The sequence below is a fragment of the Heterodontus francisci genome, chromosome 31, assembly GCF_036365525.1.
Source record: "Heterodontus francisci isolate sHetFra1 chromosome 31, sHetFra1.hap1, whole genome shotgun sequence".
Taxonomy (NCBI): Eukaryota; Metazoa; Chordata; class Chondrichthyes; order Heterodontiformes; family Heterodontidae; genus Heterodontus; species Heterodontus francisci.
The window spans coordinates 63,606,867-63,835,586 of NC_090401.1; the positions used below are offsets into that span (position 1 = coordinate 63,606,867).

Consider the following 228,720-nt stretch of genomic DNA (forward strand, 5'->3'; position numbering starts at 1 on the left):
ATTGTTGTAAATATTGAGCCCTATTCAAATTTACATTCAACATCATTTACATTTCATTCCTTTTCCTGCTAACCTCATTTCCTCAACTAAGCACAATGATTGCTTATATTACAAAAAAAAAAACAATTCTGCAATGTCATTTAGTTTCTATTGTGCCAAATTCACCCTGTTTATGACACAAAGCAGGTTTGGCCGCAATTGCACACAGGTGCGGTTTGGACCTGAGATTCTCTATTCCATTTGCCCCATGACAGGCGTCTGTGCCATCAGCCGTCTAGACTCTACGCTTTGGAATTCCCTCCCCAGTCCTGTCTGCCTCATTACTCCCTTCTCTTTTGTTAAAATCCAACTGTGCATCCCACCTAATATCTCTTCCTTTGCTTTGGCATCAATCGTGGTCTGATTGCACTTCTGTGAAGCACCTTGGGATGTTTTTCTATATTAAAGGTGCTATATAAATGAAAGTTGTTGTTGCTGGGATGTTGGAGAGGATGCGTATAGCAGTGCCAAAATGACATCATTGCCACATATGTGCATCTGAAGTCAGGAGAAAGCCGCAGAGCGAACACCAAGTGTTTGTTTACCCCTGTCACTGCCAGAGCTCTGTCCCCAGAAGTGGGAAATGAAACAATTTTACTGTCTGCCTTTGTTATATTGCAATACTGCACCTGGAAACAGACCTTATAAACAAGTGGGATCATAAATGGAACATAACTATATTCAAATAAACAGTTTTAGTGATCTTAAATTGCCATCTATTTCCAACAACAAAAACCATATTTTCTCTTTAAAACTGATTTAGTGAGTGAGTGTTTGCTTAAGCTATTCCTCCTTCCCCTTCCTCCTAAAAAACCTCCACAGGACCCTCCTGATTGACTTGTGGAAACAGGCCCAACCCTGGACCCTCAAAATGTCCCTCCCTCCTTAATGTAGCCCGAATGAGATTTGTGAAACCGATCTTCTGTGAGAACACAATGCTGGATCTTTTTACTTTGTCTGAAAATATGTCTGAACAAGATTAAAGTATTCTTTATTCAGTTGTTTTTCTCCGATGAATGGCTGTGAGTTTGAGGCATGTTGTCACTACAGTTTGCCCACTAGATGGAGTATTTTTCCAATTCTGAAGTTGGCCATTAATGGGAATGACAATTCGGAGCAGAATTCCATCTGATAAGGTACATGAACAGTTTGCTTGCCAGGCTCAACATTAGCATAGTTTGAACATCCAAATGAAACTTGCCAGCCTGTGATTTGTTGCAGCATTTCCTGATGAGACAAAAAAGTCAGATTTGTCCCACTCTCCCTTCCACTGCAAAATAAATTTATGGAACAAAGAACAAAGAACAGTACAGCACAGGAATAAAAACAAGAAATGCTGGAACCACTCAGCAGGTCTGGCAGCATCTGTGAAAAGAGAAGCAGAGTTAACGTTTCGGGTCAGTGACCCTTCTTCGGAACTGACAAATATTAAAAATGTCACAGGTTATAAGCATGTGAGGTGGGGCTGGGGCAAGAGATAACAAAGGAGGTCTAGATTGGACCAGGCCACATAGCTGACCAAAAAGTCATGGAGCAAAGGCAAACAATATGTTAATGGTGTGTTGAAAGACAAAGCATTAGTACAGATTAGGTGTTAATACACTGAATATTGAACAGCAGCAAGTGCAAACCTGAAAAAAAACAGTGGGTAAGCAAACTGAACAAACTAAGATGAAATGAAATAAATGCAAAAAAAGATTGTAAAAAATGTAAAAAAAGAATGTAAAAACAAGGAAGAAAAGATAACTAAAAATGAAAGTAAAATGGAGCCCGTCATGCTCTGAAATTATTGAACTCAATGTTCAGTCCGGCAGGCTGTAGTGTGCCTAATCGGTAGATGAGATGCTGTTCCTCGAGCTTACGTTGATGTTCACTGGAACACTGCAGCAATCCCAGGACAGAGATGTGAGCATGAGAGCAGGGGGGAGTGTTGAAATGGCAAGCAACCGGAAGCTCAGGGTCCTGCTTGCGGACTGAGCGGAGATGTTCCGCAAAGCGGTCACCCAGTCTGCGCTTGGTCTCCCCAATGTAGAGGAGACCACACTGTGAGCAGCGAATACAGTATACTACATTGAAAGAAATACAAGTAAATCGCTGCTTCACCTGAAAGGAGTGTTTAGGGCCTTGGATAGTCAGGAGAGAGGAGGTAAATGGGAAGGTATTACACCTCCTGCGATTGCAGGGGAAGGTGCCATGGGACGGGGACGAGGTGGTGGGGGTAATGGAGGAGTGGACCAGGGTGTCGCGGAGGGAACGATCCCTTCGGAATGCTGACAGGGGAAGGGAGGGGAAGATGCGACTGGTAGTGGCATCACGCTGGAGGTGGCGGAAATGGCGGAGGATGATCCTTTGGATATGGAGGCTGATGGGATGAAAAGTGAGGACAAGGGGAACCCTGTCACGGTTCTGTTTCTAGCGAAACGGATAAATAGGGTGGTCTCCAGGACTTTAAACGAGTGAGTCGGGGGGAAGGGGAAGGGAAAACGACAGGGAGTATGATGGTAAATAAAAAGGTAAGCAGCAGGTTAACATGTGTGCAGGAGGGTTTAAGTTCAAGGCAGACTATGAAAGAAGCAGAAAGGAAGGATAACTCAGGAGTTATTATTAGAGATGTTGGGAATCATGAGGGTAAGAAAGCTAGCATAAAGGCACTTTACCTGAATGCTCGTAGCATTCGTAACAAGGTTGATGAGTTAACGGCACAAATCATTGCGAATGAATATGATTTGGTAGCCATTACAGAGACATGGTTACAGGTTGGTCATGACTGGGAGTTAAATATCCAGGGGTACCAGACTATTCGGAAGGACAGACAGGAAGGTAAGGGAGGTGGTGTAGCTCTGATATTCAAGGACGACATCAGGGCGGTGCTGAGAGATGATATAGGTTCTATGGAGAATGAGGTTGAATCCATTTGGGTGGAAATTAGAAACTCTAAGAAGAAAAAGTCATTGATAGGCGTAGTCTATAGGCCACCAAATAATAATATCACATTGGGGTGGGCAATAAACAAAGAAATAACGAATGCCTGTAAAAATGGCACGGCAATTATCATGGGGGATTTTAATCTACATGTAGATTGGTCGAACCAGCTCAGTCAGGGTAGCCTTGAGGAGGAGTTCGTTGAGTGTATCCGTGATAGTTTTCTTGAACAGTATGTAATGGAACCGACGAGGGAGAAAGCTATCCTAGATCTAGTCCTGTGTAATGAGACAGGAATAATTAATGACCTCATAGTTAGGGATCCTCTTGGAAGGAGTGATCACAGTATGGTTGAATTTAGAATACAGATGGAGAGTGTGAAGATAAAATCCAATACCAGGGTCCTGTGCTTGAACAAGGGGGACTACAATAGAATGAGGGAGGACTTGGCTAAAGTAGACTGGAAACAAAGATTTTATGGTGGGACAGTTGACGAGCAGTGGAGGACTTTCAAAGCAATTTTTCAAAGTGCTCAGCAAAAGTATATTCCAGTGAAAAGGAAGGACTGGAAGAAAAGGGGTAATCTGCCATGGGTGTCTAAGGAAATAAGGGAGGCTATCAAATTGAAAGAGAAGGCATACAAAGTGGCCAAAAGCAGCATGAAACTAGAAGATTGGGAAAACTTTAAAGGTCAACAGAAAGCCACAAAAAGGGCTATAAAGAAAAGTAAGATAGAACATGAGAAAAAACTAGCACAGAATATAAAGACAGATAGCAAAAGTTTCGATAAATATATATAACGAAAAAGAGTGGCTAAAGTAAACATTGGTCCTTTAGAGGATGAGAAGGGGAATTTAGTTATGGGATATGATGAAATGGCCGAGGCATTGAACAGGTATTTTGTATCGGTCTTCACAGTGGAGGACATTAATAACATGCCAGTAATTGACAAAGAGACGAACGTAGGTGAGGACCTGGAAACAATCATGATTACGGAAGAGGTAGTGTTGGGCAAGCTAATGGAGCTAAGGATTGATAAGTCTCCTGGCCCTGATGGAATGCATCCCAGGGTACTAAAAGAGATGGCGGGAGAAATAGCAGGTGCACTGGCGGTAATTTTCCAAAACTCGCTGGACTCTGGGGTAGTCCCAGCTGATTGGAAAACAGCAGATGTGACGCCACTGTTTAAAAAGGGAGGTAGACAAAAGATGGGGAATTATAGACCGGTTAGCTTAACCTCTGTCGTGGGGAAGATGCTTGAGTCTATTATCAAGGAAGAAATAGCAGGGCATCTCGATAGAAATTGTCCCGTTGGGCAGACACAGCATGGGTTCATGAAGGGCAGGTCATGTTTGACAAATCTTTTGGAATTCTATGATGACATTACAAGCAAGGTGGACAATGGGGACCCAGTGGATGTGGTGTACCTAGATTTCCAAAAGGCCTTCGACAAGGTGCCGCACAAGAGACTGCTGCATAAGATAAGGATGCATGGCGTTAGGGGTAAAGTATTAGCATGGATAGAGGATTGGTTGACTAACAGGATGCAGAGAGTGGGGATAAAGGAGTGCTATTCTGGTTGGCAATCAGTCACTAGTGGTGTGCCTCAGGGATCAGTGTTGGGACCACAATTATTTACAATTTATATAGATGATTTGGAGTTGGGGACCACGTGTAGGGTGTCAAAGTTTGCAGATGACACTAAGATGAGTGGCAGAGCAAAGTGTGCAGATGACTGTGAAACTTTGCAGAGGAACATAGATACATTGAGTGAGTGGGCAAAGGTCTGGCAGATGGAATACAATGTTAATAAATGTGAAGTCATTCATTTCGGTAGGAGTAACAGTAAAAAGGATTATTACTTGAATGGTAAAAAGTTGCAGCAAGCTGCTATGCAGAGGGACCTGGGTGCCCTTGTGCATGAATCGCAGAAGGTTGATCTGCAGGTACAGCAAGTAATTAGGAAGGCAAATGGAATTTTGTCCTTCATTGCTAAAGGGATTGAGTTTAAAAGCAGAGAGGTTATGTTGCAGCTGTATAAGGTACTGGTGAGACCGCACCTGGAGTACTGTGTGCAGTTTTGATCTCCTTACTTGAGAAAGGATGTACTGGCACTGGAGAGGGTGCAGAGGAGGTTCACTAGGTTGACTCCGGAGTTGAGGGGGTTGGCTTATGAGGAGAGACTGAGTAGATTGGGATTATATTCATTGGAATTCAGAAGAATGAGGGGGTATCTTATAAAAACATATAAAATTATGAAGGGAATAGATAAGATACAAGTAGAGAGGATGTTTCCACTGGCAGGTGAAGCTAGGACAAGAGGGCATAGCCTCAAGATTAGAGGGAGCAGATTTAGGACTGAATTAAGAAGGAACTTCTTCACCCAGAGGGTTGTTAATCTATGGAATTCCTTGCCCAGTGAAGTAGTTGACGCTTCTTCAGTAAACGTTTTTAAAGCAAAGGTAGATATCTTTTTGAACAATAAAGGAATTAAGGGATACGGTGAGAGCGCGGGTAAGTGGATCTGAGTCCACGAAAAGATCAGCCATGATCTTATTGAATGGCGGAGCAGGCTCGAGGGGCCGGACAGCCTACTCCTGCTCCTAGTTCTTATGATCTTATGAAAACAATCCAAGTTTTTCCAACCTCTCCTCATAGCTAATGCCCTCCAGACCAGGCAACATCCTGGTAAACCTCCTCTGTACCCTCTCCAAAGCCTCCACGTCCTTCTGGTAGTGTGGCGACCAGAATTGCATGCTATATTCTAAGTGTGGCCTAACTAAAGTTCTGTACAGCTGCAGCATGACTTGCCATTTTTTATACTCTATGCCCCGACCGATGAAAGCAAGCATGCCGAATGCCTTCTTGACTATCTTATCCACCTGCGTTGCCACTTACAGTGACCTGTGGACCTGTACGCCCAGATCTCTCTGCCTGTCAATACTCCTAAGGGTTCTGCCATTTACTGTATACTTCCCACCTGCATTAGACCTTCCAAAATGCATTACCTCACATTTGTCCGAATTAAACTCCATCTGCCATTTCTCCGCCCAAGTCTCCAACCGATCTATATCCTGCTGTATCCTCTGACAATCCTCATCATTATCCGCAACTCCACCAACCTTTGTGTCGTCCGCAAACTTACTAATCAGACCAGCTACATTTTCCTCCAAATCATTTATATATACCACAAACAGCAAAGGTCCCAACACTGATCCCTACAGAACACCACTAGTCACATCCCTCCATTCAGAAAAACACCCATCCACTGTTACCCTCTGTCTTCTGTGACTGAGCCAGTTCTGTATCCATCTTGCCAGCTCACCTCTGATCCCGTGTGACTTCACCTTTTGCACCAGTCTGCCATGCGGGACCTTGTCAAAGGCTTTACTAAAGTCCATATAGACAACGTCCACCGCCCTTCCTTCATCAATCATCTTCGTCACTTCCTCAAAAACCTCAATCAAGTTAGTAAGACACGACCTCCCCTTCACAAAACCATGCTGTCTCTCGCTAATAAGTTCGTTTGTTTCCAAATAGGAGTAAATCCTGTCCCGAAGAATCCTCTCTAATAGTTTCCCTACCACTGACGTAAGGCTCACCGGCCTATAATTTCCTGGATTATCCTTGCTACCCTTCTTAAACAAAGGAACAACATTGGCTATTCTCCAGTCCTCTGGGACCTCACCCGTAGCCAATGAGGATGCAAAGATTTCTGTCAAGGCCCCAGCAATTTCTTCCCTTGCCTCCCTCAGTATTCTAGGGAAGATCCCATCAGGCCCTGGGGACTTATCTACCTTAATGCTTTGCAAGCCACCCAACACCTCCTCCTTTTTGATAATGAGATGACTGAGACTATCTGCACTCCCTTCCCTAGACTCATCATCCACCAAGTCCTTCTCTTTGGTGAATACTGATGCAAAGTACTCATTTAGCACCTCGCCCATTTCCTCTGGCTCCACACATAGATTCCCATCTCTGCCCTTGAGTGGGCTAACCCTTTCCCTGGTTACCCTCTTGCTCTTTATATACATATAAAAAGCCTTGGGATTTTCCTTAATCCTGTTTGCCAATGACTTTTCATGACCCCTTTTAGCCCTCCTAACTCCTTGCTTATGTTCCTTCCTACTGTCTTTATATTCCTCAAGTGCTTCATCTGTTCCTAGCCTTCCAGCCCTTACAAATGCTTCCTTTTTCTTTTTGACTAGGCTCACAATATCCCGCGTTATCCAAGCTTCCCGAAACTTGCCAAACTTGTCTTTCTTCCTCACAGGAACATGCTGGTCATGGATTCTAATCAGCTGACGTTTGAAAGACTCCCACATGTCAGATGTTGATTTACCCTCAAACAGCCGCCCCCAATCTAAATTCTTCAGTTCCTGCCTAATATTGTTATGATTAGCCTTCCCCCAATTTAGCACCTTCACCCGAGGACTACTCTTATCCTTATCCACAAGTACCTTAAAACTTATGGAATTATGGTCACTGCACCCGAAATGCTCCCCCACTGAAACTTCGACCACCTGGCCGGGCTCATTCCCCAATACCAGGTCCAGTACGGCCCCATCCCTAGTTGGACTATCTACATATTGTTTCAAGAAGCCCTCCTGGATGCTCCTCACAAATTCTGCCCCATCCAAGCCCCTAGCACTAAGTGAGTCCCAGTCAATATAGGGGAAGTTAAAATCACCCACCACCACAACCCTGTTAACTTTACATCTTTCCAAAATCTGTCTACATATCTGCTCCTCTACTTCCCGCTGGCTGTTGGGAGGCCTGTAGTAAACCCCCAACATCGTGACTGCACCCTTCCTATTCCTGAGCTCCATCCTTATTGCCTCGCTGCATGACCCCTCCGAGGTGTCCTCCCGCAGTACAGCTGTGATATTCTCCTTAACCAGTAATGCAACTCCCCCACCCCTTTTACATCCCCCTCTATCCCACCTGAAGCTTCTAAAGCCTGGAACATTCAGCTGCCAATCCTGCCCTTCCCTCAACCAAGTCTCTGTAACAGCAACAACATCATATTTCCAAGTACTAATCCAAGCTCTAAGTTCATCTGCCTTTCCTGTTATACTTCTCGCATTGAAACAAATTCACTTCAGATCACCAGTCCCGCTGTGCTCAGCAACATCTCCCTGCCTGCTCTTCCTCTTAGTCCTACTGGCCTTATTTACTCGGTCCTCCTCATTTATTTCACTAGCTGTCCTACTGCTCTGGTTCCCACCCCTCTGCTACACTAGTTTAAACCCTCCCGAGTGACGCTAGCAAACCTTGCAGCCAGGATATTAGTGCCCTTCCAGTTTAGATGCAACCCATCCTTCTTGTACAGGTCCCATCTGTCCCTGAAGAGAGCCCAATGGTCCAGATATCTGAAACCCTCCCTTCTACACCAGCTGCTCAGCCATGTGTTTAGCTGCACTATCTTCCTATTTCTAGCCTCACTGGCACGTGGCACAGGGAGTAATCCAGAGATTACAACCCTCGAGGTCCTGTTTTTTAACTTACTACCTAACTCCCTAAACTCCCCCTGCAGGACCTCATCACTCTTCCTGCCTATGTCATTGGTACCGATGTGTACCACAACCTCTGGCTGTTCACCCTCCCCCTTCAGAATGCCCTCTGTCCGTTCAGTGACATCCTTGACCCTGGCACCAGGGAGGCAACATACCTTTCTGGAGTCTCTTTCACGTCCACAGAAGCGCCTATCTGTGCCCCTGACTATCGAGTCCCCTATAACTATTGCTCTTCTGTGCTTTGTCTCTCCCTGCTGAACAACAGTGCCAACCGTGGTGCCACTGCTCTGGCTGCTGCTGTTTTCCCCTGATAGGCCATCCCCCCCAACAGTATCCAAAACGGTACACCTGTTAGAGAGGGGGATAGCCACAGGGGATTCCTGCACTGACTGACTGCCCCTTCTAGCGGTCACCCATCTATCTGCCTGCACCTTGCGTGTAACCACTTCTCTAAAACACCTGTCTATGACGCTCTCTGCCACCTGCATGCTCCTAAGTGCATCCAGTTGCCGCTCCAACCGATCCATGCGGTCTGTGAGGAGCTGCAACTGGGTACACTTCCTGCAGATGTAGTCGTCCGGAACACTGGAAGCGTCACGGACCTCCCACATCTCACAGGTGAAGCACTTCACCCCTCTAACTGACATTTCTATCACTAATTAGTTAATTGATATAAAATAAATAAATACTTATTAAATCCTTACTAAATTATGATACACTTCACTATGTGGTCCCTAGTGCTAGATTTCTACAATAAATATTAAATGCTGTCTAAATACAGTAATCTCCTCCCTCTTGTTTAGTTACTCTACTTATTAATTAGTTAATTAGTGTTTTAATCAATTTTTATCAGTTTTATTTTCAGATTCGGTACAGATTCCCTACCAGACAATCAGGTCACAGCTTTCCTGTGACGTCACTTTTTCAGTTTTTTGTCCCCACCCTGCCGAAGCTGCCGAATCGCTAGGTAAGTACTTTAAACTGAAACTTACCTTCCCAGCTGCCCCCTGGCTCGCACTCTCACCGCTACCGCTGATCAAAAGGAAGCTGCCGAATCGCTCGGTAAGTACTTTATACTGGTAAGACTGGTAAGACAGTGAAGAGACTTGAATGCCATGGAGTGAGTGGAATTGACTCAAAGGCGATTAAAGACATGGAGGGAATCAGAGACATGCGGAACCCTGAGAAGCACCGAGGCTTGGAATTAAATGTAATATATCCAAGTTTGCAGACGACACTGAGCTGGGTGGGAGTCTGAGCTGTGAGAACAAAGAACAAAGAACAAAGAAAATTACAGCACAGGAACAGGCCCTTCGGCCCTCCAAGCCTGCGCCGATCCAGATCCTCTATCTAAACATGTCGGCTATTTTCTAAGGGTCTGTATCTCTTTGCTTCCTGCCCATTCATGCATCTGTCTAGATACATCTTAAAAGACGCTATCGTGCCCGCGTCTACCACCTCCGCTGGCAATGCGTTCCAGGCACCCACCACCCTCTGCGTAAAGAACTTTCCACGCATATCCCCCCTAAACTTTTCCCCTCTCACTTTGAACTCGTGACCCCTAGTAATTGAATCCCCCACTCTGGGAAAAAGCTTCTGGCAATCCACCCTGTCTATACCTCTCATGGTTTTGTACACCTCAATCATGTCCCCCCTCAACCTCCGTCTTTCTAATGAAAATAATCCTAATCTGCTCAACCTCTCTTCATAGCTAGCGCCCTCCATACCAGGCAACATCCTGGTGAACCTCCTCTGCACCCTCTCCAAAGCATCTACATCCTTTTGGTAATGTGGCGACCAGAACTGCACGCAGTATTCCAAATGTGGCCGAACCAAAGTCCTATACAACTGTAACATGACCTGCCAACCCTTGTACTCAATACCCCGTCCTATGAAGGAAAGCATGCCGTATGCCTTCTTGACCACTCTATTGACCTGCGTTGCCACCTTCAGGGAACAATGGACCTGAACACCCAAATCTCTCTGCACATCAATTTTCCCCAGGACTTTTCCATTTACTGTATAATTCACTCTTGAATTGGATCTTCCAAAATGCATCACCTCGCATTTGCCCTGATTGAACTCCATCTGCCATTTTTCTGCCCAACTCTCCAATCTATTTATATTCTGCTGTATTTTCTGACAGTCCCCTTCACTATCTGCTACTCCACCAATCTTAGTGTCGTCTGCAAACTTGCTAATCAAACCACCTATACTTTCCTCCAAATCATTTATGTATATCACAAACAAGCAGTGGTCCCAGCACGGATCCCTGTGGAACACCACTGGTCACACGTCTCCACACACGTGAGGAGGATGCAGAGAAGCTCCAGTGTGATTTGGACAGGTTGAGTGAGTGGAAAAATACATGGCAGATGTAGTATAATGTGGATAAATGTGAGGTTATCCACTTTGGTGGCAGAAACAGAAAGGCAGATTATTATCTGAATGGTGATAGATTGGGAAAGGGGAAGGTGCAGCGAGACCTGGGTGTCCTTGTGCACCAGTCGCTGAAAGTAAGCATGCAGGTGCAGCAGGCAGTTAAGAAGGCAAATAGTATGTTGGCCTTCATAGCGAGAGGATTCGAGTACAGGAGCAAGGATGTCTTGCTGCAATTATACAAGGCCTTGGTGAGAACACATCTGGAGTATTGTATGCAGTTTTAGTCTCCTTATCTGAGGAAGGATGTTCTTGCTATGGAGGGAGTGCAGTGAAGGTTCACCAGACTGATTCCTGGGATGGCAGGACCGATATATGAAGAGAGATTGGGTTGATTAGGCTTGTATTTGCTAGAGTTTAGAAGAATGAGAGGGGATCTCATCGAAACCTACAAAATTCTAACAGGACTGGACAGACTAGATGCAGGAAGGATGTTCCCGATGGCGGGGGAGTCCAGGACCAGGGGTCACAGTCTAAGGATAAGGGGTAAGCCATTTAGGACTGAGATGAGGAGAGATTTCTTCACCCAGAGAGTGGTGAACCTGTGGAATTCACTACCATGGAAAGCAGATGAGGCCAAATAATTAAATATATTCAAGAAAGAGTTAAATATAGTTCTTAGGCCTAATGGGATCAAGGGATACAGGGAGAAAGCGGGAACAGGTTACTGAGTTTGGATGATCTGCCATGATTGTATTGAATGGTGGAGCAGGCTCGAAGGGCCGAATGGTCTACTCCTATTTTTCTATGTTTCTATGTAACACATCTGGAACACGCTGCTATTTTCCAATTAACTGCCCATTCAGCTCATTGAAGAGGCTTTAGGAGTCCAGAAGGAAATTTTCAAAGTGGCAAACAGGATGAGCGAGCGATCTGGGGCATGTTAGTGCCCATCTGTCGGGAGCACTGTGTGGAGCCATACGATGATGTTGCTGCTGAATTAAAGTGTTGCAAAAAAAGGGTTATTCAAACTGAGGTGCTCAAGTGGTGGTAAAAGGTTGCCAGTGCTTGAGCAGAGCAGGTCAAGTACCTTGTGATTAACCCTCTGGCCACTTGTATGCACAGTGAGGCTGCTGACCCTCTGCTCTCCTGCCTGCTCTGATCTGCAAGACAATAGCAAGCCCAGTCATAGCTGCCATCTGCCTTCAAGCAGTGCATTCCAGAGCCAGTTCCTGTTTCCAGGCAGTGCCCGGCGCTACTGATTGGGCGCTGAGCTCACTGCCAGCCCAATTATGGGCTTTGCATATTAAAATAGCGTTGCGTCAGTAATGCAGAGGTGGTGCACGTTCGGGAGCCAGGAATGGTCTGGGTATTGGGTTCCCAACCCCCCAGATTGAAAATCCAGCCCCACTCTTGCAGCTGAGGTTACCAAGAGGCAAGAAGTCCTCGTAAATGAGGAAAAGTCATGAATGTAACTTTGTCATCTTTTCACTGGAGAGAATCTGATTATAATAACATTGAAGTTATTAGAAAACGTGAGTAAAAATGAAATGCAATGATTGATGATTTAGAGTGATTGGGGGTGGAACCATAATGACCAATCATTGCTGTTACAGGGATTTTTGTTTTTGTATTAAAAGCTTAGGATTCTGTAGGTTATAAAAAACTGAAAAAGGATGTCAGTGGACGTTGAGACATCTGAATTTTATGGACGTTCAGCAGGGGCTGAACTTGTAAACAAAGACAGGAAAGCAGGTAATTTCAAGGAAACCAGTAAGGGGTTTGAGCTCAGAGCTACTCTTAGAGAGACACGAGAGAGAAGTTTCAGTTTCAGTTTTGAACTTTAAAATGCCAGTGGATTTGGACAAAAAGCAGGCATTCTGAATTTTGATTCTGACCTGCTTGGAGAGCCGAAGAAAACCCAGAAAAAGTATGACCTCTCTGTAAAGGAATCTTGCATCTCTTGAGAGGAAACCCTGAATTTCAAATGTTACAGATTCCTATTGCCTCCAGTCTCTGAAGAATCCCTGAATCAAGCTGTACTGTTGCCTCCTGCATTTTTAAGAAACCCTGAATGCTTGCAGAAATCTTATCTCTTTAAAAAGCACATTTGCATTGAGTGTGTAACAGAGAACTGACACCTGTTGCTACACCCTGATGGAAGACCTATGTGAAGCCTGTTGCAGTTGAATTTCCTTGAACACCTACCCATCACAGACAGTCCATCAACCTCGCCTGGAAGAACTTTGAGTGGCATCCAACTATTCGACTTTGGGACACTTCACCTAACCGAAGATCTTCCTTCCAGATCATGACAGACTATGTTATTTTATTATTCCGTTCATTCCTATGAAACAGCTGTAAACCAACAATTCTTTTTTTCCCCAGTTAACCAGTTTTTGGATGTATATGTGTGTGTATGAGGGCTACGGAGATAAGGAGCATTAATATCTCAATTCGTATATAGATTTACTTCATTGGTTTAGACTCTGTTTTATAATAAATAGTTAATTTTGTTGTTTATTAAAGAAACCTGGTTGGTGTGCTTTATTCTGGGGACAAATAGAGTTTCTAATTGGCTGTTTGCAGTAAGTGGGAAAATTTATTGATATGCTGTGACCTGTGGAGAAGTGGGACTGAATTAACAGTGCACTCCTCCCACCTCAGTCGTAACAATACACAGACTTCCAATGTGGCTATATGCTATAATAAAAACAGAAAATGCTGGAAATACTCAGCAGGTCAGGCAGCATCTGTGGAGAGAGAAGCAGAGTTAACATTTCAGGTCAATGAAAAGTTCTGATGAAAGGTCACAGACCTGAAGCATTAACTCTGCTTCTCTCTCCACAGGGACTACAGGCCAGTTAGCCTAACATCAGTCGTTGGGAAGATGCTGGAAATTATTATTAAAGAAGTCTTAACAATGCACTTGGAAAAACATAAAATGATTAGAACAAGTCAGCATGGGAGATCCTGTTTGACAAATGTATTAGAGTTTTTTGAGGATGTAACTAGTAGGGTAGATAAAGGGGAACCAGTGAGATGTAGTATACTTGGATTTCCAAAAGGCATTCGATAAGGTGCCAATAAAAGATTAATAGGCAAGATAAGGGCTCATGGTATTGGGGGTAATATATCTGCATGGATAGAGGATTGGTTAACAGACAGGAAGCAGAGAATGGGCATAAATGGGGCATTTTCAAGTTGGCAGGCAGTGAATAGTGGAGTGCCGCAAGGATCAGTGCTGGGGTCTCAGCTATTTACACTCTATATTAATGACTTGGATGAAGAGACAGAGAGTAATGTATCTAGGTTTTCTGATGATACAAAGCCCGGTGGAAAGGTAAGCTGCTGGGCGGCACAGTGGCGCAGTGGTTAGCACCGTAGCCTCACAGCTCCAGCGACCCGGGTTCAATTCTGGGTACTGCCTGTGTGGAGTTTGCAAGTTCTCCCTGTGTCTATGTGGGTTTTCTCCGGGTGCTCCGGTTTCCTCCCACATACCAAAGACTTGCAGGTTGATAGGTAAATTGGCCATTAGCAATTGCCCCTAGTATAGGTAGGTGGTAGGGAAATATCAGGACAGGTGGGGATGTGGTAGGAATATGGAATTAGTGTAGGATTAGTATAAATGGGTGGTTGATGGTTAGCACAGACTCAGTGGGCTGAAGGGCCTGTTTCAGTGCTGTATCTCTAAACTAAAAAACTAAAGATATAGACAGGTTAAGTGAGTGGGCAACAAGATGGCAAATGGAGTATAATGTAGGGAAGTGTGAAGTTGTTCACTTTGGTCGTAAAATAGAAAAGCAGAATATTTTTTAAAAGGTGTGAAACTGGTAAGTGTTGATGTTCAGAGAGATTTGGGGGTATTTGTACAAGGAATGCACAAAATAAGCAGGTGCAGCAGGCTATTAGGAAGGCAAACGGCATGTTGGCCTTTATTGCAAGGGGATTGGAGTACAGGAATAAAGAGGTCTTACTAAAATTGTACAGGGGGCTTTGGTGAGACCACACCTGGAATACTGTGTGCAGTTTTGGTCTCCAAATTTAAGAAAGGATATACTTGCACTGGAGGCAGTGCAGTGAAGATTTACTAAATTGGTCCCTGGGATGAGGGGGTTGTCCTATGAAGACAGACTGAGTAAATTGGGGCTATATTCTCTGGAGTTTAGAAGAATGAGAGGCGATCTAATTGAGACATACAAGATTCTGAAAGGGCTTGACAGGGTAGAAGCTGAGAAATTGGAACAGAGAAGGTTGAAGGGAGATGATTGAAATGTACACAATATTGAGGGGCCTGGATAGAGTGGAGGTGAAGGGTCTATTCGCCTTAGCAGAGAGATCAGTGATGAGGGGGCATAGATTTAAAGTGATTGGTAGAAAAATTAGAGGGGAGATAAGGAAAATTATTTTCACCCAGAGGGTGATGGGGGTCTGGAACTCACTGCCTGAAAGGGTAGTTGAGGCAGAAACCCTGAACTCATTCAAAAGGAGTCTGGATATGCACCTTACGTGCCGTTATCTGCAGGGCTACGGACCAAATGCTGGAAGGTGGGATTAGAATGGGTGGATCGTTTTTCGGCCAGCACAGACACGATGGGCCAAGTGGCCTCTTTCTGTGCCTTAAACTTTCTATGATTCTGTGATTGTATGATTGTTTCCCCTGATCGGGGAATCTAGAACACGGGGACACAGTCTCAGGATAAGGGGCCAATTGTTCAGGACTGAGATGAGGAGAAATTACTTCACTCAAAGGGTTGTGAATCTTTGGAATTCTCTACCCAGAGGGTTGTGGATGCTCCAACAATGAATACATTTAAGGCTGGGATAGACAGATTTTTGGTCTCTCAGGGAATCAATGGATCTGGGGAGTGGGCAGGAAAATGGAATTGAAGCCCAAGATCAGCCATGATCGTATTGAATGGTGGAGCAGACTTGATGGGCCGAATGGTCTACTCCTGCTCCTATTTTCTATGTTTCTAACGGTGCCAAACCTGCCTTTGCAGAAGCATGAATGTTTGCTTGTGCTGAGCATTTCCTACATTGTCTACAAAGCACTTTGGGATGTCCGGTGGTCATGAAAGGCACTATATAAAGGGGATGAGTTCAAGCTGCCTGACAGTCCAGAGGGATCTATGTGCCGTTGGGATTGAAAATTTGGTTTCACCTTTGTAGAGATTTACAAGGGGTCGTCTTTTCCTGTGCCTGTGAATGGAAGCAAGCAGCTGTGGATCAGACTCCCGTTGTACACCCTGCTTTATTTTTAGTTTAGTTTTAGTTTTTTAGTTTAGTTTTAGAGATACAGCACTGAAACAGGCCCTTTGGCCCACCGAGTCTGTGCCGACCATTAACCACCCATTTATACTAATCCTACACTAATCCCATATTCCTACCACATCCCCACCTATCCCTATATTTCCCTACCACCTACCTATACTAGGGGCAATTTATAATGGCCAATTTACCTACCAACCTGCAAGTCTTTGGCATGTGGGAGGAAACCGGAGCACCCGGAGAAAACCCACGCAGACACAGGGAGAACTTGCAAACTCCACACAGGCAGTACCCAGAATTGAACCTGGGTCCCTGGAGCTGTGAGGCTGCGGTGCTAACCACTGCGCCATTCATTATGTTCATGTCCATATATTTGTGCTCTTCGAGGTTCCTCTAAACGGAGCCCAACTTTGATTCCTGGGATTGAATTAGCTTTGAAGTAACAAAAACAGAAAATGGTGATACAAACAGAAAATTATTTTGCATGATTTATCCAACAGCACAGTGTAATTTTGATACGTGAATAGATCTTTCAGAAGCTGAAAGGTTAATTAATGCATCCTGAATAATCATTGTATCCTCTTATAACATCACATTGAATGCCAGTCTGGACAGATGCTTCCTTCACTGTTTGTGTTGCTTTTCTTCTGCATCTCATTTGACCTAAACTTGAACCATGTAAGTTAAACAACAAACTCTAATTTACCATGGATGAACATCTAATGTCTGGAGCAAATCCAAATTTAAGAACAATACTTTGCAACTAGTTCTGACATTGCAATTCACCTGTCTTTGGGTCTGCATTAATCCAGTAGTCATTGATTCTACATGGGTGACTTCAGTTTTTAAACTTCATGCTATGGATTGGTATATAAAGGAACAGTGTTACTGTACTGGAGAGCTTCAGCCAGATTGTTCTACACTTTAACTCTGCCTTGTTCCTGCACCCATGGTGGTGTTCAAATAGATGCTGCCCAGCATCTCTACAAGTTCAACTTTGGTTTCATGTGCTTTTAATTCTTTATTTTGGATTATTATTAAGACTTGGATAAAAGTAATAAATCTAGAATTAGGTGCTCGTGGCAACTCTCAGCATTACAGAATTCCAGATATCTAAATGCCTCTGACAGTAATTCTAGAATTAGAACATGAGAACTGGGAGCTGGAGAAGGCCATTTGCCCCTTCGAGCCTGCTCTGCCATTCAGTAATATCAGGAATGATCTGCTACATCAACTCTGCTTTCCCTCACTATCCCGATATCCTTTGATTCCCTTAGTGTCATAATTAGTGAATTAATTAGTCAATTAATAAGAATACATGGAACTTTCTGGGAAATGGATGATAAAATTGTGGAACTTATTCCTTTCATCCTTTGGATCTTTTTTCCAAATCTAACCCAGTCAAATAGGTTAATGATCCTAACTGCTCTGACAGCTGTCCAAGCAGGGTCAAGACTGCCACTTTCAGTAGTTGTGACTCAGAATTATAGATATTTCAGCACAGGAGGAACCCATTTACCCTACTATTCCCATACCAATGCTAGTACCACACAGGAGCTATCTACTTAAATCCCATTCCCTTCTTCATCCTCCATATCCTGTAATATTTTACCTCCCCACACTACAATTAGGGTCGCACAGTGGTTAGCACCGCAGCCTCACAGCTCCAGCGACCTGGGTTCAGTTCCGGGTACTGCCTGTGTGGAGTTTGCAAGTTCTCCCTGTGACTGTGTGGGTTTCCGCCGGGTGCTCCGGTTTCCTCCCACAGCTGAAGACTTGCTGGTTGATAGGTAAATTGGCCATTGTAAATTATCCCTAATGTAGATACGTGGTAGGAGAATTGTGGGGATGTGGTAAGGAACATGGGATTAATGTAGGATTAGTATAAATGGGTGGTTGATGGTCAGCATAGACTCGGTGGGCCGAAGGGCCTGTTTCAGTGCTGTATCTCTCTATGACAATTATTTGAAGTTATTGATTTGACTCGGACAGCTCTCGGACATGATAAGGTACTAGATAAATAAAAGTTCACTTTTCTACAAAAGACTTTACCCTGAAAAAGAGTTACACCCAAAACATGAATTTGTCTTTTAACTTTCCAGATGTTGACTGACCTACTGTATATATCCAGTATGTTCTGCTTTGTTTTATTCTCAAAGATTTCACCCTGGAGATGTTTTCTGTATTTGGTTCTTTGTCTTTGATCCAACGCTCAATTCCAGTTAATAAAAATATCCACTCTCTTTTAAGTTTCTTTCCCATGGCAATTCTGCTAGTTATTTAATTTTCTCAGAAACTATAGGAGTAAGAAACTGTGTCCTACAGATATATCATCTGACATTTACAATTTGTTGAAAAAAGAACACCATTAATTTGGAAACACAGTTAAGGGATGATTATTTTTAAATTTCACTTACGTTTCTTTTTTAGGTTAATGGTTTTGACCTTTTTTTTGCACTTTCAGACTGAAATTTACTTTGATGTAAAAGAATCTCCATTCTACATCAATGTAAACTCTGTATTATGACTCAGGAGTGAAACTGATCAGATTGAATTCTGGCAAGTGGGTTACATCAGCTTCATGGAGGCAGTCTCACACACTGTTTACATATACACTGTTTACGTATACACTGGCTGCTCCATAACTGAAATGGAAGCTATGTGACAATTAATATACATATACACTGTTTACGTATACACTGGCTGCTACATAACTGAAATGGAAGCTATGTGACAATTAATATACATATACACTGTTTACGTATACACTGGCTGCTACATAACTGAAATGGAAGCTATGTGACAATTAATATACATATACACTGTTTACATATACACTGGCTGCTCCATAACTGAAATGGAAGCCAAATGACAATTAATATACATATAAACCGTCAGATGCAAAACTGAAATGGAAGCTATATGATTAATAATATAGATATACACTGTTACATAGACACTGTTTGCTGCATATATGACTGTTAAGGACAACAGACAAAATGAGATTGGGAAAGTTTCTCATGCCCCCAAAACTGACCAGAATTTTGAAGTAAGTGACACTCATTTTGTGATCGAAGAAAGACAGCAGGAGCTGAGGATTCCCTGAATTTTCTTTTGAAGTATCTGATCAGGGCAGATTCGTGCGAGAATTGTTTCCTGCTTTGCTTTGCCTCTGATATTAGATAACCTCAATGCTGCCCCTGGGCACAGAGTGAGGAAGTCTCAGTGTAAACATGTATGCAAATGAAATTACAGCATTCTGATCAGGTTAATGCTGTGCTGTTCTCAGCATTTTAAATGTTACTCATTGATGGCACAATACATATTAGATTAATGGCATTGAGCTAGATGTTAAAGTGGACAAGCCACATCTGAGACCAGTCTGTAATCACCCATCCATTTAATCAGATAGGATGGCAGCTGTGTTGAATCAATTTGCATAAGAAATATATAATAAGAGACAAAGGTTAAAACTTTCTGTGATGTCAGCCATAGAGCTTCTCCTCTTTCTAAACAAAGTTACAAATGAAATTGGCTGCAAATTCTGTCTACAGATGTGAGTCAGAATGCCCATCCCATGTGTCTCTAATTAACTGTGCACACTGCTTCTGCCTTTTTTATTTATTGGTAAAATGAATTGTTTTGTTTTGCATAAGTCCTTTTGGGACTTGCCCAGAATGTTTCTCCCCAGCATAAGTTTTTAATTCTTTCCATATGTGAACAATGCTCCCTTCGGCTGGTCTACTGATACTGCAATGAAGAGTCCACTGGCCTCTTCAAAGATGTTAATCTCACTACTCGTACAGGTCAGATTCTTCTCAATCTCAATATTGGGACAGATCTTGCTGGACTGGGGCATCTTGTGGCATGCGCCTTTAGTTAGACTTTCTCTTATACCCTTCAGCTCAAACTTTTTGTGCCACAACCTGTTAGACGTATGAGCTTATAACCTTTGTTAAGATGCACTACTCTGATGTCGATGTTGTGGGACATTGTCATTACATTTCACAATGTCATTATTAGTTTTCTGACTAACACATGTGTTTCAACATCCTCAATTTACAACCTCACAAATCTTCATCAACGTCCCAGGAAATTTAGACCCTTCAATTGAATATTTTGATATCTTTTTTGACGGTTCATAGCCAGGTCACTTCATGGAAACACCTCCGTTACAGTTCAGAACATTTTCCAATATTTTCCTTGTAAAAATTGCTTGTTAAAAAAAGTCCATAAGCAGATTGCATCCCTTACAGTCTGAAATCCATATCTTTTACTCTTTGCAAACTGAGTTAGTGCAATCCACATTTAACGATCCTCACTATTTCTCGTGTCAACCTGGAAGGTGGAAATGCAAGCCCACTTTGTACAGGCTAGAATAAATGATTGAATTGATTTAGCACTACATGATTTACAGAAACAAATATATAAATGGAATACAATACAGCATAAGTAGTAATTTATAAATCTTACAAGTGGAATGACTTTTAACTGAGCCCATTTTTCCCAGTTCCCTCTAGCACATTCTTAAAATGATAGTCTCTTTCTGTAATACATGGGATTATGGAATTCTATACAGCATCAACATTTAGCAGCAAATGAAAGAAATAAAGAATAGCCACCAGGCCTTGCATTCATATAGTGAATTTCTTTGATGTAGAACCAGCCCTTTTGCAGAGTGTCTTTTAGCAGCCAACTTTGAAGGGCTTTTAAAACATACATACTTGACAAGCTACTTGGTCACAGTTATCCCAGGAAGCCAGGAATGGGCTCTATTTGTTGAGTAGTTGGTATCATAAGATATACCAATTGCAAACAACATTCTCGCCAAATGTCACCTCTAAGCACACAACTTATAACATACGAACATATGAATTAGGAGCAGGAGTAGGCCACTCAGCCCTTTGAGCCTGCTCCGCCATTCAATAAGTTCATGGCTGAACTGATCACTCCACATTTCAACCTACCTCCAATAACCTTTCAGCCCCTTGCTTATCAAGAATCTATCTACCTCTGCCTTAAAAATATTCAAAGACTCTGCTTCCGCTGCCTTTTGAGGAAGAGAATTCCAAAGACTCACGACCCTCAGAGAAAAAATTTCTCCTCATCTCTGTCTTAAATGGGTGGCCCCTTATTTTTAAACAGTGACCCCGGTTCTAGATTCTCCCACAAGGGAAACATCCTTTCCACATCCACCCTTTTAAGACTCCTCAGGATCTTACATGTTTCAATCAAGTCGCCTCTTACTCTTCTAAATTCCAGCAGATACAAGCCTACCCTGTCCAATCTTTCCTTATAAGACAGCCCGCCCATTCCAGGTATTAGTCTAGTAAACCTTCTCTGAACTTCTTCCAACGCATTTACATCCTTCCTTAAATAAGGAGACCAGTACTGTACACAGTACTCCAGATGTGGTCTCACCAATGCCCTGTATAGCTGAAGCATAACCTCCCTACTTTTGTATTCAATTCCTCTCGCGATAAACGATAACATTCTATTAGCTTTCCTAATTACGTGCTGTACCTGCATACTAACCTTTTGCAATTCATCCACTAGGACACCCAGATCCCTCTGCATCTCAGAGCTCTGCAATCTCTCACCATTTAGATAATATGCTTCTTTTTTATTCTTCCTGACAAAGTGGACAATTTCACACTTGCCCACATTATACTCCATTTGCCAGGTCTTTGCCCACTCACTTAACCTATCTATATCTCTTTGTAGCCTCCTTATGTCCTCTTCACAAGTTACTTTCCTACTGATCTTCATGTCCTCATCAAATTTAGCAACCATACCTTCGGTCCCTTCATCTAAGTCATTTATTTAAATTGTAAAAAGTTGAGGCCCCAGCACAGATCCCTGTGGCGCACCACTCATTACATTTTGCCAACCAGAAAATGACCCATTTATGCCGATTCTCTGTTTACCCATGACAGGATACAACATTTCACATTTGTTATCTTCCAAAGACGGTAAGTAATTCCATTAATTGACGATGGGATATTTGGGCTAATTTGAAATATGAATGACCAGTCTGCAGAATGTTGCTTGTTTTTTTCTTTTTTAAAAGTAAACCAGCACAGATTTTCTAATTTGTGACATTGCTTCACCCAACCAGTAGATTATTCATTCACCAGAGAGTAAGGCTGAGCAAAAAGCTACAAAATGGATTTCCTCTGCTGTCGACTCCAAGACACTCCTCTTAACAAAACGAATTGCACATGTTGTAGCAGCTTCTATTGCCAGTTAATGCAGGTGTTCATATCTCTCTCCAAAATGAACAGAGACAAACAGTACAAAGTAGCAGATACATTTTACAGTGATCACTGTGAAATGGTTCAAACAACGTGAATGTTTCACTGATCAATGAAAACATAAGGTTAGAATGAAACTTCTTTTGGCTTACTAGAAAAGGACAGCAAAAGGAATTAATTATGTTGGTGTGGTATCTGAGAACAGTAAAAGGGGACTGAATGTGCTGTGGGCAGGAATTCCAGATCTCACAATAGTTTGGTATGATTAGAAGTATCTGTACAGTCGAAAGCCCAGAGCAGCAACTGAAGCATCAGTTAACAGCCCCATGCAACAGTAACTTCGAAGTCAGGGAAGACTGCCTTCATGAGGAGGTGAGAAAGGAGGGAGAGAATGGGGGAGCGGGGGGGTGGTGGGGGGGTGGTGGTGAACAGTGGCAGCCTGAGGCTGGAGAAAGGGTACTGGCATAAATTGATGGAGAAGTGGGAGAACTGTGAGAAAGGAAGATCGAGTGGTATCATGCAAGGAAGGGAGAGGTCAATCAACAACTTAACAATCAGATTTAGCAACAAAGATTGTCAGTACAGCTTCATAATAGACTAAAACTTCTCCACAAGAAAGGAGCATAAATTGCTACAGTCTTGTAGTATCTTCCAGATTTCCGGACACTGAAAATTTCAATCTTTTACACATTTGAAGAGTGCAGAAAGGAAACAAGATGCTAAGTGTGAAAGGTCTACAATACAGTTCAAGTGGTTTAGGAAAATATTCCTCAGGAGAAAAAACAAAACTGATCCAGAGTAGAGTTTGAAGATTTTTAGTCTGTGATTTAGCAATTTTTTGCAATGCACACTTTGTGTTCATCATTTTGTTACACTGTCAGGTTTTACAAGAATACAAGCCATGCTCATAGTCAGATGTGTTATGAAATGGACTGATGGACAGTATTGTAAATTGGTTACTCTTCACATGTACTCAACAGAGCGACAGTGTAGCCTGTTAATGTGCCAAAATCCTGCACCATAAAGTAGTGGGGAGCAGGTTCATTACCACAATTAACCACACGTTAAATTGCTGAATGATCATACTGCAATCAGAATGCTATGTCATAGAGTTTTACAGCACAGAAACAGGTCCTTCGGCCCATCGTGTCTGTGCCGGCCATCCAGCACCCAACTATTCTAATCCCTTATTCCTGCACTTAGCCTTGTATGCTATGGCATTTCTGTGCTCATCTAAATACATCTTAAATGTTGTGAGGGTTCCTGCCTCTCCCACCCCTTCAGACAGTGCGTTCCAGATTCCAACCACCCTCTGGGTGAAAAGATTTTTCCTCAAATCCCCTCTAAACCTCCTGCCCCTTACCTTAAATCTATGTCCCCTGGCTTTTGACCCCTCCGCTAAGAGAAAAGATTTCATCCTATCTAACCTATCAATGCCCCTCATAATTTTGTATACCTCAATCATGTCCCCCCTCAGCCTTCTCTGCTCTAAGAAAAACAACCCTAGCCTTTTCAGTCTTTCTTCACAGCTGAAATGCTCCAGCCCAGGCAACATCCTGGTGAATCTCCTCTGCACCCTCTCCAGTGCAATCACATCCTTCCTATAGTGTGGTGCCCAGAGCTGTACACAGTACTCCAGCTGTGGCCTAACCAGCGTTTTATACAGTTCCATCATAACCTCCCTGCTCTTATATTCTGTGCCTCGGCAATTAAGGCAAGTATCCCATTTGCCTTCCTAATCACCTTATCTACCTGTGCTGCTGCCTTCAGTGATCTATGGACAAGTACACCAAGATCCCTCTGACCCTCTGTACTTCCTAGGGTCCTACCATCCATTGTATATTCCCTTGCCTTGTTAGTCCACCCAAAATGCATCACCTCACACTTCTCAGGATTAAATTCCATTTGCCATTGCTCCGCCCATTTTACCAGCCCATCTATATCTCCCTGTAATCTAAGGATTTCCTCCTCACTATTTACAACACCACCAATTTTCATGTCATCTGCGAACTTACTGATCATACCTCTTATATTTACGTCTAAATCATTAATGTACACTACAAACAGCAAGGGTCCCAGCACCGATCCCTGTGGTACACCACTGGTCACAGGCTTCCACTCACAAAAACAACCCTCGACCATCACCCTCCGCCTCCTGCCACTAAGCCAATTTTGGATCCAATTTGCCAAATTGCCCTGGATCCCATGTGCTCTTACCTTCTGAACCAATCTCCCATGCGGGACCTTATCAAAAGCCTTACTGAAGTCCATATAGACTACATCAACTGCTTTACCCTCATCTACACATCTAGTCACCGACTCGAAAAATTCAATCAAGTTAGTTAGACTATGTGAGTGCATACTTTCAGAAAAGCATTGCTGTAAATCCTCATAGTTGTGATTATTGTAGCAGTAGGAGGTCAATAGAAAACTGTATGGCATAAAAGGACTTAAAGAAAGTTTGAGCATCAAAACAAAATAGATTAAATAAATCCTTGTCTTACAGTCAATCATCCCGAAGAAACCAAACAATAGCTACTAGACTGGAACATTGGATTTTTGGCATTTGCAGTTCAATTTCCCCAGAACCCTAGTTTTGAAAGTCTTAACCAGGTAGATTGTGGGAGGGAAGGACTCGGGGCCATGACAGTCCCGTTTTGTATTGATCAACCACATCTACTGGTGGCTCAACCAAATATTGATAACGTTCATCAACATTTCTCTAGCTGAAATGTTTCATGTTTCTCACTCAGGATTATATAATTCTGGGATAGGAGGCGGAAAATGAGAAAAAATAGATAGAGGGAGTCAGCCTGTGCAACTAATCCCTTTTTGTTTATAATTCTTTATAGAATCCCATGAATATATATTATAAGTGCACTGTGCCAAGTTTGAAGTATTTTGTTACTGCATTTCTTCCTGATTTCAAAATTATTTCTGTCTCAGAACAGTTACCTCTTTGGTTTAGAAACAGAATTATCTAACAACTTGAATAGATAGTGCTGGTTCGTTACAGTTGAGTTGATTACTCTGACCTGAAATTAACAAGGTTATTATCAGACAAGGAATACTGTGACTCCAAACATTTGAATTTTCGTGATAAAACTGACTGTAATTAAAACATTTTATGTTGCCTTTCTAAAAATAATGGCACATTCATGAAGTAATAGAATCCCACTGCAACATAATGACTTCAATAACATTTGTCATTTGGATTGTTTTTAGCAGAATGCTAAACCAGTTGAGATATGGTCTCTTAAAAGACTCAGAAGACACAGCTTTTATCTGAACAGTACTGCTAGCTTGCAAAGCTCGAGAGAGCATAAAAGACTCAGACAATGGTACTGACCACTAACAATAGCAAAGTCCTTGCCAATGTGAGACTCGTGGCTGCAACATCAGGGGAACCATTGGAAATACATTTCATCTTAGTAACAACCCTTGTCTGATTACAGGACTTGACAATCACTTTACAAAAACAGTTGAGGATAATTTATTAAGCTATATCATCATTCTGAAGGCAGCTGTTTGTTCTTTCCTTGCCCTTGATAAATGTGACATGTTTAAAGAGCTTTAGGGGTGGCAGGTGCGAAGACAGTCCGACTGTCCCCTGTAGAGGATGTGAGTACTCGCATCATCTGGTCCCAATGTCCCCAACATTGTGGTATAAGAAACCCCATGTGGGAGGATTGTGGGTAAGGACACAGACTGCAGATTATGAATGGCCTGCTACTTCTTTTTTAATTAGTGATATTTGCTTCTGCAGGTTCCCGCATTGTCTCTCTGTAGCAGATGGCTTGCATTCATTGGCTACAACAACCAGCAATTGGGATATCTGGTGTGCTGCATGGGGACTCCAGTACAAAGATTTATTCAAACAGCTTTAAACTGGAGGCCACTTTTCCCGAAATTGATTCAACCACTGATCATTTCTCCAGGTTTCACCAAAAAACAAATTCAGTGCAGGTAAATACAGATCTAATCAAAGCATTGAGGTGATTCAAGCAAATAATCCCAAGATAACTCATCATGTCCCCTTCAGTCTCATTATACATGAAATCTTGATCAGAGCCCAACATAGAATTACAAAATCCTGATCCACGATTATCATTTTGTTCAATTATTCAGAGCTCAGCACACTGAACATTGTCAATCTGTTGCCTAATTCCACTAAAAGCAGCAGGGAAGGTTTAGAAATCAGTGTTTTAATTTTCAAATTTACATCTTCTATAAAGTAGTCGGTAATGTTTTATTAAGAAAATGCAATATTTTCTGTGATTAATGCCAGTTCAGTTTTCAAAGCAATGATCGAAATGAGCTCATTTATAAACAATGAAAAATCATCATTCTACATATAGCCTTTAAACAGATCCAAATCAATATTGAAGTTCATGGCAAAGAGTTTCAGATATGTGTAGCATAGACAACTTCAATATCACCCAGCAGAAAAATGTGATCGAGCCAGTGGCCCACGTGATGTGAGATGGGTCAACTGCTTCAAAAGTGTGAACATGGTGGGAGTCTCCAGTCCCTGTGAGCATGACAGGCTTCATATCCCAGGTGACCATTTACTAATGAAAAAGTCGTAAAACCTTTTACATATTCTGTAACTGCTGATTGTATTCTCATTGTAAGCTATTGTATTCTTGTGACAACTTAAACTTTTCACTTGTTACAATTTTTAATGCAGTCCAGTGAAATTTGTTCCATATGAAAAATTCAACAATAAATAATACATATTAGAAAATAAATCGAGATAAATATTTCTGTATGATGAGCAGATTTAAAACATGCATGTTCTCTTTAGTATGTTTTATAAAGGTTTAGTTTGGGCTGCTTACTGTTCTCTGCAAGCCAGAAATGATTATGTAAACTTGGATGTGTTCCTTTGTTGCTTTTCTCCATTCCAGTGTGATCTGCTGGTTGGGTTTGGAAGTCCTGGAATGGGGCGGTGGGCGTGTGGTGAGGGTGCAGGAAGTAAGAAGTGTCTAATCATGCTGTTCCAGTCATCATGAGTGTGGGGCAGGTTTGACAGAACAGCCAGTCTTTTCCTGCCCATCGTATTTGTATCTCTGTATGTTCTTAACTCAGCAGTGTGTTCACATCTAGTTTCAGGCATGAAAGGACAGCACAAAGCATTTCTACAGCTAAAGCTATATTATTAAAAGATCATCTCCACATTGTAGGTATCCCAAATATATTCTGTACCAGCCATTCCAGAGGTATTGCAGCTGTGGAGGGCTAATTGAGTTATTGATGACTATTATCAGATAAGATCAACCTTATACAATTCTGGAAAACTATTACATAATAGAGTAATTATACTGAACATTCACAGAAATGTGATTTCTGCACATAAGATTGTAAGAGTTCATCAAAACTACTGCACTGAACTTTGTTATTTCTGATGTAGGCATCAGGTGTGAGAACACCTGCAACAGCTCATGTGATCATTCAACCTGATGCTAGAAATGAGAGAAAATTGTTCTTTGCCAGCAGTGATTGGATGCTGGTGACAAGAATTCTGAACAGGAGCTTAAGTCTGTAAGCATACAGGTTCTCCTTTCCTCTGACTAAAGAAGGATGTAGAGCCACCTATAATACACTAAAAGCTGATATTGATGTTGAACATTTACTGCAGTATAATTGTAGCTTTAGCTTTTTATATTCATACTTATGAATCCCTGCTTTTAACACTCGTTACTACACAAGATAAGGTTATTACACAAGAAAAGGGCTCATGGGTTTGGGGATAATATATTAGCATGGATTGAGGATTGATTAATGACAGACAACAGAGAGTAGGGATATAGGGGTCATTTTTGGAATGGCAGAGGGGTAACTAGTGGAGTGCTGTAAAGATCAGTTTTGGGGCCTCAGCTATTTACAATCTATGTTAATGATTTAGATGAGGGGTCCGAGTGTAATGTATCCAAGTTTGTTGATGATACGAAGCTAGAAGGGAAAGTAAACTGTGAGGAAGACATGAAGGTCAGAAATTTTACTGACCTGACCCATAGGGAGTGTCCTTGATGTCACAGATTGGTTCCCTGCTTGGGGCTCCGGCCTGATTGACAGTAGGGCTGGGAGCAGGTCAGTGACAGCCACAGCAGACAAGCCCACTTCAGGGGCAGGAGGTTGACAGAGGTGGGGATGGGGATGAGTGGAAGAGGGGTCAACTGGGGAAGAAGGGTTGATCAGGGATGAGGGGGTAAGTCAACTGGAGTGGGGGTTGGGTGGCTGCAGGGAGGGGAGGAGGGACGATAGGGTTGGCTGCCAATCCCAGAGAGAGGGTTGGGGTTTGGGGGGGTGGGGTAAGAGGGTGGATCAGAGGCCTTGGGTGGGAAGATGAATCAGGGCCTGGTGGTGATGGGGGGCACTTGGAGTCCCTGGGGTGGAGGTGATGGTGTTGATGGCCCTTGGGGATGTCCCCAATTACAGAGGCATCTCAGGCAGACACCTGGATTCAGGAGGTGGGTGTGAAGGCATTGACCTCCTGAATGTGCCAAGTCCTCGTCTTGAGGATGTTGTCAGGTTCCCAATACTCAGGAAACCCGTCCAATACCAGTAAAAGTAGAAAAGCTGAATGACAATGAGGCTGCCAATCTCACTATGATATTTAAAGTTCAACCCACCTCACTTCAAGCTGGAAATGGGGGGGGTTGGAGGTGGGTGGGGGGTTGGAGGTGGGGGGGTTGGAGGTGCGTTTGGGTCGGGAAATAGATTTGGGAGACTTTAATCCCCTAGCTGACTTAAATTGCCCATATTTTTAAGTTAAATTTCAGCCCAAAGTGTCTGCAAAGGGATCTAGACAGATTAAGTGAGTGGGCAGGAGGTGGCAGATGGAGTATAATGTGTAGAAATACAAGGTTATTCACCTTGAATAGAGAAACAGAATATTTTTAAATGGTGAGAAACTATTAATGTTGGTATTCAGAGGGATTTGGGTGTCATACATACAAGTACAGCAAGCAATTACAAAGGTCAAATGGCATGTTGGCCTTTATTACAAGGGGGTTGGAGTAAAAGAATAAGGAAGCTTTACTGCAATTGTACAGGGCTTTGATGACATGACACCTGGAGTACTGTGTGCAGTTTTGGTCTCCATATTTAAGGAAGGATATACTTGCCCTGGAGGCGGCACAGCAAAGGTTCAGTAGATTGGATCCTGGGATGAGAGGGTTGTCCTATGATGAGAGGCTGAGTAAATTAGGCCTATACTCTCTGCAGTTTAGAAGAATGAGGGTGATCTCATTGAATATATAAGATTCTGAGGGTTCTTGACAGGGTAGACACTGAAAGGTTGTTTCCCCTTGTTACGACTGTGGTGGGAGCAACGCACTGTTAATTCAGTCCCGTCACTCCACAGCTGTCAGCATATTAAGCTGTCACACCCAATTGGAAAACAGCCAAATTAATCACTCTAGTAACCCCAGAATGAAACAGACCAAACCAGGTATCTTTAGACAACAACAAATTAACTATTTATTTAAAAAATGAAATCTTAAACACTATTAAGATAAACCTATGTCTAAAGAGCTTCACACACATACACTCAAACATAACAGTAGGTAACCAGTTTTAAAAGTGGAGTTTTAAAAATTAGCTGTCACTTAAGAATAAATAAAATAAGTAAGTTTTTATGGATTACGTTCCTAGTGGATGAGATTCAAATGTGGAAATAGTCAAAGGCCATTCAAAGTCTTCACGTGGATGTGATGCAAATAGTCCTTCAGTAGATAGGCATTCAACTGTTCAGCTGCAGCAAGCATTAAACAGTTCTTTGAACGATGAGCACAGTAATACAAATGATTTCTTGAAAAGGCAACTTTTCTTCTTTACTCAGGAAATTAACTTGGCTTGTAGCTCCTTGTTGAATTTCTGCTGAAAGAGAATAAATAACTCCTTTCGCTTCAGTATGCCTTGCAGGAAAGTCTCATCAAACTAACTGGTTTCACCCAGTTTCTGCCAGTTCCACACACTGTCGTGGAAACATTACCATGGGACCTCTCTCTGTCCCGCTGTTGCCCAGGGTAACAAAAATGCAGCTGTGACACACTGTATCTCCAGAACTTTCCCTTAAAGGTGCACTGTTTTTAACAGAGTCTTAAAGGCACACACACTGTTTTTAATCCAAGGAGAAACAATAATACGAGTCCGTGACACCCTGGCTGAAGATTCTACAACTAGTTGTTATGGTTTCAGGATAAGGAGATAGCCATTTAGGACTGCGATGAGGAGAAATGTTTTCACCTAGAAGATTGTGAACAATGTAACCTCTAATTTTATTTTTGTTGTGTGCAACTTATTCATTTATGTGCACAGGCAGCAAACTAAAGGGGTTAACTAGTGCGCAGCTGCATGGGAACTTCTGGTTGTGGCCTCTGCAGTTTAGATGGAGAATTTCTGTGATTCTTTGGAATTCTCTACATTAGAGGGTTGTTGATGCTCCATTATTGAATATATTCAAGACCAGAAGTCGATAGATTTTTGGATTCTAAGGGAATTAAGGGAAATGGGGATCAGGCAGGAAAGTAGAGTTGTAGTAGAACATCATCCATGATCGTATTGAATGTCAGAGGAATCTCGAGGGGGGGAAACTACTAAAATGATTTTCAAAGTTAATTTTCTGAATCAGAGACAATTTAAAATGAGAGTTGAGTAATAACCCTAATTAATATTATGTCATATCATTGGTTGATGAGTAGCAATGATCCCTAACTTGTTTCAAAAGCTAAAGATAACTTCAATTTCAGAATAAAATTCAATATTTAATCAAAACATTCCATCACTGTGTCTTGCCTTGATTACTTCCTGTCTTCTTTGCATGTCAGATCTTTATATTTATGAAATAAAAATAAATTACAAGATTTAAAATGCATACGAAAATTTATTTAAAATGATCTTAGTAAAGCTCCCTTCTTGGTCAAAAAATAATTTGACAGTCTACAAACACTAACAATTTTGATTAAATCTAATATCAATCCCTACATAAATTAAAACTAACAGTATGAACAACAACTTATATTTGTATAGTGCCTTTAACATAATAAACTGTCCCAAAGTACCTCACAGGAATATTATAAACCAAAATATGACACTGAGCCACAAAAGGATATATTAAGTCAGATGGCCAAAAGCTTGATGAGAGGTAAGTTTTTAGGTGTGTCTTAAAAGAGGAAAGTGAGGTTAAGAAGCAGAGGGGTACAGGGAGGGAATTCCAGAGCTTGGGGCCCAGGCAACTTAATGCACGGCCACCAAAGGTGGAGCGATTAACATTGGGGATACTCAAGAGGGCAGAATTGCAGAAGCGCCGAGATCTCGGAGGGTTGTGAGGCTGGAGGAGATTACAGAGATAGGGAGGAGCGAGGCCTTGAAGGGAGTTAAAAACAAGGACGAGAATTTTAAAATCAAGACATTGTTTGACTGGGAGCCAATGTAGGTCAGCGAGCACAGGGGTGATAGATGAATGGGACTTGGTGCGAGTTAAGACGGACAGCAGAGTTTTGGATGACCTCTCAATTTTATGGAGAGTAGAATGTGGAAATTGTTTTTATGGTTTTCTAGCAGCACCAATATTAGAACACACACTGCCACAGTATAGGGCCAGATTTATTCCAGTGATGGGGGTCCTGGCAGCGGGCCAGAAGACGAGGGATATCCTACCTCAGCCCTCCATCGGACCCCCGTTGTAATTTCATGGCAGGCGGCCAATTAACTGCCCACCATTGGAGATGCCGTCCCTTTAAGGAACAAGTGCCCACCTCCAGAGCTGCTGGCCAATCAGAAGGCTGGCAGCTCTGTAGTACTGGCATTGCCACCAGAAGTGGTGGCCACTGCCGGTACTGCAGGAGGTCTGCAGCACCAAAAATGGAGGAGACCCCAGGACGCCAGTAAGTGGGCTGGGGTCACCAGGCCCAGTCAGGCAGGCCAGTGTGGGGGGGGGGGGGGGGAGGGTGTCCATTGGCGCTGGAGGCCCTCTGGGAGGCTATGAATTTCGCCAAAGACTCTGTCCCTGACCCTGCTAGAAGGCAGCCAGGTTTGACCTGGCAGCAACTCCACACTGTGGTGGGCCCCTCCGTCTTCCACAAAATTGAAATGGAGGCCTCAATTAGCCTGGGGCAGGAAGACAGCCCTTTTCCGCCCAGACAAAATGGCAGGGGGCCAGGACAACATGTGCCCTCTGCCACATTGTGTGCCCTCCTACCTTTGTTCTCGTCTCCAAGGGCAAGGTAAAATCCTGCCCATAGTCTCTAGACTCCACAGTATTTTGGAATGTCCTTCTAAAATAAATGGCTCCCTTTCTCATGTTCTGCTATATTAGTATATAAAATAATATTTGCTTTTATCATGGTTTGTTTGTCTAGACCCATAGTTTATGTATAATATTTTTGTTGGCACTATTTTGAACTGTGTTTAGAGCACAACCAGATTCACTTAAAGGAACTGAGTAGCACTAGGGTCTCTATAAATCACTTCTGTTGTATGTGTCAGAGAGACTGTTATCTCCCTGTACTGCAAGACTGTAGCATTCACATACTCTAAAAAGTCATGTCCATATATTGGATAAGTACCATGTCTAACTAATCCCAATGTGTTTTCTCCATTTTATATTGTGATCTATGAAAGATCATCCTTTCAGAATTATCATAATGCTCTATACAATACATTAGAGCATAAAGTAAAATACAATTAACGAGAAACATTTGTACATATTTTATCACAACATATCGTAAGAAAGATCTTAAATGAATACAACACCTTCCAGAACCTCATGATTTCCCTGAGGGCTTCACAGCCAATTAAACTACTTTTGAAGTGTAGTTGCTGTAGGGAAAGGCAGCAGCCAATTTGCACACAGCAAGATCCCATAAGTAACACAGTTACACACAGTGGCGCAGTGGTTAGCACCGCAGCTTCACAGCTCCAGGGACCAGGGTTCAATTCTGGGTACTGCCTGTGTGGAGTTTGCAAGTTCTCCCTGTGACCGCGTGGGTTTTCGTCGGGTGCTCTGGTTTCCTCCCACTGCCTAAGACTTGCAGGTGATAGGTAAATTGGCCATTGTAAATTGCCCCTAGTATAGGTAGGGAATATGGGATTACTGTAGGGTTAGTATAAATGGGTGGTTGTTGGTCGGCACAGACTCGGTGGGCCGAAGGGCCTGTTTCAGTGCTGCATCTATATAAAAAAAACAAGAAGATAAATGGCCAGATAATTTGTTTTCTAGTACTGTGGGTTGAGGGATAAATATTGACTGAGTGACCTCAGCTGCTCTTCGAATAACACAGTGGGTTCTCTATGTCCTTTTGAGTGAGCAGATGGGTTTAATGTGCCATCCTAAAAATAATAGCCCTGACTTTCCTGGATCAGTGTAGGCTGAAAGATATCTCGAAATTTACACCAGCTTCTATCTCGGTCTTTTTGTCTGGTACTTATGTCAAAATGTCTGCCAATATTATTAGCACACGCAGATTGCAAAAACTGGTGTAAACACCATAAACAATTAGGGCCTGAGGAAAGTGTCAAACTTACACCATCTTAAAATTCATCTTTACCTATGAAAATTGAAATCTGAACCCATCATTTATGCACATCAGGTTCCAGAAAATATAATTGTGGAGGCTTTCAGAGCCACAAAGATTCATTCAAATATTACAGTGCATGTCTTTGTAAGAATTTTATTTTTTAAACTGCAAAAAAAATGCTGCAAAATTCCATAAATTGTGACTTTAGTCCCAGCTGCAGCAATTTCTTGTTGTCTTAAATCTGTACGTTCAGAAAACTAGCAGAAATGCAGAAACTTCCCACAAACTATTATTTACATGGGATTGGCAGGGTGCTGAAGGAAATTGAAGCTGGGTTAAAGAGCAATGAGTGTTTCGGTAGAGGTTGAGAAATTGCCCCAAAAGATCAAGAAAACTCAGAAGTGGCATAAAAAGTGATATAAATGACATATGCCTAAATTTCCTTACCTTTTTCTCTTAAAATCAGTATTTCCACCATACTTATGCAGCTGTTCATAGAATTATAGAAAGTTTAAGACACAGAAAGAGGCCACTTGGCCCATCGTGTCTGTGCCGGCCGAAAAACCATCCACCTATTCTAATCCCACCTTCCAGCATTTGGTCCGTAGCCCTGCAGATTACAGCACTTGAGGTGCATATCCAGACTTCTTTTGAATGAGTTGAGGGTTTCTGCCTCAACTACCCTTTCAGGCAGTGAGTTCCAGACCCCCACCACCTTTCACCTCCACTCTATCCAGGCCTCTCAAAATTTTGTACATTTCGATCAGATCTCCCCTCAGCCTTCTCTGTTCCAAGGACAACAACCCCAGCCTATCCAATCTTTCCTCATAGCTGCAATTTTCCAGTCCTGGCAACATCCTCGTAAATCTCCTCTGTACCATCTCTAGTGCAATTACATCCTTTCTGTAATGTGACCAGAACTGCACACAGTACTCAAGTTGTGGCCTAACCAATGAGTTATACAGTTCCAGCATAACCTCCCTGCTCTTATATTCTATACCTCAGCTAATAAAGGAAAGGATTCCATATGCCCTATTAACCACCTTATCGACCTGTCCTGCTACCTTCAGGGATCTGTGGACATTCACTCCAAGGTCCCTCACTTCCTCTATGCTTCTCAGTATTTTCCCATTAATTGTGTATTCCTTTGCCTTATTTGACCTCCCCAAATGCATCACCTCACACTTCTCCAGGTTGAATTCCATTTGCCACTTTTCTGCCCATCTGACCAGACCATCAGTATCTTCCTGCAGCCTACAGCTATCCTCCTCGCTGTCTACCACATGGCCAATCTTTGTGTCGTCTGCAAACTTCTTGATCATGCCCCCTATATTTACATCCAAATCGTTAATATATACGACAAAAAGCAGGGGACCCAGTACTGAGCCCTGTGGAACGCTACTGGAAACCAGTCGCTAAAACAGTCGTCAGCAATTACCCTTTGTTTCCTGCCACTGAGTAAATTTTGTATCCACCTTGCTGCAGCTCCCTGGATCCCATGGGATTTTATTTTTTTAACCAGTCTGCCATGTGGGACCTTGTCAAAAGCCTTGCTAAAATCCATGTAGACCACATCAACTGCACTACCCTCATCTATCTTCCTTGTCACTTCTTCAAAAAATTTGATCAAGTTGGTCAAGCCAGAGATTCCCTTAACAAATCCAGAAACAGGCCCTTTGGCCCATCGTGTCTGTGCCGGCCATCAAGCACCTATCTGTTCTAATCCCATTTTCCAGCACTTGTCCCATAGCCTTGTATGCTATGGCATTTCAAGTGTTCATCTAAATACTTAAATGTTGTGAGGGTTCCAGCCTCTACCACCTCTTCAGGCCGTGCGTTCCACCTTACAACCACCCTCTGGGTGAAAATATTTTTCCTCAAATCCCCCCTAAACCTCCTGCCCCTTACCTTAAATCTATGCCCCCTGGTTATTGATCTGCTAAAGGAAAAAGTTTCTTCCTATCTAACCTATCAACCCCCTCATAATTTTGTAGACCTCAATCATATCTCCCCTCAGCCTTCACTGCTCTAAGGAAAACAACCCTCGCCTTTTCAGTCTCTCTTCATAGCTGAAATGCTCCAGCCCAGGCAACATCCTGGTAAATCTCCTCTGCACCCTCTCCAGTGCAATCACATCCTTCCTATAGTGTGGTGACCAGAACTGTACACAGTACCCCAGCTGTGGCCTAACTCGCGTTTTACATAGCTCCATCATCCTCCCTGCTCTTATATTCTATGCCTTGGCTAATAAAGGCAAGTATCCCATATGCTTTCCTAACCACCTTATCTACCTGTGCTGCTGCCTTCAGTGATCTGTGGACAAGTACACCAAGATCCTTCTGACCTTCTGTACTTCCTAGTGTCCTACCATCCATTGTATATTCCCTTGCCTTGTAAGTCCTCCCAAAATGCAACACCTCACACTTCTAAGTGATAGTTTATCCTGTCTCTCAGAATAGATTCCAATAATTTTCCCACTACTGAGATTAGACTGAGTGGCCTGTAATTATTCAGTCTATCCTTTGCTCCCTTTTTAAACAGAGGTACAACGTAAGCAATTCTCCAATCCTCCGGCACCACACCTGTATCCAGTGAGGACTGGAAAATGATGGTCAGACCCTCTGCCATTTCCTCTCTTGCTTCTTTTAACAGCCTAGGGTACATTTCATCTGGCCCTGATGATTTATAAACTTTCAAGGATGCTAATCTCATTAATACTTCCTCCCTTCCTATGTTTATCACATCCAATACTTCACACTCTTCCTCCTTAACTACAATATCTGCATCGTCCCCCTCTTTTGTGAAGACAGATGCAAAGTTTTCATTAAGAACCATAGCAACATCTTCCACCCCTACACATAAGTTACTTTTTTGGTCTTTTATGGGCCCTACTCTCCTTAGTTATCCTGTTACTCTTAATGTATTGATAAAACATCTTTGGGTTCACCTTGATTTTGCTTGCCAATATTCTTTCATGCCCTCTCTTTGCTTTCCTAATTTCCTTTTTGATTTCACCCCTCCACTTTCTATACTCCTCTCAGCTTTCTGTGGTATTGAGTTCTCAGTGTCGGACATAAGCTTTCCTTTTCTGCCTTATCTTGCCCTTGACATCCATGGGGCTCTAGATTTGGCCATCTCACCCTTTTTCTTTGTGGGAACATGTTTACCCTGAACCCCTTGAATCTCCACTTTGAATGCCTCCCACTGTTCTGACACTAATTTACCTTCAAGTAGCTGTTTCCAGTCCACTTTCGCTAAATCACTCCTCAGTTTAGTAAAATTGGCCTTGCCCCAGTTGAGAACTCTAACTCCTGTTCTGTCACTGTCCTTTTCCATAATTATGTTAAAACTGACTGAATTATGATCACTACCATCAAAATGCCCTCCCACTCTTTCCACCTGCCCATCTTCATTTCCTGAAACTAAGTCTAAAACTGCACCCTCTCTTGTTGGACTTGCTACATACTGGGCAAAAATGTTCTCCTGAATGCACCTCAAGAATTCTGCTTCCTCAATTCCTTTCACACTGAAACTATCCCAGTTAATATTGGGGTAGTTAAAATCCCATACTATTACTCCCCTATTGTTCTTGCACTTCTCAGAGATTTGCCGACATATCTGCTCTTCTATCTCCCTCTGACTGTTTGGGGGTCTATAGTACACTCCCAGCAGTGTGATTGCCCCTTTTTTGTTCCTTAGCTCAACCCATATGGCCTCATTTGATGAAACCTTCCAACATATCATCCCTCCTCACAGCTGTAATAGTTTCCTTGACCAAAATTGCCACTCCCCCTCCTTTCTTATCCCCCTCCCTATCATGTCTGAAAACCCTGTAACCAGGAATGTTGAGCTGCCATTCCTGTCCCTCCTTAAGCCATGTTTCTGTAAGTCGATGATATCATACTGCCAATGTGTCTATCTGTGCTGCCAGCACGTCTGCATTATTTGTTATACACCTTGCATGGAAATAAATACCCTTGAGCACTGCCAAACTCTTTTTTTTTAATTTGTAACCCTCGTTTCCTCTGTCATCCAAACACATCCATTAATTTTCCGCCTTCCATTTTAATTACTGATTTTGTCCCAGCTGAGTCTACCCTCAGGTCCCCGCCCCCGCCCCCGCCCAGCTAGTTTAAACCTTCCCCAAAATGTCCCCAAGGAACTCAGTCCCGGCTCTATTCAGGTGCAACCCATCTGGCCTGTACAGGTCCCATCTCCCCCAGAGCCAGTCCCAACGTCCCAGAATCTGAAGCTCTTCGTCCTGCACCATCTTTCCAGCCATGCATCCATCTGTCTTATCCTTCTATTTCTATACTCACTTGCACGTGGCACTAGGAGTAATCTGGACATTACTGGACAATCCTGCTTGCCAATTTCTTACCTAGCTCCATAAATTCTGACTGCAAGGCCCCATCCCTCTTTCTACCGATATCATTGGTTCCGATGTGGACCACGACTGCTGGCTGTTCACCCTCCCCCTTCAGGATGCTCTGCAGCCGCTTAGTGACATCCTTGACCCTGGCACCAGGGAGGCAACACACCATCCTGGATTCACGTCTGTGGCCATAGAAACGCCCGTCTGTTCCCCTGACTATTGAATCGCCTATCACTATGGCTCTTTCAGTCTTCCCTGTTATGGTGCAAATTTCCAGGGTGACCAGATTCTCAAACAAGAACAAAAACAACTTGCATTTATATAGCGCTTTTAGCATAGTAAAACATCCCAAGGCCCTTCACAGCAGCATGATCAAACAAAATTTGGCATCAAGCCATATAAGGAGATATTAGTGCAGATCATCAAAACCTTGCTCAAAGACGTAGACTTTAAGGAACATCTTAAAGGAGGAAAGAGAGGCAGAGAGTCAGAGATGTTAAAGGAGGGAATTCCAGAGCCTAAGGCCCAGGCAACTGAAGGCACGGCCACCAATGCTGCAGTGATTAAAATCGGGAATACACCAGCGGCCAGGATTGGAGGAGCACAGATATCTCGGAGAGTTGTGGGGCTGGAGGCGATTACAGAGATAGGGAGGGACAAGGCCATGGAGCCATTTGAAGAGAATAAAACACTCGCTCAGTACTGCACTGAAGTGCCAACCTAGATGATGTACTCAGGTCCTGGAGTGAGTCTTGAACCCACACCAACTACATCAAGGAGCTGAGCCAAACCTGATACCTTAAAATTGTACTCTCAAAGTGATCCTTCCACAATTACTACATAACATCCATTGAATAAAGTTGGAGCAAAAGAATAATCTGACTTTGAAATGTAATATTATTAAGAACTGTTTTACATTTCCAGAGTAACAATACAAAATGAGTGATAAGATGCTTTATTTTTGGCTGGAGGAAACGCCTGCATAAATGTTATTTCCGTACTAAAACAAATATCAAACATTAATATTTATTCATATATTTATGATATAAACAGAATATGCTTCAGGGAATCATTCAGGAAGGAAAATAGTTCCACAAAGCAATCCAAAAATGGAATAGTTAGTATTTATGTGGGACCTTGCTACACCAAACTGCTCAAAGTGCTTCACACTATCAACAATCTCTAGCTATGCAGTTAATGTGATTATTTGGATGAATCATGTGATACTTGTGGGTTATGCAGTTCTGATCCTCCTCAACTATGTTCTAAATTCAGTGTTTCCCTAATCCTGCACCTACTGCAAGAATAGAGAAAAAAGAGAGAAAACTGCAGCTGTGATAGAACTTTGATATAGTTTATTGTTCAAATGTCTTCAGAACCAATTAGTCTCATTCTTTCTTATTACAATTCATTACTTTTAAAAATCTAAACTTGGCATCATCTATAGGATGAGCACTTCTTAGTTTTGAACTGTCAGGGGGTGACATCCAGTAATGCTGAGGGGTGTAAACAGAACAGTAATACAACACTGGATTTAGAAACAGGCTGTGCAGGTGTGTAATTAACAGCCAGATTGGACTTAGTAAAAAGGTGGCTCTTTACACTGCAGAAGCTAAGTTTCTGAGATTTGTACCTCACTGAATCCGGGCTCCTGGACCATCTACAGCCCATGGCCAACATTACAGTTTCGACCGTAATATTTAAAGAGACTAATTGGAAGGCATTAGTCATGAGTAAAAGTGAAGTAATTGCATTGCTTTGATTCCAGGTAAAAGTGATTGCAATGAGTTCAAATCAGTGATTATTTCTCCTTCCCTTCCTACACTTTTGAAATCCTACTACATGATTCCCTAAGCCCAAGCTTCTGATTTATCTTATCTTTTACTATTCTTTCGGAATTTACGTTGTATTGCACTGGTCCTGGCCCCTGCCCTAGCTCAGAGTCAAGTCATTTACAGCACAGGAGGCCTTTCCGCCCATCGAGTCCATGCCTTCCTTCAATAATCTTTACAAAGTCTGTATCCTCTAGTAGCCTCACTTATTTACATTTGAACACGCACCCATTACAGTTAGAAGGATCAAATATTTATTTCAAATAGGATTTCCAGTTCTGTGAAAAAGAAGTGGATAGAAAACTTTTCCCCGAGACTATTTATGAATTTTAATTTAGTTTTCACTGTAAACATCTGACGTTTCATAAACACCATTTTCATCCGTTTCTAAGCTGAAAGTTTGGACGTTGCTTTTTTATCATCCCCAAAATGATTTGACAATAAATGTGCTGCTACTGGAATCAGATTTCAGCTTCTTTTGGTTTTCTCCAAAATCGGGTTCTAAACATCCAGCAAATAATTAATTAAAAAACGCAGTTTCTGCTGGCGAATGTCTGCGTTACATGTTTGCAAATTGGAAAGTAGAAGGTGAAGAGAATAAAATGTTGAAGTTTCACACACTTTCGCATTCTTCAATCTTTGCTTATTTTACAACAGACCCTCAGCAAACAATAAAAATCAGCATTTACAGTAGCAGCTAGAGATCCCAAAGCTCTTTAATGCAGCAGCAATTTCCAGCTGCTCCCCAATCTTCTTCATTCATGGCTCTGGTTCTGGTTCAGACTGAACGAACGGCCTGTTACTTTTCCCAGTTTACATCTTCCTCTCACAGACTGTGGACCGTTCTGTAATATAAGCAACCTGCTGTAGCTGGACCTGACAAGTTTTTTTTTATTCATTCATGGGATGTGGGCATCACTGGCTATGCCAGCATTTATTGCCGATGCCTAATTGCCCTTGAGAAGGTGGTGGTGAGCTGCCTTCTTGAACCGCTGCAGTCCATGTGAGGTAGGTACACCACAGTGCTGTTAGGAAGGGAGTTCCAGGATTTTGACCCAGTGACAGTGAAGGAACGATGATATAGTTCCAAGTCAGGATGATGTGTGGCTTGGAGGGGAACTTGCAGGTGGTGGTGTTCCCATGCATCTGCTGCTCTTGTCCTTCGAGGTGGTAGAGGTCGTGGGTTTGGAAGGTGCTGTCTAAGGAGCTTTGGTGCATTGCTGCAGTGCATCTTGTAGATGGTACACACTGCTGCCACTGTGCATCGGTGGTGGAAGGAGTGAATGTTTGTAGATGGGGTGCCAATCAAGCGGGCTGCTTTGTCCTGGATGGTGTTGAGCTTCTTGAGTGTTGTTGGAGCTGCACCCATCCAGGCAAGTGGAGAGTATTCCATCACACTCCTGACTTGTGCCTTGTAGATGGTGGACAGGCTTTGGGGAGTCAGGAGGTGAGTTACTTGCCGCAGGATTCCTGGCCTCTGACCTGCTCTTGTAGCCACGGTATTTATATGGCTACTCCAGTTCAGTTTCTGGTCAATGGTAGCCCCTAGGATGTTGATAGTAGAGGATTCAGCGATGGTAATGCCATTGAATGTCAAGGGGAGATGGTTAGATTCTCTCTTGTTGGAGATGGTCATTGCCTGGCATTTGTGTGACACAAATGTTACTTACCACTTATCAGCCCAAGCCTGGATATTGTCCAGGTCTTGCTGCATTTCTACACAGACTGCTTCAGTATTTGAGGAGTCGCAAATGGTGCTGAACATTGTGCAATCATCAGCGAACATCCCCACTTCTGACCTTATGATTGAAGGAAGGTCATTGATGAAGCAGCTGAAGATGGTTGGGCCTAGGACACTACCCTGAGGAACTCCTGCAGTGATGTCCTGGAGTTCAGATGATTGACCTCCAACAACTACAGCCATCTTCCTTTGTGCTAGGTATGACTCCAACCAGCAGAGAGTTTTCCCCCTGAATCCCATTGACTCCAGTTTTGCTTGGGCTCCTTGATGCCATACTCGGTCAAATGCTGCCTTAATGTCAAGGGTAGTCACTCTCACCTCACCTCTTGAGTTCAGTTCTTTTGTCATTGTTTGAACCAAGGCTGTAATGAGGTCAGGAGCTGAGTGGCCCTGGCAGAACCCAAACTGAGCATCACTGAGCAGGTTATTGCTAAGCAAGTGCTGCTTGATAGCACTGTTGATGACATCTTCCATCACTTTACTGATGATTGAGAGTAGGCTGATGGGGCGGTAATTGGCCGGGTTGGACTTGTCCTGCTTTTTGTGTACAGGACATAACTGGGCAATTTTCCACATTGTTGGGTAGATGCCAGTGTTGTAGCTGTACTGGAACAGCTTGGCTAGGGCCGCAGCAAGTTCTGGAGCACAGGCCTTCAGTATTACTGCCGGAATATTGTCAGGGCCCATAGCCTTTGCTGTATCCAGTGCCTTCAGTCGTTTCTTGATATCACACGGAGTGAATCGAATTGGCTGAAGTCTGGCATCTGTGATGCTGAGGACTTCAGGAGGAGGACGATATGGATCATCAACTCGCAAGGCTGAGAGTGTATTTCAATATTATTCACCAATTTTTGCAAATCAATCGGATCTGTACGTTAAACATCTTAATTTGAATAAAGTATACAGAGCTGGAAGTGCTGCAAACTGTCCGAAACTGTAATTACCAGGAAAACAAAAAGATCGTCATCCAGGTCGCTCCGACTCTCCCACCTTCATTAAAGGACAATGAATTTAAACTGTAAACTTTTCTCCCACAAAACCGCCAGAAACTTTAACAAACTTCTCAAACTTTTCCATCTCACCTTTCAAACTTACAAGCCACAAATGGACAATTGGCTGGAAACAGTTACAGAGTAAAAGCGGATCTGGAGAAAGTTATGTTCATGTTGGAGCCGCATTCTGTTCGGTTATTTGTCGCTGGAGGAGCGGCTCAGATTTGCGGAAAAGAGCGGCACCGGTAGATGGTGCGGGACAGTTTGACACAAGGGGAAGGGACACGGCGCCCCGCTCCAGTGCCGGTAACTGCCGCTCAGGTGAACGGGAGAGGACGGGGCTGTGCCCTTCAATAAGGCGGGGGGACCGGCGGCCGATCTGCTGATGCCCAGGAAACCGAAGGGGAGAGATGGGGCGGAGCAGCCGCTGTGCTGAGCGGCCATGGGGGGCAGCACCTGGGCACCAAGTTGGGCAGCGGCTGACTGGCCAACTTGTCCACACCGCTGGGAGTGGAAGTGGTTCTGATGCCCTCCGTAAACCTCACTCAGCAGCTTCTTCATCTCATCCAGAGAGCTGCTGAGCATCAGGATGTAGTTTCTGGCCAAGAGCAAAGTAGCGATTTTGGAGAGTTTTCGAACAGAAGGACCATGAGAATAAGGCATCACGTCCCGAAGGCCGTCCATGGCCACATTCAGGTCCTGCATCCGTTTGCGCTCTCGGCAGTTCACCTTCAATCTCAGCTCCTGGCTCTCCCATTCTGACATGCCTTTTTTAGATTTGCTCTTTGCCGGTCTGGATTTGCAGCTTTCCCTGTTCTCTTGATCACTCCGAAAATTGGGAAAAAGTTCTTTCTGTCTGGAGAAGGAGACGCTTCTGCCAACAGTGTCCGTGTCAGGAGACGATGCTCGGCTGCAGACTGACCCAGTGTCTGAATCCATTTACAACAAGGAAAATATGTGACTTCAAACTCGCTTCAGTGTTAGTGGCTGCGATTGAATTTGTAGCAAAGAGGTGAATTGCTCTGGTGTTCTCCCCTTTCCGCTGCACTTATTTATACTGAATCCCGCTGGGCATTTTACAAAGGAACAATGAAATGTATAATGAGCCTGTTATTCTGACATCCAATCAATAACGCTGCACAATTTTACTGGTCCGTTTAACGCTTAAACTGTTCGAATCTCAAAAAACTAAACCAGATTTTTTGAGTCTCATATCAGCTCAACAAATCAGGTCGGTAGCCGCGAAATCAGACTTTCCTGGAATGATATCAAATTGATGGTCAGCTGGAAAGATCTGCAGCCCTGTCACTGACTGAGGAATAAATACATCCCAGCAAAGAAAACTGCTGGGAACACAAAAATAAAATGCACTGCGTTTGTAACAGGGACAATGACAAGAAAACCATGAGCACATCCGGGGGCAAACGATGCCCCAATCTCACCGACCCCTGTCTAGTAGCAGCGAGTCAACGCAATGTTAGAAGATTAAACTCCTCTCTAACGAGGGAGTGCGGACTGTAAAATTACGTTGTTAAAATTGTTGTATTTTAGAAACATAACCGGGTGGAAAATGCACACAATTTAATTGTCAATCTAAATCATGTGTTCAGCTGTTAATACTGAACAGACTGAATACACCAGCCTGAATGTCAGGATTTTTATACAGCTCATGTTCTGACGCAACAGAAATTGCCACTAGACTCACCCCTGTTCAACTTAAGGATCTTTTTTCTTTAATGTGATCATTTTGAAAATAACGTTTTGTTTGTTTTGGATAAACACATGTTTAGAACATCCCCCCGTCCCCATTACTCTTTATTTCTTCCAAATGTAACTACCTTAGTTTCCTAATTTGAAGTTTTGTATTTGAATCCTACCAAATAAATCCCTATCTTGCACCTGTACTCAAATGATTTCCTTCCCACACTGCATCCTTTGACTGGAATAAACAGAAACAAAATACTGCAGATACTGGAAATCGGAAATAAAAACAGAAAGTGCTGGAAATAGAAGCAGAGGTAGCGGGCTGAATTTTACACCACCCCAAAGAGCGGAATGGCGATGGTGAGGGGGGGGAGGGGTGGGGAGCGGGGGTGGGGGGGTTGGGGGAGTGGAGGGGGGGTTGGCATAAAATGGAGAGGGAGTCTCCGGGAGACCTTCCCGACCCACTCCTACCTCCACTGCCACTTTATGCAGGGTGTAATGAGTGGGTGTCCCAGACCCAACAGAAGCTGCCTGACAAAAGCAGGCGGCTCTCAAACATCCCACGGGTCCCTCATGATCGGGCATCCTGTGCACGATGGAGGGCTGCCCCCACTACCCCAACCACCCCAACACCCAACACGCCCCCTGTGCCCCCGACCCTTGCCTTGACGGGGCCTGACCGATTCCCCCTGGTGAGGCAACCAAAACTTACCTACCTTCCAGGCTCCCAGACAACTTTACTTCTAGCTGGGCTGTAATCCCAGCAGTGGCCACAGCTCCTAGTGGTGCTGCTGGGTCTAGGAGCTGTCAGCCCGCTGATTGGTTAGCAGCTGCATTAGGCGGGACTTTGTACCTCAAGCGGGTGGAAATGGCGCTGCAGAACAATTGAAGCCCAGAAACCCGCAAAATCCAGGTTGGATCCCCAGACAAGGTGGAAGTGGGTTTGGCACCGATTTTTCAGTTGGTGGCCGGCACCTGTCTGCCTATGGTTAAATCCCAGTCAATGTTTCAAGTCTGCACCCTTTCATCAGAACTGACCTGAAGAGATTAGTTGGATGGTTTTTCCTTGGCAGGCTGATCTTCAACTGTCTTCAAAACAGTTCACACCCCAACTGAACTGAAAACAATATTCAACCCCCAAAAAGAAAGTCAGCCCCCTGACCTCCATAAACCTTGACATGTGGCTTCTCTGTAAACACCTCTCCTTTAGTCCAAGGTCCCAGTTGTCTATTTATCTTAAGACAGGTTGACGTGATTTATGATTTTAACCCCTTATAAGGACCAAACCAAATCAGGAGCACATCCCCACGAATCTCCTTCAATAAAGTTCAAACCAGACAAATTCCCAGACACTTATTTGGGTCCAAAGAATTGCACAAGCTTTCCCTCAAAGAAAGAAAACCAACAGAAAATTTTCAGATAGCCTATTTCTAATATCTTATGGTTAAGTGTTAAATATCCCAGATATTATAAAAGTCTGGGAAACTCTCTTCAATATGTATCTCTCTACTTAAAGAGACACAGAGGGAGGGTTCTTGTAGTTGTATACAGAATTCTACATGAGACAATTTATTAACTTTTATATATTTATTAAAGAATTTAACATGCAATAAACCTCTTAAGTGGATAAGTATATCACAATATCAAATATTACTGAGAGATGTAACACATATTCTTATTTCTAAAATAGAATCCAATAGTTTAACCTTGCTAATGTTACAGCAAAATTATCTTAGAATATCCAGAATATCCATCAAAATGTAAAGTAAACTTGTACCTTAAATCCCCAAATAAGGCATGGGATGAGAAGTGAAGTTTGGGGGTACAACACCCCTAAGTGTTTGCTTCAAAACCTTGTATTTTTATACTATTTCTAAGGTGTCATATGACTTTTGCATTAGATGTGACCTTCCTGTGTTCTTTTTAAAATCCATATCTTTAATTTAATGTTTTACTGGAATTTGAAATTGTGAGCTTTTATCTGGTCAGAATGTTTATAATTATGTTGAATTAACCCCTTGTTTCCATGAGTACATTCTCATTTATTGTTAATTGCCCTTTCCATGGCACTCCAAAGCAACCTCTGGAGCTGACCTGTCTGAACAAACCAATTACCAGTTCCGAAGAAGGGTCACTGACCCGAAACATTAACTCTGCTTCTCTTTCCACAGATGCTGCCAGACCTGCTGAGTGAATCCAGCATTTCTTGTTTTTGTTTCAGATTTCCAGCATCCGCAGTATTTTGCTTTTATTTTACGTTTATTGCTACTTCTTACTGACAGGATATTTCAATGTATGTTTTTATCTTCCAAGTCCCTGACAACAGAAATTCTATTCTAACAGGGATCTTGAAATATTTAACTCTACCATCTTAAAGGGGAACTTCATTGAGCTCTGAAAACTAACCATTTACTCAATCTTTAACTCTAAAGGCATAATACACTAACTAGTTCCAAATTCTACCTAATCAAGCCTATTATACCTATATTCTGTCACACCCCCCTCTTGCCCCAGATAAATCAAACAACAAAAATAGGTTGTTTAAACTAAACAATGCCTAAAATATAAACCCTCAACAAAATGTCATAACCGATTATGTGAAAAAGGGCAATGATACAAAAAAGTACATTGACAACAATCATAGTCCGCGCTTTTACCTGGATCATCTAAATTTTCCAAAAATAAATCTTATTATTCCAGTACACAGTTCAGAATAAAACTATGTGAAGCGTCCACAACCTGAGGTCGCATAATGTTCAATAAGACGACCGTAGCTCGACATGTCGCACATCAATGAACAATCGATTAAATTAAATAGAGAAGTAGAAAAGGATCCATAGCTGCCGCTTGATCTTGAACCAATAAAGTTCTGTTGAGATAAACTAAAATGTGCTTCTGCCTATTGTCAGTCACATTCCAGCCAACATCCTCATACCAGGAATAAAATGAAAAGAGCTTAACATCAGGGAATTCTGAGGTCACCTGGATAGAAGTATCATTCAGAACCTGAGTATCTGTATAACAGGTGTACTTTCCATCAGAAGCTAACTTGGCGATACAAAGAAAAGCCATTCCACCATATTCTCTTGACCATCAAACTCTTCCAATGTTACGATGAGTAAGAACATCACTTGCATTACCTCCCCTCCAAACGTCACTCAGGGCAAATGCAGTCAAATATTTTATTCCTGCTTCTCTGCAAGAAATCACACAGGGTAAGGTGTTCAAGCAGTAAGCCGTCTCTGGCATGTCATATGCACTGCTTGCATCCAGAAGATCTTTAACAAAAGAACATAATAGTATCTTAATCCTTGCTTTACGCAAGAGCAAGTCCCATCTCTGAGAGTCTGCAGTGCTTCATTTCTTTCCCACAGTGTTTCCTTCTTCTGTTGTTGTGACTTGACTATCGCTCGTTTGCACCGAGTGCGGTTCCCTGTGAAACCAACCTTTGAGGCACAGTAAGATCCTGTGTGAGTGAGGAACAGTTATTGACGCAGTTGGTTTCAGTTCGATTAGCGCCCTTTCCGATGCCATCCTCCAGGCTGGGTCCTGAAAGACAGTGTACGACTGCACCTTGTACTGTTCCTCCATTCCTGTACCCTACAGGACACCTCTTCAGATTGTCTACAGAGACAATTTTAGAAGAGTGCTTGCCATTCGGCTGGTTAGCAAGTATTTTGACAGTTCTTTCATTAATAACAGAATGTATTTGAACAGGTTTCTTCCACTTAGGTCTCAAAACAGGTTTCTGTTCAAACTTTTTCTCCTGAACCCACTCCCCGGTTACAGGTTGCCAAGCTTTGTTAGTTACCTGTTTTTGTCTATTCTTCTCTCTGATCCTCTGATCAATTTCATGAATTTGATCTGTTATTTCATGTTTCAAATCTAATAGTTGCTGTCAAGTCAAAGAATCAGAAAGCGTGGAGGCAATAAAAGAACTGCGAGTAAGTGGTGTATGCATTTCCACACCATACATTAAATAATACGGTGTTCTAGGGAAACTATCCCTGATGCACACATGGGCACATTATTTAGTGATAACTGTACCTCTGGAATGATGGCGGCCCACTTATTCCCTCTGATTCTCAACAGTTTGGTCAATAGCTTTTTTACTTCCTGGTTTTTACATTCCACCAGTCCCGCTGACCGCAGGTGTCGTGGTGTGCTGTGCTCTAACCCAGTCCCCCTTTGCACACAATAGTCTTTGAAAACCTCAGAAACCAAGGCTCCACCTTGATCAGAGTGTAGGATTTTGGGTGCACCAGATACAGTAATAATGTCAGTAATAGCATTGGCAAGTGCGGTTTCCAAAATGGATTTTGTGGGGACCAGCCAACAGAAAGAAGTGCAGGCATCAACACAAATGAGAACATGTTTATACCCCATTGATGGGGGAAATGGTCCAATGAAATCGATATAAAATTCCTCCATTGATTTATCAGGCATCACAGGAGCCAATGGTGGCAGTTTAATAAGTGATGATTTATTGATCAAATTACAAGGCTCACAATTTGCCACATATATTTCAAAGGCTTTAAGCATGGCTGGCCATCAATATAAAGGAGTCAATTTATAGAATATTGTTCGGGCACCACTATGTGCCTGACCTATATCTTCGTGAGCTTCTTTTACAAGCTGTTCTCGTTTGTGATTTGTGGGTACCTCCCGGACACCTTTGAACAACTTACCCAGTACAATACCAGTCAGGGTCTCTGAATAGAAATACTTGGATGGATATTCTTTTGGATTCTCTTTTGTCGGGTCTAATAGCTGAATCAATTCCTCATGCTGATTAGCTGCACGTTCTGCCCTAGTGATTACATTAATGTGGCAGGCCCCTCTCGAGGGGGTCTCATACAGACTGAATGTTTTGCCTGTCCATCTGCAAGACTGTTGCCCTCTGAGTGTACTGAACCAGTGGTATGCCTGGGTACATGAATTACCTGACAATTATGTTTCTCCTTTCACAAATGGAGAATATTTTCCCACAATGATTTGTGTTTTATGGGTATACCTTTATGATTGGTTAAACCTGTTTGCTCCCAGAACACAAGGTCTTGGTTGTAAGCCCGTTTACAATAGTCACTATCTGTACAAATTAATGCAGGTTTAACAGGGTCTGCCTTTTCTAAAATATACCGTAATGCTGCAGCTTCAGCATACTGTGCTGTCCATTGGCCAAGGGGTATGGACAGTAATTCTTCTGGATAGAAAGAATAAGAATCCCGAAAGGTACCTATTACTATCCCCATCCCAGCTGAGGATTGTTGGATATCCCTTTTTTAATCATCATTGATGACCCATCACAGTAAATAACCTGATGATAATCTGTAAATGGTTTCAGAGATACTTGTTTAACTCCCTACTCGGTGTCATCATCTTCCATAACAGGGAGGTGTTCTAAGCCCGTGTCTGAGGATAGAAATTTTAAAATGATCACTTAAAAAGGAGGCTCATTTGTCGTATCGGATTTGAGTGCTCTTTTCTCATCAGAGGCCATTCGCAAAACTGATCTCAAATCTGGTATTACAGTATAAATTGTAATGGGGTGTATCCCCTTGAAGGGGTCGTGCTTTAATGGGGCACTGAACTGTCAGTGTCATAGCCCTTTCCTTTTTATTGTACCGTCTTTCAACATTGGAAAAATTATAAGAATGAAACTGAACCGGCACAATTCAATTTTCATTGTAAAAAACTGCAACTGCTACTTTAGGAGATGTTTTAACATGAAGATTAAGTGGGACCTGCAAGTCCCTTTGCTCCAGATCTATAGCCTTCTGTATATCACGGCACAGTTGTTGCAATTTCAAGTAATCATCTGGGGAAAAATTTAAAGGGCCTTTTACTGTCTCGCCTACTCTAGAGGTGCGGAGAGCTCAGCAAAGGTCGATGTAAATGATCTAGCAAAGGTCAGGCGTTCTAAACTTGCCATCTAATTTCCCTTTATGACCCTGAATAGGCCACTGTTTTCTGGGCTTGTGCCAGCCTGCATCAGGAGAGTGACGTTCTATATCTACCTTGCCAGATTGATTCAAATGATGTTGTAGATAAGGGTAGGAGCTGTTCCAAAAGACCCTTATCAACCCCCTCTGGACAGATGCAGTCTAGCTGTGCCTAAATATATTTCTGTCAGTCATCCTGGTCATGGTTGCCTCCACAGGCCTGGACGTGATCTTAAAGAAGTGTTTAATATCAGGCTGTCCTATAATAAGAGGGAAAACTAAATCAGGCACTAAACCCACCTCCAGAGCAGTTGTAATATCATAAATAGTAATAGGAACTGCATAAAAAGCAATCCACTGGGCCTGACACTGTGTGAATCCCCCTAATGATAACGAATAAAGCGGGCTTCCCAAATCTGACCACTGAGGTTTTATAATTATAGGATCCATGCCTGAGTAATCAGCTCCTGTATCAAAGAGTGACTGTACTTGTTCAGCAGTGGGCAGTGCTGCTAGGGCATAGGGGAATTGGAGAGACCCTGGCTGGGTGCCAGCCCTTCACTGTGGAGTTAGACGCTTCTGAGTCCTGACTATCAGCCCTGCCTTGATTTCGGATGACTTTAACTGAAGTCTGCCCCTCCCTCTTAGGAGTCTCATGCTTTCCCGACCCCTTAGGTGGGCCATCAGAAGGCTTACAGTCACAACTATCACCCCCTTGGGGCGGATGCTGATCCTGTTGGGAGTCTTTCTGATCCCTGCCTCTGTCAGCCATGGAACCTCCCATTACTCTATGATAGGAACGGCCAGTGTAAAATTAATCCCAATAGGGATCCCAGCTGACCCTGCTATCTCTGCGAGGTTAGACCGTTCCCACCATTCTGGGGAGGTATGCCACTCACGCTCCTGGCAAGATGGTGGTGTAGACCGACCAGACAGCCTGTCCGGGGGCCCAAAGGAACAAGTCTGCGGGCGACTGGAGCGAGAAGGAGTCCATGTCCTATTCGGTCCCTGTCTGTATGAAACAGAGACACTGTCCGTATTCTTTTTAACCTTAGGATCCGTTTGGACCACAGACTTAATATGGGGCAGACCCAGCAAGGCATGGTTCAAGCGGATAATGCGTTCAACATGATCCCACCTCTGCTGGTCATCAGGATAAGCAGACACTACCCCTTCGCAGGCTAGTCTAAGTGCAGAATTCTGATACTGGTTAGCCAGACAACGTGAACAATTTCCCAGTTGCCATGTGTAAGGTCCTTACCTAATCGATAGGCGGCAACCAAACCATTCGACTTAACAGTATTTTGAAGGATTTCTTCGATTGAGCCCATTACATGCCCTCCCTGAGTTGCACTTATCAATTGAGGGGATGAGATCAGAGTTTAATATCATGGAGAGGAGCTGCCATAAATGTGCAGCACTCCAGCATTGACAAGTGTCAAGTCTATCAAGGTTATTTAAAATCCACTTTGTTTTATCTTGGTTACTGAGACCAGGCTTGCCAGTCATGACATATATAGAGTTAAGATTCACATTGCCTAAGGGTGTAATTTGAGACTGCTCTGGCTGTCCCACAGACAGAGGAAAGCACCATCATTAGCAAAAGCCTGGAGAAGTGCCTGTTTCATTTGAAGGTGATGTATCAGAAACTGTCTACAATCCTCCTGCAAATTCTGATCACGAACCTCATTGTGAGGAAGCCATCTAATCTGAAACCCATGGCCACCAAGTACATAGGGAGAGCCAGGACCTACAATTCTACCATGGATACCCCCACCCAATTGTGCACCAGTCATTAGGCCACCCAATTGTGCAGGTGTGCACTTTATCATTAAAGAATGTTGTGGGTCTGGGGTATCAGTCTGGTTATCCCACTGGATACGTGTTATCCCTTCCTCCCGGGGGTCAGCCACAATAGTACCATGAGTTCTAACTAAACCATCGGCATCAAAATCATCTTTCTCAAAGATTACCACTCGATCTGCCTGTGGCAGTGGAATGGGATTCTGTAATCTACTGAAACAAGTTGTTGGATCACTCAACGGGAAAATTAAGCCAATCCCTTCTTCATCAGACATTATATCAGAACAGAACCTGAACTAGGAATTAAAATACGTCAGGACCTAATCTCAACTAGGATTCAAAGTGAACTTTAAAGGAAATTTCCAAACCTCAAAAGTAGAATGAGGGAGTTCTGATTTAAGACCCACAAACCGTGATCAAGAGTTTACTGTCTCTAGATTCTTAACTCTCTTCAATATGTATCTCTCCACTTCAAGAGACACAGAGAGCGGGTTCTTGTAGTTGTATACAAAATGCTACATGAGACGATTTATTAACTTTTATATATTTATTAAAGAATTTAACATGCAATAAACCTCTTAATTGGATAAGTATATCACAATATCAAATATTACTGAGAGATGTAACACATAGTCTTATTTCTAACATAGAATCCAAAATTTAACCTTACTAATGTTACAGCAAAATTATCTTAGAATATCCAGAATATCCATCAAAATGTAAAGTAAACTTGTACATTAAATCCCCGAATAAGGCATGGGATGAGAAGTGTTGTTTCAGGATACAACACCCCTAAGTGTTTGCTTCAAAACCTTGTGGTTTTATACTATTTCTAAGGTGTCATATGACTTTTGCATTAGATGTGACCTTCCTGTGTTCCTTTTAAAATCCATATCTTTATCATTTCCACTTAATGTTTTACTGGAATTTGAAATTGTGAGCTTTTATCTGGTCAAAATGTTTATAATTGTGTTTACTTGACCCTTGTTCCTGTGAGTACATTCTCATTTATTGTTAATTGCCCTTTCCATAGCACTCCAAAGCAACCTCCGGAGCTGACCTGTCTGAACAAACCAATTACGTTTATTGCTACCTCTTACTGACAGGATATTTCAATGTATGTTTTTATCTTCCAAATCCCTGAAAGCAGAGATTCTATTCTAACAGGGATCTTGAAATATTTAACTCTACCATCTTAAAGGGGAACTTCAGTGAGTGCTGAAAACTAACCATTTACTCAATCTTTAACTCTAAAGGCATAATACACTAACTAGTTCCAAATTCTACCTAATCAAGCCAATCATACCTATATTCCATCACAAGGTGATCTCCAGTAAAGGTCGTTTTTAACATTCCTTGATTCTTCCAATAATTGTTTTCAAAGTCGTGTCCTTTCAATGACCCCAGTGAAAAAAAGTCAAGTCCAGCATTTCTTCAGACGTACAAATGAATCCATTTCCACAATTTAAATATGAATTCTGAAAAACATATTTAAAACAAAATTGAAGCACTCTCATAACACCTCCATCCTTGGAGGAATGAAACATGATTTTTAAATGCAGTTCATTACAAAGTGTGGAAATAAAACAGAAGATTAAAAATATTGAAACACATTTACACACTCATCTCATGCACTCTTTACTTGTAGCTAATACAGTTCAGCTTTGTACCATCTTTACACTCAGATAACTGAAAGCAAAGTTAGATCCTAGACATAGCATCTGCAATTACATTATGTTGCCCTGCAATGTGGATAAACTTTAAGTGATAAGGTTGCAATAGTAAACTCCAGTGGAATAATCTGGCCTTCTGGTGTTTGAATTTTTGAAGGCTAGGGGGTTATGATCAGTATAATTTTTTTTATTCTTTCATGGGATGTGGGTGTCGCTGGCTAGGCCAGCATTTAATGCCCATCCCTAATTGCCCTTGAGAAGGTGGTGGAGAGCTGCCTTCTTGAACCACTGCAGTCCATGTGAGGTAGGTACACCAACAGTGCTCTTAGGAAGGGAGTTCCAAGATTTTGACCCAGCGACAGTGAAGGAATGGCAATATAGTTCCAAGTCAGGATGGTGTGTGACTTGGAGGGGAACTTGCAAGTGGTGGTGTTCCCATGCATTTGCTGCCCTTGTCCTTCTAGTTGGTAGAGGTTGTGGGTTTGGAAGGTGCTGTCTAAGGAGCCTTGGTGTGTTGCTGCAGTGCATCTTGTAGATGGTACACACTGTTGTCACTGTGTGTCGGTGGTGAAGGGAGTGAATGTTGTGGATGGGGTGCCAATCAATCGGGCTGCTTTGTCCTGGATGGTGTGGAGCTTCTTGAGTGTTGTTGGAGCTGCACCCATCCAGGCAAGTGGAGAGTATTCCATCACACTCCTGACTTGTGCCTTGTAGATGGTGGACAGGCTTTGGAGAGTCAGGATGTGAGTTACTTGCCACAGGATTCCTAGCCTCTGACCTGCTCTTGTAGCCACGGTATTTATATGGCTACTCCAGTTCAGTTTCTGGTCAATGGTAACCCCTAGGATGTTGATAATAGGGGATTCAGCGATCATAATGCCATTGAATGTCAAGGGGACATGGTTAGATTCTCTCTTGTTGGAGATGGTCATTGCCTGGCACTTGTGTGGTGCAGATATTACTTGCCACTTATCAGCCCAAGCCTGGATATTATCCAGGTCTTGCTGCATTTCTACACGGACTGCTTCAGTATCTGAGGAGTCAGGAATGGTGCTGAACATTGTGCAATCATCTGCGAACATCCCCACTTCTGACCTTATGATTGAAGGAAGGTCGTTGATGAAGCAGCTGAAGATGGTTGGGCCTAGGACACTACCCTGAGGAACTCCTGCAGTGATGTCCTGGAGCTGAGATGATTGACCTCCAACAACTACAACCATTCGCTAGGTATGACTCCAACCAGTACAGAGTTTTCCCCCTGATTCCCATTGACTTTAGCTTTGCTTGGGCTCCTTAATGCCATACTTGGTCAAATGCTACCTTGATGTCAAGAGCAGTCACTCTCACCTCACCTCTTGAGTTGAGCTCTTTTGTCCATGTTTGAACCAAGGCCGTAATGAGGTCTGGTGCTGAGTAGCTCTGGCAGAACCCAAACTGAGCGTCACTGAGCAGGTTATTGCTAAGCTAGTGCTGATTGATAGCACTGTCAATGACACCTTCCATCACTTTATTGATAATTGAGAGTAGATGGGGCGGTAACTGGCCGGGTTGGACTTGCCCTGCATTTTGTGTACAGGACATACCTGGGCAATTTTCCACATTGTCAGGTAGATGCCAGTTTTGTAGCTGTACTGGAAAAGTTTGCCTTGGGGCGCGGCAAGTTCTGGAGCACAGGTCTTCAGTACTATTGCTGGAATATTGTCAGGGCCCATAACCTTTGCAGTATCCAGTGCCTTCAGTCGTTTCTTGATATCACGCGGAGTGAATCGAATTGGCTGAAGTCTGGCATCTGTGATGCTGGGGACTTCAGGAGGAGGCCAAGATGGATCATCAACTCGGCACTTCTGGCTGAAGATTGTTGCAAATGCTTCAGCCTTATCTTTTGCACTGATGTGCTGGGCTCCCCCATCACTGAGGATGGGGATATTTGTGGAGCCACCTCCTCCTGTTAGTTGTTTAATTGTCCACCATCATTCATGGCTGGATGTGGCAGGACTGCAGAGCTTAGATCTGATCCGTTGGTTATGGGATCGCTTCGCTCTGCCTATCGCATGTTGCTTATGCACTTTGGCACACAGATAGTCCTGTGTTGTAGCTTCACCAGGTTGACACCTCATTTTGAGGTATGCCTGGTGCTGCTCCTGGCATGCCCTCCTGCACTCTTCATTGAACCAGGGTTGGTCTCCTGGCTTGATGGTAACGGTAGAGTGGGGGGGGATATGCCGGACCATGAGGTTACAGATTGTGGTTGAGTACAATTCTGCTGCTGCTGATGGCCCACAGTGCCTCATGGATGCCCAGTTTTGCATTGCTAGATCTGTTCGAAATCTATCCCAATTAGCATGGTGGTAGTGCCACACAACACGATGGAGGGTATCCTCAATGTGCAGGCGGGACTTCATCTCCACAATGACTGTGCGGTGCTCACTCCTACCGATACTATCATGGACAGGTGTATTTGCGACAGGCAGATTGGTGAGGACGAGGTCAAGTATGTTTTTCCCTTGTGTTGGTTCCCCCACCACCTGCCGCAGACCCAGTCTAGCAGCTATGTCCTTTAGGACTCGGCCAGCTTGGTCAGTAGTGGTGCTACCGAGCCACTCTTGGTGATGGACATTAAAGTCCCCCACCCAAAGTACATTCTGCACCCTTGCCACCCTCAGTGCTTCCTCCAAGTGGTGTTCAACATGGAGGAGTACTGATTCATCAGCTGAGGGAGGGTGGTCGGTGGTAATCAGCAGGAGGTTTCCTTGCCCATGTTTGACCTGATGCCATGAAACTTCATACATATACCAGTGTTTCTCTGAAGTCTAGGTGGACATAGATCTCAAAATGATTAAGAGCTAGTAATAATCACAGGGTTTCTTTTTCCACTATTGATTTTTTTTTGGTGTCGAATTAGCATTTTGGAAAAGTATCTCATTGGTCTTTCTATACCAGATTCATCATCTTGTAACAGAACTGCACCGACCCCCAGGTCACTAGCATCAATCGCTACCTTGAAGGGCTTCGTGAAATTTGGAGCAGCCAACACTGGTTCATTAATCAAAATGACTTTCAGTCTTTCAAAAGATGCTTGACAGTCTCCTGACCACATTACCTTGGCTTTCTTTTTTTGTAGCAAATCCGACAGTGGAGCAGCAATAGTACGAAAATTTGGTAGAAACTTGTGGTGGAAAGCACACATCACCAAAAACCTCATGATTTCTCGTTTAGTCTTAGGGGTAGAGAACTCTACCAATGCTTGTACTTTTGCTGTTCTTGGCAAAACTTGTCCTTGCCCTACTCTATGCCTGAAGTAGATTACTCTCGCTTTTTCAATTTCACTTTTGACAAGGTTTTATCACTAAATCAACTGATTGTAATTTTCTAAACAGAGCTTCATCAAGGTAAAGCACACAATTAGGAACACTGGCTACCACTTGGTTCATTAGTCTCTGAAAGGTTGCTGGGGCATTTTTTAGCCTGAATGGCATCACCCGGCATTGGAAAAGACCATCTGGTGTGACAAAGGCTGATATTTCTTTAGCTCGTGGTGTTAAAGGAACCTGCCAATATACCTTTAACAAATTTATTTTTATAAGAAACGTGGCACTGCCCACTCTGTCACTACACTCTTCCAAGCGAGGAATTGTGTGGAACTCTGCCTTTCTTACTGCATTAACCTTTCTGTAATCTATGCAGAATTTAGTTGAACCATCAGGTTTAGGCACTAATACCACTGGGGAACTCCAGCTGCTTTGACTGGGTTCAATTAGGTGACTTTCCAACATGTATTGGATTTCTGCTTTTACCTGGACCTGTTCCTCTGGACTTAAACGATTAGGATGTTGTTTTATTCCCCTACATTCACATCATGTGTGGCTAAGGTTGTACATCAGGGTTTGTCCTTACAGACTCCTTTAAATGTTGTAAGTAGCCTTGTTAGGTCTTCTCATTGTTCTGCATCTAAATATGAAAACATAGTGCCTAATCTCCCTAACAATTCAGCATTTTTTTTTATTTCGAGATACAGCACTGAAACAGGCCCTTCGGCCCACCAACAACCACCCACTTATACTAACCCTACAGTAATCCCATATTCCCTACCACCTACCTACACTAGGGGCAATTTACAATGGCCAATTTACTTATCACCTGCAAGTCTTTGGCTGTGGGAGGAAACCAGAGCACCCGGCGAAAACCCACGCGGTCACAGGGAGAACTTGCAAACTCCACACAGGCAGTACCCAGAATCGAACCCGGGTCCCTGGAGCTGTGAGGCTGCAGTGCTAACCACTGCGCCACTGTGCCACCCCAGTATTACGTAACCGGATCGTAGGAAGTTCAATTTGGGAATTGTCTAGGCCTTCTTCTGCATCATCCTCACTATCCTTTTCATCCTTCACTGTCCTTACTACCTGACATACCTGTGCTTGCTTATCCATCTCCTGGTGGTGATATTGTTTTAGCATATCGATATGACACAGCCGATTCTTTTTCTGGTGATCTGGGGTCAATCAAATAATTTACCTTACCAATTGTCTTGACCACTTTATATGGACCACTGAAACCTGTAAAGGCAGTAATACTAATACCTCATCCCCTGGTTGAAATATTTGGCTCTTGGCATGCTTGTTTGCCCATTTCTTCATGGTTGTTTGGGAAGCTTTCAAATGCTCCTCAGCCATTTTGAAAGCTCTCATGAGTTGCTCCCAGAACACGGATAAATAATCCAACACAGAAGATTCATCACTCTGTTCTAAAAATCTTTCCTTAATTAGTTTTAGAGGACCTCTTATCTCATGTCCATAAAATAATTCAAAAGGACTAAAATTGGTAGATTCATTAGATGAACCCCTAGTAGCCCTTTATCCCAATCATGAGGATATTCATGACAGTCTGCCCTAATCATTGTTTTGAGGGTCTGATGGTACCTTTCTAAAGCTCCCTGTCTCTGTGGGTGGTATGCTGAAGACTTTAGTTGCATTATACCCAATTACCCATAACTTACTGAAAAATTTTAGACATAAAATTGGAACTTGATCCAACTGAACCTCAATCAGTAATCCATATCTAGTGAAGAACTGGGTTAACTTCTCTACCACTATCTTAGCAGAAATTGTTCTCAAGGGAATGGCCTCTGGGAACCAAGTAGCCATATCCATGATAGTGAGTATATATTGGTGTCCTGCTTTTGTTTTCGGTAAAGGTCCTACACGGTCTACCAACACCCGACTATATGGTTCCCTAAAATCTGTTATGGGAATTAGAGGTGCTGGTATTATGGCAGGCTGCCGTTGATGCACAATCTGGCATGTATGGCACATTTTACAAAACTGCACCACGCCTTTGGAAAGACCTGGCCAGTAAAAATGTCAACCTATACATGATTTGGGTTCCAGATCCCCACATGTCCTGCCTAGGAATTTCATGGACTATCTTCAATATTTCCCGGTGATACTTGGGCGGTACCACTATTTGGTGAACAACCATCCATTCTTTGTCTGCAGGTCTGTGAGGAGGTCTCCACTTCCTCATCAGAATCCCATTTTTAATATAGTAGCCTTCCGGAACTCCTTGCTTCAGCGTCTGTTAGAGCTGATTTAACTCTGGATCAGCTTGCTGAGCCTTGATCAGAGAAGATTTATTGAACATTTCCTTCGGATTATCCAAATCCCCAAAGAAAGTTTCAGGTATTTGGCTATCTGACTGTGGTGCCAATTTGACCTCTGACAATGGAACTTGTTCAGCTATTGCTCGGGTCACAAAGGAAACATTTCTGGAACCTTTTCCTGCAACTGTTCTGTCTCTTTGACTTCACTTGGTTTTTCTGTGACTAACGGAGAAGCTACTACCTTCACTCTGGCCAAATCGTTCCCCAGGAGTAGGTCAACTCCGTCTACAGGCAAACTCTGGACAACTCCTATAATTACCATTCCTGACATTAGGGGCTGAATTTTATGAGCGTGCCACAAATCACAACAACGTGCTCTGATGTCGGCATTCTTCCTGCACAGATGCGCTGTCACTGAGTCCTCGCTATATTTCGCATGGGATCCCATTTAAATGGAGGGAGCGGAGCTGCCGGCCCCTATGACATAGTGGGGATGGCCACTCCCTCCCCAGCAATGGCATCCGGCGACACCACGCAGGCACCGGTGCCAATTTTAAAGGGCTTCATGCCCTTCAGTCTCGTTTAAATTTTTAAAGGTCCCATTTAAAAAAAAACTGTGGAATACTTTTAGTTTTACTGTGATTCCCCTCTCCCACTGAGTCTCCATTTAATACTTTGACATATCCCCCCAAAAAACACCTTTAGATATTCTGAACTCCCCACCCCCACCCTGACTTCAGCACCTTTGACCCTTAACCCCTTCCCACCATCCCCACAACGAATAACAATAGTTCTCCACACTCCCCTCCTCCCGCCCTGACAATTACACTCCTCCCCCCTCCCCACCAGTGTCTCGCCTCGGTTCCCCAAATGAAATGTTGGAAGTTGGGGCAGTGGGACAGTCACCCAGTCCAAGTAACTTATTTAACATTTATTTCCATTCATTATAATATGCAAATGAAGATTCCGCTGCTGTGCGGGGGGCAAGAGGGTGGGGTACCGCACCGAGGCCTTGCTGCCACCGGTAATAGGCAGTGGAGCCTTGACAGCGTCGAGGTTCGTGGTGGGCCTCTCCCAGAAGAATTTTCTGGCTCCCCCCACCATGCCCCCCGACGTCGGAGGACCTGTAAATTGCAGCCCTTGGTCACACTCCAGGTGCACCCGACACAAAGGTCTGGGTATATACTCCCTGCCCATACCATTCACTAAAACCTTGGCATTCAGTGCACTCTCTGGTGGAAATGTTCTGCCTTTCCCCAGCAAAAAAGTTTGGGTGGCTCCTGTATAACTAAATATAACTATAGGTTTGCCTGCATGATTTGAGGGATAAGGAATTACTTTTTCTTTTGACAAGAATTCCCTATAACTCTCAGGTATCTTATTCATGACCCCTGCACTCACAGCGTTTTTTGTATTTGACCTTACAGCTGCATTCAGAGCTACAGCCTGATCTGTCGTACTCTCGGTCAGGGCCCTTTGTCTGCATTGGCCTTCTGAACCCCAATAAGTCCCATGGGTTTACCCCGCAACTTCCGGCATTCTGCACGAAGGTGTCCCACCTTGTGACAATGGTAACACCTAGGCTTTCAGACCTCACTTCCACCCTCAGCATCTTCTTTTCTGGCCTGAGGAGGAGATCCGGGGCATTCCCAGCTGTCCCTTCTTGTCTTCCTTTCACTCTCCCACCTCCTATCCTTCTCGGATTTGTGGGGGTAACAGACAAAGGGTTTGGGTTTGTAAACAAGCTCGTAATCATCAGCAATCTCAGCTGCCTGTCTGACTGTTGAAATCTTCTGGTTCTCTACATGGGATCTTACTAACGGAGGGAGTGAATTTTTAAATTCTTCCAGGAGAATTATTTCCCTCAGGTTCTCATATGTGGCCTTTACCTTTCGTGCCCGCATCCAACAATCAAAATGAATTTGCTTTACCCTCTCAAATTCTATAAAATTCTGCCTAGGCCGTCTCCAGAGAAATTTATGTCGGTAAGCTTCAGGGACAAACTCATAAGCAGCGAGAATAACCTTTTTTGCCATCTCATAATCTGCAGAAGCCTCCTCAGAATGTATGGCATAAACTTAATGAGCTCTGCCCATCAACCTGCTTTGCATAAGCAGTGTCCAGCTTTCATTCGCCACTTCAACTGTTTGGCTTTTGTCATGAAGACCCGCACCTGCCAAGAATGAGGCATATCATTTTGTCATATGAACATTAATTTTTAAACTGTTACTGGAGTGAAGAAATGGCTTGTTTTACAAGAGATCACCAGACACTTGGCTGGAAGGACATTTGCATACTAAGAGACTGTGCTTGGAGAGCAAAGAACTACTTCCTGGTCCAATTAACCCAAATGGATTTTGCTCACCAGACATTGAATGTGCAAGGAAGCTTGCATTCCAGGGTTTGCTAAGATGATAGAATCCACAAACGCAGAAGTGGTTAAACCAGCAGGTCACATGACTAACTGGCTGGTCCAGGCTTTTTGAATTTGACACAGGACAGTTTGAAGACACAGACTGCAGTGTGCAACTGAACCTGGAACAAGATAACCTCTCTCCTGGCTGGCTCTCTCTCACTTTCTCCCAAGCAACTGGACCCACGGAAGACACGTAAACCTCAAGAAAGAAAAGACTCCTACATCAAAACAGGTTAAAGCGTGCACTGGGCCCTAACGAACAGCAAGACGTACCAGCAACCAAAGACTCAACATCAGACTCAAAGGACTGTAACTACCAGATATTGCATCAAACTTTTCCCCTTTATTCCTTCTACTTTTTCTGTCTCTATCTGCGTGTGTGTTTATTACGTATGCATGCTAGCATGGTCGCGTCGTGTATTCATAGCCGTTAACCAAATTAGAGTTTAAGATTAATAAACTTCCACCTTTCTTGTTTAAATCTAAGAAAACCTGCCTGAATTGATTTCTTTGCCTTACAATTGGAAAGCAGTGAGCAAGGATTCACTGAGGGGGAGCTAAAACATGGTGTATTAAAAATTAAACCCTGTTACGGTTAAACCAGGCAAAGGCTCAGAGGGAACCCCTAGACCCCTTGTCACCTGGTCATAACACTATCTTTTCAAAAGAGATGAAAAATGCCTCTCCGTCCCTTTCCTCAAACTTCAGGAGGGCTTACACAAATTTAAATAGCTCTCCACTGGGTCTTGGGCTCCAGTCAGATCTTTCCTCACCAGAATCTTCCCTGGAGTCAAGGCCACTCTTTTGTCTTATTTCTAGCTTTTTAACTTTGAATTCTCTTTCTTATCTTTATCTTTGAAATGTTCTCTCTCAGTTGCCCTTTCCTCTCTGTCAAGTTTAAGTTTTTTCATTGTCAATTCTTTTTTCTGCTCAAGCTTAAGTTTTTTTCATCCAATTCTTTTTCTTTTTCCTTTTCAAGTTCAAGCTGCTTCATCTGCAACTGAATCCTAGCTAATTCAACTGAACTACCACCTGAACGAAGAACAAAGAACAGTACAGCACAGGAACAGGCCATTCGGCCCTCCAAGCCTGCGCCGATCTTGATGTCTGCCTAAACTAAAACCTTCTGCACTTCCGGGGACCATATCCCTCTATTCCCTTCCTATTCATTTATTTGTCAAGATGCCTCTTAAATGTCGTTATCGTACCTGCTTCCACCACCTCCCCCGGCAGCAAGTTCCAGGCACTCACCACCCTCTGTTTAAAAAACTTGCCTCGCACATCCCCTCTAAACTTTGCCTGTCGCACCTTAAACCTATGTCCCCTAGTAACTGACTCTTCCACCCTGGGAAAAAGCTTCTGACTATCCACTCTGTCCATGCCGCTTATAACTTTGTAAACCTCTATCATGTCGCCCCTCCACCGCCGTCGTTCCAGTGAAAACAATCGGAGTTTATCCAACCTCTCCTCATAGCTAATGCCCTCCAGACCAGGCAACATCCTGGTAAATCTCTTCTGTACCCTCTCCAAAGCCTCCACGTCCTTCTGGTAGTGTGGCGACCAGAATTGCACGCCTTTGAATCTGGATCGCCTTTTCCTTCCTCCAATTGCAAATGCTTTGCTACTAGTTCAATTATGTCTGCTTTCTTAACCCCTGGTTTTAACTCTAACACCAACTTTTCTGACAATTCCCTCACTAACCTTGGTTAAGTTTCTCAAATCACTCAGGGATAAATCCTCCCTTCTGAGAAAGGTCGGAGTGACTGGAAAAGACATTCTGGTAATGCAAACTTTACTCTAACACACAAGAAACCTGATTTTTTTCTTTTCCTTTTTTCAATTATTATTACCACACTTACAATTGCACGCCATCAGCTTGGGTTATCCCACACACAGCCCTAATTATAAATTATGACCAAGGTGGGAGGAGTGCATTGTCTTTTCTAGTCCCACTTCTCCACAGGTCAAAACATATATTTTAAAATGTTTACCCAGTTACCAATGCAGTCAATCATATACTCTAATCTTTAACCCAGAATAAAATATACCAACCAGGTTTCTTTAATAAACAACAAAATTATCAATTTAGTATAAAACAAAACTTATCCAGTAACTAAGCAAAGCATTAACACACAGATTGAAATATGAAAGTACCTCTTTTAAATCCTGTTACACAAACTCACACACATACTGAAAAAAATAAAGAAATTCTCTCTGCAGAGCTCTGTTACAAAAGAAAGGACAAAAAACAATACTTTGGCCAAATACTTGCTAATTCTTGAAGAGAAAAAAAAATGTCAGTTGTCCCTTTTGGTCTGGCGGTCGAGTACACGTAAATGTGTCTCAGGGATCTTTTCTGCAGCAGTTCTTTTCAGGTGGCGTGAGAATTAATCTGGCAGGTTTTTTCCAGCTTCTCAAGAGAAATGTGGCATCAAGGGTTTCAGTTATCACAGTGAATATGCAGAGTTTTATCAGTGACATAAGGAAAGAGATGAGTTGGGTGGTTTTTCCTTGGCAGGCTGATCTTCAACTGTCTTCAAAACAGTTCACACCCCAACTGAACTGAAAACAATGCCAAACCCCAAACAGAAAGTAAACCTCCTAACTTCCATAAACTTTGGCATGTGGCTTCTCAGTAAACATCTCCCCTTTAGTCCAAGGTTCCTGTTGTTTATTTAGCTGAAGGCAAGTAATCTCCAGTAAAGTAAAAACAAGAAATACTGGAAATACTTAGCAGGTCTGGCAGCATCTGTGGAGAGAGAAGCAGAGTTAACATTTCAGGTCAGTGACCTTTCATCAGAACTGACAAAGGTTAGAAATGTAATAGGTTTTAAGCAAATAAAGCGGGGGTGAGGCAGTGATAAAAAAGGGAAGGTGTTGATAGGACAGGGTCACAGAGAATAACTGACCTGAAAGTCATGGAGCAAAGGCAAATGGTATGTTAATGGTGTGTTGAAAGACAAAGCGTTAGTGCAGAGATGGTGTTAATTGACAGAAAAATGAACTATCATTGACCTCATTTCCTCTGGACATCTTCCCTCTACAGCTTCCAACCTCATTGTCCCACAACCCCAGACAGCCCGCTTCTACCTCCTTCCTAAAATCCACAAACAGGACTGTCCCGGCAGACCCATTGCTTCAGCCTGTTCCTGCCCCACTGAACTTATTTCTTCCTATCTTGACTCTATTTTTTCTCTGCTGGTCCAGTCTCTTCCCACCTACATCCGTGACTCTTCTGATGCCCTATGTCCTTTTGACAATTTCCAGTTTCCTGGCCCCAACCGCCTCCTCTTCACGATGGACGTCCAATCTCTCTACACCTCCATCCCCCACCAGGTCGGTTTGAGGGCTCTCTGCTTCTTCCTTGAACAGAGGCCCAACCAGTCCCCATCCACCACCACCCTCCTCCGCCTGGCTGAACTTGTTCTCACATTGAACAACTTCTCCTTCAACTCCACTCACTTCCTTCAAGTGACAGGGGCACCCACATGGGCCCTAGCTATGCCTGTCTTTTTGTGGGATATGTCAAACATTCCTTGTTCCAGTCCTACTCAGGCCCGCTCCCCCAACTCTTTTTCCGGTACATTGATGATTGTATCGGTTCCGTTTCCTGCTCCCGCCCGGAACTGGAAAACCTTATCAACTTTGCTTCTAATTTCTACCCTTCTCTCACCTTTACAGGGCCCTCAACCATGTCCGGCCCATTTCCCGCACCTCTACACTCACCCCTTCCCCTCCCTCCCAGAACTGCGACATTGTTCCCCTTGTCCTCACTTTCCACCCCATCAGCCTCCATATCCAAAGGATCATCCTCCACCATTTCCGCCACCTCCAGCGTGATGCCACTACCAAACACATCTACCCCTCCCCTCCCCTGTCAGCATTCCGAAGGGATCGTTCCCTCCGTGACACCCTAGTCCACTTCTTCATTACCCCCACCACCTCGTCCCCTTCCCACGGCACCTTCCCCTGCAATCGCAGGAGGTGTAATACCTGCCCACTTACTTCCTCTCTCCTCACTATCCCAGGCCCCAAACACTCCTTTCAGGTGAAGCAGCGATTTACTTTATACTACTTTCAATGTAGTATACTGTATTCGCTGCTCACAATGTGGTCTCCTCTACACTGGTGAGACCAAATGCAGACTGGGTGACCGCTTTGTGGAACATCTCCACTCAGTCCAAAAGCATGACCCCAAGCTTCTGGTTGCTTGCCATTTCAACACTCCCCCCTGCTCTCATGCTCACATCTCTGTCCTGGGATTGCTGCAGTGTTCCAGTGAACATCAACGCAAGCTCGAGGAACAGCATCTCATTTACCGATTAGGCACACCTAACGCCTGCCGGACTGAACATTGAGTTCAATAATTTCAGAGCATGACGGGTCCCTCTTTTTATGTTCAGTTATTTTTTTCTTTTTTCTTTTTGTTTTATTTTAGTTTGTTTCATCATTCATTTTTTTTACCATGTGCCTGCCCAATGTTTTTTTTCATGTTTGGTCCAGAGCTGTTCATTTTTCTGTCAATTAACACCCTCTCTGCACTAACGCTTTGTCTTTCACCTCACTATTAAGATACCGTTTGCCTTTGCTCCAGAACCTTCTGGTCAGTTATTCTATGTGACCCTCTGTCCTATCAACATCTCTTTTGTTATCTTTTGCCCCACCCCTACTTTATTTGCTTCAAACCTATTACATTTCTAACCTTTTCCAGTTCTGATGAAAGGTCATTGACCTGAAATGTTAACTCTGTTTCTCTCTCCACAGATGCTGCCAGACCTGCTGAGTATTTCCAGCCTTTCTTGTTTTTATTTCAGATTTCCAGCATCTGCAGTATTTTGCTTTTAATCTCCAGTAAATGTTGTTTTTAGCACTCCTTGATTCTTCCAGTAATTGTTTTCACAGTCAAGTGTCCTTTCAATGACCCCAGTGAAAAAAACCAAAGTCCAGCATTTCTTCAGACTTCCAAATGAATCAATTTCCACAATTTAAATGAGTCCTTAAAAACATAATTTTTAAAAAATAGAACCATTCTCATAACAATTGTCAATCGTTAACAGCAATAAAACTTAAATAATTATAGAAATGCTGTATGTGACAAACTTATTTAGTTTGAGATTTCTATAAGACTATTGCTAAGCAATTATTTCATAACATGAAATACTATCAATTATTTAAAAAGAATCCAATATTCAAATACCATTGTAAAAATAGATCTTGTGACATCTGCATTCATCATCTTTCACTATGATATATTAGCATTACATTGAATTTGTATTAGATTTTATAATTGATGGGAATGTAAATTGCTTCAGCAATAGATTCTTACAGAGATGTCAAACAGCTTCTATATTACAGATTCTAACCTTCTGATAGAATAAGTTTATGTAGTGAAGAGATGATAATTAAAATTTTCCAGTTTATTTGCAATTAATTAAATTCAATTACTTAGCACCATCCTAGTGTTCACTATGCACCTTGTAAAGGAATTATGCACTAGTATTTATTGAAGATGAATAATAGTAAATTAAAAAATGAATTCAAAATTCCTTCTGAACAGTCCTAAATTTCCTCTGAATTTAATCCCATGCTTCAGGATGTACAATAATACACAGTGCAAGCACACACACAAACCAAGTTTGTTTCTCTGCCTAATCAGCTTTACATTTCTGAAGAAGTCCAGAAATCAAGTGGAACAAATCAATTTGGATTAACTTGTTAGATACAATGGAACATTGATTTTAAATTCTTTTGTTGCAAACATATTATTTTAATAATGTTATAAGTAATCCTCTAAAATCAATAGAAGACCTGAAATCTCAGTAAGAAGTATCTCTGGTGTTTCTCTAGTTACAGCACAAAGTAACTAAGCCATACAGACCAAGAAGTTCACCCATTCAATTCCCAGTGTAAGTTGAGTTAACTGATCTTAATGAGCATGGCTAGCACTGAGGAACTACAATTGACTTGAGTGCCTTGGGTTAGAGGGAGAAAGGTTGTTCAAGTTACTGGCCAAGAGTTTCCATTTCGAATGGATTCAGTGCTCCAGGTTCAAACTGCCCACGTTTTCAGAATTGAATTTTGGCAAATATAAAATCTTCCATGAACCTGTGCAATTGGGCAGGATTTTAAAACGTAATTTTGTTTTAAATATTGCATTAAAAATATTCTTTGCTACATTTAAGAGTTGTAAGTTGGTGCAGTTTGATTAGTGCAGCTGAAAATTGGTTTATCAGAAAAATAAGCATTTTTAATCAGTGTTTAGTTCACCACCTGTGAGTAACCTGATTTTAAATAACTAAAACCAACTTTAAAAAACTCAACAGAACCATTTACTGGTTACATTCAGGTTCATTTCTCAGTAAAAAAAAAAATTATACACTTTTAAACATGTCTATTCTGTGTCCTGCACCAGGAAAAGCTTAAAAGCCTGCTTGAAGGCCCACAAACAGTTGCAGTTAGTGGAAATGCTCAATGGTGATTAATTTGATCTGGGGTGTGGTCAGATTTGTAGGCACAGACATTTTCTGAGACAATATTTTTTAAACTAGCACAAAAGATCGCAAAAACATGGTTTTTGCTGAATGTAATTTGCGGTTAAAATCCTGTAATCGTCTGCAATGGTTGGCTGATTTGGGGCAAATTGCCCTGATAAATGCAGCACAACTGAATAGAAAATATTGCACATCATTTCCGTTTTTGAAATCAAAAACTGAACATACCAGAAAAAATAATAAGCATGGGAACAGGAGGAGGTCATTCAGCCCCTCGAGCCTGTTACACAGGAACAGGAGGAGGACATTCAGCCCCTCGACCCTGTTACACAGGAACAGGAGGAGGCCATTCAGCCCCTCGTTCCTGTTACACAGGAACAGGAGGAGGCCATTCAGCCCCTCGAGTCTGTTACACAGGAACAGGAGGAGGCCATTCAGCCCCTCGAGCCTGTTACACAGGAACAGGAGGAGGCTATTCAGCCCCTCGAGTCTGTTACACAGGAACAGGAGGAGGCCATTCAGCCCCTCGAGCCTGTTACACAGGAACAGGAGGAGGCCATTCAGCCCCTCGAGCCTGTTACACAGGAACAGGAGGAGGCCATTCAGCCCCTCGAGCCTGTTACACAGGAACAGGAGGAGGCCATTCAGCCCCTCGAGCCTCTTACACAGGAACAGGAGGAGGCCATTCAGCCCCTCGAGTCTGTTACACAGGAACAGGAGGAGGCCATTCAGCCCCTCGAGCCTGTTACACAGGAACAGGAGGAGGCCATTCAGCCCCTCGAGCCTGTTACACAGGAGCAGGAGGAGGCCATTCAGCCCCTTGAGCCTGTTCTGCCATTTAATTAAATCCTGTCTGATCTGTATCTTACCTCCATCTACTCGTCTTGGTTGAATATCCCTTAATACCCTTACCTAACAAAATTTTATTCATCTCAATTTTGAAATGGTCAATTTACCCTCCCCCCACAAAACTGCTCCCACCCCTACCTCACCCCCACACAACAAACCCTCAACAGCATTTTGGAGAGAGAGTTCTAGAATTCCCCGATCCTTTGTGTAAAGAGTGCTTTCTGACATCACCCTGAACAGACCTGCTCTAATTTTAAGCCCTGTTATAATAAGACCAGGTGAAGACAGTAAAAGACCCCGAGACACCTTTCTCACCTGGTCGTAACAGAAATTTGAGTGCTAGCGTCTGGAATTTTACCCACAGACAAACGAGTGAAATTGGAAGTGGGAAGCCAAATTGTTCCCAATCAAAAAAGAGCAAGATTTCAATACAGGTTTTCTTGTGGTTGTGTGTGATTGAATACTAACATATCTGCGACTGAAGTGATTCGCTCTCCGAGCCAGGGTGAAGTAACTTGGGATAAGTTAAAAGCACTGTCTATAGAGGAGTTGGGAAAAACAGCTGAGCAGTGTGGGATCACTGTACGTGGCAAGGCTAGGAAGTCTGAACTCCTAAGACTAGTGGCCAACCATTTTTCCCTTGAATCTGAAGAAGTAGCAACAGGGTTAGAAGAAGATTCCGACAGGGTATTGTTAGCAAAGATACAATTGGAACAGAGGAAACTTTAATTTGAGGAAAGGGAGAGGGAGAAAGAGAGAGCCTTTTAAAAGGAATGTGAAGAAAATGATAGGCAGGAGAGAGAGAGAGAAAGAATATTCTGGAAAGACTGCGAAGAAATAGAGTTGAAGCAGCTTGAGTTAACTAGGGGGTGACAGAGCAACCCTAAGTGAAAGCATGGCCAATATGGAGGAACATAATTCAGGGCTGGGTACAAGATTGCCAAAACTAGCTCAATTAATTCCAAAATTCAATGAGGAAGATGTGGAAGAATTTTTCATGTCTTTTGAGAAACTGGCAAGGCAGTTAAAATGGCCAGCTGAGACCTGGTCTCTTTTAATGCAAAACAAACTAACCGGAAAAGCCATGAGGTTTATTCCTTGTTGCCAGATGAGAGTTCATCAAATTAGGAATTGACCAAAAATGCTATCCTCGGGGCATATGAATTAGTACCCGAAGCCTACCGCCAAACGTTTAGAACCCTCAAAAAGCAAGATAATCAAACTTAATTGGAGTTTGAAAGAAGCAAGCAGGTGGCTTTTGACCAATGGCAGAGGGCTTTAAAAATATAGCTCAGCTATGAGACTGTCAGAGAAGTAATTCTGTAGAGGAATTTAAAAACTCTCTCCCAATCTCCAATAAAGACCCATGTAGAGGAGCAGCAGGTTCAGGGAACTGACAAGCGGCCGTTCTGGCCAATGAGTTTGCTTTAACTTGTAAGTCGGTTTCCCAGGGGAGAACCTTTCCTAATCACCCCCACAATTCCAAAAGGACAAAGGATGGTAAGGTGATCTCTGCCCAGGCAGTCCTGGGATAGAAAGGAAATCAGGAGACACAGGGAACCCTCCTCCAGCCAAAAAGGAAGGTGCTGTGAGCAACAGTGAGACGAGAGATTTGTGTGCTTCCATTGTAATAAAGCAGGGCATTTAAAAGTTGACTGCTAGAAACTAAAGGGAAAAGCGGTAGCGTTAATCAGGGCACACCCACTCAGTGAAGACGTGACCCTGATGGAAAACACAGAACAAGCTGTGGCTTTAACTGCAGTAAGCGTGCAACCCAGGAAGCTTACTACAGCCAGTGCAGGAAAAGTTAATAGGATTCCTGAAGGTTATCAGGGTTTTGTGTTTGAAGGGAAAGTAACCCCATGCCCCTTGAGTGGGGCAAGCAAGCCCATAGTGATTCTCAGGGACACAGGTGCCACTAGATCCCTTTTACTGGGAAAAGGCCTGACCTTTCCCCCAGAGAGTGCAGTGAATACCAGAATGGTGGTGAATGGTATTGGAGGGCAGTGTATGCCTGTATCTGTACATTTATGTAGCGTGCACCTGGAGTGCGACCTAGTTTCGGGAACGGTGACTGTAGGAATTGCCCCTAGTTTGCCTGTGGACAGGGTTGACCTGCTCCTAGGTAATGATCTGGTGGGGGTGAAGGTGGTAGCCCCCCCAGTAGTGAGAGAAAGACCACAGGAGGTCAGAGAGACAGGGCAGTGGCAGGAGACGGTCTCCTGCAGAGTCCCTGAATATTTAGTGGATCAGGCCATGATCAAACCAGCTCTTCCAGAGAAGACTGAATTAGCACTGCAGGCAGATGACCATGAGGTTTGCCTGTCCAAGACTGGTCATCTACTGGTCCCGCAGGACATACCTACAGATATGTGAGTGCCAGTGTCAGAGGTGAGTGCAGAGGTCAAGAGCGGTGGTGACACATCTCTTTTTTTTTACTCATTCATGGGATGTGGGCGTCACTGGCCAGGCCAGCATTTATTGCCCATCCCTAATTGCCCTTGAGACGGTGGTGGTGAGCTGCCTTCTTGAACTGCTGCAGTCCATGTGGGGTAGGTACACCCACAGTGCTGTTAGGAAGGGAGTTCCAGGATTTTGACCCAGCAACAGTGAAGGAACGGCGATATAGTTCCAAGTCAGGATGGTGTGTGACTTAGAGGGGAACTTGCAGATGGTGGTGTTCCCATGCATCTGCTGCTCTTGTCCTTCTAGTTGGTAGAGGTCATGGGTTTGGAAGGTGCTGTCGAAGGAGCCTTGGTGAGTTGCTGCAGTGCATCTTGTAGATGGTACACACTGCTGCCACTGTGCGTCGGCGGTGGAGGGAGTGAATGTTTGTGGATGGGGTGCCAATCAAGCGGGTCTTGCTTGTCCAAGTCTTGCTGCATTTCTACAGCAACTGCTTCATTATCTGAGGAGTCACGAATGGTGCTGAACATTGTGCAATCATCAGCAAACATCCCCACTTCTGACCTTATGATTGAAGGAAGGTCATTGATGAAGCAGCTGAAGATGGTTGGGCCTAGGACACTACCCTGAGGAACTCCTGCAGTGATGTCCTGGAGCTGTGATAATTGACCTCCAACACTGGATATGGCAGTACTGCAGAGCTCAGATCTGATCCGTTGGTTTTGGGATCGTTTAGCTCTGTCTATCGGATGCAGCTTATGCTGTTTGGCACTCAAGTAGTCCTGGGTTGTAGCTTCACCAAGTTAACACCTCATTTTGACGTATGCCTGGTGCTGCTCCTGGCATGCCCTCCTGCACTCTTCATTGAACCAGGGATGGTCTCCTGGCTTGATGGTAACGGTAGAATGGGGAATATGCCGGGCCATGAGATTACAGATTGTGGTTGAGTACAATTCTGCTGCTGCTGATGGCCCACAGCACCTCATGGATGCCTAGTTTTGAGTTGCTAGATCTGTTCGAAATCTATCCCATTTAGCATGGTGGTAGTGCCACACAACACAATGGAGAGTATCCTCAATGTGAAAACAGGACTTTGTCTCCACAAGGACTGTGCAGTGGGCACTCCTACCAATACTGTCATGAACAGATGCATCTGCAACAGGCAGATTGGTGAGGACGAGATCAAGTATGTTTTTCCCTCGTGTTGGTTCCCTCACCACCTGCCGCAGACCCAGTCTAGCAGCTATGTCCTATGTCGGCCAGCTCGGTCAGTAATGGTGCTGCCAAGCCACTCTTGGTGATGGGCATTGAAGTCCCCACCCAGAGTACATTCTGCACCCTTGCCACCCTCAGTGTTTCCTCCAAGTGCTGTTCAACATGGAGGAGTACTGAGTCATCAGCTGAGGGGGAGTGGTCGGTGGCAATCAGCAGGAGGTTTCCTTGCCCATGTTTGACTTGATGCCATGACACTTCATGGGGTCTTAAGTTGGTGTTGAGGACTCCCAGGGTAACTCCCTCCCGACTGTATACCACTGTGCCACCACCTCTACTGGGTCTGTCCTGCTGTTGGGACAGGACATACCCGGGGATGGTGATGGCAGTGTGTGGGACATTGTCTGTAAGGTATGATTCTGTGAGTATGACTATGTCAGGCTGTTGCTTGACTAGTCTGTGGGACAGCTCTCCCAACTTTGGCACAAGTCCCCACATGTTAGTAAGGAGGACTTTGCAGGGTCGACAGGGCTGGGTTTGCTGTTGTCATTTCTGGTACCTAGGTCGATGCCGGGTGGTCTGTCCAGTTTCATTCCTTTCATCTCTGTGCCTTGCTCAACAATAACCTGCAGCCGATGGATTTCGGTGGACATCCTATGCCTGTGGCCCTCAAAGTGACAGCGGCTCTTAACTTCTACACCTCTGCATCATTTCGGGGCCCACCAGAGACCTCTGTGGGGTCACACAGTCAGCAGTGCACCGCTGCATCAGGAAGATCACTGATGCCCTGTACTGGAGGGTCGGTGACTATATCTACCTCATGACGGACCCTGGGAGCCAGTCCCAGAGGTTTCGGCTCCATTGCTGGATTCCCACAGGTGCAAGGGGTCATAGACTGCACCCATGTGACCATCAAGGCTCCCGCCAGGCGACCAGCTGAATACGTAAACCGTAAGGGATTCCACTTGCTCAACATGATACTACCATGTGATCACCGGAAACACTTTATGCAAATCTGTGCCCGCTTTCCAGGCAGTTGCCATGACGCCTTCATCCTGCGCCAGTCCCAGCTGCCACTGCTGTATATTGAACTGGCTCAGATGGAGGGGTGGCTTCTTGGGGACAAGGGCTACCCTTTGCGGACATGGCTCCTGACGTCGGTGAGAAACCCCACCAGTGATGCAGAGAAGAGGTACAATACCTACTACTGCGTGACAAGAGCCACCTTTGAGCAGGTGATCGGCATGCTGAAAATGTGCTTCCACTGCTTGGATAGATTGGGTGGTGCCCTGCTGTACGACCAGAAAGGCCAGCTCGCATCGTTACTGTTTGCTGTGCTCTGCACAACTACACACTCAGTAGGGGGTAGACCTTGCAGGATGAGGACAGACATGAGCAGAACTCCTACTCGGACGATGAGGATTCTGAGGACTTACAGCAGGAAAGGCGTATGCAAGGACAGAAAACATCCAGGTGAATTCCTCCCTTATCAGACCAAAACATGTCCATGATTTTTGAACATAATCACAACACATGATCTGAGATGTGACACTGACAGTTTCAGCCAACTCCAGCCATGCCTGCTTTGCTTGGCTGCGTGGCCTTCTCTTGCCACCCTCTGGAAACAGGACCTCCCTCCTCTCCCTCACAGCCTCCAGTTTCACCTCAAGGTCAGCACCCATGAAGCGAGGGGCAGTCCTTCCCCGGTGCTAGGCCTCTGCCTCTCCCCCTGTCACACTGGTGCTTGCATCCTGTTTCCAAATGGCTGTCTCAGTGATGGTTGCCATGATACCTTTAATCAGGCCTGCACTTTAGAAGCCCCGCCTCCATCCCACATCTGCTGCTGCTAATTGGCCACCCACACACCCTCCAGCCAATTAGCAGCCTGCCTCTACCAAAATCGGGGGCTAGCAACTTCCCCCCACAACCCCCCAACCCGGTGCAGGGTCAGGTCCCTGAAATAGTCACGATATCAGGTTCTTGACCCCGGAGGCAAAATTTTGTCCCAAGAAGATCTGTGCAATATAAAAACTGATGGGTAGGTGGGAGGAAATTGAGCGTAATTTAATCTTTCGAGTCAGTTGATGAACAAGCTAGTGTAGATTCACTGATGTGATTTATCATAGAACCCGAGTCCATGCATTTTACACTCTAAGACTGTTGTTGATTTCTATCAGTCACTATTAATTGAAGTCTTAAAATCTGCATGCATTCTAGTTTGATTCAAGTATTCTGGGGTATTTATATATTACCAGCTGATCCAAAGAAGAGGGATGAAAGTTTCCTGTCCATCTCAAGTGGTTTGCCATCCTTGCAGAAACCAGTTGGAAATCACTGAAGTATAGAGACCTTCAAGATTCTTGAGTTTAGCTTTGTGAGTGGATTATGAAGTAAAGACACTCTGTGTTTTGGAACTGATGGAATTGCTTCTTCCCTTTGGTATGAAGGCTTTAGCTGGAAAGTGCAAACCACCCTTGAGATTGGTCCAATTCTCTGACAGTGTAGTAGGACGTTGGCCGATGTTACAGATGGAATAGGTTTCCTGGACATTGTCTTAGATTGATATTAATTAATACAGATATAGTAAATATTTATAATAAGTTTTGTGAAAAGTTGTACGGGATTTATGTAGTGTGTGATGTGCTCTTTTACCACACACAAAAAACAATGGTTGTGGAAAAAAATGCCACTTTACAACTTAGTCACACCACGAATTGGCTGCACACATTATGTAATACCAGAAAGTTGAGTATATGAGTAAACAGTGGAAATGGGTGACATTTTAATAAGCTTAGCATAAACTTAACAAGGTGGTTCACTGATCTAAATTATGGAGTTGTAAATCCTCCAAATCTTTTCTTCACAATTTCAGTAATTTTATATAGATCAGACATTTTAAAATTTCAAAAGAATATAACACATACTGCCGCTCAAATAAAGAATCAAATCTGAATATCTGTTCAGGACATCATTATTGCTGAATCAAAGTTTATTTTCTTCCATTGTATTTGGGACTGGTTTAAAAATATCCCATGCGTCAAATAATACTGGCTGCAAAAAGTGTGGAAAAAGCACCAAAAGTCAGCTTAATGTTGTCTCCGAGATCTTTATTTCAATTTTGACCAAAATATATGTAGCAAAATGTTCAAGCATGAACTAGTCCATGTAACAGTGACATAAAAGTGGGAAAATCCATTTAGTTCCCTAATGCATTGCTACCTCAGTGGCTGAAGCAAACTTACTTATTGCTGAATTACGTCTGATCCTGTTTGTAGTTTAACCTCTTGTACAATGGTGCCTTGTCTGCTCTTTCTTTGTCCCTTGAATCTCTTTTTTTCTTTCTGAGGTTTTCCCCCTTTTTTGTTTTTGTTTGGTCATTTTTATGTGGTTCATTCACTCCAAATTGTTTAGGTAACCAGAAAATATAATCTTTAATGCAGGAGAACCTCAGAAAGTAAGAAAAAATCAGGATGTAAGCTGTCTGCATAAACGAAGAATTCAACCTATTATTTAATCCAAGTAAAATGCAGGGATAGAGATTCAAAGTTCAGCATTTTTCTTAGTGGCTGCACTGCTTGTTTGGTTAAAGGATCCTCTCGTTATATCAGCAAAGTAGGAGGTAAAGCTAAAAAGTAAAAAAAAACAGTGGTTTTCTAGTTTATTACTGGACACAAAGCCAGTCTGACCCTTAGAGAAGAAACAGTAACATTTATAAGAGAGTCTGAAAGGTATTGAAAAGCTAACTGCTTTATCCTTACATTATCTCTGTTGTAATCATTAAGCCTGGTTTACAGCAGTGAGATGACCTTTTATTGGAAGGGTGCCTTTGAAGGTACCTGTAAAAGTTCACAACAGAAAATGATTTACTGACTATGTTAAATACAGATTATAGCTGTGGCCCGGTTGTGGCACATGAATATAACAGGCAAACAAGTTGGACACATGCAATCTCATTTCACACTGCGTCCTCAACATTAACAATTCAGCATTTTGAAGAGAGGTTAACCCTTTGTCTACATAGATTGAATTATTACCTCAGCATGATTTATATCTAATCATTAACACTTTAGGGAGAACAAGCAGGTTTAGTCCCGGTTCTTGTTTAGAAAAAGCTAATGCAACTGGTTTGAATTGTGCGTTGGAAGTTTGGGAGGGTGGGAGTGAGGAGCTGGTCGGGTGGACACCCAATACACAAGGCCCGGTAAGTTTCAACTGCCTGGCCTCATTATAATAAGATTAGTGGGCTTGGTGCTCACATCTCTAATTTTTCCTTCTTTGGCTCAATGTGAATTTTTGTCTGAATATGCTTCTGTGAAAAAAATCACATAAAGCAGGATGTGCAGTACTTAGGTTGTGCCAATTTCAGAAAGTATATCATTTTTCTTTGAAGGCGACCCGAGTGCCCATGAGGCGGTCGTCAAGGCTCAGTGCCTCGAGGCGGTCGTCGAGGCTCAGGGCCTCAATCCGGCCTCGGTCGCCCTTCCGTCGTCACTGCTGGGAGCTGGGAAAGAAGTTCCACCGTGAGCTGGATGGCGACCACAAGCGCAGAGTCAGCCTGGAGGAAGCCGACATCGAGGAGGCCGTGCAGGCTGTGGGCTGGCCCACTCGCCAGGGTCACGACCCCCGCCGGACGCCTCCCCCCTTCCCCCTAGCACCCTCTTCCCCCACCCCCTCCTCCCTTGCACCCCCTTCCCCCCTCTCCCCCTCCCCCTTGCACACCCTCCTCCCTTGCACCCCCTACCCCCTCTCCCCACCTCCCCCTTGCACCCCCTCCCCCCCTCGCACCCCCTTCCCCCCTCGCATCCCCTTCCCCCAACCCCTCCCCCTTTGCACCACCTTCCCAGCTCAGCCCCCACACCTCCTTCTCACACCACCTCCACCTCGCACCCCCTTCCCCCCTCGCACCCCCTTCCTCCTTCCCCACGCACCCCCTTCCCCCCACCCCCTCCCCCCACGCCCCTTTCCCAGCTCACCCCCTGCATCCCCTTCTCCCCACCTCCTCGCACCCCCTTCCCCTCCACCCCTCCCCCTCGCACCCCATTCCCCTGCATCCCCTCCCCTCCCCCCCTGCATCCCCCTTTCCAGCTCCCCCTCGCACCCCCTTCCCCCCACCCCCCCCGCACCCCCTTCCCCTGGCACCCCATTCCCCTGCACCCCCTCTTCTCTCCCCACTTCACCCCCCTTCCCCTTGCACCCCCTCCCGCCTCACACCCCCTTCCCCCCACCCCCTCCCCCTGGCACCCCTGCACCACCTTCCCCCCGCACCCTGTTCCCCCCTTCCCTCTCCCTCCATGAAATCACACAGCTTACTTGTTAAGGCCACTGCTCAGGGATCGGAGCTAATAACCCCACTGCCTTGTGGGCGTCTCAGGTGAGACCAAGGCCAAGGGAGTAAACCCAAACAGAAAATCCAGAGCGGAAACCCGAAGGCGGTCATGTGTCACTTTTGGCATGTTTCCAGCAGTTCCTGCCACCATACCGGTGCCAAACGTTGTGCTCTGCACTCCTTTGGACCCCACCAGGAAGGCCGAGAGGGGGGTTTTGACGCTTGGGCAACTCACAACCTCCATACATCCGCCCAGGCATGCGCCATGGAGAGGTCACTCCATAGTCGCCTCACAGCAACCGAAACAACACGGAAGGCAGCAGGTATGGGTTATAAGTCCAGCTCAATTTGCATAGAGATTGGGTGCCACGGGTTGCCTTTGTCGGTGGGAGAGGTCATCGCATCTCACTGGACAGCTAACGCCCGCCTCAAACCTGGCAGCCCCCGGTCAGTAAGGTTCTGTCCCGCCACAGTCCACCTGCTTCAATGGGTGCTTGGAGCTCAGGGTCATTGTCCGACAAGTGGACTGTAATACCACACCAAACAGCATGACAAAAAAAGGAAAGAAGGTACTAGCCCTTCGTTTTGCAAGCTGGAACATCAGAACTATGTGTCTTGGCCTGTTGGAAGACCCTACACAAATCAACGATTCTCGGAAGAAGGCCATCATTAATAACGAGCTCAGTAGACTCAATGTGGACATTGCAGCACTTCATGACACACACCTCCCTGCGAGCGGATCTCTAAGAGAGCAAGACTACACCTTCTACTGGCAGGGTAGGGATCCTGAAGAACCAAGACAGCATAGAGTGGGCTTCGCCATCAGAAACTCTTTGCTCAGCATGACAGAGCCACCTTCAAATGGCTCGGAATGCATACTGTCCATCTGACTGCCTTCTGCCTCTGGTCCAGTACACCTACTCAGCATCTATGCTCCAACACTCTGCTCCCCACCTGAAGTTAAAGACCAGTTCTACGAGGAACTCCATAATATCATTAGTAGCATCCCCAATACCGAACACCTGTTCCTGCTGGGGGCCTTTAACACCAGGGTTGGGGCCGACCATGACTCATGGCCCTCCTGCCTTGGGCGCTATGGCATTGGAAGGATGAATGAGAATGGACAGAGACTGCTTGAGTTGTGTACCTATCATAACCTCTGCATCACCAACTCGTTCTTTCACACTAAACCCTGTCACCAGGTTTCTTGGAGGCACCCAAGATTACGTCGTTGGCACCAGCTGGACCTCATCATCACAAGGCGAGCCTCCTTAAACAGTGTTCAAATCACACGCAGCTTCCACAGTGCGGACTGCGACACCGACCACTCCCTGGTGTGCAGCAAGGTTAGACTTAAACCAAAGAAGCTGCATCACTCCAAGCAGAAGGGCTGCCCGCTGTTACATAAGTTTCTAAATTCACTTGAAAAAGCCCTTCAAAACACTCCTGCAGGGGATGCAGAGACCAAGTGGGCCCACATCAGAGACACCATCTATGACTCAGCAATGACCACCTATGGCAAAGGTGAGAAGCAGAATGCAGACTGGTTTCAATCTCACTTTGAAGAGCTGGAACCTGTCATAGCAGCTAGGCGCATTGAACTGTTGAACTACAAGAAAGCCCCCAGCAGGTTAACATCCGTTGCACTTAAAGTTGCCAGAAGCGCTGCACAAAGAACAGCCAGGTGCTGCGCAAATGACTACTGGCAACACCTATGCAGTCATATTCAGCTGGCCTCAGACACCGGAAATATCAGAGGAATGCATGATGGCATGAAGAGAGCTTTTGGGCCAACCATCAGGAAGATCGCCCCCCTCAAATCTAAATCAGGGGAAACGATCACTGACCAACGCAAGCAAATGGACCGCTGGGTGGAGCACTACCTAGAACTGTACTCCAGGGAAAATGTTGTCACTGAGACCGCCCTCAATGCAGCCCAGCCTCTACCAGTCATGGATGAGCTGGACGAACAGCCAACAGAATCGGAACTCAGTGACGCCATTGATTCTCTAGGCAGTGGAAAAGACCCTGGGAAGGACGGCATTACCCCTGAAATAATCAAGAGTGCCAAGCCTGCTATACTCTCAGCACTCGATGAACTGCTTTGCCTGATGAGGGAGCAGTACCACAGGACATGCGCGATGTCAATATCATCACCCTCTATAAGAACAAGGGTGACCGCGGTGGCTGCAACAACTACCGTGGAATCTCCCTGCTCAGCATATTGGGGAAAGTCTTCGCTTGAGTCGTTTTAGACAGACTCCAGAAGCTGGCTGAGCGTGTCTACCCTGAGGCACAGTGTGGCTTTCGAGCAGAGATCCACCATTGACATGCTGTTCTCCCTTCGCCATCTACAGGAGAAATGCCGTGAACAACAGATGCCCCTCTACGTTGCTTTCATAGATCTCACTAAAGCTTTTGACCTCGTCAGCAGACATGGTCTCTTCAGAATACTAGAAAAGATTGGATGTCCACCAAAGCTACTAAGTATCATCACCTCATTCCATGACAATATGAAAGGCACAATTCAGCATAGCGGTGCCTCATCAGACCCCTTTCCTACCCTGAGTGGCGTGAAACAGGGCTGTGTTCTCGTACTTACACTGTTTGGGATCTTCTTCTCCCTGCTGCTCTCACATGCGTTCAAGTCTTCAGAAGAAGGAATTTTCCTCCACACAAGATCAGATGGCAGATTGTTCAATCTTGCCCATTTAACAGCGAAGACCAAAGTACGGAAAGTCCTCATCAGGGAACTCCTCTTTGCTGACGATGCTGCATTAACATCCCAGACGGAAGGGTGTCTGCAGAGACTCATCAACAGGATTGCGGCTGCCTGCAACGAATTTGGCCTAATCATCAGCCTCAAGAAAACGAACATCATGGGACAGGACGTCAGTAATGCTCCATCCATCAATATCGGCGACCACGCTCTGAAAGTGGTTCAAGAGTTCACCTACCTAGGCTCAACTATCACCAGTAACCTGTCTCTCGATGCAGAAATCAACAAGCGCATGGGAAAGGCTTCCACTGCTATGTCTAGACTGGCCAAGAGAGTGTGGGAAAATGGCGCACTGACACGGAACACAAAAGTCCGAGTGTATCAAGCCTGTGTCCTCAGTACCTTGCTCTACGGCAGCGAGGCCTGGACAACGTATGTCAGCCAAGAGCGACGTCTCAATTCATTCCATCTTCGCTGCCTCCGGAGAATCCTTGGTATCAGGTGGCAGGACCGTATCTCCAACACAGAAGTCCTTGAGGCAGCCAACATCCCCAGCATATACACCCTACTGAGACAGCGGCGCTTGAGATGGCTTGGCCATATGAGCCGCATGGAAGATGGCAGGATCCTCAAGGACACATTGTACAGTGATCTCGTCACTGGTATCAGACCCACCGACCGTCCATGTCTCTGCTTTAAAGACGTCTGCAAATGATCAGGTCAAGCTTAAAAATTACTCGCAATATACTCTGGCAATGAAGGGCTATATCATTTTGATTCAGCTTAAGAGAAGTTACATTTTTTAAATCAAGGAGTAACAGAAAATGACTTTATAAATTATAACAACTTTCTTTCAGCTCTTCAGCTGACATGTTAATTTGTATTTTTCATAAGAATTTGCTGTATTTTATTCCAAAATCTATCACCATTGATCTGTACCAAGCCAAGAACAGACAATTCTGTTTTCAATTCATAATGACAATATAAACATTATGCTTGTGGTGTTTATAACTTGCAGCTGTTTAATATTCATCTATTTAAATAACAAGTTGACACACACACACTGGGCAATTGGACACTTACTCATGCATGCTGTCTCCATCCACACACGTCTGCTGTTTGTACAATTGCTATCAGAAAAACAAACTACAGTATTAAGTATGAAAGAATGCCCTCCCCTCCTCACAGTCTCATTCATTCAACTCTCATTGTTTCAAGTTTAGCTCCACATCCCTTCACTTTCCACAGCAACCAGACGCCCATCTGTGAGAGTAGCTGATGGTTCAGAATTCAGGCCTGGCATATGTCCATTGTTCAAGCCAATTCTTTTAACTGTCTTCAGCTACTCATCCCTTGCCCTAAGGTCACAAAGAACAAACATTTAATGTTGGTGGCCACTTCTGTCTTCTAGTGTATTGTTAACCAATTAACTCAAGCACTTTCAATGGCATTAGGTTTTAGTCATTGTGTTCACTGGGAACAGGTTTGTTTCAGTGTTTCATTCGGTATGAAATCTTACAAGTCAACTGTGGGCCGCAATGAGGGATTAGTCACAACTTTTCAAGGAAGCTATCTATAGTCTAAAGAGTAGATCAAATCCACTTATGTTTCTTGGGCGTTTCTAGGGATGGTGGAGTTGGTGCTTGAGGTAGGAAATCACCCATTGTGGGAATACTGTGCTCCTGGGGTGGTCTGTACCCTTGGTGTCAACCAGTTTTCTTTCTTCTGCCAGGATCCTGGGCGACTGGAGCCTGATCCACTTTTCCCAAAATGTTAAGTTGTTTGTTCTCTCCACAGCTGCTGTCTGACCTGTTGAACTTTTCCAGTTACTGTTTTTGTTTCAGACTTCTTGAATGCTGAGATGCTATTTTGTACATTATATTATCAGAAAAGGGCTTGGAATAGTCAGTGCATCTCAGTCATCATATGCTACTGCACATATTTACCTCCAACATATCACCATTGTCAATGATCACCTTTGATATAAGCTATTCATTGCCTTTGGGAATGTATTATCCAGTCCTCAGAAGCTTCACTTGTTGATGCCAAGTTGGCCATTTTGTTTTAAAAAGTCATGGATGTTGCTCAGTGGATTATTAGGAAAGTAATCATTGATGTGTATATGGCCAGTGTGACATTTTTATTATCTCTAAAGGTATCTGTTACATCCAAATAGAGAGCATATCATACACAATATTTGTAAATAACTATCATGTCATAGACACATTTACAGTCCTTCTCATGCACTGGCAAAAACACAGCAATGACAGGAATATTTCTGAACAATCATTCAATTGCTTCCTGCTTCCAACAAAGTCATCCAGCTTCCAGCTGGTTGCCAATCCATAAAATACTTACAATAATCTCCCTTTGAATCCACTTCTCCAGTAGCTGCATCCACAACAACGGCGCAGTGGTTAGCACCGCAGCCTCACAGCTCCAGGGACCCGGGTTCGATTCTGGGTACTGCCTGTGTGGAGTTTGCAAGTTCTCCCTGTGTCTGCGTGGGTTTCCCCCGGGTGCTCTGGTTTTCTCCCACATGCCAAAGACTTGCAGGTTGATAGGTAAATTGGCCATTATAAATTGCCCCTAGTATAGGTAGGTGGTAGGGAAATATAGGGACAGGTGGGGATGTGGTAGGAATATGGAATTAGTGTAGGATTAGTATAAATGGGTGGTTGATGGTCGGCACAGACTAGGAGGGCCGAAGGGCCTGTTTCAGTGCTGTATCTCTAAATAAAAATTTTTTAAAAACTACTGATTCTGCCCTTTGCCCCCAGGAAACAGCTCCAGTTCAGCCAATGACTAAAGGTCGGACCAATCTCATGAAAATGTTGGGCCAGCAGCAAATCCTCCTTCACACCATCAAATCCATTTTATTTATTATTCCCTATTGGAAAAAAAGTACTCTCCTTCAATGGAATATTACTTCTGAAATAGCTGTCAAAATGACAAACTCAACTCTAACCCAAAGATTAAGCCTAATCTTAACCCTCAGCACCAGCCCTAACCCCCACCTTAAAAAGATGACGTTTTCTCAACCCCAGTCTGGGCACTCACCACCCAATTAATGCCCATGATGCTCTCACACACCAACTCTGGGTGGTCCAGTTCCTGAGGCAGCCATTTCAAACATGATTGGAAAGGATTCTCAGCTGTTCTCAGCTAAAGCTGAGTAGAGCCCTTGGAAACATTTTCCTTGCAGTAGTTCATGGGGGTTTGAAAATGCTTGTAGATTTTAAACTGTTAAGGTGTCTCTGGCATTGAATTTGTTTCTGATGCAAGTCTGTAAAACTCACACTCTTGGAGGATCAGGAGGGAGAGTAAGAAGGAGCAAGTAGAGCCCTAGATGATGTGACGCCTAATAGGAGAAGGCAGCAGTAGAGGAATCCTTACCATGGCTCAGAACAACATACTTTCAGGTTCTCTAAGAAGTATTACATAAGCAAGTTTTGATTCTCGAGGGTAGCAGTGACAGATGTACAAGAATATCTACAACCAACTGCCACAGCTAGCATACTTCTACATGTTGCAGTCAAGGTCACTGCCACTTTGAACCACTTTCTGCCTCCTTCCAGGTTACCACAGGAAATAAAAGCAACATCACTCTGTCTGCACGCAGTCCAGGCTTGTATTAGACATGTGACTAATGTCTTGTAGAGGAAACATATTAATCTCATTGTCCATGGATACCCAGAGGCTGCAGGATTGAGGATTCACATAGATTGCAGGATTCTCCCAGTCCAGGGCGTCATTGACTGTGGGCTCTTTCACACAATGAGATTGGCTTCATGAATCACAAGGGCTTCTGTTCTATTAATATGTAACTGGTGTGTGGCGTTCAGCAGCAGATTATGTGTCCACCTACCTGACCATTGCTTTTACACTGCAATCGTCCTCCCCAATTTAAATCACTAAACTTGAAACATTGAATCAGATGCCCAGAGACATCTGGTAGCTCTTGAAATATAAATTGTCCCGTCTAACTGTGGTTTGCTGAATGCTTCATAACCTTGTCCCACAACAAAGCCAACACTTGGAGCCACCATTTTAGGCTGATCTTCAGCACGATGAGGGAGGAGATGGTGCAGAAGCAGGAGAGATCCAAAAGTTGCTTGAAGCCAAACCTGTTGACAGCAGCTCAGTATCGAGAACTTCACTTTAACAATCCATGCTCTCCTGCATTAACATTTATGTCTAAGAAATGTTCCAGCCATTCCACCTTGAAATCAACAGTAACTGGTAAAATACTAAAATTGATATTTACGTCAATTAACATAGCAGGGTCAGCAGTTGCTGCAGGAACACACTGCAAACAAAGATTTCAAACAACATTGTGGTTTTATTGGCTTACAGAAAGCCTCGAATCTATTTCTCACTCCAGTATGAACTGCTTGTGCCTGTCTGAAATGCTTTATCACCTCCCGTAATGTTTCAATGAGATGCTCTCCGAATGGTTGCAACTTGCAAAGTAGAAAGCTGCTGTTTCTCATTCAAGTGCTTATGAGCTGCTTGGTGGTCAGCAGACTGTCAGCAGACTGCAATGAAAATTAATCCACTTCCCCTGCAGGTAGAGACGTAACCACTGTCAAACCTTTCATTCTTGATGCCCTATAAATTGTGAATGAAAGCTCGAGATCCTTGTAGGCCTCAATTCACGCAAGTGGGACTAGGTGAGTTGCCCTTACAGAGAGCCGGCATGGACATGACTGGCCGAATGGCCTCCTTCTGTCCTGTAACCATTCTACGATTCTATGGTAACAGGCACAAATCACACATCCTGCACTTTTGGCGGAAGCTAAACAGCACAAGTAGCTAAATGATACCCTGACACATTAAACCATTGAGCATTCTTGGAATGAACAACTTTAACCATTTCATTATTTCCAATTATAGTACAAATCCACAAACTATTTATAAGTTTAAAAAATCTAAATCATGTGAAATTAAACTAAATCCTAGCCCTATTTGTATACATGATTAGGATATTTTACAAGTGAATCTCCTCTCCTCTCTATCCTATCCCAGTCTGTTCCAGGCAGGAGACCCGGCTGAGTCCACGGCCTGACAGAGTTGCAGTAGATATTTAAGGTGACCACATGCTCCTGATTGCAGAATGGCAATGCCATATGTGAAAGTGTCACGCCCACTGGCAGTGAACTGCACCATGTTATCTGCTATGTTCTGGAAGTTACTCGGTAGGTAGTCCAATACATTCAGCAATTGCTGGTGCATTAAAATCATTCTTCTTTAAAATGCTGGGCCGCTGAAATCTGCATTTCTGTTCTCTTCAGCACAACTAATGTGTGAGTTGGTCGTCCACCTAGTTCTTCCCTTGACCTTCCTTGTATTCAATGAATTCCCTCAGTGCAGTCCCCATGAACTCCTTAAGTCATGTGACATTCCCATTTCTTTGCTGGTAAGAGCAGGGGTTATCTTCATCAGACTATCTGGCACTAGTGACAGAGTTATTTGATTGATTGTGAAAAAGAGAGGAGGGACCAGCGTTAGCATGTAATTGCAAAGATAAGCAGGAGTAGATTAGTGGCAGCACAAAGGTTGTCGTGTTCAGTGTGTAACTGAAAGAGTTAAATAGATAAAGAAAAGGAAGGGAAGTTGTTGAGACATTGTGCAGTGTCAAGCTTGCAGCATTGCCACCTCTGCTTCAGACTGCGAGATGTCTTCTCATGATATCAATAATAGCCTCTTCATTAGGGATCAGTGTTTGCAGTGTAGCAGGACCTCCTCTTGTGCTGGTTGTTCCTCCATTGTTTTAAGCTGCAGGAATAGTGGAAGTAAGTTCATATATTTCCGAGGCTTTAGCTTCAACATGAGCCAGCTTAGCATAGTGTGTATGACAGGAAGAAGCAGCAAGTGTGGTCAGAAGGGAGTAGCAGCTTTGGAGGGTATTCAAGCAGAATTTTTATTTTATTCTTTCATGGGATGTGAACGTTAAAGGCCTGTTCAGGTCAGGAAAAAGAACCCGACCCAAACCGGACCGATCCATAGTGGGCCCGAGCACAACCCAGCCCAAGTCCCTCCCATTTTGCCCCGCGCCCGACCCGACCTGACCCGAGCCCAACCCGAAACGAGCCCTATCCGACCTGAGCCCAACCCGACGATCCCTTTACTTACCTTCCGACTCAGAACCTCCAGGAAGCTGCAGTGTGTGCGTGATGATGTCATAGACATGTCACTCGCAGCCTCAGTTTCGTCCGGACTCCTAGTTCAGGTAAGTTTTCTATTTTTAATACTTACCGGCAGAGCACTTCCTGTGTGTATCCGACTCAATCCAGACCCGGCCCTACCCGGCCCTACCTGGCCCTACCCGGACCTGGCCCGACCTGCCCGAAAGCCGGACCCGGAAGAGGGGTCTGACCTGATCCAAAATTGACACATGTCGGGCTCCGTCGGGTTTGGGTCGGGTAGCAGGCCTTTAGTGAGCCTTGCTGGCTAGGCCAGCATTTATCGCCCATCCCTAATTGCCCTTGAGAAAGTGGTGGTGAGCTGCCTTCTTGAACCGCTGCAGTCCATGTGGGGTAAGTATACCCACAGTGCTGTTAGGAAGGGTGGTGGAGGGAGTGAATGTTTGTGGATGGGGTGCCAATTAAGCGGGCTGCTTTGCCCTGGATGGTGTCGAGCTTCTTGAATGGTATTGGAGCTGCACTCATCCAGACAACTGGAGAGTATTCCATCACACTCCTGACTTGTACCTTGTTGATGGTAGACAGGCTTTTGGGAGTCAGGAGGTGAGTTACTTGCCACAGAATTCCTGGTCTCTGATCTTCTCTTGTAGCCACGGTATTTAAATTGCTGGTCCAGTTAATTTTCTGGTTAATGGTAACCATCAGGATGTTGCTGGTGCGGGTTTCAGCGATGGCAATACCGTTGAACATCAAGGGGAGTTGGTTAGGTTCCCTCTTGTTAGAGATAGTCATTGCCTGGCATGAATGTTACTTGCTGCTTATCTTCCCAAGCCTGAATGTTGTCCGGGACTTGCTGCATAGACTGCAAATGGAGTTGCAAATGGTACTGAACATTGTGCAATCATCAACGAACATCGCCACTTCTGACCTTATGATGGAGGGAAGGTCATTGATGAAGCAGTTGAAGATGGTTGGGCCTAGGACACTACCCTGAGGAACTCCTGCAGTGATGTCCTGGGGCTGAGATGATTGACCTCCAACAACCACAACCATCTTCTCTTGTACTAGGTATGACTCCAGCCACTGGAGAAATTTCCCCCTGATTCCCATTGACTTCAGTTTTGCTAGGGCTCCTTGAAGCCATACTTGGTCAAATGCTGCCTTGATGTCAAGGGCAGTCACTCTCACCTCACCTCTGGAGCTCAGCTCTTTTGTCCATGTTTGAACCAAGGCTGTAATGAGGTCTGGAGCCAAGCTGCCCTGGTGGAACCCAAACTGAGCATTGGTGAGCAGGTTGTTTCTGAGTAAGTGTCGCTTGATGGCACTGTCAACGACACCTTCCATCACTTTACTGATGATTGAGAGTAGACTGATGGGGCAATAATTGACTGGATTGGATTTGTCCTGCTTTTTGTGGATAGGACATACCTGGGCAATTTTTCACATTGTTGGCTAGATGCCAGTGTTGTAGCTGTACTGGAACAGCTTGGCGAGGGGAATGGCTCATTCTGGAGCACAAATCTTCAGGAGCTGTGATGTCATCAGGATCCATAACCTTTGCAGTATCCAGTGCCTTCAGCCATTTCTTGATATCACATGGAGTGAATCAAATTGGCTGAAGACTGGCATCTGTGATGCTGGGGACCTCAGGAGGAGGCGGAGGTGGTTCATCCACTCAGCATCCATTCTGCCTGAAGATGGTTGCAAATGCTTCAGCCTTGTCTTTTGCACTGATGTACTGGGCTTCCCTCATTGAGGATGGGGGTGTTTGTGGAGCATCCTCCTCCTCCAGTTAGTTGTGTAATTGTCCACCACCATTCACAACTGGATGTGGCAGAACTGCGGAGCTTAGACCTAATTCATTGGTTGTGGGATTGCTTAGCTCTATCACATGCTGCTTCTGCTGTTTAGTATGCACGTAGTCCTGTGTTGTACCTTCACCAGGTTTTGAGGTATGCCTGGTGCTGCTCCTGACATGCTTTCCTGCACTCTTCATTGAACCAGGGTTGGTCCCCTGGCTTGATGGTAATGGTAGAGTGAGGTATAAGCCAGGCCATGAGATTACAGATTGTGGTTGAATGCAGTCCTGCTGCTGCTGATGGCTCACAGTGCCTCCTGGATGCCCAGTTGCAAGCGGATCGATCTGTTTTGAATTTATCCCATTTAGAACGGTGGTAGGGCTACATAACACGATGGACAGTACCCTTAGTGTGAAGATTGGACTTCATGTCTACAAGGACTGTGCCGTGGTCACTCCTACCAATAAAGTTATGGACAGATGCATAGATTGGTGAAGGTGAAGTCAAGTAGGTTTTTCTCTCTTGTTGGTTCTCCCATCAGCTGCTGCAGGCCCGGTCTGGCAGATATGTCCATAAGGACTTTTGCTTTTGGTGAGATTTAAAATCATGCCCCCAGATCATTAGTCAAGGCCTGTGGATTTCTAATCTAATAACATTACCACTACTCTACCATCCCATTATGAATAGGTAATGAAGTTTTTGACTTATGGAAAACCATGGTAAGTGGAGAAGGGATGGATTGGGGCTGCAGGGCTGTGCAGAAAGTATGAGAACTGTGAAGAGAAGTCTCACCTTGACACTCATAGTGATATCATTAACTCTCTTTTGGCAATACAGTCAGGTCCTGGAGAAAATACCAATGACATTTAAATGCTGTTCCATCTCTCACCCTGCCTGTTCTCCAATTTGATGGCCCTCAATGAGCATTCATGAGTAAGAGGACCTCCTTTCAATTGTGAACTTGCTCTACCAGCATCTCCACCACTTCATCTGAAAATCTTGAGACCCTGCTGAAACTCTTACATTGAGACATCTTCCTACAGTTCCACACTGTTATCTCCAGGTATCGGCGACAAAAAAGCACCTCCCTTTTAAAGTACTGCAGACCATGAGGACCTGCAGCAGCATCCAATTTCCCACCTCCTAATTAGCAGACTGCCTATGTGGAGTCCACGTCATGATAGTTGCTTCCCTCAACCATCAGGCATTCTGAAAACTGAAACTAGCTCCCAGTCGATTCATTTGGGCAACTATCCTGCCTGTTTCCAGCTGGGAGATGAAAGTTGCCCCTATTTTGTTCATTAAAAAGCACTAGATTTAGGGTGGCCAAGCAGTGGTTGAATGTTGGCCTGTGGACTTGAAGACTCCGGTTTAAACTCCCACCTTGTGCTACCTCTCAGGATATCTGGGTGTGCTTTGCCAATCTCTATTGGGTTGTTTGGCAGGAGGCAGAGAAGAATGAACGTCTGTGTGAGATATTGTTGCTGCATTGTACCACTATGCTATCAGGTGACCTGAAACGTTAACTGTTTTTCTCTCCACAGATGCTACCAGACCTGCTGAGTATTTCCAGCATTTTCTGTTTAAATATGTTATGAGGTGAGTTGGCCCTGGCAGATAGATTGCCTAATGAATAAATATTGATACAAACAAAAATTGGGTAATATGTGAAATGGGTGACTGATCCACAAAAGTACGTTATCCCTCTGGTGAGAAAATTGAAAATTCATCATGATTTCTTAAGATGTCCTCAGTCTGGTTTATTCTGCCCTCCAAACATGATAGGACCCTTGGGGTTAGAGAGAACAATGGGGAAATTTCCTTCTGAAACATTTCTTGCATCAACTGACGTTAGCTACACATGAAGCAGAGAATCGTAGTAGCTGCTTTTTCCTATTTATTAAACTTTCTATAGCATTACTGTACTTTGTCAGTGACACAATTATTCATCAAGTGTGAGGTGATGCTCGTTGGCAGAAAGGATAGGGAGAGGCAATATAGACTCAATGGCACAGTTCCATAGAATGCGGAGAACAAAGGGACCTGGGGGTGATGTACACGATCTTTGAAGGTGGCAGGACATATGGAGAGAGTGGTTAGTAAAGCATATGATTCCGAAAGAGAGGCATTGAGTACAAAAGCAGGGAAGTTATGCTGAACCTTTATAAAGCTCTGGTTAGGCCACAACTAGAGTATTGCATCCAGTTCTGGTCACGACAATTTAGGAAGGATGTGAGGGTCCTTGAGAGGGTGCAGAGGAGATTTACCAGAATGGTTCCAGTGATGGAGGATTTCTGGTGCAAGGTTAGGTTGGAGAAGCTGGGGTTGTTCTCCTTAGAGGAAAGGAGATTGAGGGGAGATTTGATTGAGGTGTACAGGATTATGACAGGCTTAGATAAGTTAGACAATGAAAAACTGTTGTCATTAACTAATCGTACAAGGACTAAGGAACACAGATTGAAGATTTTGAGCAAGAAATGCAGGGGGAATGTGAGGAAGAACTTTTTAACACAGCAGGTGGTAATGACCTGGAACTCGCTGCCCACGAGGTGGTGGAAGCTGATGGGCATTTGAAGGAAATGAATTTGCAGGAGATCGAGCAGGAGTGGGACTGACTGGATTGCTCTGCGGAGAGCCAGCATGGACTTGATGGGCCGAATGGCCACCTTCTGTACTGTAAATGACCCTATAACTCTATATTGGGTCATCACAAGAAAGGATTTAATGACCTGCTTAGAAAATATAGTGAAGAGAATTTAAAATATATAAACAGAGATTCTTATAAAGGTAACTCAACATGAACACTGTCCTGCTTTTGATGGCAGCAAGGCTGCAATGAAACTTTATGTTTTTATCCAAGCATACATCACACACATTATTTATCATCCTGAAAAATAAACCCCAAAAAATCAACATATTTAATGTTCTTACAACTAACTTCACTGTTAGCTGGAGGTCCCGAGCAAAACTGGAGTCAATGGGAATCAGGGGGAAAACTCTCCAATGGTTGGAGTCATACCTAGCGCAAAGGAAGATGGTTGTGGTTGTTGGAGGTCAATCATCTCAGTCCCAGGACATCACTGCAGGAGTTCCTCAGGGTAGTGTCCTAGCCCCAACCATCTGCAGTTGTTTCATCAATGACCTTCCCTCTATCATAAGGTCAGAAGTGGGGATGTTCACTGGTGATTGCACAAAATTCAGCACCATTTGCGACTCCTCAGTTGCTGAAGTAGTCCGTGACCATATGCAGCAAGACCTGGACAACATCTAGACTTGGGTTGATAAGTGGCAAGTAACATTCATGCCACACAAGTGCCAGGTAATGACCATCTCCAACAAGAGAGAATCTAACCATCTCCCCTTGACAGTCAATGGCATTTCCATCGCTGAATCATAAGAACATAAGAATATAAGAAATAGGAGCAGGAGTTGGCCATTCGGCCCCTCAAGCCTGCCCCGCCATTCAATAAGATCATGGCTGCACTGCCTCAGACATCAACGCCTCTATCGTGTCAGCTCCTCATAGCCCTCAACTCCCTGATATTTCAAAAATCTATCTACCTCCTCTTTAAATACTTTCCGTGATCTAGCATTCACAACTCTCTGTGGTAGAGAATTCCAGACATTCACCACCCTCTGAGAGAAGAAATTCCTTTGCATCTCAGTTTTAAATGAGTGTCCCCTTATTCTGTAACTATGTCCCCGAGTTCGAGATTCCCCCACTAGTGGATACATCTTCTCAACATCTACCTTGTCAAGGCTCCTCAGAATCTTGTACGTTTCAATACGATCACCCCTCATTCTTCTAATCTATAATGAATAAAGGCCTAACCTGTTTAGCCGTTTTTGATAAGTCAACCCCTTCATCCCAGGAATCAGTCTAGTGAATCTCTTTTGAACTGCCTCCAATGCCAGTATATCCTTTCTTAAACACGGGGACCAAAACTGTACACAGTACTCCAGGTGCGGATTCACCAACACCCTGTACAGTTGTAACAGGACTTCCCTATTTTTAAACTCTAACCCCCGAGCAATAAAGGCCAAAATTCCATTTGCCTTCTTAATTACTTGCTGCACCTGCATGCTAACTTTTTGCATTTCATGCACAAGAACACCCAGATCCCTCTGTGCTGCACTTTTTTGGAGTCTCTCTCCATTTAAATAATAGTCTGCCTTTTAATTCTTCCTACTAAAGTGCATGACCTCACACTTTCCTACATTAAACTCCATCTGCCAAGTTTTTGCCCACTCACTGAACCTATCTATATCCCTTTGCAGATTCCTTAGGTCCTCCAACCCCCTAACAATGCCCTCCAACCTATTTTTGTATTGTCAGCAAATTTGGATATATTACACTCAGCCCCCTCCTCCAAGTCATTAAAAGAGATAGTAAATAATTGAGGCTCCAGGACTGATTCTTGTGACACTCCACTAGTTACGTCTTTCCAACCTGAAAAAGACCCATTAATCCTGACTCTCTGTCTTCTGTGAGTTAACCAATCCTCAATCCATGCTAATACATTACCCCCAATACAGTGAGCTCCTATCTTGTGCAATAATCTTTAATGTGGCACCTTATCGAATGCCTTCTGGAAATCCAAATACACTACATCTACCGGTTCCCCTTTATCAACTCTGCTTGTTATATCCTCAAAGAACTCGAGCAAATTTGTCAAACATGATTTCCCTTTCACAAAACCATGTTGACTCTGTTTGATTGCATTAACCTTTTCTAAATGTCCTGCTATTTCTTCCTTAATAATGGGCTGTAACATTTTCCCAACGACCGATGTTAGGCTGACTGGACTCACTATCAACATCTTGGGGGTCACCATTGACCAGAAACTCAGCTGGACCAGCTACATAAATAATGTGGTTACAAGAGCCGGTCAGAGGCTGGGAATTCTGCAGTGAGTAACTCACCTCCTGTCTCCCCAAAGCCTGTCCACCATCTACAAGACACAAGTCAGGACTGTGATGGAATACTGTCCATTTGTCTGGATGAGTGCACCTCAAACAACACTCAAGAATCTTGACAGCATCCAGGACAACCCACTTAATTGGCACCCCACCCACCACCTTGAACGTTCACTCCCTTCAACACTGACGGACAGTGGAGGCAGTTTGTACCATCTACAAGATGCACTGCAGCAACTTACCAAGTCTCCTTCGACAGTACCTTCCAAACCCGAGACCTCTACCACCTAGAAGGACAAGGGCAGCAGATGCATGGGAACACCACCACCTGCAAGTTCCCGTCCAAGTCACACACCATCCTGACTTGGAACTATATCGCCCTCCTTCAAAATCCTGGAACTGCGTGCAGTTCTGGTCGCCACATTACCAAAAGGATGTGGATGCTTTGGAGAGGGTGCAGAGGAGGTTCACCAGGATGTTGCCTGGTATGGAGGGCGCTAGCTATGAAGAGAGGTTGACTAGATTAGGATTATTATCATTAGAAAGACGGAGGTTGAGGGGGGACCTGATTGAGGTGTACAAAATCATGAGAGGTATAGACAGGGTGGATAGCAAGAAGTTTTTTCCCAGAGTGGGGGATTCAATTACAAGGGGACACGAGTTCAAAGTGAAAGGGGAAAAGTTTAGGGGGGATATGCGTGGAAAGTTCTTTACGCAGAGGGTGGTGGGTGCCTGGAACGCATTGCCAGTGGAGGTGGTAGACGCGGGCACGATAGCGTCTTTTAAGATGTATCTAGACAGATACATGAATGGGCAGGAAGTAAAGAGATACAGACCCTTAGAAAATAGGCGACAGGTTTAGATAGAGGATTTGGATCGGCGTAGGCTTGGAGGGCCGAAGGGCCTGTTCCTGTGCTGTAATTTTCTTTGTTCTTTGTTCTTTGTAACTCCTTTCCTAACAGCACTGTGGGTGTACCTACCCCACATGGACTGCAACAGTTCAAGAAGGCAGCTCACCACCACCTTCTCAAGGTCAATTAGGGATGGGCAATAAATGCTGGCCTGGCCAATGACCCACACATCCCATGAATGAATAAAAAAACAACAGTAGTTACTGATACTGTGATTCCAGTGTAATAATAAATATATGGACTGGTGATGAAAGAGATAAAAATCTTGGCAAAAGCACTTGAAAAGCCAGAAACAGCACTTGTAACATGACAGGAAACTGGATGTTAATCAACATATTCTCAAGTACAGAGTTTTAGGAGAATTATAGACTTGTTAAAACCAAAGGAATTAAAAATGTAAGCAGCTTTGTAAATGTAATTCTCCAACATGATTCTTGCAGCGCAGTATGGGAACTCTTAATATGTAAACTGCAACTCCATGACTCTGAATGCTACTAACCAAAGGAATTTGTTTCATAACCAAAGGAATTTGTTTCATAACATGCTATCTATTTAACCCTTTATATACTCCAGGAGCATTTTTACACTGAATTAAATGTCCTAAGTCCCTGGGCTGCGCTGAATGAGTTGACCTCAGGCGTTGGGGAATGAAGCTGTGACTGGGCTTCGCAACTTATGGGGTAAAATGAGACAGTGTTCATATTCCTAATTTCAACTCCTGTTTGATAGATTCTGTGTTTAAATATCATGCACACCAGGTCAGCTCATCATCAGTATAAAAGCAAAACACTGCGGATGCTGGAAATCTGAAATAAAAACAAGAAATGCTGGAATCACTCAGCAGGTCTGGCAGCATCTGTGGAAAGAGAAGCAGAGTTAACGTTTCGGGTCGGAACCGAAGAAGGGTCACTGACCCGAAACGTTAACTCTGCTTCTCTTTCCACAGATGCTGCCAGACCTGCTGAGTGATTCCAGCATTTCTTGTTTTTATTTCAGGTCATCATCAGGTTTGGTTGTGATATCCACCAGATTGAAACAATAACCACTGGATAAAGTACCAGAGAATGGTCAGTCTCATGGAGCTCTATGCCAACATGGTCAGTCTCATGGAGCTCTATGCCAACATGGTCAGTCTCATGGAGCTCTATGCCAGCATGGTCAGTCTCATGGAGCTCTATGCCAACATGGTCAGTCTCATGGAGCTCTATGCCAGCATGGTCAGTCTCATGGAGCTCTATGCCAACATGGTCAGTCTCATGGAGCTCTATGCCAGCATGGTCAGTCTCATGGAGCTCTATGCCAGCATGGTCAGTGGGGTGGAAGTTCACCTTGGGGAGAACAGCAAAATGAATATTAACAAAAAGGCAGCCCGGATTACACTCTTCCATTGAGGAGAAGAAATTTGTGGAGAGTATAAAACAGATTGCCGACTTGCTATCACTTGTTTTGTGGTACTTTGTTAAGAAGGAACAATATAATAAGAATCATAAATCTTAAGAGTCTTGATTTAATCAGTAAAATTAGGAAATGCTTGCAACTGGTCCAAAATAGAATTCAGCCCAGCTTGAAGAAGCAGATGAGGTAGTTTGGATACAAGTCAGTTTGGTGCCTTGCTCTATGGTATTCTTGACCCAGCCAGGTCACCCATGCTCAACCAGCTTTCATCTGCACTATAGCCGGCTGATCATCTTTGAGCATTCCTGCAGCACCTCCTATGACTTGTGGAGTGTTGGTCCTCAGTCATCTGAACAACAGGATATGCATGGAAATTCAAACACTGCATCAGGAGTGTGTATCTATCCCACTTTGTCTGAGTTCAGACCAACAGCAGTGTCTCCAACAGGGAAAAAAGAAATCAAAAAAGATCAGAAACACCAAAACCAAAACTGCGTTTGAAATAACTATTTATTATTATTATTATTATTATTCTTTTGTTCTCCTTCCCCCACTTCCTGAGAGAAACTCTCAGCTTAGAAAGTGCTGGAGAATGCACCTTTACTCTTGCTGCTGTTTAATCTGAATTAATCTCAGGGTCACATTACAATACAGCCACTGATTGTTAATTTTTCTCAGATTTCTATTCCATTGCCCAGGTGTGTTCATTACCTCAGAGTCAAACTAAACTATTAATGTGAGTGTTTAGCTGTGTAATATCTTATAATTATAATTGGCGGTATGTTCTGAATCATACATTTAACAGTTAATGTACACATGGTCAGTATGATTTCCTGGACTGATTTCCATTGGTTAAGGGTGTTGGAGAGGAGATTTCCTGATTTTCCTCTTTGTCCCCAGGTTTTTTTCAGATATTTTGCCTCTCCCAGGAAATTACACGATTGCCATAGAGGGGTGGGTGAGGTGGATGGGTTTAGGAAGAGTCCAGTTATGATGCTCCAGATGTCCTAAGTTTGGGACAAGCTTGATCGACCAGCTGATCTTTTGCTGCCCATCATTTTTATATGCTCATAGATTGTTTCATAGCTTTAAAGCATCTGTATTTTAGATCAGTAAAAGATATCCACTTTTGTGTAATTTGATTATGTGGTAGAAAGTATGACCAAAGTGAAATGAGTCCACTTCACAAGAATTAACAGTTAAAATCATTCATTGATGTGAGTTGTTGCAATGGATGCTGATAGAAAGAGCTCTGGGATTTTTAGTTTCCATTTGTTACTCAAAGACATTGCATTGGACTCAACCAAATTCATGTGACCTAAAATAAGCTAGTGCAAAGTCCCAGCATCAAAACAAGGTTGGACAAGGCAATTTCAGTGTAGCATACAGTCCTGCACAAGCACAATTTTGGACCCTGTGCCGCACAGTGTTTGCATTAATGCACCACGGGAAAAACCTACAAACCATCCGGCACAGGTCAGTATGAAAGTTTGAATTCTATCTTGAAGAGTGAGCATTCCAGTCCAGAGCTGCCTCCCCCTCAGGTATTTTCCTCAGTCATATGAACTTTATTAACCTACTGCTGCTGATCATTGCTCAGATACAGTCTGAGTCATAACAGCACAGGTAAACTACAACCTGATTTTTGTCTTACTTCACTGGAATACCAGCTCCCAACTGTCCTTTAAGCAAGGTCCCCAGTACAGGAATCTCAGTACAAAGCTGCTAATAACCTCAAAGCAAAGGGCACGACTTTGTAATTCACTTTCATCCTCTCATTTAAAGCCTGAGAACCTGATCGGCTTAACAACCTCCAGCAATTGAGGTGAGTGAAAGGGCTGTGACAAGGGGTCCCTCCCAGTCTCTCAGCAGGCCCGTGTTCTTCCCCTGGAGATCATGATGCCTTATTAACAGCCACTTACTAATCCCTGCTTGCAATCTCAGTGCATTCTGAAAGTCAGTGAGCATATATCTGTCACCAGAGGGAGAAGTTAGAAATGTAGCCTTACTTAGGTAGTTAATATACAACTTTATTTCTAGAAACTCTCCTTAACCTTATAATTTATTAACTATTTGCTGACTCAAACCACATTTGGACACTTTTACAGAATACTGTAAATTAATGCTGTGTAGTCCTGTGCATTGCTATAAATCTGTTTTATTAAAAAAATTAGAAGTTTACAGAATATAAGGGAGAACATGCATATTTTTAAAATATCCAAGAGACAGTTAAACCTCAAAACTGATTTAAAGCTTTACACCAACAGCAAGTGTACAACCATGGCCAGCAATGGGAGTGAGTGCTGCAGAATACTGGACTCAATACTGCAGAATACCTAGGGGAGTATAAAAAGTGCAGGGTTAAATTAAAAAAGAAATTAGGAAAGCAAAGAGAGGGCATAAAAAATATTGGCAAGTAAAATCATGGAAAATGCAAAGGTTTTTATAAATACATGATGACCCAGGCCCGGATGAAATGTATTCTAGGCTATTAAGGAAAGCAAGAGAGAAATAGCGGAGGCTCTGACCATCATTTTCCAATCCTCTCTGGCTACAGGCGTGGTGCCAGAGGACTGGAGGATGGCTGACATTGTACCATTGTTTAAAAAGGGAGAAAAGGATAGACCGAGTAATTAGAGGCTAGTCAGCCTAACCTCGGTGGTAGGAAAATTATTGGAAAAAATTCTGAGGGACAGGATAAATCTTCATTTAGAAAGACACAGATTAATCAAAGATTGTCAGCACAGATTTGTTAACGGAAGGTCATGTCTGACATACCGAATTTTTTGAGGTGATAACAATGAGGGTCGATGAGGGTAGTGCATTTGATGTAGGCTATATAGATTTTAGCAAAGCTTTTGATAAGGTTCCACATGGCAGACTGGTCACGAAAGGAAAAGCCCATCGGATCCAAGGCAAAGTGACAAGTTGAATCCAAAACTGGCTCAGAGGCAAGAAGCAAAGGGTAATGGTCGATGGGTGTTTTTGTGACTTGCAGGTTGTTTCCTGTGGGGTTCCACAGGGCTCAGTACTAGGTCCCATCCTTTTTGTGGTTATTACGACTGACTGCTTCTGTCAAAGCCCCCAATCAAAATACACAATTCTGATTGTGGTGAGACCAATGCACTTTTAATTCAATCCTGTTGCTCCACAGATAGGCTAACATATCATTTAAAACTTTCCAAATTAAAGAAACACCCAGCCAAATTGTACCATCTATTAACTCCTGAATGAGGCTAACCAAATCAGGTGTCTTTAAATCAACAAATTAACTCTTTAATTAGGAGAACTAAATTCTTAAACAGTATGAAGATATAAACAATATTTAAAATAGAAAAAATTAGAGTCCTTGCAAATTTACAGTCCAATGTTGCTTGATGTCCTCACAGAATGTTGCTTGAAGTCCTCACAGAATGTTGCTTTCCTTCTCCAGCGAATTTCAACAATTAATGACTTGCAAACACTTTCAACAAAATCAATCTGACTTTAGAGTTTTTGATTGATAAAAGATTGTCACAGTCTAACTTTCCTTTCTTCAATTTAAATTACCAGAGATCTCTGTTTTGGTTTGACCTTTTTTAGAATTTTGAGAGATAAAAATTAATCAGACTAAAATCCTCTTCCTTCAGTTTAAATGGTGGAGAGTTCTTTTTTCAGGTGCTAAACAGCACAGCTATCTGTGTCCTCAGTCTGTGTGTTCTGTTAGAACAAAGTGTCTTCAACTAAAAGCCAGTTCAAAATTGAATTGTGACAAATGTATCACTTGCTACTCACTCCCAGTGGCTGTGTCTATGGTAACAAGAATACACCCTTTGAATTGCAGTCTCCAAATGGCTGTTTCTAACTGCAATCGAAAATGCACCTTTCTATAACTCCTGAGGCTTGCCGGTTCTTAAAGCAATACTGATCCTCTGCAAACCTTAAAGGCAAACCGCATATTCCCAGAAAAAAAAACTACAGGACCATGACATGGTATATATCAATGATTTGGACTTGAATGTAGGGAGTATGATTAAGAAGTTTGCAAATGATAAAAAAATTGACCATATGGTTGGTAATGAAGAAAGCTGTAAACTACTGGAAGATATCAATGGACTAGCCAGGCAGATCCAACAGTGCAAATGGAGTTCAATCGTTTCTATGGTTTCTGATCTGGAGAAGTCTGAGGTAATGTATTTGGGGAAGGCTAACAAGGCGAGGGGATACACAATAAATGATAGGATACTGAGAAGTGTAGAGGAACAGGGGAACCTTGGAGTGCATGTCCACAGATCCATGAAGGTGGCTGAACAAGTAGATAAGTTGGTCAAGAAGGCATATGGGAAATTTGCCTTTATTAGCTGAGACATAGAATATAGGGGTTATGTTGGAACTGTATAAAACACTAGTTAGGCGACAGCTGGAGTAGCACATGCAGTTCTGGTCACTGCACTATAGGAAACATGTGATTGCAGTAGCGGGGGTACAGAGAGAGATTTAAGTGGATGTTGTCTGGACTGTTGAATTTTAGTTATGAGGAAAGATTAGATAGACTAGGGTCGTTTGGAACACAGGAGGCTGAGGGGAGACCTAATTGAAGTATATAAAATTATGAGGGGTCTAGATAGAGTGAATAGGAAGGCCTTATTCCCCTTGGCTGAGGGGTCCATAACCAGGGGGCATAGATTTCGGGTAAGAGGTAGGAGGTTTAGAGGGGATTTGAGGGAAATCCTTTCTCCCAGAAGGTTGTGGGGATCTGGAACTCATTGCCTGAAAGTGTGGTAAAGACAGAAACCCTCATAACATTTAATAAGTACTTAGGAACGCACTTAAATTGCCATAGCCTACAAGGCTATAGGCCAAGGGCTGGAAAGTGGGATTAGTATGGATGGTTACTTGTCGACCAGCACTGACATGATGGGTTGAGTGACCTCTTCCTGTGCAGTAAGTTTCTATGGCTCTATGAAGCTCTTGCCTGCCACCACCATTCCCAAAAACAACATTGGTGAATGGAGACCAGTGAGCTCAGTTCATGTGTAAAGGCAATTAAGCTGGCAGGTTCACAATTTAACAGGAAACACCCCATATTACTGAAGTGGTGTATCACAGGCTGGGGCTCTTTTTTCTATAAAAGAAAAGCTGAGGTGTGACCTAATAGAGATATTTACACATAGGAAAGGGTTTGATAGAGGAGACATAGAGAAGAAGTTATACTGGTGGGGGAATCCAAACTAGGAATTTTCTGAACTTTGTGCCCAGAGGACTGAACACCCCTGGGAGCAATGGTCAAAGAAATTGGCCCTATAATGTCTGAGGTCCTAGAGATACTATTGTAAAGTTTTGAATGAGTTATGGGTCCAAAATTTGTTTACTTATTTCATTGATGTTGAGTTGAATCTTGAATCTGATACTTAGGCATATTTAAAGGCTAGTTGAACTCATTGAGGATGCTTGTTAATGCTAGAACAATATCATTGCCTAATATTGATTGGGCAAATGGTCAAACAGAATGCTGTACGAATGATATAATATCACAGGTAAAATAGAGGTGTGGAATCTTGTAATTGAGCTCGGGGAGGGCTGATGGAGTGATTCAAAACCTTAGCCTTCAATCAAGCAACAGCCTTTAGTTACAATTGGCTATCCTTCCTTTCCATTATTTGTCATATTGTATATGACGGAACCTCGCATTGTATCGGTGTGATTATTTCTAAAGCTGTAAGTGACATTAAGCATTAAAAGGGTTGATGCTGAATGTCCTTTAATTTTGCAAAGTGAGGGAGACTGAAGAGACCCAACAAGAGAGAAGCATTTTTATAGGCTTGAATGTCCCATGTGATTATAATTAAACCTTTCTTTCCATTTAACGAATAGTAATAATTACACTAATTGGTATTCAACTTTCAAATGTATTGCTTGCTATAAGCTAACATGATCTTTCTTGACCTCTAATTATAGCAATTTTGGTTATTTTTGGTATTAAAATTAGAGTAGGAATGTGTTTAGAGACTCTTAGATGACCTGTGGTAATTATATCATCCAGTAGCTGTGTAAAACATACTTAATGCTGTCACCATGGTACTAATGAGAGTCATAGCTCTAATGATGCTTCCTAATGGTCAATGCTTTTGTTAAGATCAGGAGTCTCCAGTTACTCTAGCGTATTAACCAGTCTGAATTACAACAGCTAATTGCTTCAGATTAGAATTCAGTTTCAGATGTAATGATCTCAACCAGTGACCTTTATCCTGCCTTGTTTCTTCTTCCATTCTCCCACAAGCAGCTGCTATTCAGCAATGAAATGCCACATCACAGTTATGCTAATTTTATGGTGCTGCAATTAAGCAGTTTGGAATTTTATGACAGCAGTTCTCTTCTGCACAACAAAAGAACAAATGACATGTCTACAGTAACAGGAGCAATCCCAAAGGGAGCTTCTCATGTAAGCTTCTTCTGACAAGGCAGAGTTTGAAGCTGTTAGTTATGGGATGTTAATCTATTCTCCACCTCCTCCCGTCCGCTCTTTTACACATGACCACGACTGGAACACAGGATTGTGGATGTTTTGGGTTTCAATTTCCAAAAAGAGAAATGGTGAGGGGGGAGGGGGTGTGCACAATGCAATCTGCTGTGTTTATGGTCTGAGAAGGGGAGGGGGCTCTGGCGGTAGGACTACATGTCAGTAAGGAACAGAATGCTGGCCATATGTCTCAATTCAGCCATTCTTCAGCGACAGCAGTTTGAGCTCTGACCGTCTGTCAGGGTTGCTGAAAAAAGTAGACATCAGCATTAAAAAGAGTGTATCTGATTTTCAGTATTAATAGATAAATTATCAGTTTTGATTTGGAGTTTATAAAATTCATGTTGTAGTCTTTGTCTTAAGTGCATAATTTTGATCTAAATGTAACATTGTCCTGAATTGTTCATTTTTTGAATGCTTTCTGACTGAAATTTGTTAACTAAACTCTGCAGCATTTACCCGTACACCACAACAGTCTCACATTTTCATAGTAACATATTCCTGGAAATGATCAATTCTCTTTAAATATTGTTGATTCATGCCAAGTACATAAGGCCAGTAATTGAATTTGGATCCTGTGTTTCCCCTCAAATATGCCACCAGCTGAGATGCACTGTTAATTTAGATTCCCTTTGAGTCTCCTCCCACATCACATCTGGCTTCCAGCTATTTACATTATTTGAGTAAGAGCAGATTAGCATTGCTCCCTCAAATAACACTACCAAACCAGATGAACCAGTTATTCCTCTCATTTATAATTTGTGGGACATTGCTGTGCACAAATTGGCTGTCAATACATAAGTGGCTGCATTTTTTAAAGTGCACATAAAGTGCCATAGGGCATTCTGAGAGATTTGTTACAACCAGGTGAGCAATGTGTATAGAGGTTTTTTGCTGTCTTTACCTGGTCTTACTGTAACAGGGTTTTATTATTAAACACACTGTGTTTTGAGCTCCCTTTTTGTGAATCCTTGTTCACAACGTTCCAATTATAAGGTAAAGAATTGGGCACAAACAGGCTTTCCTTGGGTTAAAGCAGAAAGATGAAATTTATTAAACCTTAAACTTAAACTCTAATATGGTTCACGCCTATGGATATACGATGCACTCATGCTAGCATGCACATGCCATATAAACATGCAGATAGGAATAGAAAAGAGCAGAAGAAAAGATAAGTAGAACAGTTTGAGGCAATATCTTGTTACTGTTTCTCAAGCTCACTGTAGTTCTTGATTAAAGATATGGTCTTGCGATTCATTGGGGCCCAGTAATCTTCTTAAAACTTTGTTCATGTGGCAAACCCTTCTCTCTTTGAGCTTCACGTGTCTTCGATGGTTTCAGTTCCCTGAGAGATGAGCAGGCAGACTCTATCAACCAAAAAAAAAGGACTCTTGTGTGGAGGGTTTGGTAAGGTAAGGTTTTTCCTTTTTTAAAAAATCTCTTTTGTCAATTTAGAGCAGAGGGGATGGAAGCTAGGGCAGTTGCATGCTCCTCTTGCAGGATGTGGGAGGTAAGGGTCACCACTTGTGTCCCTGTTGACTTCACCTGTAAGAAGTGCACCCAACTCCAGCTCCTCGCAGACCGCGTTAGGGAACTGGAGCTGAAGCTGGATGAACTTCGGATCATTCAGGAGGCTGAGGGGGTGATAGAGAGCAGTTATAGGGAAGTAGTGACACCTAAGTTACAGGATAAAGGTAGCTGGGTGACCGTCAGGGGAGGGAAAGGGAATAGGCGCACAGTGCAGGGATCCCCTGTGGCCGTTTCCCTCAATAATAAGTATACTGTTTTGGATACGGTTGGGGGGGGGACGGCCTACCAGGGGAAAGCCACAGCGGCCAGGTCTCTGGCACTGAGCCTGGCTCTGTGGCTCAGAAGGGAAGGGGGGAGAATAGGAGAGTGATAGTGATAGGAGAGTCAATGGTTAGAGGAACAGACAGGAGATTCTGTGGTCGCGAACGAGACTCCCGGATGGTATGTTGCCTACCGGGTGCCAGGGTCAGGGATGTCTCGGATCGAGTCTACAGGATTCTTAGGGGGGAGGGGGAGCAGCCAGAATTCGTGGTACACATCGGTACCAATGACATAGCTAGGATAAGGGATGAGGACCTGAAAAGCGAATATAGGGAGTTAGGATGGAAGCTAAAAGGCAGGACGAGCAGAGTTGTAATCTCAGGATTGATACCGGTGCCACGTGCTAGCGAGGCTAGAAACAGAGTGCGAATGCAGCTGAGCACGTGGCTACAGAGCTGGTGTAGGAGGGAGAGCTTCAGATATGTGGATCATTGGGATACCTTCTGGGGAAGGTGGGACCTGTACAAGAAGGATGGGTTGCATCTGAACTGGAGGGGCACCAATATCCTGGGCGGGAGGTTTGCCAGAGCATTACGGGAGGGTTTAAACTAGTTTGGCAGGGGGATGGGAACCGGAGCTACGGATCAGTGGATGGGGTAGCTGTTGAACAGGCAGATACAGAGTGCAGAGAGTCTGCGAGGAAGGTTAGACAGTTGACAGGGCAAAGTTGCAGCCAGTATGATGGGTTGAAGTGTGTCTATTTTAATGCGAGAAGTGTCAGGAATAAGGGTGATGAACTTAGAGCATGGATCAGTACTTGGAGCTACGATGTTGTGGCCATTACGGAGACTTGGATATCACAGGGGCAGGAATGGATGTTGGATGTTCCGGGGTTTAGATGTTTCAAAAGGAATAGGGAGGGAGGTAAAAGAGGTGGGGGAGTGGCATTGCTAATCAGGGATAGTATCACAGCTGCAGAAAGGGAGGTCGTCGAGGAGGGTTTGTCTACTGAGTCAGTATGGGTGGAAGTCAGAAACAGGAAAGGAGCAGTCACTTTATTGGGAGTTTTCTATAGACCCCCAAATAGCAACAGAGACATGGAGGAACAGATTGGGAGGCAGATTTTGGAAAGGTGCAGAAGTAATAGGGTTGTTGTCATGGGTGACTTCAACTTCCCTAATATTGATTGGAACCTCCTTAGTGCAAATAGTTTGGATGGAGCAGTTTTTGTCAGGTGTGTCCAGGAAGGTTTCCTGACTCAATATGTAGATAGGCCGACGAGAGGGGAGGCGATGTTGGATTTGGTGCTTGGCAACGAACCAGGCCAGGTGGCAGATCTCTCGGTGGGAGAGCATTTCAGTGATAGTGATCACAACTCCCTGACTTTTACTATAGTCATGGAGAGGGATAGGAGCAGACGGGATGGGAAAATATTTAATTGGGGGAGGGGGAACTACAATGCTATTAGGCAGGAACTGGGGAGCTTAAATTGGGAACAGATGTTCTCGGGGAAATGCACGACAGAAATGTGGAGGTTGTTTAGGGAGCACTTGCTGTGACTGCTGGATAGGTTTGTCCCGATGAGGCAAGGAAGGGATGGTAGGGTGAAGAAACCTTGGATGACAAGAGATGTGGGGCAGCTAGTCAAGAGGAAGAAGGAAGCTTACTTAAGGTTGAGGAAGCAAGGATCAGACAGGGCTCTAGAGGGTTACAAGGTAGCCAGGAAGGAACTGAAGAATGGACTTAGGAGAGCTAGAAGGGGACATGAAAAAGTCTTGGCGGGTAGGATTAAGGAAAATCCCAAGGTGTTCTACCTACACTTATGCGAGGAACAAGAGGATGGCCAGAGTGAGGGTAGGGCCGATCAGGGATAGTGGAGGGAACTTGTGTCTGGAGTCGGAGGAGGTAGGGGAGGTCCTAAATGAATACTTTGCTTCAGTATTCACTAGTGAGAGGGACCTGGTCATTTGTGAGTACAGCGTGGAACAGGCTGATATGCTTGAACAGGTTGAGGTTAAGAGGGAGGATGTGCTGGAAATTTTGAAAGGCATGAGGACAGATAAGGGCGGCACAGTGGCGCAGTGGTTAGCACCGCAGCCTCACAGCTCCAGGGACCCGGGTTCGATTCCTGGTACTGCCTGTGTGGAGTTTGCAAGTTCTCCCTGTGTCTGCGTGGGTTTTCTCCGGGTGCTCCGGTTTCCTCCCACAAGCCAAAAGACTTGCAGGTTGATAGGTAAATTGGCCATTATAAATTGTCACTAGTATAGGTAGGTGGTAGGGAAATATAGGGACAGGTGGGAATGTTTGGTGGGAATATGGGATTAGTGTAGGATTAGTCTAAATGGGTGGTTGATGTTCGGCACAGACTCGGTGGGCCGAAGGGCCTGTTTCAGTGCTGTATCTCTAATCTAATCAATAAGTCCCCGGGGCCAGACGGGATATACCCAAGATTATTACGGGAAGCGAGGGAGGAGATTGCCACGCCTTTGGCCATGATCTTTGCGTCCTCACTGTCCACTGGAGTAGTACCAGATGATTGGAGGGTGGCAAATGTTATTCCCTTGTTCAAGAAAGGGAATAGGGATAACCCTGAGAATTACAGACCAGTCAGTCTTATGTCGGTGGTGGGCAAATTATTGGAGAGGATTCTGAGAGACAGGATTTATGATTATTTGGAAAAGCATAGTTTGATTAGAGATAGTCAGCATGGCTTTGTGAGGGGCAGGTCATGCCTCACAAGCCTTATTGAATTCTTTGAGGATGTGACAAAACATATTGATGAAGGAAGAGCAGTGGATGTGGTGTATATGGATTTTAGCAAGGCGTTTGATAAGGTTCCCCATGGTAGGCTCATTCAGAAAGTAAGGAGGCATGGGATACAGGGAAATTTGGCTGTCTGGATACAGAATTGGCTAGCCCATAGAAGACAGAGGGTGGTAGTAGATGGAAAGTATTCAGCCTGGAGCTCGGTGACCAGTGGTGTTCCGCAAGGATCTGTTCTGGGACCTCTGCTCTTTGTGATTTTTATAAATGACTTGGATGAGGAAGTGGAAGGCTGGGTTAGCAAGTTTGCCGATGACACAAAGGTTGCTGGAGTTGTGGATAGCGTGGAGGGCTGTTGTAGGTTGCAACGGGACATTGACAGGATGCAGAGCTGGGCTGAGAAGTGGCAGATGGAGTTCAACCTGGAAAAGTGTGAAGTGATTCATTTTGGAAGGTCGAATTTGAATGCAGAATACAGGCTTAAAGACAGGATTCTTGGCAGTGTGGGGGAACAGAGGGATCTTGGGGTCCACGTCCATAGATCCCTCAAAGTTGCCACCCAGGTTGATAGGGTTGTTAAGAAGGCGTATGGGGTGTTGGCTTTCATTAACAGGGGGATTGAGTTTAAGAGCTGCGAGGTTATGCTGCAGCTCTCTAAGGCCCTGGTTAGATCACACTTGGAATATTGTGTTCAGTTCTGGTCGCCTCATTATAGGAAGGATGTGGAAGCTTTAGAGAGGGTGCAGAGGAGATTTACCAGGATGCTGCCTGGACTGGAGGGCATGTCCTACGAAGAAAGGTTGAGGGAGATAGGGCTTTTCTCATTGGAGCGAAGAAGGATGAGAGGTGACTTGATAGAGGGGTACAAGATGATGAGAGGCATAGATAGAGTGGATAGTCAGAGACTTTTTCCCAGGGTGGAAAGGGCTATCACCAGCGGGCATAATTTTAAGGTGATTGGAGGAAGGTTTCGGGGAGATGTCAGAGGTAGGTTCTTTACACAGAGAGTGGTGGGTGCGTGGAATGCACTACCAGCGGTGGTAGTAGAAGCAGATACATTAGGGACATTTAAGCAACTCTTGGATAGGTACATGGATGATAGTAGAATGAAGGGTATGCAGGTAGTTTGATGTTAGAGTAGGTTAAAGGGTCGGCACAACATCGTGGGCTGAAGGGCCTGTACTGTGCTGTACTGTTCTATGTTCTATGTTCTATGTTCCAGAGGTCGGCAGGAGAGGAGATGTTCTTGCTTCAGTTCTCAGAGCACATGGCATTATCTCTGGCAAATCCTTTGTTTGGGAGTTCAAATTCAAAAAAGACTTCCACGTTGCCCTGCAGGTTTGTCATGTGACTAGTTCCTTATATGAAACAGTCTCTTCACCCTCCTTGGTTGGAAGTTCAAATTTGAAAACTCCAGCCAGCCAGTCATGTGTCTAAAACTGGTTTGACCACTTCTGTGTATTGGAGAAGCCACTGCTAGATCCCCATTGTTTCAACATTGTCTGTTACCATGGAAATGTCTTTCCAGTCAAGGCTTTCAATTTTAAGTTTTAATGTTCATAATGTGTGCCTCAACCTTGGCAGGTGGGGTTTGCCTGACACCTCCACACCCAGGGGAATGAAATGCAAGTTCTCTGTTTCTAACTTACACTGCCAGGGTATAGACGTTCCAGCATCAGAATCTAAATAAGCATCCTGAAGGAAAGACAGTTCCACCAATCCCTTGAACTGGAGAGTTGCCAAGAGCACTCCATGTTATATAGTACACCTCAAAATCTCGATAGAGAATTATGTTATGAGGTTTCTTTCCTTTTATGTGCATTGCCAGTACTGTGGCTGCAATCTACACCACTTACAGGATGCAGTGCAACAATTCACCAAGGTTACTTCAACAGCACTTCTCTCTCCTCCAGCACAGTAAAACATTCCAAGGTACTTCACAGGAGTGTTATGAAACAAAATTTGATACCGAGCCACATAAGGAAATATTAGGGCAAACGCCCAAAACCTTGGCCAAAGAAGTAGGTTTTAAGGAGTATCTTAAAGGAAGAAAGACAAGTAGAAAGGTGGAGAGGTTTAGGGAGGGAATTCCAGAGCTTAGAGCCCAGGCAGCTGAAGGTCCAGCTGTTAATGGCGGAGTGACTAAAATCAGGGATGCACAAGAGGCCAGAATTAGAGGGGCACAGTTATTTAGAGTTTTAGAGATATAGCACTGAAACAGGCCCTTCGGCCCACCGAGTCTGTGCCTACCATCAACCATTTATACTAATCCTACACTAATCCCATATTCCTACCACATCCCCACCTGTCCCTATATTTCCCTACCACCTACCTATACTAGGGGCAATTGCTAATGGCCAATTAACCTATCAACCTGCAAGTCTTTGGCATGTGGGAGGAAACCGGAGCACCCGGAGGAAACCCACGCAGACACAGGGAGAACTTGCAAACTCCACACAGGCAGTACCCGGAATTGAACCCGGGTCGCTGGAGCTGTGAGGCTGCGGTGCTAACCACTGCGCCACTGTGCCGGAGGGTTGTCGGATTGGAGGAGGCTACAAAGATTGGGAGGGGCAAGGACATGGAGGGATTTGAAAACAGAGATGACAATCTTAAAAATCAGGTCATTGCTTATCTGGGAGTCAATGTAGGTCAGTGAGCACAAGGGTGATGGATGACTGGTGTTTGGTGTGAATTAAGACACAGGTAGCAGAGTCTTGGATGACCTCATGTTTGCAGAAGACTGAATTATAAAGACACAGAGACTCGAGATATTCTGTTGCCATTCCACATTGCCTAAAAATCCATGGAAGTCATCAAATGTTGCTTTTATTTTGCTCAGGGAAAAATGGTGCTAAATTGGAGAACTTGACCCCCAAACACTCCCAATTTCTATTAAGCCTTGAAATGTTTTCCTACATTAAAGACATTGTATAAATGCACCCAAGCACCAGAAACGATAACGGCAAACCCAGCCCTGTCGACACTGCAAAGTCCTCCTTACTAACATCTGGTGATTTGTACCAAAATTGGGAGAGCTGTTCCACAGACTAGTCAAACAACAACCTGATATAGGCATAATCACAGAAACATACCTTACATCCAATGTCCCAGCCACCACCATCAGCATTCCTGGGTATGTCCTGTCCCACCAGAGGTGGTGGCACAGTAGTATACAGTCGGGAGGGAGTTGCCCTGGGAGTCCTCAACTTTGACTCCGGGCCCTATGATGTCTCATGGCATCAGGTCAAACATGGGCAAGGAAGCCTTCTGCTGGTTACCACCTATCACCCTCCCTTGGCTGATGAATCTGTGCTTCTCCCTGTTGAACACCAACTGGAAGAAGCACTGAGGGTAGAAAGGGCAGAGAATATACTCTGGGTGGGGGACTTCAATGTCCATCACCAAGAGTGACTCAGTATCACTGCTACTGACCGAGCTGGCCAAGTCCTGAAGGACATCTCCATTAGATTGGGCCTGCAGCAAGTGGTGAGGGAACCAACAAAAAGGAAAAATCTACTAGATTGCGTCCTCACCAATCTACATGCCGCAGATGCATCTGCCCATGACAGTATTGATAGGAGTGACCACCGCACAATCCTTGTGAAAACCAAGTCCCAACCACATTGGGGATACTCTCCATCGTGTCGTGTGGCACTACCACTGTGCTAAATGTTAATGGTATATCAATTGTTTAATTATTTGCAGGTGGGTGTTAATTGGGGTCCTACTTGAGCACATAAGGATACACTTACTGAGACTGGTGGAGGTTTTGAATGAGGAGCTATTTGGTTTTAATCCTTTTTACTCAGTAGAATAAATGTGAAACTGAGGAAAGATAGGCTCCAGCACCATCCTTCCACAACAAGCTTTCTGGCATATCCTTCACTTTACCATTACCATCAAGCTGGGAGATCAACCCTGATTCAATAAAGAGTGCAGGAGGGCATGCCAGGAGCAGCACCAGGCATACCTGAAAATGAGGTGTCGACCTGATGAAGCTACAACACAGGACTACTTGCACGCTTAACAGCGTAAGCAGCACGCAATAGACAGATCTAAGCAATCCCACCGCCGATGGATTAGATCTAAGCTCTGCTGTCCTGCCACATCCAGCCGTGAATGGTGATGGGCAATTAAACATCTAACCGGAGGAGGAGGCTCCACAAATATCCCCACCCTCAGTGATGGGGGAGCCCAGAACATCAGTGCAAAAGATTAGGCTGAAGCATTTGCATCCATCTTGAGCCAGAAGTGCCGAGTTGATGATCCATCTCGGCCTCCTCCTGAGGTTCCCAACATCAAAGATGTCAGTCTTCAGCCAATTCGATTCACTCCATGTGATAGCAAGAAATGACTGAAGGCACAGGATACTGCAAAGGCTATGGGTCCTGACAACATTCTGGCAATAGTACTGAAGACTTGTGCGACAGAACTAGCCGTGCCCCTAGCCAAGATTTTCCAATACAGCTACAACACTTACATCCAACCGGCAATATGGAAAATTGCCCAGGTACATCCTGGCCACAAAAATCAGGATAAATCCAATCCAGCCAATTACTACCCCATCAGTCTACTCTCGAACATCAGCAAAGTGATGGAAGGTGTCATCGGCTGTGCAATCAAGCAGCACTTGCTCATCAATAACCTGCTCACTGACACTCAGTTTGGGTTCCGCCAGGGCCTCTCGGCTCCTGACTAAAGGCCTGCTCAGGTCTGCAAATGAGACCTAACCTGAGCCCGACAGAACCCCATCTAACCCTGAGCCCGACCCGGCCCATCTCCTTCCATTTTTTCCCACACCCGACCCAACCTGACCCGACCATCAGTTAACTTAACTTCCGTTTTTCACTTTGTTGCTTACCTGCACAAGCTTAAAATAACTAACAAAACCACCTTAAAGTCCAAAAAATAAATTAACATTAGAGTCACTTACCTGAGGTTGTGAAAGAGCATATCCGATCCGGCCCAACCCGAACCGAGCCCGAATGCCGGACCCGGAAGTGCGACCCGACCCAACCTGAACCCGACACATGTCGTCGGGTCCCGTTGGGTTCGGGTCGGGGAGCAGGCCTTTACTCCTGACCTCATTACAGGCAAACATGGACTAAACAGCTGAACTTTGATATCAAGGCAACATCAAGGAGCCCGAGCCAAGTTGAAGTCAATAGGAAGCAGGGGAAAACTCTACATTGGTTGGAGTAATACAAAAGAAAATGGTTGCGGATGTTGGAGGCCAATCATCTCAGCCCCAGGACATCACTGCAGGAGTTCCTCAGGGTAGTGTCCTGGGCCCAACCATCTTCAGCTGCTTCATCAATAACCTTCCCACCATCATAAGGTCAGAAGTGAAGATATTTGCTGAATATTATACGATGTTCAGTACCATATGCAACTCCTCAGATACTTAGCAGTCCATGTCCTTATGCAGCAAGACCTGGACAACATACAGGCTTGGGTTGATAAGTGGCAAGTAATATTTGTGCCACACAAGTGCCAGGTAATGACCATCTGAAACAAGAGAGAATCTAACCATCTCCCCTTGATGTTCAATGGCATTACCATCGCTGAATCACTAACTATCAGCATCCTGGGGATTACCATTGGCCAGTACTGAACTGGATCAGTCACATCAATAATGTGGTTACAAGAGCAGGTCAGAGGCTGGGAATTCTGAGGCGAGTAGCTCAGCTCCTGTCTCCCCAAAGCCTGTCCACCATCTACAAGGCACAAGTCAGGAGTGTGATGGAATACTCTCCACTTGCCTGGATAGGTGCAGCTCCAACAACACTCAGGAAGCTCAACACCATCCAGGACAAAGCAGCCGGCTTGACTGGCACACCATCCACCACCTTCAACATTCACTCCTTCCATCACCGACAGACAGTGGCAGCAGTGTTTACCATCTACAGGATACACTGCAGCAACGCACCAAGCCCCCTTCGACAGCACCTTCCAAACCCATGACCTCTACCACCTAGAAGGACAAGGGCAGAAGACGCATGGAAACACCACCATCTGCAAGTTCCCCTCCAAGCCACACACCATCCATACTTGGAAATATATCGCTGTTCCTTCACCATCACTGGATCAAAATCCTGGAACTCCCTCCCTAACAGCACTGTAGTTGTACCCGCACCAGATGGACTGCAGATGTTCAAGAAGGCAGCCCATCACCACCTTCTCATGAAATGATTTTAAAAAAACCTTTCAGTCTTGGGATCTACAAGATTTTAGGCTCCAGACACTCTTGCAGGTACAGAGATCACTTGCTTTGTATTAAACAGTGGTACTGCAGCTGGAATGCAACATATCTGCCTCTGACAACACTATAAACGTTTTCAAAGGCTGTTCCCTGCCTCAGGCGGTGGTGTAGTGGTAATGTGTGGCACAGTGGCGCAGTGGTTAGCACTGCAGCCTCACAGCTGGTGAACCTGGGTTCAATTCCGGGTACTGCCTGTGTGGAGTTTGCAAGTTCTCCCTGTGTCTGCGTGGGTTTCCTCCGGGTGCTCCGGTTTCCTCCCACATGCCAAAGACTTGCTGGTTGATAGGTTAATTGGCCGTTATAAATTGCCCCTAGTATAGGGAGGTGGTCGGGAAATATAGGGACAGGTGGGGATGTGGTAGGAATATGGAATTCGTGTAGGATTAGTATAAATGGGTGGTTGATGGTTGGCACAGCCTCAGTGGGCCGAAGGGCCTGTTTCAGTGCTGTATCTCTAAACTAAACTAAAGGGTCACTGACCCGAAACGTTAACTCTGCTTCTCTTTTCACAGATGCTGCCAGAACCTGCTGAGTGGTTCCAGCATTTCTTGTTTTTATTTTATAAACTAAACTAAACATGGGTTACATCCCACCATAGCAACTAGTGGAATTTAAATTCAAATAATTAATAGAAATATGGAATTGAAAGCTGGCCTCAGTAATGGTGACCATTAAACTCATCAATTGTTGTAAAAACCCATCAGGTTCACAAATGCCCTTCGGGACAGAAATCTGCTGTCCTTACCTGGTCTGGCCTACACATGACTCCAGACCCACAGAAATGTGGTTGACTCTTAACTGCCATCTGAAATGGCCTAGCAAGCCACTCAATTGTTTAAAGGAAATTAGGGATGGGCAACAAATGCTGGCCTTGCCTGCAACGCCCACATCCCATGAAAAAATAATAAAATGGCCTGTGTTTGCAGTAATGTATCTGTATGAAACTGTATGGCTGAGAGTAAGTTTTCATAAACAGTTTACACAGCCAGTTCACTCCAGTAAATGAAGGGACTGTGGAAGTTCATGAGTCATAGAGTTATACAGCACAGAAACAGGCCCTTCGGCCTATCATGTCTGTGCCGGCCATCAAGCACCTATCTATTCTAATCCCATTTTCCAGCACTTGGCCCGTAGCCTTATATGCTATGGTGTTTCAAGTGCTCATCTAAATACTTCTTAAATGTTCTGAGGGTTCCTGCCTCTACCACCCTTCAGGCAGTGTGTTCCAAATTCCAACCACCCTCTGGGTGAAAACGTTTTTCCTCAAATCCCCTCTAAACCTCCTGCCCCTTACATTAAATCTATACCCCTGGCTATTGATCCCTCCGCTAAGGGAGAAGGTTTCTTCCTATCTATCCTATCAATGCCCCTCATAATTTTGTACACCTCAGTCATGTCCCCCCTCAGCCTTCTCTGCTCTAAGGATAACAACCCTAGCCTTTTCAGTCTCTCTTCATAGCTGAAATGCTCCAGCCCAGGCAACATCCTGGTGAATCTCCTCTGCACCCTCTCCAGTGCAATCACATCCTTCCTATAGTGTGGTGCCCAGAACTGTACACAGTACTCCAGCTGTGGCCTAACCAGCGTTTATCATACAGCTCCGTCATAACCTCTCTGCTCTTATATTCTATGCTTCAGCTAATAAAGGCAAGTATCACACATGACTTCCAAATCACCTTGTCTACCTGTGCTGCTGCCTTCAGTGATCTGTGGACAAGTACACCAAGGTCCCTCTGATCCTCTGTACTTCCTAGGGTCCTCCCATCCATTGTATATTCCCTTGCCTTGTTAGTCTTCCCAAAATGCATCACCTCACACTTCTCAGGATTAAATTCCATTTGCCACAGCTCCGCCCATCTTACCAGCCCATCTATATCATCCTGTAATCTAAGGCTTTCCTCCTCACTATTTATGACACCACCAATTTTCGTGTCATCTGCGAACTTCCTGATCATATCTCCTATATTCATGTCTAAATCATTAATGTACAGCAAGGGTCCCAGCACTGATCCCTGTGGTACACCACTGGTCACAGGCTTCCACTCGCAAAAACAACCCTCGACCATCACCCTCTGCCTCCTGCCACTAAGCCAATTTTGGATCCAATTTGCCAAATTGCCCTGGATCCCATGGGCTCTTACCTTCTTAACCAATCTCCCACGTGGGACCTTATCAAAAGCCTTACGAAGTCCATATAGACTACATCAACTGCTTTACCCTCATCTACACATCCAGTCACTGCCTCGAAAAATTCAATCAAGTCAATTAGACATGACCCCCCCTGACAAATCCATATTGACTAAGTCCCGAAACGTTAACTCTGCTTCTCTCTACACAGATGCTGCCAGACCTGCTGAGTATTTCTAGCATTTCTTGTTTTTATTCCATATTGACTATCCCTGATTAATCCCTGCCTCTCCAAGTGGAGATTAATCCTGTCCCTCAGAATTTTTTCCAATAGTTTCCCAACCACTGATGTTAGAATGTTGGTAGTGTAGCTTAAATGCATGGAGTTCAATAGACAACATTTTTCAAGAGTCATATTAGAAAATAGGATTGTAAGGTTTAACAGGAGCTGTTTTTCCTTTAACCTTTGGTTCCAAGGCTGTATGGCTGAAAATAGAGACATGTTGTCGAAACTTTTCATCTTGCACTCATCAGGTCTATTCACAAGAATACCAATGTAAGATCATAAGATCATAAGAAGTAGGAGCAGGAGTAGGCCGTCCGGCCCCTCGAGCCTGCTCCGCCATTCAATAAGATCATGGCTGATCTTTTCGTGGACTCAGATCCACTTACCCGCGTTCTCACCGTATCCCTTAATTCCTTTATTATTCAAAAAGATATCTACCTTAGCTTTAAAAACGTTTACTGAAGAAGCATCAACTACTTCACTGGGCAAGGAATTCCATAGATTAACAACCCTCTGGGTGAAGAAGTTCCTTCTTAATTCAGTCCTAAATCTGCTCCCTCTAATCTTGAGGCTATGCCCTCTTGTCCTAGCTTCACCTGCCAGTGGAAACATACTCTCCACTTGTATCTTATCTATTCCCTTCATGATTTTATATGTTTCGATAAGATCCCCCCTCATTCTTCTAAATTCCAATGAATATAATCCCAATCTACTCAGTCTCTCCTCATAAGCCAACCCCCTCAACTCCGGAATCAACCTAGTGAACCTCCTCTGCACCCTCTCCAGTGCCAGTACATCCTTTCGCAAGTAAGGAGACCAAAACTGCACACAGTACTCCAGGTGCGGCCTCACCAGTACCTTATAAAGCTGCAACATAACCTCTCTGCTTTTAAACTCAATCCCTTTAGCAATGAAGGACAAAATTCCATTTGCCTTCCTAATTACTTGCTGTACCTGCAGATCAACCTTCTGTGATTCATGCACAAGGACACCCAGGTCCCTCTGCATAGCAGCATGCTGCAACTTTTTACCATTCAAGTAATAATCCTTTTTACTGTTACTCCTACCGAAATGAATGACTTCACATTTATTAACATTGTATTCCATCTGCCAGACCTTTGCCCACTCACTCAATGTATCTATGTTCCTCTGCAAAGTTTCACAGTCATCTGCACACTTTGCTCTGCCACTCATCTTAGTGTCATCTGCAAACTTTGACACCCTACAAGTGGTCTCCAACTCCAAATCATCTATATAAATTGTAAATAATTGCGGACCCAACACCGATCCCTGAGGCACACCACTAGTGACTGATTGCCAACCAGAATAGCACTCATTTATCCCCACTCTCTGCTTCCTGTCAGTCAACCAATCCTCTATCCATGCTAATACTTTACCCCTAACGCCATGCATCCTTATCTTATGCAGCAGCCTCTTGTGCGGCACCTTGTCGTAGGCTTTTTGGAAATCTAGGTACACCACATCCACTGGGTCCCCATTGTCCACCTTGCTCGTAATGTCATCATCGAATTCCAAAAGATTTGTCAAGCATGACCTGCCCTTCATGAACCCATGCTGCGTCTGCCCAGCGGGACAATTTCTATCAAGATGCCCTGCTATTTCTTCCTTGATAATAGACTCAAGCATCTTCCCCACTACAGAGGTTAAGCTAACCGGTCTATAATTCCCCATCCTTTGTCTACCTCCCTTTTTAAACAGTGGCGTCACATCTGCTGTTTTCCAATCTGCTGGGACTACCCCAGAGTCCAGTGAATTTTGGAAAATTATCGCCAGTGCACCTGCTATTTCTCCCGCCATCTCTTTTAGTACCCTAGGATGCATTCCATCAGGGCCAGGAGACTTATCAATCCTTAGCTCCATTAGCTTGCCCAACACTACCTCTTCCGTAATAATGATTGTTTCCAGGTCCTCACCTACGTTCGCCTCTTTGTCAATTACTGGCATGTTATTAATGTCCTCCACTGTGAAGACCGATACAAAATACCTGTTCAATGCCTCGGCCATTTCATCATATCCCATAACTAAATTCCCCTTCTCATCCTCTAAAGGACCAACGTTTACTTTAGCCACTCTTTTTCGTTTTATATATTTATCGAAACTTTTGCTATCTGTCTTTATATTCTGTGCTAGTTTTTTCTCATGTTCTATCTTACTTTTCTTTATAGCCCTTTTTGTGGCTCTCTGTTGACCTTTAAAGTTTTCCCAATCTTCTAGTTTCATGCTGCTTTTGGCCACTTTGTATGCCTTCTCTTTCAATTTGATAGCCTCCCTTATTTCCTTAGACACCCATGGCAGATTACCCCTTTTCTTCCAGTCCTTCCTTTTCACTGGAATATACTTTTGCTGAGCACTTTGAAAAATTGCTTTGAAAGTCCTCCACTGCTCGTCAACTGTCCCACCATAAAATCTTTGTTTCCAGTCTACTTTAGCCAAGTCCTCCCTCATTCTATTGTAGTCCCCCTTGTTCAAGCACAGGACCCTGGTATTGGATTTTATCTTCACACTCTCCATCTGTATTCTAAATTCAACCATACTGTGATCACTCCTTCCAAGAGGATCCCTAACTATGAGGTCATTAATTATTCCTGTCTCATTACACAGGACTAGATCTAGGATAGCTTTCTCCCTCGTCGGTTCCATTACATACTGTTCAAGAAAACTATCACGGATACACTCAACGAACTCCTCCTCAAGGCTACCCTGACTGAGCTGGTTCGACCAATCTATATGTAGATTAAAATCCCCCATGATAAGGGAAAACAACAACTTTATACTGTATAAGAAGAGAGTGCTGATTGGTTGGCAAGTGAACACTGATTGGTAGAGGCATTGGAATGGAGAATGCACTAGTTTATGGTGACTGACAGTTAACTGCCAAGCTTTGTTTGAAATTTAAACCAAGAAGCTTGACTCTGATTGGCCAAGGCATTGACTCTTCATACACTTTCCCTTAAGCTAACACAGATTCTAATTCATTTAAACCTGTAGAGCCCTGCTATAAACCTGGGTTATCACTAATACCACCGAGTCAGACAGAACATGCCAATATTTCAGGCCTGTGTTAGCTTAAAGGAAAATGTGTGAAAAGTAAATGTGTTGCCTCTCCACCTTGTATTTCCTGCACTGTCTGTGGAAATACCCTAAGATAATGAGAGAGCAGTAATCTTTCACAGATACAATAAGACAGTGTATAAAAACTTTAAAAACATGGCAAAGACACAGAACCAGCTTCAGACAGTAAGCTATTCATCCTGTGTACAATAACTTTCCAACTTTCCAATGGTGAGGGATTGCAGGGCTCTGAGATGCAGAGGGATCTGGGTGTCCTAGTGCATGAATCACAAAAGGTTAGTATGCAGGTACAGAAAGTAATTAGGAAAGTTAATAGAATGTTATTATTTAGTGCGAGGGGAATTGAATACAAAAGTAGAGAGGTTATGCTTCAGCTATAATAAAAACAAGAAATGCTGGAACCACTCAGCAGGTCTGGCAGCATCTGTGAAAAGAGAAGCAGAGTTAACGTTTCGGGTCAGTGACCCTTCTTCGGAACTGACAAATATTAGAAAAGTCACAGGTTATAAGTAGGTGAGGTGGGGGTGGGGCAAGAGATAACAAAGGAGGTCGAGATTGGACCAGGCCACATAGCTGACCAAAAGGTCACGGAGCAAAGGCAAACAATATGTTAATGGTGTGTTGAAAGACAAAGCATTAGTACAGATTGGGTGTTAATACACTGAATATTGAACAGCAGCAAGTGTAAACCTGAAAAAAAACAGTGGGTAAACAAACTGAACAAACTAAGATGAAATGAAATAAATGCAAAAAAAAAGATTGTAAAAAAGAATGTAAAAAAAAGGAAGAAAAAATAACTAAAAATGAAAGTAAAATGGGGGGCTGTCATGCTCTGAAATTATTGAACTCAATGTTAAGTCCGGCAGGCTGTAGTGTGCCTAATCGGTAGATGAGATGCTGTTCCTCGAGCTTGCGTTGATGTTCACTGGAACACTGCAGCAATCCCAGGACAGAGATGTGAGCATGAGAGCAGGGGGGTGTGTTGAAATGGCAAGCAACCGGAAGCTCAGGGTCCTGCTTGCGGACTGAGCGGAGATGTTCCGCAAAGCGGTCACCCAGTCTGCGCTTGGTCTCCCCAATGTAGAGGAGACCACACTGTGAGCAGCGAATACAGTATACTACATTGAAAGAAGTACAAGTAAATCACTGCTTCACCTGAAAGGAGTGTTTGGGGCCTGGGATAGTGAGGAGAGAGGAGGTAAATGGGCAGGTATTACACCTCCTGCGATTGCAGGGGAAGGTGCCATGGGACGGGGACGAGGTGGTGGGGGTAATGGAGGAGTGGACCAGGGTGTCGCGGAGGGAATGATCCCTTCGGAATGCTGACAGGGGAAGGGAGGGGAAGATGCTTCAGCTATATGGTACATTGGTGAGACCACATTTGGAGTACTGTGTACAATACTGGTCTCTTTATTTAAGGAAGGATGTAAATGCATTGGAAGCAGTTCAGAGACTAATATCTAGAATGGGAGATTGGACAGGCTAGGCTTGTATCCACTGGAGTTTAGGAGAGTAAGAGGCGACTTGATTGAAACAGGTAAGACCCTGAGGGGTCTTGACAGGGTGGATGTGGAAAGGATGTTTCCCCTTGTGAGAGAATCCCGAACTAGGGGTCACTGTTTAAAAATAAGGGGTCGCCCATTTAAGACAGAGATGAGGAGAAATTTTTTCTCTCAGAGGGTCGTGAGTCTTTGGAATTCTCTTCCTCAAAAGGCAGTGGAAGCAGAGTCTTTGAATATTTTTAAGGCAGAGATAGATAGATTCTTGATAAGCAAGAGGGTGAAAGGTTATTGGGGGTAGGCAGGAATGTGGAGTTGAGGTTACAATCAGATCAGCTGTGATCTTATTGAATGGCGGAGCAGGCTGGAGGGGTCAATACGAATACTCCTGCTCCTAATTCATAGGTTTGTATGTTCCTTACATACACTGATCTGGTGACAATGATCATACTCTACAAAAAGATTATTTATTATTTGTTATCTGTTACAGAGAGTAGTAACAGGACAACACCTTAATGACTATTCATTAACTGATAATCATACATCAGTTACTGCCAGTCACAGCAGTTGCAGAGAGCTGGCACGGACATGACTGGCTGAATGGCCTCCTTCTGTACTGTAACCATTCTACAATTCTATGATTAGTAGCTTAAAGTTATTTGAGATTGAGTGATTAATACTCCAGTTTAAAATTGCTTCTGTGAAGGCGATGGGACAAATTGTTCCACCCCTTTCCCTGCCCTAGCCCATTCCCACCGTACCTCACCACTCCCGCAACACACCCCTCGTCCCATCGTGCTTTTGAGTTGAGGTCATTTACTCTCATTCTTTTGCAATTGGGCTAAAGTTTCCTCATAAAGAATCATTGTCGATGATGACTTTGGATTTTAGACTTCCTGAAATAGTCAGGAGCAGGTGATGTTGACATGGTAACTTGTTGTGTCACAAAAATTTACTTCCTGGCTTATCGTAGTATCTCTGGTGCTGAATGACCTGTTTGAAGCCAACAATGAAACGTTAATGGTGCAATTGCAATATTTTAATTTGCCAGTGCTGTATCTTCTAACACACGAGGACCCCGGGAAGAGAAGCATTCAGAACAATATTTGTGATGAGTTAAGGAAAAATATATATATTTTTTTGAATATTTCTGTGTCCCAAAAAAATGTGCATTTACTATTTAATTAAAAAAATACAAAAGGCAGGTCCAATATTTTGCAAATCTGAATAAAACTCACAGAATATGTCAGTGATATAACTTTCTCTAAAATTGAGGAATTTGGTATAAGACGAAGGTCTGTGATTTAGGTCATCCACAGGTTGGAAAGAATATGAAAAAAGCCAAGATAAAACAAGAAATAGTGGTCAAGTGACAAGCTTGTATTTTAAGAACTGAGTCAGAAGAGATGCAATGATTCTTGATTTTAACACGGTGAGGTTGATGTAATCTGAGCTGAGAAGGACCAAAAGAAGAAAATCCATGAAATCATGAAGCCCTTAATTATGCAAAAGCACACACGCAATACTGTCATACACCATAGGATGGGCTGGACTTTGAGTAATGCGTCTTATAAAAAAAAACAGCAGAGCAAAGCTTGGCTGAACTCTTTTGTACAAGGAACAATGAGCACTCGCCCTTTCTTGTATTATTTAACATGCCTGTTGCATTCACTTAAATTATGCTTGTAGATATTGAACCGGTTCATTATGGTCAAAGCTGGAAAGAAAGGCAATTAAGCTTTGTCTCCTTGTGCAATACTTTTCAGCTGGGACATAACAAATGTGAATAAATGTACAATCCATTGGTCACTTGTGGAGTTCAGTGATGAATCTTTTAAGTTTAAAACCGGCCGACGTTTCTATCTCACCATGTTGCTTCATCTGTTTGGCATATATGTGACTGACCATCCTTGGCAATATAATTTCAATATTGCCACCCATAAGATCCACAAAGGAAGCATAATCAGTGATGGGAATGTACTGTTCTGTTCTATGTACTGTTCTTTATGTCTGTTCTATCCAGAGCTGCAGTAAGAACAAAGCGAGTCAAAGAACTAGTTAAACAAGTATTCGAAACAGCACCATGGGCTGTTAAAAACATTGACAAATTAACTACACAGCACATCAATTCGAAATCTTGGAATAATCCTTTGACTTGAAGGCAATGTCTGTTTAGTAGCTTAGGGAAAATCAGTGAATTGTAATAGTTTAGGATTTGTTCTTGCAAGGGTGGTTGTGTTATTTTAATCATCTTCAAGACACAATTGGACTTTGTTCTGTACAATTCCTCTGCTCCAGTGTCTGCAGAGGAATATTACGGGACAACATGAATTCAAACAAGCCATGCTGCATTGGAAAGGCTTTGGAAAAATCCTGGGAAAAAATTGTCATTTTGGCACAAGATGCTGAGTTAAACACAAAACATACTTCAAACTTGCTTTGATGTTACAGCTAGCTAGATTAGAACCAGATTGTAGGGAGAGCTTGCTGTCAGACTCCCTATTTACCGATTCCTGTTTTTGTATCATAGTCACAGCATTCGCTTTTCATGCAATTTACTTCCATCTGTTTTAGTGATTCTCTGTCTCCTGCTATCTCTCTCCTTCATTCATGCTTTTTACATTTGCCTGTTCTTTCACTTTCTTCTCTCTCAAATTAGCCTTCACATCCTCTCTTTCATATTCTTCTAAATATTGTCATAGAGTCATAGAGTTATACAGCACAGAAACAGGCCTTTCGACCCATCGTGTCCATGCCGGCCATCAAGCACCTATCTATTCTAATCCCATTTTCCAGCACTTGGCCCGTAGCCTTGTATGCTATGGCACTTCAAGTGCTCATCTAAATACTTCTTAAATGTTGTGAGGGTTCCTGCCTCTACCAGCTGTTCAGGCAGTGTGTTCCAGATTCCAACCACCCCCTGGGTGAAAAATGTCTTTCCTCAAATCCCCTCGAAACCTCTTGCACCTTACCTTAAATCTATGCCCCCTGGTCTATGCTACATACACGGAGAAGACTCGGAGGGCGGTGTTCCGGACCGGTAAGTATAAAAAACTTACCTCTGGTAAAAAAAAAACTGAAAAGTGACGTCACAGGAAAGCTGTGACCTGATTGGCTGGTAGGGAATTTGTACTGAATTTGGAAATAAAACATTGGTAAAAATTGATTAAAACACTAATTAACTAATTAATAAGTAGAGTAACGAAACCAGAGGGAGGAGATTACTGTATTTAGTTAGCATTTAATATTTATAGTAGGAATCTAGCACTAGGGACCATATAGTTAATTGTAACCATTTAGTAAGGATTTAATATGTATTTATTTATTTTATATTAATTAACTAATTAGTGCTAGAAATGACAGCTAGAGGGGTGAAGTGCTTCACCTGTGAGATGTGGGAAGTCCGTGACACTTCCAGCGTTCCGGACGACTACATCTGCAGGAAGTGTACCCATAGAACATAGAACATAGAACATAGAACATACAGCACAGAACAGGCCCTTCGGCCCACAATGTTGTGCCGATCCTTTGTCCTCTGTCAAGGACAATTTAATCTATACCCCATCATTCTCCTTTATCCATATACCTATCCAAAAGCCTTTTGAAAGTCCCTAAAGTTTCTGACTCAACAACTTCCCCGGGCAAGGCATTCCATGCCTCGACCACTCTCTGGGTAAAGAACCTTCCCCTGACATCCCCCTTATATCTCCCACCCTTCACCTTAAATTTATGACCCCTTGTAACGCTTTGCTCCACCCGGGGAAAAAGTTTCTGACTGTCTACCCTATCTATTCCCCTGATCATCTTATAAACCTCTATCATGTCACCCCTCATCCTTCTCCTTTCTAATGAGAAGAGGCCTAGAATGTTCAGTCTTTCCTCGTAAGACTTATTCTCCATTCCAGGCAACATCCTGGTAAATCTCCTCTGCACCCTCTCCAAGGCTTCCACATCCTTCCTAAAATGAGGCGACCAGAACTGCACACAGTACTCCAAATGAGGCCTTACCAAGGTCCTGTACAGCTGCATCATCACCTCACGGCTCTTAAATTCAATCCCTCTGCTAATGAACGCTAACACCCCATATGCCTTCTTCACAGCCCTATCCACTTGAGTTGCAACTTTCAATGATCTATGCACATAGACCCCAAGGTCTCTCTGCTCCTCCACATGCCCAAGAACCCTACCGTTAACCCAGTATTTTGCATTCATGTTTGTCCTTCCAAAATGGACGACCTCACACTTTTCAGGGTTAAACTCCATCTGCCACTTTTCAGCCCAGCACTGCAACCTATCCAAGTCCCTTTGCAGACGACAATAGCCCTCCTCGGTATCCACAACTCCACCAACCTTTGTATCATCTGCAAATTTACTGACCCACCCTTCGACTTCCTCATCCAAGTCGTTAATAAAAATCACAAACAGGAGAGGACCCAGAACTGATCCCTGCGGCACGCCACTGGTAACTGGGCTCCAGGCTGAGTATTTACCATCTAAGACCACTCTCTGCCTTCTATCAGTTAGCCAATTCTTAATCCAACTGGCCACATTCCCCACTATCCCATGCCTCCTGACTTTCTCCATAAGTCTACCATGGGGGACCTTATCAAATGCCTTACTAAAATCCATGTACACCACATCCACTGGTTTACCCTCATCCACTTGCTTGGTCACCTGCTCAAAGAATTCAATCAGGCTTGTGAGGCAAGACCTACCCCTCACAAAACCGTGCTGACTGTCCCGAATCAAGCAGTGTCTTTCCAGATGCTCAGAAATCCTATCCCTCAGCACCTTTTCCATCAACTTGCCTACCACCGAAGTAAGACTAACTGGCCTGTAATTCCCAGGGTTGTTCCTATTCCCTTTCTTGAACAGGGGCACAACATTTGCCACCCTCCAATCACCTGGTACCACCCCCGTCAGCAGAGAAGATGAAAAGATCATTGCCAGCGGCTCTGCAATTTCATCCCTTGCTTCCCATAACATCCTTGGATATACCCCGTCAGGCCCGGGAGACTTGTCTATCTTCAAGTTATTCAAAAACCCCAACACATCTTCCCTCCTAACGAGCACTTCCTCGAGCTTACCAGTCTGTTTCACACCGTCCTCTTCAGTAATACACCCCTTCTCATTCGTAAATACCGAAGAGAAGTACTCATTCAAAACCTCACTTATCTCTTCCGGCTCAACACACAGTCTCCCGCTATTGTCCTTGACCGGACCTACGGTCCCCCTAGTCATCCTCATATTTCTGACATACGCGTAAAAGGCCTTGGGGTTTTCTTTTATCCTACCCGCCAAGCATTTTTCATGCCCTCTCTTAGCTCTCCTAATCCCTTTCTTCAGATCCTTCCTGGCCATCTTGTATCCCTCCAGAGCTATGCCTGTGCCCTTTTTCCTCAACTTTATATACGCATCCTTCTTCTTCCTAACAAGACTCTCAACCTCTCTTGTCAACCACGGTTCCCTCACATGACCATCCCTTCCCTGTCTGACAGGGACATGCTTATCAATGGCCCCTACTATCTGCTCCTTGAAAAAGTTCCACATTTCGACCGTGCCCTTCCCTGCCAGCATATGCTCCCAACTTATGCTCCTCAGTTCCTGCCTGACAGCATCATATCTACCCTTCCCCCAATTGTAAACCTTGCCCTGTTGCACATACCTATCCCTCTCCATTACCACAGTGAATGCTACAGAATTGTGATCACTATCTCCAAAGTGCTCGCCCACCAACAGCTCTATCACTTGCCCTGGTTCATTACCTAGTACCAAATCCAATATTGCCTCCCCTCTGGTCGGGCAGTCTACATACTGAGTCAGAAAAGCTTCCTGGACATACTGCACAAACACTACCCCATCCAAACTATTCGATCTAAAGAGTTGCCAATCAATATTTGGGAAGTTGAAATCCCCCATAATTACTACCCTGTGACTTCTGCTCCTTTCCAAAATCTGTTTCCCAATCTGCTCTTCCACCTCCCTGCTGCTATTGGGGGGCCTATAGAAAACTCCCATCAAGGTGACTGCTCCTTTCCTGTTCCTGACCTCAACCCACAGTGCCTCAGTCGGCAGATCCTCCTCGAAAATTCTTTCAGCAGTTGTTACACTATTTCTAACTAACAATGCCACCCCCCCACCTCTTTTACCACCATTCCTAATAAATACCCAGTTGCAGCTCCTCACAGACCGCATGGATCGGTTGGAGCGGCAACTGGATGCACTTAGGAGCATGCAGGTGGCGGAAAGCGTCATAGACAGGAGTTTTAGAGAAGTGGTTACACCCAAGGTGCAGGCAGATAGATGGGTGACCGCTAGAAGGGGCAGGCAGTCAGTGCAGGAATCCCCTGTGGCTATCCCCCTCTCTAACAAATATACCATTTTGGATACTGTTGGGGGGGATGGCCTATCAGGGGAAAACAGCAGCAGCCAGAGCAGTGGCTCCACGGCTGGCACTGTTGTTCAGCAGGGAGGGACAAAGAGCAGAAGAGCAATAGTTATAGGGGACTCTATAGTCAGGGGCACAGATAGGCGCTTCTGTGGACGTGAAAGAGACTCCAGGATGGTATGTTGCCTCCCTGGTGCCAGGGTCAAGGATGTCTCTGAACGGACAGAGGGCATTCTGAAGGGGGAGGGTGAACAGCCAAAGGTTGTGGTACACATCGGTACCAATGACATAGGCAGGAAGAGTGATGAGGTCCTGCAGGGGGAGTTTAGGGAGTTAGGTAGAAAGTTAAAAGACAGGACCTCTAGGGTTGTAATCTCTGGATTACTCCCTGTGCCACATGCCAGTGAGGCTAGAAATAGGAAGATAGTGCAGCTAAACACGTGGCTGAACAGCTGGTGTAGAAGGGAGGGTTTCAGATATCTGGACCATTGGGATCTCTTCAGGGACAGATGGGACCTGTACAAGAAGGACAGGTTGCATCTAAACTGGAGGGGCACAAATATCCTGGCTGCGAGGTTTGCTAGCGTCACTCGGGAGGGTTTAAACTAGTGTGGCAGGGGGGTGGGAACCAGAGCAGTAGGACAGCTAGTGAAGTAAATGAAGGGGAACTAGTAAATAAGGCCAGTAAGACTAAGAGGAAGAGCAGGCAGGGAGATGTTGCGGAGAACGGTGGGACTGGTGGTCTGAAGTGCATTTGTTTCAATGCAAGAAGTATGACAGGTAAGGCAGATGAACTTAGAGCTTGGATTAGTACTTGGAACCATGATGTTGTTGCTATTACAGAGACTTGGTTGAGGGAAGGACAGGATTAGCAGCTAAATGTTCCGGGATTTAGAAGCTTCAGGCGGGATAGAGGGGGATGTAAAAGGGGTGGGGGAGTTGCATTACTGGTTAAGGAGAATATCACAGCTGTACTGCGGGAGGACACCTTGGAGGGGTCATGCAGCGAGGCAATATGGGTGGAGCTCAGGAATAGGAAGGGTGCAGTCACGATGTTGGGGGTTTACTACAGGCCTCCCAACAGCCAGCGGGAAGTAGAGGAGCAGATATGTAGACAGATTTTGGAAAGATGGAAAGGTAACAGGGTTGTAGTGGTGGGTGATTTTAACTTCCCCTATATTGACTGGGACTCACTTAGTGCTAGAGGCTTGGATGGGGCAGAATTTGTAAGGAGCATCCAGGAGGGCTTCTTGAAACAATACGTAGATAGTCCAACTAGGGATGGGGCCATACTGGACCTGGTATTGGGGAATGAGCCCGGCCAGGTGGTTGAAGTTTCAGTAGGGGATCATTTCGGGAACAGTGACCATAATTCCGTAAGTTTTAAGGTACTTGTGGATAAGGATAAGAGTAGTCCTCGGGTGATGGTGCTAAATTGGGGGAAGGATAATTATAACAATATTAGGCAGGAACTGAAGAATTTAGATTGGGGGCGGCTGTTTGAGGGTAAATCAACATCTGACATGTGGGAGTCTTTCAAACGTCAGTTGATTAGAATCCAGGACCAGCATGTTCCTGTGAGGAAGAAGGATAAGTTTGGCAAGTTTCGGGAAGCTTGGATAACGCGGGATATTGTGAGCCTCGTCAAAAAGAAAAAGGAAGCATTCGTAAGGGCTGGAAGGCTAGGAACAGACAAATCCCTTGAGGAATATAAAGACAGTAGGAAGGAACTTAAGCAAGGAGTCAGGAGGGCTAAAAGGGGTTATGAGAAGTCATTGGCAAACAGGATTAACGAAAATCCCAAGGCTTTTTATATGTATATAAAGAGCAAGAGGGTAACTAGGGAAAGGGTTGGCCCACTCAAGGACAGAGAAGGGAATATATGTTTGGAGCCAGAGGAAATGGGCGAGGTGCTAAATGAGTACTTTGCATCAGTATTTACCAAACAGAAGGACTTGGTGGGAGATGAGCCGAGGGAAGGGAGTGCAGATAGTCTCAGTCATCTCATTATCAAAAAGGAGGAGGTGTTGGGTGTCTTGCAAAGCATTAAGGTAGATAAGTCCCCAGGGCCTGTTGGGATCTACCCTAGAATACTGAGGGAGGCAAGGGAAGAAATTGCTGGGGCCTTGACAGAAATCTTTGCATCCTCATTGGCTACAGGTGAGGTCCCAGAGGACTGGAGAATAGCCAATGTTGTTCCTTTGTTTAAGAAGGGGAGCAAGGATAATCCAGGAAATTATAGGCCGGTGAGCCTTATGTCAGTGGTAGGGAAATTATTAGAGAGGATTCTTCGGGACAGGATTTACTCCCACTTGGAAACAAATGGACTTATTAGCAAGAAGCAGCATGATTTTGTGAAGGGGAGGTTGTGTCTCACTAATTTGATTGAGTTTTTTGAGGAAGTGACGAAGATGATTGATGAAGGAAGGGCAGTGGATGTTATCTATATGGACTTCAGTAAAGCCTTTGACTAGGTCCCTCATGGCAGACTGATACAAAAGGTGAAGTCACATGGGATCAGAGGGGAGCTGGCAAGATGGATACAGAACTGGCTCGGTCATAGAAGACAGAGGGTAGCAGTGGAAGGGTGCTTTTCTGAATGGAGGGATGTGACTAGTGGTGTTCCGCAGGGATCAGTGTTGGGACCTTTGCTGTTTGTAGTATATATAAATGATTTGGAGGAATATGTCGCTGGTCTGATTAGTAAGTTTGCGGATGACACAAAGGTTGGTGGAGTTGCGGATAATGATGAGGATTGTCAGAGGATACAGCAGGATATAGATCAGTTGGAGACTTGGGCGGAGAAATGGCAGATGGAGTTTAATCCGGACAAATGTGAGGTAATGCATTTTGGAAGGTCTAATGCAGGTGGGAAGTATACAGTAAATGGCAGAACCCTTAGGAGTATTGACAGGCAGAGAGATCTGGGCGTATCGGTCCACAGGTCACTGAAAGTGGCAACGCAGGTGGATAAGGTAGTCAAGAAGGCATACGGCATGCTTGCCTTCATCGGTCAGGGCATAGAGTATAAAAATTGGCAAGTCATGCTGCAGCTGTACAGAACCTTAGTTACGCCACACTTAGAATATTGCGTGCAATTCTGGTCGCCACACTACCAGAAGGAAGTGGAGGCTTTGGAGAGGGTACAGGAGAGGTTTACCAGGATGTTGCCTGGTCTGGAGGGCATTAGCTATGAGGAGAGGTTGGATAAACTTGGATTGTTTTCACTGGAACGACGGAGGTGGAGGGGCGACATGATAGAGGTTTACAAAGTTATAAGCGGCATGGACAGAGTGGATAGTCAGAAGCTTTTTCCCAGGGTGGAAGAGTCAGTTACTAGGGGACATAGGTTTAAGGTGCGAGGGGCAAAGTTTAGAGGGGATGTGCGAGGCAAGTTCTTTACACAGAGGGTGGTGAGTGCCTGGAACTTGCTGCCGGGGGAGGTGGTAGAAGCAGGTACGATAGCGATGTTTAAGAGGCATCTTGACAAATACATGAATAGGATGGGAGTAGAGGGATACGGACCCCGCAAGTGCAGAAGGTTTTAGTTTAGACAGGCATCAAGATCGGCACAGGCTTGGAGGGCCGAATGGCCTGTTCCTGTGCTGTACTGTTCTTTGTTCTTTGTCTCTTTTTCTTTTACTGATCCAATCCTCTATATCCCTCACCATCCAGGGTTCTGTGGACTTGTTGGTCCTACCCTTCACATTAATGGGTACATGTTGGCTCTGAGCTCTCACTATTTCCTCTTTGAGTCCCACTGATCTGATGTCCACTTTCCTGCAAGTAGTTGCTCCCAGTCTACTTTGGCCAGATCCTGTTTTATCGTCTTAAAATCGGTCTTTCCCAAATTCCAGTACCTTTTATTTTTGGTCCATCTTTGTCCTTTTCCATAACTACCTTAAATCTTAGAGTTATGGTCACAATCCCCAAAATGTTCACCCACTGACACTTCTACCACTTGTCCAGCTTCATTCCCTTGGATTGGGTCCAGTACTGCCCCTTCTGTTATCGGACATCTACATACTGGCTCAAAAAGCTCTCTTGTATGCATATTAAGAATTCTGCCCCCTTTAAGCCTTTTGCACTAAGACTATCCCAGTTGATATTGGGGAAGTTGAAATCCCCTACTGTTGTTACCCTATTATTTTTACACGTCTCTGAGATTTGCCTACATATCTGCTCCTCTATATCTCCCTGACTGTTTGGCGGCCTGTAGGACACTCCCAGCCAACTGATTGCCCCCTTTTTGTTTTTAATGGCCTCATTTGAGGAGCCTTTTAAGATATCATCCCTCCTTACTGCAGTAATTGACTCCTTGGTCAACAGTGCAGTGCCACCTCCTCGTTTACCCCCTCCTGGTTTACCCACTCCCCTCATACCTGAAGATTCTATACCCTGGAATATTGAGCTGCCAGTCCTGCTCTTCCCTCAACCATGTCTCTGTGATAGCAATAATATCGTAATGCCTTGTGCTAATCAACGCCCTCAATTCATTTACGTTACTAGTAAGACTCCTTGCATTAAAATAGATGCAATCCAGCATTGCATTTTTCACTTGTGCCTTAACAGGTCTATATTTGCTCTGCCTTCCAGACTGGCTGATTTTCTCTTCTATATTTGACTGTGCATCACCCCCTACTGCAACTCCACTCTGTATCCCATCCCCCTGCTAAATTAGTTTAAGCCCGCTCCAACAGCACTAGCAAACCCCCCAGCAGGGATGTTGATCCCGTTCCGGTTCAGGTGCAACCCGTCCAACCTGTACAGGTCCCACCTTTGCCAGAAACAGACCCAGTGATCCATGAAACTAAAGCCTTCCCTCCTGCACCAACTCCTCAGCCACGCATTCATTTTCTCTATCCTCCTATTCCTATACTCACCAGCACGTGGCACTGGGAGTAATCCAGAGATTACAACCTTTGAGGTCCTGCTTTTTAATCTGCTACATAGCTCCCTAAATTCTTGTTGCAGGACCTCATCCCTCTTTCTACCTATGTCGTTGGTACCAATGTGTACCATGACCTCTGACTGTTCGCCCTTTCCCTTCAGAATGTCCTGCAGCCGCTCCAAGACATCCTTGACCCTATCACCAGGGAGGCAACATACCATCCTGGAGTCACGTTTGCGGCCCCAGAAACGCCTGTCTGTTCCCCTCACGATTGAATCCCCTATCAGTATAGCTTTCCCACTCTTTTTCACCCCCCTCCTGAGCAGCAGAGCCATCTGTGGTGCCATGAACTTGGCTGTTGCTGCTTTCCCCGGGAGGCCATCCCCCCCCAACAGTATCCAAAGTGGTATATCTGTTTGAAAGAGGGATGGCCATAGGGGACTCCTGCACTTCCTGCCTGCGCCTACTACTATTCCTGGTGGTCACTCCTCCATTTTCTGCCTCTGCAGCCATTACCTGTGGTGTGACCACCTCACTAAATGTGCTATCCACGACGTCCTCAACATCACGGGTGCTCCACAATGAGTCCATCCGCAGCTCCAACTGCGCAATGTGGTCAGCTAGTAGCTGCAGCTGGACACACTTCCTGCACACATGGTCGCCAGGGACACTAGAAGTGTCCCTGATTTCCCACATAGCGCAGGAGGAGCATGCCACAGAGCTGAGCTCTCCTGCCATGACTTAGCCTTAGATTAAGCTCCTACGTTACTCCCTTTAATTTTGAGTACTAATTACGATAGGGACCTTATTCTACTCCAAACACTACCTACTACAATCTAAATTCCCTACCTTTACTTTTACTTCAGCTATTGAAAGTCATTAAAAAAAAAAGGTAGAAATACTCACTTACTCCTACTTACCAATCAGCTGCCTCCCCTTACAACGCGTCACTTTCTGAACTGTGACATCAGTCCTGAAGCGCTCTCGCTGCCTCTGTGAGAGTCTGTGAGAGTAAGTCTCTTTTAAACTGCTGGAACTCCCACTCGCCGGTGCCTGTCTCCTCGCAGCTCCGCTGGGTCTCCAGCATTCGTTTTTCCTTTGATTCACTAGCTCCCATTGGCCATACTAAAGCCTGGCTCAGGTATAAAATTAAAACCTGAGCTGAGCCCAACCCGTCCACCGCCAAACCGAACCCGTACCCGACTCCAGCCCGAGCCCTTTAATTTGTTTTTGCGCCCAACCTGAACCCGACCCGACCCGACCCGACCCAACCCAACCCGACACGGCACGGCACGGCAAGAATCTCCTTCATCTGTTCTAGCAGCAGGATATTCCTGCAGCTGGAGTTGTGGGAAATCTTGGGTAAGCCTGATCCTGTGACTTCCCGGAGGCAGAGTCCAGCCCGACCTGAGCCCAAATGCTGGACTCGGAATTTCGCCCCGACCCGATCCAACCCGACCCGAACCCAATGCATGTAGTTGGGTCTAGTCGGGTTCAGGTTGGCTAGCCAGGCTTTAGGCCATACTCACTCTCAACCGCACTTATCTGTCAGAAACATTCTGGCCGAAATCTTACCAGCAAGAGTGAAGTCCTGATGTCAGGACGAAATGCGTATCCTGAGCCCGCGCCGGAGGGCAACAGGACCCAGGAGGCTATTTTACCATGACGGCCAATTGAGAGGCCGCAGTCAGGACTACTGTCAAATTAAGGACTGTGTCCTGCCTCCCCAAACTGCCAGTGCAATCAGCAGCAGTAATAAGGGGTTACTGCTGAGTCTGCAAGGGGAAGAAGAGGCCACTTCCATGTTGATGCACTCACAAAGGGCTGAAAAGAAAATGTTTTAATGTGGCAGGGCCAGGCAGGCAGGTCCCGGTGATTGGAGGAGTGAACCCTCCCGTGGTGCCACCAGGGGGCCCCCTCCTTGGGCCATTGAGCGACAATAAAGGTTAGTTCCTCCGCCCAGGAAGCCAGGGAGGTTACCTTGATGAAGCTTGTGGACTGCTCATGCAGCAGGGATTGTACCGATGCTGGTAAATTGCTGGTGGGATCGTATAATGGCTGTTAATAGGCCAATTAATTGGGAGCCACTGCCATTCCCACTTCTGGGAATATCCCGTGGCCCTCCATTGGGCTGGTAAAATCCTGGCCTCTGTGTCTACAATTTATGATCACACAAACCACCAACTCTACTGTAAATGTCCACCATTTGTAACTAGCCTTTTTAATGCAATACTTCCTGGTCAGCAATGCCATTCAAAATAAAAGGGACATGAGGAAAAACGTTTTCATGCAGTGAGTGGGTAAGGTCTGGAATGCACTGCCTGAGAGTGTGGTGGAGGCAGGTTCAATTGAAGCATTCAAAAAATAATTAGACAGTTATATGAAAAGGAAGAATGTGCAGAGTTATGGGGAGAAGATGGGGGAATGGGACTGAGGGAATTTCTCTTTCAGAGAGCTGGTGCAGACATGATGGGCTGAATGGCCTCCTTCTGCACTGTAACGATTCTGTGATTCTGTGAAATTGAAGTCCAATTAAATGAATCCTTGTCAATACAGGAACAGATAATTCTGAGTTCTTGCAGAGCTCACTATAAAGCATGGAATAAATTTGTAGTTCTCCCACTAGCTCAGCAAGTTTAGCTGGTGAATAGCTGAGTGTGTACATGCCAGGAAGCTGTCAGGATCAAGCACCACCCTGTGTTGAGTCATCTGACCTCAGCCAGGAGAGTCAGAGGTGCTATTGAATGTCAGTGATTTACAGAGGAGAGTGATTGGCCAATGTTTTCACTCCCCTGATTAGCATCGAGTGATCTCTGGTGGAAGTGCACTTGTGTGGGTGAGGATCAGGCTCCGTCTCAGCAATGTTAAATAACATGTCATCACTCACATATTAATAATGTCTACTTAACCAAGGTACCAGAAAGTGAAAAGCACTATTGGAACCATACTATAATAAGGAGACAGTTCCTTCTAGAGAGATGTAAAGAAAAGAAAAAGACAATAGGTCTTAAAATACTTATATTTGATTCGAAGAACAGATGTGGACATAGAGAGAGAGCTGGGCTCAGTCTAATCTAGTCTAAAATTCAATTTCTCCCAGTTCACTTCGCAGACTATATTGGACCCGATTTTAACTCTTTATAAGTGAGTGTGTTTTGAGTTAAAATCCATTCTGCCTTGTCAGAAGTGCTGTCCTTTGGATGTGATGTTTGGTCTGTTTGTTCAGATGGATAGAAACAATCCCATGACACTTCGAAGAACAGCAGGTGGAATGTTATTTGATTCTTACACTGCATACTCACTTGGTCCCTGTCAAATAAAGCAGCTAAACAATTCATACCGCACTCGCCAAGTATTTCAGTCCGCTTTGGGAAAAGTTACAGAGGCACATGTGGGAACCTTTCTGTATCTCACTAAGTAATTCTATCATTGAAAGTAACCTTGAATTTATTGACAATTTTCTTGAACTTTTACACCCTGCAAACAGCGACAGAGCAGAAAGGACTGCAAAAATGAGCAGATACACATTAATCTAGGTCTCTGCTCCACCACTGTGCATCATGCATTTAAAATGGGGGCATGAAACTCCTTCTTGGAACTGGTGAGAGCTTCTTTAAAATAACAAAATAACATCTGGGATGGTGTCATTTTATTCTGCACACTCTGTTCCAATGTTCAAACACACAGGGCATGAGATGCAATTCACTTTGTCATACAGTAAGCTGGCAAAGGATCAGCTGGGGATGGAAATTCAGTTAGAACTTACATGGCTTACTGCTTTTCCTAAAGTTTTTGTGTTTTTTTCTGCTTTTGTGGTAATTTCTCTGCTGCTTCTAGTTTCTCCATGACAACTTCTTTAGTGCCAGCAGGTGGGTTTCCCGATGGAAATTCCCATATATGTGAACTTTGTGGAGGAAGAATGCCAGGCAGGTCATGCTTTGCCAAAGGTGTTCTGTTCTCACCCACCAGCATCCTCATATCCTTATCTATAAATACCATGATCATTATTACTTTCATTGTTAAGCAAATGTGCAAGGAGAGTTTGTTAATCAGTTTTTATCCATCCATACTGAAGTCAACCCCAGAAACCTGAGCAAATAATCTGGGCTGACACCTCCGAGGTGTTATCTTTTGGGTGAAACATTAAACTGAATTTCTGCCTGTTTTCCAAGTGGGTGTGAAAGATCCCATCACACTATCCAAAGTTCTTTTGGTATCTTGAACAATATTTATTCCTCAACTAACATCAAAAACAATTTATTAATACTTAATTTATTAATACTTAATTTATTAATCTACTAATATTTATTATAAGCCCACCGAGTCACACAGCTACCTCGACTACACTTCTTCACACCCTGCCTCCTGTAAGGACTCCATTCCATTCTCCCAGTTTCTCCGTCTCCGACGCATCTGCTCTGATGATGCTACCTTCCATGACGGTGCTTCTGATATGACCTCCTTTTTCCTCAACCGAGCATTTCCCACCCCCCCCCCCCCACTGTTGTTGACAGGGCCCTCAACCATGTCCGGCCCATTTCCTGTACCTCTACCCTCACCCCTTCCCCTCCCTCCCAGAACTGTGACAGGGTTCCCCTTGTCCTCACTTTCCACCCCATCAGCCTCCATATCCAAAGGATCATCCTCCGCCATTTCCGCCATGTCCAGCATGATGCAACTACCAAACACATCTTCCCCTCCCTTCCCCTGTCAGCATTCCAAAGGGATCGTTCCCTTTGTGACACCCTGGTCCACTCCTCCATTACAGCCAACACCTCGTCCCCTTCCCACGGCACCTTCCCCTGCAATCGCAGGAGGTGTAATACCTGCCCTTTTACCTCCTCTCTCCTCACTATCTCAGGCCCCAAACACTCCTTTCAGGTGAAGCAGCGATTTATTTGTACTTCTTTCAATGTAGTATACTGTATTCGCTGCTCACAGTGTGGTCTCCTCTACATTGGGGAGACCAAAGGCAGACTGGGTGACCACTTTGCGGAACATCTCCGCTCAGTCCGCAAGCAGGACCCTGAGCTTCCGGTTGCTTGCCATTTCAACACTCCCCCCTGCTCTCATGCTCACATCTCTGTCCTGGGATTGCTGCAGTGTTCCAGTGAACATCAACGCAAGCTCGAGGAACAGCATCTCATTTACCGATTAGGCACACTACAGCCTGCCGGACTGAACATTGAGTTCAATCATTTCAGAGCATGACGGGCCCTCCCGCCCACTTTTTTTAGTTTTATTATTTTTTTATTTGTATTTCATTTCATTTTAGTTTGTTTCATCATTACAGTTTTTTTTAACCATGTGCCTGTCCATTTTTTTTCTTCATGTTTTTGTTTATGTCTAGGGCTTTCATTATTCTGTCATTTAACACCCTCTCTGCACTAACGCTTTGTATTTCACCACACTCTTTGTCTTTGCCTTTGCCCCATGACCTCCTTATCAGTTATTCTCTGTCCTATCAACACCTTCCCATTTGTCCTCTTTTCCCCACCCCCACTTTATTTGCTAAAAACCTTTTACATTTCTAACCTTTGCCAGTTCTGACGAAAAGTTGCTGACCTGAAACGTTAATTCTGTTTCTCTCTCCACAGATGCTGCCAGACCTGCTGAGTATTTCCAGCACTTTTTTGGTTTTATTTCAGAAACAATTTAGCTGGTCATTATCACATTGCTGTTTGTGGGATCTTGTGCTTTGTGAATTGGCTGCCATGTGACTCACCATCACATTTTCAAGGGCAATTAGGGAGGGACAATAAATGCTGGCCTTGCCAGCAAGGCCCCGATCTCATGAACAAATAAAAAAAATGGATAATGTGGCAGTCAATTTGCCAATTACAATAGTGACTACACTTCAAAAGTACTTCATTGGCTGTGATCTCCTGAGGTCGTGAAAGGCGCTATAGAAATGAAAGCCCTTTCCTTTCTTTCCTTTGGCAGAGGATTAGTGCATGTGGAAGCTCCAGCTATCAAGGTAGGCTGTGACACTGGTATGATATGTGATGGTCAGATGAACCACAATGCTAGATGCTTCTTTGGAACCACCCCAATGTTAAAGGGGGTAAAGGGAAACCAGTAGATGTAGTGTATTTGGATTTTCAGAAGGCCTATGACTAACAATGTTATAAATACAAGTCTAAAGGCATTGTGTCTTAATGTGCGGAGCATTCACAATAAGGTAGATAAATTAACAGCACAAATAGATATAAACAGTTATGATTTAGTAGCGATTACGGAGACATGGCTTCAAGGTGAACATCCAGGGTATTCAGTATTTAGGAAGGACAGGCAAAAAGGGAGAGGAGGTAGGGTAGTGTTGTTAGTAAAGGAGGAAATCAATGCAATAGTGAGGAAGGATATTGGCTCAGAAAATCATGATGTAGAATCAGTATGGGTGGAGCTAGGAAACACCAAGGGGCAGAAAACATTGGTAGGTGTTGTCTATAGGCCCCCAAACAGTAATAGAGATCTAAGGGATGGCATTAAACAGGAAATTAGAGACACATGCAATAAGGGTACAACTGTTATCATGGGTGACTTTAATCTACATATAGATTGGTCAAACCAAATTAGCAATAATACTGGAGTGTGTAAGTGATGGTTTTTTAGATCAATACGTAGAGGAACCAACTAGAGAACAGGCTATCCTAGACTGGAAATTGTGCAATGAGAAAGGATTAATTAACAATCTTGTTATGCGGGGTCCCTTGGGGAAAGACGACCATAACATGATAGAATTCTTCATCAAGATGAAGAGTGAAGTAGTAGAAAGTGTGTTTTTTTTCAGGTTTGCACTTGCTGCTGTTCAATATTCAGTGTATTTACACCTAATCTGTACTAATGCTTTGTCTCTCAACACACCATGAACATATTGTTTGCCTTTGCTCCATGACCTTTTGGTCAGCTATGTGGCCTGGTCCAATCTAGATCTCCTTTGTTAACTCTTGCCCAACCCCCACCTCACTTGCTTATAACCTGTGACTTTTCTAATATTTGTCAGTTCCGATGAAGGGTCACTGACCCGAAACGTTAACTCTGCTTCTCTTTCCACAGATGCTGCCAGACCTGCTGAGTGGTTCCAGCATTTCTTGTTTTTATTATAGTAGAATACGAAACTAGGTTCCTGAATCTAAATAAAGGAAACTATGAAGGTATGAGACGCGAGTTGGCTATGATAGATTGGGGAACTTTACTAAAAGGGTTGATGGTGGATAGGCAATGGATAATATTAAAAGAACGTGTGCATGAATTACAACAATTATTCATTCCTGACTGGCACAAAAATAAAACCAGCAAGGTGGCTCAACCGTGGCTTACAAAAAAAAATTAGGGATAGTATTAGATCCAAAGAGGAGGCATATAAAATTGCCAGAAAAAGCAGCAAGTCAGAGGATTGGGAGCAATTTAGAATTCAGCAAAGGAGGACAAAGAGATTGATTAAGTCAGGGAAAATAGAGTATGAGAGTAAACTTGCAGGGAACATAAAAACTGACTGTAAAAGCTTCTATAAATATATGAAGAGAAAAAGATTAGTGAAGACAAATGTAGGTCCCTTACAGTCAGAAACAGGGGAAATTATAATGGGGAACAAAGAAATGGCAGAACAATTAAACACATACTTTGGTTCTGTCTTCACAAAGGAGGACACAAATAACCTCCTAGAAATGTTAGGGAACCAAGGGTCCAATGAGAGGGAGGAACTGAACAAAATCAGTATTAGTAAAAAAATAGTGCTAGGGAAATTAATGGGGTTAAATGCTGACAAATCCCCAGGGCCTGATAATCTACACCCCAGTGTATTAAAGGAAGTGGCCCTGGAAATAGTGGATGCATTGGTGATCATCTTCCAAAATTCTATAGACTCTGGAGCAGTTCCTACAGATTGGAGGGTGGCAAATGTAACCTTACTATTTAAAAAAGGAGGGAAAGAAAAAACAGGGAATTACAGACCAGTTAGCCTTACATCAGTAGTGGGGAAAATGCTAGAATTTATTATAAAGGATGTGATAGCAGAATGGGCGGCACAGTGGCGCAGTGGTTAGCACTGCAGCCTCACAGTTGCAGGGACCCGGGTTCGATTCTGGGTACTGCCTGTGTGGAGTTTGCAAGTTCTCCCTGTGTCTGCGTGGGTTTTCTCCGGGTGCTCCGGTTTCCTCCCACAAGCCAAAGACTTGCAGGTTGGTAGGTAAATTGGCCATTATAAATTGTCACTAGTATAGGTAGGTGGTCGGGAAATATAGGGACAGGTGGGGATGTTTGGTAGGAATATGGGATTAGTGTAGGATTAGTATAAATGGGTGGTTGATGGTCGGCACAGACTCGGTGGGCCGAAGGGCCTGTTTCAGTGCTGTATCTCTAATCTAATCTAATCTAACACCTGGAAAGCATAAACGGGATTGGACAAAGTCAGCATGGGTTTACGAAAGGGAAATCATGCTTAACAAATCTACTGGAGTTTTTTGAGGATGTAACTATTAGAATAGATAAGGGAGAACAAGTGAATGTGGTGTATTTGGATTTTCAGAAAGCTTTTGATAAGATCCCACATAAGAGGTTAATGTGCAAAATTAAAGCACATGGGATTGGGGGGAATATACTGGCATGGATTGAGAATTGGTTGACAGACAGGAAACAGAGAGTAGGAATAAACAGGTCTTTTTCTGAGTGGCAGGCAGTGACTAGTGGGGTACCACAGGGATCAGTGCTTGGGCCCCAGCTATTCACAATATATATTAATGACTTGGGTGAGGGAACTAAATATAACATTTCCAAGTTTGCAGACGACACAAAGCATGGGAGGAAAGTGAGTTGTGAGGAGGATGCAAAGAGGCTCCAATGGGATTTGGACAAGTTGTGTGAGTGGGCAATTGCATGGCAGATGCAGTATAATGTGGATAAATGTGAGGTTATCCACTTTGGTTGAAAAACAGAAAGGCAGATTATTATCTGAATGGTGATAGATTGGGAAAGGGGGAGGTGCAACGAGACCTGGGTGTCCTTGTACACCAGTCACTGAAAGCAAGCATTCAGGTGCAACAAGCAATTAGGAAGGCGAATGGTATGTTGCCCTTCATTGCAAGAGGATTTAAGTACAGGAGCAGGGATGTCTTACCGCAGTTATACAGGGCCTTGGTGAGACCACATCTGGAGTATTGTGTGCAGTTTTGGTCTCCTTATCTGAGGAAGGATGTTCTTGCCATAGAAGGAGTGCAAAGAAGATTTACTAGGCTGATTCCTGGGATGGCAGGATTGATGTATGAGGAGAGATTGGGTCAACTTGGCCTATATTCACTTGAGTTTAGAAGAATGAGAGGAGATCTCATAGAAACCTATAAAATTCCAGCAGGACTAGACAGTTTAGATGCAGGGAGGATGTTCCCGATGGCTGGGGAGTCCAGAACCAGGGGCACAGTCTCAGGATACGGGGAATGCCATTTAGAACCGAGATGTGGAGAAATTTCTTCACTCAGAGAGTGGTGAACCTGTGGAATTCTCTACCGCAGAAGGCAGTGGAGGCCAAGTCATTAAATATATTCAAGAAGGAGATAGATATATTTCTTAATGCCAAAGGGATCAAGGGATATGGGGAAAAAGCAGGAAAAGGGTACTGAATTAGACGATCAGCCATGATGTATTTTGAATGGTAGAGCAGACCCGAAGGGCCGAATGGCAGACTCCTGCTCCTATTTTCCATGTTTCTCTGTTCAATAAGGTGCCACATAAAAGGTTATTGCACAAAATAAGAACTCAGGGTATTGGGGGTAATGTGTTGGCATGGATTGAAGATTGGCTAACACACAGAAGTCAGAGAGTCAGGATCAATGGGTCTTTTTCAGGTTGGAAAGCCGTAACTAGTGGGATGCCACAAGGATCGGTCCTAGGGCCTCAACTATTTACTGTCTATATTAATGACTTAGAGGAAGGGACAGAGTGTAGTGTATCCAAATTTGCTGACGATACAAAAATAGGTGAGAAGGCATGTTGTGATGAGGACACAAAGAATCTGCAAAGGGATATAGATGGGTTAAGTGAGTGGGCAAAAACTTGGCAGATGGAGTTCAATGTGGGAAAGTGTGAGGTCATCCACTTTGGTAGGAAGAATAAAAAGGCAGATTATTATTTAGATGGAGAAAGACTACAAAATACTGCAGTACAGAGGGATCTGGGTGTTCTTGTACATGAAACACAAAAAGTTAGCATGCAGGTGCAGCAAGTAATTTGGAAGGCAAATGGAATTTTAGCCTTTACTGCTAGGGGGTTAGAGTTTAAAAATAGGGAAGTCTTGTTACAACTGTACAGGGTCTTGGTGAGGCTACACCTGGAGTACTGTGTACAGTTTTGGTCCCTGTATTTAAAGAAGGATATACTGGCATTGCAAGCAGTTCAGAAAAGGTTCACTAGGCTGATTCCTGGGATGAAGGGGTTGTCTTATCAAGAATGGCTAAACAGGTTAGGCCTTTATTCACTTACAGTCAGAAACAGGGAAATTTATTATGGGGGACAAAGAAATGGCTGACCAACTAAATGCATACTTTGGTTCTGTCTTCACAAAGGAGGACACAAATATCATACCAGAAATGTTGGGGAACACAGGGCTTAGTGAGAGAGAGGAACTGAAGGAAATCAGTATTAGTAGGGAAATGGTGTTGGGGAAATTGATGGGATTGAAGGCCAATAAATTCCCAGGGCCTGATCGTATGCATCCCAGAGTACTTAAACAAGTGGCCCTAGAAATAGTGGATGCATTGGTGGTCATCTTCCAAGATTCTATAGACTCTGGAAGAGTTCCTACAGATTGGAGGGTAGCTAATGTAACCCCACTATTTAAAAAGGGAGGTAGAGAGAAAGCAGGGAGTTATAAACCAGTCAGCCTGACGTCGGTAGTGGGGAAAATTCTAGAGTCCATTATCATAGATTTTTTAGCAGAGCAGTCAGAGAACAGTGGTAGAATCGGGCAGAGTCAGTATGGATTTACAAAAGGGAAATCATGCTTGACAAATCTACTAGAATTCTTCGAGGATGTAACTAGTAGAGTTGATGAGGGGGAGCCAGTGGATGTGGTTTATTTGGACTTTCAGAAGGCTTTCGACAAAGTGCCACATAAGAGATTAGCATGTAAAATTAAAGCGAATGGTATTGGGGGTAGTGTATTGCGATGGATAGAAAATTGGTTGGCGGACAGGAAACAAAGAGTAGGGATAAATGGGTCTTTTTCCAAATGGCAGACTAGTGGGGTACCGCAGGGATCGGTGCTAGGACCGCAGCTATTCACAATATATATTAATGATTTAGATGAGGGAACTAAATGTAACATCTCCAGATTTGCAGATGACACAAAACTGGGTGGGAGGATGCAGAGAGGCTTCAGGGTGATTTGGACAAGTTGACTGAGTGGGCTAATGCATGGCAGATGCAGTATAATGTGGATAAATGTGAGGTTATCCAATTTGGTAGCAAAAACAGGAAGGCAGATTATTATCTGAACGGTTATAAACTGAGAGAGGGGAATATGCAGCGAGACCTGGGTGTTCTCGTACACCAGTCGCTGAAGGTAAGCTTGCAGGTGCAACAGGCGGTAAAAAAGGCAAATGGTATGTTGGCCTTCATAGCGAGAGGATTCGAGTACAGGAGCAGGGATGTCTTGCTGCAATTATACAGGGCCTTGGTGAGGCCACACCTGGAATATTGTGTGCAGTTTTGGTCTCCTTATCTGAGGAAGGATGTTCTTGCTGTAGAGGAAGTGCAGCGAAGGTTTACTAGACTGACTCCTGGGATGGCGGGACTGACATATGAGGAGAGATTGAGTCGGTTAGGATTATATTCGCTGGAGTTCAGAAGAGTGAGGGGGGATCTCATAGAAACTTATAAAATTCTAATAGGACTTCACAGGGTAGATGCAGGAAGGATGTTGCCGATGGTGGGGGAGTCTAGAACCAGGGGTCATAGTCTAAAAATACAGGGTAAACCTTTCAGGACTGAGATGAGGAGAAATTTCTTCACCCAGAGAGTGGTGAGCCTGTGGAATTCGCTACCACAGAAAGCAGTTGAGGCCAAAACATTGTATGTTTTCAAGAAGGAGTTATATATAGCTCTTGGGTCTAAAGGGATCAAAGGGTATGGGGCAAAAGCAGGAACAGGTTACTGAGTTGGATGATCAGCCACGATCATAATGAATGGTGGAGCAGGCTCGAAGGGCCAAATGGCCTACTCCTGCTCCTATTTTCTCCGTTTCTATGAGTTTAGAAGAATGAGAGGTGATCTTATTGAAACATATAAGATTCTAAGGGGGCTTGACAGGGTAGATGTTGAGAATATGTTGCCACTGGTGGGGGAATCGCAAACTAGGGGACATAGTTACAGAATAAGAGATCACACATTTAAAACTGAGATGCGAAGGAATTTCTTCTCTCAGAGGGTGGTGAATCTCTGGAATTCTCTACCTCAGAGAGTTGTGGAGGCTAGATCACTCAATGTATTTAAGGAGGTGGCAGATAGATTTTTGAAATCTCGGGGAGTCGAGGGTTATGCGGAGCAGGCCCAAAAGAGGAGTTGAGGCCTGGGACAGATCAGCCATGATCTTATTGAATGGTGGGGCAGGCTTGAGGGGCTGAATGGCCTACTCCTGCTCCTATTTCTTATGTTCTTATTCCATGAAAGACGGCATACCAGAACAGTCTGATTTCTCACAAATTACCACCAATATTTTTAAGTCGGCATTGTTACAAACAGTTGGTAAAAAACAAGACAGGAATATCTGCACAGGCTTTGAGCAGTAGAGAGATGGATGGAGAGCTGTGCCACATCCACAAGGACACTCTTTAGCTAACAAGCAGCATTGGGTGGCCACAGGCAGTGACTGTGACTATGTCAGTGACACAAAGCCATCCTCATCACACCATTACACAAAGATCTGGTTCGACAACAAGAAAGGCATAACTTCCATATTGTACTATGCTGTAAGGTTCTTCTCTGGGTCTGTGACTGGATTAGGTACTTGAAATGAGATACAGGATCGTTCTTTTGAATCTTCTGTCCTAAGATCAAAGATTCTTGATTCTGCAGAGTCTCTTGACCGCTCACACTTCAGCCAATTCTGCATTGAATAATTGTGCCGTTCATTGTGTCACTTGTATTATTTTAGTATTTATATGAATGGATAATAATGGAAAATAGTTTTTGTGTGCTGTTGCCTAGCTTTTTGCACATTTTCAAATCCTCAAAGTAGAGACAAAGCAATTTGGTCTTTCAATCCCAAAGCTTTAGAGTAACAATGAGTCACTGTCTGAGGGTGTCATCTACTGGCTGAGATGAGGAATTATCGTGTCATTCGAATTAAACCGAAATCTCACAAAACCCTTACAACAAATCTCAATTAATGTATTAATATTTCTTCCATTAAAAAGTTGATTTGTAATATTTCGTAATTGTTATGACCAAGTGAGAAAGGTGTCTCGGGGTCTTTTACTGTCTTCACCTGGTCTTATTGTAACAGAGTTTAATTTTAAACACACTGGGCTGAATTTTACAAGTACAAAGAACAAAGAACAAAGAAAATTACAGCACAGGAACAGGCCCTTCAGCCCTCCAAGCCTACGCCGAGCCAGATCCTCTATCTAAACCTGTCGCCTATTTTCTAAGGGTCTGTATCTCTTTACTTCCTGCCCATTCATGTATCTGTCTAGATACATCTTAAAAGACGCTATCGTGCCCGCGTCTACCACCTCCGCTGGCAAAGCGTTCCAGGCACCCACCACCCTCTGCGTAAAGAACTTTCCACGCATATCCCCCCTAAACTTTTCCCCTTTCACTTTGAACTCGTGTCCCCTAGTAATTGAATCCCCCACTCTGGGAAAAAGCTTCTTGCTATCCAACCTGTCTATACCTCTCATGATTTTGTACACCTCAATCAGGGCCCCCCTCAACCTCCGTCTTTCTAATGAAAATAATCCTAATCTAGTCAACCTCTCTTCATAGCTAGCGCCCTCCATACCAGGCAACATCCTGGTGAACCTCCTCTGCACCCTCTCCAAAGCATCCACATCCTTTTGGTAATGTGGCGACCAGAACTGCACGCAGTATTCCAAATGTGGCCGAACCAAAGTCCTATACAACTGTAACATGACCTGCCAACTCTTGTACTCAATACCCCGTCCGATGAAGGAAAGCATGCCGTATGCCTTCTTGAACACTCTATTGACCTGCGTTGCCACCTTCAGGGAACAATGGACCTGAACACCCAAATCTCTCTGGACATCAATTTTCCCCAGGACTTTTCCATTTATTGTATAGTTCACTCTTGAATTGGATCTTCCAAAATGCATCACCTCGCATTTGCCCTGATTGAACTCCATCTGCCATTTCTCTGCCCAACTCTCCAATCTATCTATATTCTGCTGTATTCTCTGACAGTCCCCTTCACTATCTGCTACTCCACCAATCTTAGTGTCGTCTGCAAACTTGCTAATCAGACCACCTATACTTTCCTCCAAATCATTTATGTATTTCACAAACAACAGTGGTCCCAGCATGGATCCCTGTGGAACACCACTGGTTACACGTCTCCATTTTGAGAAACTCCCTTCCACTGCTACTCTCTGTCTCCTGTTGCCCAGCCAGTTCTTTATCCATCTAGCTAGTACACCTTGGACCCCATGCGCCTTCACTTTCTCCATCAGCCTAACATGGGGAACCTTATCGAACGCCTTACTGAAGTCCATGTAGATGACATCTACAGCCCTTCCCTCATCAATCAACTTTGTCACTTCCTCAAAGAATTCTATTAAGTTGGTAAGACATGACCTTCCCTGCACAAAACCATGTTGCCTATCACTGATGAGCCCATTTTCTTCCAAATGGGAATAGATCCTATCACTCAGTATCTTCTCCAGCAGCTTCCCTACCACTGATGTCAGGCTCACCGGTCGATAATTACCTGGATTATCCCTGCTACCCTTCTTAAACAAGGGGACAACATTAGCAATTCTCCCGTCCTCCGGGACCTCACCCGTGTTTAAGGATGTTGCAAAGATATCTGTTAAGGCCCCAGCTATTTCCTCTCTCGCTTCCCTCAGTAACCTGGGATAGATCCCATCCGGACTTGGGGACTTGTCCACCTTAATGCCTTTTAGAATACCCAACACTTCCTCCCTCCTTATGTCGACTTGACCGAGAGTAATCAAACATCTGTCCCTAACCTCAACATCCGTCATGTCCCTCTCCTCGGTGAATACCGATGCAAAGTACTCGTTTAGAATCTCACCCATTTTCTCTGACTCCACGCATAACTTTCCTCCTTTGTCCTTGAGTGGGCCAATCCTTTCTCTAGTTACCCTCTTGCTCCTTATATATGAATAAAAGGCTTTGGGATTTTCCTTAACCCTGTTTGCTAAAGATATTTCATGACCCCTTTTAGCGCTCTTAATTCCTCGTTTCAGATTGCGCCTACAATCCCGATATTCTTTCAAAGCTTCGTCTTTCTTCAGCCGCCTAGACCTTATGTATGCTTCCTTTTTCCTCTTAGCTGGTCTCACAATTTCACCTGTCATCCATGGTTCCCTAATCTTGCCATTTCTATCCCTCATTTTCACAGGAACATGTCTCCTGCACGCTAATCAACCTCTCTTTAAAAGCCTCCCACATATCAAATGTGGATTTACCTTCAAACAGCTGCTCCCAATCTACATTCCCCAGCTCCTGCCGAATTTTGGAATAGTTGGCCTTCCCCCAATTTAGCACTCTTCCTTTAGGACCACTCTCGTCTTTGTCCATGAGTATTCTAAAACTTACGGAATTGTGATCACTATTCCCAAAGTAGTCCCCTACTGAAACGTCAACCACCTGGCCGGGCTCATTCCCCAAGTGCCACAGTTCGCGGCGGCGCACTCTAAAAACGGCGATATTACGCGCAGGGGCTCATTTAAATAGAGGGGACGTAACGGCCGCCCCGATGACAGAAGGGGCAGTCACTGCAACCCTGGCAACAACATCCAGCACCACCTATAAAATGTAAAGGTCCCGATCTCTGGAATGTAACAATACAATGTCATGTCAGATATAAATCACTTCTCCCACCCACACCCCCCCCCCCCAACCATAGGTAAATTAAACATTAATCACACTCTTCCCCCATAATAAACCTTTAATAGTATTCTGAACTTTCCCCCCAAAAATTTGTTCCCTTTAACCCTCAACCCCTTCCCACCATCCCATTAGCCAGTAAAGATTGTTTACCCCGTTCCTCCAGCCCCCCGCTCTGAAAATTCTATTGCTCCCCCCTCCCCACCAGGTTCTTGCCCGGAGCTCGGTGCGGTGTTCCGAAGGTGTGCGGAGCAGGAACGGCAGCCGTAATGTGGGTGTGGGACGGCCGCCGCCTGCAGGTAAGTTTATTTGCATCTCATTTGGTACAGTTTGCATATGTATATGAAGGGCCAGCCGCCTGGTGACGGGGGGGGTGCTGCACCGAGGTCCCTCCACCACCGGTAATATGTGGCAGGTCCTTCTCAACGTCGCAGGTCGAGGCGAGCCTCTCCCCACATGATTTTACCGGTCCCCGTGCCGCGACCCGTGGCGTCGAGCAGCTGGTAAAATTCAGCCCACTGTGTTTTGAGCTACACCTTTGGTGAATCCTTTTTCACAGCTTTCCAATTATAAGGCAAAGAAATGAGCACACCAGGTTTTCTTAGGCTTAAAGGAGAAAAGTGAAATTTATTGAACTTACTTAAACTCTAATTCGGTTAACGCCTACGGATACACGCCACACCCCACACTAGCATGCATACACAATATGCACATGCAAATAGAGACAGAAAAGAGAAGAAAAATAAAATGGAGAGGTTGAGGCATTCTCTGAAGAGTTTTTTTTTACTGTGCTTCAAGCTCGCTGTAGGGTCCTTGATTGTAGGTAATTCTTGCTTTTCGTTGGGGCCCAGTATTCCTCTTAAACCTTGTTCACTGTAGGAGACTTTTCTCTCTTGGGGTTCATATGTCTTCAATGGTTTCTGAAGCTGGTGAAGGTGAGATGAGATCAGACAGCAGAAAGATGTTCTCAGTCCAGGAGCAAACAGCTTTCTGAGTTCAAAATTCTGTGGCCAGTTCAAATTCAAAAAACCAACAGCCAGCCAGTCATGTGGCTAAACTGGTCTGACCCCTTCTTCTGTGTATTGGGGAAGCAAGGACTGGGTCCATTGTTCCAACACTGTCTGCTAGCATGCAAATGTCTTTCCAGTCAGGGGCCTGGCAATTCCTTGTGATAGGGCCTCTTGTCTTCCCAGCCACAACTTTAAGTTTTAATGTTCATGTGGCAAAATAATGCCTCAGTCTTGGCAGGTGGGGGCCTTGCCTGACAGTAATCTTTAACTGAACGTGAGTATTTTAATGTTCTTAATGCGGAAGTAAGTTTCAAGGGAGTAAGACCAGGATGGAAGGCCTCTACTTTAATGCCAGGAGTATTGCAGGTAAAACAGATGAGTTAAGGGCAATGATTGACACGTGGAATTGTGATATAGTAGCCATCACGGAGACATGGTCGAGGGAGGAGCAGGATTGGCAGCTCAATATCCAGGGATATAGAATCTTCAGGCGAGACAGAGGAGGGGGTAAAAGAGGAGGGGGCATTGCAATATTAGTTAAGGAGTCAGTTACTGCAGTAAGGAGAGATGATATCTTGGAGGGGGCAACAGATGAAGCTTTATGGGTAGAGTTTAGGAATAAAAAAGGGACAGCCACATTGCTAGGTGTTTATTATAGACCCCCAGATAGTCAGCGGGAAATTGAGGAGCAAATATGTGCGCAATTCACAGAGGTGTGTAAAAATAATAGGGTAATTATATTAGGTGATTTCAACTTTCCCAACATTAATTGGGATAGTCATCGTGTTAAGGGCTTAGATGGAGTGGAGTTCTTAAAATGTATACAGGAGAACTTTTTAGCTTAATATGTAGAGGATCCAACAAGGGAGGGTGCAGTGCTGGACCTAATTCTGGGGAATGAAGTCGGACAGGTGGTTGATGTGTTGGTGGGGGTGCATTTTGGTGATAGCGACCACAACATGGTACAATTTAAGCTTGTTATGGAGAAAGAAATAGACAAGTTGCAAAAAAAGGTTTTGGATTGGGGGAGAGCGAATTTTAGTAAAATAAGGCAGGATCTGGCCAAGGTAGACTGGAAAGAGTTACTTGTCGGGAAATCAACAGAAGAGCAGTGGGGGGCATTGAAAAAGGAAATGGGGAGGGTACAGGCCCAACATGTTCCCTCTAGGGTAATAGGTAGGAGCAACAAGCCCAGAGAACCATGGATGACCAGAAACATTCAGGATATGATGAGAAGGAAAAGAGAGGCTTTTAGCAAATACAAGGAGAGCAAATCAATGGAAGCATTAGTGGAATACAGAAAGTGTAGGATGGAGCTTAAGAAAGCAATTAGGAGAACAAAGAGGGGATATGAGAAAGCTCTGGCTGGTAAACGTAGGGAAAATCCCAAGATATTCTATAAGTATATCAATGGGAAGAGGATAACCAGGGAAAGAGTAGGACCCATTAGGGACCAAGGGGGAAATTTGTGGGTACAGCCAGAGGACATTGGTAGGGTGTTGAATGAATACTTCACCCAAGAGAATGAGGATGTAGATATGGAACTTAGAGAGAGAGACGGTGAGGTTCTTGAGCAAATTGTCATAGGGAGTGACAAGGTATTGGAGGTTTTGGAAGGCTCAAAAGTGGACAAATCTCCAGGTCCAGACGATTTGTGTCCCAGGATGCTGTGGGAGGCGAGGGTAGAGATTGCAGGGGCTCTGACCCTAATTTTTAATTTCTCTCTGGCCGCAGGGGAGGTGCCAGAGGACTGGAGAACAGCTAATGTGGTCCGACTATTTAAGAAAGTTTGTCGAGATACGCCAGGGAACTACAGACCAGTGAGTCTCACGTCAGTGGTAGGGAAACTATTGGAGAAAATTCTGAAGGAGAGAATCTATCTCCACTTGGAGAGGCAAAATTTGATTGGGAATTGTCAGCATGGCTTTGTCAGAGGGAGGTCATGCCTAACAAATTTGATTGAATTTTTTGAGCATATGACCAGGTGTGTAGATGAGGGTAGTGCAGTTGATGTAGTTTACATGGATTTCAGCAAAGCCTTTGACAAGGTCCCACATGGGAGACTTATCAAGAAAGCAAATGCACATGGGATACAGGGTAACTTGATAAGGTGGATTCAAAATTGGCTGAGCTGTAGGAGACAGAGAGTGATGACAGACAGCTGTTTTAGTGACTGGAAGCCAGTGTCCAGTGGCGTACCACAGGGATCTGTGCTGGGTCCCCTATTGTTTGTCATTTATATAAACGACATAGATGACTATGTGGGGGGTAGGATCAGTAAGTTCGCAGATGACACAAAGGTTGGCCGAGTGGTTAACAGTGAGGTGGAGTGTCTTAGGTTACAGGAAGATATAGATGGGATGGTCAAATGGGCAGAAAAGTGGCAGATGGAATTTAATGCTGAAAAGTGTGAGGTGATACACTTTGGAAGGAGTAATGTGACACGGAAGTATTCAATGAGTGGCCTGACACTGAGAAGTTCCGAGGAACAAAGGGACCTTGGCGTGTTTATCCATAGATCTCTGAAGGCAGAAGGGCAGGTTAATAGGATGGTGAAAAAGGCATATGGGACACTTGCCTTTATCAATCGAGGCATAGATTACAAAAGCAGGGATGTCATGTTGGAGTTGTACAGAACTTTGGTAAGGCCACAGCTGGAATACTGTGTGCAATTCTGGTCGCCACATTATAGGAAGGATGTGATTGCATTGGAGGGGGTGCAGAGGCGATTCACCAGGATGTTGCCTGGGATGGAACATTTAAGCTTTGAAAAGAGGTTGGATAGGCTTGGGTTGTTTTCGCTGGAGCAGAGAAGACTGAGGGGTGACCTGATCAAGGTGTACAAGATTATGAGGGGCATGGACAGGGTGGATAGGGAGCAGCTGTTCCCCTTAGTTGAAGGGTCAGTTACGAGGGGTCACAAGTTTAAGGTGAGGGGTGGGAGGTTTAAGGGGAACTTGAGGAAGAACTTGTTTACTCAGAGAGTGGTGACGGTCTGGAATACCCTGCCTGGGAGGGTGGTAGATGCAGGTTGCCTCACATCCTTTAAAACGTACCTGGATGAGCACTTGGCACATCATAACATTCAAGGCTATGGGCCAAGTGCTGGCAAATGGGATTAGGTAGACAGGTCAGGTGTCTTTAATGCATCGGTGCAGACTCGATGGGCCGAAGGGCCTCGTCTGCACTGTATTATTCTGTGATTCTGTGAATGTTAGAGAGAATAAAGCCTATCTTATCCACGTTTGACTGTCCTTTTTAATTTTCTGCATATTTAAAGTATTTTGTAAATCTGTTTTGCAACTCACTTGCCTTTTGTCTCCATTTCTCACTTTGCATTTTTCACTTTGCTGTTTTCACTTTTTTTAGTTTAAGCGTTTTCATTTGATTATTTTTTAATGTTATTTTTCCCTGTTATGCTTTTCTCCATTTTCCTTTTTATGTATCTAGTTTTGATTTTTTTTCTTGTTCTGCCTTCTCCTTTACTAGTCTTCCTTTGCTTTGTGATGTGCTCTCAGACTTTTCTAAATTTGTTCCAGAATATTTCATGTTCTTAGGCATTGATTTATAATCTTCTGTTTGACACTGTCTCATCATTCTGCATTGATCTACAGTTTCATCCAGTATTTCTCAAGATTTACTTTAGACCCGTCTACCCATCAGTGCTATTATCTGGCCTTCTTTCTCATCCTTTCATTACAAGCTAGTTATGCTTTCAACAGAGGGACGGAGTTTTAAAAATCTGACATTGATTTTGACTCACAACTCATCATAGTTTATACTTGTGTGGTTTTTTTCACATTGTTCTTGTGCTCTTACTTACATGAATTCTCTACTTTGACCTCAACTACATTTCCTAGCAATCAGTTCCAGCTGTTAATCCCCCTGTTAATAAAATACTCCCTGAACGTGTCTTTCACAAATCTGCTCATTCGCCTTCATGTTGTTTCAAATTTACCTTCTCTAACTTGTGAGATATCTCATGACCCCCAGTCGGTCCCCTCTGAGGCAGCTTTGTCAAAAAGATTATCTTTGACATGGAGATATCAAACTGATTAAATTTATTGTCTCTATAGAGATAACGGCAACAGGGACCCGGTTCAAACACTGATGCCCTGCTCATTCAGCAGCGTTCAGTAGGGGCAACAGTTGTGCAAAAACATTGAAGATGCTAAAATTACTGAGGGAAGGGAAAATGAGCGAAAATTTCGATTCCTGTCCAGTGTCCCATGTGTGTATAAGGATGTCTGTGAAGGACAGGAAAGGGCTTGTGTTGTTTGAAGTGAGAAGTTTCCCTTGGGAGTGATGATTGTGTCTCTGCTCATCATTCAGGGCCGACCAGGCTGATAACTTTCTGGTCATTCATGTTTTTTTAAAATTCTTCCATGGGATGTGGGTGTCGCTGCCAAGGGCAGCATTTATTGCCCATCCCAAATTGCCCTTGAACTGAGTGGCTTGCTAGGCCATTTCAGAGGGTATTTAAGAGTCAAGCACATTGCTGTGGTCTGGAGTCACATATCGGCCAGACCAGGTCAGGACGGCAGATTTCCTTCCCAGATGGGTTTTTACAACAATCGATGATAGCTTTTAATTCCAGATGTTTCTTGCAGCACTTTCTTTCCTCGCACCGGCACTTAAACATAACCTTAAATAGAAATGAGACAGCTGCACAATTCATTGCTGCAGTTAGCACAAAACATGGCCAAATCAAATGATGATTGTTTACCCGTTCAGTACCGGCCAGGTAAACAGAACACCGGGGTTTGAACAGAAAACTGGGTCACAATTTATCTGATGTAACTGCTGATGAACAATATTGGGAAACATCAGCACTGAGTTATTTGACCAATATTATGCTGGTAACATTAAAATCACTCATAAAACAATGCTGTACCTAAAATATCTGGCAGTTAAGGCGCCGCCAATCTTTCTTTAAATGAAAGTTCATCAGTTAGTGGAGGGTTTTTTTTAGATTATGTTTGGACGGAAAACCCCAGCTTGTTACAGAGCATGCGCCTTGCAGATCAATCTCCGACCTGAGGCGTGGGGATTTCCAGTTTCTTCAAAAAGAAAATGTCAATTGAGGTAAGAAAGAAAGAAAGAAATGGGGGGAGACAGAGAGAGAGAATGAAAAGAGAGGGGAAGAGGGCAGGGAGGGAGAGAGAAAGAGAGGGAAACAGACAAAGAGAGAAATAGAGGGGGAGAGATGAGGAAGAGACAAGAGGGGAAGAGGTGGAGAAATAGAAAGGAAGTGGAAAAGAGGGAGAAGGAAGAGAGAAAGGGCAAGAGAGAGAGGAAGAGTGGGAGGGATAGAGAGAGAATGAGGAGAGAGGTAAAGAAAGAGAAGGGGAAGGAGAGGGGGAAAGAGAGGTGAAATGAGAGAGAGGGAAAGAGGGAGTGATGAGGAAGAGAGCCAAATAAAGAGAGAGGGAGGGAGAGAATAGAGAGGGAGAAGAGAAAGAGGGAAAGAGGAGAGAGGGAAAGAGGTAGAGAAAGAGAGAGAGGGAGAAGAGAGAGAGAGATGGAGAAAGAAAGTGAGAAGAGAGAAAGAAATAGAGAAAAAGAGGGGAAGGGAGAGGGAAGGGGAAAACGACAGGGAAATAGAAGGAGAAGAGCGAGATGGGGAAAGAGAGAGAAAAAGACAGAGTGAGAAGGAGAAGCAAGAGAGAATGAAAGAGAAAGAGAAGAGGAAGAGAGAGAGGGATGAAAGAGAGAGAGGAAAGGGGAAAGAGGGAGGGCGAGATAGAGAGGGCAAGAGAGAAGAGAGAGGAAAAGTGATAGAGATGAAGGAAGAGAGAGGGGAAAGAAAGAGAGAAAGGGGAAAAATAGAGAGGGGAAGAGAAACAGACAGGGAGAACTCGGGGCTCTATTTATATCATTAATATTTTGTGGAGTTACAGTGACTTTAGTTGAATTTTATGATATCCGCAATATGGATGCGGTTGTTAGATTCTTGGGAATCTTTAAATTATTTGCCCAGGGTTTTTAGCTCTGCCTGCTTCCTTCAATTAAGATGTTGAAATGTTCCTGTCAATGTTTTGCTCTGATCTGCTGGAACTGGCTTCCAATTTGTGGTGAGGTGCCTGGCATTGCTGGAATTCCGACAGGGAGAGTATACCCATCAGTCAGAGTATACCCATCAGTCAGAGTATACTCATCAGTCAGAGTATAACCATCAGTCAGAGTATACTCATCAGTCAGAGTATACTCATCAGTCAGAGTATACCCATCAGTCAGAGTATACTCATCAGTCAGAGTACACCCATCAGCCAGAGTATACCCATCAGTCAGAGTATACCCATCAGCCAGAGTATACCCATCAGTCAGAGTATACTCATCAGCCAGAGTACACCCATCAGTCAGAGTATACTCATCAGCCAGAGTATACCCATCAGTCAGAGTATACTCATCAGCCAGAGTACACCCATCAGTCACAGTATACTCATCAGCCAGAGTATACCCATCAGTCAGAGTATACCCATCAGTCAGAGTATACTCATCAGCCAGAGTATACCCATCAGTCAGAGTATACTCATCAGTCAGAGTATACCCATCAGTCAGAGTATACCCATCAGTCAGAGTATACCCATCAGCCAGAGTATACCCATCAGTCAGAGTATACCCATCAGTCAGAGTATACCCATCAGTCAGAGTATACTCATCAGCCAGAGTACACCCATCAGTCAGAGTATACTCATCAGCCAGAGTATACCCATCAGCCAGAGTATACCCATCAGTCAGAGTATACCCATCAGTCAGAGTATACTCATCAGCCAGAGTATACCCATCAGTCAGAGTATACCCATCAGCCAGAGTATACCCATCAGTCAGAGTATACTCATCAGCCAGAGTACACCCATCAGTCAGAGTATACTCATCAGCCAGAGTATACCCATCAGCCAGAGTATACCCATCAGTCAGAGTATACCCATCAGTCAGAGTATACTCATCAGTCAGAGTATACCCATCAGTCAGAGTATACTCATCAGCCAGAGTATACTCATCAGTCAGAGTATACCCATCAGCCAGAGTATACCCATCAGTCAGAGTATACCCATCAGTCAGAGTATACTCATCAGCCAGAGTACACCCATCAGTCAGAGTATACCCATCAGCCAGAGTATACCCATCAGTCAGAGTATACTCATCAGCCAGAGTACACCCATCAGTCACAGTATACTCATCAGCCAGAGTATACCCATCAGTCAGAGTATACCCATCAGTCAGAGTATACTCATCAGCCAGAGTATACCCATCAGTCAGAGTATACTCATCAGTCAGAGTATACCCATCAGTCAGAGTATACCCATCAGTCAGAGTATACTCATCAGCCAGAGTATACCCATCAGTCACAGTATACTCATCAGCCAGAGTATACCCATCAGTCAGAGTATACCCATCAGTCAGAGTATACTCATCAGCCAGAGTATACCCATCAGTCAGAGTATACTCATCAGTCAGAGTATACCCATCAGTCAGAGTATAACCATCAGCCAGAGTATACCCATCAGTCAGAGTATACTCATCAGCCAGAGTACACCCATCAGTCAGAGGCACAGTGGCGCAATGGTTAGCACCGCAGCCTCACAGCTCCAGCAACCCGGGTTCAGTTCTGAGTACTGCCTGTGCGGAGTTTGCAAGTTCTCCCTGTTTCTGCGTGGGTTTCCGCCGGCTGCTCCAGTTTCCTCCCACAGCCAAAGATATGCAGGTTGATAGATAAATTGACCATTGTAAATCGCCCCTAGTGTAGGTAGGTGGTAGGGGAATGGTGGGGATGTGGTAGAGAATATGGGATTAATGTAGGATTAGTATAAATGGGTGGTTGTTGGTCGGCACAGACTCGGTGGGCCGAAGGTACTGTTTCAGTGCTGTATCTCTAAATAAATAAATAAATATCCATCAGTCAGAATGTACCCATCAATCAGAGTATACCCATCCAAGTACACCCATCAGTCAGAATATACCCAGCAGACAGTCTACCCATCAGTCAGAGAATACCCATTAGAGGGAGGCAAGGGAAGAAATTGCTGGGGCCTTGACAGAAATCTTTGCATCCTCATTGGCTACAGAAGACAGAGGGTAACAGTGGATGGGTGTTTTTCTGAATGGAGGGATGTGACTAGTGGTGTTCCGCAGGGATCAATGATGGGATCTTTGCTGTTTGTAGTATATATAAATGATGTGGAGGAAAATGTAGCTGGTCTGATTAGTAAGTTTGCGGACGACACAAAGGTTGGTGGAGTTGCGGATAATGATGAGGATTGTCAGAGGATACAGCAGGATATAGATCAGTTGGAGACTTGGGCAGAGAAATGGCAGATGGAGTTTAATCCGGACAAATGTGAGGTAATGCATTTTGGAAGGGCTAATGCAGGTGGGAAGTATACAGTAAATGGCAGCACCCTTAGGAGTATTGACAGGCAGAGAGATCTGGGCGTACAGGTCCACAGGTCACTGAAAGTGACAACACAGGTGGATAAGGTAGTCAAGAAGGCATACGGCATGCTTGCCTTCATCGGTCGGGGCATAGAGTATAAAAATTGGCAAGTCATGCTGCAGTTGTACAGAACTTTAGTTAGGCCACACTTAGAATATTGCGTGCAATTCTGGTCGCCACACTACCAGAAGGACATGGAGGCTTTGGAGAGGGTACAGAGGAGGTTTACCAGGATGTTTCCTGGTCTGGAGGACATTAGCTATGAGGAGAGGTTGGATAAACTCGGATTGTTTTCACTGGAATGACGGAGGTGGAGGGGCAACATGATAGAGGTTTACAAAGTTATGAGCGGCATGGACAGAGTGGATAGTCAGAATCTTTTTCCCAGGGTGGAAGAGTCAGTTACTAGGGGACATAGGTTTAAGGTGCGAGGGGCAAAGTTTAGAGGGGATGTGCGAGGAAAGTTCTTTACACAGAGGGTGGTGAGTGCCTGGAACTTGCTGCCGGGGGAGGTGGTGGAAGCAGATACAATAGCGACGTTTAAGAGGCATCTTGACAAATATATGAATAGGAAGGGAATAGAGGGATATGGGCCCTGGAAGTGCAGAAGGTGTTAATTTAGGCAGGCATCAAGATCGGCGCAGGCTTGGAGGGCCGAATGGCCTGTTCCTGTGCTGTACTGTTCTTTGTTCTTTGTAGTCAGAGTATACCCATCAGTCAGAGAATACCCAGCGGTGAGAGAATACCCAGCAGCGCCCGGACCGGTTCGACTGGATTCTGTTACTGGACCCGGAGCAGTGCCTTGAAAGGGTGGAATTGATTCCAGCAAACTGACCTTCCCTTTCTCTTTCTGCTGGTTTAGAATATTTCCTCTCTCACTTTCCAGGAGGAAGCTACAGAGCGAGTCGATACTGAGCAGTCACAGCGGAAGATCAAAGACAAGCAGAGAGCGGCTGGTAAATATCATCCCAATTATTTTCGGTCGAATGAAGGTTGCACAGATGAACCTTCCTGAAAAGGGGCTGCTCAGCAAATAATCCTTTGTTTGGGGGATCCCTCCTTCCCTATTTCTGTGTGAACTGGTTCGGGTAGCTTCTGGGAAAGTTCCAGAAGCAGTTGCCAACCTTCAGCTTTTATTTAACAGGTTCATTCGGCAAATCGCTACTTCAGATATCAAACCAGCAATGTGAAAAGGGCTCGAATACCGAGAAACGTGTGGTTATCGTCGCAAAGTTTTGAAATGTAGCTTGAATATAGTTTCGGTTTTTATTTTTATTTCACACCTTTCTTTTTATTCACCAGTTTTCCGAGGTCACGCATTGTTTCTCTGAATATACCTCAAGCTGGGGACTGCATCGTCCCTCAGTGTTACACTAACACAGACCAACATAACCCCCAGGAATATCTACTCCAGTGATAAACTCCAGGATGTGCGCAATCCTATCGCAATTGGACCGATTTTGCTCGCATTGTGAGGGTAAATGTGCAAAGAGAGTCGGGTGCTTGGTTTTAAAAGCATTCGTTCTGAAATCAGAGATACAGGAACTCTATCACCATCGAGTATGAATTGAAATCAATTTGAAATAAGCTTCGCAAATGCGAGTTGTATATATTCCTGTTATTTTACAGAAACGGAATTTTACTGCACAGGATTCCATTCGGCCCATTGTGCCCGTGTTGGCTCTTTGAAAGAGTTATTCAGCTGGTCCCACTCCCCTGCTCTTTCCCCAAAGGCCTGCAATTTTCTTTTCAAATATTTATCCAATTCCCCTTTGAAAGTTACTGCTCAGTGTAATGCCACCGCCCTCTCAGGCTGTGCATTCCAGATCACAACAACTGCCTGTGGAACACACCTTCTTCTCATCGCCTCCTCTGGTTCTTTTGCCAATTATCTTAAATTATCTTTACTTTCAGACTAGTTTCTTATTTAAAAATATACACAGTCTCCACAAAGAAGGGGTCTTAGCCTCCGCTTAAATGTCTTGACTTCAGAATTGCAGTGAATGCCTGCAGTTGGTATTTAAAGTGCCCAGGACGATGTTACCTGCAGCACCAGCTGGAGTGAGTTGAATAGTTGCTCTCCTGTCTGTCTGGTCAGAGTCACAAGCCGTGCTGTTCAGTTCAGTACTTTCTGCTTGTCCGTCTATAAAAGCTCTAGAAAGCAGGAGTACTTGGTAATATACCGTTTTAAAACATTTATTTTGTCGATGTTTCTGTCACTGTTAGATCCCTTTTGTCCCCTGGCCTTGAGTGGAGACCAATTCACAAAGTGTTGAAGAGCAGAGCGGACTGCTCAGATTTTGAGAGCATCTGACAAAGGTGTGTTTTGAACAGAGTGTTCCAACACACGCAGCAAAATAACATTGAATAAGAAAACATTAATTAATATGTATGAAATTGCTTTAGTATTCTGCAGAAAAGAGCGGTAAGTGGCAATACACACAAGCTCACTTAAAATCCCCCAAGGTCATTTAAAAGTACAAAAAATTTCTGTGGAGACATTCAAGGAAGTTATAGAGGGGCTGACTCATAAATAATAGATGACTTGCAGAGAAGACAGTGAGGCTGATACAAGGGAGGTAGGTAGACCGCTTTGTTGCCTGCACTTCACTTGGCTCTCCAGCTAGACTGCTGGGGAACCATGTGAAAGATGACATTGGTTTCATCTTCTATTATATACAATAACCTGCTTCTGATTTATAAAGTTCAGTATCGATGTATATCTATATGCGTCATTTAAGTAGTTGATGTTACACCCTGAAAATTACCAGGATTAGAAAAGGACATTGCGTTTAGAATGTTTTTGATGAAGAACCTACCGCGGTTAGAGTTAAACTTGGTCTTTTCATTGGTGGTACTTTACCGTGGATAGTTTTGTGTTCAGGGTAAATATCTAGTCATCATGAAAATTTGTTGGGATTTCTTGGTTGACTTTGACAACAGGCGCGAATGAAAGAGCTGAAAGCTATTAGAGACCAACCTTGTTCTGAATTATCACGAACCATATTTGTGAAATAGAAGTTATTTAATATAATGTATCTAAACTGTTCCTGGTATAGACCTTAGACTTTCAAAAGTACAGGTGCAAAGTACAATTAATCAAACAAAGACAAGAAAAGGGGGTCTGGGGATTTTATTTTCTGTCGGCGCTGAAGATCTTATTAGAGGTAAACGTGATATTGGTATCATTCTAATCACTACACATTTTTTCAGCTGGATGTTGCATTTGGACTTCTGTAGTTGTACACTCATTAAAACAGCCAACCTTAAAATGTTTTGATGCAAGTATACCAATTTATCTCGCTCATTTAAACCATTTTCAAGCAATGTTCATGTGTAATAGCTTCTCGCTATTGTAATACAACCGCTTTACACAGAATTGTCAGTGCAGAAGGAGGCCATTCAGCCCATCGTGTCCACACTGGGTAAGTAGGATCTATGAGGGAGAGCTGGGTCTCGGTAAACGACAGGTGAATTAATAACTTAGTCAACAATAACTTAGTCATCATAAATAGCTTTTCATTGCAAAAAAGCGCCAGAACAATGCATGTGGGAGGAGAGGGAAGGCAGAGAGTGCATTGTGACGGTATAACTCACAGCCCCTGAGTGATTACTCTCAACAAATAGAATATCACAAATATATCAAACAGCTGAAATATAGCACAGCTGAAGCCGATTCCCCTGGACACTTTGTGAAGTAAAGGAAATGGAAGAGCGATCACCAAGATGTGGCGAGTAAGGGGTTAAAGGGAGCTGGCTGCTGCTCTTTACACAGTGGAAAGTCCCTAATCCAGCATCTCAAAGCCATCTCAATCATTCACAGCTCAGTGTCAGTGTGAAGAGTGAAACACTGGGTGAGTACACAGCAGACTCTCAATGTTTGAAAAGAGATTGGGATGGTTTGTGTCCACTATCCGAGGTTAACCTGGACAAAGGGAAAACCTATTTAGGAAGGTGGATGGGGGAGGGGACAGTTCGCAGATCATTTTAACGCGCTTTCGTGTTGACATGCAAACATTCAGTTTCATATAATGAGTTTTCGCTGGAGCAGACTTGGTGCACTGTGTTAATGAACTTGTCTATAATGGTTTCCACTTCAGGGCTGCTCGGAACTGATCGGCTGAAATGGAGAGAATGGAGATTTTACCCCACACACTGGCAGACAGCAATTTAATCAAAGCGGTCAAGCTGCGAGGTTTGATTAGTGAAGATGTTATTAAACCAATAAGTGCCAAACCCCTTATCCACCATTTGAAAAAGTTGCACATGCACACAGTGCAGTTATGTAGTATGAAAGGATACCATCTGAAGTTCAGGAGAATCTTGGAACAAGCGTTGCTAGATGAGGCGGTGTGGAAAGCATTACAAGAAGCCAAAACACTGAATTGGTGCAAAACGATCAGGAAACACTTTCCACTCCAGGTTTCTGGTAAGAACAATGAAACGGAATCTTTACACTGTGAAACGATTTACATGTACAGTAGAAATACATATATTTCAGCGGAAGTTAATGTTAGATTTCTTATAAACCACCTGCTTTGTTATTCATTCAGAAATGTAGATTAAGATTAAAATACATTTAACATTTTTGCGGGAATACAGTCAGTAAAACAAGTTTAGTGCTTTAAGAAATATCACTGACCTTTTTAAACATCTGTGACCATGTTATAATCATGACTGTAACAGCTGTTTCTGCCGTAAACCTGAGCACCAACGTGAAGTCATAGGATGGTTCAAGTTATCTTAGAAAAAAATGTTGAAACATAATTCATTTGAATGAAATATTTAGATGTAGGCACTGTCCAAAACCCTGAGGCAGCTCCATTATGACCAATTGTGGTTTTATAAGATATATATATATATGTTTGTCTATTTGCATGAATCTCTAAAAAAATTATACATTAACTATTTTATGAATATAATTTTATGATTTTTACACTTCCAGAGGTTGAGATTGAGCTTCAGGGACTTTTGTACAAAAGGGGGCAATCTCAGTGGTAACTGAAGTCAGTGATTGTGTTTTCCGATCCAGCATGCACAATTCATTATGTCGCAGGCGTTTTGGTCACCTTACCAAGGAGAGAACCATTTCTTTAGAGGAGAGTCAGTAGCTCCAGAGTCCAAAGCATGGCTTCATTTACAATCCAAGTCACAGCAGTACTAGAAAGGCAGAGAAGGGATATGATGAATATTGTAATGCCATAACTGCTGCCATCAAGTTTGACATTATTTTATTTCATTTTAAGACTGAAATATCAATTATATACACAAAAGGTGTTCAGTCACACATGAAAGAAAAAAGAGACAGCCATATTAATGCAGTAGCTCATCCTCTCGTTCAAAGATCTGTTACTGTTATGTGGGGACTTTCAGCGATAAACAAAGGCTGTTATTTAAGAAGCATGGAAGTAAAATAAGTCAATCATTACATAGGCCTGAGAATCACAGTCACATGTGGAAAGAATGTTAAATGGCTGTTGTGGTATACTTTTATAAATTTGAAAGGAATCAAGAGCATTAAGTAATAATTTACAGCTGTGACATAGTCCATCACAAAATACTAAAATTATATTATTTCCAAGGAATAGCATTAAAGAATACATGTCTTTTAATTCACATATGGACAGCTCAGAAATCATTTCCCACTGATTTTTGCATGTAAAGGATGTTTATTCAATGAGATAAAAGCATATTTTCTAAATGAATTTATTTTACCAAGTGGACAATCCTCCTCATTCTGGATAAATGCAAAAGCTGACGAAAATTGGGAATATACTGCAGTCCTTGAATAGATCATAAGATTAATCAGAGATGATCTCCTTGCCTAAGGAAGACATACTTGCCTTAAAGGGAGTGCAACAAAGGTTCACCAGGCTGATTCCTGGGATGAGGGTTTTGTCCTAGATGGAGAGATTGAGTAGGCTAGGCATGCTGGATCCATGGGAAACCCCTTGAACTGTATTGGGAAATTTTTCGTTTGCTGTAAAATGTAAAAATGAATCTGGCACGACAAATGTGAAATGGAAGGGTTGTGAGGCAACTCATGATTGTATTGAAGGAAACTGATCTCCCTTGCAATGTTTGTAATTTTTGACTTGGTGCTGTTAGAAACTGTTTGGTAATATATTTTTAACAGATTTTTATGAATAAAGTATATTTTGGAAATTAAAGAAAAAAAATGTATTCCTAAAGTTTAGTAAAATGAGAGGTGACTTCATTGAAACATATAAAATTCCTAAAGGGCTTGACTAGGTAGAGGGTGAGAAGATGTTTCCCCTGGCTGGGGAGTCTAGAACTAGGGCTCACAGTCTTAGAATAAAGGGTAGGCTATTAGGGCAGAGATGAGGAGAAATTTATTCACTCAAAGGGTTGTAAATCTTTGGAATTCTCAACCCCAGAGAGCTGTGGATACTCAGTTATTGAGCATAGTCAAGGCAGAGATCCAGACATTTTTGTGTACTAAGGGAACTAAGGGATATGGGGAGAGTACAGGAAGGTACAGCTGCAATAGATCAGCCATGATCTTATTGAATGATGGAGCAGGTTTGAGGGGCTGAACAGCCTCCCCCTGCTCCTATTTGTTAAGTTCTTATATCCTTAATAAGAGGTCTGTTTCTGTCAAGTTTTGACATGGTCATCTTTCTATTAGATTTCTGGCTACCTGCCATTATAAATCAAATGTATTACTACACATTTGTGAATTATCATGAGTAAGCCAAAACAATTACATATAGATCTGGATTTGAATAAATAAATGCCAGTTAGATTGGCCATTGGATAACTAGGAAGCCACAAAATGGCTGGTGTGGAAGATGCTACAGATGTCACACTGATGCAATAAGGAGTGCTCCTCTGATGTTGGTGCTGAGACATTTTGAAGGACTGCGTAGCGAGAGACTTGTTCTAGATCTGGTTGTGTTGAGAGTGCCTGATGCTGACACTAGGTAGCTGAAAGGTAAGGCATTCCATTCGCCAGCTTGATCATCACTCATGTTAATGAGCATAAAGATCTTTAAAAGTTCTTGAGTGAAACATTTGGAGGCTGAGAGAATACTAGGGAAAAGTGCGTTACTGACTGAAATATTGGCAGTGTAAATAAAAAGGTCTTTTGCATCAAGCAGCCATTTTATTAATGCTGTCACATTCATAGAGCTGGATTTAAAGAGACTGCCACTGAACTTGGCGGCGAGCTCAAAAAGTGGCTGCCCACGTGTGCGGGCTGCACGCCAAAGAGGTTATTTTCTCTTTTCTTTTTTTTTCTCTTTCTTTCTTTCTCGAAGGATCCTGTGAGGAGTGAGATCAGCCCAATTCCCAGGTCTCCATCGACCAACACTTTCCCCTCATCACCTCACAGAATTATCAATTCCCCATGTGTCACAATTTACTGATGCGTCAAGGGAGCTTTACTCTGTATCTAACCCCTTTTTTTTATGGGGACAGTGTAGAGGGAGCTTTACTCTGTATCTAACACCCATGCTGTACCTGTCCTGGGAGTGTTTGATGGGGACAGTGTCACGCCAAAGAGCTGCTACAATCTCCTGCCCGGCGGCTCATTTAAATAGTCAGGAAAGCCCGTCACTCCCAATCATGTAGAGGGGGAGGGCTGTCCATCACCAGCAATGGTGTCAGCTGTCTGTGTGCGGGTGCTGATGCCATTTTGAAAGAGCAGCCAGCCGTGCCAGCATATTTAAATCTTTAAAGATACACCCCCTCTAAATTTATCAAATAAATTTCTAACACCCTTTCCCATCCCCCAATAACAATTACATTAACTATTTTCCCTCCCCCCCCCCAACACAGTTACCTTTTAAATCTGACCTTCCGTCACCTCCCCCCCACCGCCCCGTCCTGAGACTGCAGAAAGTTTAAAGTTCACCCCTTCCCACCACCGCCTACACCCGTTACGTTTATTTGACCCCGTTTCCCCCCCCCCCCCGCCCCCATCCTGGAAATCTTACCTCCTCCCCCCTCCCACCAGTGTCACGTCGGCTTTCCCCAGACAGGGAATTGAAGGTGCGGGAATGCCGGCCGCCACACTGAGGAATGCGGTGGACCCGGAAGTTTAAAGGTAAGTTTATTTAAATTTATTCTTCCTATTCATTTAAATGTTGTAATTCGGTGCCTGTTACCCAGCAGCAGTGAGGTGCTGCCACAGAGCCAGACTGCCACCGCGAGGATTGGCCCGGGCCTTCCCGGCATCAGCCTCTGTGGTGGGCCTCTGCCAGAACAATCTTCCAAACTGACCCCCCCTCCCTCCCCCACCCCACCCCACCCCCCTCTCTCCACCCCCCACCCCGGCCCCTCTCTCCCCACCCCCCCCCCCTCCCCCCCCCACCATGGAGCCCAACATCATGGGCTTAGTAAAATCCAGCCCATAGAATGTGTGTTTCATTTTAAAAAACAAAGTCACTGGTGCCATGTACTACAGGAAATCTGTTTGCTGAACATACTTTGCTCAATAGATATTGATTACAAATACCTATTTTTCATTTGGCGATGCAAATTGAGGATGTTTGGTTTCATTAGCACAAATTTGCAATTGGGAATTTACACGTCTGATTCCACAGTAGGAACTTATTTTTGAGTCTGATGTTTCTAATCGCATTCGTTCCTCCTGCAGATGTTTACTTGCTTCTCCGCCCCGATGTTTCTCTCCCATATACATGTCTTTCTCTCAGCTGTTCTTCTTTCGTTCTTGCTGAAATTTCCCCTTCTCACTCTTTCCATGCTTTTTCTTTCATGGAAACCCCTGATGTAACAGTATATGGTCTGTGTGCTGTAAAAATCCCTCATGTACTGCATTCATAGCACTAGCTGTCAACAAACCCATTCACTTATCATGGTAATAATCACTGTCTGTAACTGAGTTATTGCTTATTGCTGCCAGAATTCTATCACCAAGTGGATATTGGGTGGATATTTCCTGGGCTGGAAGCTCCCTAGGAAGCTCCCTTGCTGTTCAACTCTATCCATGGCCATCTGCTCCCATCCCTAACGTTTTCTCCCCCAATCTGCCCTCTTAAACTGTTTAAATTCCCCTGGCTCTTTAAATCAGTTCATTTTAGCCCTATCTAAAAGTTAACAGTTAGTTTAGTGTATGTTACCTGGGCCCACTGCCCTCCCCCAGTCACACCTGCTCTTTGTTTTCTCAATGAAATTGATCCGGATGAAACTGACGAGCACAGCTGCCGATACTTCAATCTCCGATCCTGCTGTCTTCACAGTCCAGAGTGTCTGCAGCCACGGCATGCGGTAAGTCCATTGAGGTGAAGAAGGAGCTGCGGGACCCGAGAGAAGTCCTGTGAAAAGGTGCCCCGAACACCCAAAACATCCACGAACGGCCCCCCCGGCCGCAACTTCAAAGCGCCCGCGGGAGATGGCTCGGAGAGCATCTGCAGCGCACTGTCGGCAATGCTGCATGCCTTTATTTAAACCACTGCAAAAAAAAAAACCCTTAGCAAATGTAATCACCTCTAAGTCTGCCAAATGATGCTTCACCTCCCGAAGGACGTGGATGAGCTTTCCGGACGTCGATGGTGGGCACTGAGGAAATGGCTTATTACCTGCACCAGATTCCACCCCCCTCCCCCCCCCTTTACCCCCCCCACCCCCGTCCCCTTCCCTGCTCCACCCTCTCAGCTCACCCCCTCACAACCCCGTCCCAGCCCGCCCCCCCCTCGCACCATCTTCACCCCGCACCCCCTTCCCCTGCACCCCCCCCCCCACCCCCTCCCTCTACCCCTCCCCCTTGCATCCCCTCCTCCCACCGGCACCATCCTACACCTGTGTAGGGGCCCCAACAACCCCACTGCCTTGTGGGCGTCTCGGGAGAGACCAAGGCTAAGGGAGTAAACCCTAACAGAAAATCCGGAGCGGAACCCCGTAGGCGGTCATATGTCACCTTTGGCATGTTTCCGGCAGTTCCTGCAGCCATACTGGTGCCAAACGTCGTGTCCTGCACTCCTTTGGACCCCACCAGAAAGGCCGAGAGGGGGGTTTTGACGACTGGGCAACTCTCAACCTCCATAAATTTGCCCAGGCATGCGCCATGGAGAGGTCACTCCACTGACCACCTCCAGGCGCGTATCCATTGTCTCTCGAGATAAGGAGGCCCAAAAGAAAGAAAGAAAGAATTTCAGGCAAATGAATGATCAAGATAAGCAGTCAGGTCACTTTCACTTTCAAGTGATGAAGTATCCACGTCTATCTCACATGACATGAAGGGCCAAGTCCATTAATCCTCATGTACATGACTTTATTATTTGTTCAACACAAACTGTAACAAAATAAACAGGATAGAAATAACCAGAACAGCTAAGTTTTTTGGGATAGGTACCAATTTCTTGATGCCTGGCCTTGGGGCACGAAACTCGGACACCCATAATTCAAGTGCAGTGGAAAACATAAAACAGCATTAGAAAAAGTGAAGTCAAGAATTGCTGAACTGGAGTTTGAGAAGTTACTAATTTGAACTGTTGAAAAACTGTTCTATATCAGTACATCTGATATAATTTCAGTTGCTTAGTAACAAGAAGAATTCAAAGAGGAACTGAACCCAGTTAGTGAAGTCATCTCTCATTAAATTTTTCACTCTTGGTACTGTTCAGCAGTCGCTGTGTTCTACATTGTTCTGCAGATCAAAAAAGTGCCTTTTTAATGATCTCACATGGCATCTTTTTCATACTAATAAACATCACTAAGACTTTTCAGTTCCTATAAAAGGTTTCCTTTACCAGTGACAACAGCTAATGCAATCACTCAACGTATACAGAGAAAGGCTGCAGTTCCAGTCACATGTCAGCTTCAAGTATTTATTTGTTTCTCTGACATATGCATTAAGTTTTGATATATCTAGAAATTCCTATCATTATCTTACATATGCTTGCTGACTCCTTTACACAATTAATGGGAAAATACTGAGAAGTGTTGAGGAAGTGAGGGATCTTAGAGTGAATGTCCACAGATCCCTGAAGGTAGCAGAACAGGTCGATAAGTTGGTTAAGAAGGCAAATGGAATCCTTTCTTTTATTTAGCCGAGGTATAGAATATAAGAGCAGGGAGGTTATGCTGGAACTGTATAAATCATTGGTTAGGCCACAACTTGTGTACTGTGTGCAGTTCTGGTCACCTCATTACAGAAAGGATGTAATTACACTAGAGAGGGTACAGAGGAGATTTACGAGGATGTTGCCAGGACTGGAAAAATGCAGCTATGAGGAAAGATTGGATAGGCTGGGGTTGTTCTCCTTGGAACAGAGAAGGCTGAGGGGAGATCTGATTGAAATGTACAATATTTTGAGGGGCCTGGATAGAGTGGAGGTGAAGGGTCTATTCACCTTAGCAGACAGGTCAGTGACGAGGGGGCATAGATTTAAAGTGATTGTTAGAAAAATTAGAGGGGAGATGAGGAAAAGCTTTTTCACCCAGAGGGTGGTGGGGGTCTGGAACTCGCTGCCCGAAAGGGCAGTTGAGGCAGAGACCCTCAAATCATTAAAAAGGGGTCTGGGTATGCACCTTAAATGCTGTAATCTGCAGGGCTACGGACCAAATGCTGGAAGGTGGGATTAGAATAGGTGAATCGTTTTTCAGCCAGCTCAGACATGATGGGCCAAGTGGCCTCTTTCTGTGCCTTAAACTTTCTATAATTCTATGATATAATCTGGGACATCAGGTATGCAAATTACTTCAAAATCTGATTGGCAAAAATAACCCCATCATTTAGACTTGTCTTTTTTTTGTGGCTGGGCTGCAAGTTTAAAACACACAGAAGTTGTCAGTCCATGTATAACTAGATTGACATATCAGAGTCAAGTGAGGTTAGTCCTAAATCTGAGGGTTTACAACCACTGGAGGGAGACTTTGAAACTTTGAGACCAGTCAGGTGGACTGCCATGTTCTTTTCTGGTACTATCCAATTTGTTTGTCAGAAGTTATCTTTATAAACAGAGACTGGTGACTTTCAAATCATTTACCAGAACTAGGCACTGAGGTAAAAAGACAGCATTATAACTCACTGAACCATCCTATGTCTTTGCAAGTAGTGGTTTAATAATTGTATTTGCCTGGTGTTTATAAACATACTTCCTCTTGAGCAGAAAAAGGGAACAGTCTACTGCATTCCATCTCTCTCTATATGTGGGGTGTTCCAGACACAGACCTTGTCCTGCAGAAAACTTTCCATGAGGCACTGGTCAAAACCCATGAAACAAACTTCAAATTAAGATTGCAGACAGAATACAGAAAAGCCCAGGGATATTTTGACCCAGCTCTGCTTCATGAATCTGAGGTAAGATAAGAAATCTTTCAGTATTTTTATTTAATCACCTCAGTGGAAACAAAGACAAGATGAGAAATAGGCTGCCAAGGTGCAATCACCCATTTTAGCCAACACACAAAGTTACAATTGCTCCCAAGTATTTCATTTTGGTTCTTTTCCTGTCCCGATGACAGAATTTCAAGCTTCCAAAGATATTTTCCTTTCAGAGATAAAATTTAAAAACTGAAAAAGTTTTGCATCTGAGCTAAAGATAGAAAACACTGGAAATGTGCAGCAGGTCAGTTAACATCAGTAACAGGAAAAGCCAGTTTAATGTTATAGGTGTGGACCCCTTTATCAGAATTGAAGGGTCCAAGCCCCTATTGTATTTTTTTAAATGCTGAACTGTCTGTTGTGCATTTGCAGCATTTTACTTTCATTCGCATCTTTTGTTTTTTTCTGGCTTTTATCCACTGCCTGCTTAATTGTTCATAAGATAAAAGTTGTAATAACAAGAGGTCAAAATGGTCCTTGTAATTTTTTTTTTCATTTTGTGCAGCCTGTTTGTTGCCTGCATAGTGCATTCCGGATCGCAATGCTGCCAGTCTGCAGTTTGCAGAGAACACTGGAAGCCAGTACTGACTAAGTTAACTAGGAATTCAAATCTCTCCCTATTCTAGATTTCAGCTAATCTCCATGTCAGTAACATTTTTCACTGACTTTCTCAGTTTATGTCCTTCTAGTTTTTTCTACAACAACAATTTGGATTTAGTTCAATCCAGTTCTTAATGCACCCACATAAAATAAAAGCAAAATACTGCAGATGCTGGAAATCTGAAATAAAAACAAGAAATGCTGGAACCACTCAGCAGGTCTGGCAGCATCTGTGGAAAGAGAAGCAGAGTTAACGTTTCGGGTCAGTGACCCTTCTTCGGAACTGGCAAATATTAGAAATGTCAAAGGTTATAAGCAAGTGAGGCAGGGGTGGGGCAAGAGATAACAAAGGAGAAGGTGTAGATTGGACAAGGCCACAGAATAGCTGACCAGAAGGTCATGGAGCAAAGGCAAACAACTGTTTTTTTTTTCATGTTTGTACCTGCTGCTGTTCAATCTTCAGTCCGTTAACACCCTATCTGTACTTTGGTGTCTTTCAACACACCATTAACATATTGTTTGCCTTTACTCCATGACCTTCTGGTCAGCTATTCTGTGGCCTTGTCCAATCTACACCTTCTCCTTTGTTATCTCTTGCCCCACCCCCGCCTCACTTGCTTATAACCTTTGACATTTCTAATATTTGCCAGTTCCGAAGAAGGGTCACTGACCCGAAACGTTAACTCTGCTTCTCTTTCCACAGATGCTGCCAGACCTGCTGAATGGTTCTAGCATTTCTTGTTTTTATTTCTTAATGCACCCACATCTGCCCAAAACCCAACAAACTATTCAATACTGCATAAAATTAAAACATGGAAACAGGTTTGTTGAACCAACCAGCCTGTATTTAGGTTTATCCTCCACATGAGCAATAGTCCTGCTCCCAGGTGCCTGCCCTGTTATTATATCCCTTTATTCACCTTTCCTTAAACCATTTATCTAACCTATTCTTCAATGTTTACCTGGTCACTGTTTCAGTTAATAACTCCAGTAAGTGCATTCTACAGCTTCATAAATCCCTTGTGTAAAATTATTTCTCCTGCACTCCAACCTAAATCTCTTACATTTACCAATACCCCCTATTCTTCAGTCACTGGAAACAGTCTGTTTCTATCCCTTCACAATTTTAAACAGTGCCATCAACTCACTCCTTAATCTCTTCTGTTCTAATGAAAATAGACCCAAATTTTCCTTCCTCTCTTCATATTACTATATGCCCTTAGCGTAAAGCCATAGAGTCAGTGTTATTATGACACAGAAGGAGGTCATTCAGCCCATAAAGTCCATGCTGGCTCTCTGTACAGTAATCCCATCAGTCCCATTCCCCAGCCCTATCCCTGCAGCCCTGCAAGTGCCCATCTATTTTCTTTCACAATCATTCATTGTTTCTCCTTCCACCACCCTCACAGGCAACAAGTTCCAGCTCATTACCACTTGCTGTGTAAAAAAGTTCTTCCTCAAATCCCCCCCCCCCCCCCACCGCATCTTTTGCCCAAAACCTAAGAACTGCATCACCTAGTCGTTGTAACATTAGCTAATGGGAACAGTCTTTTTTTGTTGACCTTATCTAAGCCTAACATAATCTTGTACACCTCTATCAAATCTCCCCTCAAACTCCTTTGCTCCAAGGAGAACAACCCCAGCTTCTCCGACCTAACTTTGTAGCTAAAATCCCTCATCCCTGGAACCATTCTGGTAAATCTCCTCTGCACCCTCTCAAGGACCCTCACATCCTTCATTAAGTGATTCCACAATATTCTAGTTGTGGCCTAACCAGAGCTTTATAGAGGCTCAGTATATCTTCCCTGCTTTTGTACTCTGTTTACTTCAGATCTCTATTTATGAAGCCCAAGATCCCATATGCTTTGCTCTCTCAATTGGCTGAAAGGGTTTGATATGGTAGAAGCTGAGAGATTGTTCCCACTGGTCAGGGAATCTAGAACACGGGGACACAGTCTCAGGATAAGGGGTCAATCATTCAGGACTGAGATGAGGAGAAATTACTTCACTCAGAGTGTTGTGAATCTTTGGAATTCTCTACCCCAGAGGGTTGTGGATGCTCCTTCATTGAGTACATTTAAGGCTGGGATAGATAGATTTTTGGTCTCACAGGGAATTAAGGGATATGGGGAGTGGGCAGGAAAGTGGAATTGAAGCCCAAGATCAGCCATGATCGTATTGAATGGCGGAGCAGGCTCGATGGGCCGAATGGTCTACTCCTGCTCCTTTTTCTTGTGTTCCTGTGTTCAATATCATGCCGCCTTTAAGGATCTAAGTACATGAACCCCAGGTCTCTCTGTTCCTGCACATTCTTTAGAACTGTGCCATTAAGTCTATATTGTCTCTCCCTACCCTTTCTGCCAAAATGCATCACCTCAAATATCTCTATTAAATTCCGTCTGCCATTTGTCTGCCCATTCTGCTAGCCTGTCTATTTCCTATTGCAGTCAGTGGGCATCATCCTCACTATCTGACACATCTCCAAGTTAGGTACCACCAGCAAATTTTGAAATTTTACTCTGTTATTCCAACATCCAAGTCACAGAATCACAGAATTGTTTCAGCACAGAAGGAGGCCAATCAGCCCATTATGTCTGAATTGACTCCCCAAATGAGCAATTCCCCCACCGTCTCCCCATAACCCTTGTACATTTTCCTCTTCAGATAACTAACTAATTCCCTTTTGAAAGCGATATAAATAATCAGAAAAAACAGTGGTCCCAGCACTGACCCTTGGGGAACACCACTGTCTACCATCCTGCAGTCTGAGAAACAACTATTTACCACAACTCGCTGTTTTCTGTCCTTAAGTCTATTTTTTATCCAAGCTGACACTGACCCTCCTTTTCCATGAGCCTCAATTTTGTTAACCAGCCTTTTATGAGATAATTTGTCAAAGGTTCAAAGGCTTCCTTAAATCCATATAGACAACATCCACTGCTTTCCCTTCATCAACCTTCTCTGTTATTTCATCAAAAAATTTAATTAGATTAGTTAAGCATGATCTGCCTTTTACAAATCCATGCTGGCTATCCTTAATTAATTCAAACCTCTCCAAGTGCCTGCTGATTATTTCCCTGATTATTGTTTCTAAAACCTTACCCACCACTGATGTTAAATTAACTGGCCTGTATTTACTAGGACTGTTCTTACACCTTTTCTTGAATAAAGATGTCACATTTGCCACTCTCCACTCCTCTGGCACCTCCCCCGTATCTTGAGAAGATTGAAAGATTATGATAAGCCCTTCCGCCATCTCCACTCCACTTCCTTGAGCAATCAGAGAGGCAAGCCATCCAGATCAGGCGACTTATCCACTCTAAGCACAGGCAGCCTTTCCAGTCCATTCTTCCTTTCAATTTTCACCCAATCGATTACCTCTAACATCTCTAATTCCACCGAAATTTTGTCAGCATCCTCTTCCTTAGCAAACACGAATACAAAGTACTCATTAAGTATCCTAGCCTTGCCCTGTGCCTCTAAGCATATATTTCCCTCTTTGTCCCTAATAAGCCCCACTCCACCTCTTACTACCCGCTTACTATTTACATGCCAGTAGAAGATTTTTGGGTTCCCTTTTATGTTGACTGTCATTCTATTCTCATATTCTCTCTTTGCCAGTCTTATTTTCCTCTTCACTTCCCCTCTCAACTTATTGTACTTGGCCTGGTTCTCACTTGAAGAATTCACCTGACATTCATCATACACCCTCTTCTTTTGTTTCATCATATTCTCTATCTCCCTCGTCATCCAGTGTGCCCTGGCTTTGGTTCCCTTATCTTCCGCCCTTGTTGGAATGCACCTAGCCTGTACCTGAAACATCTCCTCCTTTAAAGAACATCCATTGTTCCGTTACAGTTTTCCTGTCAATCTTTGGTTCCATTTTACCTTGTCTAGATCCCCTCTGATTCCATTGAATTTAGCCCTCTTCCAATTTAGGAGAGCTACTTCAGATTATCCCTAGCTCTTCTCCATTGCTAATCTAAACCTTATGATATGATGATCACTCTTACCCAAGTGCTCCCCACAGACACTTGGTCAACCTGGCCCACTTCATTCCCCAGCACCAGATCCAGCAATAACTCTTTCCGAGTTAGACTGAGAACATACTGATCAAGGAAATTCTCCTGAACAGATTTCAGAAATTCCTCACCCTCCTTATCCTTTACTCTAACATTGGGCTGAAATTTATACACCTGCTACCGATTTCGGTGGCAGGTGAATCAATGGCGGGCTGCTTGTGCGGGCTGCACGTTGCGGAGCCACTGCAATATTAAGAGCAGCGGCTCAATTAAATAGCTGGGGTGGGCCGCCCCCCATCCCCCCCCCCCCCACACTCCCACCCCCACCCCGTTGAGGCGGAGGGGTGGGCTGTCCGTCCTCAGCAATGGTGTCAGCTGCCTGTGCGCAGGCGCCAACACCATTTTTAAAGGGCTACAAGCCCTACCATTCATTTAAATATTGAAAGAGACATTTAATTAAAAAATTTAATACATTTATTCTGCCCTTCTCCCAACCCCCCCCCAAATAACAAGTAAATTAATGACTTGCCCTTTTTCCCCCTCCCCCCAAAACACCTACATTGTCCCCCTGAGCTTCCCTCCCCCTCCAAAGTACATAAATTTGAAAATATAACCCTTCCCACCATCCCCTACACCAATGATATTACTTTTACGCCACTCCCCACCCCCCCCCACCCCCCCACATTGAGAAACTTACCTCCTCCCCCCCTCCCCACCAGTGTTGCGCCTCGTTTTCCCGGACGGGGATCCGAAGGCACGAGAATGCCGGCCAGCAGCACGATGATCCCACCGGGGCAAACAGCGGGAACCTACATCTCATCAGTTCATTGATTTGAATTAATTTAAATATTTAAATGGTGGTCCCATCGCCGAGTGGTGGGGGTCCGCCACGAGGCCTCGCCGCCGCCGCTGGCAATATCGGGCCAGGCCTTCCCAGCGTCAGGGTGCATGGCGGCCCTCTCACAGAGGCATTTTCCAGCTCCCCCCACCAAGACCCCAATGTCAGGGGGTCTGTAAAATTCAACCCATTTCCCAGTCGATATTTGAATAATTGAAGTCCCCCATTATCACCACTCTATAGTTCTTGCACATCTCTGTGAGTTCCCTGAAGGTTTGCACCTCTGTCTCTCACTATTTGGAGGCCTATAGAATACCCCCAGTAGTGTGATCATACCCATTTCACTTCTCAACTCTAACCAAATGGATTTTGTCCTTGCCCTCTCTTGGACATTCTCTCTTTCCAACACTGCAATGTCTTCCCTAATCAGTACTGCCACTCCACCTCCCTTTTTCCTTCCCTATCTTTTATGAACGTGTTGTACCCTTGAATATTAAGCGCCTGGTCCTCACCATTTTTAAGCCATGTTTCTGTTGTTGCCACTACATCATATTCCCACATGGCTATTTGTGCTTGTAGCTCACTAACCTTATTCACCACATTTTGTGCAATTCTGTACATGCATTAAAAACCTGTCCTTGTATTCCTCATAGTTCTTCTTAGTCTGCTCCTATCTAATATGCTACTATTTCCTTCTCTAGTACTATTCCACACTCTCACTCCTTTATGCACCTTATTCCTCTTCTATAGGCTGCGCCCATCCCCACTGCCAATTTTGTTTAAACCTCCCAACCACACTAATGAACCTCCCCATGAGGACATTGGTCCCAATTCTGTTGAGGTGCAACCCATCCCTTTTGAATAGGTGCCTCGTACCCCACAACTGGTCCCAGTGCCCCAAGAATCTGAAGCTCTCCCTCGTGCACCATGCTTCAAGCCACACATTGATCCTCCCTATCTTCCTATTTCCACTCTTGCTAGCTTGTGGCACTGGGAGAAGTCCAGAGGTGACAACCTTCGAGGTCCTACTTTTTAAACTTTTTCCCTAGCTGCTGAAAATCTGACCATAGGCTCTCAATACCTGCTCTCTCTATATCGTTGGTACCAATGTGTACCACATTCTGACTCACTCCCTTCCCCCTGCAGAATATTCTGCACCCTCTCTGTGATGTACTTTACCCTGACATCAGGGAGGCAACACAGCATATAGGACTCACGATGATAGTTACAGAAATGCCTGTCTATCCCCCTAACTGTGGAATCTCCTATAATGACTGCATTTATCTCCTTGCTGTTTGCGAGTAGCACACACCCTGAAGACTCCTGCACTTCCTGCCTCTTCCTACTCTTCCAGAAGGCCACCCTCTACTATCCTGAACTATCACTGCCTGTGGGGTGACCACATCCTGCAACGTATGATCCAGAAAACTCTCATCCTCCCTGATGCTCCGCAGTGACTCCAGCTGCCCCTCAAGCCCAGAAATCCTGAACTCGAGCTCAAGGAGCTGGAGACACTTCCTATGCACTTCCTACTCCAAGACACATAACGTGCCCTTAGGTTCCGACATGGCACAGGAATTGCAAGCAACAGCTCTCAGCTGCCCATCCCTGATCTAAGAAAAAAATCTCAATTCCTTCTTTTGGAATTTCGTTAATACCTTGTATAAACTATTAATTTTAATTAATGCCTCTAGATCTGATCTGTGCTAATGCTCTTCATACTAATTCCCTTGTGGTTATACTTAATCTGAATGAAATTTTATGAATTAATTTAACTAGTTAGGTTACTTTATTGTTTTGTCTGTCCAAGTTTAAACCACTGCTCCAGTTTTTTTTAAAACAACTAATACTCACCAACCTATCACCTCCCTGCTGTCCTCTGACATGACTCCTTGCCTGTTCTCCTGCGCGCGCTCTCTTTTATCCCCTTTTGCCGCTATTGGGTCTCCGATCATGTCCGTGATGTTGGTGGATTACTACATCCTCTCTATTGCTTCAACATCCTATAGTGTGCAGCCCAAAGCTGCACACAGTACTCCAACTTTCCACATGTATGATTTGAGTGAGGAAGGCAAAGACTGGAGGTCTTGCATCTCCAATATAAATTCCTCAATACACAGGCTGTGCTGTGAAACCCAAAAAGGAGCAGACGTCACAGATAATAATGGAAAAGCTTCTAAGCTCTTACTAAGGTCTTGTATGGAGTTACCATTACACTTTGACTTTGATATTCTATGTCTTATTTCCACAAACCCAATATTACATTAGCTTTTATATGACTTTATCCATTCGAGATTTGATTTTTAATGTCTTGTGAAGCTGAACCACCAGATCACTCTGTTCTTCCACATCTCCCAACATTCCTCAATTCAAAATATAATTATTACTTTTTTTTTTTAACCGCAATGTACTATCTACCTTTTACTGTTATTAAATTCCATCTTCTTTGCCCATTCCACCATCCTATCTCTATCTCCCTTGGTTCTCAGAATGTTTTATTATGACTCCTTTATTCCCTCCAAAAATCTTGTTGAAATTTCAGATTGTTAGTACATTTCTTCTCGATACTGTACATCAAGTGTTACAACTTATTAGCTCCCATTCCCCATTGATCTGATCCTTGAAGATCTAAAAGCAGATCCTGAGTTTTGGGATGATCCTAGTCGGCCTTCCTTTCCCATTTTTGGAAGTGTTAACATCCTGATTTCTCCACTTGGCCCACAGTAGGGTTCCATGTTATGGTAAACTGATACATTTCACCGAATTAAACCAGTATTAAATCAGATCATCACAAGTCTGGACGATGGAGTTATCAAGTTGTTGTCAATGCCAACATATATCTGGCCTTCACTTACAGGAAGTAGACTTTCTATGGAATGGAAAGTGATCTCGCAAGTTTTCTTTCTTCTAAGGAATTCCACCTGACCTATCCAGTCTTTTATTATTTCAATCAGAGGATTTATGGCACAGAAGAGGAGGCCATTCAGCCCCTGTGTATGATAAATCATTCTTAAAGTGAAATTATATACTCGAACACCATTTCCCTCTTGTCTCCCCAATTCTTTTTGTAGTCTTCTTCAAATATTTATTCTTTTTAAATATTGAATAATATCTAATGCTAAAGGATTCCATATTCTAACAACCCTTTGTGTGGAATAAAATGCTTCCTAACTTATCCCGAACCACAATAGATCAAGTCATATGTGAAGTAGATTAATGCCTCAAAACTTAGCTGTGTATAAACATTCTAGAGACGATGCGGTTATTGAAAAAAAAATGGACTCCCTCCCAATCCAGCAAGTTCTTTGTCAAGGAAGGAGGCGTCTGTTTCCTGACAGTAAGAATAGGGAGGAAGCATGGTGCAATCTTGCACATGCTACAGCTGGTGATCTCTTGATTTAAAGTGGTACTGGCTTCACAGTAAAATGTTTGCTAAACATTGTTTGCAGTGTCATGGCATAAATCTCATTAAAACATACTATTGAATCACTTATGGCAAAAATTATTCAGGCTCCCCTGACTCTTTTCCTCACCGAACTGGAAAGAATAATCAAACACTTATAATGGATGTACAAGTGCACTGATTTGCTAAACTGAAGACATGCAGAATAAGAGGGGGGTATCTTTCACTTCTACAATCTGCAATCAGCACAAAGTCTATTATTGTTGTTCAGTTATATGTTCAAGACTTAGATCCTTATTTGTATCAGTCATTGGGTAGTTTATTCAGCCGCACTCATAGCTACCCATTGGTAAATATTTAACTGGATAAATATTTATCCTTTTCTTCATTCATAGGATGTGGGCATTGCTGACAAGGCCAGCATTTATTGCCCATTCCTAATTACCCTTGAGAAGGTGGTGGTGAGCCACCTTCTTGAACCACTGGAGTCCATGTGGGGTAGGTGCAACCACAGTGCTGATAGGGAGGGAGTCCTAGGATTTTGACCCAGCAACAGTGAAGGAACGGCGATATAGTTCCAAGTCAGGATGGTGTGTGACTTGAAGGGGAACTTGCAGGTGATGGTGTTCCCATGCATCTGCTGCCCTTGTCCTTCTAGGTAGTAGAGGTCGCGGGTTTGGAAGGTGCTGTCGAAGGAGCCTTGGTGAGTTGCTGCAATGCATCTTGTAGATGGTACACACTGCTGCCGCTGTGCATTGGTGATGGAGGGAGTGAATGTTTTAAGTAGTGGATAGGGAGCCAACTTACAATTCAGCCTTTAAGCACATAATTTAATTAAACAACTAATTGTTAAATTTGAGCTAGAAATGAGTTGAAACAATAAATAACAGCAATTTAATTTGAAAATCGGCAGTGCTGGATCTTCCATAAGGTTCCTAACAAACCAGAGATTTGGAAGCATAAAAATAAAATGAAGTGAACATGTAAGATTGAGCCTTTGTTCAGATTTTGGTTTTAGAGTCTTACTCTAAGTTTTGTTTTGCTGAGAGTGCCTGATGCTTACACTGGGTAGTTGATTCCATTCCCCAGCTCGATCATGTTAATGAGCATAAAGATTTTTTTAAAGTTCTTGTGAAACATATGGAGACTGTTCGAGAGAAGGTGAATAAAATGCTCGGGAAAAGTCCATTACTGACCGAAATATCAGCAGGATAAATAATACCAGGGTATTTACTGCTGCTTTATTTAAATCCTATTTTTAATGTAAAGGCATTAAGTGGATGTTGGGGGATTATTGCTGGGGTATTTCCAGTTTTCCTTCAGTGGGTTTTTACCAGTGGATAATTTTATTTTGTAGTACGATGATCAATAACAATCACACCAAATGTTATCTCTCCTAAAAATTAATCTAATTTATCTTCCACCCTATCACAGACCTTCCCTTTTGTTTTTTTTCCTACCCTCCCCCATTTCACTTGCTTCCAACCTATCAAAGCCTGGCTACCCACCCGAACCCGACTAGATCCAATGACATGTGTCGGGTTCAGCTCGGGTCTGGTCTATATTCCGAGTCCAGCATTCGGGCTCAGGTCGGGTCGGGTCGGGCTGGACAGTGCTGCCTTCAGGAACTCATGGGATCAGGCTCACCCATGATTCCCCACAACTCCATCCACAGGAATAGCCTGCTGCCAGAACGGATGAATAGGATCACAAGTATTTCCATTTGAACAAGTTAGAGCACAATAACATGTTTGATATCATTAAATTTAAAGCAATATTTGGGTCGGGTCAGATTGGGTGTGAAAAACATGAAAGGACTCTGGCCCGGGTCAGGTTCGGGGGGCTGTGGTTGGGTCAGGCCCAGGTCGGGTTCGGGGGGCTGTGGTCGGGTCGGGCCCGGGTCAGGTTCGGGGGGGCTGTGGTCGGGTCGGGCCCAGGTCAGGTTCGGGGGGCTGTGGTTGAGTCGGGCCCGGGTCAGGTTCGGGGGGCTGTGGTTGAGTCGGGCCCGGGTCAGGTTCGGGGGGCTGTGGTTGAGTCGGGCCCGGGTCAGGTTCGGGGGGGCTGTGGTCGGGTCAGGTTCGGGGGGCTGTGGTCGGGTCGGGCCCGGGTCAGGTTCGGGGGGCTGTGGTTGGGTCAGGTTCGGGGGGGCTGTGGTCGGGTCGGGCCCGGGTCAGGTTCGGGGGGCTGTGGTTGGGTCAGGTTCGGGGGGGCTGTGGTCGGGTCAGGTTCGGGGGGCTGTGGTCGGGTCGGGCCCGGGTCAGGTTCGGGGGGCTGTGGTTGGGTCGGGCCCAGGTTGGGTTTCAATTTTATACCCGAGCAGGCCTTTAAAACCTATTACATTTCCAACCTTTCCCAGTTCTGATGAAAGGTTATTGACCTGAAACACTAACTCTGTCGCAATCTCCATAGATGTTGCCAGACCTGCTATTTCCAGCATTTTATTTTCTTATTTTACACCAAAGGTGCAGTCTGACATTTTGCAAGATGATTTCATCAGATCAGAAGAAATAGGAGGAGCAGGCCATTCAGTCCATCGAGTCTGCTCCGCCTTCAAACAGATCATGGCTGATCATCTACTTCTACGCCATTTTTCCCACTATCCCCATATCCCTTGATGTCGTTAGATTTCTGAGTACTATCAATTTCAGTCTTGAACATGCTCAATGATTGAGCTTCCACAGCCCTCTGGGGTAGAGAATTGCACAGATTCACCACCCTCTGAGTAAAGAAATTCTTCCTCATCTCAGTCTTAAATGGCCTGTCCCTTATTCTGAGACTGTGTCTCCTTGTTCTAGATTCACCAGCCAGAGGAAACATCCTCTCCACATCCACCCTGTCACACCCTGTAAGAATTACGCAAGTTAGAATGAGATCACCTCTCATTCTTCAAAGCTCTAGAGAATACAGACCCAGTTTCCTCAATCTCTCCTCATAAGACAATCCCGCCACCCCAGGGATTAGTCTGGTAAACCTCCATTGCACTCCCTCTATGGCAAGCATACTCTACCTTAGATAAGGAAATCAAAATTGTACACAATACTCCAGGTGCAGTTTCATCAAGGCTCTACACATTAAAGCAATACATCTTTACTCCTGTACTCAAATCCCCTTACAATGAAGGCCAACATACCACTTGTCCTCTTATTTGATTGTTGCACCTGCATACTAGCTTTTAGTGACTCATGAACAAGGACACCCAGGTCTCTTTGGACATCAACACTTCCCAACCTCTCACTATTTAAGAAATACTCTGCCTTTCTGTCTTTCCGACTAAAGTGGATCTTCTTTCTTTTGGGCCTCCTTATCTCGAGAGACAATGGATACGCGCCTGGAGGTGGTCAGTGGTTTGTGAAGCAGCGCCTGGAGTGGCTATAAAGGCCAATTCTGGAGTGACAGGCTCTTCCACAGGTGCTGCAGAGAAATTTGTTTGTTGGGGCTGTTGCACAGTTGGCTCTCCCCTTGCGCCTCTGTCTTTTTTCCTGCCAACTACTAAGTCTCTTCGACTCGCCACAATTTAGCCCTGTCTTTATGGCTGCCCGCCAGCTCTGGCGAATGCTGGCAACTGACTCCCACGACTTGTGATCAATGTCACACGATTTCATGTCGCGTTTGCAGACGTCTTTATAACGGAGACATGGACGGCCAGTGGGTCTGATACCAGTGGCGAGCTCGCTGTACAATGTGTCTTTGGGGATCACTTCACACGTATTCACATTATATTCAATCTGCCATGTTCTTGCCCATTCACTTAGCCTGTCCAAAACCCCTTGAAGCCTCCTTGTATCCTCCTCACAACTTATATTCCCACCTAGTTTTGTGTTATCAAATTTGGAACTATTACAATTGGTCCCCGTATCCAAATCATTTATATAGATTGTGAACAGCTGTGGCCCAAGCATCGATCCTTGCAGTACCCCACTAGTAACAGCCTGCCACCCTGAGAATGACCCATTTATTCTTACTCTCTGCTTCCTGTCTGCTAACCAATTTTTGATCCATACCAGTATATTACCCCCAATCCCATGTGCTCTAATTTTGTTTACTAACCTCCTGTGTGGGACCTTATCAAAATCCTTCTGTATATCCAAATACACCACATCCACGGGTTCTCCTTTATCTATGCTACAAGTAACACCTCAAAAAACTCCAACAGGTTTGTCAAACATGATTTCCCTTTCACAAATCCATGTTGACTCTGCCCAATCATATCATTGGGCTGAATTTTATTCGGGTGCCATGCATTTAGCAGCTGCCACAGAGCCCCCGCAATAGTATCAGGCGACGAACTGCCCTCCCCATATTATGTGGGGAGAGGCGGGACATTCAGCACAGTGAGAGACCTTTTGACAGCTGTGTAGGAGGTGCTGGGACCCTATTTTAAATGCCCCAGCACCTGCTTCCTGACAGCTGTCAAAGAAATACTTACCGACAACTGAAGAGTGGGGCTGCTGTCAATCTGGCAGCAAAGCAGAAAGTGCTGGAGAAATCCAGCAGGTCAGGCAGCATCTGTGGAGAGAGAAGCAGAGTTAACTTGTCCAGGTTCACAGGCCTGATAGTTAACTCTGCTTCTCTCTCCACAGATGCTGCCTGACCTGCTGGATTTCTCCAGCACTTTCTGCTTTGCTGCCACATACTTACCCTGCTGTGTCCCAGTGTCCTGTGAAGTTCCGATCCTCTTCTCCCACTCAAGTATAACAATCTTTCTTGTAGGCGTGCTGCACCTGGCTGAATAATCTTAATTTTGCACATTCCAGGATGTGAGACTTAAATAGACCATTAAAGGTATTACAGAGGTTTACAGAGAATACACTGACACAAATGGGAATGCACGGGTGTTACAGCAATGTAAATACATCCTTCACTAAATGTTTCTCACCAACATGTGTGTCCTTTTCTCTGTGCGAATGATGTGTGCCAGCATGTAGCACCAATGTCACATCCCTTTGCACCGTTGGCCCTTCAGGAGAGCCAACGTATGCAATAACATAGCACAGCAGGTGAGTGAGGGTGATGTGTGGCTTGCAGAACTCATGTCAGTTCCTATGGAGCAGACAGTCTTTGTCTGATAAGCCACTGCTGTACATCCCTAGCTCACTGCTAGCCCTACGTGCAGAGCCTGGGTGCCATCTGCCCTCCAATGCATCTTTCATGTTGTAGGTCCTCGGCATCCTCATAGTCTGAGGAGGAATCCTGTTGATGTCTCTCCGCATCATGCCGGGCCTGGCCCCTATTGGGTGCGTAGTTGTGCAGAGCAGCAAAGAAAGGAGCTGGCCTTTTCAGCCCATAGTACAGGGCATCACCCTATCCATCCAGACATTGGAAGTGCTCTTTCAGCGTGCTGATCTCCTGCTCAATTGTGGCTCATGTAGCTCAGTGGCTGGTGTTGTATCTCTCCTCTTCAGCAGTGGTGGGGTCCCTCACTGGTGTCGGGAGCCATGTCTGCAAGGGATAGCCCTTATCTCCAAGAAGCCACCCCTCCATCTGAGCCAGTTCAGTGAGCAGCGGTGGCAGCTGGGGCTGGCGCAGGTCCCAGGTGTCATGGTAGCTGCTTGAGAAGCGGTCACAGATTTGCATGAAGCATCTCCGGTGATCACAGACCAGCTTCACCTAGATTGAGAGGGCTCCTCTAATGGTGATGTCTGCAGGTGGTAGCCTGGCAGTAGGCAGCAGTTTATAAACATTACAACCTATGATTCTCTGGCAATGGTGCCGAAACTGATGGCCCTTTGGGCCTGGCTGTGAGAGTCCGTCCTGAAGCGGACATACTTACTGACCCTCTGGTGCAGGACATTGGTGACCTCCATGATGCACTGGTGCACTGCTGACTATGTGACCCCACAAAGGTCTCTGGTGTGCTCCTGAAATGCTGCAGAGGCATCTAGCTTGAGAACTGCTGCCACTATGTGGACTGAAGGCATAGGATGTCCACCGAAGCCATCTTTGGTCATCTTTGAGCAGGGTACAGAGACGTGTCACCACCTTCTCTACATGCACAATTACCTCTGACACTGGTGTTCTGATGTCCGATGGCATGTCATGTGGGGCCTGTAAATGCACGGCAATAGAAATGGCGAGCTCCCCTTGGGGGCTGCTGCTCACGACCAGGAGCCTCTACGTGGATCACACCTGCCTGTTGATTTTGCCTCTGGCGCATATGGATCCTCACGAGCAGAGGATCACACAATGTAGGATGAGCCAGACCCATTTCCATGTGATAAATAAAGTTGAACCCTTTATGTATTCGAAGGTTCCTAACAGGGCATGGATTGGTGTTGACGGATACATCAGGTGCTTTCATGCATCAACTATGTGGCATGCCATGGCATTGCCCATCTTGGCCAACAGTAAGCAGCACAGCATGACCACATCAAGATCCTACCAGCTGAATCTATTGCCCCCACCATCCATATAACCTTAATGCTCCTACCCTTTCTGGCACCCTCCCCACTTGGGGTGACTAGAGTGCCGTTGCTCCTTCACAAATACATATAAACGCAGAGCGTACACTGTTTATGGAGAGAAAGTACACAGTACCTCCCTTCATGCTGGCAGAGCTTTCCCTCCCTCCTCCCTTGCAGTATGCAGAGTGAGACCCCTGAAAAGGAACTTACCTTCTGCCGCAAAACCTTCTGCCTCTGAGGACCTGCCAGCTTTTCAAATTGTGAACGGGACGGCAAATGACGGCTGCCTGTTCAGCAAAAAATCCAGAGGTGTCCATAGAGAGGCGCCGGGCTGCATTATCTGCAGAGGTAAGTACCGTTTAACAAATTGTAATTGGGGTGCCGCTGCCATGTGGCGGGGTGCCCGCACCAAGGTCCCCCCGCCGCCGGTAATTTGCAGCGGGCCATTCTCGACATCGCGGGTCGAGGCGGACCTCTCCCTGCAGAATTTTACTGGCCCCCACGCCACGATCCACAGCGTCGAGGGACCGGTAAAATTCGGCCCATTATTTTCCAAGTGTCCAGTTATCTCATCCTTTATAATAGATCCTAACCTTTTCCCTGCTACTGATGTCAAACTAACAGGTCTGTAGTTCTCCATTTTTTCTCTCGCTCTTTTCTTAAATAGTGGGGTTACATTCGCTACTTTCCAGTCTGCAGGAACCCTCCCAGAATCTTTAAAATTTTGAAAGATAACCACCAATGCATTTACTTTCTCTACAGCCACCTCCTTCAATACTCTGGGATCCAGGGGATTTATCAACTTTTAATCCAAATAATTTTTCGAGTACGACCTCTTTATTGATACTAATTACTCTCTGTTCCTCATTATTACAAGTCCCTTGGTTCACTCGTATATCTGGGAGATTTTCTGTGTCTTCTTCTGTGAAGCAGGTACAAAGTAACTGTTTAGTGTCTGTGCCATTTCCTCATTCTCCATCACAAACTCTCCTGTCTCCACCTGCAATGGACCCACATTCGTCCTTGCTAATCGTTTCCTTTTCACTTACCGAAAGAAGCTTTTACAGTCAGTCTTTATGTTTCTAGCGAGCTTAGATTCATAATCTCTTTTCTCTTTCTTTATCAGTTTCTTGGTCCTCCTTTGTTGGACGCTAAATTGCTCCCAATCCTCAGGTTTATTACTTTTTCTGGCACTTCCTTTGACCTAATGCAATCCTTAACTTCTTTTGTTAGTCATCGTTGATTCACCTTTCCTGTTGGATTTTTGTGTCTTAGATGAATGCATATTTGTCTATTTATCATTTCTTTCTAAGCTTTGCTCAGTTACTGATTCACAATGAGATATTTTCTGCACTATTCGTGCTGTTACATACTTTTAGAATGCTGGCATAATATGTTGCAATATATTTTGATCAGCCCTTTTTTAAACACAGAAAATGCTGGAAACACTCAGCAGGTCAGGTAGGATCTCTGAAGACAGAAACAGAGTTAACGTTTTAGGTTGATGACCTTTCATCAGGATAGTCTTTACTTTTTAAATATTAACTGTTTTGCACCCAAGAGATCTAAAATGGCCTTTTCACCTTTGTGATAATTCGAAAAATCAGCTGTCCCAGGTCTGCTTTTATTTAATAACCTTGACTCTCTATGTTTCGGTCAGCCAGCGTCTTATCCTATTTTCTGGCCGAGACATCAACTGTACAATTTGTTGCCAGGTCTATCTCTGCTGCTCTTGTGCCAGGCGTTAGACAGGTCACAAGAGCTGTCCGTGATTACTCACCCTCCCTCCCTGATGCCACTCTAGTAGGTGTCAGAGCACCAACACACTGTCCCACTGCATCCACTTTAATTGTTAAATTTGGTACATTTAATGCAGCTTACAGCTCTGAAAAGCAAATCATTTTAAGATTCGAGTCAATAGGAGTCAGAGAAAGATAAAATTCCTAATCTGACCAATTCCTGTAAAGGGGAGGAGTTATTCTGGGGGATGGGAGAACACCACTCGCTCTCAGGAAGAATTGTCCACAGTTTGTTGTGTGCTGGCGTCAGTATCGAAAGAGAGCTAATTTGCTATTTTTTGTGTGAGTGATATGATCTAATTTTCCTGGTAGCTTTTCTGTTCCAGAATTAATTTGTTTTTTTCCCAAACAGATTTGGGATCAAGAATGGCAGAATGTGATTGAATCTGCGGATCCTAGATCTCCCGCAGGCCAGGCTTTAACGAACATATATCAGGATGTTCACATTTTTGTATTAGCCAACATTGTCAGACGGCCTATTGTTGTCATTGTAGGTGAGTTTATAAAGTGAAAGAACAGAAACAAATGAAATTACATTTTAAGCTGGTGTCTTTAAATAACCCCCTCCAACCCTCAGCTCAGACAAAATTCACATTTTTATCTTAATGAAGTTAGTATGCGGTTCTCTCACTGCAGAGCAATTTCTCATCGCTCCTTTCCTGAAGGTGCTGATATCCTGGTAAATTTTTCCACACGTACCCTCTGTTCTCTTGCTCAAGTGCCCATTCTTAAGTGTAAACCTAGACAGCGAGTGTCAGCAAGCTATTTAACCATGAGGATGCAGTAAGCTGAGCCTCACCCTGTCTTCATCCAAAGTCCACGTTAAAGAATCTTCCAGGGACATTGAGGCCAATTGTATCACCTTGACCACTATCCCCACTCGGATCAGCTAATACAACACAGGCCATGGATCAAACAGCAGCCCGTCCAGTTCTATACAGTCTGCTTCCACATAAAGCAGTGCTCTCTCTGCCAAACTATCAGGCTAATGTAGGTATTTATGTCCCTGAGCTTAGGCAGGATCACAGAACATACCATGAGATTCATCTTCATGAAACCGTCAGCTTGCCTTAGTGATTGCACTGTCACCTAAGTCACAACGTCATGGGTTCAAGTCCCACTCCAGAAGCTGCGACATTACCTAGGCTGACAATTCAGTGCAGCATTCGGGGTGTGTTGTGGTGTCAGAGGTGTCATCTTTTGGATGAGAGAATAAATCAATGCCCTGTCTTCCTGGTCAACTGGAATTAAAGATCCCATGGCTCGATTTGAAGAAGAGCAATGGAGTTCTCCCATTGTCCTGCCAATATTCATTCTTCAACCAACAACTTCAAAGCAGGTCACCTGGTCCTTCTATTTTCTTTGTTGTTTGAAGGACCTTGTTGTATGCAAAACACCTACAAAAGTCATGGGATGCTTCAAAGTGCTTCTCAGCCAAAGAACCAGAAAAGCACTATTTAAATCCAAGTTCTCTCCTTCTTTACAAATCTTTAATGACAGAACCAGCCATGCTTAGGTTTAAAACTACTCTCAACCACTAACCCCATGCCTTTCTTATCTAGTCAGTAAAAGCTGGTGCTAAAGGTGTAAAACAAAGGCCAGGAGTTTCCCTGGAGCTGCTCCATTTACAACATTGCTGGAAATTCCATTTACACATGTTAACAGAGTTTACACCGCACTTCGGGCAGAGTGAGAACAGCTACAAGAACATACCTGGCCAAAGCGAATTCTCACACACTGCCATTGGTGAAGCATCTTGCACAATGACCAGGATCAACAGTTTATAACCTGGAATATATTATGTGCAGACTTTAGGCAAGGCCAGGTATCAGGCCAGTTTGAATAGTCTTGATTTGTTATCAAGTGAAGCACAATAGGAATCTGAGGTGATCAAATTTTTCTAGTTCATGGAGATTTAATTATCCTCATTGGGAAAAATTTTCCCAGCCTGGTACGGGGGGGTTCTGGGATGTGTAGGTGAGAAAGTTTTGGAAATTAATGACGTGATCCTGCCCTCTTCTGGCTTTTTTTTTTAGCCATTCATGGGATGTGGGCGTCACTGGCTAGGCCAGCATTTGTTGCCCATCCCTAATTGCCCTATAGTAGGTGGTGGTGAGCTGCCTTCCTGAACCGCTGCAGTCCATGTGGGGTAGGTACACCCACAGTGCGGTTAAGAAGGGAGTTCCAGGATTTTGACCTAGCGACAGTGAATGAACGGTGATATAGTTCCAAGTCAGGATGGTGTGTGGCTTGGAGGGAAACGTGCAGGTGTTGGTGTTCCCATGCATCTGCTGACCTTGTCCTTCAAGGTGGTAGAGGTCACGGGTTTGGAAGGTGCTGTCTAAGGAGCCTTGGTGCGTTGCTGCAGTGCATCTTGTAGATGGTACACACTGCTGCCATTGTGCGTCGGTGGTGGAGGGAGTGAATGTTTGTAGATGGGGTGCCAATCAAGCAGGCTGCTTTGTCCTGCATGGTGTCGAGCTTCTTGAGTGTTGTTGGAGCTGCACTCATCCAGGCAAGTGGAGAGTATTCCATCACACTCCTGACTTGTGCCTTGTAGATGGTGGACAGGCTTTGCGGAGTTAGGAGGGGAGTTACTCGCCGTAGGATTCGTAGCCACTGACCTGCTCTTGTAGCCATGGTATTTATATGGCTACTCCAGTTCAGTTTCTGGTCAATGGTAACCCCCAGGATGTTGATAGTGGGGGATTCAGCGATCGTAATGCCATTGAATTTCAAGGAGAGATTCTCTCTTGTTGGAGGTGAGATTGAAGGCGAGTGAGGATACCCTTTGGATCTGATGGGTAAGTGATTAAGAAGTGGTTGAGGTAGTTAAGAAATCAACTGAGACTGTTTTAACCCTGAATCCTGGATTTCCCAACCAGGGAACATGTTTCCTGAGCTGTCAGCAACTCATCAGGTTCACCAGTGAGTACATGGCAGGAAGAGTTTCTTCAGTGAAACTGACAAGCTGGGAACACTTTGATCAGTGAAACTGAAGAGTTCCTGACATGGCCATTAACAGACTGCTGTTCAAAGCACTTCTTCTCTCAAAGAGTGCTTTCACTGCTTGATAGGTGATTGCCAACTTCTTGGAAGCTACTTCACCTGTCTTGCACTTTGCTCACCTTCAGCTGCACTTCCCTGCTGCCAGCCTTTACCACGGCAAAGGGAGCAGCTTATGCAGTCCCACTTTCCACCTCTGCTGAGAGACAAAAGCAGAAGCCACACCACGGCCAACAGCTCTAGCAAAAGCAGGAACAACACCAGCAGCAGCACCCCCTGCCTTCTCCTCAACCACATGTCCCTACATAGGGCAGACGGGATGAACATCGCGATCCAGCTAGAAGGAAGTGAAACCCCCAACACAGGGTCTGCAGGCTGAGGATCAGCGCTCTTGACCTGTATGAGCGCCAATGCCTCAGGAGACTCAGATCTCGCAGCAGGTCACCGCTGACATCTGCAGCCTCCTAGAACAGGACCTCCTTCGCAGTGGAGCATGTGAGCACACATTACCAGTGGCCGATAAGGTGCCTGTCACTGCGGGGGCCACCATTGCCCTCCTACATCCCTCACCTTCCCAGTTCTCTCCCTCTTGCCAAGTTGTGTGCTATCTTCTACAAGGAATGAAAGCAGAGCGGTGTGAGTGTTTGTTATGATTTGTGTGGAGAAGAAGGAAGGACAGTATTGTGGAGGATGACTACGGGGCATGGGTGCGAGAGGGCAATAGGCTGAGGGTGAGGGTGAGTGTTGGCTGTTCAGATGGGGATGTGAGGTGTGTGGAGAGAGAGGAATGAGTGGAACTGCAAGGTGTATTTTATGAGGAGTGCTGTGCAGGACAATGCTGGGAAGTTCAGAGTCTGGGTCTTGGCACCTGACAGTGTTATGTCACTCACGTACTATCCCTCCTGAGGTCCGGGATCCTCTTGATAAACTGTCTCCAAGATGGACAGAACACACTCCTGCTGCTGACTTCCTCAGCCGCTTCCATCCATGCCTGTTTGATTAGAGAGGTTATCCTCTTTCTCCAGTCCTTGAGAAAGAACATCTCACTGCAGCTCTGAGATCCCACAGCAACACCTCCAACTAAGAGTGAGAGACCCAGGAAGCAGCCTTCCAGGTCTCCTCTCCATTCCTGTGGTTGCTGCAGCCTTAAAAATCCAACTGCTACTGAGCCTTTGTAACCCATACCGTGTAGGAACCCATACCATAACCCACAGCATAGCCCATTCCACAACCCATACCACAACCCATAACGCATATCACAACCCATACCACAATCCATACCACAACCCATACTACAAACCATACCACAACCCATAACCCATACCATAACCTATAACCACAACCCATAATCCATACTATAGCCCATTCCACAACCCATACCACAACCCATACTACAACCCATAACCCATACCACAACCCATACCACAACCCATACCACAACCCATACCACAACCCATACTACAACCCATAACCTATAACCACAACCCATAATCCATACTATAACCCATACCAAACCCATACCATAACCCATACTACAAACCATACCACAACCCATACCACAACCCATAACCCATACCATAACCTATAACCACAACCCATAATCCATACTATAGCCCATTCCACAACCCATACCACAACCCATACCACAACCCATACTACAACCCATAACCCATACCATAACCTATAACCACAACCCATAATCCATACTATAACCCATACCATAACCCATACCATAACCCATACCATAACCCATACCACAACCCATACCACAACCCATACCATAACCCATTCCACAACCCATACCACAACCCATAACGCACATCACAACCCATACCACAACCCATACCACAACCCATACTACAAACCATACCACAACCCATACCACAACCCATACCATGGTCCCTTTAACCAAAAGCCCTTCTTTTGCCAGAATGGATGCATCATCCCACCCGCCTTCCCTAATTGGTCAGGAAGCCTGGAGGCAGGATCATAATCAGTTTGCTCTGGTAAAGAGCAAATGCCAGGCGCGCCATTTAGAGAGTTGGGTTCCCAACCTGAAAATGGTCCCGCAATTCCTGCAGGGACTGAGTTGAGAAGATTCGCCCAATGTTTCACAGCAATGTTAAAACGTCTGTAGTGTAAATAGTCCGTCGATGCTCAAAGCAAAACAGATCAAGACTGGCCCCCATCCACAGAATCCACTCCAGAGTCAAACTACATTTACACAATCGGTGTAACATCATTGCAAAGTGAAATCACTTTGAATTGTTGCAACAGTTGTGATGGAAATACTGCTTAAGACAATTGGAATCCTTAATTCCTGAGCCACTAGTTCCAGCTTCACCAGATTACATTGGCTGATTTTACAAAAGCTATTGAAAGTATTGGTTTTAGATCTAAGCAAGGGGTGTAGAAAAAAGGATGTACTCACAAAAGAAACCTGGTAACCATGGTCACATTGTTAGGAAAAGACCTGGAGCAGAAATCACTTGACAGTCAAATGAAGGGCAAAGGTCTCTAACCATCTCATAGCTTGGAAATGGGCAGGGTCTGAAGATACCCAAGAGATAAAGGAGATAAAATAGGGAAAATTATATAAGTATTAGTTCTGGGTAAGATTACCTGTTGCTATCACTGCTAAAAAGCAGTTACGTTTCATCATGAACTTGTAAACTACAGCAAAGCAGTTTTAAATAGGAGTTAAATCATATCAAATTTTAAGGTTCTTTATTGCCTCTAATGGAATTTTCACTGGGTCTAGTTGTTAAAAAGAGAGAGAGATTATGATAACAGTTTATGCTACTGATGCTTCACGGTACTGGAGTGGGACATTTCCGCACACTTGATGGCCACGTTGTCTGTGGCTTACTGGCAAAACCTTCCAGGGTACAAACTGTGCACATTCCCCTGTTGGAGGGGAAGCTTTGGGGAACTTATCTCAGTTGTTTACAGAGTTTCAGAATTCCCAGGTTTGATGCTTTGCATGTCAAGATCAGCTCAATATCAGAGCTTCAAAATGTATGATTTGGAAACAGATCTGTACATGAATAAAGGAATATAGCAACATTTTAATAATTAACAATATCAGAAAATCAGCAGGGAAGATTAGGCAAAGTTCATGAAGAGGAAGCACACTCTGACTTCATCATGTTTACATTCGGAAAATGGTGACAACCATTTTAGATGAAAACGAGACAGTCATGCAGCATTTATCTTCATATAGTAACACCTATCTCTCTCTGCACACTTCCTATCAATAAAAAAAAACTTGCACTTATATAGCGCCTTTCACACCAAAATGCTTTACAGCCAATGAAATACTTTTGAAGTGCGGTGATGGTTGTAAAGCAAGATGCACGGCAGACAATTTGTGCTCCCACAAATAGCAATGAGATAATGGCCAGATCATCTATTTTTGTGGTGTTGATTAAGGGATAAACAGTGGCCAGGACACTGGGGATACGACCCCTGCTCTTACAGTCATAGGGCTGAATTTTATAAGCTCGCTGCTGTTCTTGGCGAGCAGGGGCTCATTTAAATGGAGGGTACGGAACGTCTGCCCCCATTGACGTAGAGGGGGTAGCCACTCCGTCCCTGGCAGCGCTGTCTGGCGCCATTTGTAAAGGGCTTCAAGTCCTTAGGATAAAATTGAATTTTTAAAGGTACATTTCTGTGCATTCAGGGGTCGTGGTGGGCCGCTCCCACAAGTATTTAATGGGTCCACCTGCCACGACCCCCGACGCCAGAGGCCTCATAAAATTCAGCCCATAGAGTCATTACGGCACAGAAGGAAGCCATTCAGCCCATCGAGTCCATGCCAGCTCTCTGTATAGCAAACCAGTCTGTCCCATTCCCCCACTCTATCCTCATAGCCTATCTATCTCCTATTGCAGTGAATTGGTATCATCCTCACTGTTTGCCACACCTCCAAGTTTGGAATCATCGGCAAAATTTTGAAATTTTTCTCTGTATTCCAATATCCAAGTCATTTATATATATCAGAAAAAGCAGTGGTCCTGGCACTGACTCTTGGGGGACATCAATATCTACCATCCTAACGTCTACCAATGTCTGAAAAACAGTGCTGCGGGATCTTTTACATCCACTTGAGAGGGCTGATGAGGCCTCCGTTTAACATCTCATCTGTGACACAGCAGCTCTGACAATGCAGACAATGAGAGGCAAGAGTGCTATCAACTGAGCCACAGCTGATACCTTGGGGAGAAAAGTCAAAAAGGAATGAAACCAGTCAGACCATCTGGCATCGACCCAGGCACCGGAAACAACCATGGCACATCAGCCGGAAACAACCATCAGCTCCTTACTAACATCTGGGGGCTTGTGCCAAAATTGGAAGAACTGTCCCACAGATTAGTCAAGCCACAGCCTGCCATAGTCATACTCACAGAATCATACCTTACAGACAATGTCCCAGACACCACCATCACCATCCCTGGGTATGTCCTGTCCAACCGGCAGGACAGACCCAACAGAGCTGGCGGTATACAGTCGGGAGGGAGTTGCCCTGGGAGTCCTCAATATTGAGTTTCCTAGCCAATATTTAATCCAATATTTCACCATATTTAATATCATGAAAAAAACACAAATTAGCTGCTGCTTTTCCGACATTACAACAGTGACACTTGAAAAAGTACTTCATTGGTTGTAAAGTGTTTTGAGCTGCTACCTGAGGTTGTGAAAGGTGCTATATAAATGCTAATATTTCTTTCAATTAGTCTAACTATTAAAAGTGGAACCAAACCCTGGTGTATTAATTTCATTATATCAAAGTTATCATCCACGTTATATACAAAAATCTTCAGCTTGTTTCAGTTGATAAAACTTTCACCTTTGAGTCAGAAAGTCGTGGGTTTGAACTCTACACCACGGAGAGAGCACAAAATCTAGTGGATTACTCTGCAGTACTGAGAGTGTGCGGCTCCGTCAGGCATGCTGCTGTTTAGATAAAACATTAGTTTAATGCCTTAGTTCCTTTTATTTTCTGCTGGTTCAGATGGACACTGAAGGCCCCATTGGAACAAGGATCCCCCAGGTATCTATCTCAACCAACATTGCCTAAAACCCTTGTGCTGTTTATGGGATATTGCAGGCACATAATTGTACAATTGCTGCCATGTACTTTAAACAGAATTCATTGGAACATTTCAACACAATATGGCACCATTATTAGAAAGAAAAATGCAATCAGTAAAATATAAGTGATCATGGAATAAAGGGGCAAAATCTTCATAAAAAATAAATTGGGGCCAGAAAATAGTGCAACAAAAGGCATGTCGTCTTTGAATGGAAGCGCTTTGGGACATTTTCCTGTGTTAAAGGTGCTATATAAATGCAAGTCATTGTTGGAGCAGAAAGATGTGTTTCAACATCATTTATGTCATTGCATTATGTGTGTAAGTTAAAAGGTTCATTAACATGGTTTTGATTAAAACATTACATATTGCATACTCAATATCCTTCAACATAAAGAAACATATTTGTACTAATTTCCCATCGCAGCTGTAATATTTATATTACTCCTCTGCTGAGGGAAATTAAAATATATAATAAAACATTTCAAGTCCTATAGGTTGTTATGGAAGTAAAACATTAACATTTCTGGCTGCAATAAGCTTCCATTTGAAGTAACAATTGTGATTTTTTTAAAAACAGGAAATTCAGAAGCAAGTTCTGAAAATGCTTCAGACATGATGATATCGAGGCCTGCTGGGATTTACCTGCCTTTGCACTGGTCTGCTTTACACTGCTACACTTATCCCATCTTGCTCAGCTATGCACATCAATATTTTACACCACTCATCAGCATAAATGATGTCGGACTGGGTAAGATGGAGCATATATTTTTAACTTGTCAATTTCAAGAATATATCAGTTTCCAAGTAGCACACGCTCTCTCATCAAAGATCTGCATCACACTTGGAGCCAAACAGCTTATTAATTAACCTTCCCACAAACAAAGCCATAGCTCTAACCTGTGATGTGGCCTGTAACTAACCTCAGTGTTCATTTCAAGAATGGAGAACAAATAGACGTTCTAGCCTTAAGGGGAAACATAAATACATTTTAGTAGCAGAATTATACGTTAGAGCCAAAGTTCCTGGCTGGAATTTTACACCCCCACCCCCACACAGGAGCGGGCTGGTGACAGGGAGGGGGCATAAAATTGAGTGGGAGGTGGGGGGGCCATTCCCGACGCCTTCCTGCCCCGCTGCAATTTTACCAAGGGCAGCGGCAGCGAGAAACGGCCTGCCTGCCCCAGGCCAGTCAAGGCCCTTTGGCCGATTAACTTTCACTTCAGGGCCTCCTCCCACCACCGCTAGTACTTAACACCAGCTGGAGGGTGCCATAGGCCACACAGAAGGCTGCTAGGTAAAATCTGGCAGCCTCCTTACAGCCTTGGGGGGGGGGGCCTCCTGATCGGTGCCCTGTGCCCCACAGGGGGCCACCCCCCCACACAACTGAACCCCCTTTCTTCGCCGGGGCGCGGCCGATTATCCCCGGCAAGGGCCCATAACTTACCTGTCTTCCTGGGCCGATGCCTATGATCCTGCTGTTGGCTGGATGCAGTCCCAGCAGTGGCCACCGCTCACAGTGGCACTGCTGGAACTGAGCACTACCAGGCCACTGATTGGCTGGCAGCTCCTGGAGGCGGGGCGTCCTGCCTCAGGGAGGTGGAAGTCCTGCCCAAGTCCAATTAAGGGCCTGGGCCATGTAAAATCCTGACGGAGCTCCCAGGTCCAGCAGAGGAGGGCTCACCCCTGACATTTTGGCCAGTGGGTGGGGCCTCTCATCCAACGTAAAATTCCAGGTCTTGGGTCACAATTCCAGTGGTTAAACCTGTGCACTGCCGTCCAGCAATGACCCTGCCATATTTCCTCCAGTACCTCATTACCATGAAGGAAGTCGGTGCAAGTTTACACACCCCGTGGTGGGGAAGGGAAGGGAAGGGAAGGGCAGAGGCAATCCCAGCAACCTTGGTCTCCTGCCTTGGGGGCCAATTTTTATAAATAATCCTTTGTTTTGGGGGTCTGGACCTCACTGGCACTGCTCACAACTTTCTTCTTCTTTGGCCTCCTTGTCTCGGGAGACAATGGGTAAGCGCCTGGAGGTGGTCAGTGGTTTGTGGAGCAGTGCCTGGAGTGGCTATAAAGGCCAATTCTAGAGTGACAGACTCTTCCACAGCTGCTGCAGAAAAAATTGGTTGTCGGGGCTGTTACACAGTTGGCTCTCCCCTTGCGCTTCTTTCTTTCTTCCTGCCACCACAACCACCTCACAACCACCCTGTGGAATATCCTCATGATAATTAAACACTCCAGCAACATTAAACAGTCCATCAGTTTGTATCACCTGACGTTGGACATGCTGAAGGTAAAGACAATAATGGTAGCATTCTGTTCCTTTAATTCTCAGAATCTGTATCATGGTAAGAGACTTTGGACTTAATTTTAACTCCCGAATGGGAACACAACAAAGTGAGCAGTGTGACTGTCTGAATGTGGCAGTCATGGAAGAGGAGATCCTGGGCAGTAGAGGCCTAGCTTTCTTTGTAGAGCCTGGAGGAAGACTCCTGCTCCTAGAAAACTAGAAAGCTTTAAATAAATTGGAACTGAATGGGCCTCCTCTGGCCCTGACTGCTGTTCCTGTCATGTTTTGCCTCATGAGGAAACCAGCACTGCTGCCCCAGTCAATAACATTGATAGAGAACGGTCTGTATTTTTAAAGGAGACCAGCTTCGGGCTTGGGTTTCCACCAGTTGTGACTTGGGAGTGAAGGGAAGTTAAACCCAACCCCAGTATGTGTGGGCAAATAAGAAGGATGAGCAAAGCATTAGTTTATATTATCCACCAGGAATATTAGTTATTTAAAAAAATTGTCCCAAATGTCTTCCTGTTTCAGAAATCAATGCTTTTCCACTGGTAGTACCCAGTAGGGATGGATGTGTAGAGCTACCAATTCGCTTTCTCCTGGATGCTGAAAAAGCTGACAGAAAACAACTGCTGAGCAATTATCTGATTGAGATCTCTGTGCCAGACTGCAACAGTGTGGAATTTGTCAATGCAGTCAGGTGAGTCCCGTCCTCTCATTAACTACCTGAAAAATATGCAACTCGTGGCTATGTCATTCTTATTATCCATGACTCTCCAATTAGCTAATTCACATGCTGAGTTCATGTACCTGCTGACTGGCTGAGTACAATGAAACAATGAGACTCGAGTGATGGGGAAGTGTTTGCTTAACCAGTGTTGCAGATGACACGACTACAAAGAATTCTTCAGAGTGAGGGGAAAAATGCAGAAGCAAGTGCAATGTAAAAAGATAATTAATGCCTTTCTACAGATTCTGTTTAATTTTTAAATGCAAGCTCATTCTTTGCAAGTTTCATTGAGAAAGTGAGTCAGCAGTTGTAACACCTTGTGCTTGATTCAATTCACCGACACATTTGGTTCAGCACAAGATTTTAAATTTTCCCTTCGAAGCAAAAAACAAGCAAACTCGAGAAATTATCATGGCACATTATCATAGAGTCACAGAGTCGTACAGCATAGAAACAGGCCCTTCGGCCCACCGCGTCCATGCCGACCATAATACCTATCTACACTAATCCCACCTACCTGCATTAATTCCATATCCCTCTATGCCTTGCTCATTCAAGTACCTGTCCAGATGCCTCATAAATGTTGCTACTGTTCCTGCCTCCACCACCTCCTCAGGCAGCTCATTCCAGATACCCACTATTCTTTGTGTGAAAAATTTACCCCGTTGATCCCCTTTAAACCTCCTCCCTCTCACCTTAAATCTATGCCCTCTAGTTTTAGTCACCCCTATCATGGGAAACAGACTCTGGCTATCTACCCTATCTATGCCTCTCATAATTTTATATACCTCTATCATGTCCTCTCTCAGCCTCCTTCGCTCCAGGGAAAACAGACCCAGCCTAGCCAATCTCTCTTTATAACTCAAGCCCTCCAAACCAGGCAACATCCTTGTGAATCTTTTCTGCACCCTCTCTAGCTTAATCACATCTTTCCTGTAGTGCGGCGACGAGAACTGCACACAGTACTCCAAATGCGGTCGAACCAACGTTATGTACAACTGTAACATGATGTCCCAACTCTTGTACTCAATGCCTCAGCAGGTGAAGGCAAGCATGCCATACGCCTTCTTCACCACCCTGTCTACCTGTGTTGCCACTTTCAGGGCACTATGTACTTGCACACCAAGGTCTCTCTGCTCAACAACGCTCCCCAGGGCCCTGCCATACACTGTATTTGTCCTGCCCTAGTTTAACTTCCCAAAATGCATCACTACGCACTTGTCTGCGTTAAATTCCATTTGCCAATCCCTTGCCCACTTTCCCAGCTGATCTATATCCTGTTGTAACCTTAGACAACCATCTTCACTGTCCACTATACCACTAATTTTGGCGTCATCTGCAAACTTATTAATCATGCCCCCTACATTCTCATCCAAGTCATTAATATATATGACAAACAACAGAGGACCCAGCACCGATCCCTGCGGCACACCACTGGTCACCGGCCTCCAATCTGAAAAACAACCCTCCACGACCACCCTCTGCCTCCTATCACCAAGCCAATTTTGTATCCAATTGGCTAGCTCACCCTGGATCCCATGTGTTCGAACCTTCCGGACCAGCCTACCATGCAGGAGCTTGTCAAGGGACTTGCTAAAGTCCATATGGACAACGTCCATCGCCCTGCCCTCGTCAATCCTCTTGGTCAACTCCTCAAAAAACTCAATCAAATTCGTGAGACATGATTTCCCACGCACAAAGCCATGCTGACTATCCCTAATCAGACCTTGCCTTTCCAAATGCATATAAATCCTGTCTCTCAGAATCCCTTCCAATAACTTTCCCACCACTGATGTAAGGCTCACTGGCCTGTAGTTCCCTGGCTTATCCCTGCTGCCCTTCTTATATAAAGGCGCAACATTATTTATCCTCCAGTCTTCCGGTACCTCACGTTGGTTCGACCGCATTTGGAGTACTGTGTGCAGTTCTCGTCGCCGCACTACAGGAAAGATGTGATTAAGCTAGAGAGGGTGCAGAAAAGATTCACAACGATGATACAAAAATCTCTGTCAGGGCCCCAGCAATCTCCTCCCTTGCTTCCCATAGCATCCTAGGATACACCTGGTCAGGCCCTGGGGATTTATCCACCTTAATGTGCTTCAAAACCTCCAACACCTCCTCCTTTGTAATGTTGATATGTTCCAGGATATCGCTGTTCCCTCGCCTGAACTCATTAACTTCCATGATCTTCTCCACAGTAAATACAGACGAGAAGTATTCATTTAAGACCTTGCCCATTTCCCGTGGCTCCACACATAGATTACCACACTGATCCTTAAGGGGACCTACTCTCTCCCGAGCTACCCTTTTACTCTTAATATACTTATAGAATCTTTTAGGATTCTCCTTTAACTTATCTGCCAGGGAAATCTCATGGCCCCTTTTCACCCTCCTAATTTCCTCCTTAGGTGTACTCCTACATCCTCGAGGGACTCGCTTGATCCCAGCTGCCTATACCTGACATATGCCTCCTTCTTTGTTCTGACCAGACCCTCAATATCCCTCGTCAACCAAGGTTCCCTAAACTTGCCAGCCTTGCCCTTCCATCTAACAGGAACATGCCGGCCCTGAACTCTTGCTATCTTACTTTTAAAAGCCTCCCACTTGCCAGACGTCCCTTTACCTGTAAACAGCCTCTCCCATTCAACTTTTGAGTGTTCCTGTCTGATGCCATCGAAATTAGCCTTCCCCCAATTTAGGATTTCAACTTGAAGACCAGTCCTATCCTTTTCCATAACTATCTTGAAGCTAATAGAGTTATGGTCACTGGTTCCAAAGTGCTCCCCCACTGACACATCAACCACCTGCCCAGCCTCATTTCCTAAGAGGAGGTCGAGTGTAGCCCCTTCTCTAGTAGGGCCATCCACATACTGCTTCAGAAAACTATCCTGGACACACTTAACAAATTCTTCCCCATCTGATCCCTTAGCACTAAGGCAGTCCCAGTCAATATTAGGGAAGTTAAAATCACCTACTATTACAACCCTATATTTCCTACACCTATCTGTGATTTCCCTACATATATGATCCTCCAATTCCCTCTGACTATTGGGGGGCCTATAGTATAATCCCATCAAAGTGATCACCCCTCTTATTTCTAAGTTCTACCCATATAGCCTCGCTTGACATTCCCCCCGGGATATCCTCTCTACGTACTGCCGTGATGTCCTCCCTAATCAATAGTGCAACTCCCCCTCCTCTCTTACCTCCACCCCTGTCACGCCGGAAGCATCGGTACCCCGGAACATTGAGCTGCCAGTCCTGCCCATCCCTCAACCACGTTTCCGTAATAGCTATAATATCACAATCCCATGTACCGATCCATGCTCTGAGTTCATCTGCCTTACCTGTTAGGCTTCTTGCATTAAAGTAAATGCAGTTTAGCCTACCAGACCTTCCACGCTCTCTGTCCTGCCCCTGCCCGGCCTGCCTACTGGACTTGTTTGCTTTAACCTCTACATTTGCCTCAACTATCTCATCGGAAAGACTACTACTTTGGGTCCCACCCCCCTGCCAGACTAGTTTAAACCCTCCCGAGTAGTACTAGCAAACCTCCCCTTCCAATTCAGATGCAACCTGTCCCTCTTGTACAAGTCACCTCTGTACCAGAAGAGATCCCAATGATCCAAGTAGCTGAAGCCCTCCCGCCTACACCAGCTCTTCAGCCACGCATTCATTTGCCTAATCCTCCTATTGCTACCCTCACTAGCACGTGGCACAGGGAGTAATCCTGAAATTACAACCCTAGAGGTCCTGCTTTTTAACCTTCTGCCTGACTCCCTATATTCACTTTGCAGGACCTCATCTCTCTTCCTGCCTATGTCGTTAGTACCAATATAGACCATGACCTCTGGCTGCTTACCCTCCCTTTTCAGAATGCCATGTGCCCGCTCAGAGACATCCTTGACCCTGGCACCAGGGAGACAACACACCATCCTGGATTCTCGTCGCGGGCGCAGTGGTTAGCACCGCAGCCTCACAGCTCCAGCGACTCGGGTTCAATTCTGGGTACTGCCTGTGCGGAGTTTGCAAGTTCTCCCTGTGACCGCATGGGTTTTCGCCAGGTGCTCCGGTTTCCTCCCACAGCCAAAGAATTGCAGGTTGATAGGTAAATTGGCCGTTATAAATTGCCCCTAGTATAGGTAGGTGGTAGGGGAATTGAGGGAAGGTGGGGATGTGAGAGGGTAATGGGATTAATGTTGGATTAGTATAAATGGGTGGTTGATGGTCAGCACAGACTCGGTGGGCCTAAGGGTCTGTTTCAGTGCTGTATCTCTAAATAAATAAATAAATGCCTATTTGTGCCCCTGACTATGGAGTCCCCTGTCACTACCGCTCGCCTACACTTTGATCTTCCCTGCTGTACAACAGAGCCAGTCGTGGTGCCATTGACCTGGCTGCTGCTGCTGTTTTCCCCTGAGAGACCATCCCCCCCAACAGTATCCAAAACAGCACACTTGTTATTAAGGGGAATAGCCACAGGGGACTCCTGCACTACCTGCCTGCCCCTCCTGGTGGTCACCCATCTGTCTGTCTGAATCATGGCACATTAGCACGTAAGATATACGATAGGACAAAATTTCCTTGAATTGCTTTTCTCCTTCCATGTTCTTGCCCTAAATTGAAGGGATGGGTCATTCACATATTAGGTTAAGACACCCGTGTCTCTAATGATGCAACAGGGGTCCCCACCCAGCAGAGGAAGTGAAATTTCAGACTGGTCCCCCTGCCACTCTGAGAAGGGGTGGCACAGACTGGTGCAAACAACTTGCATTTATATAGCACCTCTAACATAGCAAAACATCCCAAGCTGCTTCACAGGTATTCAACAACAATGGTTTTTAAAAGTTGTTTTGTACAGCTAATTCCAATTCTAATGAGAACAGAATTCCAAGTTGTAATAAAAGGTATGAAGATGCAAGATTGTCTTAATTCAACCAAAGGAAGTGAATAGCAGGAAAGTAAAAGATTGTGGATGATGAGCAGAATAATTAATTCCCTTGTCACTATCAACTCATCTGCCCTCTTTTGAAGACTGAGAAGTAATGTATTGCTTCTGAAAAATTGAAAACCTGAAACTGGTGACTAAGTGGTGAAAATGAAAAATCTGACTGCTCTTGGTATTAGTATTCAGCCGCTCCATGAAGGTTCCAAATTTGCTTAGTGAACAGCAACATTTTGTAGATTTTGGGATCACATCACTGCAGACCAGGGGACAAAATATTGCATAATGCCACGGTTATAAATTTTAGATTAAAGGCAACTTCACTACAAATTTCTTAACGATATTTTTCAGTTCTCAGCTCAGCCCATTGAAGCAGCTGCAAATCTTTCACTTTGTGGAAACAGTATGTCTCATACTGCAGCTAATACAATTTGTTTTGAAATCCCTCAGGTGATTAAATGGGATAGGGTAGAGTGTAAGTAAACTAGAGCACTGAATGTTCTTTTCTTATTTTTTTTTTAGAAGAACATTACAGTGCAGTACAGGCCCTTCGGCCCTCGATGTTGCGCCGACCTGTGAAACCATCTGACCTACACTATTCCATTTTCATCCATATGTCTATCCAATGACCACTTAAATGCCCTTAAAGTTGGCGAGTCTACTACTGTTGCAGGCAGGGCGTTCCACGCCCCTACTACTCTCTGAGTAAAGAAACTACCTCTGACATCTGTCCTATATCTATCACCCCTCAACTTAAAGCTATGTCCCCTCGTGTTTGCCATCACCATCCGAGGAAAAAGACTCTCACTATCCACCCTATCTAACCCTCTGATTATCTTATATGTCTCTATTAAGTCACCTCTCCTCCTCCTTCTCTCCAACGAAAACAACCTCAAGTCCCTCAGCCTTTCCTCGTATGACCTTCCCTCCATACCAGGCAACATTCTAGTAAATCTCCTCTGCACCCTTTCCAAAGCTTCCACATCCTTCCTATAATGCGGTGACCAGAACTGCACGCAATACTCCAGGTGCGGCCTCACCAGAGTTTTGTACAGCTGCAGCATGACCTCATGGCTCCGAAACTCGATCCCCCTACTAATAAAAGCTAACACACCATATGCCTTCTTAACAGCCCTATTAACCTGGGTAGCAACTTTCAGGGATTTATGTACCTGGACACCAAGATCTCTCTGTTCATCTACACTACCAAGAATCTTCCCATTAGCCCAGTACTCTGCATTCCTGTTACTCCTTCCAAAGTGAATCACCTCACACTTTTCCGCATTAAACTCCATTTGCCATCTCTCAGCCCAGCTCTGCAGCCTATCTATGTCCCTCTGTACCCTACAACATCCTTCGGCACTATCCACAACTCCATCGACCTTCGTGTCATCCGCAAATTTACTAACCCACCCTTCTACACCCTCTTCCAGGTCATTTATAAAAATGACAAACAGCAGTGGCCCCAAAACAGATCCTTGCGGTACACCACTAGTAACTAAACTCCAGGATGAACATTTGCCATCAACCACCGCCCTCTGTCTTCTTTCAGCTAGCCAATTTCTGATCCAAAGCTCTAAATCACCTTCAACCCCATACTTCCGTATATTCTGCAATAGCCTACCGTGGGGAACCTTATCAAACGCCTTACTGAAATCCATATACACCACATCCACTGCTTTACCCTCATCCACCTGTTTGGTCACCTTCTCGAAAAACTCAATAAGGTTTGTGAGGCACGACCTACCCGTCACAAAACTGTGCTGACTATCTCTAATGAACTTATTCTTTTCAAGATGATTATAAATCCTGTCTCTTATAACCTTTTCCAACATTTTACCCACATATGAAGTATGTGCAAAGTCCATTGCTGTACCTTATCATTGAAATAGTTTTCATGAAGGCTAAATCCTTCAAAGGCAAAAAATAGAATTATAAATAAATGCAGTTTTTTGTTTCTTTTTGCAGGTTGTTTATAAATCCTTTGCCTGACAACCTCAACTTGGTTCAAGATTATTTCCAGCTGGTTAATCATCAGTACAAATTCTGGCAGGAAAACATGGACAAGGGAAGAAATGATGGGAATGAGGAGGAACTTGCTTTTCTCCCAAACCTATCTATTGTGGGAGACAAATGTTTGACTCATGGTTGCACATACTTTTGCTCAAAATTCACAAAACCATTCTGTCATATGTGTCACAATGCCTTCCAAAATAAAGAAGTCTCTTCAGGGATTAACAATTGTAAACAAAGTGGAAACCAGGGATCTGATGGACATTTGAAGGAGTTACACTCAGAAAGAACAACAATCTTTGGACTGCAAGACATCAGGAATCCTCAATCAGCCCCACCATCATCGCACATTCCTTTCTTCAGTGAGACCAATGCCCTGAAGTGCAAAACATCTCAATGTCCATTCACTGGAAGTGTTGCACAGAACGGACTTTGTCCAAGTTGCTTCCGAGGAAATGACCATTCAGAATATATTCCAGAGGGAGGCATTAATTCTGATCCATGCATTCCAAAGTCAGCAGGTGAATTTGTGGAGGAAAGGATGGACTTGTGGGGAGAAAGGTGCAGCAATTGCAAGCAAGAAATAAGGAAGTTCAATGGTTTGTGTTTCTCTTGCTTAAAGATGATGGATTCTCTTGCAAAGTCACATGTCACAACAGGGCATCTCCGTTCAGAATCACTGCAGGCTGCTTTGGGCAACGTTGGAAGTCATGGAGCAGTCCTTAACCAGGACCAAAGACAGAAGTTCGGTCGGATTAGTGAATCTGGAAAATGCATAACTCCAAACTGTCAGTACTTCGGGACTGGAGAACAGTATGGATTCTGCACCACATGTTTCTTTAAATATGTGGAAGAAGCTGGTGAGTAGTTTGCTTTTTGTAAAGCATGCTTTCAGAAATCATTTACACCATGGCCTAAACTTTTCAAGTTTGTTTCAATTAAAAGAAACCTGGTGCCCATTGGATAATCACATTCCGTGCCTATAATGTGCACTCACAGCAAATGAGGCTCCTCCCCGATTGCAGCTATGCAATAATCTGCCGATAGGTATTTGTGAAATCATTGGCCTGCAAACTTCTTAAATTGTCTATTTCCACCTCATCATCTGACTCTGCCCATCCCTCAGCTCATTTGCTGTTGAAACCCTCATCTGTGCCTTTGTTAGCCTCTTGACTATTCAGCACTGTCCTGGTCAGCTTTCCATCTTCCATCCCTCAAACTTGAGCGCATCCAAAGCTCTGCTGTCCATATCCTAACTCGCACCAAGTGCCGTTCATCCATCATGCCTGTGCTCGCTGACCTACATTGGCTCCTGGTCTAGCAACACCACAATTTTAAAATTCTCATCCTTGTTTTCAAATCCCTCCATGGCCTTGCCTTTCCCTATCTCTGTAATCTCCTCCAGCCCCACAACCCTCTGAGATTTCTCATCCAATTCTGGCATCTGGAGCATCCCTAATTTTAATTGCTGCACCATTAGTGGCCATTCCTTCAGCTGCCTCAGCCCTAAAATCTGGAATTTCCTCTCGGCCTCTCCCCCTCTCTTTCCTCCTTTGAGATGCTTCTTAAAACCTATCTCTTTGACCAAGCTTTCGGTGACCTGCCCTAATATCTTTTTATGTGGCTCAGTGCCAAATTTTGGTTGATAATGCTGCTGTGAGGTGCGTTATGTTACTGGCACTACTTAAATACAAGTTGTTGTTATTTATGCAAAAACACATCCACAGGTAATTAGATAGAGTGAGTCAGTGAATCAGATAATGTCCCTTTTTTTTAAATACAATAAGTTCCAAAAATGTTGAGGATAAACTGAAGTGAAAAATATCTGAATGAAGAATTAATTAGTCATCCTGTATTCCAGTTTAACTGAGATATGTAAGTGAGCATCTATCGACTAAAATAATATTTTCCAGCAGAAAGCACTAGTCATTTTGATTGAATAAAAAATGACAAACAAATTTTATTGAAAGCACTTTGTTACAAGTGTTACTAGAAGCCGAGTCTGTTGGAATGTGAGTTTTGTCTATCAAAGTGCACATGGCAAGAGTTGGGAAAACAAGTCAAAGAAGGAAATTAGATAAACTTGTTTATCAGCGTATGGTATATACAGAGAGAGAGAGAGGCAGAGAGAGAGAGACAGAGGCAGAGAGAGACAAAGAGACAGGGACAGAAACAGGGAGATGGAGAGAGAAAAACAGAGACAGAGAGAGATATACAGAAGAGAGAGAGAGAAAAAGAGAGAGACAAAGAGACAGGGACGGAAACAGAGATGGAGAGAGAAAAACAGACAGAGATATATATACAGAAGAGAGAGAGAGAGAGAGAGAGAGAGAGAAAGAGACAGGGACAGAGAGAGAAAAACCGAGAGGGAGAGAAAGAGAGAATATGACAACAACAACATTCCATTCTTATAGAAAAGCAAAATACTGTGGATGCTGGAAATCTGAAATAACAGAAATACTCAGCACCATCCAGCTGCTCCCATGCCCACATTTCTCTCCTTGGCCTGCTGCAGTGTTCCAGTGAACTTCAACGCAAGCTCAAGGAGCAGCATCTCATCTTCCAACTGGGCACTCTACAGCCTTCTGGACTCAATATTGAGTTCAATAATTTCAGAGCATGACTAGCTTTTCATTTTATTTTATGTTTTAACCATGTGCCTGTCTTAAACTTGTTTTTCACGTTTGTGCTTTTGGACACAGCTGTTCATTATTCTGCTATTAACACTCTCTCTGGGCTCGTGCTTTGACTTTTACTACAGCTATTAGCACTCCCTTTTGCCTTTGTTCCATGACATCTTTGCCATTTAATCTCCCCTGCCTTCTGCCCTATCACACACCTTCCCTTTTGTGCTTCCTCACGCACCCCCTTTCACTTGCTCAAAGCCAATTACATTTCTAACCTTTGACAGTTCTGATGAAAGGTCACAGACCTGAAACATTGGGCTGGATTTTATGGTGGGCAGGAGGGTCCCGTCCACCAACCGATCCCATCTCCGCTGGGCCTGAGGATCCAGACTGGATTTTACAGTCCCCTTAATTGGTCTTCAGCAGTACTTCCACCTCATTGAGGCAGGAAGTCCAGCCTAATGGAGCTGCCAGCTAATCAGCGGGTCAGCAGATCTTAGTCCCAGCAGTGCCACTGGGAGCAGTGGGCACTGCTGAGACAGCAGCCCAGTGTCAGGATGGAGATGATGGACAGCACTGGAGAAGAGATCAGTATTTGGGGCCTCGCTGGGGGCAATCGATCGGCCCAGGCAAGGCAAGGGGGAGGTCGGGGGTGTGTGTTGGGCATTGGGTACAGTTGGGGCTTCAGGGGCGGCCCTCCATGGGGCAGAGGGTGCCCGATTGTGAGGCCCCCCAGGCCACCGGAAGGACGCCTAGTTTTATTAGGCGGCTTTTCTGAAGCCTCAGCCGCCCGCCTGCCAACCGTACAATCCCCGTGACGGCAGGTGGAGGCCCTTAAGTGGCTGTTAATTGGCGCCTAAGGGCCTTGATTGGCCTGGGGCGGGCGGGCGGTTTCTCGCCCGCCGCATAAATTGGCAGCGGAAGCGGGAGCGATCAGGAAGGGCCCCCCCAGCCTCCCACTCCATTTTATACCCCTCCCACCACTGCCCTCGCCACCAGCCCGCTCTTTTGGGGGGTGTAAAATTCCAGCCGTTAACTCTGTTTCTCTCTCCATAGATGCTGCCAGACCTGCTGAGTAATTCCAGCACTTTCTGCTTTTATTTAGCATTCCATTCTTATTGGTTCCATTCTTATCTATCCAATCGGAGCCAGAGAATCACTTTTTTTTCTTTGTTTCATGGGATGTGGGCATCGCTGGCAAGGCCAGCATTTGATGCCCATCCCTAATTGTCCTTCAGAAGGTGGTGGTGAGCTGCCTTCATGAACTTGCAATGACCTTCTCTTCCTGCTCCTGCACCATGATCTCTGGTGACCCCCAATGATCTATCATAGGCCGCCTCCTATTTCTCATCTACGTGCTTGGTGACATCATCGGAAAGCACAGTGTTAGTTTTCACATGTATGCTAATGACACTCAGCTCTGTCTCACCACCACCTCTCTCAACTCCTCCACTGTTGCTAAATTATCAGACTGCTTATCTGACCTCCAGTATTGGAAGAGCAGAAATTTCCTTCAATTAAATATTGGGAAGACTGAAGCTATTGTTTTCGGTCCCTGCTCCAAACTCTCTAGCTACTGACCCCATCCTTCTCCCTGGCAACAGTCTGAGCTTAAGCCTGTTCGCAACTTTGGTGTTACATTTGACCCAGAGATGAGCTTCTGACCTCATATTCACACCATCATAAGACCGTCTATTCCACCTCTGTCACATCACCCGACTTCACCCCTGTCTCAGTTCATCTGCTGCTGAAACCCTCATTCATGCCTTTGTTACCTCTAGACTTGACTATTCCAATGCACTTCTGGCTGGTCGCCCATATTCTACCCTCCATAACCTTGGGATCATCTAAAGCACTGCTGTCCTTATCTTAATTCACACCAAGTTCTGTTTACCCATCACCCCCTGTGCTCGCTGACCTACATTGGCTCCCGGTCAAGCAAAGTCTTGATTTTAACATTCGCATCCTTGTTTTCAAATCTCTCCATGGCCTCACCCCCTATCTATCTCTGTCCCAGTCTCCTCCAGTCCCACAACCCTGTGAGATATCTGCTCTCCTCTAACTCTGGCCTCTTGAGCATCCCCGATTTTAATCGCTGCACCATGGCCGTGTGTTCAGTTGCCTGGGTTCTAAGCTCTGGAATACCCTCCCTAAACCTCCCCACCTCTCTGCCTTGCTTTCCTCCTTTAAGACACTCCATAAAACCTACCTCTTTGACCAAGCTTTTGGTCTTCTCCTTATGTGCCTCGGTGTCATATTTTGTTTTAATGGGTCAATTTATTACTTTAAAAGCGCTATATAAATATGTTGTTGTTGGAAATAGGAATATAGAAAAAATATAACTGAGTTGTGTTGGAAGATGTTTTAAGGCAGGTTGAGGCCTTGGGTGCACGACTCATGGCTGGAAACCTCCGTGAGAATGTGTCCAGTTTGACAACTCGTTTACTAATGAACAAATGTTATATTTTTAAAGACTAGGAATAAGCACATGACAATAAAGCTACAAAACAGTCATGTGAAAATAGCCAGGTATAACATCAATCTCATTTTCATTCCCCTTTTACTTACGGCATGTGTGAACAGGTGATTTATATAAGGGGTTATCTCTGAACTTTTTGTTCCCTTCCCAATGTTGGATGATGGAAGATTTGCAGATGTTTCAATTTGATTTTGATTGAAATTGAAAGATTGGCCACAACAATCTTTTTCAAGCAGATTTCTAAAATGAAGCCCTGAAAAAAATCAAGTCTGTAAAAATATGATAGAACATACAAAGATCACATTTCCTCGAAACACAAGTTTTGATATTGGGTTTCTAGCAGCTGTGCTTAATATCATATGTAAACCATACTTAGGGGGTAAAGAGTAAATAAATAGGGTAGGAGTGAGATCTTGCAGTGTCAGAGCTAGACTTGGCCAACTGGAGTGGTTGAACTCAAGATTTGACCAACTTGTGAGGAAGGGCACCATGCTGGAGAATGCCAACTTACCTAGTTTGAAGCCTACACCAAGAACTGTACAAACCTGCAGGTCAAACCGGGCGGCTGAAGATGGGTGACCGAATTCCTGGGAGTGAAATGGAAGTGGTCCTCGAAAGCTATGTTGGCCAACCACAAAATGATTGGGGGTTCATGACACCACCACATCCATTAGCTCCATCACTGATGGCTTGAAACAAGGCCTAGATAAAAACTGTGATGATTTAGCAGCCATAGAAGCTGTGTAAAATATTACATACAGATCTATGTTCTATAAAAAGCTGCAAAACTCAATCTGCAACCAGCAATGTTAAAGGCTAAGGGAGTTTATCTAACAATTCTTCAACCTACTTATCTGTGATCTATGCAGTAGAGAGGGGTGATGGAATGAAACAGGCACAAATTAAATACCTGGAAATATCTTGGATTGTTAGCTCTAGAATTATCAGTATTAGACATGGATAAAGAGATCAGTGGAATAACAACATTAAGGAATTATATCAACCTGTTCTTTAAATTCGCAAGTTACATGCTAGGTTAGTTGGTGGTACAAATATTTTAAAGGTCTTCACATACATTTATTGGGATGTATAAAAAGTTTGCATGTATCTAAATTCACAATCAAATAACCAAGGCAACATAATCCTGAATTACAGTATACAGGACTGTTCACATCGACACCCACCCACCCGGCCCGGCAGGTTAAAATGCAGCCTACAGTGTCAGTTTGACTCAGTAGTAGGACAATTACCTTTAATTGGCTGGTTCTCACCCTATTCCAGGACCTGAGACCATCATCTAGGCTCACAGGACAGTGTAGCACTGCAGCGGGGAAATGTCAGCAATGCTGTCTTGTGTATGAGATGTTAAACCAGCCCTTCTTATCCTTGTGCATGGATGTAAAAGATTCTATGCCATTATTGGAAGAAAAGACAGCAGCTTTAAAGACCACTGGCAATGTGTGCCCACCTGCTGCACTGGGAAGGAGGTCTTGTTCCAGGAGCTGCAGATGTCAGCAATGACCTCCATGAAAGCCCCATGAGGCATTTGTGCTTACTCATATCAGAAGAGCTGGTCCTCTCCCTGTAGACTCTGTGTTGGGGGTCTCGTCTCCTTGGAGCTGCATCTCTGTGTCCATCCCTCTGCCCAGTGGAGCAGCAGGCGCTGCAGTAAAAGGCCCCTGCTGCTGCTGCTGTTGACATTGCTGCTCCTCTTGTTCCTCATCAGAAGTCTGAGGTTGAGCTATATTAGATTAGATTAGATTAGAGATACAGCACTGAAACAGGCCCTTCGGCCCACCGAGTCTGTGCCGACCATCAACCACCCATTTATACTAATCCTACACTAATCCCATATTCCTACCAAACATCCCCACCTGTTCCTATATTTCCCTACCACCTACCTATACTAGTGACAATTTATAATGGCCAATTTACCTATCAACCTGCAAGTCTTTTGGCTTGTGGGAGGAAACCGGAGCACCCGGAGAAAACCCACGCAGACACAGGGAGAACTTGCAAACTCCACACAGGCAGTACCCAGATTCGAACCCGGGTCCCTGGAGCTGTGAGGCTGCAGTGCTAACCACTGCGCCACTGTGCCGCCCTAAATAAATATATAAGCTGCTCCCGTGCCATGGTGACGGCTGACTGTAGGGAAGTGCAGCTGAAGATGAATGAAGTCAAAGACAGGTGAAGTGACTTCCAAGAAAGCCTTCTGAAAGTCCAAATACACCACATCCACTGGTTCTCCCTTATCTATTCTACTAGTTACATCCTCAAAAGATTCCAGTAGATTTGCCAAGCACGATTTTCCTTTCATAAATCCATATTGACTTTGTCCGATCCTGTCACTGTTTTCCAAGTGCTCTGCTATTACATCTTTTATAATGGGCTCTAGCATCTTCCCCACTACGGATGTCAGGCTAACCGGTCTACAATTCCCTGTTTTCTCTTGACCTTTTTTAAATAGTGGGGTTACATAACTCACCCAAACATGTTGATTTGCTGGAACTTCACTGCCAGACTTGAGTTGTTCCAAGAAGTTGGCAATTGCCTGTGAGGCAGTAAAAGCTGTCTCTCAGGAGGCGTACAGTGAGCAACAGCCTCTCACCTGACAATGGCTGCAGTCTTCAATTTCACTGAGCAAAGGCTTCCCAGCCTGTCAGTTTCACTGAAGAAATACTTCCTGCTGTGCATTCATCTCAGTGACCCTGGCGAGTTTCTGACCGGTCTGGAAATAGGTACTTTGGCTGTTAAACCCAGAATTGTTGGTTAAAACAGCAGTTAATGACTTATTTGAATATTTGAATTGCTTAACTGACAGATTCTGCTTGCCTTCAAACCCTCCCAGTGAAACCTGGAAGTGGGAGGGATGATGTCAGGATCCCAACCCAATGTCCCTTTTAGGGAATTTAACTCCGTGCATGTACCGCAAACCACCCCAAGCCTTGGACAAATCGCCTCTACATTTCAAAAGTAAATTCATTGACTGACATCCTGAGGATGTGAAAGGCGCTGTATAAAGGAAAGGTATTTTCTTTCTTGCATAAAATGCCATAAATGCTGCAACCAGAAGGCAGGGATAAGGAAAGCTGATCTTGTTCAAGCTATACCTCAGAATGAAACTTTGTTTTGTTTTTTAAGGAATGGATTTCACTCCCTCTTCACCCTTTCTGCACTTCAGTATCCAAACTCAATTACAGTTTGCACAGGAGCACTGATTTATTAAAATACACGGAGACTGTTTTATTATTGGGAATTTCTGTGACATTGCTGAATTATTGTGAGGGCTAGTACGATTGATGATGAAAGTTATTATAATGTTTTTCTTCCTAGGAGCATCATCTGAGCGAGCTCCAAGCAGACAGCAGAGTGACCACTCTCCCCCTCTACCTCATGGGCACATTGCTCAGATTTCATCACGTCTCAGAAACATGTCCGTCTGTTGTAAACCTGACTGTAGCATGCTTGCCAATCCAGTGTACAGTGGATATTGTGAAAAATGCTATGTCAATGCACAGAGTAAGCACTCACAACAACTCAAGTCTGGCAGTGAAGTTCCAACAAATCAACATGTTTGGGTGAGTTATGTAACCCTACTATTTAAAAAAGGATGTCGAGAGAAAACAGGGAATTATAGACCAGTTAGCCTGACATCAGTAGTGGGGAAAATACTAGAGTCCATTATAAAAGATGTAATAGCAGAGCACTTGGAAAACAATGACAGGATTGGACAAAGTCAACATGGATTTACGAAAGGAAAATCGTGCTTGGCAAATCTACTGGAATCTTTTGAGGATGTAACTAGTAGAATAGAGAAGGGAGAACCAGTGGATGTGGTGTATTTGGACTTTCAGAAGGCTTTCGATAAGGTCCCACATAAGAGATTAGTGTGCAAACTTAAAGCACATGGAATTGGGGGTAAGGTACTGACATGGATAGAGAACTGGTTGGCAGACAGGAAACATAGAGTAGGAATAAACGGGTATTTTTCTGAGTGGCAGGCAGTGACTAGTGGGGTACCGCAGGGATCAGTGCTAGGATCCCAGCTATTCACAATATATATTAATGATATAGATGAGGAAATTAAATGTAATATATCCAAGTTTGCAGATGACACAAAGCTGGGTGGGAGTGTGAGCTGTGAGGAGGATACAGAGAAGCTCCAGTGTGATTTAGACAGGTTGAGTGAGTGGAAAAATACATGGCAGATGCAGTATAATGTGGATAAATGTGAGATTATCCACTTTGGTGGCAGAAACAGAAAGGCAGATTATTATCTGAATGGTGATAGATTGGGAAAGGGGGAGGTGCAGCGAGACCTGGGTGTCCTTGTGCACCAGTCGCTGAAAGTAAGCATGCAGGTGCAGCAGGCAGTTAAGAAGGCAAATAGTATGTTGGCCTTCATAGCGAGAGGATTCGAGTACAGGAGCAAGGATGTCTTGCTGCAATTATACAGGGCCTTGGTGAGACCACATCTGGAGTATTGTATGCAGTTTTGGTCTCCTTATCTGAGGAAGAATGTTCTTGCTAAGGAGGGAGTGCAGTGAAGGTTCACCACACTGATTCCTGGGATAGCAGGACTGATGTATGAAGAGAGATTGGGTTGATTAGGTTTGTATTTGCTCGAGTTTAGAAGAATGAGAGGGGATCTCATAGAAACCCACAAAATTCTAACAGGACTGGACAGACTAGATGCAGGAAGGATGTTCCCGATGGCGGGGGAGTCCAGGACCAGGGGTCACAGTCTAAGGATAAAGGGGTAAGCCATTTAGGACTGAGATGAGGAGGGATTTCTTCACCCAGAGAGTGGTGAACCTGTGGAATTCTCTACCATGGAAAGCAGATGAGGCCAAATAATTAAATATATTCAAGAAAGAGTTAAATATAGTTCTTAGGGCTAATGGGATCAAGGGATATGGGGAAAAAGCGTGAACGGGGGACTGAGTTTGGATGATCAGCCATGATCATAATGAATGGCGGAGTAGGCTCGAAGGGCTGAATGGCCTACTCCTGCTCCTATTTTTCTATGTTTCTATGTTAAGTTTCTTTTAATAGAAGAAACTTATAGGGGAGACAGAGCTGTAGGATTTATAAAATATATTTCACTTGTAACACAGTTCGTGCCCATGAATTAGATAGTTTTGCAATATTTTCAGTCAATCAACACTTGCAATTATATATCATCTATCTGAACAAGAATTTTGACAGACAGATTGGTATCTTTGTGTTGTGTTCAGTTACTTCTGAATTTAATGTAGTTCTGAATTTTCTATTTTTCCTTTTCTGATGCATTGCAGGATAGAGTTATAGTAATTATATCCCTTCATCACCTTAAAATACAAACAGTATAGATAGAGAACAAGCCCCACGAATCAACTAGCTATTTCAACAGTTACCTTTTCCCCTCCTTTTGCTGATAGTGTACAAGTATGTGATGCCTTATCATGTCCAGTTGGCTTGAAGCTGAACATACAGTAGCCAAGGCCGGACACAATGGGTCTCATGATCAGACAGCATGGTTTGAATCTGTTCTTATAACTTGCAATTAAAGTATTTAGAAAACTAAATTGACATCAAACCAAATCGAATAATCATCGCACATTTCCAGCAATAGGATTATAATGTGGAGTGTTTTTCAAGATGAAATATAAGATAAATTAGTCTCAGACCATAGCATAGCCTTAACATTCACACTGAGGGTGGACTGGAGCATACAAATCATTCAAAGTTTGCAACTTTCCACAGAAGCATTGTTCATAATGCTGAGAGAGAGTTTTTACTGAAAACATTTTTTGTGGGAAGCTTTTCATACATGGAACAAGGAAGAAATACTTCATGTAATTTTCTAGCGAAAAATTTAATACAAAAATGTGGATATTTACCTGTGCCTTTCCTGTCTAATTATTTTACTTCATCAAGTCTAAATTACAGATATACAGTGGCAGAGTCATACAGCACAGAAACAGGCCCTTCGGCCCATCGTGTCTGTGCCGGCCATCAAGCACCTAACTATACCAATCCCATTTTCCAGTACTTGGCCGTAGCCTTGTATGCTATGGCGTTTCAAGTGCTCATCTAAATACTTCTTAAATGTGGTGAGGGTTCCTGGTTCTACCACCCCTTCAGGCAGTGTGTTCCAGATTCCAACCACCCTCCGAGTGAAATAAATTTTCCTCAAAACCCCTCTAAACCTCCTGCCCCCTGGTTATTGACACCTCCGCTAAGGGAAAAATTTTCTTCCTATCTAACCTATCAATGTCCCTCATAATTTTGTACACCTCAATCATATCCCCCCTCAGCCTTCTCTGCTCTAAGGAAAACAACCCTAGCCTTTTCAGTCTCTCTTCATTGCTGAAATGCTCCAGCCCAGGCAACATCCTGGTGAATCTCCTCTGCACCCTCTCCAGTGCAATCACATTCTACCTATAGTGTGGTGACCAGAACTGTACACAGTACTCCAGCTGTGGCCTAACTAGTGTTTTATACAGTTCCATCATAACCTCCCTGCTCTTATATTCTGTGCCTCGGCTAATAAAGGCAAGTATCCCATATGCCTTCCGAACTAGCTTATCTACCTGTGCTGCTGCCTTCAGTGATCAATGGACAAGTACACCAAGGTCCCTCTGACTCTCTGTACTTCCTAGGGTCCTACCATCCATTTTATATTCCTTTGCCTTGTTAGTCCTCCCAAAATACATCACCTCACACTTCTCAGGATTAAATTCCATTTGCCACAGCTCCGCCCATCTTACCAGCCCATCAATATCGTCCTGTAATCTAAGGCTTTCCTCCTCACTATTACGACACCACCAATTTTTGTGTCATCTGCGAACTTATTTACCATATCTCCTATATTCACGTCTAAATCATTAATGTGCAGCAAGGGTCCCAGCGCCGATCCCTGTGGTACACCACTGGTCACAGGCGTCCAATCGCAAAAACAACCCTCGACCATTACCCTCTGTTTCCTGCCACTAAGCCAATTTTGGATCCAATTTGCCAAATTGCCCTGGATTCCATTGGCTCTTACCTTCTTAACCAATTTCCCATGCAGGACCTTATCAAAAGCCTTACTGAAGTCCATGTAGATTACATCAACTGCTTTACCCTCATCTACACATCTAGTCACCTCCTCGAAAAATTCAATCAACTTTGTTAGACACGATCTCCCCCTGACAAAGCCATGCTGACTATCCCTGATTAATCCCTGCCTCTCCAAGTGGGGATTAATACTGTCCCTCAGAATTTTTTCCAATATTTTCCCAACCACTGATGTTAGACTCACCGGCCTGCAATTACCTGGTTTATCCCTGCTACCCTTTCTTGAATAATGGTACCACGTTCGCTGTCCTCCAATCCTCTGGTACCTCTCCTGTGGCCAGAGAGGATTTGAAAGTCTGTGTCAGAGCCCTTGCTATCTCCTCCCTTGCCTCACATAACAGCCTGGGATACATCTCATCTGAGCCTGAAGATTTATCCACTTTTAAGCCCGCTAAAACAGCTAATTCTTCCTCCCTTTCAATGTTAATATGTTCAAATATATCACAATCCCCCTCCCTGATCTCTACACCTGCATCGTCCTTCTCCATAGTGAACACCGATGAAAAGTAATCATTTAAAACCTCACCTATGACCTCTGGCTCCACACACAGACTGTCAGTTTGGTCCCTAATGGGCCCTACTCTTTCCTTGGTTATCCTTTTGCCCTTAATATACTTATAAAACACCTTAGGATTTTCCTTCATCTTGCCCGCCCGTGTTTTTTCATGCCTCCTCTTCACCCTCCTAATTACTTTTTTTAAGTACACCCCTACACTTTCTAGACTCCTCTCGTGCCTCCGCTGTTTTCAGCGCTTGGGATCTGCCATAAGCCTCCTTTTTTTTTTCTTGATCCAATCCTCTATATCCCTTGACATCCAGGGTTCCCTGGACTTGTTGGTCCTACCCTTCACCTTAATGGGTACATGTTGGCTCTGCACTCTCACAATTTCCTCTTTGAATGACTCCCACTGGTCTGATGTAGACTTTCCTACAAGTAGCTGCTCCCAGTCCACTTTGGCCAGATCCTGTTTTATCATACTGAAATCGGCCTTCCCCCAATTCAGTACCTTTATTTCTGGTCCGTCTTTGTCCTTTTCCATAACTACCTTAAATCTTAGAGTTATGATCACTATCCCCGAAATGCTCCCCCACTGACACTTCTACCACTTGTCCGGCTTCATTCCCTAGGATTAGGTCCAGTACTGCCCCTTCTCTTGTAGGACGTTCTACGTACTGGCTCAAAAAGCTCTCCTGGATGCATTTTAAGAATTCCGCCCCCTTTAAGCATTTTGCACTAAGACTATCCCAGTTAATATTGGGGGAAGTTGAAATTCCCTACTATTATTACCCTATTATTTTTACACCTCTGAGATTTTCCTACATATCTGCTCCTCTATCTCTCCCTGACTGTTTGGAGGCCTGTAGTACACTCCCAGCCAAGTGATTGCCCCCTTTTTGTTTTAAGTTGTACCCACATGGCCTCATTTGAGGAACCTTCTAAGATATCATCCTTCCTTACTGCAGTAATTGACTCCTTGATCAACAGTGCAATGCCACCTCCTCTCTTACTCCCTCCCCTGTCATGCCTGAAGATTCTATACCCTGGAATATTGAGCTGCCAGTCCTGCCCCTCCCTCAACCATGTCACTGTGATAGCAATATCATAATCCCATGTGCTAATCAACGCCCTCAATTCATCTGCCTTACTAGTAAGACTCCTCACATTAAAATAGATGCAATCCAGCCTTGCATTTTTCACTTGTGCCTTAACAGGTCTATATTTGCTCTGCCTTCCAGACTGACTCAGTTTCTCTTCTATATTTGACTGTGCATCACCCACTACTGTACCTCCACTCTGTATCCCATCCCCCTGCCAAATTAGTTTAGACCCCACCCCCCCAAAAACACTAGCAAACCTCCCAGCAAGGATGTTGGTCCCATTCCGGTTCAGGTGCAACCCGTCCAACCTGTACAGGTCCCACCTTTGCCAGAAACAGACCCAGTGAACCAGGAAACTAAAGCCCTCCCTCCTGCACCACCTCCTCATCTGCTCTATCCTCCTATTCCTATATTCTCTAGCACGAGGCACTGGGAGTAATCCAGAGATTACCACCTTTGAGGTCCTGCTTTTTAATCTGCTACCTAGCTCCCTAAATTCTTGTTGCAGGACCTCATCCCTCTTTCTACCTATGTCGTTGGTACCAATGTGAACCACGACCTCTGACTGTTCACCCTCCCCCTTCAGAATGTCCTGCAGCCACTCCGTGACATCCTTGACCCTCGCACCAGGGAGGCAACATACCATCCTGGAGTCACGTTTTCTGCCACAGAAATGCCTATCTGTACCCCTTACGATAGAATCTCCTATCACTATAGCTTTCCCACTCTTTTTCCTCCCCTCCTGTCCAGCTGAGCCACCCATGGTGCCACAGACATGGCTCTTGCTGCATTCCCCCCAAAAGCTTTTTTTTAAACAGAGGGTGGTGAGTGCCTGGAACTTGCTGCCAGGAGAGGTGGTGGAAGCAGATACGATAGCGACGTTTAAGAGACATCTTGACAAATATATGAATAGGAAGGGAATAGAGGGATACGGGCCCCGGAAGTGCAGAAGGTGTTAGTTTCGGCAGGCATCAAGATCGGCGCAGGCTTGGAGGGCCGAATGGCCTGTTCCTGTGCTGTACTGTTCTTTGTTCTTTGTTCTTTGTGCTAGCTCTCCCAACAGTATCCAGAGCAGAAAATCTGTTAGAGAGGTAGATGGACACAGCGGCATCCTGCACTACCTGCCTAGTTCTTCAACTCTGCCTGGCGGTCACCCATTCCCTTTCTGCCTGAGCAGTCTTTACCTGCGGTGTGACCACCTCCCTGTATATATATACCCCAGTAAAAACCCAAATACATGAGTATATATATTTTTTATTATTCATTCATGGAAAATGGGCATCGCTGGCTAGGCCAGCATTTATTGCCCATCTCTAATTGCCTTCGAGAAGGTGGTGGTGAGCTGCCTTCTTGAACCGCTGCAGTCCCTGTGAGGTAGGTACACCCACAGTGCTGTTAGGAAGGGAGTTCCAGGATTTTGACCCAGCAACAGTGAAGGAACGGCGATATAGTTCTAAGTCAGGATGATGTGTGACTTGGAGGGGAACTTGCAGGTGGTGGTGTTCACATGTATTTGCTGCCCTTGTCCTTCTAGTTGGTAGAGGTCGCAGGTTTGGAAGGTGCTGTCGAAGGAGCCTTGGTGCATTGCTGCAGTGAATCTTGTAGATGGTACACACTGCTGCCACTGTGATTCTGTGGTGGAGGGAGTGAATGTTTGTGGATGGGGTGCCAATCAAGCGGGCTGCTTTGTCCTGGATGCTGTCAGCTTCTTGAGTGTTGTTGGAGCTGCACCCATCCAGGCAAGTGGAGAGTATTCCATCACACTCCTGACTTGTGCCTTGTAGATGGTGGACAGGCTTTGGGGAGTCAGGAGGTGAGTTACTCGCTGCAGGATACCCAGCCTCTGACCTGCTCTTGTAGCCACGGTATTTACATGGCTACTCCAGTTCAGTTTCTGGTCAATGGTAACCCCCAGGATGTTGATAGTGGAGGATTCAGCGATGGTAATGCCATTGAATGTCAGGGGGAAATGGTTAGATTCTCTCTTGTTATGGTTATTGCCTGGCACTTGCGTGGCATGTATGCTACTTGCCACTTATCAGCCCATGCCTGGATATTGTCCAGGTCTTGCTGCATTTCTACATGGACTGCTTCAGTATCTGAGGAGTCACGAATGGTGCTGAACATTGTGCAATCATCAGCGAACATCCCCACTTCTAACTTTATGATTGATGGAAGGTCATTGATGAAGCAGCTGAAGATGGTTGGGCCCAGGACACTACCCTGAGGAACTCCTGCAGTGATGTCCTGGAGCTCAGATGATTGACCTCCAACAACCACAACCATCTTCCTTTGCGCTAGGTATGACTCTAACAACAATGACCACAATGCAATCCCTCTTTCTTTAGTTTGTAGTTTTATGGTCAAATATTGAGCAGTTTGGCAATTGAACTGACCAATTATCTTCAAAAACATAATTCACATGGAATTTGTTCTTTGCTGTCAATCGGTGTAGGTTAGTGAATTTGTGGGTGCTGCCCCAGTCTGGGAGTGAGTCCGGGTGGGTGGGATCAGCAGCAGGATGAGAGTGGGTGGGAGGGGAGTGTGGGTGCAGCAGCAGGGTGGGAGTGGGTGTGGGGTGGGGGGGGTGGTGGTGGGGGGAAGAGTGTGGGTCCAGCAGGGTGGGTGGGGAATGTGGGTGCAGCAGGGTGGGAGTGGGTGGGGGGGGGGGGGGAGTGTGGGTGCAGCAGGGTGGGAGTGGGTGGGGGGGGTAAGTGTGGGTGCAGCAGGGTGGGAGTGGGTGGGGGGGGGGGAAGTGTGGGTGCAGCAGGGTGGGAGTGTGGGTGCAGCCGCAGGGTGGGAGTGGGAGTGGGCAGGGTTTGTTATGAGGAAAATCAGCTTGATCCCGAGTGCTAGCCAGTAATCCCTGCTGGATGTGCAAGTGGGGACAGAATCAGAATCACAGATGGTCAAATAGCCCGTGCTGTGCCCACTATCTGGATTCACACATAATGTGACCCTTGAGTGAGGTGATCGAGAAGCTGCCTGTACCCCAGAATGAGTCAGAACCTTCAGGAGAGGAGAAATATTTACTCATTCTTGGGATATGGGTGGCAGGCACACAGCTGACATCATTGCCCATCCTCAGACCACTTCAGAGGGCAGTTAAGACTCAACCACATTGGACAGGAGACTGGAGTCATGTAGGCCAGACCAGGTAAGGACGACAGATTTCCTTCCCTAAAGGACATTAGTGAACCTGTTGCTATTTTTAAGACAATCTGACAACTTCTTTGTCACTTTTCTTTTGCCAAATTTTTATTTCCAGATTATTTTTAATTGAATGATGGGATTTGAACTCATGGGGCTAAATTTTACATGATTGAAGGTAGTCCTGCCACTGGGACCAAAAGCAGGTCCCATGCCCACGCGGGTGGATGGCAGGACCGCAGGGGTGATATTATATGCGGCAGCCAATTAAGCAGTCGCTGCTGGGACCACCGTCCAAGTGAGGACAGCAGCCACCTCTCAGAGCGATAGAGGTAGCCGTTGATGAGGCTGCAGGGAGGAGGAGAGGATGCTACCATGTTGAGGCACCCTTGAAGGACGGTTAAGATATTTCTTCAATGTGCCGGACAGGTAGGCCCGGCAATTGGAGGAGTGAACTTTCCAGCGGCAGTGTCAGAAACGCAGGGGCGGCTATTGTTGCCGGGCCATGGAGCAGCCAGAAAGGAAGCCCTGCCCTCCCAGGAAGCTGCTCAGAGGCTGCCATGGTATAGTTGGGGACCTTACCATGCATTAGTGGACCAGTAAAATCCCGGCGTTGTGGTAAAATGGCTGTTAATTGGTCAGTTATTCTCCTGAGGTCCCCTGTATCACAGATGCCAGTCTTCAGCCAATCTGATTCACTCCACCTGATATCAAGAAATAGCTGAAGGCACTGGATACTGCAAAGGCTATGGGTCCTGACAACATTCCGGCAATAGTACTGAAGACCTGTGCTCCATAACTAGCCTCATCCCTAGCCAAGCTGTTCCAGTGCAGGTGCAACACTGGCATCTACCCGGCAATGTGGAAAATTGCCCAGGTATGTCCTGTACACAAAAAGCAGGACAAATCCAACCCAGCCAATTATCGCCCCATCAGTCTACTCACGATCATCAGCAAAATGATGGAAGGTGTCATCGACATTGCTTTCAATTGGTATTTTCTGAGCAATAACCTGCTCACTGATTCTCAGTTTGGGTTCCGCCAGGGCCACTCAGCTCCTGACCATATTACAGCCTTGGTCCAAACATGGACAAAAGAGCTGAACTCCAGATGTGAGGTGAGAGTGACTGCTCTCGACATCAAGGCAGCATTTGACCGAGTATGGCATCAAGGAGCCCTAGCAAAACTGGAGTCAATGGGAATCAGGAAGAAAACTCTCCGCTGGTTGGAGTCATACCTAGCATAAAGAAAGATGGTTGTGGTTGTCGGAGGTCAATCATCTCAGCCCCAGGACATCGCTGCAGGAGTTCCTCAGGGTAGGGTCCTAGGCCCAACCATCTTCAGCTGCTTCATCAATGACCTTCCTTCAATCATAAGGTTAGAAGTGGGGATATTCGCTGATGATTGCACAATGTTCAGCACCATTTGTGACTCCACAGATACTGAAGCAGCCCATGTCCAGATGCAGAAAGACCTGGACAACATCCAGTCTTGGGTTGATAAGTGGCATACGAACATACGAATTAGGAGCAGGAGTAGGCCACTCAGCCCCTCGAGCCTGCTCCACCATTCAATAAGCTCATGGCTGAACTGATTACTCCACATTTCCACCTACCCCCGATAACCTTCCACCCCCTTGCTTATCAAGAATCTATCTACCTCTTCCTTAAAAATATTCAAAGACTCTGCTTCCACTGCCTTTTGAGGAAGAGAATTCCAAAGACTCACGACCCTCTGAGAGAAAGAATTTCTCCTCATCTCTGTCTTAAATGGGCGACCCCTTATTTTTAAACAGCGACCCCTAGTTCGAGATTCTCCCACAAGGGGAAACATCCTTTCCACTTCCATCCAGGATCTTGTATGTTTCAATCAAGTCGCCTCTTACTCTTCTAAATTCCAGCAGATACAAGCCTAGCCTGTCTAATCTTTCCTCATAAGACAGCCACCCATTCCAGGTATTAGTCTAGTAAACCTTCTCTGTACTGCCTCCAATGCATTTACATCCTTCCTTAAATAAGGAGACCAGTACTGTACACAGTACTCCAGATGTGGTCTCACTAATGTCCCATATAGCTGAAGCATAACCTCCCTACTTTTGTATTCAATTCCCCTCGCGATAAACAATATAATTCTATTAGCTTTCCTAATTACGTGCTGTACCTGCATACTAACCTTTTGTGATTCTTGCACTAGGACACCCAGTTCCCTCTGTATCTCAGAGTCCTGCAATCTCTCTCCATTTAGATAATATGCTTTTTTATTCTTCATGCCAAGATGGACAATTTCACATTTTCCCACATTATACTCCATCTGCCAGATCTTCGCCCACTCATTTAACCTATCTATATCCCTTTGTAGCCTCCTTATGTCCTCTTCACAAGTTACTGTCTTACCTATCTTTGTGTCATCAGCAAATTTAGCAACCATATCTTTGGTCCCTTCATCTAAGTAATTTTCCTGACTTTTTCACAGACCTGAAACGTTAACTTTGCTTCTCTCTCCACAGATGCTGCCAGACCTGCTGAGTATTTCCAACACTTTTTGTTTTGTTTCAGATTTCCAGCATCTGCAATATTTTGCTTTTATTTTACCACAAGATGTGCAAAACTGTGTCAATTGATCTTTACATGGAGTTGGCTGAATAAAATGTTGTCATTTCAGAGTCCTGTGGTGTCGAGTTGTCATAATTATAACCCATCGAGCAATCAGGGGTTATCTGAAAGAGCCACGAATGAACAATTTGGGTTGGAGTTAAGGAGGAGTGGGAACAACATCAGTGATCATTTGCAGTCTTCACAAATTTGCACTTTATCGTCATCAGATCAACTCAGTCCGGAACCAAAGAGAAATCTTTGCAGAATTCAGGGCTGTGAGCACTTTGGGAATGCAAAATGTGATGGATACTGTAATGCTTGTTTCACCACCTTACAGATGCCCAGGAAATAGAGGGTTTTTGGGGTACAGAAAGGGGAACACCAGCCTGTACCTCACTCTCCCTACCAAGTAATTATTTGCTGCCAGTTGTGTCCGACTGCAATCTAGCTCTACTGCTGTCAATCATCACCAGCAAAAGACCAACTTCTTGCAGAAAAAGGGGAGCAGAAGAAGGAATTTGTAGTTTGATGATATTCTTAATGTTAGGTGAGAGATGAGTAACTGAAGAAAATCAGATTGTGGTCTTTTACAAGGAGAATTTGTTTAACTTTGCCAATGCTCTTAATTTTTTAAATAAGTAATTAATAAATTTATAGAAAACAGCAAAACAGAGGGATGTGATCCTTTCTTAGCACAGTAAAGCACAATGTTAATGCAATGCATTTCTTCCCTTTGTGTAAGTGGTTACTAGCAGTGCATAATAAGACTAGAGGTTTGCTCACTCACTGTCTCTCTCCCTGTTGGAATTCACCTCACCCCTGGCAGCTTAGCATCAACCGGGATCTCATGGTGTGATGACTCGTTGGCATGAACCTGTTTCTGACCTACACCAGAAAACACACCGACACAATTCCATGAACTTTGTATTGTGATGGATTAGCAATAAGGATGTAATCTTCCCCCATCTAAAGAGGAGCAAATTGTTTGCAGACATGCAAATTATAGGAACAAAAATTCTAGTAGAATATAAGAAATAGAGGAACATTCTTTTTACAATTGGAAAGTGCCTAAATTCAGGTTGTAAACTTCTCAGAACTCGTAACCAGGCAGTCTAAACCAGGAATGAAATGGAAAATTTAAGTTGAGAATTTGTGGGGGGGTTCAGTGTCCCATTCTCCCTCTCAGATGGTGGGGTTAACACACAGCTGATCCAGAACTGCCAGTTCTGCAAAGTAAAAATTATCCCTTAAATCTCCGACAAATATCCAGCAGTAATCAACAAAGGCAGAAGAACCAGATTAGCTAGAAGAGTCAGAGGAGGCTGTGATTAAATTGTACAGTGCTCTTGTCAGACCACACCGTGGCATCTGGTCCTGGTCATTGAGAAACCAGCACTGAATGCAGATTTATGCATTTTATAATTTTGTATTTTTTTTGTTCATTTTTTTGTCAGCTAAAGTGAGTGATGGCAATGCTGAGGAACAGCACACTTTCCCATTCTACTGTCAGTATCAAGCATCCACAGGTCAGCTTGTAACAAATCAGCTCTACCCAGCCCCAATCCCAGCACAGTATCCATTGTGTCTATGTCAATTTCCCAGTTTCCCTATGACCTCAGAGTGAGATTGCCAATTCATCTTGAATGATGAACAGTTTTGAGCTGTAGGCCAGTACCTATGAAAAATTGGGCTTGAGTTAGCAAAACCCCATTTCATACAAGATCCATTGAGCAGGCAGAAAGACAATCCTTTCGTCCAATCATGGTATGGATTGGATTCAAAACCAGGTTCTCACTGTGACCTAGTTGCCACTTTATACACTGTGGAAAAATTGTTTTGTTTAACCAAAGTCATGAACAATATGCTTGGCTATATTATGTATAGATTGTTTGACTGGTTCTATATATTGTTTCTTTTAGATTTTTATGAGTAGTTGAGCAGGGATAATCTACGATCCTTCAACCTTTCTATAAAACGTTGGATCAATGTAAGAACCCTATTTCTATAGAAAAACGTTTGCAGAAAATCTTTTCAATATTTGGTATCCTCTCTCTACATACCCTGCAGGTCAGGAACTGAATAAGATAAAAGGTTGTTAACACTAATTTGCCATTTGAGGTCCAGCGAATGTCTTTGTACCACATAGAAATAGATTCCTTTCATTATCAAGTTAATTTTTTTTTAAACGGGACAAAAATAAAGTAAATCAATCGATTTGATGATTTCCAAGGCACAAACCTCTTCAAATGAGGCAGTCTTATTTACTTATTTCTTGCTTTGACTGGACTGTAATCAAATCATTTCCTTACTTCTCTACATGGTACCAAGCAGAAAAAGACTAGCCATGGAGCACATCCTCCATCCTTAATAGCCGCCAATGTCTATCATCTTCAGCACTCAATAAAGGGCAAATCTTTAACTCATTCCTCCCAGTTAGTGATATTCCTTAAAATGGATACAAAGGCTGAATACAGTCGAGGAAAATGTGTACATTTCACCATTTTTCAAAAGACAAAACATTAAATTATGATGTGAATCAATGCATCTTTTGCTGTTTGAATGATTAAAGCCATGTTAAAATCAATTAGATAACAGCACCTATATGAATAAGAGGCCAGAAGGAAATAACATTTCTTTGTACAGAGAATTATTTTCACAGACTTGTGATAATTTCAGTGTTTAACTATGCATTGTAAATAAAGTTTCTGAGATGCTGTTTTTAATACTTTCATCATGGGTTTAGTCAAATATGTTTGTTTAATAAAGTTGTAATATTATTCTTTTCTGCATAATGTTGCCAGGCTAATTATGACTACAACAGACCTAGGCGGTCATCTGCAAAACCTTTCAGCTTTTCAGTATCACAAATAAATACTCAGCAGTTGAGAAAGACGTCTCTCAAAGCACATCTACAGCCTCTTGATTACAGTCTGCAAGTAAACTTCATGGTGGTTTCATTTCCCCTAATGACTCGGTTGGTAAAGGGACTGTCCAGTGTGGAATTGACACATTCAGAGCAAGGGTGGGGAATCCCAAACTCAATACTGATTTAGCTAATCGCAGCCAAGGTGAACACAATGGGCCTCCCAGGGATGGGAGAAGAGACCTAAAAAAACAATGTGACGATTCCTGATCATCATTTAGTAGCTGTTCATGGAAATCAGTTGTAATGTCCCTGCAATCAAGTCATCTATTGGTGATGCCTTGAGGAATGATCACTTTGGCGGGGTAACAGAGGACAGCAGGAATCCTTGAACCATAACACCAACTTGTATTTATATAGCATCTTTAACATCATAAAACGTCCCAAGGCTCTTCACAGGAGTATCATAAAATAAAATTTGACATTGAGCCACATAAGGAGATATTAGTGTAGCTGACCAAAAGTTTGGTCAAAGAGGTAGGTTTTAAGGAGGTTTTAGTGTGGTGTGGAGACATTTAAGAAGGGAATTCCAGAGCTTAGGGCCCAGGTGGCTGAAGGCACAGCCACCAATGGTGGAGAGGAGTGGAAGACATTGAAGGGGAGTGGGTAAGGTTACATTCTTGTAGATTTGCCCTAGTTTCTAGCAGAGGACATGTATTCACTATTTCTGGTTAGATCAAGTGTTAATTTTAAATCTGAGGTTGATTGATTTTTGTTATCCAAAGGTATTAAGGGATCTGGGACAAAGGCGTGTTTATGGAGTTAGGTTACAGATCATCCATAATCTTACTGAATGACGGAACAGGCTGCAGGAGTAGACTAGCTTCCTACTGTCCCTATGGTTTAGACCTCCTGTACTGATTAATACATTTTGGATGATTCTTTTGGTTTCAAAGGGGAATATGAAAACTTTTGTCCATTTTACATCATTTTCTGAACCCCTTACAAGTTCAAATATATTAAGCAAATATAAATTTACATGAACTGATGAGATCAATGTGTTTTGTACTGGTGGCAGAAACATATCCATAAGTGGCTTTTCCCTGCTCAGTGAGTGCTTCAAGTCAACTGTACACCCAAACTAAATGATCACCTTTTGTAAAATAATTTATTTACTCTTGTATTACTAATTTTTTCTTCAAATGTACAGTTCTTTTCATGGTATATCGAGATTCCAGTTGTTAAAAAACTATGTTGAAATGATACAAAATAAAATTCATTGTTTTGTGATGTCTGTTTTGTATTGAAAATGTTTTTTATCTTGAGCTAAGCTATGGACAAGCCTGTGAACAGAGGTCCTGAACCTCTATTATTTCCAGAAAGTGCCTTCTGGTGTGAATGATGTTTCAGTGCGGCAGACAGAGAGGATGATACCAATCAACTGCAACAGGACATAGATAGGCTGGCAGAATGAACAGACAAGTAGCAGAAGGAATTTAATACAGAGAATATGAGGTGATGCATTTTGATAAAAGGGATAGGGAGAGATAAACTTAATGGCACCATTGTGA

At 44.1% G+C, this 228,720-nt stretch overlaps 2 protein-coding genes across 10 annotated transcripts; one reads left to right on the forward strand and one right to left on the reverse strand.

Annotated features, from left to right (window-relative positions):
- Nucleotides 1-43,024: 43,024 nt before the first annotated feature.
- On the reverse strand, nucleotides 43,025-43,901 carry LOC137347023 (oligodendrocyte transcription factor 3-like). Its single transcript, XM_068011024.1, has one exon. The coding sequence runs from the start codon at nucleotides 43,783-43,785 to the stop codon at nucleotides 43,042-43,044; it is 744 nt and encodes a 247-aa protein (XP_067867125.1). The 5' UTR covers nucleotides 43,786-43,901; the 3' UTR covers nucleotides 43,025-43,041.
- Nucleotides 43,902-82,612: 38,711 nt separating this feature from the next.
- LOC137347339 (tumor necrosis factor alpha-induced protein 3-like) lies at nucleotides 82,613-228,408 on the forward strand. 9 transcript variants are annotated; one of them, XM_068011790.1, is made up of 10 exons: nucleotides 82,613-82,631; nucleotides 158,167-158,236; nucleotides 161,381-161,709; nucleotides 169,373-169,566; nucleotides 187,006-187,147; nucleotides 195,333-195,503; nucleotides 197,577-197,745; nucleotides 204,689-205,593; nucleotides 213,176-213,420; nucleotides 224,354-228,408. In XM_068011790.1, the coding sequence occupies exons 3-10, from the start codon at nucleotides 161,406-161,408 to the stop codon at nucleotides 224,636-224,638; spliced, it is 2,415 nt and encodes an 804-aa protein (XP_067867891.1). In that variant the 5' UTR covers nucleotides 82,613-82,631; nucleotides 158,167-158,236; nucleotides 161,381-161,405; the 3' UTR covers nucleotides 224,639-228,408. The 9 variants fall into 9 exon arrangements, with proteins under 9 accessions (XP_067867891.1, XP_067867889.1, XP_067867892.1 ...); XM_068011788.1 differs by lacking the exon at nucleotides 82,613-82,631 and adding an exon at nucleotides 97,599-97,627; XM_068011791.1 differs by lacking the exon at nucleotides 82,613-82,631 and adding an exon at nucleotides 104,045-104,062.
- Nucleotides 228,409-228,720: the final 312 nt, after the last annotated feature.

Coding starts and splice junctions, on each gene's coding strand:
- LOC137347023 (XM_068011024.1), bottom strand. CDS start 43,785: ATGGATTCAGACACTGGGTCAGTCTGCAGCCGAGCATCGTCTCCTGAC.
- LOC137347339 (XM_068011790.1), top strand. CDS start 161,406: ATGGAGAGAATGGAGATTTTACCCCACACACTGGCAGACAGCAATTTA. Junction 161,710..169,372: donor CTTTCCACTCCAGGTTTCTG/GTAAGAACAATG, acceptor CTTCCTCTTGAG/CAGAAAAAGGGAACAGTCTA. Junction 213,421..224,353: donor CAACAAATCAACATGTTTGG/GTGAGTTATGTA, acceptor TTGTCATTTCAG/AGTCCTGTGGTGTCGAGTTG.